Source organism: Pristis pectinata, chromosome 5 (genome assembly GCF_009764475.1).
Source record: "Pristis pectinata isolate sPriPec2 chromosome 5, sPriPec2.1.pri, whole genome shotgun sequence".
Taxonomy (NCBI): Eukaryota; Metazoa; Chordata; class Chondrichthyes; order Rhinopristiformes; family Pristidae; genus Pristis; species Pristis pectinata.
In genome coordinates, this window is record NC_067409.1 from 25,714,311 (window position 1) to 25,964,918 (window position 250,608).

Sequence of the window (250,608 nt, forward strand, 5' to 3'; positions counted from 1 at the left end):
GTGGCGATAAGGATATACAATAAAATGGTGGTCCAGCAAATGACACTCACATTTTTAAAAAAGTACTCGAGAAGTATTACGTGGTGGTATCAATCTTGAATTATAGGGCCAGAAGTTTGTCCTCAATGTAATAAGGTATGCATGTTAAACTCACTTCTGGATATCGATTCTGTTGACTCTGTTGAGTGCATACACCAGAGACGAATTTCTACCCTGTAATCTTCTGGTTGAGCAACCACCAAATTGATACACAGTAATGGTAACAAGTCTTAACAAATGGACTTGTCATAAATATATAGAAGCTTATATAGTTGTTCATTTAAGCCTATAATGAAGTAAAACCAATGATTTAGTAGAAGTATCCCGCAGATGAATGATCCCCTATAAATGTACACCTCTGAAACCTACTTTACTAGCTTTGCCCAAAGTCAAATTTAACATTACTAACCAATCTATCATCATTTCAGAATATATATCAATAAATTTATTTGAGTATTACCTAATAAGATGGGAGCTTGTTAAAATTTACTTTATAAATTAACCTATAGTCAATATAAACAAAATAATAATTGGAAGCCCACCATATAGACACTGTAAAATCCATTCTTTATGTAATGATGTTGACATGATCATTACAAAAATTAGGTGGTAAAACAGAAAAAGAAAACATCATGTATACATCAAAACAGGTGCCAAGGACATATGAAAGTTATATGCAAAAGAAAATAATGGCAGCAGTATTCGGCAAGCTACAATTTGCAGGTTACTACTTTTGTTAAAAAAAATCAATCATACTGCTGCCTGCAAATTTTGTCCATATGAAAAGATATCCATCTTTAGAGGAGGCTAAAGACAGGATACTTGATACTTCTTCCCAATGATTAATTTAATAATTGAGAGGCTATTTAACAATCAGTTCTTCCATGATGACAATGACAAACCTAACAAGTACCAAAATCCAAAGTATGCAATAAAGTCACTAAGCCAAATGGCCAACAGAAAATGAAACTCCCACCGCATATAATATGCATTTTTGTGGATTTTTAAGCACTTGCTGAGAATTTCTCACATAAGAATTTGAGGTACATTTGAAATTGAATTTTCAAAGATTTATATCAAGCAACTGATGAGATTCATTAACAACTTGTGTTTTTTGAAATAAGGTATTCAAACAATACGTGTGACAGCAGGGTCCAGAATTAAATAACTGTAATTGTTATTTGTTGTTATTTAGAAAAGACACAGATTGCTTATTATAAAGAATATTATTAATCAATAATCTGTTGAGTCACAAGCAGTCATAGAACACGGGCACAGGCCAATAAAATGGCGGTTCATGCTGACCATCAAGCACCCATCTAGACTAATCACATTTGCCAGCACTTGTCCCTAGCCTTCTGTCTTAGTGATTCAATTCTCATTTTATCTTGATTAAAGGTAATCAGTTAATAATCTGAACTGTTTTTGAAGCTAGAGTTTTTTTTTAAATACTTAACCCGAAAGTATAAATATGACTATTTTGTATGGTAATTTTTATTTATGGAAACTTTTCTTTGTTAAATACTTAACTGGGACAATCTAAAGAATATAAAAGCAGGATTGGGTTGACAATAGGCAAAGTGATGGCTGTGGAAGGGTGGGAAGGAAAAAAATCGTTGTATTTTTATATTGCATTTCACTCCACTTTTCAGGAAATTTCAATTACAGTCTGAAATGTAATTGCTATGTAATATTGGAAACTCAGCAAGCAATCTGTGTACAGCAAGCTCCCACAAGCAGGAATATGACCAAATGATCTGTTTTCAGGATAGTAGTTGAGGGATAAATGCAGGCCAGGGCATCAGCAACAATTGTACTGCTTCATTTGCACAAAAAGTGCCCTGAGATCTTCTACAACCACCTTAAAGTAGACAAGGCCTTGGTTTAACATTGCATCTGAAAGATGGTAACTCAGATAATATATTACTTCCTCTGTTCTGCACTGGATTTCTATGCAGATAGGTCAATTAGTGGATGAAGAATAAAGCAGATTTGATGCCTATGGCTCAAAAGGTAATTTTCCTAGGTGTCATCCTCCATAATGCTGTCAAATATTACACACTCCAGTACTCCAATGCATCTTCCCCAGGCCTGTTGGAATCCAAGATCACTGCGTGAGTCTTTCCTTTGTGTTTATAGATCCACAGAACCCATTGTGCTCATTGATCCCAAGATCACAGTATGCACTGTCAGGCTTCAGTTTCACTCCTCCCAATTTGCAAGATGTTTTCGCCAGTGATCCCAGATGCTGATCTCGTTTTCCTAGTCTATTTTTATATAAAATTGCAAAGGACAAAAACAGACCATTCTACCCAACCAGGTCATGCCAGCATTTATGCACCACTTGAGCTACCTCCAGCCTTTCCTCATTTGAGCATTACTCAGTATTCCCTTCTCTCTTATATACTCACCTCTAGGCTTTCATTAAAAAGCTAAATTTTTCCCCCATGGTAGAGAGTTCCACATTTTCACTACTCCTTTGTTAAAAAATTACTTCTGAATTCCCTATTGTTTTCATTAGAAATCTGGAACCTGCACTCCAAAAGCCTGGCAAAAATAAGGACTTCCCCACCTCTTCCTTGTCAAAATACCACCAGCTCCATAGAACATACATCAGCATCCTAAGTCATTTTTCAGTCCTTACAGGCCTTGGAATTCTGACAAGTGCTGTTATAGAGTCATACAGCACAGGACAGGCCCTTTGGCCCAACTGGTCCATGCTGACCAAGGTGCCCCATCCAAGCTAATCCCCTTTGCCAGCATTTGGCCCATAATTGATGTACCTGTCCAACTGTTTTTTTTAAAAGTTGTTATTGTACCTGCCTCAACCACTTCTTCTGGCAGCTCATTCCACCTACATACAGCCCTTTGTGAAAAAGGTTGCCCCTTAAGTTCCTATCAAATCTCTCCCCTCTCACCTTAAACCTATGCTCTCTAGTTCTTGATTCCACAACCCTGGAAAAAAGACTGTGCATTCACCCTATCTATGCCCCTCATGATTTTATACACATCTATAAGATCCCCTCTCAGTCTCCTATGCTCCAGGGTATAAAGTCCTAGCCTGTCCAACCTCTCCCTATAATTCAGTCCCTCAAGTCCTGGCAACATCTTTTCTGCATTCTTTCCAGCTTAATAACATCTTTCCTATAGCAGGCTGTTACATTAATGTTGTGAGCAATAATATATCTAAACTAATGAAACCCAATTTTATATGAGCAATAGCATGGATTCTTTACACACCTTTCTGGGACACCTACATTTGGAGGACAAGTTGACGATGCAAATGATATTCTGCAATGGGTATTTTAACACAAAAGCATAACAAACTGAAGCAGGATCTTTCCACCATTAAGCAAGATGATGGCTGGTCTGCCTGAAACACCATTGTCTTCCCCTGTCACTGGAGTCCTTTAATATGCAGAAATCTATAGATCTCTGCATTAAACACAATCATGACCATGCCTCAAGGGACTTTAGAGCAGAAATTTCAAAGCTTCACCACTCGTTGAGTAACAAAGTTTCTCCTCATTTCAGCCCTGTCTGTCCTACCCCTTTTTTTTAAAGACTATGAACTCCTCGCTTTATCCTTTTCTAGTTTGGACTCCTTAGCCAGGGGAAACATTCTGGTGAGCCATTTGAGACAAGTTTCACGATACAATAGGTTTTTATCAATTCTCTACTACAAGTTTTGAGGGTCAACTTCATAAACGTGAATCTCTAAGTCTGTGCCTGATTTCATCATCTAATGCAGCTTTCAACCTTTTAATGTTTATTTAAAATATAAATACACATAAGAATGTAAAATACAGGAAATAACAGTATAATGAAAAACCCAGCAAGTTGCAATCGCTCACTGCTTCATATACTTATCCAAAGCGCCCTTAAAATTTTCCACTGCCTTGAACAGCTCGTTCCACACATTCACCACCCTCTTTGTAACGCAGTTAAATCTAAACTGGCCGTTCAACCTCCCACTTCTAAGCTTTTTAATCTTTAAAGCGAAAATTAGGGGAAAAAAATCCCCTGACGAAGGAAAAGCCTCGTGTGGAGAGCCCCCAAAATGTTAGGCTTTTAATCAAAGAAAAAGACTTTTAAAAAAATCCGTGTGAATATTATTGCATCATAGAATCGACGGATATAGGGAGGGTGTGGCTAAAACCCAGATTAAGACAAAAGCAGGTCGGTTCCACAAGGAGCTGGATAAAAAGAAACAGTGCGATTGAAACGAAAGCAATCCCTTCAAAAAAAAAGCGGGAGTATTTACCCATTTTTGTTTTAAACCTCAACTTCTGCCATTGAAAGTGAGCTCATCGGCCATGAGCTCTCTACAGGTGATTGGTGATACTCACCGACCAATCACAATGCGCCTATTAGCCATTGCAAAGTTGTTAACCCCAAGTCTTCTGTGGTTGTGTTTTAATCTTGGTGATACCACACGGCCGATTCCCCTACCACCAACCCCCTCCCTCCCTCCCTCCTCCCACTCACCCCCACCTCCTGAACAGAAAGCTGTGGTGCCAGGTGGGAAGAGCAACGAAACGTTTGCAAACAGCGATCGGGTGGCTGTTTGATATTGTAAAATAGATTGGCTATATCGCATCTGTTGTTTCTAAAGCACAAGTAATAGCCTATCTTCTGATAATCGTTTTGGACAGGGCTTGTCAACATCCTCCCTGGATGCAGATTGGTGAGTTTTTTTCCCTTTAAAAAATATTCTCACCCTTGTTGAATTCATAGATTTAAAGCTATTTTGAAATATTGTTTTAATGCAACTTAAACCATTTCTTGGGGGTGGGATGAAGAAAGGGTATAAATTAACAACATGGGAAAGATGACGAGTGTATTCCCTTTGCTTTGGTCTCGATTCCGCCCATGCTGTCGCGTCAATCGTGGCGAAAGATAGATAATTGCAAGCATTTTTAAGAGAAGGGGGAAAATGCAACGTTTTTTTCAAAAAAATCCCCTTTATGCTAATCCACAATACAGGGGAAAATATCGGTAGTTTCCAAAATAACTTTATTGGATCGAGTCGGGACTTTTTTTTTCCTGCCCATTCTTCAGATAGGGATAGCAGACAAAATGAGACACATATGTCTGTGATCAAAATGTGTACGATGCACGGATTTTAAAGAAAATGCATAAGACTGTATGTAACTGATTAATTTTCCCCCTCCATTCCAAGACGGTGAATGACAAATGTGATCTGCGTTACACCGGACACACTGTAACTCTTTAATAATGGGTGAGATTGGAAGTGCTGAGATATTGCTGCCTGCGTTTGGTTGGGGGGGGGGAGGGGTGGGAAATGACATATTAACTCGCTTTATATTAAGTTACGGCTGGACTAATGGTCGCTGCTCCTCTCTTTTGCAAATTCATGTTCCATGTTCCGCGCCATTGGTGCCAGCTCTGGAAAGCCGGGGGGAGCTGATGCTTCCCCCCCCCCCCCACCCCCTCCCCACCTTTTTTTGTGGGGGTGGGGTTAGGAGTTTAGTCGGTTTAATTGGATATTAACATGTAAAAGTTGGGCGTATTTTCAGATGTATTCGGGCTTTTTATTTAATTTTTTAAAATTTGTACACGGTGGAAGATTTAACGACGCTCGGATTGTTTGCATTGACTGTTGTTGGTGGCGCTGTTTTGCGCTTATGGGGGACTTTGAATCTAATGTCGATTTGACCAAATTGAAAGGAGAGAGGGAGAAGAGAAAGGGGGGGGGGAGAGAAAGGGTGGGCAGACAAATCATAATATATTGTTTTATTGTACGAGGGGCAGAGATAGAGGGCTATGGAAGCGACCACCCTGCGCTGCCATGTGCATTTGCCTCGAGATCATTGAACCAATATTTGAAAGGAATATCTTGCGCTCATCCTTGGTGGGGCCCCTGGCTTAAAACGCACTGGCTGCTTCTGCTGCTTTTCACAAGGGGCGGAGATTTGATAAATTGTATCAAACGACACCACTTTCATTTTACTGAGAATCCGGATGGTTCTTTCCTTTCAAGCGCCCCCTCCTCCCGCCCCCGAAACTCCTTTTGCGAATCTTCACCCAATTCTTTGTAACTTATTGCAACCTCGCTGAGTTTGAGATTTTGATAATATACGAAATGTAATGTTACTGGCAATCTGGACGATGTATCGCTGCAGAAATCAGGTGCCATTTTTCCCCCCAAGTTTTTTTTGTAATGTGAAAAGTGACGGTGGCGTTAAATGGTCAAAATAAATGGCTGCATTAGTTTTTCTAATGACTGGAGTTTGTGTGTTTTTTTTTAAAAAACGCTTACTGGGGTTGAATTTTCTGCCTTTGTTTGAATTGGTTCCTATAGAATGATTTTAAAAGTGGATCTTTGAGGTGGAGTTAAAGGTGAACTGATTTAATTGTATCTACAATAGATGACAGGCAGATCGATGTGTTTCACGAACAGAGACACCCCCACATTGCTAAAAACCCTGCCACATTGTGAAAATATCATCCAGAGTGCAGTACTCTGGAACTATCCTACACCAACACTCGTACAGAATCACGCAGGGTGACTGTGAGGCCATTGTTGTGCCACATTTACAAAAGCAGTGATTATGCACAGACATATTTGCTGTATTCTGCACTATCAAAATGACTAGTGACGAGTTGAATTATATCCATCTCAAAGGTACATATCAGAAATGTGCCAGAGCAACTTAGCGTGACTTGGTCTTGCTCCACCGCTGCAGAAAGAGAAAGATTTTTTTTCCCCTAAAATTACCAGGATCAATTTCATCATGTAAATTCAATGGAGTAAGAAATATTTGACGGTATTCATACTGTAGAAATCAATTGAATCTTTGTTTCCCAAGAGTTAATTATTCATGATTATTGTTGGATGCTTATGGGTGTCATCGTATGTTTTCGTCTTTATTCAAGAATAAATTCAGGTTTGCTTTAGAACCGTCCAGAACTAATCAGTTTACTGCCGCAAATTAGGTTGTCTCCCACTCACTTCTAACGTGGTGCAGTCATAAAGCATATTTCTGGCTCTTTCAATCCACCCTCTTGGTGGGGGGGAGGGAAGAGATGCATTTAGGGAATCAATGCAGAACATAGACATCTCACCGTGGATTCCTGCATGTAGACACACAGGAATGACTGCATTCACAACCTCTCTGTCCTTAGAGGCCGTGGATCCATTTACTTATTGGATTTGTATGTAATTTATAATTGGAGGGGATAGCATATATTTACTGTCCCATCTAGTTTTGGTTGACAATACAACTTGCAACCCATGGTTACATTTTGCATGGAATCATTGTTTCTATTGTTTTCATATTTTAAAGGGAAAAGGTAAATATTTTCAGTGTAAAGTATACATAGTCAATGTAATATTAAAAATTTATATGAATTGTCTTAGTGTTCTCTCTTCAGCTTTGATATCTGAATTCATAGCCAAAGGAGTGGAACACTCAACTTCTTTAAAACCGCTGTTCCAAACTGATTAGCACCTCAACTTCATTGCAGCAGAGGTGGAACAATATACCTTAAAACAAACCTTGCAAAGCAACAATCTTTCTGTTTTGAAAGCTCCATTGTACATGCACTTATAGCCTTTGGGTGAGGGAAAGTTCTAGATTTTTATCCTCTATGTGGAAAAAGTGATTCCTTTTTTTTTGAAGAGCCTCGTTCTAATTTTAGGAATCATTATGCTTACACCTAACAGAAGAAATAGTTATTTTATATCTACCATATCATATATTTTCTATATTTAAAACATCTTGATCAAATCAGCCTCTCATGGTTGAACATATAGAAATATCTGCATGTTGTTATTTTAAGTACTATTCAGATCCATCGCTGAATAGTTGACAATTTCCTCATTGTAGATTGTATGGGTCCTACTGGAAATTAATTTTGGCATTCATACCCTAACACATTAATACATAGATGACATCGCACCAGTGGAGCAAGGATAAATGATAAAAGACACTTGAAGCAGGGAAGATGGGTACTGTTGAGTATTCCCCTGGGATTGCAAAGAATGTACATACTAATTAAGTAACTAATGAATTTTCCTGCAACTAATGCCAAGATGGACTAAATGGGAAATGTTTCATTTTTAAAGGCTAGCCTTGTGTAAATGAAATGATAACAAACATTGCATCCACCATTTTGGTTCTCTACCTGCTTCACAGAGCTGTTAGTTAAGGTTGACTGTTTCAGCAGTTGACTATACTAGGCACTGCAAATGCTAGGACCTAAAACAAGGCAGTGATTACTTCTGTGCATCAAATTTCAGGATTAAGAGGACATTTGTTTTCCTTGTGTAACATTCATTATCATATGTGAACTTCACTATCATGTTAATTTCAGAGCTTCAAATACACAAGTGTGAATGCTATTTCACTTTACTCTGCTTTCCCTCAAGACTTTTCATATACCATTATTCATACTTTATTTTTATCTTGTTGATTCTCTCTTCTGTTATTTTTCAGGTTTTGAAAACTCAAAAGTTGAATCAATGTATTCATCCCATCTATTTCAATTTCAGCCTTGTTTGTCAGTTTTGGGTGTTAGCTTTTATAGATTATCCATTTATTCTGGTGGGGGGGGGGAGATGTAATGGTGGAGGAGAAAGGAATTAAATTAAAATGACATCCAATCTCCCTGTGATGAATGAATCCTAATGAATAAGAAACTCTATTGCTCTGTACCAGTACTTGCTTTCCAATGTGGTGCCTGTATCCCTTAGCTAGTGTAGTACAATGTAAAAGGTGGCCATTTTGGCCATCATCATTCTGCCAGTTCTTTGAAGAGCTATCAAGTCTTACTCTGCCCTTTCTCCAGAACATTTAAATTTTTCATTGTATCCCCTTCTCCAATTCACTTTTTAAAATGTGCTCCCATTAGTTCAGACTACTATAAGTTACTGCACTGAAAAAAAAACAGAAGCTGTTTGGCTGCTTTTGACTGCTGTGCAAATCAATATGATCATGGCTGATCTTTTACCTTTGTGGCACTTTCATGCACTAATCATGTATCCTTTGACTCCTTTAATATCCAAAGATCTATCAGTCTCTACCATGAATATATTTGGTGACTGAGCTCCCACACCATCTTGAGTAGAGAATTCTAAAGATTCATTATCTTCTGGGTGAATACATTTCCTCCCATCTTCACCTTGATTGAGTGACCCTTGAGTTTTGAGTCTGTGGCCCCTGATTTGCAGCACCCTGGATATTTATCATCCCTGCATTTACCCTGTCAAGCCCATTTAGAATTTTTTTATGTTTCAATGACATCAACTATCATTCTTCTAAACTCAGGAATATATGGGCAGTCTGCTTTATTCCTCTTCATAGGACAAACTGCATCACATGAATCAATCTGATGAACCTTTGATGCACTATTATCTTTCCTGGGGAAAGAGATTGGTATCACACACAGATGACATCTCACCAAAACCCTATGTAATTACAATAAGACAAATTTATTCTTGTTCTCAAATCCTCTTGCAATAACAGGCAACGTATAACCGGGCTTCTTAATTACTTGCTATACCTGCATATTAACTTAAGTGATTCATATACATGGATACCCAGGTCCTTCGGAAAACCAACCTTTCAGTCTCTAACCTTTTAAGAAAAACCCCATCTTTCCATTTTACTTCTGTCAAAATGGACGAACTTCCATTTTCTCAAATTATATTTGACCTGACACATCCTCATGAAGCCTCCCTGTATCCTCCTCAATCCATATTAGCATCCAACTTGGATCATCAGCAAATTGGATATATTAAACTTGACTCCCGTCATCCAAATCTCTGGTATAGAATATGACTGGCTGGTTCACCAGCACCAATCCCCACTGGTCACAGCCTCCCAACCTGACACTTACCTGAAAATGATTCCTGTCTGTTGTTTTCTCTCTGTTAGCCACTCCTCAATCTATACTAGTATATCATCCTCATGCCCTTGTGCTCTGATTTTGTGTGGCATCTTATTTAAGGCCTTCTTAAAGTTTATATATCTCACATCTGTTGACTTCCCCCTTATCTATTCTGCTAGTTACAAACTCAAAAAATCTAGGTGGTTTGCCAAACGTAATTTTCTTTTTATAAAGCCATGTTGACTCTGCACAATTCTTTTATTATCTGAGCCTTGTTATCACTTCCTTAATAGATTCTAGCATTTTGTCTACTCTTGATGCATCTCCCCACTGAAATGTTTGTCAATTATATTAAGTTTGTGTCCTTTTGGTAAAAAGCATCTGCTGATAGAAATGCTTTCTTCTTGTTTATTCTATCAAGGCCCCTCCATAATTTTGAATGCCTAAATTAAATCTCCTCTTATCCTCTGCTCTGAAGAGGACAATGCCAGTTTCCCTTGTCACATCATGTAACTGAAGTCCCTCACTCTTGATGCTGTGGTTAACCTCAACACTATCTCCAACCCCTGAAAGTGTGACGGAGAATTGACTGGGTTGCTTGTCCCTTTAATAGTTTCTCTAAATTCTGCTGCAAAGTGCATGAATGAGGGGGTTTCACAAGAAATTCTGCAGATGCTGGAATCTGGAGCCACACATACACCCCTGACCTTTTTATTCTGGCTTCTGCCCTCTTCCTTTCTAGTCCTGATGAAGGGTCTTGACCCAAAATGTTGACTGTTTATTTCCTTCCATAGATGCTGCCTGACCTGCTGAGTTCCTCCAGCATTTTGTATGTGTTGAATGAGGGGGTTTGATTGATAATTGGTTGATGCTGTGAAGTTATTCCCCTAATTGGGGAAATCCAAAATAAGGGGTCATGATCTTGGGATAAAGGGATGCCCATTAACAACTGAAATGAGGAATTTCTTGTGAGGGTTGTGAATTTTTAGCATTCTTTTCACCAGAGTTATGGATGCTGAGTTAAGTATTTTCACAGCTGGGGAGGACTTGTGGACAAAGTGGGAACTGAGGATCAGGCAGGAAAGCCAATGATCAGGTCAGCCATGATTTTATTGGAGATGTAGTGGGCTTGGGTCACTTCATCTACTTCTCTTCATATTCTTATAACTTTCAGGCATGGGAATGATAAGTGTCAAGTAACCCTTGTGCCAGGCAATGACTATCTCCTCCAAGAGTCTTATTTCTTAGCCTTGATGTTCAATGGCATTACCAATGTCAACACCCCACCAGAAGCATCTTAGATGGTGGAGGAGAAGGGGATATATACTCACCATTGACCAGAAGCTTAAATGGACCAGCTAAAATTACTATAGCAACAACAGTAGGTCAGAAGCTGAGGTGAGTAGCTCTCCTGATTCTTCAAAGCCTTCCAACCTCCCACAAGGCATTTTACAAGTGTGTTGAAATATCCTCCATTTGCCAGGACGGATGCAGCTTCAATGACACTCAAGAACTCCATGCCATCCAGGACAAAGCAGCCTACTTGACTGATACTTCCTCCACCACCACCACCAGTGTGTGCCAATTACAAAATGCACTGCAGTTCCTTACCAAAGCTAATTCCACACCTAAGAAAAGTAAATGCAGCAGGTGGAACATCCACCACATGCAAGTTTTCCTCTCAAGTTGCTACCATCCTGACTTGGAAGCATATTGCTGTTCCTTCATTACAGGGTCTAAATCCTGGAACTCCCAATCCCACAACAGTATGGGAATAACTTCACCAGAAGAACTGCATGGGTTCAAAAAGTGGCTCTCCACCACCATCTTAAGAGCAACTGGTGGCAGACAATAAATGCCATCTTTTCAAGCAGTGCCTGTACCTTTTGAAACTGAGCTCTCTGGTAGTCTTGCATGTAAGCACTCCAGTGAGGAATTGTCAAGTTTAGTTTTATTCACAGTTACTGGGCAGAACTACAATTTGTTTTAACAGATATCCACACATTCTCGTGTAAACACACCCCATAGAGAGTATGAAACAAAAACAGAAAATTCTGGAAACACACAGCAGGTCCATGAACATTTGTTAAGTGCAGATTAATCTTTCCGACATCTCCTTAGAACTGAAAAATTGAGCCAGTATTTTTGTAAGACTGGAGAAAGATAGGAAGCAAAGACTATAATTGGTTAAATGAACTGCTGCGTTATTGCTAACAGTATAATAGGTGCTGGAGATGAGAATGTAGCCACCTTGCTGATCAGTGACAATGACCTCACTCTTTAAGCTGGCTGACCATTCTTGAAACACTGCTAACACTGTCCTCCAACATCTGATCATTGCTATTTTGTGGTATTTTTAAAACGATGTAATTAATCTATAATTCATTCCAGAGCAGATTTTTTTCTGTGAACATCTATTCTAGAATGGGGATAATTGTCCTGATGTGAAATGGCATACTAGTGTTAGGAACAATTGTCAGAATAGGTAAAAACTTGTTAAGTAGATATTTCTTCCTTACCTCCCAGAGAGCTTTTTTTTAAAAAAAAACCCAACTTCCTCTAATTGAAAAAAGGGTAATGATCTGCTGTTAAGAAGAAAAACTACAATGGAGCAATGCAATAAGCTACCATGTAAATTTTTTTTTAACATGCCAGAAGCAAATTTTATGCCTATAAAAACATCTTCCACCAGTGTAAGGGAGGTTTATTGTGACATGGATTCAGGGCAGCTCTTTATGCTGTTTGATGGTACTATGCCACTTTACATTTCTCCCACCACCCATCTTGTGAGGGCACAGGATTGTCAAATAGTGCTATATAATGGATGGTATTGAAATGTGCACTGCAAGCCACTTGATATAATTCATTTCAGTTGGAAGCTCAACCTACATTCTTAAAGGACAGTTGTATCACACATTAACACACAATTTATTTTCTTAATATACAAATACATAACTTGATTTTCCACCAAAAAAAGGAAAATGTATTGACTAACCAGTTGGAAACTAGAACAGCGTATCATTTAGGTACTTTCTCTCCTCCCCCTCTACAATCTTCATGCACATATTTATCCCCATTATCATCAAACCCCCAAGTTCTTTCTGATACTTATCACAATAATATCAGAATCTGACAAAAGCGAGGCTTGTAGTTATCTGCGCCCTAGTTTATGTTTAAGCATACATTGATACTATGCTGCCCAAAGATATTTTTTTTACATCGCTGACTTTGTAATTAAGCTTCTTTGTGAATGTTATAAGGAAATTTCTGTGACATCGTACAGATTGTTACATAGATCTTGTGGGGAGAAAATTACCAACTGTTTCTTCCATGGTTACAATAGTGACAAATGTTTTAACCCTCAACTTTATTGTTAAGAATATAAACTAAAGAAGTAACTGTGACTGGAAAGCTTGTCAGCTATAAGCTTTAGACTTTCACATGTGTGGTGAAGAAATGTGAGTTCTCTTTTTCAAATGATCTCACTCCAAATCATTTGTGAAATCTTACTTCTGTTTCTCAGAAAACAAAATAATGAATGATGCAGTGGATCTTGTAGTCAGGACTTGAATCCATTTTGTTTATAGTGCTTATTGTTGAGATTAAAAATGAGAAATGGTAAATAGTTGAAGATGAAATGGAAGTGAAATTCAGCAATGTCTATAACTTTCTAAAATGGTAAACTGACAGCTTTCAAATTAGCACACCTCACCAATTATATAAAAACCAATTCCAATAACAGATTTTGGGGGGGACATAGCGGTAGAGTGGTGGTATGTTGGAAGTTGTTGTCTGGACTTCATTTTACCTCACATAGTAACTAATAATATGGCTGACTCTTCCCTTTAGTTATGTTTTCTTATCTGCTGCATATAAAACAGAATGCAGTTTACCCCTTCATCTTAAAAAAGAGTCCTGTATTTCCATAAATCATTCCCTGGCTGGGCATAGACATGTTTCCTGCTCTCAGGTTCTTAAAGCAATAATAGGATGTATGCTTTTCAGAGTAGAAGCTCACAGTTTGAAGATTTGCAAGTATAAGTCATTGCTTGGCCACTATGTTGCAACATGAATAATTTTTGTACCATTCTCTACACTCTACCGTGCTTTAACTAAAAGGAATTGAAACTTCATATTGGTTGACTTTATGTGGCAGTACCTAGCGAAAAAGTGCTAAATTGGGTACTTTGGTATATTTGTTTTACATACCAGACATGCACTATATGTTGTCATGATACTGCTGTTAATTAACCAAAAATAAATGAATGTTGAGATTACCTTTGTGCACCTTTTGAACCAAGCGGATAGAGAAGGTGGAAAAAAAATAACAGTTGTTAGCTACTTAACATCTCACCATTGAACCATTCTGTGATTCTTGTCGATTGGTGCAGGCAAGGGAGCTTGCTTTAAATGGCCACTCAATAGGGATCAAAGAGTCAGCTAAGAATCCATATACACAGCAAAACTGTCTCAAAAATAAGACTTGTACCATTTTAAAGTAATTTTTGTCCAATATCATTGCTTAAATGAAATCATTGCATTAATTTTGGTTATTGAGGGACTGACTGACAGAACATGCTAATGGCCCATCCTTGGGGTCAACAGAGGAGTCCAAGCAATGTTACAGGAGGAGTTGGTGTAGCTCAGGTTTTGGGCCTACTGGTTAGTGACTCAATTCAGAAAGAGATGAAGGAATTGCTTGCACGAGTTTTTTTTGAGAAGATAGCAGGGGAGATTGATGAAGGCAGGGTGGTAGGTATTGCCTATATGGACTTCAGTGCGGCATTTGACAAAGTTCTGGATGGTAAGCTGGTCCAGAAGGTTAAAGCACGTGGCATCCAATGCTAGTTGGCTAATTGGTTTCAAAATTGGCTTGGTGATAGGAGGCAAAGGGTAGTGGTGCAAGGATGTCTTTCTGATTCGAAGTCTGTAACTATTGGTGTACCACTGGGATGAATGCTGGAATCTTTGCTGTTTGTGAAATTTTATATATAAATGCAAATGTCAAATATATGATTAGCAAGTTTGCAGATGACATGAACATTGTTGGTCTTGTCCACGGCTACGGCAGGATGCAGATCAGTTGGAAAGTTGGGCAGAGCTTTGTTATATGGAATTTAATCTGGACAGGTACAAGGCGATACATTTTGGGAAGTCATATAGGGGTTGGACATGTACAGTAAATGATAGGGCACTAAGGAATGTTGACAAATGGAGAACCAAGGGTCCAAGTCCATAGTTCCCTGAAAGTGGAAACACATGCCAATAGAGTGGTGAAGAAGGTGTATGGCATGCTTGCTTTCATTGGTTGGTTTGTAGAATATAAGAATTGGGATGTTATTTTTCAACTTTACAAAACTGGTAAGGCCACACCTGCAGTGTTGTGTGCATTTCTGGTGGCCACACAATAGGAACGATGTGATTGCACTGGAGAGAGTGCATAGGAGATTGACCAGGATGTTGCTTGGATTGGAGGATTTGAGTTATGGGGAGAGATTGGACAGGATGGGCTTGTCTTTGCTGGAGCAAATGAAGCTGGGGGGGTGACATGACAGAAGTATATAAGATTATGAGAGGCATAGATAGAGGGCATAGGTTAAGGAGAGAAAAAAGAGTTTTAAAGGGAGATCTTAGAAATAAGTTTTTTTAACACACAGTGGCTGATATCTGGAAAGTGCTGCCAAAGGAGGTAGTGGAGTTCAAGTGTGGGACATTTTGCTGATTATACCACAATGCAACTTCATTCATATTTTCTCCACCGATGAAGCAATCTACACCAGTTGACACCTGAATCAGAACAATATCGAGGCATGGCCTAACTAAATGATATATAACATTTGAACCATGTAAGCACTAGGTATTGAGTTTCTAAAATAAAAGGCCCAAATCTTCGTTGACCTTCAATGAAAGCGGTTTTACAATTAACTAGTAATACCTTGCAGGTCGTCATCAGTCAGAATCTCAGCTGGAACAACCACACCAACAGCATATTGGAGGAGTAGGGTGGACAATGTCCCCTGCTACCTTCTTTGCTCTTAAAATCTTCTGCTCCCATCCAGCCCCTTGAAAGGTTCCACCATTAGATCAGATCATGACTAATCTGTACCTCAATATTAACCTGTCCTTGAGTAATATGCCTTGACTCCCTTGATGACTGTCTATCAATCTTGAGCCTTGAAAATTTCAATTGAGCCAGCATCCATGACTATTTAGGGAAGCTTTTTTAAAAAAAAATGCCTTCCATGTTTAGCTAGCTCGTGTTTTAAGTCAGTGTCCTTGTAATGTATTTGCCCACCAGAGGAAATTATTTCTTGGTATGGCAATTTAAATGAGGCCATCCACAGCAAGAAGCTTGACTTTATTTAACATTAAGCAGTCTGTTAGATGGACCCCTTACAAGTGGGTTCCCATTCTCACCTGCTCTGTTGTATGCACTAATTTATCTGCACTTGGGGAAAGTAGATTTATGATTGTAAATAGAAAGGTTAGAGGGGAGTTGAGGAAATTTACGGATGTTGTGAGGGTCTGGTGTTCTCTACCTAGTAGAGGCAGAAATCCTCAACACATTTAAAAATTATGAGCGTGAGTGCTATAACCTATGAGGTAATAGACTGAGAGAGAGTGAGATTAGTATCACTTTTTTGGCTGGCATAGACAAAATGGTTGAATGTACTGTAAATTTCTAGTAGGATGTATTCATAACAACATGTCAGAATGAATGCCAGTATGGTCCAGCCCCATGACCTGTTAATGAGAAAATTAGAACAATCTTATTGTGTGCAAACAATTAACCCTAAATTCCCCTTTCATGTGATTTTTGGCCTGGATGTATCATTGTGTTAAATTTTGAAATAACCCACTTAACTTCACTATGGGGAAATTGGCACCTTGAGGAATTCTGTTTGAGGCCCATCTTCTCAGGGAGCCAGGAGTGGGCAATTGATTGATCTTTGTCCATAACATGAGATCAAGTAGTTTTAATCAGTATTTTCTCCTTGTCACTTAATTCTCTTCCTTGGCTTTCATGCACCCAAAACAGCATAGATTATAATTGGGCTTTCTATTTGTTAAATATTTCTTGAGGTGTAGGTAAGATTAGAATTTATTACGTATATCTTGTTGCCCTGAGGAGTGGTGATGTGTCACCCTCTTCATTGTAATTTTGTTTTGCTTTATAGTAATTTGATGTAACTGATTTGCTTGCTAGGTTGCTTCCGAGGTAGTTAACCCAATTTGTTGATGTTAGACTGGAGTCTCACTGTTTCACCAGTGTCCATCATTACCACTCATTCCTGCCCCACCCTGTGAAACTTGTGAGAACTGTATCATCAAGACTTTTGGAGATTATGAAGGTAATTGGAAGCAGTCCTGTAAATCTGGAAAATATGATAAACACAATAGGGTGACAGTTACATTAATTTTATGCTCGTAATGTTGGTTCAAAACCCCTTTCAAGAAACTGTATGAGGCCAGCTCTACTCATTAATTGACTGCATATTGTAAATCACTCTAATCAATTTGCTCAGAAGTTGCACTTAATATGTGACAAAAACAGCTGATTTTCTGAAATGTGGCCAAGGTAATTTGGATCATATGCACTTCAGAATACTTGAAATATTATATAATTTTATGTATAATGCACTATGGTTAAGGTGGATACTTTCATTTCCCTTGATCATTTTAAGTAAACCCAACCATAAGTCATTCACTTCCATTGTTTGGTTCATAAATTCTCCAAACAAGAAAATTCTCATTAGTTTCCAGTTGTACTGTAGAAGCACCCAGTGCTTTGAGAATTCCTTTTGTGACCATCTGCTTAAATACAATCTTCAATATATAATTTATCTAGATTTCATTAGTGTCATCGGTGAAACAGGAGCTGCTCGTAGTTAATCAGAGGACGTGCTGTTTTGGAAACACCAGAATGTTCTAGAGAATAAAGCATTATTCTGTTATTAAACAGCCAAGCAGCAGAGTTAGTTTTGGATTGGGTCAGCAGTAAGCCAGCACAAATATTGTAAACCAAATAGTTGTCTTCTGTCCTGCAAACAAGGGCTTTTATCTCATTTAAAGCTAACACTTGGGTGTATATAAAGCACTTGAAAATGACTGGCTCAATTATATGAGAACTTGCCTGTGAAATGTCTCCAGAACTTGGGGTCCTTTTTGCAGTATTGAAAGGATTGACTAGAAAGGTACATCTTTGATGGACTTCACGGTTGATGTATTTGTCCAGTCCCAAGCGATAGTCATTTAGTCAATAGTAAAATCAGCAGAATATAAGTGAGGGCATAACTAAAGGAGCTTTTTCATTGATAATGAATGTGAGCTGCCTTCTTGAACCACTGAAGTCCTTGTGTGGTTATATCTACAATGCTGTGAGGGAGAGAGTTCCAGGATTTTGACCCAGTGACAGTGAAGGAACGGTGATGTATTTCCAAGATAAGACAGTGTGTGGCTTGGAGGGCAACTTCCAGGTTGTGGTGTTCCCATGCTTTTGCTGCCATTGACTATCGAGTTAGTGGAGGTCATGGGTTTGGAAGGTGATGTATGAGGAGTCTTGTTGCTTTGGTGCAGTGCATCCTGTAGATGGTACAAACTGCTCCTACTGTGTGTTGGTGGCGGAGAGAGTGAATGGTTGTGAATGGGGTGCTTAACAAACAGGCTGCTGTGTGCTGTATGAGTAGCAGAATACTGGAAGAATGTTTCTTCCATTTAGTTTCTTGACATGAGCCTTGTAAATAATGGACAGGCTTTGGGAAGTCAGGAGATAAGTTGCTCACTGCAGGATTCCTAGCCTCTGACCTGCACTTATAGCCACATTGTATATATGGCTACTCCAGTTCAGTTCTGGTCCATGGTAACCCCCAGGATATTGTCAGTGGGGAATTCAGTGATGGTAGTGCCATTGAATGTCAGGAGGTGAAAGCTAGATTTTCTCTTGTTGGATATCGTCATTGCCTGGCACTTGTGTGGCATGAATGTTACTTGCCACCTATCAGCCCAGGCTTGGATATTGTCCAAGTCTTGCTGTATTTAGCTGTGGACTGCTTCGTTATCTGAAGAGCCACAGATGGTGCTGAACATTGTGTGATCATTAGCGAACATCCCTTCTTCTGATTCTTGTAAATGAAGGAAGGTCGTTGATGGAGCAGGTGAAGATGGTTGGCCCTAGGACACTACCTCAAGGAACTCCTGCAGAGATGTCCTGTGGTTGAGATGATTGACCTCCAAGCACCACAAACGTTTTCCTTTGTGCTAGGTTTGATCCCATCCAGTGGAGTGTTTCGCCCTGATTCCCATTGACTCCAGTTTACCCAGGGCTCCTTGATGTCAAAGGCAGATACTCTCAGTTCACCTCTAGAGTTTAGTTCTTTTGTCTATGTTTGCACTAAGGCTGTAATGAGGTAAGGAGCTGAGTGACTTTGACGGAATCCAAACTGAGCATCTGTGAGCAGGTTGTTACTATGCAAGTGCCACTTTATAGCACTGTTGATTGGATTACATGGTCCAGTCTTTCTGGTTGAAATGCAAGAATTTGAGGTGAGGGCAGAGAAGAGAATCAGAAGGCTTATTTTTAGTGACCCTTGTGTAGGAATCATGAGAAAAAAACTGGAAAAAAAACATTGGCGTTTGTGTACTGGAAAATGGAAAGTGTAGGAGTAGGAGACCATAATTCAATTAGATTAAGTATAATTATGGAGAAGGATAAAGATAGATCAAAAGTAAAAGTTTCAAATTATGGTAAGGTGGTAAGGCCAACTTTTACCAGGCTGAAATACAAGGCATCAGAGGCGGCGATGAATGTTCATGCTAAGTATGTTTTGAATAAATGAAAAAAGAGGATGTTGGGGAACATACAGGGTAAAATAAGATTTTTTAAAAAAGAGACATTTACCACAAGCACAATTTAGAGAAGGTGCAGGAGTTAAATTAATGCTCCTCAGTTTCCTTTTTGAGGGCGCATGAAAGATTATTGGCAGATAAAATGATACATGAATGTGTATATTGATTACATGTTTATAAATACATGAAAAGAGAGATGATAACAAAAGAAGCCACACTGGTAGCTGTCAAATCCTCCAGATGACAGTCATCTTGATTTAGCCCAGAAGTACAAAGACAAACTGAATGAACTACAAGTTCAACTCTGGAGTATATGAAATGATGGCTTAACTCAGAGATTGCTGTAAGAAGACCAGAATTGGAAACAAGGTTTACCAGATTATAAAAATCTATGGAAAAAAATGGGGAAAGTGGGAGAAGTGGAGGAAGAGCCTTTGTGATTAAGGGTAAAGATTAAGGATCCTTTGTGATTACGGATATAAAGAGAGAAACAGGCAATGAAGAATAAATGAACAGCTGAAAAATCAAAATTAAGACTGAGGTACATACAGGACCCTAGTAACAGCTGTACAATGTTAACATGTAAATGCAGAGAATAACCAAGCATGTGGCAAAATCAGCGTAATTGGTAATTGATTTATTATTGTCGCTTGTACTGAGATGTAGTGGAATACTTTGTTTTGCATGCCATCCATACAGATCATTCCAAAACATAAGTACGTTGAGGTAGTACAAAGGGAAAAGCAATAACAGAATGCAGAATATAGTGTTACAGTTAAAGAGGAAGTGCAGTGCAGGTAGACAATAAGGTGCAACAGCCATAACAAGGTAGATTGTGAGGTCAGAGTTTTAGTCAAAAGGAGATTTAACTAATATGTAATAAGAAAGCTTACTCATGAATAAAGGTTAGTGAATTCCTTGAGTGCGTACAGTGTAGTTTTTCTTTACAATATTCAGCGATAGTATATGGATGCCAAGAGTTGAACTAAGGAGAGAGATTATACAAACTAGAGAGATTAACTTAACTTCCTAAGTTAATGGCAATTTCCTTAAAGTTTAGCAAAAAAGAGTTGATTGTGTAGATCAAGGAAAACTATTTCCACTAGTTGGGAGTCCTGGGGGCAGAATCTAAAATTTACAGCAAGGTCTTTTCAAACGTGAAGTTGGGAAAGAATTCTGTGCTCTGTGAGTGGTCAAAGTTTGAAACACTCTTCTGCGATCAACAATTAATTTTTAAGATAAAACTTGATAGATTTTCATAAACCATACCAATTAAGAAATGAGGAGGATGTAAAGGTGGTGATTGGCATTGGGTCAAAGATCAAACATAACTTCATTTGAAGGAGAAACTAAATAGTCTTCTAATGTTCTACTGCTCAAACAGGATCTTGTTGTTTATGTTTTTCTTTGTTGTTGATTGCAACATGAAAATCACAAAAATGAATCCTACTTTCTTTCCAATACCTTTGCAAACCTTCATCTAGGATGAAAAGCTTCATGCCACACCATCTGGTTACAAATGGAGCTATTTGTTTCGTCTAATTATTGAATACCCCACAATGACTTAACTCCCACCACCATCTTCTTAGGTAGTTCTTTGGGGTTGAGGATGACTTGCTTCTATTCCATTCCTGAGGTTGCTAAAGAGTCTATTTTAGGATCCAGAAACTCTGCAAAGTGGGTCAGGAGGTGCTTCTTTAGTGAATGGGATGTTGTGCACTCTTTCTGTCATCTGCACCTAGCCTCTGTGTACTCCCATCATAGAGATCTGAGGTGCTCAGTCCCTTCATAGATGCTCCTTTCTGGAATAATCACAGGCTAGGAACAATCTTGAGTTGGTGAGGATATTACGTTATTTTCAAGAAGTCTTTAGGCATGGTCCTTAGTTTTTCCTCCTGGATATTTCTTTCTGTGATGCAACTTAGTGTTTCAGGAGTTTGGCATAGGGTGTGTGGATGATGTAACCCACCAACTGGACTCGGTTGCTTGACAACAACATCAGTGCTGGGGACATTGGACTGGAAGAAAATGCTGACATTGGTTTACTTAACTTGCTAATCAATTTGTGGCACTTTACGGGGACGGCTTTGGTGATCCTTTCATGTGCTTTGAGGTGCCTTCTGAAGATCGTACATGTCTTCGAAGCACGGATCCCTGCTCTCCTCTATGCTGTTTGGTAAACTGTGCTGGATTTCAACTCTTGATCTTTAAGCAACCTCTTCAGTCAGTTCAAGGCTCACTGGTGCAGTGGAGGAGTATTGAATTCTGTCATGTTGTGAGGTGGCTCCTGAGATATTGAAAGTGTTTCACCTTTCACTGCATGGGTCATTGGATGGTTTAGGTTCCTGGATTCTGATCTTGAACTTTACTTTGAGTAGTGACTGATGTTTGGAGCAAGCTCTCTAGATCCTCCTCCCTTTCCCTGCCGTGGGTTGTCGCCAACTCAAATTCCAGTTCAATGACTACAAGCCAAAGAATTTAAAGGCGAATCCATCTGCTGCAGTCAAAGACATTCTTATGAGTTCCCACATACTGCATTTCAGACACAAAGCCTTGTCTACTATCTCTTTATCTATGTTATTTCCATATAAAGTTTAAAGATTCTTGATGGTTTTAAGGCCACTTAAGATTTTGTGCTTCAACATTAGCTAAATTATTAAGCAATTCATGACAAAACCACCAACAAAAAACTAAATGCTTCAACTCGATTAATCTTTACTACTCTACAGATGTTTGTTTATGATGTCTCTGAAGTCCTTTCCCCTCTGCTGCTCCTCTCTACTTTCACTGACTCTCTGCTGCTGGTTATACCATTTACCATGTCCTCTCTTGCTCTTAAGGATCTCTCCTCCTTGTTCTCACTCCTTTATTTTGTTGGGGTAGATCTTCTGATTGGTTGCCTGCATTTCTGTCAGACTTGCTTGTAATTCTTCATGAAAGACCCCAAGTCAAGCACTGGATTACACTGGCAGTGGCCCCTGTTTTGTTGACTGTCCTTGCACTGCACCAGTGGAGTGGGCAGCAGTAACGTCTGTAGATTTTCTAACTCTCAGGCTATCTACTAAGCCATCTCGAGGTTAAACCTGGTGCATGAGAAAATTCATCTACTGTCCCCCTGACATTCAATGGTATTACCATCCCTGAATCCCCCACTATCAATATCTTGTGGGTTACTATTGACTAGAAACTGAACTGGAGTTGCCATATACACTGTGGCTACAAGAGCAGGTCAGAGGCCAGGAATCCTGCAGCGGGTAACTTGCCTCCTAACTCCCCAAAGTCTGGCTATCTACAAGGCTCAAGTCAAGATTATGATGGAATACTGTCCATTCGCCTGGATGAGTTCTGCTTCAACAAGTTGGCAGGGGAATGTGAACCAGAGTGTTAGGTCAGATGATGGTATAAAGGCAGATGCAATGTGCAGAGAGACCGTGAGGAAGGATAGGCAGTGGAGAGGGCATAAATGCAATCAGTTAGATGGGTTGAAATGTGTTTACTTTTAATGTGAGAAGTATTAAGAATAAGGGTGATGAACTTAGAGCATGGATCAGTACATGGAATTATAATGTTGTGGCCATTAGAGACTTAGCTGTCGCAAGGGCAGGATTGGCTGCTCGATGTTCCGGGGTTTAAATGTTTCAAAAGGGATATGGAGGGAGGTAAAAGAGGGGTGGGGATTGGTATTTCTAATCAGGGGAAGTATCACAGCTGCAGAACAGGAGTATGTTGTGGAGGGATCGTCTACTGAGTCAGTGTGGGTGGAGGTGAGAAACACGAAGGGAGAAATCGCTCTATTGGGAGTATTCTATAGGTCCCCCAATAGCAACCAGGACACTGAAGAGCAGATAAGTAGGCAGATTTTGGAAAGGTGCAAAAATAACATGGTTGTTGTAATGGGTGACTTCAACTTCCCTAATATTGATTGGCACCTCCTTAGTGCAAAAGGTTTAGATGGGGCAGAATTTCTTTGTGTCCAGGAAGGATTCCTGACACAGTATCTGGACAGGCTGACTAGAGGAGAGGCCATACTGGATCTAGTACTAGGCAATGAACCTGGTCAGGTGACAGACCTCACAGTGGGTGAGTATTTCGGGGATAGTGACCACAACTCCCTGACCTTTAGCATAGCAATGGACAAGGTTAGGAGCAGATGATATGGGAAAGTTTTTAATTGGGGGAGGGCTAATTATGACAGTATTAGGCAGGAACTCGGGAGTGTAAATTAGGAACAGATGTTCTCAGGGAAATGCACAGCAGAAATGTGGCGGTGTATCAGGGACCACGTGCATGGGGTTCTAGATAGGTTTGTCCCACTGAGACAGGGAAAGGATGGTAGGGTGAAGACGAGAGTGGTTGACAAGAGAGGTGGAAGATTTAGTCAAGAGGAAGAAGGAAACGTACTTAAGGTTTAGGAAGCAAAAATCAGATAGGACTCTTGAATTATAAGGGAGTCAGGAAGGAGCTTAAAAAGGGACAGGAGAAATGGAAGGGGACATGAGAAGGCCTTGGTGAGCAGGATTAAGGAAAACCCCAAGGTGTTCTACACATATGCGAAGAACAGGAGGATGACTAAGGTGAGGGTAGGACTGCTCAGGGATAAAGGAGGAAACCTGTGCCTGGAGGTGGAGGAGGAAAGGGAGGTCCTTAATGAATATTTTGGTTCAGTGTTCACCAGGGAGAGAGACTTAGATGAATGTGAGGTCATTGTAGAACAGGCTAATGTGCTGGAGCATGTTGAAGTTAAGAAAGTGGCAGTATTGGAGCTTTTGAAAAACATTAGGATAGTTAAGTCCCCAAAGCCGGAGGGGATATACCCCAGGTTACTACGGGAAATGATGAGGGAGATTGCTAGGGAATTGACAATAATCTTTGTGTCCTCTCTAGCCACAGTAGTGGTACAAGAGGATTGGAGGTTGGCAAATGTTGTTCAGGAAAGGTAATAGGGATAATCCTGGGATTTAAAGACCAGCGAGTCTTATGTCAGTGGTGGGCAAACTATTTGAGAAGATTCTTAGGGACAGGAGTTATGAGCATTTGGAAAAACATGGTCTTATTAGGGATAGTCAGCATGGCTTTGTGAGGGGCAGGTCATGCCTCACAAGCTTAATTGAGTTTTTCGAGGAGGTGATAAAACAAATTGATGAAGGTTGGAGGTGTTGTGGATAGTGTAGAAGATTGTCATAGGTTACAACGGGATGTAGACAGGATGCAGAGCGGAGAAATGGCAGATGGGGTTCAATCCGGAGAAGTGTGGAAGTGATACACTTTGGAAGATAGAACTTGAAGGCAGGGTACAAGGTTAATGGCAAGTTTCTTAACAGTGTGGAAGAACAGAGGGATCTTGGGGTCCAAGTCCGTAGATCCCTCAAAGTTGCTGCCCAAGTTGATAGGGTGGTTAAGAAGGCGTATGGTGTGCTGGCCTTCATTAGTCGGGGGATTGAATTTAAGAGCTACGAGATCATGTTACAGCTCTGTAAAACTCTGATTAGACCACACTTGGAGTATTGTGTTCAGTTCTGATCGCCTCATTATAGGAAGGATGTGGAAGCATTGGAAAGGGTGCAGAGGAGATTTACCAGGATGCTGCCCGGATTAGAGAGTATGTCTTATGAGGAAAAGTTGAGCAAGCTAGGGCTTTTCTCTGGAGCAACGGAGGATGAGAGGCAACTCGATAGAGGTGTATAATATTATGAGAGGCATAGATAGAGTGGACAGCCAGCACCTTTTTCCCAGGGTGGCAATGGCCAATACCAGAGGACATCGGTTTAAGGTGAGTGGAGGAAAATTTAGGGGAGATGTCAGAGGTAGGTTATTTACACAGAGAGTGGTGGGTGCCTGGAACGCACTGCCAGGAGTGGTGGTAGAGGCTGATACAAAAGGAACATTTAAAAGACTCTTCGATAGGCAAATGGATACAAGAAAAATGGAGGGTTATGGGCTATGTAGGAAGGAAGGGTTAAGTGGATCATGGAGTAGGTTTATACACGTCGGCACAACGTCGTGGGTGGAAGGGCCCGTAGTGTACTGTTCTACGTTCAACACTCAAGAAGCCCGACACCCTACAGGATGTAGCAGCCCACTTCATTACAAGACAAGACAAGATATCTTTATTAGTCACATGTACATCAAACCACACAGTGAAATGCATCTTTTGTGTAGAGTGTTCTGGGGGCAGCCTGCAAGTGTCGCAGCCTGCAAGTGTCGCCACGCTTCCGGCGCCAACATAGCACCCCTTCCACAACCATTCACTCACTCCACTAACCCACAGTGGCAGCAGTTTGCAGCATCCACAGGATGCACTGCAGCAACTCACCAAGACTACTTAGACAGCACCTTCCAAACCCATGACCTTTACCTGCTAGAAGGACAAGGGCAGCAAAGGCATGGGAACACCACCAGCTGGAAGTTGTCCTCCAAGCTGCACACTATCCTGACTTGGAAATACGTTGCCGTTCCTTCCCTGTTTCTGCGTAAAAATCCTGAAACACTCTCCTTAACAGCATTGTGGGTCTACCCACACCTCAAGGACTGCAGCAGTTCAAAGTGGCAGCTCACCATCACTTTCTCAAAGGCAACAAGGTTTGGGCAATTAAATGCTGGCGAAGCTCTCATTCCTTGAATGAATATTTTTTTAAAAAAAGGATAGCAGCCCCATTGAAGTGAATAGGGGAGGGGGAATAAACAGTTACCAGAAGATTTGTAATTAAAAGCTTTGATTTTATTTGATTCCATTAGTTTAAATATTTGTATGTTAGAGTACTTGTATTCCAATTTGATTTTTGGTGGCAGTTCTGGCGGTCATTGAGCCCTTTAGATAGCCCTTATTGTAGAACCCAACTTGAGCAGGGAGAGACTCGGCACTGCTGGGAGCTGGCCTGCCAGTGGAAGACTACATGTGGGACCACAGTGGAAGAAACAGTGTGGTCTAAGATCAGGTGACTGATGAGCTTGTTATTTTTACTTTGTGTTTGTATGAAGAACGCATTGTCTTCTGTCGTTTCATGCTTCCTCAAAGCTGCATACATCCTTGTCATTATCATTACCGTTACCACTTTCATGATGATGAGAATGACTCAGTTTCAGTCATTCTCATCATTATGTTTCCACTGCAGCAAAATAAAAACTGCTGGTGGAACTCAATGGGTCAGGCAGCATCTGTGGAGGCAGAAGGATAGTCAACGTTTTGGGACGAGACCCTGCATCAGGATATCCCTCTGCATCCACAGATGCTGCTTGACCTGCTGAGTTCCTCCAGCAGTTTTTTTGCTCCAGATCCCAGCAACTAGTCTCTGCTCCTAGTGGGAGAGTCTGAAATGAGGCAAGAGAGTTACAAGATAAGGAGGCTATCATTTACAACTGAAGTGCATAGTGATTTCTTGCAGAAGATGGTGAAATCTTGGAATTCTCTATCTCAAAGGCTTGTGGAGGCTAGATCATTGGAGGTATTTAAAGAGGACATGGACAAATTATTTGAAGGTTTGGAAAACTGAGGGCTCTGTGGAACTGCCACTGAAGAGGAGTTGGAGACACAAGAGACTGCAGATGCTGGAAATCTGGGGCAACACACAAAGGCGTGGGAAGAACTCAGCGGGTCAGGCAGCATCTATGGAGAGAAATTTACAAGATGGAAAGAGTCCAGATGAAGGGTCTCAACCCAAAATGTCAATTGTCCAATTTCCTCCAGAGATGTTGCCTGACCTGCTGAGTTCTTCCAGCACCTTTGTGTGTTACTGAAGAGGAGTTGATGCCTGGAGTAGATCAACCCTGGTCATGTTGAATGGTGGGACGGGATTGATGAGCCAGATGGCCGTTATTGGCACCTATTTTCTTGTGTATTATTATTAGAATACTGGTTAGAATGTAGTGATGTTTGAGGAAAATATTGACACTTTTAATTGTGATCAGGGATTCTTCTGGTATCTATAGCCTTGGAGCAGCTCTCCTTTCTGTATGAAATGATACACCACATTTAAGAAACGGTGAAAGTAATAAATTCATAGAAACTTTAAGTAACAGGAAATCATTCAGCTTAGTCTTCATTACCAGTTGACAAAGAGCCTTATCCCACCTTCTAGAACCAAGTATGTAGCCCTGCAGTTCACAGCTCCTCAAGCACACATCCTAGTACTAAAATTTGGTGAGGGGTTTATTTTCTAACACACTTTTAGGCAGTAAATTCCATACTCTTACCACCTTCTTTGTAAAATATTGTATTTTTCCTCCTCTTCTCCCAACCCTTCTTTGCATACTTCAGATCTGCCCCCACTCTGCTTTGTGACCCCTCTAAGGAAAATAGGTCCTCTATTTACTCTCTCAAGGTCCCATCATAATTTTATATGACTCAGTTAAATTTCCTCATGGCCTATTCTGGTCAAAAGGAAACAACCCTAACATATCCGATCTTGCCTCATAGCTACAATTTTCCAGTTTTGGCAACATCTTGGTAAATCTCTGCACCCTCTCCAGTGCAGTAGAATCTTTAATGTTGTGACCAGACCTGCATGGTTTATAAAACAAACATTTCAGAGGACAAAATGAACTATTTTTTGTAAAGACAAATCGTGTTCTATCTAAGCCCTTATAATAAAAAAAAGGCAGTTCTAGGCTTTCTCTTGGATCATATACCACTTGCAGTTCTGAGGGCAGGTCAAGTGGCTTGTTTACAGACCACCCAGAGGTTCACAGAATTGTTAAATCATTGCTGCTTCCCTTTCCATTCCCATCTGGCACCCACTTTGTGGAAATTCAATTGAGTGGGATAACTCCAGTTTTTGACCTGCCTACTTTTTGTTAAAATGGAGCCAATATGACAAATACATAAAATGTGACAATACAAGGACCTGGTATCCGACTAAACATATTACAGGTTGCAGTAAATATCCTCATCTTTAAATTTATCTTCATTTAAGATTATTGCCTTGTTTTACATTTCCTACATGGTTTCCGATTTTTTTTAATGTCTTCATTACATTTCAGTCCCCTGAACAGTATGTGTGTTTGGGTTGGATTGAAGGAGGAAATATCCCCCTGCAATGTGATTGCCTAAAGTAAAAGCTGCAGGGATGAGGTGATCAGGACGGTAATGGCTGATGCTCTGTATGTGCCCTAACCCAGGCCCAGAGTGCATAGCTGCTACTCAGTGGTTTTAGTAATTGAGAGATTGGCACAGACAAGAGATTAGTGCAGAAAAGTGTTGCTGAGGCAAAAGATCAGTCATGATCTTATTGAATGTCAGAACAGGCAAGAGGGACTGAATGGCCTACTTCTAATGTTCTAGAACAGAGCATGGAATGTTTCATATTTACTTATTCAGAGCTTACTTATATTTACTTATCCAGAAAGAACAGAAGCAAGATTAGACCATTCAGTGCTTTGAGCCTGCTCTGCCATTCAGTACAAACATTACATTATTAATTTCTCAACATTATACACGAACACAGAAAATGGCAGCAGAAGTTGGCCACAAACCCCTCAAGCCTACCCTACCATTCAATATGATAATGGCTGATCTATGCTGGACTTAACTCCTCTTCTTTGCCAGTTCCCTATAATCTTCAATTCCTTGACCTTCCAAATATTTATCTATTATGGACTTAAAATTAAAAGAGAAGTTATTTATAAGAGAAGATTTATTTATAAGATCATATAATCCAAAAAAAAATCAGCTTTCAGGAAAAATTCAAAAAGGTTTGAATCTTAAAATGTATTTTGTGGAGTGTAAATGGTCAGGCTGGGTAAAGGATAACTTTGCTATTCCAGCATATGTCAAATTATTCATTGTTATTATGGTTGGTAGTGAGCCACTCTCTTGATTTGTAGATGATGTGTAGAGAGTTCCAGGATTTGGAGGCAAACCTCATAGGTTTAGGACGTGCCTGTCAGCGTAGACAAGGTGAGTAACTGCAGTCATGGTGTGCCAGTATTGGAGTGAATGAAGCGTCAGAATGCTGGATGAGATTCCAATCAAGAAGATTACTGTGACATGGATAGTATCAAGCTTCTTCAGTATTGTTGGAGCTCTACTCATCTAGGCAGCTGGACGGTAGTTCTCACACTCCTGACTTGTACCTTGTAGATGGTGTCTTTAGGATGCAAGGAGTTGAATTGTTCACTGTAGGATAACCAGCCTCTGAACTGCTCATGTAGGTATAGTATTTATGTGTGCAGGCCCAGTTGAGTTTCTGGTTAATAGTGACACCCAGGATTTTGATGGTGAGGCACTCGTCACTAATAATTGATTATCAAGGGCAAAAGCCATGTTTTGATATAAGCAAAGGTTTTGGCGTCAAATCTTGCTATTTGTCACTGCATTAGTCATCAAAATTAATTTTGATGGTTAAGAAGAGTTTCATGATGATACTTTAATGGAAATCATTTAATTAATTTTTATACTTCATTTGTTTGATTTCTTGCCAAAAAAACTGCGGAAATTAGTCAATGACTAACAACTAAAAGGGAGTGTGCTCTGTTCCAGCAGAACTACTGGCTAAGGAACCATACTGAAGTATTTAATTTCAATCTGGCGTTATTAGTTACTGTTCTAGCTTTCACCATGATGGTAGTAATTGCCTTGGCTCAGGGCACAATTCAGGTCATTGTTTTCTTTTAGACAGAAATCAAACAGAAGCAAATAGGTGGGGTCATGGAAGAACAGAAAAGGAGGTTGGACAGTGAACCATAGATGATTTCATCGAGGCAGAAGAAAAGGGCTTGCAGATCAGTGGAAGCAGAGGGAACAGGTTTTAACTGATTTGTAGTGATATCAAAGGACTGGCAAAACTCATTAATGGAGAAATGGGGAATTATTTACAACTGGTAAGATAAAGGGGATAAAATATTTCAATATGGCAAGTTCAATTGGAGAGAGACTTTTGTAGCAGATTAGGCTAGGGATTAAGTAGAAGGATTTTAAAGAAAACAAGAAACAAACAAATTGGAATGGATCAAGGAAAATGTTTTGGAAATGTACAAAACTGGGAAATTAAAGAGAATTTCTCAATATGATAAATTGAGAGACCCCATCATAGGAAAGACACCATTAAACTCAAGAGTACAGAGAAGCTTTATGAAGATGCTGCCAGGACTCAAGGGCCTGACTTGTAGGGAGAGGTTGGGCAGGCTAGTTTATTCCTTGAAACGTAGGAGATTGAAAGGTGACCCTATAGAGGTGGAAAAATCATGAGGGGTATAGATATAGTGAATGCACACAGTCTTTTTCCCAGGGAAGGAGAACTAAAAACTAGAGGGCAACGGTTTAAGGTGAGAGGGGAAAGATTTAAAAGGGACCAGAGGGACAACTCCTTCACACACAGGATAGTGAATATATGGAATGAGCTGTCAGAGGAAGTGGTTGAGGCAGGTACAATAACAACATTCAGAAGACATTTGGATAAGTACATGGATAGGAGGGGTTTAGAGGGATATGGTTCAAACATGGGCAAATGGGACTAGTTTGGTGGGCATCATGGTTTCCATGCTCTATTATTCTATGACTCTATACAAATTTACAGCTTTAATGTTATCATAGCTGATGTTGAATTAGGAACTGAATGCTAATATGGGCTCAGTGGTAGAACTCCAAAGTGGGTCAAGCCCCAATCCAAAGACGTGCAGAAGTGAGGGAGTGCTGCACTGCTGGAGGTGTTTTCTTTCAGTTGAGAAGTTAAACAGAAATTAAACAAGCTCTCAGTAATTCAGCCAAAAGAGTGTTCCAGACATAACTGCTGGTTATGAAGTGAGGTATTTAATTTTATGTTGGTTTTGAGTTACTGTTCCTGGGAGGCATCTGTTCTCTGGTTTTCTTTAAAGGATCTCTTTGTATCTTCTTCGGAGTTCTCCGATATGCTGGTCAACATAACAGAGAATGTCTCTGTTATTTATCTCCATTTATGGAAGCTTACTGGAATTTTGTTAATTATAAAAAAAAAATTGGTCTTCAAAAATACTTTGATTCCAAAGCACTTGCCTTATCTTGAGATCAGAGAGGTGCTATGTTAATTCAAGTTCCTCTTAAAGGTTTTTGGTGAGATTTCAGGGCTTCTGAAAAAGGAAAATAATGAAAATGGATGATCTTGTTAGTTTGGACTAGATTGTAGCCAGAATAGTTTGTTGGCATTGTGGTTGTTACTGGACTAGCAATTTAGATGCCAGAATACAATTAGTGAATTTAAAAGAAGAAACATTGTCCTTGAATACAGTCTGTCTGGATGAAGTAGAGAAATAATTGTTTTGCTGTGAAATGGTTTAGAATGGTTTGTAATGGGAAGAGTTTAATAATATGAATTTAACAGTCTTAAGGTGGACTGGGACAAGAAATATGTGATGTGAGTGAAACATGAAAAAAATAGATAAATCAAAGTGTAGAAGAGAAGAAGGATCAAGAAGGCAGAGAGCATGTAAAAGTTCACCATTCAACAAGAAAAATTGTGTGCTTTTATATGCTTGAAGGATATAAAATGGGTAGAATTGCTTATGGACAAGGGCATTTTGTAGTCAAGAAAGAATGATGTAGGTAATAAAAAATTGACTTCCATTTTAATAGAAGGTGAAAGTAGTATTGTGGGAGTATGGGCAATAACTTGGAAAAGTGTATTTTTTAACAAAAGTAACTGGAGTAGGAAATTAGTAGACTGATTGCTATACATCCCACAGCAGAGAGAGAGTGAGCAGGTAAAAGCATCAAGCACAATTTTTATGCACCTTTAGGATAATATAAAAGGTTGTGGAGAAGTGGAAATAGAATAGATGGCTCCAGCTGAAGAGCAGCAACTGAGCAACTTTGGCGCAGTAGAATTTGTGTGGTTCTTTTAAGTAGCCATGTTATGTGATGGTTTAGATTCTTGGGGAAAACATAGAGCCTAGAATATGGAACAATACAGCACAGGAACATGCCCTTCAGCCTATGATGTTGTGCTGAACTAGTTAAGCTAATGACACCTAATTCCAGCTGCCTGCACTTGGTCCATATCCCTCCATTCTCTGCACATTCATGTGCCCATCTAAGAGCCTATCATATCTGCCTCCACCGCCACCCCTGGCAGCACATTCCAGGCACCCACCTCTCTCTGCATTAAAAAAAACACTTGCCCCGCACGTTTCCTTTGAACTTTCCTCCTCTCACCTTTAATGTATGCCCTCTAGTATTAGACATTTAATATTTAAAAATACTTTATATCCACAAAAAGATTTCAATCACAGAAAACTAATCTGTCGTGTATTTGACTTAAATATATTTTTGGCTTTCCTGAATTTTATTAGAAATAACACTGAGTTAAATAAATTGGACCTTGGTGGTGTACGTTTTGGAAGGAAATTGGTTATCCCAAGCATTGCAATTGATTGCTTGTCTAATATCAAAGAGTTTATAGTTACATTACTTATGATCTAATCGTGGAAATGCTCATCACTCAGTAATCAAATGATTAGCTTATGGGGTAATATTGCTAAAAGTTCATCCCAATAAGAGATCCTCACTAAATTGGAAAAAATGAGTTTCTGTTCACTACCATATAGGGATTAAAATAGGAAATGCATTTTCCTGAAATGTGTAATGATTATATTTAGTCAATACTTTTAAATATTTCTGGTGGGGCCTTTCCAGAAGGAGTTGCGGTAAACTGACATATTCCAGGGCCCACATGTTACTAACAGATCAATTGCGTGGAAGTCGGTTTTGTTAAATTTTTTCTTTGATCTCTGGTGCTAACTGGATTCCGGAATGTTCACTGCCCATTTTACTCGTTTGATTTTTAATAGAATGAAATATTGTGTTGGCAGATGAAACTTTTCCTTTGCTTCAATGCATATTTAGTGTTAACATCCTAAAGCTAGTTTCCACCCTGTATCTGATCAGCCAAAGGATCTGTGATTTGTACTGTTGCAATCTATTAATAAAACTTAACTTCAGCAGATTTTGAAAATGCAGGCAGCTGGTAGAAGAACACAAACCTGATGAATTTGGGGTAGCATTGTGATCTTATGCATGCGTATCAATGATTTAAGGATAGAATGTTTTCCACATTATAAAGGTATAATTGCCAATAGACGTATATTTTATTGCAAATAGGCACTATGTTTTGTGCTGCTTAAATTGCACACAATCTGTGACTTGAAGCTTTCACATGTAATTTAAGGGAAATTTAACCCGATCTGATGACTTTAAACTGTTGGAAGCTCTAGGGACTTCCAGACACAATGAGCTAGTTACTTTTTTTTTAACCTGCACACTTGAAACAAGCTGTGATGTTGCAATAAAATACTTTCCCAAACAAATGTGAATGAAAGACAGTAATGCAAAGATTTTACAATATTAGATTATGGATTTCATCAGTTACTCAATTTAGTCTTGCTTTCTTTCCCCCTCCTTTTATTTCATTATATGCTGTATTGAAACAGTTGTTGCCGCCTTTCTGCTATTAGTAAACCAAGTGCTCTGTCAGATGGATGTAAAATATACCACAATGTTATTTTGAAAAGAACGATGAAATTCTCTCTCCTGCACTTATCTCTTGGACACTATCATAAATTAGATGACACTGTCACATATTTCATTACAGTTTTTGGAGGCCCACTGTGTGCATATTTGCTGCTCCACAATAATCGTAACTGCTTTAAATGTACTTCATTAGCTCTGAAGGACATCAGGACATCCTGAGGTCAGAATGATTCCAGGGATGTGTGAATTCAGCCATGTTGATAAGCTGGGTTTATTCTCTTTGTAGCAAATAATGCTAAGAGACTTGGTAGAGCAGCCAAAGATAATGACTGGTTTAGATCAGCCAAATAGAGAAGCTGTTCCCATAGTTGGTGGTTCAACAACCATAAGGCAAGGATTTGGAAGTCTGGACAAAAGATTCAAAGGGAATAAGGAAAATCTTCCTTGCATGGCAAGTAGATCTGGAATTTGCTGCCTGTACGGTTTGTGGAAACCATTAGTTGGGGCTTTCAATAGGAATTCAATGAGAGAAAATATTCTGCAGATATGAGGAAGGGCAGGAGGATGGGACTGAGAGGTTTGTCATGCTATAAGAAGGATGTGATTAAGCTAGAGAGGGCACAGAAAAGATTCACAAGGATGCTGTTGGGACTGGAATGCTTGAGTTATAAGGAGAGACTGGATAGGCTGGGACTGTTTTCCCTTTGAGCAAAAGAGGCTGAGAGGTGACCTTATAGAGGTTTATAAAATCATGAGGGGCATAAATAAGGTGGATGGTCATGGTCTTTTTCCCGAGAGTCTAAAACTAGAGGACTTGGGTTTAAGATGAGAAGGGAAAGATTTAAAATGCGCAAGTTTTTCACGTAGAAGGTTAGTGTAGATAGGCATCATGGTTGGCATGGATGAGTTGGGCCGAAGGAGCTGTTTACGTGCTGTGTACCTGTTTGACTCTATGACTCTTCTAGGAGATGGCACGAACTCTATATAGGCAACGTGGTCGTGTTCTGTGTCGTAACGTTTATCGAAGGGCATTAATAAATACAGGATTTATTTTGCTACCATTCCACACTGCAACATGTTTCTACATACAAGAACCATTAATGTAAAACTAGGTTTTGGTTCATCTCCTGACTTCAGAGTTCATATATTGTCAAAATTAACAAAAATACCAAAGAAACAAAGAAAGAGGGCATTTTTCATCATTTTTATTATGGATCTAAGTAAAGTTTGTGCAAAGCTTAAAGGAGCTTGAATTTTATCCTTTTGAAAAGGGTTAACATTGGTAATTGGGAAGTTGTTGTTAATTAAATTGAGTGTGTTCAGCTCTCTTCAGATTTTTTTCTCTTTTTTTAAGCTGTGATTCTTTTAAAACAAATGTTCTACATCTGATTAGAATTTGTCTTTATCTTTATAATACCTTTGTTGTTAGAATTTTGTACTAATTGCCCAACTGACTTATTTTTACATGAATTATTGCAGAGCAAATATCCTGAATTTTAATGATCTTCTGTAAAAGAGAATGCTACTCAAGTCACTGGTGCTGTCAAAATGTTCTACGTGCCAAAAAGTACACACTGGGTGAATTTTAAAGCTATTGTTGACCTATGCAACAATTTATAGCTTTACTCAAAAACCTGGTGACCTCCTTGTTCGAGTGACACCATCTTGGTCATAAATTCATCCTGCTCCATGACTTTATTCATTCATAGGATGAGGGCAAGGTTGCCAAAACCGGCATTTAATTCCCATCCTTAATTGTCCTTGAACTCATTGGCTTGCTAGGTTAACTTGGAGGCCAGTTTTAGAGTCAGTCACGTTGCTGTAAATAAATATAGGCCAGACTGTGTAAGGACAGCAGATCTCCTTCTCTAAAAGATGTAAATCTTCCAGATGGGGTTTTAATGACAATCCATCAGTGGTATGGTTGTCATTATTAACATTTAGCTTATTATTCCCAAATTCATTTAACATTTGTTTTCTGAGCCATTCATGGCTTATGGGTGTTGCAAGCTAGACCAGCATTTATTAACCTATGAATTAAATGGCTTGCTTAGCTGTTTAGGAGAAACATTCAGAGTCCTGGGGAAAAAGACAAGGTAATTTGTCCAGGCTGCTGGATTACTTGTCCATTAACTTAACCACTACATTATACTGTAACCATATTGAAATGTTGATAGTCAATGAAGTGTTGACTCAGTGTTAAGTGTTTTAAGACTAATCCTTTGGCATGTCTATTAAGCTGAATGTCGCTTTAACTTGCAGGTTTGTTGGCGTGTAGCCTCTTGCTGCACAAGTTCTTTGATCTCTCAGTGAGGCAGACCCAGAAATGTAACTGAAGTAGCCTCACCCAGCTGTAATGAGTTTTTATTCTGTACTGCTCTTTCTTGGTGGCAACAAGTCCCTTCCAAAAGCTTATTGTTAATTTTGGCAAGATATCAGCCAGAAACTACAATCTTATTGGCCCAGAGGGGTTGTTATTTCACCTCCATTTTCTGTTTGAGAATTTTAATTTCTTGTACAGGGACCTTTCCTCCTTGGAGAAACATCTATAGCAAGTAAATAGTAGACATATCTGACACTACCAAACACAGTAGACTTAATTATATCCAAGTTATTGGAGTGTTTATGTCAGAATGCATGATTAAGTTGCTAGAAAACTAACCTGGCATCATATCAACCCAAGGAGTGGGACAAATATGTAAATTTAACTCTGTCCAGCCACTGGGAAAAATGCATGTGGGTGTTAAAATTGCATCTGGGTATTTACTTCACCGTAATCAAATTGTTTCTGTATTTCTTAAGAAAAAATTGGATTTAAGGCACAAAGCAAGAGCAGTGCTCTTCAATACTGAAAAGTCTCATCCCAGTGAAGTAACTGAATACTGTGCATGCTATCTTCCTAGTTGGATTAGCATCTGAGTGCCTCCTTGCCAAAGATGCAAACATAAAAAGAGGTTCTTGGTTATAGCTCACCAGGTCAAAGGGTGTGTTCACTATCTCATTTGTCAAGGGAGTTTCCAGCTTCCAAATTTCTGCTTGATTACTTTTACCTTACTACCATTGGTAGCTTTTCTGAGTTTGGGGAGAATTTTTTGCCCCTTTATCCTGAATAAGGGAGGATGGGAGATGAAAATAAAAAAAAAACGCAGCTGCATGAAATCTTAAACATAGAAAATACTGAAAAAAGTCAGCAGGTCAGGCAGCATCTATGGAAGGTGAAACATTTAATGTTTAAGATCCTCAGAACTGGGAAAGAGGGAAGTGGAAATGAAGTAACAGCAACACTTGGCAATCACTACCACCACCACTTCAGGGCTTCTAAGAATGTGGTGGTGGCTTGCAGGAGGCAACATGGAAGTTGTTGTAGGCAACAACCACCACCATAATTTATGTAGTACTTCTAACACGTTAAATGTCTTGGGAGATTTTCTTAGAGGCATTATAAAACAATATTTATGTCAAACAATTTGAGGAAATGTTTGGGCAGATAATCAAAGTTTGATCAAAGTGGTTAGTTTTAAGGGGAACACGAAAGAGAAAAGTGGAGAGGCAAACATGTTCCAAGAAGGACTACCAGACTTTGGGGCCTAGGCAGCTGTCAGTGGTGGAGTGATTTAAATTTGGTTCACATTCTTGGGCTGATTTTCAGGAGCAGTTTAGGTTCCATGAAGCTTTTCCAGATGTTCTGCATCCTTCTCAGCAGGTGAAAGACAATACAAAGTGGTAAACATGGTATTTTCCTCAAAATGGTTTTAAATATGCATCATGTTATATTTCAAGCAACATGTCCAAATAAAGTTAAGTGGAAGATGATCGGGGGCAATTTTTTGTGGTTGGGATTTTGTTTGATCTGGCACCAGTCAGGTCCAAGGGTGCCGGACTAGAGTTTTGCATATATTCTTTTAGAAGACTGAGGAGTATAACACTGTGGTGGAATTGCCGAGAAAACAGTTTTTATGTGTCATGGGCCTCTATTTGGGTCTTGTTTTGCCAGCTTTTTTAAATTACAGGTCAGCTTTTGCTTGTATTTAGCTTATGATTGGATACGTGGAACAAAGTGTGTGCTCCAAGCTTGTGATGCCAGATAGCAAGAGAAACTTGAAATTGATGGAATTAGTAAAAGTAATGCCATAGAGTTATAAAACAGTAATAATGCAACAGAGGAAGTGAAGGATTGCAGCTACGAACAATCAGAAATAAAATGGTTTGTGTGCAGTACTGCTGGTTGCAATTCAGGAAATGCTGATTTGCAGAAGATAATTAAAATCTCTCATTTTTCAGATGCATGAGATTTTTTAGAAAAACTTTATTTCCAAGGTTAGAATATAATCCATTTAGTGCTCCCAATAAGGATGTGTTCACTTTAATTGCTCTGTCATTTAGAAGAAAAGCAGAGTTCATTCTGCCTAAAGGAATCTCTGGCAGATAGGAAAGCAAATTCTATGAACATCAGAACATGATTGTTAAAAGTGTGAGGTTAAAAAATAAATTCCTGTTCCTTGCGTTCATAATGATATCAAGCTCCCCCTTGCTGCTGAATGCAGAGCAAAATGTAAATAGTTTGTCTGAACACTGCTGCCAGGATTAGCTCCTCCTGTATTCCAAAAGTTCCTTCCAACCACAACATTCTGTGATTAGATGATCTATATGCTAAATGTGATTCTACTTAAAATACTTTAAGTAGACTCTCTTAATTTTAATTAACAAAATCTTCTGATTGTATGGGAAGATGGACAAGGTCATATCCTGTACTTACTGACCACTGTTAAAATCCTTGTCCTTGCCAAATCTCTGTCATCAAATTCTGTTTAAAAATTATCAACCTGCACCCAAAATGTGCATTGCAAAGTACACTTTACTTGGCCATCTGCAAACAGGAACTTTGGTTTAAAAGAGATTATGAGGGTATCTGAACTGCATTATATTAAAATCGTATTTTAAGTTTGTCACTTTTGAAAATTTTGAATAAACATTTAATAAAAAGGACCCTGTACAATGATCCTGACAATTGTTTAAATTGTAAGCTTGTGGACCATATTAAACTGTTTTCCAGCAGTTATATTCTTCCTGCTGTTAACTTTTGTTTGTGTCCTTTTCAAGGCTCAATATAAATTCCTTGGCGTGAAACAATGCCAAATTTTGTATTGGCCTAGGTTTTGTTCCCAGCAACAAAATAATTACTCTTGGTATTCCCTTCTCTTCAACTGATCTGATGTTTCATGGCCTTGTCCGCAGATATTTTGACTAATCTGAAATCTGATTCAGTATGGTACCCTTTATGGGGAATCTGTGATGAGCAAGAAATAAGATAGTAAGATAATTCACGTTGAGGTGTACAGACTACAAAACCAGAAAGTTTTTTTAAAAATTGTATAAATTACACTTAAATTGTGTATAAAGCAATTTAAAATTTGCAGAATACAGATAGAATTAAGGGAGACAAGTAGTGGGAAAAACTAAATGCTTTTAAATTTTAAATGAAATTGTCTTGTGAGAGTAGGAATAAAAGTTGCTTTGGTAAAATTATTTTTCCAGGGCAATAGAGGTTATTTAGCAGTCAGCATCGCTTATTATGCAGTTTTAAAAATGTACTAGCTCCAATTATTTCAGTTGCCTTTGGTCAGTACAAGTAGATAAAAACACTAATTAGGAGCCAGGATAGGTCACCCTGCCCCATTCAGTATGATCTACCCTGGGCCTCAACAACTTCTGTGCCAGATTCCCTAGACCTCAATCTCCCAATTTTTCAAAAATGTATCTACCTCCACTTTGGATACTTCTAATGACCTTGACTCTACAACTCTCTGGAGTAGTGCGCTCTGTGAGAAGAAATTTCTACATACCTTGGTTTTAAATGATTGGGCTCTTAGCTTGAAACTATGTCCCCTTGTTTGAGATTCTCCCTGGAGTGAAAACATCTTGATATCTACTCTACCATGCCTTCTTGTGATCTTAGATGTTTTAATAATATTGCCCCTCATTCTTGTGAATTCCAAGTAGCTAAAGTTAATGCAATACAGCAACTTCCATTCCATGTTTCATAGTGAGAACTGCAACAACACTATTGTGGAGGAACAAGGTATTTTTTTAAAATTGCTTTATTATTGTCACATGTACAGTGTACATGTACAGTGAAAAACTTTTCTTGCATACTGTTCATACAGATCAATTCATTACATCAGTGCATTGAGGTAGTACAAGGGAAAACAATAACCGAATGCAGAATAAAGTGTTACAGTTACAGTGAAAGTGCAGTGCAGGCAGACAATAAGGTACAAGGTAGATTGTGAGGTTAAGAGTCCATCTTATTGTACCAGGGGACCGTTGAGTAGCACAGATGGATTTCTGTGTTTAATTACACAGATTCCACAGTAATTGGTGAACAAAAAAAACTGCAAATAGGGAAATGCAGTAAAAACGAAATGCTGTTGATACTCAGCAGGTCAGGCAGCATCTGTGGAGAGAGAAGCAGTTAATATTTCAGGTCAATGGCCCATTATCAGAACTGGAAAGTGAGAAAGCAAGTCTGTTTTAAATTGCAAAGGAGATAAATGGAGAACAATGGAATATCTGTGATAAGGTGGAGAAAAAGTTTTCCAGGTATTGCAGTTACTTTCAGTGTATCTAAGAGCAGGGAATGAATGCTGGGTGATCACTTTGTAGAACACATCCGTTCTGTCTGCACAGGTGAAACTAAGCTTCCTATTTCCTTTCACTTTAATTCTTCATTGCACTCCCATTCTGATCTTTGTCTTTGACTTTGTACATCGTTCCAATGAAAACGGCATCTTCCATCTCGGTACACTGGAGCTTTGGGGACTCAAATTTGAATTCAACAATTTCAGATAACTAGCCTTTCCTGTGTGCATGAGAACTGGACACCTGTAACATTAACTCATCTTTATCTCTGTTCATAGATGCAACCTGATCTGCTGAGTACTACTAATATTCTCCTCAATTTTAGATTTCTAGTATTGTTCCAATGTCTTTCTTGCTCTCTACTGCCCTCACTCATTTTCTTCTATTTACAATCCTGTGGACAGATCAGCTTTGATTAACTGGCATTCACTTCCCAATTGCACCAAGAGCAATTGTGACTTGGATGACTTGATCTCCACCCGTCCGCACACATTCCATTTTGCGTCTCCATCCCTCCCCTTCTCTGCAACTTAAAACACACAGACCTTTCACTTTGCCCAATTCTGACTACAGGTCATTGACCTGAAATGTTAACTCTTTTCCTGTCTCCGCAAATGCTGCCTGATCTGCTGAGTATTGCCAGCATTTTCTGATTTTATTTCTGTCTATAATAACACAGATTACTGATAGACACACTGTTATTATCACAGCAAAATACCACTTGTACAATCGTCAGACTTAAGGAATATAAAGCATCCAAATGGTATTTGAATACTCCTCCAATGAACTTCTGTAGTTAAGAATGACCTTTTGAAACAAATCCTGGATAGCATTGTATGATTTATTTCTTACTTAAGCACCCAGGATTCACCAAGCATGTGCTTGAGTGATCATTGAGGAATAATGAATTACATTCCAGTCAGGACTAAATGCCTTTTAAAGTAAATTCTGTTGGTATTACAGTGGTTGAACAAATGACTAGGGTCTGAAGTTATTGGATATTATTTAAGCACCCTAACCTCTAAGCTACTTGTGTTATTTACATTTGACACTTTATAAATGCAGTCAATTCCTATGTCTTACTTGCATGAAACTGAACATAGTTCAGATTGACATTTTTGTATTACTTGGAACTAAGAAAAAAATTACTAAAATGGGTTTCTATATTTGCAGGTCTTTTTCACCACTGTGCCCCATCGATAAGCATCATGAAGGAAACTATAACAACTATTATAAATATGGACTGGATATTGTATGTTTATTTTAGTCGAAGCCTTAATGAGCCCACTAAAGGATGCCTGCTTGGTGAGTCTTACAAAATATTTATGCAGGTGTAGGGTGAAGAAAAATATTTATGCCATGCAAGATTTTGCAAAGAGCTAGCATTGGACATCAATATAATGACATCAGCCTTTATTAAACTGATGCAGTGTTAATTGAGTTTATAACTAAAATTATCTGTTGCTGAAGATTTTCATTCTAACATACAAATTCTCATTAATGGCTCATTTTCATTATAATTCCATAATCTATGATTTGAATTGACTTGCTGTGTGTTTTATAAAGCAGTATAATTTCCTGCAGTGATATTATTGGTACACTGGCTTGGTAAACTTCAGTGCTATTATTGCAATATAGAATCTCATGTTTACCTTAGAAGTTTTCTATGATCTGTTAAATAAGAAGCAGAAATACTGCTTCTTATGTGGAGTACATTACACTTCTTAATATGTCAGCAATCAGCAAGGTCATACCACAAAATGATTGATTTATTATTGAGAATTGATTGTTCTGCCCCGTATTTAAACCAGAAATTGTGCAGAGCTGTGAATGTACTGTGAAGATGAGATGCACAACATTTCTTGCTGATGTGTTTTCATATTTAGGCTAATTGCCCGCTTGGGTCAATACAAATAATAAATAGCAGAAGTAAGAAACTTAAGCACTCTTTCTTTCTTAAAACAAATATAGCTGACCAAACTCTCTTAACTAATATTGCTTATGTTGGTCAGAGCAGAAAAGGAAAGGATGGGCGGGGCAACAAGGGAAGGAAAGATGAGTGATTAATGGGAATAAAGGAGTTAGTGAGAAGAAGTAATCTTAATGCATTATCTTTTTTATTTTTAAGTCTTGATGAGATCTCAAGATGCCCGGGTATTTTTTTTCACAAGTACAGTTAGAACTACATCTCCTGTTTCTGAAATGAACCATCCAATGAGCCATCCAGTCCTTGCTGGTGTTTATTCTCCATGTGAACTTCTTCCCAGCCCCTTCCAACCTGTTGGCAAGTCCTTTCTTTTTCCCTTCTCTTGATTCTCTAGTTTCCCCTTAAATATATCTATACTATTTCCCTTAACTGCTTATTTGGTAATGCATTCCACATTTTATGACTCTCTGGGTAAAGAACTTTTTATTTAGCAGTTATTCCCTGATCTCTTTATTACTTTTTATGGTTACACTGCACTATAATTTTCTTTATTATATTATGGGATCTATTGAGAAATGTGTAATCGCAAGTAAAATTGCCTTTTTTTTCAGTTCTTGAGGATATTTCTCAAATTCCAAAAGTTCAGTAACCCAAGAGACTTCCCTGACCAAGTTGATGAGGGTATGTGAATGACATACTTTGCTCATCCTTTCCTCAGTATAGATTTGTACCGGTACAATTTTACAATTTCTTGACCAGTGCAATTCTAACCCCAGAGGAAAGAAACATTGCAAGCCTTGGTTCTGGGTATGTTAGTGGCATAAAATTTTAAGGAACTGTGATCATAGCATTAGAAGATTTAGAATAGCTGTGATCTTTATTTTTGTGTGTGTGTGTATATATTTTATAAATAAATATATATAAAAAATAGAGATGTATATCTATCTAAAATATAGAAAAGCATATGGATTAGTAAAGTCAAAATAGTCAGTTGGAAGAGGGCCAATTTCAATGGGATGAAAACAGATCTGGCTTGGGTAAATTTGAATCCAAAATTGGAAGGCAAATCTCTTTTAAAGAGAAGAGAGTTCAGGAACTGTTCAGGTATGTTCCCACGAGAGAAAGATAGGGCAATTAAAGCCAGACCTCCCTGATGATCGAATAGAGAGTAAAATTAAGCTTAAAAAGTGGTATGTATGACAGTTGCAGTTTGACAACACAAATGAGCATCAGGTTAATTAGAAAGCAATGCACTAAATTGAGTCTGCAGGTGAGAGATTTAAATGGATAGATTGGACAATCTATGATTGTTCTTGGAAAAGAAGAGGTTGTGAGAGAATCTGACAAACGTATTTAAATCATGAGTCTAGACAGGGCAGACAGAGAGAAATTGATTCTATTGGCAAAAAGATGAAGAATGGGGGACATAATGAAGTGGAATGACAAAAAAAAGTGACATGGGGATAAACCTTTTATTTCCATGCAGTGAGTGCTTAAAATCAGGAATGCACTGCTAGTGTGTGTGTGTGTGTGTGTGTGTGTGTGTGTGCGCGCGCATGTGGGTGGTGGGTGGGGGAAGAGGTAGGTAAAAGTAGATTCATTGTGGCATTTGGGAAGTACTGGATTACTGGATAACTATTTGAAAAGACATTGCAGGGCTGCAGAGAGAGGGTGAAGGGATGTGATGGTGAATAAATCTGCCATAGAGTCAATGCAAATTTCAGGGGCTGAAATATCTTTTTTGCTTTAATCTTCAGTGTATTAGGAGACCATTCAGCCCATCAGCCCACTGTGCCTTCGATGGAGCTATCCAACTACTCCCAACTTTCCTGTTTTTTTTCCATGGCCCTTTAAAAATTTATCCAATTCCTTTTATAATTTTAAATTTGATTTTCTTCCCAGGTGAGAAAATGTGCTGTGAGGAGAGCCCAAAACAATTGACAGGGATATGGACAAATTAAGGGAGTGAACAAGATGGTTGCAGATAGAATATAATGTGAAGAAATGTTATGTTAGTTTATAGGAAGGAAAGAAAAAGTGTTTTTTTTAAATAGCAAGGAACTAATAAATACTGTCTCAAGAAATCTGGGTGTACCTGGTGCATGAAAATGTGGGACATTAGCACAAAGGTATTACAGCAAGTGATTAGGAAGGCAAGTTGTATGTTGGCCTTTATTGCAAGAGGTTCTGGAATATAAGAGTGGTGTGCTTTAGTGAGACCACACTTGCAGTACTACGTTGGTTTGGTCTCCATTTCTCAGAAAGGATGAATTTACCTATGAGGTAGTGGAGGGCAGATTGAATAGATGATTCCTGGGATGAGGGCATGACATATGAGGGTAGATTGAGTAGAATGAGCTGAAGTTTAGAAAAGTGGTGTTGTCTCATTGACACACATAAGGTTTTGAGGTAGGTTGATGGAATAGATGCTGAGAGGCACTTTCCTCTGATGGGAGTGTCTAGTTTCTTCAGTTTCTTCATGCTGAGGGAACCTTTGGAATCTGCCTGCCTATGAAGGCTATGGACAGCCAGTTGTTCAGTATATTCGACTAAGGTTGATTTTGTCCTAAAAATCGAAGAAAATCAAGGGATATGGTGATCAATAGGAACCAGGAACCAGGACCCAAGGACCTGTATTGGGTATGAGCCAATTGATTGGGAGACCACAGTTTATACAGCCATATGGGTACTACTGATACTGCTGCTCCTCATTCTTGTTTTCTTGTGTTTCACTTGTTCCTCTAGTTAATTGGTGGTGTAAATGTGAGGATTAGACTGTTGAAATGACTCACTGTTGCTGCTGGTAGCAATAAGACTATATATGGCACAAATGTGGGCTTTAGCAAATCAATATAAATATGCTGTGTAATGATTTTAAAAAATCACATTCCTAAATATTTTTAAATATTCCTGCTCGAGAATACTGGAAATTTTGGATTTTCCACAAATAACCTGTGCATTTCTATGGCTTTATACCAACATCTATGCTTCTTTTAAAAAAAAATCCTCTTTCTAGCTTAGTTCAGTTATGTGAGTAATAGCAGTTCTTTATATGGAATTGAAACTATCAGATGATCTTTCCTTTCAAACTACAAAAAATTTATACTGCAAATATGAACACTGATTTGTGCTTTTAATATCCATCCATTAGAACACAGCTTTTACTAACTCTGAATAATCCTGAACAGTGATTTTGGTAGTTTACCAGCTTCCAAAGTTTTCTTATGTAGAATCAGATTTATTATCACTGACATAGATACCGTGAAATTTGTTGTTTTGTGGCAGCAGTACAGTGCAAAGACACAAAATTACTATAAATTATGAAAATAAATAATACCAAGAAGGAATAATGAGATAGTGTTCATGGCTTTGTGGACTGTTCAGAAATCTGATGGGCAGAGGGGAAGAAGAAGCTGTTTCTGAATCATTGAGTGTGGGTCTTCAGGCTCCTGTACCTCCTCCCTAGTGGTAGATAACGAGAAGAGGGCATGTCCCAGATGGTGAGCGTCCTTAGTGATGGATGCCACCTTCTTGACGCACCGCCTCTTGAAGATGTCCTCAGTGGTGGGGAGAATTGTGCCTGTGATGGAGCTGGCTGAATCTACGACCTTCTGCAGCCTTTTGTGATCCTGTGCATTGGAGCTTCCATACCAGGCCATGATGCAACCAGTCAGAATGCTATCGTTAATCTATAGAAATTTGAAAGAGTCTTTGGTAACGTACCAAATCTCCTCAAGCTCTTAACGAAGTAGAGCCACTGGCATCTCTTCTTCGTGATTGCATCATGTGTTGAGCCTAGGATAGATCCTCCAAGATATTGACGCTCACTCTTTCACTGCTGACCCCTCAGAAAGGACTGGTGTGTGTTCTCCCAACTTCCCCTTCCTGAAGTCCACAATCAATTCCTTGGTCATGCTGATGTTGAGTGCAAGGTTGTTGTTGCGACACCACTCAACCAGCTGATCTTTCTCACTCCTGTACGCCTCCCAGTTGCCATTTGAGATTCTACTAACTACAGTGGTGTCATCAGTAAATATATAGATGCTATTTGAGCTGTGCTTAGCTACGCAGTCATAAGTGTAGAGAGAGTAGAGCAGTGGGCTAAGCATGCTGCCTTGAGGTGTGCCTGTGTTGATTGTCAGTGAGGAGGAGATGTTACCAATCCGCATCGACTGTGGTCTCCCATTTAAGGAAGTCGAGGATCCAGTTGCAGAGGGAGGTACAGAGGGCCCAGGAATGTAGCTAGGAATACATGAGTGTAAGAATGAATGGCATTGGGATTGGAGCTCAGGGCAGAAATATACAAAGCAAAATGTCAATAGTTTAATAAACATACAAGATTCTTCACTTTGCTGTAAGAAGCACATACTGAACATTGTAAAGGAATCAGAAAATCCAGCATGGCAAAGAGAGATCTCTATTTCAACATTCCAGTTAATATTCCATGGTGATCCTTCTTCAGTGGACTTGTTCACTGCAATGGGGAAGTAACCTTTTAATATTGAATCAGTATCGGGGAGGTGATGAGATTATATGTTATGAATATGCAGTATTAGTTCTACACAAGGTATGATTGTTTCTTTCCTACTGTAGCACAAAATTCAGTGGTCTATATTACTGTATGCTGACTCAGCCATTAAAACCATTACTAATGTACTTACAGTAGTTACAAAGTGAATTAGAGCCCTCTACGGGTAGTATAAGTGTACTGCAACTTCAGTCGTACAAGTTTTCTAATCCAGTAAATTCAATTTGCTATTTCATTAAAATGTGCAGTTCACTCTTAATAAATTGGCAGTTTTTGTACATGTGGGGGTAATTGTATTTAATCATTTGGGCCATTTCCCTTTATTTAATGGCCAATGAAATGTCCCCATGAAACAACATCAAGCTTTTATCAGCATAGCTGCTAATGTTTATTACGATTTTGCATGGATCTTTTTAAGATCTATAATCAACTGAATATTTAAATGTTATTTTAATTGTATTTATCATAAACTTATTTTTGTTTGGATAATATTCTTTATAATACTTAATCACATGTCAGTCTGATATATGAAAATCAAAAATCTGCAGATGCTGGAAACCTCAAATTTTTAAAAAAAATTGCTGGAAACACTCAGCAGGTCAGGCAATATGCTATCAGTTTTTTTTCAGTGTTTTCTGTTTTTATTTTAGTTTAATATATCTCGGCCTACAAGTCAAGAAAAAAGATTCTGATTCAGTGATTAAAATATTCTATCATTTGGTAATGTTTACAATAACTTAAAAAAAACATTGACATGGCCTCAAGCAGATTGGTATTGCCCCTTCCACAATTACATAGCTACCAAAACTTTGAGAATTCTAGTTAAACAAATAGGTCAGAGGAGCAAAATGTTAATGTACAGACAGTGCAAGTATCAGAACTCTATCCGTACCACTACAAAGAAACGTGCAGCAATTAGGAACCAGGTGGAGTTTATACCCAATCAGATATTAGTAACATTAAGTTATTAGAAACATTCTGTGCATTTGTACAATTCAACCTGCTGATTCTACACTAAGTTACCTGTATTACAGGGCTGGCATGGGGCAGCTGTCTCTCAGCTTCACTGACGCAGGTACTGATCTCCAATGCCATGGAGAGTTTACATGTTCTCCCTGTGACTAAGTGGATTTCCCCTGAGTGCTCCAGTTTCCTCCCACCTCTGAAAGATGAGTTGGTTGTTCAGTTAATTGGCTACCATAAAGTACCCCTAATGGAAATGGCTGGTTGAGAATCGGCAGTGGGTTATTAATGGCCATGTTTGAGATCACAGATTATAGGGAAACAAGTGGGGCAATAAGATTGCTTTGAGAACTGGCAATGGAATGGTTGCCTCTTCTATCATAAGGAAATATGAAAATCATAAATTAATTTCGAGGTAAAGAATCCTCTTGCCTCCTATATGCACATAAATAGGTGTCAATTTACTTTTGGCTTCTGGTAATGAAATGTAGTTGCTACAAAGAGTCACTTGTGTAAGTCAGTTCTGTGTCTGTTCTTCAACTGAAAGAAAAATTGGGATATTTCAAATGGCCTCAGAAATCCTGAGATTTTTTTTTAGAAGAAAAAAAAATCAGGATCTTTTAATAGAATCATAGAATTACACAACACAGAAACAGGCTCTTCAGCCCAACTCGTACATGCCAAACAAGTTACCTACGTAAGCTACTCCCATTTGCCTGCATTTGTGCATTTGACCATATCCCTCTAAACTTTTCCTATCCATGCACTTGTCCAAGTATCTTTTAAATGTTGTAATAGTACCCGCTGCTACCACTTCCTCTGGCAGCTCGTTCCAAATACCCACCACCATCTGTGTGGAAATATTTATCCTTCAGTTCCCCTTCAAATCTTTCCCCTCACCTTAAACCTAAGCCCTCTAGTTATAGACTCCCATACTCTTGGGGGGGGGGGGGGTGGAGGGGAGGGGAGGGGAGGTTGGCTGGGGGAGACTGACCATCTACCCTATCTATGCCCCTCATGATTTTATAAACCTCTATTAGCTCACTCCTTAACCTCCTTTTGTTCCAGGGAAACCAGTCCCAATCTATCCGGTCTCTCCATATAATTCAACCCCACCAGTACTAGCAATATACTTGTAAATCTTTCCTGTACCCTCTAGCTTAATCACATCCTTCCTATTAGCATGGTGACTAGAACTGCACACAATACTCCAAGTACAGTCTCACCAATGTCCTGTACAGCTGTAACATGATGTCCCAGATTGCTGCTACTTGATGTGGGTATGAACAAGTTCAAGTTTGAATCTGTGATGATGTGTAATCCTCCAAAGAAGAATAACCTGTTTGAAGAATAATGTGATTAGTGGTTTGCTTTGGATAGTTAAAAATTTAGTCCTAAACAGTCCTTCCAGGTGAGGCAGTACTTCACATGTGAATCCATTAGTGGCATTTATTGCATCTGATGCAGCCTCCTCTACATAGGTGAGGCCTGACGCAGATTGGGGGATCGCTTCATCAAGCACCCTCGCTCCATCTGCTGTACCAGCCAGGATCTCCTGGTGGCCAGCCATTTTAATTCCATTTCCCATTCTCACACTGACATACCTGTCCACAGCTTCCTCTACTGCCAAGTTGAGGCTAGGCACAGATTAGAGGAACAGCACCTCGTATTCCGCTTTGGTAGTCTCCAACCTTACAGCATGAACATCGGTTTCTCTAACTTCCAGTAATCACTTCCCTCTGATTTACCCCCATTTTTCCCCCCCACGAGTCCCATCGCCCACACATTCCTCCCTCCGGTTCCCCTCCTCACCTTCCACTTATTATATAGTCCACTGTCCTCTCCTCTCTCTTATCAGATTTCATCTTCAGCCATTTGTAATTTCCGCCTATCACCTCCCAGCTTCTTGCATCATTACCACTCTCCCCCTCCCTCACCTGCCTCTCATCCTCCTCTCACCTGGATCCACCTATCACCTGCCAGCTCTTGCTCTTGCTCTACCCCTTCCCCCACTATTTTATACTGGCCCCTCTTTCCAGTCCTGATGAAGGGTCTCGACTGAAATGTCAGCTGTCCATTTCCCTCCATGAATGCCTGTCTGACCTGCTGAGTTCCTCTAACAGTTTGGGTGTTATGCCAAATAAAAATATTTTGGAGTTGCACTATGATAATATTGCACAGTGATCTTATTGAACACGATTAGTATAGGTTTCTTACCTAAATTAAGATTCAATTATCTTTATAGAAGTAACAGAAAATATAAAACAAAATTCCAGAAACAGTCAGCCAGTCAGAGACGGTATATGTAGAAAGAGAAACAGTCAATGTTTTGGGTCATTGGTTCTTCATCAGAACTGGAAAAATGTAGAGAATTTTTCACTTTTCCAGTTCTGATGAAGGTTCATTAGCTTTGTTTCTCTCTCTGCATGTGCTACCTGATCTGCCAAGCATTCATGGCACTTACAGTTTTTGATTCCAGTTTCCAGCACCTGTACTTTTTATGCTTCAATTAATAGAAAACAAAGTTTGCTATTTGATGATAAAGACCCTATGCAAAGAAAACTGTGTCTGGCATACTCTATGGACAGTGCCCAAATTGCCTTGCTATGGACTAGGTTTGATCCATTGTATCACCTAATCACTGGAAACGTATGAAAATGAATAAATCTGTTAACTTGTCCTTGATCACCAGAGAAGAGCAACCAAAAATTTCCACTGTATAACTCATGTATACAATTCTGAATTCCATAGTTGACTTCACAGTCCTGTATTAGGATTGTCCACTCTGTTGCTTCAATTATTTTGAACAGATTAAATATAACTTTTAGTCTATCTGGAGCATATCAATTCAACGTGGAAATATGCTAATATTGTTTTCAGCTACAGGTTAGATGTAAGAGCAATGTAGCTACGGTTAAAATATGTAATGTCAGAATAATACATTCGTATAGAGGAAAACAAACTTTTTAGCCAGCTGATTTGATTGCCTGTGAATGTTGTTTTCTAACAAGCTTATTTAGTGTCATTTGTAGTTACCAAATGACATTTCCATCCTGTGTTTCAAAACAAAACACTTAAAAATTTCCACATCTAAGTGGTGGGGCAAATATGTGGGATGTCAATGAATAATGCAAGAAGCAGAATTTTAAAACCAAAAAATGAGTGTTTGGATTGTACTCTACCATTTCCATGAATTCGGATACTTTATTTCAGCATTAAAACAGTGGCCCAAATAAACCATGAGAATTAATGGTTGCGTTATGCCACTACTTAATTAGCCCAACACAAGTCGGTGGTTCTCAGCCGAAATGCTCAACTTGGTAGCAATTGCAGATGTCCTGAATTTGTTGGCTGTTCTTGTTGGTAATTTCCTGACTGCATTCCAAAATTGGACTCATTGGAGCCCAATGTCAAAGTGTAAACAAGTACTTTGACACTGTAATCTGTCTGCTGAACTTGTGCCAGGTTAATTCATATGAATATTGAGGAATGGCTATGAGGAATCTAAGTAAAGATGAGGTAATTTATTTTTAATAAATTAACCTTGCTTAACTGTTTTTATTTATAATTATTTTAAGTATTTAATTGTTTTACAATTTTTAATTTTTTTGTTTTTAATTTATTTTATTTTTAACTCTCAGTTGTTCAAAGTCCTCAACAACTTTGATAGTCATCTAAGCCTAAGAACTGGCTTATCTGGCAACTTTTTGTGAATACACATGATAGTATTATTTGTGCAAGGTCCTGTCATCATTCATGGCCTTGCAATTTTGGATTGTGATGATTTTAAGCAGAAATTCAACACTGAGTGTTATGTTGAAAGATATCTTGAAACACATGCTCAGTGGAAAGTGTGGTCAGCTCAATGATGGTGGCATGTTCTAGTTCGTTTGAATCTGTTCTGACTCGAAAGGAGCTATTACTTCAGTGGATGAGTGGAGTTGTAGGGATGTTACTTTTTGTAAGGAAATTGTAAACAAGGAGATGAAGTCCAGTTGAGGGTCTCAACCTGAAACATCAACTGTTCATTTCCCTCTATGGATGCTGCCTGACTGCCACTGTTTGTTTTTATTTTGCTCTAGATTCCAGCATCTGCAATCTCCTGTGTCTCCAGGCAATAAAGTTTGTTTGTTTTGCTACAAATGTTTAAGCCTCTTTTGATATCTTTTAAATCCACTAATACACTTGATACAATTGTTTATAGACATCTGATTGATTAGTGATAGACACTTAAATAGTAAACAGCTACACTAGACACTAGTAGCTTTTTTGGTAGTGATTCAAGCTATACATCTTCAAGATCATTTTTTATATAAAATATTTTGAATGTCACAGAGGAAAGGTACTCTGCTTCATTTACCCTGCAGAAGACTTCTTGGTATTGACCCACTGGGGTTCAGTGGGCATAGGGGCACATCATTGATTGTGGAAAACTTACTGCTTAAAGCGTATGACCTGCTGAGTTCCTCCAGCACTTTTTGGTGTGTTGTTCCAGATTCCAGCATCTCCAAAACTATCCATGTGTACCGTGTTTTCAAAACCTTGCACTGCTAGTTTTCGTAACTTTTGAGCTGAAGTTAGGCTGTTTCATGATGGGCATTGCAAGTTAAATAAATTTTGGAAATTAAACATTTTGTATAGAAAAGGGCCCTAATAATTATTATTCAACTGCATTTTTTCCAAAAAGTCCTAGCAGTAGTTTGGAAATAACATTAGTGCTCCATGTGGCTGGCCTGCAAGTCTTCAAAAGCTGCTACAACAGTCCGAACAGCTTAATCCATCAGAAGAAGAGGAATTGCTTTTAGCTTTATTGACAAAATACCAAAGAAACTTTGGATTTGTATGTTGAATTTCCTTAGATTGCAGATGTTAATTATGGATGGCTTCATTATGACAATTTGGTATGCGATCCTACCTTCAGTACCTAGAATAGACACTTAAATAGCCACATTTTAAAAAGAAAGTAAAGCTTGGATTACTTGTTCCTTGCTGCTAATGACGAACCCTGCTCAAGTAGGACATGAGCCACAATGTTATGCTGTATTTTTGTGGCCTGTTTTCAAATTTAGTTTTTGAAAACAAAGGCAATGAAATATTTACATGATTGAAATTGGTTTCCTTGGCCAGAACTGGCCTTCATCAAGAAAACTGGCTTTAGGAACAGTTTTGGGGGACTAAAGTTGCCACTCCCTATTAGCTGAAGGAGAGCCTCATCAATTACTTTCATCTAGTTGGAAAGTTTTATAAATCAAAAATAGCAAATGCTGGAAATCTAAATTAAAAGCAGGAACTGCAACACTCAGCAGATAAGGGAGCATCTGTGGAAAGAGAAACAGAGTTAATGTTTCAGTTCAAAGGCCCTCATCAGAACTGGAAAAGAGAGAAAACAAGTTGGTTTTAATTTGCAGAGGAAGTGGAGAGGTATGGATGGGACAAAAGGGAGTACTTCTGATAGGGTGAGGCCATAGTTGCCTTTGGGATAGGTTGTCTGGCAAGTGGATTAATGGAGCAGTTAGAAAGTGGGGAAGAAAGTGAAACTGTAGTTATGAAATGGGAAAGTGAGAGTACAGTCAAAGGAAGACAAAAACGGTTTTTGAAATGCAGAGCTTTAGGATATGCCTGTGTAGGTCAGGCTGAACTAATAAGTGAAGAATTGAGCCAATATTACAGGTGGATTACTTACCACAAAGTTACTTACTTTCACGTGCAAAATTAGACTGAATGTGTTGCTTGTCAATGTAAAAGATTCCAATAGGATTAATTAAAATAAGTCAGTTAAGTTCAGTCCAAAACAGCACCTTTTTGTTCAATCTCAGTACCAACCACAGATTAACTGATTCCTTTTTTAAGTAAGAGGCTCTTAATCTCTCATTGTTTCTGGTGCCTTGCAATTTAAGAATCGGCTGATGGATTTCCCTCTCTTTCCCACCCCCACCCTTCACCAGAGCATTTACACACAAAAAATTAAATTTTGTTAAATGTTAATTTTTTGTATATTAGCTGTATAATTGACGCAAGGCTTTTTTGAAAAATGATTAAAACGAATAATAGTATTTGTGATAGCACATCATAAAAGTTAGTAAGATTTATAAATAGTGTTTGGAGTTAAAGCATCAAGTTTTTATGTAGTGTGCTGTGGAAAACTTGATGTAAATTCAACATCAGTACAAAACTGAATAAGACTCAAGAGTTAAATTGTCTCACAGAATAATCTATTTCACTCCTCATACATTTTACACCCATATATCTTTGCAGAGGCTATGAATGTCATCTTGTGCCTTTAGGCTCCTTTTTGGTGCAATTAAGTTTTTGATTGTAGTGGTTAGCATAACACTATTACAGCACCAGCGACCCTGGTTCAATTCTGGCCGCTGTCTGTAAGGAGTTTGTACATTCTCCCCGTGACTGCGTGGGTTTCCTCCAGGTGCTCCGGTTTCCTCCCACATTCCAAGGACGTACGGGTTAGGAAGTTGTAGGCATGCTATGTTGATGCCGGAAGCGTGGTGACACTTGCAGGCTGCCCCCAGAACACTCTACGCAAAAGAGGCATTTCACTGTGTGTTTCGATGTACGTGTGACTAATAAAGATATCTGATCTTGACATAAAACAGAACATTTTATCATAGAGTTGTACAGCCAGAGATGGACCCTTTGGCCCAACTCATCCATATTGACCATGATGCCCATCTATGTTAATAAAATTTTCCTGCATGAGGCCCATATCCCTCAACTTTTCCAAGTACCTGCCAAATGTCTTTTTAAATGTTGTAATTGTACCTGCCTCTACCACCACCTTTGGCAGCTTGTTCCATCCTCTGTACAGAAAAATCTCGGATCTCCTTTAAATTTCTCCCCTCTCTCCTTAAACTTCTGCCCTCTAGTTTTAGATTCCCCTACCCTGGGGGAAAAAAAAACTCTAATTATCTATCCTACCTATGTTCCTCATAATCTTATAAACCTCTTAAGGTCACCTCTCCGCTTCCTATGCTCCAATGAGAACAAACCCAGCCTATCCAGTCTTTCCTTGTAACTAAACTCCTCCATTCCAGGCAACGTCTTTATGAATCTCTAATACTACCACAACTTTCTTGTAGTGTTTTGACCAGAACTGGCCATGGTTGAAAATTCTACAGTTGATGAATTTGATCAGGACATTATTATCTTCTTGCTTTCAATTCTAAGATTTGAGTTTATTGTAAGTCACTTCATATACTGACAATGGTGTCCTGAGCTGTTTTTAACAACTGTATGTTTAATCACTTGTGTTGCATTTTTAGGTAACACTATTGAGGAAGATTTGCTGCACACAAAACATTGCAGCAAGTAAAAAAAAATATAAATTTTGCACATGAATGCTAGTTTGATCATATCTTCCCGATTGATCATTTAATTCGAGACAAAACATCCTTTTTTTTGCTAAATAGCTACTTTCAGTCTGATGTGTTTGAATTTTGGTACGGAGTCTGGAACATAAAGGACACTAGTGTGTGTGATATCAGAACTAGCAAACTTAGTTTGAATTGTGTTGTCATTTCTCACCAGAAACTCATTGTTATTGCTAAGGCTGTTCAGTGATATTTTTTGAAAAAATTTAATGGCACAAAAAATGTATCCCAAGTGCAGTCTTCCACAATAATAAATGGTTGCTTTTTCATAATTGTATTAGTCGATGTTTGATTCCACAACAAATAGGTTTAATAACGATGTGATAGCACTTGTTTAAATGAAACATTTACAAGAACACAAGAAATTAGCAGACACAGGCTACCTGGCCCCTCAAAGTTTGTCCCCTGCCATTCAATGTGATCATGGCTCATCTGCCCCAGACCTCAGTTCTTCTGTCCCATTTTCCCATAACCCTCAATTTGCTGATCATGTTATAAACTTGAATAAACTTTATCTCAAATAAAACTTTAGAGGGGAATGTAATTGTCTAAGTTCTGAATTAACTTTGCAATAGGCTGGGCAAATAGCATCACAAACTTGCAATGTATACAGGCAGTCCCCAGCTTGTGTAAGGGTTCCGTTCCTGAGAACTGTCTGTAAGCCAATTTCTCTGCAAGTCTGAAATGTCTGTTGTATTGCTCTACATAAATTTGCTATAGTTTAATTTTATTGAGTAATCATGCTAATACTACCCATAATTAAACTAATGGAATATGTACTGTAGCCAGTCATTAATGAACACAGGTCCAGCCCAGGTTATAACAGGGTTTCATTTCTTTGAACTGTTCATAACCCAACAGTTTGCAAGTTGGGAATGTGGCCATGAACTGAGTTCCCAGGAGGCAGAAGATGCCTGCAGCATCCAGCAAATCCATCCTGCCAGTCTCCCAGGTGCCCATTCGTGTGTACGGGCTGTTAGACAGTTGTAAACTGGGCTGTTAAGACAGTTGTAAACTGGGGAGGACCTGTACCATGAAACATGTTATGACTAACTTTAAAAATGCTTTATGCAAATTCTCCCATAGGTTTTTAAAGTTGAAGTGTTAACGTAGGGCTTAAGATTTTGGATCAATTTTACCTTTTAGTCAAGGCTTTGAGATATGAAATGAATCCAAGTTGATACCTACGTTTTTCTTGTGCACACCTTTATTTATCAGGTTGCATAAAATGCTGGCTCACCAGTTCCAATAACAAGCCGTGCAGGAAGCTCTGTGATTGTTTACTCCAGGATTGCGCAATGCCCATTACATATTACAACCTGGCCATTGAGTTTTAAACTGTAGTTATGATTGTAAAAGACATGTGACACTTCCCTTTTCCCAACGGACCATTAAAAAAACACATTTAAAAAAAGAAGCCACTTCTCTGCGAGCGTTGTAGAGGGCGCTGGTTGCAACGGCTGCTTGGAAACTTGCTGTAACTGAGGGCGTCCATGTTGTGGCGTAGTTGAATTAAGTTAAAAGAGTGGGGCAATAGTGGGTTTGTTAGGAAGTTGTTGCTGTTTCTGGGCAGAAACCCCCCCCCCCCGGACATCCCGCACCCCGACTCTGAGCAAAAGCGGGAATAATAAAAAAAATCAACGCTGCAGCCACCCCCCCGCCGGGCTGGGTGTGTGGTGGGGGGGGAAAAAAGGGGGGAGATAGGCGTTGTGTAGCGGGGTGGGGTGACTCCTCCGTCGTTTGGCGCCGGTGGGTTGGGCGGGCGGGCGAGCAAGCAGCCGCCCGCCTTCAGCCCGAGCCCGCGCCCGGGTGCGGGTCGCGAGCTGCGGGCGGTTGACTGGCGGCGCCGGGGTGCGCGCGCAGCGGGGCCGAGCCTCGTCCCCGCCTCTGTGCATTGTGGGATGGCTGGACTTTAATGACCGCCATGTTGGCCATGGCGTATTGAAGCCGACAAAAGGAACCCAAACGGACCGGGGGCAAAAAAACGCCTTTCTTCTGCTTCCAACCCCGCTTTCTCTTCACGGAATGGAACTAGGACCTCCAGACTCTCATCCATGATAGGTTCCGGGCGGCTCCGTGTATGTTTTACTGGGTATAGGCGTCAACATTTCATCGGCTGTTGAAAAAAAGCGCATCTTATATATATATTTATATATTTCCTTCCACCATCACCGATCCCCCCCTCCCCTTTCCCCACCACCCCGTCCTCCCTCCCGCGGTGGTGTTTGGGTTTGTAATTCGCCGCGAATACGCACACACCAACCGAGGGAGAGCCGAGAATAATGAGCAAACTGTCGTTTCGGGCAAGGGCGCTCGATGCATCGAAACCCCTGCCCGTGTATCGGTGCGAGGACTTGCCGGATCTGCACGAATATGCCTCAATCAACCGAGCCGTGCCCCAGATGCCCACGGGGATGGAGAAGGAGGAGGAATCGGTAGGTAGACGGCGCGGATTGCGGTGTCGTGCGTGTCTTTTGTGTGTGTGTATTTTTTTAGATATATATCATTCCCCCCTCCTCCTCCTCCTCCTCCTCCTCCCCCGGTCGGTTTGTTGTGTCTGGGGTGTGTGCTGCCTGTGCTGTGTGCGCAGCTTGCGCGGCCGCCATTACACGGCTCTCGCTCGCTTCCTCCCAAACATGGGGCCGGGCCGCGGAGACGCAGGCGGCCCCGGAACCACCCACACTCCCCCCGTTCCTCGGCTCGGGAGATCGGCGCCAGCCGGCCCGCCCGCCGCCCTGCCCCACGGGCTCTGAGGGGGGCGGCGAGCGTCCGTTCATTGACAGGGTCCGATTTTTAATTTTGTTTGTGTTGTGCGGAAAGGGGAGATTTGTTTTTTTTCACCTCTTGGAGTACAAAAGGTCACGTGATTGTTCAGGAGCAGCCATTTTGTTGTGTTTCTCCGTGTCTATGGGTTGGGCACGAGTGGCGGCAGTGGTCGGGTTGAGCAGCTGGGCGGCGCTAGAGAGCGCGGGTCCGGGCACAGGGGGCTGCGGCTCTGGGCAGCAGCTCAACACCATCATCAGTGATACTTTGGAGGGGGAGGGGGAGGGGGGGGTGTTGGTGCATGTCTGTCCTCGGCTCTGCTGCTGCTGCTCTGACTTGCACTAATCATCTTGTGGTTTCTAAGTGAATTTTGCAAGGAGTTTGAATACTGGCAGACACGATTGTTGGAAGAACATTGTTATTATCTCGACACGTGCGAGAATTATGGTAACTTTCAAAGCCTACTGCAGTTGTGTGTTAGTGTCTGGCTGAAGGCTTAAACTCATTGAAGTTTGTAATGTAGTTTCACAAGTTTGTGGAGTAGTTAAAGATGAGCTATCGACGGACGGGCAATAGTTGTCTTACATCAATGGTTCTAAATGACAATTGTTTGTAATATTCAAACAATGTATTTTTCCCAAACGTTACTATGAAATTTGTACTAGTCCTAGAACTTCTACTGTTTTGGTGCGAAGAGGATACGTGTTCCATTTATTGCATTATTAAAATTCTAGGTGTAAGTTGTATTGGTTTTAATAAAAATCCAGAAAATGTAATTTTATATTTTCAAAAAACTAAAGCAGTTTGAAATTGTTAGTTCTGAACGATATTTCAGCTGTTATGAATTGAGTACTAATATTATTGATCATGCTTAAATTATAAAGTTAAGACTTGAATATTAAAATATTTTTCAAATTGTCCCCTTTTTAACCTTGCCTTGCTTAGCATTTGTATGAAAGTATCTGTTGTGAGTTTCTTAAAATGTTATCTCAACTCCCATTATCATTGTTTAGTTTATCATGTTCTCAACACACAACCCATCTCAAGGCATTGTAGAGAAATACAGCATGGAAACAGTCCCTTGGTGTCACTGAGTCAGTACTGCCCATCAAATGCACACTTACACTAATTTTGCCCTCACTCCATATTGCTCTGAACTTCTTGAAAGTTCTGTGCATTCAGGTCATTTAGCCTACTAACCTGCACCTCCTTGGGATGTGGGAGGAAACCCACATGGAGAATGTTCAAACTCTATAACAACGAAGGTGAGGATTAAACCTGCTTTGGTCTGCAGCTTTGGGGAAGAGTGATTTTTAGCTTGTTTTCTTAGACGAAATGTAAATTAAGTAACGTTTCATTGATCCCTTTAAATAGAACTTTTAAAACGTAGCTTGAATATATCAGATGTGTATGTTGTTGGAAAGATGGATCATGTTAAAGACAATACTTTTAGCTGAAAGGGGGTGCATTTTAACCATTGCTCTGGGAGTTGCATGTTCTTTGGTGTTATCCAGTTTTTCTTGTGTCAGTGAGATACGGTTTTTGTATTTTAGATTGTCGATAAACTATCCATGCCCATTTGCATTAGCTTCTGGAATCTGGTGTGCTGAAAGTTAGAACAAATTGAATGAATGTATTATTGGGAATGGCAGCTTTCACTTTCAGGGTGCCTCCAAATTGTTTCACAGCCAAAAAAATTATTTTTCAAATATGATTGACAAATTGCCCACGGTCACACAAATGACAAACTAAAATGTTTGTAGTTTTTATTAATCTGAGGGAATTTTGGAAAAAGTGACATAGAATCTTTTGACACCTACGCTGGGAATCACAGGGTGGTAGCACACCTTAAAAGCTATGATTTGAAGTTAGATGAGAGGTTTGATGTTTTTTGTTATGACGTTTTAGTGTGGGAATAGTGCCCTGACACTGTCTTTCAGATGAGATGTTAAACGGGAGCTCTACCTGATCTCTTGGATAAAAGTTCCTGTGGCTGTATTTTGGAAGAGACCAGTGGAGTTAATCCAATGTCAGTTTTTTTTTGTGGTCTTTGGTTTATATGAAAAGTGCTAAATAAGTGCAAGTTACCTGCCAAGGCAGTTAGGACTGAGATCTCCAGCAGTGTAACATTGTGGTTGCTACACTAGACGATTGGTGAAAATGCATGTAGGGTTTCTGAAATGAGACATGAACCCACAACCTTCTGACTTGGGCAGGTATGGTGCCACTGAGCCAGTGGTAGTGCTTTCAAAGAATGAATGAAACTGCTTGCCAATATGTTGAAAAACAATTAAGCTAATATTGAAAATTGAATCATAGAATCGTGCAGCACAGAAACAGGCCCTTTTGGGCTGCCTTGTCCATGCTGACTGTGGTGCTTATGTACACTGATCCCATTTGCACACATTGAGCCTGTGTCCCTCTATGCCTTTCTTATCTAAGTATCTGTTCAAACACCTAAGTGTTATATCTGCTTCTGCTACCTTCTCTGGCATATCATTCCAGATATTCATCACGCTCTCTATGGAAAAACTTGCCCCTCAGATCTCATTTAAATTTCTCTCCCCTCACCTTAAACCTATGCCGTCTAGTTCTAGATTCCCCTGCCCTAGGAAAAATATTCTGACTGTCCTATCTATGCCCCTCATAATTTTAAAAGTCTCTAAAGTAATGCCTTGGCCTCCTACATTCCAGTGTGAATAAACTCAACTGATCCAATCTCTGCTTGTAATTATAACCTTCCATTCCAGGCAACATCCTGGTGAATCTCTTCTATCGCTACCATATCCTTCCTGTAGTGTGGCAACTAGAACTGTACATAACTCGAAGTGAGGTCCAAGTTTTGTACAACTGCAACATGACATCCCAGCTCTTGTACTCGGTGCCTTGGCAAGCTTACCAAATGCTGCCTTGACATTCCCAATACACCTGTGTTACTACTTTCAGGGGGCTGTGATTTCTTTCTGTACATCATTGCTCCTAAAGTCCCTGCCGTATACTTTGACCTGCCAAAGTGCATATTGCATCTTTTTTCTTCTTGCTATTTTATGGGAAATGGCCAATAAATTCATATTATGCATGCTGTATTTTATTTTATGAGTTTAAGAATTTTAAACATGCTAATTTAGATGAGCTAACCTGATCTGCCTGAATTGTTAAAATATTCAATGTTTTAAGTTCTATATATAAATCGATGTAACACGTTGGTCCATTTTGTAGACCAGTATTCTATTGTTTTAGATGAAGCCAAGCACGTACCACCAAGCTCAAGGACAGCTTCTGTTCTGTTATGACTCTTGAACGGACATCTTGTACGATAAAGTTCAACTCTTGATCTGACTCTACCTCGTCATGGCCCTTGCACCTTATTTATCTAACTGCACTTTCACTGTATCTAGGTACATATGACAATAATAAACCAAATCAGTTAAGTGCAATATGTATTATTATAGTTTAGCTTCTTTGTAAAAGTGTTTTTGAAACAATATCTTAAAAACTTTAAAATTAAATACTGAAGTATCTTCTGTCAAATATAATTAAACAATACTGTTTCATGAATGCAGCTGTCCAAGGAGATTGATTTTGGTGGATTTGTAAAGTAAAATTTTGCATGGAAAGTTGTACAGTTCATTTAGAGGTGCATTAAGTAGATCCAATTTTGGTTTTCAATAAATTAATGTATGCCTGATATAATGAAGATGGCTGAATATTTTAATTCAAAATGGTATGAACTTGTACTTGGGCAATATAATATCAGCACAGCAATCTATAGGCGAGTCTAATGGTGAGAAACCTGTTTAACTTCTGGAGCTACGAGCTTCTTATGATTGGTTATTCCTGCTATGTGTGCGAATGAAAACTTTGGCAATATCACAGATTAATATATTGCTCAAATATTCGTTAGTTTAAGGATAAAATATGAATTGTAATTTAAAATGGGACTTCAAAAACTAACTTCAAAAATATTTAGTAATATTTGTTTTTGTAAGGGAAGGTATTACAAATAGGTCAACATAAAAATTAGGGGCAGTAGTCACTTGGCCCTCATCAGGCCTGCTCTGCAATTTAATAACTTGTGGTTGATCTGATTTGTAAACTCAATGCCACATTCCTGCCTACCTGCCGTAACTTTTGCTCAAGTGTCTATCTATTTCTCCCTTAACAATATTCAAAAACTTTGTTTTCACTGCCCTTTGAGGTTCCAAAAACTCGCAACCATTTTAAGAGAAATTTTGGCTCATTTCTGTCTTAAACAGTTTGTTTTATACTGTGGGGGGGCCCCCTGACTCTACATTCTCAGAGAAGAGGAAAAATCCTTTCCACTGCCACCCAGTCGAGCCATCAGGTTCTTGCATGTTCCAATCCAATCCCTTCCCTTTTTCAGCAACAAACAATCTGCTGGAAGAACTCAGCAGGATGAGTAGCATCTGTGGGGTGGGGGGAGGAGAAAGGAATTGTCGACATTTTGGGTCGAAACCCCACATCCAGACCTGAATTGTCTGGAAACATTGACTATTACTCCTTTTCGTGCCCCCACTCCCCACCAATAAATGCTGCTCAACCCACTGATTTCGTCCAGCAGATTGTTTGCTGCCCCAGATTCTGACACCTGCAGTCTTGTGTCTCCCTTCCCTTTTACACTTGGATAATATTTAATAATGATCTAATCAGTTTGAAATCAAACATTTTAAATTAAGCATTTTAAGTTATTGAATATTTTTGCAAAAATAAATTCTTTTAAATAATTCCGCATGGACTCTGGTTTTACTGGTTGCTTCTTTTGAGGACCTGTGAAGGATGCCTCAATGGGGCAAACAAAGAAAATGGGAACAGGAGTGGGTCAGAAAACAAACTGCTGGAGGAAATACTCCAAAGGAGTGGTCTACATTTCAAAATGGTTGATCATTCCTTTCCCTCCTCAGAATGCTGTCTGACCTGCTGAGTTTCTCCAGTAGTTTGATATTTTGGCTCCAAGTTCTCGCATCTGCAGTTTCTTGTGTCTTCCAAGCCTGCTCCACTGTTCCATATTATCATGGCTGATCATCTATACCATATTCCTGTGCTTCCCCCATGCCCCTTGAAGCCTTTTGCATCGAGACATTTCCTAAATGTCAGCTTGTTCTATCAGAGTGTAGAGGTTGAATTCCACTGGTTTGTCATCCTTTGAGTGAAGAGAGTCTCTTGCCCTCTAACTTGAAACCATGCCCCTTTGTTTCTAGCTATCCCAATAAGAGGAAATCTCCTCTTGGCCAATCTCTGCTCCTGTCAAAATTTTTATCTCCCATTCTTCTAAACTTTAAGGAAAACAGGCTTAGCCTTATTTCTCTTCAGTCTGGTGACTGTTGCACTTGCTGTATGTTGAGTGTATCCTTTCTTAGTTAAGGGGGCCAAAACTGCACTAAGATTCCAGAATGGCCACACCAGGGCCCTTTATAATTGTAGCAAGAATCCTTGTTCCTTATCTCAAATACTCTGTCCTTAAGGGCCAACGGACTATTTGTCTTCTGAACTGCTTGCTGCACTTGCATGTTTGTTTTTAGTTGTATACAGGAACCCCCCCAAAGATGTTTGCACATCAACACTTCTCAACCTAACACTATTTAAATAATACACTGCTTTTACTGCTGAAGTAGAAAATTTAACATTTATCGCTGTTATACTGCAGCTGCCATATTTCGCCCCTTCGGCTCAATCTATCTAAATCGCCTTAAAGCCTCTTTGAATCCTCTACAGTTCACAACCCCACTCCAGGTAGCATCATTGTTGAACTTTGAAATATCACATTCAGTTCCATAATTCAAATCATTGATATGCATTATGAATAGATGAGGCCCAAGCACTGATCCCTGTATTACACCATTAGCTAACCATCTGCCACTCCAAAGAAAGGCCCATTTATTCAACAGTCAACCAATTTTCCATCCATGCCAATGCATTACCCTCAAAACCAGCTGCTTTAATTTTACAGACTAACCTTTTGTGTTGGGTTTCAAAGTCTTTTTAAATATCCAAATATACCATATCCACAAGCTTTCCCTACCAGTTGCATGCTCATAAAATTCCAGGAGGTTTGTCAAATACTATTTCCTTTCAAGAAATCCACATTGTAAATAATTCTTAAAAGTCTCGAGCATTTTCTCTATTACTGACATTAGGATAACTGCTCAGTTGTTCTTGGTTTTCTTTCTCCCAACTATTTTAAATAGCGTGTTTATATTTGCCACCCTCCAATCTAGTGGAGCTGTTCACTAATGTATAGAATTCTGGAAAACATTAATTAGTTTGGTTTATTGTGAAGTGCATGGGTGCAATGACATTCCTTGTGTTTGCTTGAAGCTCAAAGAGTGACCAGTATACACGGTAATAATGAATACAACAATAAATACAGTGATGTGCAAAACAGCAGAATGGTGCAAAAATTGTCCAATGCATCCAGTAATTCTACAGCTACTACTTTTAGTACTCTGCGTATAAATTTGGGGAATCATTGGCTTTAAATGCCATTATTTTCTGCACTGTTTTCTAACTAGTACTAATTTCTTTTAGTTCCTAATGTCCATTAGATGCTTGGTTCCCTAACATCTGATAAATTTCAGTGAAGATGGAACCAAAACATTTGTTTAATTGATCTGCCACTTCCTGTTTACAGTTATGATGGTGTAGGGAATCTGTACTGAATGCTCTAATCTTTTTGCATATTTATAGAACCCATAGTTGGGAAAGCTGTTTCCGAGATGCCAGCCCGTCATACCAGATGGCTGGCTTCATGGGGAGCTGGTGGAAGGCCTCTGGGTCTCATGTTGCACAGCCAGAGTCTAAGTAACAACCTCTATATTTGGGGGAGAAAAGTTAGTGAAGATGTTTAAAATATGGCCTTTGAGGTGGTATGATTGTATTAAAAAAAATTGGCATGATCTTTATACATAAAGTAACTGCTGATGGAAATTTCTTTTCTAGCTAAAGAGATGAGATTCAGTGGTAGTTGACAGCCACTTAGATTAGTACGATGACCTTTTCAGCGTTTTAATCACCATGCTGATGGTATGGAAGTGGATAATTTAGGAATGTTTCTCTGCTTCATAGGTAATTTTTGGCCCATTGTTTTTCAGTACTGATGGAACTTGAGGGGGATGTCAGGAGACTAAAATTGGCAGGTTTACTGGGGATAATTCTAAAATGGAAAACTCTAATTAGGTTGGTTTTGTGAATCTTTGATTTTATGAATCAAATGCAATTGGAGCTGAGTATATGTATTTGGCCTTGAGGGGCAGTACACAGTTAATGCCAGAACCCTTAAATGTTGAGGTACAGAGGGATCTTGGGAACCAAGTACATGGGTCTCTGAAAGTGGCTGCACAGGTGGATAGGGTGGTAAAGAAGGCATGTGTCATGTTTGCCTTTATTAGTCGAGGCATTGAGTTCAAGAGACAGGAAGTTATATAGATAAGATTTATGCAGCTTTATTAAACTCTGGTTAGGCTGCTTCTGGAGTATTGCATTCACTTCTGTTCGCCTCATTATGGGAATGATGTGGAGGCTTTGGAGAGGGTACAGAAGAGGTTTAGCAGGATGCTGCCTGAATTGAGGGAATGTGCTTATAAGGAGGGGTTGGACAAACTTGGATTGTTCTCTCTGGAGCAGCAAAGGCTGAGGGGAAACCAGATAGAAGTTTATAAGATGAGAGGCATAGATAGAGTAGACAGCTGTTGGAATGGCTAATACTAGAGGCGATGCATTTAAGGTGAGAGGGGATAAGTTCAAAGGAGATTTGCTGGGCAAGTTTTTCCAGAGTGGTAGTTGCCTGAAATGCACTGCTAGGGGTGGTGGTGGAGGCAAGTACGATAGAGGTGTTTAAGAGACTCTTAGATAGGCACATGAATGTGCAGAGAATGGGGGGAAATGAACATTGTGTAGGCAGAAGGGGTTAGTTTAGTTAGGTATTTAATTACTAGTTTAATTAGTTCAGCACAACATCGTGGGCTGAAGGGCCTGTTCCTGGTGCTGTACTGTTCTATAACATTTTTAAAAAAATCTGATAAGTCATATCGTAGACTGAGATCACTTTCGTCCTGAAAGGTTGCATTTTAAATTAAGTGTAGGATTTTAAAGTGTCAGTTTTTTTAATATCACATGAAAACAATTGCTTACTAAATTTGGATTTTATTAGAATTGTTCAGATGCAATATTTTTCTTTTTGCCCAATGTCTTTAGGTAAAGAAAAATTTCCTCAACTCTTATCCATGAATTAACCTAAAATGTTGTCCTCTAGTCATCAGTCTTTCTGTCAAGGAAATGGGTTCATCCTGCTTACTCCATTTAAACCCATCTTAATGAAATACGCACTTGGTCCCAAAGAAAATAGTACCAACATGGTCTCTCTCACCTAAAATTCCCCAGTGCTAGTCACTTTCCTATCCACTCTCTTCATCACCTGGGCTGTAAGGTGCTATGTTCTCTCTCCCATCCAGTATCCTTAAATTTTTTTTAACTAGTTCTAATATTTTATATTGTCTTTCTTCCATACCTGAAAACTTTAAAAATTACATGAATATTAACTCTAACACTTGTTGACGATGCTATACAAAAAGGTACACAACTACTGCCAAACTCTTATTTTATACAGTTCCAGCATGATCTTTTACTGTCATTCTATTCCTGATCAATAATGGCAAATATTAATATGGTGCCATAACTATTAAATAAAAATTCAAAATAAAGTGCTGATATTGGAAATCTTAAATGAGAAAATGCTGGTGGCATCTGTGTAAAGAGAAACAGTCTTGTGTTTTGGGCCCCAAGGGAAGGAAATCAAGGAGCAATGGCCAACAGCAGTTTTAGTGACTTGGGATATGTGTGCAGTTGTGCACTCCTTGATTTGCTTATTGATATGAGCATGGAGGAGCCATAATTAAGTTTATCCATAATAATAAAATCGGCAGAGATAGCCTTTTTATAACTTATCCCCACAGTCACTCTGGTTTTATCCTATTAGAGATATTTCCCTTTCCCACCCTCCTTGCAGCTTAACAAGCTTCTTTTCTCCTTCCCAGTTCTGATGAAGCATCTTCTACCTGAAACATTGTGTTTGTCCTCCCACGGATGCAGCCTGACCTGCTATTTCCAGAATTTTCTGTTTTTTAATATACATTAATGACACTAACTTGAGTGTGGGGGACCATAATTAAAATGTCTGCCCTCAATTATAGAACTAGCAGCCTGTCAGGGAACACCTGTGGAAAGAAAAACAAAGTTAGTGTTGTAGATTGAAGACCCAGGGGTGGGGGGGTTGGAGAAAGGAAGATAACTGGTCCTCTAATGTTGCTTTTCTGTCTTGTTGGTAATCTTTTCTATCCTGTCAATTTCAGGAGTCTAGTCATACACCCATGGTCCCTTTATTCCTCAACACTTAGCATTCCTACCACTTACTGTTGTATTCCCTAACCTGGTTCATCCTCCCCAAATTTATTGGCTTGCACTTCTTCTATCTGAGTTCCTTTTTATCATATCCCCACCCACCCAACTCCACCCCCCTCCAAATCCCCTAGCAATCAGTCTGTTGCTATTTTCTGTAGCCTAAACTGTCAGTGAATGGGAGCAGGTGGAGAGTGAGAATATGGACAAGATCTTTTGCTGAAGCAAAGAAAATATAGGGTGGCAGTACTCAGAGTTAAAACATAGTGGGTGAAATGCAAAGATTCTAATGTACTATTCCAATGAAGAGCTTCCCAGTAAACTGCGGTATCTTGGGAGATTTTTCCTCTTATCATCTGAAGCTGATGATCCAGTCATTGTCAAATATTATTTGTATCCGTTTACTATGTGCAAAATGACTGCTGTTTCTCACATTACAACGGAGATTATTCAAAAACAAGTAATTGAGGTAATATTTCAGGAGACATCCTGCAAAGGATGTGAAAGACACTTTTTTCCCTCTTTTTAACATCATCTATTAAAGTGGTATTCAGTTTACTTTAGTCATTCGATTCTATTGTATGTTATATTCTTATCATAGTCTTCCTGTACATTATATATTCTAATGTGTTTTATGCCAGATCTAACTAAAGCTAAATTGGTGCATTTAAAAAAAACTTCAGTTGTCAATTGTAGACTGGTGGCTGGCTGATTCTGCAGTTAGATGCAGTGAAGCCTGTAGTTTTGGAATTTGAGATTGTGTATTGATGCATAATTTGCTGCAAGTTACAAAGATGGGAAGTTTCAAGTCAATGCAGGAGTTGTAAAGCAGAGCAGGATTTTGAACTGTATGTTTGGGATGAGAGTTGAAATTTGAGTAAGAGCATTGATGGATGCTATACAAAATAATGTTAAAAGGGTTTGGTTTTGGATGAGTTTTTTTATGCAGAATAGATGGTGCATGATGCAATCATTAAGTCTGAACTAGAAAGTAAAAGTTGACGTTGCTAACATGTTTAGTTTAAAGCTAAACTCAGGATGAGGTCCAAGGAATGGTTGAGATTGAGGACAGTGATATAGTTAGAATTTAAAGTCGGGAACAATTTTTGGATTGAACCTCAAATTGCTTACTATAGATGAACTATTGCATTAATCATGAGTGAAGCTTCGTGGAAGTGGGATAGAAGCTGGCATGAAGACTTGCATGAAACTGCTGATCTTGTGTCTTTTGGATGATATAACATCTTGTGGATGAAAAATGCCTCATCTGGAACAAAGAGTTAGGTCAGAATGAGGACCAAAAATTCTGGAATAGTACTGGGCCTTGAGGGGACTGCACCTGGATTATTGTATAAAGTTTAGTTCTTGTTGAAAATATACTTGCCATGGAGAGCACAGTAAAAATTCACTAGACTAGTTGTAGGATGACACATTTGCCCTTTGAGGTCAAATTCTCCAGATTTTGAAGGAATAATGGGAGATCTCATTGAAATTTATAAAATTCTTAAAGGGCTTAACAGGCTGAATATGGGAATGCTTTTTCCCTGGCTGAGGACCAGGGTTTACATTCTCATAATACGTGTTAGATTATTTAAGCCATGAGGAGGAGAAATTTCTACATTGGGGGGAGGGGGAAGAATCAGAAGTTTCAGAATAATATTTCATCGATGGTGCCTAACCTGGGTATTTTCAGGATGTTTCTTTTATGGAGAACTGAGACTACCAGGGGTGGTAGTGGAGGCAAATTCAATAAGATGTTTAAGAGGCTCTTAGATAAGTGCATAAATATGCAGAGAATGAAGGGATATGGACATGTAGCCAGAAGGGACTAGTTTAGCAGGCTTTTAATTACTAGTTTAATTAGTTTGGCGTGACATCATTGGCGAAGGGTCTACTCCTGTGCTGTACTGTTCTGTGCTTTTCCAAATGAGCCATCTACCTCTCTGGCCATCCACAATTCTACGTTAAAGTTAATTCATCTCTTTCCCCCTCTCCCCAAACAGAATGCCTGCTGCCCTTGCATTGGAAGAAACTGGGATGTTCTTTAGGTCTGCCCATGCCATCTAGCAGTGCATTAGCTACTCCTGGAAGGATTTGGAAATGTCATAAGTATACATTGCAGCTTCAATATGTTGATTGTGATTTAATTCTAGAGATCTTATTATCAGAGTGGAAGCTTGATTACTAGGCAATCAGCCCAGGTGAATATTCTATAGATTTGGAGGGATTTTTACTGCAATGTAATATGAAGATCACAGTGGATCAGAAATGGTATGCATCCTGAAACTCATTCAAATTGTGTGAGCAGAAGAATAGAAAGTCAAGATGTAATGTTGAAGCCATATTATACAGGTTAGGATTCAAGGTTCTGGCAATAGTTGTGAAATAAGAGAAAATGCTGGAAATACACTTTAGGTCAGGAGGCATAGCATCTCCGATCAATGACTTTTCATCAGAACTTTCAAATACATAAGTAATGTAAATGAAACATAACCTTTGTTTGAAATTTATTTGAAGGATGAAGTATTTAAAACACATGAAGTCATGAGGCTATTGGCTGTGTGGATGGAAAAGCAACTTGGTTAAGAATTACTTTCGTTTAAGAAAATCATTAAAGTGATAGCACAATATGACTTGTGTATCTACTTGAAGTCATTGTGGGCATGCTGTCTGATTTTTTTAGCCAACCTTGTATATAGACTGTGAGCTAACCAGTTATCTTCCTCTGTGCATGTCTAGTGATGATGAAGGTGTTGAAGCAAATATTTGTCAGAAACTGGTAAAAGACAGAAGATGTGTTACTATGTGTCTGAATCTAAAAATGGTAATGTGGTCATCAAATTATGAGCCTTTTTGTTCAAAGTTGGTAATGTATAAAATTCTGAAGTTGGCAGCTAACATGCCACAATAGTATAATAAAACAATTTGCATGAATTCAAAAGCCAAGATCTTTCTTTTTTTGAGCTGAGCCTCTAGTGGATAGATGCCTAATTAAATTGAAAGTGAATGGAATGTGGATCAATTTGTTCAAAAGTCATTACAAGTTTGATATTAGACATGGGAAAGTTTAATGTTTCAAAGCTTGATCCCTTTTGTTTCTATGTGTTTCAAGTGTAAAACTAATTTGTTATTAAAAGTTACTGATGCAGGAAAAAACCTGTAGAGACAGAGGATGTCTTATCCTTAATGATACAGAAAGGGGCCATTTGGCCCACAATGGTGCCCAGAGAGCAGAAGTATGCACTTTGGAGGACGGGAAACAAGCAATTCACGTAAAAATAATTTTTAAAAATGTGATTCAAGTGCAAAGTAGAAAAACATTTTTAGCAAATTAAGTGAAAATTTAAGAATGGACATATAATCTTGTACTTCGGATAACATAATAATGGATTTAGAAAGGAGCAATCATTTTAATTACTCTGTAAAAGAACAGAATATCAAGATACGTAGAGCAGTTAAGTACAAATCTACAGTGTGGTGACGTTTGAGGTTATCCACTTTGGTAGGAAGAAATAGGAAAGTGGAGAAAAATCTAAATGGTGTAACACTAATGAATGCTAGTCTTCAAAATGAATTGAGTGTTAACGTACAAGAAACCAGAAAATTAGCATGTAGTTAGGAAAGCAAATGGAAATTTGGTTTTCATTATAAGGTGGTGGAGTACAAATACATCAAAATCTTGCCACAGCTGCATATTTCTTTGGGGAGATGACACTTGTAGTACTGTGTAGAAGGATAAACTTGCCTTGGTGGCAGTGCAGGAAAGGTTAGCTGGATTGATTCTTGTAATGAAGAGCTGATCTTGTAAGGAAAGATCAAGTGTAATGAGCCAAAAATCTCTGGAGTTTAAGTTTGTAAGCTGATTTTGTTGTAACATGCAAGATTGTAATAATTCTGTAGGGAAATTTTCACATGGGGGGGGGGGATCCAGAACAGGGAGAATTATTTCAGCATAACGCAATACTCCATTGAGATTAAGATGAAGAGAGATCTCTTTTGAAGTTGAGCCTTTGGAATTCTTTATCCCAGAATGGTTTGGTTGCTGAGTTATTAGGTATATTCAAAGCTGTATGAAATTAAAGCTGTGATCTCATTGGATGATGGAACTGCTTTGAGAGGCTGTTTGGCCTGCTTCTGCTATGTAGAACAGTACAGCACAGAAACAGGTCCTTTGGCCCATTATGCCTGTGCCAACTATGATGTCAGTTCCATCTGCCTGCACATGATCTGTACCCCCTGTCTGTTCGTGTGTCTGTCTGACTGCCTCTTAAACGTTGCTATCATATCTGCTTCTACCACTTACCCTTGAAGTGTGTTCCAGGCTGCTACCATTCTCTGTGTCTAAAAAAAATAACAACTTGCCTTGCACATCTCCTTTTAAACTTTTCCCATCTCTCCTTAAACCTATGCCCTCTAGTATTTGACACAAATGTATTGTGCTATGGGATATTTTTCTACAGCTGTTTTAACTCAGGAATAATTGGAAGCTTATCTTGTGTAAACTGAGGAAAGATATAGAATGTGTTCACCAAATATATTAATAATTTGAAAGAACATAAAAGTTGTACATCTCAGGATGCTTGAACCCATGCTGCAAGATTATAAAGGTCTTAAATACGATATAATGCAGTTATATATATTGGGAAATTTGTGGAAGGTGAAGAATTTGAATGCCAAATGGCCTTATTTCAGTCCATGGTATTTTTGTCGAGCAGGAAGAAGTTAGCCTATGCTGTGAGACAGGATCTTGCACCTCGTTTAGCCCTATGAAAATATTGAAGGATAATTTGGCTGTTGGTAAAGAAAATTTTGTCATTTTTATTCGAACAAAGTTAGGCAGAACTTGCGTAGTCCTGCTTTTTTAAATTAAAAAAAATCAATAACCAGATAAGGTTAGAATGGAGGACCTTCTCTTTCTATGCAGATGTAGAAATTTTTCTGTTTTTCCAGTATTGGGTATTTTACTTTTGTATTAGAGGTTTATTGTGTGAAATCTTCATTGTGTTTTGTGTATCTTGACTGAATATGGTTTACTTATATTAACTACTATTTAGATCTGCAGTAAATGCTATATTCATTTGCCCAGCAGGTTGACAATTTTTTAAATATTTAAAGAAATCCATATTGGAAAGAAATTATAGAAGTTTAAAAGGGTGATCATTGCTCCCAACTTGGGTCATCTGCTCAGGTGCACAAAACAGAAAAGCAGAGTTGTTTGTTGGTGGTGACAGATTGGGAAATGACGTTCAAAGGGATGCAGATTCAGAAACCACTTATGTTTTAAAGCAGATGGCTTTTCTTGCAAAAGAGTTTATATAGCAGTAAAGAGAACTTGCTGCACTTACATGCAATTATATATTCACCACCATGAAGTGCTTCAAGCACTTCATAGCACACATTAACTCCAGCCTCCCAGACAACCTCAACCCACTGCAATTCGCCTACTGCCGAAACAGGTCTATGGCGGATGCCATCTCCCTGGCCCTTCACTCATCTCTGGAGCATCTGGACAGTTAGACTATTGACTACAGCTCCGCCTTCAATACTATAATTCCAAGCAAACTCATCACCAATTGCTGAGACCTGGGACTCAACACTTCCCTCTGCAAGTGGATCCTTGACTTCCTGACCAACAGACCGCAATCAGTAAAGGTAGGCAGCAATACCTCTGCGGTGATTATTCTCAACACTGGCGTTTCATAAGGCTGCGTCCTCAGCCCCCTCCCCCCCCCCCCCCCCCCCCCCACTCCACTCCCTATACACTCATGACTTGATAGCCAGATCCTGCTCTGACTCCATCTACAAGTTTGCAGATGATACCACAGTAGTGGGGTGTATCTCAAATAACAATGAGTTGGAGTACAGGAAGGAGAGAGAGAGATTAGTGACATGGTGTCATGACAACAACCTTTCCCTCAATGTCAGCAAAACAAAAGAGCTAGCCATTGGCTTCAGGAGGGTGGGCGGGGCACATACTCCTGCCTACATCAATGGTGCTGAGTTTGAGGGTTGAGAGCTTCCAGTTCCTAGGAGTGAACATCATCAATAGTCTGTCCTGGTCCAACCACATAGACACCATGGCCAAGAAAGCCCACCAGCGCCTCTACTTTCTCAGGACGCCAAAGAAATTTGACATGTCCCTGTTGACCCACATCAATTTTTATCATTGCACCATAAAAAGCGTACTATCTAGATGCATCACAGCTTGGTATGAGGAAGTAAAGGGTTAAGAAATTGTGACAATACGTTATAACTAATGAAACAATACCACGCACGCAAGCCCCTGACTCAAGACCAGGTGGTGATTACCGTGTCTGGAACTTCATTGTAAGCCAGTTATATTAAACAATGAGTGTGATGGTTGTCTTTTATCTTGGGCTCCCCAGTTGAAATTGGTGTAGTCGCATTGTTTAAGTGTGTGACAAGGACTCTATTAATTACTGTCTGCCCCTCTGTATTGTGGAGACCTCCGATAAAGACTCTGCATGAGAGTCAGGAGAATTCTCCTTGGCAGTATACTGCTAATAAACACGTTTTAACAGAATTAATCCATGGCACTGTTTGATTTTTGCAGCAGGCAGGAGTGGGAACTTGGGATAACAGGTATGGCAACTACTCTGCCCGTGACTACAAGAAAGTGCAGAGAGTTATGGACACATCACAGAAACTAGCCTCTCTTCCATACTTCTCACTGCCTCAGTAATGCAGCCAGCATAATCAAAGATCCCACCCACCCCAGACATTCTCTCTTCTCCCCTCTCCCATTGGGCAGAAGGTAGAAAAGCCTGAAAGTACGTACCACCAGGCTCAAGGACACACTTCTATCCTGCTGTAATAAGACTATTGAATGGTTCCCTAGTACAATAAGATGGATTCTTGACCTTACCATCTACCTTGTTATGACCTTGCACCTTATTGTCTACCTGCACTACACTTTCTCTGTAGCTGTTACACTTTATTCTGTATTATGTTATTGTTTTACCTTGTACTACCTCAATGCACTGTGTAATTAATTGATCTGTACAAACTTTGTGCAAGACAAGCTTTTCACTGTACCTCAGTAAATGTGGCAATAATAAACCAATACGGGGCCTTGGTGAGACAGCAGCTAGATATTGTGTGCAATTTTGGTCTCAAGCATATGAACATAATGTCTGAACATATGATCATAACAGAAGTTGTCAAATGTTGAGAGATTGGGTAGTATTGGTGTTCAGAAGGCTGTGGTAGTTCAGTCATTGTGTTCCTTCTAAACACAGATTGATTTCCAGTTATGAAGGAAATCAAGGGATGTTGGGAATGTGCTGAAAAGTGCTGTTGAGGCAGAAGATCAGCCATAATCTTGAAGGGCAGAGCTTACTTCAAGAGTCAAATGGCATCCTGCTAATTGAGATGTGAATTTTGAAAAAATGTATTTTTAGTTTGTGTAGTATTGGCTTAAGTGATTCAAATGTTTGTGATCCAACAAAATGAATATTAATGTTCCAGAATCCATTTCTGTTGTTTTGTATATGACAAGTTTAGAGGTGACTTTCAGTGCTTAGACTTGAGGCTAATTTTTAATAGGTTTCCAGTTTGCATATAAATTGTGTTGGACTAGGTTATTGCACAATCTGAAGTCATTTTTGCAGTTTGGATGCAAGTGCCTCATTGGAACTTAATTTGTTAGATCATTGGCATATAGCTAATTTTAAAAGCAAAGTGATCTCCAGAGATTTTTTTTAATATATTCATACACATAGTGTGAGAAGCCCCATTGGATGCATTTGCATCACAGGAGACTGCTCTGCCCATTGCACTTATGCAATCTGATCTTGACAGCTATTCAGAAAGAGCAAATCCCCTACTCATTTTGCTGTTTCTTTCTGCACCAACCTCGGCCTGCTTTTGTCACTTGATGCATGAAGAAATTTCTTCTCTTAGTCCTAAATGTGCCATCCCTTATTCTGAGACTACAACCCTGGTTCTAGAAGTCTCAGCAGGAAAAAACATCTACCTTGTCGTCATATCTCTGAGTTTGCCGGTGATACTAAACTAAGTGAGATTGTGATTACGGAGGAGGATGAAAGAGGCTTTAAGGAGATATGGGCAAGATGAGTAAATGGGTAAGAACATGGCAGAATGGAATAAGAAGTAAAATGGTTGTCAAATGTTGAGAGATTGGGTAGTGTTGATATTCAAGGAAGCCTATGCATGTTTACAGGAGGGTTTGATTGCAGAAATACAGGTGTCTTATTGCAAATACATAGGGCCTTGGCAAGACAGGACCTAGAATATTGCATATAGTTTTGGTCTCCAAACCTAAGCAGGATGTGCTTGCCAAAGAGTGCAGTGAAGATTCACTAGACTGGTTTTGGGTATAGTTCAGGAAAATGGCATTGAGGTAAAAGATTAGCGATGATCTTGATGAATGGCAGACGAGGCTCAAATGGCCAGATGACCTACTCCTCATCCTATTTCTTGTGTTCTACATTGTTACCTGACCTGACGATATGTGGAGAGAACAGAATTAATGAAATTTGGCAGGCTACATGTAGGGAGGATGTTTTACCTGAGGTGAGCCCAAGTCAAGGGGACAATATTTGAGAATAAGAGCTTTAAAACTGAGATTGGGGAAATATTTCTTCACTCAAGTGGTGTATCTATGGAATTCTCTACTTTGTATGAATGAGGGAGCTCAGTTGTTAAGTTAATTCAAACTTGAGGTCAATAGATTATTGGGAATTGAGGAATCAAGGGTACAGGGATAAGTGCCTGAAAATTGTTTTGAGGTGGAAGATCAGCAGTAATCCTGATGAATAGCAGAGCAATCCTGTAGGGCTTATTCCTTCTATTTCTTGTGCTTGCCAACCACCTCAAATCCCATGTCCTCCAGCCATCAGTGCACCAGTCACTGGGAATGGCTTCCCTTCATTTTAAATATGAAATTATGCTAACATTGCAGAAGTTCTAAATTTAATTGCAAATTTAAGTGAATATATTAACAAAAGTAGAATGCATGATCAGAAATATATGGACTAAAATATATTTAAGTCAAATTCATTGGTATGCTTTTTAAGTGCACAAGTCACTCGTTTACTTTGGTGATAGAAAAGTTGTAGTTTTGAGATGGGTTAGAATTTGAGACATGGAGAGTGTAGTAGTGACATGGAATGATCTACTTGTCAGCATGATTCCTGTCCTCTTCTTTCAGTAAGGGTAGATAGCAACGCCTCCGCCACGATTATCCTCAACGCTGGTGCCCCATAAGGCTGCATCCTCAGCCCCCTACTCTACTCCCTATCTGCTCACAACTGTATGGCCAAATTCTGCTCTAACTCTATCTACAAGTTTGCAGATGACATCACTATGGTGAGCCGAAGTACAGGAAGGAGGCAGCCTAGTGGCGTTGTGTCATGACAACAATCTTTCCCTCAATGTCAGCAAAACAAAAGAACTGGTCATCGACTTCAGGAAGGGGGGCAGTGCACGTGCTCCTGTTTCCATCAACAGTGCTGAGGTTGAGAGCTTCAGATTCCTAGGAGTGAACGTCACCAATGGCCTGTTGTGTTCCAATCACATGGATGCCATGGCCAAGAAAGCGCACCAGTGCCTCTACTACTACTTCCTCAAGAGGCTAAAGAAATTCAGCATGACCTCCTTGACCCTCACCAATTCTTATCGATGCACCATAGAAAGCATCCTATCCAGATGCATATTGGCTTGGTATGGCAACTGCTCTGGCCATGACCACAAGAAACTGCAGAGAGCTCAGTTTCAGAGGACACAGCTCAGCACATCACGGAAACCAGCCTCCCCTCTGTGGACTCTGTCTACACTTCTCCCTGCCTCGGAAAAGCAGCCAACATAATCAAAAACCCCACCGACCTCAGACACTCTCTCTTCTCCCCCTTCCCATCGGACAGAAGATACAAAAGCCTGAAAGCACGTACCACCAGGCTCAAAGATATCTTCTATTCATCTGTTATAAGACTATTGAACAGTCCCCTTGTGCAATAAGATGGACTCTTGACCCCACAACCTAGCTCGTCGTGGCCTTGCACCTTACTGTCTGCCTGCACTGTACTTTCTCTGTAACTTAACACTTAATTCTGCATTCTGTTATTGCTTTTCCCTTGAATTATGAAATGATCTGTATGCAAATCAAAGTTTTTCACTCTACCTTGGTACATGTCACAATAATAAACCAATTTACTTATGACATTTGTGGTTTTACAGAAGGCACCTTAAGGCATTAGAGAGATCCCACCAATGCTGTCTTCACAAGACCCTCCAAATACACTATTGGGATAAGCAAGCAAATGTCATTGTTCTTTCCCAAGCCAATATCCCCAGCATTGACATCCAGTCATCTACATGGCTGACACCAGATTGCTTAAAAAGACATTCAATTCTAAGGTGTGTAATGGGGAGAGGTTAGCAGGCAGGTAGAGGAAAAAAAAATGCAACATTTCCCACTGAATCCTGGGAATCTCTGGGCCATGCTCTTCTGTGCCATCTTAAATGCTAGTTACTCTGAACTTCCATTCCATGTGCCGTAAGCAGCAGGAAGGCATACTGCTGCTCAAACTACCTGTCCAGACATCCCATCAAGCAGCTTTTGCTCTGTTTGTGGCAGAATGTAGAAATCCCATATTGGCCGCCTCATTCAGCTCAGAAATCACAGAATTGGAGTGAGCCTAATATGACGAAGAATTTTCTACCTGCAATTCCTGTATTGCCTGCGGTCCTTTTATCATTTACCTTTTTGGTGTGGTGTCTTTGTGAATGCAGTGAAAGATCTTTTCAATTAGTAACACACTGTGTTTCTCTCCAAGGATTATCCAGTCCTTTTTTTTGAAAGATATTATTTGCTTCACCACTCTTCACAACTGGCTGGCATAATTTCCCACCCACAATCTCTGTATCTCCTCTAGTGACACCAGTTACCCTAAAGCTGTTCTGTGTACTCGGATGACTGATCATTCTGGGCTTAAAGTGGTTCCTGAAATATTGTTTCAAAGTCTTGTGATTTCGAATATGCCTGTCAAATTTTAGCTTAACCTGGACTCTCTTGCTTTCTCAGAACAGATTCTGATGAAAGGTCATTGACTTGAAATGTTAACTCTGTTTTCCTCTCACCACAGATATCGTCTTACTTTAAAATTCTAAACATATTCAGTTTTATTTCTGTTCCCTATCCTCATTGTTTGCTTTATTTGAGCCATCTACACATGTTGAACTTAAACCATATTTTCTCAAATCTAGGTCATTAATTTTTTTTTAAATGCAGTGTTCCTAACATGAACTTGTGAGGCACTGTGACACTTATTCCTGTTTACTGCTATTCTTGCATTCTGTCCCAAAGCCAATTTCATTAATGGGAGTCTCCCCATTAAATTTATGCCCTTCAGTTCTGTTATTGTCTATTATGTTACTTTGTCAGAAGTTTTTAAAGTCCATATACACCATATCAAATTCATTAGCTGCATCAACCTCCTCTGTTGATTATCAGCAAGTTAAGTTAATCAGTCCAGTTTACCTTTTAACGAGTCTGTACTAGCTACGATTCAGTCAAATGCTTTCATGTCACCAATTTCTTTTCTCTAAAGTTTGTCTAGTACTGAAATTAGGACCTTTATTTGCTAGGATTATATATCTTTCCCCCTTTATTGGAATGGATAGCAACCTAGGGAATGTCATATCTGAACTGTTACTTCTGTAATTTTGTACTGACACTTTAAAAATCACCCCCTTCCCCATTTTAAATTATCATTGACATTAAGATGTAAAGCCCCTCAAATCTACTTTATACTTCCTGATAGTGCTTTGTCATATGTTATTGATTTGGATAAGAACATTGGTATTGGTTTATTATTGTCACTTGTATGGAGTTACAGTGGAAAACTTGTCTTGCATGCCATTCGTACAGATCAATTCATTGCACAGTGCATTGAGGTAGTACAGGGTAAAAACAATAACAGAATACAGAATAAAGTGTCACGGCTACAGGGAAGTGCATTTCAGGTAGATAATAAGGTGCAAGGTCATAAGGCAGATTGTGAGGTCAGGAGTCCATCTCATCATATAAGGGAACTGTTCAATAGTCTTATCACAGTGGGGTAGAAGCTGTCCTTGAGCCTGGTGGTATGTGTCCTCAGGCTCCTGTATCTCCTGCCTGATGGTAGAGGGGCGAAGAGAGAATGACCCAGGTGGGTGGGGTCTTTGATTGTGCTGGCTGCTTCACCAAGACAGTAAGACGTATAGACAGAGTCGATGCAGGGAAAGCTGTTTTCCCTGATGTGCTGGGCTGTGTCTACAACTCTCTGCACTTTCTTGCGGTCCCGGGCAGAGCAGTTGCCATACCAAGCTGTGATGCATCCAGATAGGATGCTTTCTGTGGTGCATCAATGAAAGTTGGTGAATGTCAAAGGGGACATGCCAAATTTCTTTAGCCTCTTGAAGTAGAGGTTCTGGTGAGCTTTCTTAGCCGTGCCATCTACATGGTTGGATCAGGACAGGCTATTGGTGATGTTCACTCCAAGGAACTTGAAGGTCTCAACCCTCTCGACCTCAACACCATTGATGTAGATGTGTATGTACACAGCACCCTTTCCTGAAGTCAATGATCAGCTCTTTTGTTTTGCTGACAGTGAGGGCAAGGTTGTTGTCATGACACCATGTCACTAAGCTCTCTTTCCTTCCTGTACTCCAACATCATTATTTGAGATATGGCCTACTGCGGCGATATCATCTGCAAACTTGTAGATAGAGTTAGAGCAGAATCTGGCCATGCAGTCATAAGTATATAGGGAGTAGAATAGAGGGCTAAGGACACAGCCTTGTGGGACACCAATGTTAAGAATAATTATGCTGGAGGTGTCACTGCCTGTCCTCACTGATTGCAGTCTGTTGGTCAGAAAGTCAAGGATCCAGTTGTAGAGGGGGGTGTTGAGTCCCCAGGTCTCAGTGATTGGTGATGAGTTTGCTTGGAATTGTAGTATTGAAGGCGGGACTGTAGTCAATAAATAATAGTCTAACGTAGGTGTCTTTACTGACTAGATGCTCCAGAGATGAGCGTAGGGCCAGGGAGATGGCATCCTCTGTAGACCTGTTTCGGCAGTAGGTGAATTGCAGTGGGTCGAGGTTTTCCGGGAGGCTGAAGTTAATGCATGCCACGATCAGCCTCGTGAAGCGCTTCATGATAGTCGATGTCAGAGCCAACGGTCAGTAGTCATTAACGCATGCTACCTTGTTTTTAGGTACTGGGATGATAGTGGTCTTCTTGAAACAGGTTCAATTGTGCTGATTGAATCAGGGAGAGGTTAAATGTGTCTGCAAATACCCCCACCAGCTGATCAGCACAATATCTGAGCACATGGCCAGGGGACACCATCCGGGCCTGATGCTTTCCTGGGGTTCAATCTCCGGAAGACTGATCTTGCATTCTCGACGGTGACCACGGGTTCAGTTGCATTGGAGGGTGGCTGGTGAAAAACCACTCCCCTTCTGTTCAACATGGGTGGCATGAATAGTAACTTTGCAGATGACACCAAAATTGGTGGCATACTGGACAGTGAAAAAGGTTGTTCTAAGGTTACAACAGGATGTAGATCAACTGGAAAAGTGGGTAAGGGCAGCTGGAGATAAGTGCAAAGTGATGCATGGTGAGAAGTTGAACCAGGGCAGGACAAACACAGCAAATGGCTGGTCCCTGGGGAGTGTCATTGAACAGAGACCCAGTAGTACAAGTACATAATTCCCTAAAAGTGGCAGCACAGGTAAACAGGATGGTGAAGAAGGTGTGTGGTGTGCTTGCCTTCATTGGCTGAGTCATTGAGTTGCAAGAGTTGGGACATCATGTTACAGTTATATAAAAAATTGATTAGGCTGTGCTTGGAATAATGTCTGCAGTTCTGGTCACCACACTATAGGAGAGGTGTAATTAAGCTAGAGAGGTTTCAGAAAAGATTCATAAAGATGTTGCCTGAATTGGACAGCTTGAGTTATTAGGAGAGATTAGATAGGTCTGTTTTCCCTGAGAAGGACAAGATGGAGGCATAGAACATTATTGGAGGCATAGAACATTATTGGAGGCATAGAACATTATTGGAGGCATAGATTGGGTGGATAGACATAGTCTATTTCCTATGGTAGGGGTGTCTAAAACTAGAGGGTTACGGTGTCAGGTGAGAGGAAGGAGGTTTAATGGGGACCTGAGGGGTAATTGTTTTCACACAGAGTAGTTGGTATCTGGAATGAGCTGCTGCCAGAGGAGGTGCTGGAGGCAGGAATGCGAGTGACATTTATCTGGACAGTTACTTGAATGAACAGGCCATAGAGGGAGATGGAATTAATTCAGGTAAGTGGAATCAGTATAGATGTGTATGATGGTCAACATAGACATGGTGGGCCTGGGCTTCTTTCTATACTGTGAAACTCTTATCACTCTATGACATCATTTCTGATGTAAACTTTAAAAAAAAGTAGTGATGATCTGTGGAGTACTACCTGAGCCGTATGCAAATTGGCACAGGATAAATAAGGGACCTGAACACATGGCTCAAAGATTGGTGTGAAAGAAAATAGAGGTGAATATATGAGTCACTGGTACTGTAGAAAGAACTGCTCCATTGGGACAGCCTTCATTTAAAGCCAGTGTCCTCATGAATAAGTAACTACAGATAAAGGTTTAAACTATTGTGTGGAGGTGGGTTCTAGTGAGGCATGATTTTGAGATTTAAGAGAGGAGAAAGACATAGTGCAGAGTAGAAAAATGGTTAATGATGATCAGACTCTTGTCGGGAAGGGGCATTAAAAAAATAGTGAGTATACTTGGAATTTGAATCAAAATGGGAGGAACTGGTACTGAGACAAAATTAAAGGCTTCTTACCTGAATGCAATAAAATTCGTAACAAGGTAGATGGATTAATGCCACAATCAGAAATAAATGGGTACAATCTAATAGGCTTTACTAAGAAGAGGTTGCAAAGTAATAAGGTTTGAAGATACTCTAGCATACTTCTAGAAGAGATGAAGGAAATGGAAAAGGAGATGAGGGTGGCATTGATATTAAACATAGCTTGGCAAATCAAGTAGAATCAGATTGAGTGGAGTTGAGAAACAGCATGGCGCAGAACGCATGAGTAGCAGTTATGTACATGCCCCAAACGGTATATCACAGGATGTAGTTTAAATTAGGAGATTAAAAGGGCATGTAAAGAGGGTAATACAATAAACATGGGGAAATTTATTCTAAATATTGACTGGGCCACCCGTATAAATGAAAAGATGAGACGAAATGACACACACTGGTGGTAGTGTTGGTGATGAGGGTAGTCTGGGGTGGACATTTCAATTATGAAGATTTGTTGGGTTTGTTTTTAATGGAGCAATGGAAGCTTGTGGGGGGGGGGGGGGGGGAAGCTGGAGCCTGATAAATGAGTACAAAATTATGGGAGACATAGGATAGAAAGTGAAACATCTGTTTCCCCATGGGGGGTGTCTAAGACCAGAGGACATGGGTTCAAGGTGTAGAGCAAGAGGCTTAGAGGGGATCTGAGGAAGTTTTCTTCTCACCCAGGTATTTCTCACAAATGAAAGCATCTGGATAAGCTCCTGAATTACCAAGGCATAGTAGGCCACAGACCAAATGCTGGTAAATGTGATTAGTGCAAATAGGTATTTGATGGTCGGTATAGACACAGCCTGTTTCTGCTGTCTGACTCCAATGTGGAAAATGAATTCATGGACTGTTTAAGAGCTGGTTCTCTAGATCAGTCTGAGGAACTAAAGGGGGAAACAGACTATTTTAGGTCAAATATTGTGCAATGAGTAAGGTTTAATTGGTGATATCATTGTGAACGAGCCTTCAAATACAGTAGTCACAATAGAATTTTGGATTAAGATTTATAAGTGATTTCAGTACAATCCGAAACTAGGGTTTTAAATCTGAATCAAGCACGTAAAAGGCATGAGTGAGTTGGCTGTAGTAGTTTGGGAAACTGTATTGAAAAAGTATGACAGTAAATCAGTAATGGCTAGTTTCTATAGAAAGTAATATCTTACTATAGGTCTCTTTTAGGGCAGTGAATCCCTGCAGGGAAAAGTGGATGCCTAGAGAGTTTAAGGGTGGTAGTAGATCAAAGGAAAAAGTTTATAACATTGCCAAAAAAAGACCAAGCCTGAGGATTGGGAAAATTAAATTAACCGAAGAGCACCAAGGTATTGATAAGGAAAGGGAAAATAAAAGTGCAGAAAATATAAAATGCATGTGCAAGAAGAAATATATAAACTGAAGTTTGTTGGTCCCTTGTAGACTGATAGAGGAGAAAGCATATTGGTGTAGAGATTAAACATGTGTTTTCTATCTGCATGAGTGATGACAGGTCTCCTGGAAAAACTGGAGAACTATAAGTCAAGAATAAATCGGGAAATACAAAGAAATTACCTTTTTTTAATTTTTAAAAAGTATTGACAAAATTAATGGGATTTAAAGCCAACAAATTCCTGGGACCAGATAAACCTGTGCCTTAAGGTTTAAAGAAGGTGGTAATGGTAGAGCAACGATCTACCACTTTGAAAGCATGTATGGTGATCATGTGATTTTAGTTCTAATTTTGAATACTAATAATTTTAAGGTATAATGGCACAATTAGTAGTTGAAATTAAAACAATCTATTGAAAATCAAAAGTACAGTAATTTGGATGCTAGCATTCTAGAATGAAAGCATTTGGGTAGTGTCTGTGGGGGAAGAGAAGTGGAGATTTGTTCAGATAGATGACTTTCCTGAAATACTGACTCTGTTCATTCTATCCCTGACCTGAGCGTTTCCAGATTTTCTTTTTTTTATTTTTAGATCAATGGTGGTGGTTCTGGGATAGAATCACAAAATTTAGGTAGCTGATGCTTTCATTGGTTTGATGTGTAGCTGGGGGGAATCCTTTGAGATTTCTTTAAGTAAAAAAGAGGAAATTTCCTGTATGTTTGTACTTTCAACTAAAATATAACCACTTGGATACCATATGACACCTGCAGAGGTGTGTTTGTAGTTCTCAGTGTTTGGTTTCTTTTACAGTGATGATGCAGTACACAAGACCAAAGGCACTTTAAAATATCTTTTGAAAAACCACACAAAGAATACAATTTGGTTTGTCATATTCTGTTGTATTAAAGATTCAAATAAAGCAGTAAGTTGTAACCAAGTAGATTTTGCTTTAGTTTTGGATGAGTTGTGTAAATGTTATTAATTTCTTAACATTTTCAATTTAATTTTTACAATCCATTTCTGATTTATGACTTTTATTTGGTGCAACTTGAAAGCTTGTAAATAATTTACCAATCTGCACTACTCTTGTAGTTTTACCAAATGATGTGGTTGTCAAGCAGTGCCAAAAACCTAGTGCTAAAAGAGGACATACTAGCTGGAGGATGCCATAATGAGCCAGATGTTGTGAATTGTGGCTACATTATTATATATCAGGAGTTCATTAATTTGAAGTGTGCATGAATGGTATAGAAGGTCTTGAAGTTATCACTGTAGAACAGTTTTGTGTTGTAGTTTTCTCTAGTATGGTTGTGTGAATGGATGATTTAAATCTAAGAACATTAGAAGATGGGAGCAGGAGTAGATCACTCATCCCTTCTAACTTGTCCTATGGACCTTATCCTTTGTAGTTGTACTAAGCCAAATTAAAGTAATTTTACAGAGGGCAAAATGGAAGATCATTGCAGGATGTTTTTAGTCATTTCAGTTGTTTGATCAAAGGAACATTTTAAGAGTATATTTGGGGTGGTGGCAGGTATTGGGAAGTTTAAATTAATGGTTATGTAATGTACAGCTAAGAAAAGTAAATATTCAAGTAAAAGTGAAACACAGGTTATGAGATAAGCACAGAAGAGTGAACTTCAAAGAGAGGTTAACAGAGAGACTAATGGAATCATAGGAATTTACTTCAATTTACTATGGGTAGGGAGTTTGTCTAAGAGTGGAGCAGAACTTGGGTGTCTTACATTTTATGGGATCATGAATAGAGTGTGCAGTTATCAAAGATTGCAGACAAGGATTTGGTTGAGGTTGGCTGCCGGTTGTGGATAGTGTGGTTAGCTGGGAATGTTGTGGGTGGCCTGTCATTATTTGAGATGAAGAAATGAATAAACTGTTTGAGTTACAGGGATAATCCAAGCGTGTTCGCATACCTGATTAATTCATGAAAACACAATTTGACCTGATCCTTTGGCCAATGCATATGCACAGTATCTGGACGGCAGCAACAGCATGCATCCAATCCATCCATAGCTTTTAAATTAGCTTTATGAAGTTGAATTTTTGAATGGCATAGAATTTTAAGTTTTAAAAGATTTCCAGTTAGTAAGTTTACAGGATTTTTTTTTGCTTTATTAGGTGATGTACCTAATTGCAAGTAAGTTGGCAAAGGTGGCATAATATAAAACTGGGCACTTTTCCAAAGTATATAAGAACTGAGATATCTGATCTAGTGGCAAATTCTGACTTCTGGCAACTTTTTAAATTAGCACTTTTCCAATAAATTGTCCACAGTGAAATGTAAGGTGGCATTTGGGAAGAATCCAGGTTGGTTTAGCATCAGCCATTGGGATTTTGCTAGTGTTAAATATTTACAGTGAATCATTCTGTTTTATCACTAGTTCAGATTATCCTTACTCAGCTGATGTAAATGATCTTTAGCATTAACAGAACATAATCGGTTTAAAAAGTAGCAGTCCATTGATATTAAAAGTACACAAGAACTCTGCTATAACTAGAGCTGGTTTGTGATTATTGTTGTACAGTTGTATTAAGATTCATTCACATTGTATCTGAATTCACTTGCTTTACTTTACATTTCAACATCCTGCTGCTCAAAAAAAAATTATGGTTAAATGTTTACAAAATGCCAATCCATGTTTTGGGAAAAAGTCAGGGCAAGAGCAGAAATGGAGCAGGGGTAGGCCATATGCCTCCCCTCTGTTGCATTTTCATTTAGTAAGATTACCTGAATCTTTACTTTCCTCTTCCCTTTCTTAATATCCTCTGATTCCTTGCTGCCTAAACATCTGTGTGTGAATAAAAACATTTTTGGATGACTGACTAGACATGGCTGTCCAGCATACAGCATTCCAAACATTCACAACTCTTGACTGTAGTTTCTTTGTCCTGATTCGTTGCATTAATCCCAATTCTACTCTCTGGGCAATGGTTAATGCTGTGATACCACCTGAATTGTGAGATGCACTTCAAAAAGAAAATTAAGGTCACTACAATGAAACAATGTTCAATATAAAACTTTGGTTAGGCCACACTTGGAGTATTGTTGTGCAATTCTGCTGGCCCCATTACAGGACGGACGTGGAGGCTTCGGAAAGAGTGCAGAAGGGGTTTACCAGAGCACTGCCTTGATTAGAGGCTATGAGCTGTAAAGAGAAATTGCACAAACTTGGGTTGTTTTCTCTGGAGCGTCGGAGGTTGAGCGGAGACATGATAGGAGTTTATAAAATTTGAGAGGCATAGATAGGGTAGGCAGTCATAATCTTTTTCCCAGGGTAGAAACGTCAAGTACTGGAGGGCATGCATTTAAGGTGAGAGGGGAAAAGTTAAAGGAGATGTGCTGGGTGAGATTTTTTTACACAGTGGGTGCCTGGAACAGGCTGCTAGGGGTAATGGTGGAAGTAGACAGTGGCATTTAAGAGGCTGTTAGATAGACATGTATACATGGGGAATGGAGGGGCATGTACAGGCAGAACTGATTTTATTTAATTTGGCATAGTGCTCTGTGCAAACATCAAGGGGCAAAGGGCCTGTTCCTGTGCTGTACTTTTCTATGTTCGAAGTATTGTAATAGGGTTGTAGAAAAAAAATTTACTTTCATTAATTGTTGTAATCTGCAAAGGGTCCACAGAAGCTGGTGGGTCTGAGATTGACCAAACAGCCCTTAAGACTTTGGGGGGGGGGGGGGGGGGGAGGAACCAAGGGGGAGGCCAGAGATGGGAAAATCCAAATTGATGCCTTTCTAAAACAAAGTTGGCAGGTCAGAGCACTCCAGCCTATTGCAGCAGAAGCCCAGTATCCCAATTTGTGGGCGCAGATGATGCTAACTTATGAACTGGGAATATTGTATAAAATGTATTACTTGTGTTATGAATGGCAGATTTGATTTTTTTTCTTTATGCTATATTTTGTTTTGCATATTTGAGTTGTATCAAAGCAGATGCTGTGATTATGCAGACATTACTAAATTTATTTTCAGAATCTGGGTGTCACTGGCAAGGTCAGCATTTATTGCCCATTCTTAAAGGTTGTGCTGAGCTATCACCTTGAACCACTGCAATTCTTCTGTTGAAGGTAGTCCCACAGTGGTGGGAGGGAATTCCAGGATTTAGACCCGGTGACAATGAAGGGCTAGCAATATTTATCCAAATCAGGCAGGTGTGTGACTTGGTGGGGAATGTGTAGCTAGGGGTATTCCCATGCACCTGCTTCCCTTCTTCACAGTAGAGGCCCCAAGTTTGGGAAGTAATGTTGGAGAAGCTTGGGCAAGTACCTGCAGTGCATTTTGTAGATGGTACTTGCTGCAGCCACTGTGTGCCACTGGTGGAGGGAATGAATGTTTAGAGTGACTGCCAGTCAAGCAGACTGCTTTGTCCAAGATGATGTCAAGCTTCTTGAAACTTGCTGGTGCTGCACTCACAGTTAGGTGGAGTGTCTTCCACCACACTCCTGAACTTGCCTTGTAGATGATGAAAAGGGTTTGGGGTGTTAGGAGGTGAGTCACTTACAAATGGATACCCAGCCTCTGATTCACGGGGTATTTATTGTAGCAGGTCCAGTTGAATTTCCAGTCAATAGTGACTCCTGGGATAGTGTGGGATGCAGCACCTAGTATTGCACTTGAACGTTAGGGATAGATGGTTAGACTGTCTTGTTGGAAATGGTCTTTACCTAACATTTTGTGGAATGAATGTTATTTACCACTTATCAGCCCATACCTGAATGTTGTTTGGGTCTTTCTGCATGCAGGCATGAGCTGTTTCATTTGCTGAGGAATTATGAATGGAATTGAACATTGTGTAATCATCAGTAAACATCCTCACTTCTGTCTGGTGGAAAGGAAGGTGACTGATGAAGCAGCCAAAGCTGGTTGGGCCAAGGACATTTGCCTTCCTAACTCCTGCAAAGATGTCCTGAAGCTAGGATGATTTACCTCCAATTACAATCATCATCTTTTGTGAGAGGTACATCTCCAGCCACTGGAGTGTTTTCCCTTCGATATCCATTGACTTGGATCAAATTAAGATGAGGTCTGAGCCAAATCGTCCTCATGAAGCCCTGACTGCTCACCCTAGAGTAGGTTATTGGTGAGTAAATACTGCTAGATAGCATTGACAATGGTCGCTTCCATTATTTTGCTAATGATTGAATGTAGACTGGTGGTAATTAACCAGATTGAATTGATCCTGCTTTTTGTGAGCAAGATATACCTGGGCAATTTTCCACATTATTGCTTAAAAGCCACTGAAATAACTTGGCTTGAGGTAGGGGGGAGGAAGAGTAGGAAATTGTAAGATGCTGATACACTTTGTTTAAAAAAGGGGACCATTGTTTTTCATTGCTGTACATCCTTCTTACAATACATCTGGACGTGACGGCTCTCTCGGTGATTTTTGTGCTGGAGAAATAGTTCCAGAGACTCGTTCATTCACCTGTACCCCTGCTCTGGATTATTTGACTCCAGGAGCTTTTACATAACATAGTTTTGAAAAGAAATTAATCCATTAAACACTTGAAATGACTGGAATGAATGGTCTGAGTTAATTTGTAGTGTCAATTTCTAATATGTTTCTGAGCATTTAAGGATATGGTTGGGTTAGTGATTCAAAGCTTGATTTTTTTTGAGTTATATATATTGAGTTATATCATTTCTGCTCCTTTACTAATTTGTGTGACCCATACTTGTGAAAATATCCCATCTTCCATTACTTGCATACTTAAAATTTCTAAGTTGCATTGTTCACCAACTCGACTATCTCTCTTGTTCCTTGGCAAGTCAAGCTGATCTATTATTCCCTCTGACATGCATCATATTCCTTTCTCATCCTTCATTCTGCAGTTTTCATTGCCTTATTTTTGAAATCTCCTCCAAATCCCATTTCAAATGTCGTTACATTTGCTGCCTTAAAAACCCTTTCCCAATATCTTTCAATAAACTTTTGTATCTGTTCAGTATCAAGTCCCCAAGTATTATCCGTCTCCTTTTGTTCACTGAGCATTATATTGTACATTTTATAAATTTGTCAAATGTCTACTACAAAACTGAAGATTTTTTTTATTGATCATGGTGTTTGCTTCATAACTTTGAATTTTATATTCAAAGAGAATGGTTATGGATTCATCTTTGAGCTGCTTCTTACCAGTGGCACTGAAAGTGTGGTAAAAAGCTGCTGGTGAGATTTTGGGTTAGTAGGAAAGTTTATATTCCAAATTCTCTTGCAAACCCTGTATTTCAATTGCCTTCATTTTGTTTCATTCAACATCCACTGTCCTATCCTCTCTTTGTCACTTCCTCAAAAAAAAACTCAATCAAATTTGAGAGACAGGACCTCGCCCACACAAAGCCATGCTGACTATCCGTAATAAGTTCATGCTTTTCCAAATGTGAGTAAATCCTGCTTGAAACTGATTTTGAGGAATGCAGGTGACTTGAACCCACTAGATTTAAACTTATTGATATTGAAACTGTGTTTTGGGGGGGAGACATTATGCATTTTTTGTATAAAGCAATTGTGAAATAACTTTTTGGTCTATAAATTTGAGGAGCAGAACATAAAGTTCTATTCCAGTTTGACAAATTTTTTTTTCCCACCAGTTTTCTCCTCGTACTATAAGAATTGACTCATTCAAATATATTGGAAACTGTATCTGCTATCCCCTTGCCATAAACATGCATGCAGATCAATGATAGTAGTCGGATATTACTAACCTAAATTGGCTTAGACACGGTAAGCTCAATCCATTTTGAATTCAAATTGGCTGTTTACTGAATCAAAAGTGCAAGCTACAGGTGGGAAAGTATTTCAAATTTGGAAAAACTCCAGGAATGGAAAAATTGTGAATTGTTGCTATTATTGAATGACTGTGCAAATGTTTATGGAACGTATCTACAAATGAACCATCTGATATATATTTTATTGCACGTTGACAGAGTGTTGGGCACAATCTAGCTATGTGCTCAGGTATTTTAAGTTGCTGCAGTGAATTGTATATAACTTGCCAAATGGATGTGGGTCATCTAAATGTTCTGTGTTGCCAAGTAGTTTTAAAGGTAGCTGGGGCTTGTAACTGTTTTCCAAAATCTTTTCCTCAAGCTAACTTTTTATCATTAATCTGTGAATTTTAGTTGGTATTGTTTCTGCTAAAGAAAGTAACTTCTTCCTATTCATCCTGTCTCAACCTCAAAAAAAATCAAACTTGTACGGGGGAGTTTATTACTTTGTGACAAAAGATATTGGTTCTGGGTCAGTTCAGGCAGTTGAGGATACAGTTTGTTTAAAAACGCAATTATAAATTGTAAATTTATCAGTTTGTATCTCCTCAGACACCAAGATAATTATCCTGTCAAGAATGGGTAATTCTTCCATGCTCACTTTTGCCAGTGATTTATTTGCCCTTTTTTTTTCCCCCAAATGATTGCTTTGGCTCCTCTGAAAACCTCTGAGCCACTGTTTGTTTCAGCATGCTTCTGGGCATATTCTTCCGTGGGAGACCATTGGTAAGGCCTTGCACAGCGCAGGACCTTTCCAGCTGCAAATTGCCAGTCCTGTGGCTGAATATGCTTGAAAGCTGGTGGAATCTTTCCCCCAGGCTTGCCAGCTGCATTCTGAGATTAACTCCACTATTAAATTAGTCATGTACATTCACACGTTCCAGGTGGAAGTACCAATCTTTAAAAACAATTTCATTTGACTTTTAGTGCCTGCTTGTCAATCTCATGATTCAAAAACATTAGACTTCATGATTCGTTATCCAGATCAGATATTCATCATTGCCTCAAGCAGTAATATCTGGCATTCAGTTGTTCAAGCCCCATGCCTCACTGTCAGAGCCCCTGTTGTTTTGGAACTCATGAGACTGTGGCCATTTGCCATTCTGGCAGTTTTGGTGTGCCAGTTAAATCAGCGGTAGTGGAAGCTGTCGCTGACATACAGTGCGGAGAGTTCTGCTGAGATGTTGAACTCTGTGTCGTAATGAACGTTCCTGTTGGGTTGGGAAGCTGATCAAAAGCAAGTCAGAAAGACAAATGGATACTGAGCCAATCTTCTGGAAAGAAAGTTATAGGTTGTGGGAGTAACTACGGCCAGACCATTTGAGGGATATTCCTCAATGTTTTGCAATATCATTTTGTTCATTATCCTGCTATGCTTGAAATTATGAAGTTGACTTAATTTTATTTGACTGCAATAACATGTATAAATTATTGATTCAGTGATTTGAATTTTCTGCACTAAATTCTCTCACTGTTTTATTCACTTTACTTAATTTAAATGGTGGAACATTTTGTTAGAAATAAGTTATCTTTTTGGGACCATGTACATCTGCCTTCAGTCCAGGTTATTTGTTTTATCCATCCTTTTGTTTCTTCCAAATTTGACTACTGCATTACTTCACGTCCCTGCCTCCTTTAGGTTCGGTTTTTTTATACAAGAAAATATGAATACTGGGCCAGAGGACCTATTTTTACCCAGTAATCTTAAGAACAAGCAATAGAAATGGGAGAAGGCATTCTGCTCATTTGCCCCACCCCACCGTTCAGTAAGATTATGGCTGACCCAAAGCTTTTGCACCAATTTCTTGTACTAACCTTCCTTTACTTGGTTCCTTAAATGTCCAAAGATCAATTTTTCTTATAATGCAAGAGGTTCATTCAGCCCATGAAATTGGCTAACCTCATTTTGTATTCTGTCTGGCATATTCTCAGGCTGTCTATTTCCCCTGCAAGTCTCAATGCATTCTTACAACTTTCACTACCAACCAGCTTTGTATCATCAGCAAACTTTGATATACTAGGCCTGATTATTCAAATCATTAATACAGATTATGAACAGTTGGGACCCCGACACCAATAACTGCCACAGTCTGCTAGTCACAGCTTCCATACCCAAAAGTGACCTGTTTATATTTACTTTCTGTCCATTAACCAATACTTTTAACAATATATGCTGGTATATTACCTTCAATTCTGTGTGATTTGAATTTTGTTTAAATTTTTATCAAAAGCTCGCTGAAAGCCTGCATGTACCTTTTTAACAACTTCATGTTGACTCTGTCCAATCCTATTGTATTCTAGCTGCTCTTCAACTGAAGGCTCTAGTATTTTGTGTGTTCACTCATTGGGTTCTCAATATGCTCATCTAATAAACCATTTCAGCCTCAGAGATAAAGGGCTGCTGTTATAACCAGGTTTGATGACAATATCTGGGTTGATGCTTGGTGAGAGGAGTGAGTACGGTGGAAATCTTGATAGTATCAATATCACACCAGATGAATGACTTTAGAGGATAAGAAGCTGAGTTGGAGGGGGTGGATCCAATAGGTCAGGATTTCTGAATTCGGGAGAAAGGGTCTGCAGTCTGAGGTAAAGATACCTGGCCAAAGAAATTAATGTGAAGGTGAAGATTACAGAAGAATATATCCATCTAGAATTACAAGCTTCACAGATTAACTTTATCTGAGGCTTGGAATTCGAGATGGATAGAGAGCAGGGTGAAGGCCTCTGCGAGGACTAACTTTGAATCAGAAGGGATAGTGAAAACATGACGAGGGGTGTGGGAGACATGGGGTCAGAGGAAGGGAAAAAGGAAGACGCTGAGGAGTATTAGAATTCAAGAGCTATGCAAGTTTGCAATCTTTAATGAAATAATTGGGGGGGGGGGGGTGTGGCATGGAAGGGATTGTAGTCCTTTCGAAGTATCAAAAGGATTGAAGGATGAAATGGACCAGGACAGCTTTGAAACTGTCAGTACTGTTGAAGAGAATAAGAAAGGGTTTGCTTGTGCTGAGGCATGACGGCATGCATGGCTTGCAAGATGTGACAACAATGATTCAAGAATTGCATTTCATCTGACATCTAGATTTTCAAGCTGGGTTGGGGGGCTGCAGTGAAGTTACAGGAGTGAAGTATTTAAAATTGTTTTTCATTCAATGTTTTTGAATTTGCTCCATTGGCTGAATGGAGAGGGCATATAAACACATTCAGTGCACAAAAAGTTTTATGAACCTGCTGTGTTAGATTGTCTGTCTGAAATTGCCTTCAGCAGCTCTCTTCAGTTAGTAACATTTTTCTGTTGCTACAAATTTTTGAAATCCCCTCTTCCAGAGTATTATTACTTCAACCAATTCTATTGAGAACAAAATGTTTATGAAATTAGATCTCACCATTTCATAACACAAGGAATGAGCCACATGGAAGAAATCCAGTCTTTAGCTGTTTAGATTTCAGAAGGAAGAATTCATTGTTTCTGTTGAACAGTATTTGGAGCTCTAATGAGAAGCTACAGTTTAGGAGTAACTCAAGTTACGTTATCACTTGGAATCAAATTTTGGTTTACAAAAAAACAGTAACCTGAGATACTTGTAAAGTGTTCTGTAATGTGTGTCCAAAGGTGGGTAAACGTGCTATTTAAAGATAAATATTTCTTAAAACTAAATCATTCCCTGCTGATGTCTTATGAATGGGTCACAGCTTTGCACTACCTACAGATATTAACTTTAATGTCTACCTGAGCTAGTCCTGTTTGCCTGCATTTGGCCCATATCCCTTTAGACCTTTCTTATACATGTACCTGTGTAAAAGACTTTTAAACATTGTAATTGTACCTGCCTCTGCCACTTCCTCTGGCAGCTTGTTCCATATACCTAGCACTCTGTGGAAGAAGTTACCCCTCAGGTCCCCTATCCCCTCTGTCTTTAAACCCATGCCCTCTAGTTTCAGACTGTTCTACCCTTGGAAAAAAGACTGTGACCATTCACCTTATCTATCCCCCTCATGATTCTACGTATCTATACACTCCGGGGGGGAGAAAGCACCAACATATCCAGTCTCTCCCTATAACTCAAGCACCCCCACCCCCAAAGTCCTAGTAACATTTTTGTTAATCTTTACTTCGCCCTTTCCAGCTTAATGACATCCTTCCTATAGCTAGCTTACCAGAACTGCATGCAATAAATACTCCAAGTGTGGGCTCACCATTGTCTTGTACAGCTATAACATGACATCCCAACTCAATGCCCCATCCAAAGGCAAGCATGCCATATGCAGCTTTCACCATCCTATCTACCTGTGCCTTCATGTTAGGGGAGCTATGTACTTGTACCCCTACGTCTCTCTGTTCTGTGATATTCCCCAGGGCCCTGTCATATACAGTGCAAGTCCTGTCCTAGTTTAACTTCCCAAAATACAATCTTCGCACTTGTCAGAGTTGAATTCCATCTGCCATTCCTTTGCCCACTTTCCCATTTGATCTAGTTCCTGTTGTAATATTGGATAACCTTCGCTATCCATATTACCTCCAATTTTGGTGTTGTCTGCAGACTTACCATGCCAACTACATTCTCATCCAAATTGTTAATATAGTCCTCAATACCTGTGGACTTGTTATACACAGTCTTCATACTCGTGAAGTATGGGAGTATGGGCTCGTTGTACAGCTGAAAGCATGGTCAAGATTGGGAATGTGAAGGTTTACAGCTGGAGCTGGGTTATGTAATAGTACTGTAAAGCACTATGTTCAGAAATGACAAGATTAGAGACCATGGAAGGATCTGCAAAAAAAAAATTGGCTTGATTTTTGAAATTCTCATTGAAGATCAACAAATATGGTGAGCAAGACTTGGCATAATCTTATCGCAAGTTCAGAGATTATACTTGCTAGGGGTATAAAAGCAGTATGAAGAGGGGTGCAGAGAGGAGGATCAGTCATGAATACATTGCAACAGACAAGTGTAGAGTTAACAAAAGTCGTGGATGAGTTTCACTGGCAGATGCGCCGAGACTGAGGCAGAGTTGGGCATTGTTACAGAGATGAAATGGAGCTATTCATTGGCAAATTATGTGGAATGAAGCTCATATTGCAGGTTCAAACATATCATCAAAGTTGTTGTCTGGTTGAGACAGTTGCTTGGCAGAATGATGAATACATTGGCTAGGGAACAGAAACTGACAAGACAAGCTAATGGCTTCAGTTTTCCCAATATTTGAAGGAAAATACTGCTCATTCAATGCTGTATGGCAAGCATGCTGTCTATCAGACAGTGAAAGAGTGGAGAGCTGGTGTTTTTTGTTTGGCAGAAGATAGTTGGGGCTGTGGTGGAACTTTATAATTGGGTAACTGACAGTTATTTTACTGTAAGATTTAGAGAATCTGATTTAGAAACCCTGATGATCCAGCATCTGGCTCAGTCAGTAATCTGGAATCTGATGAGGGTGCAAGCAGGGTGTGTGGCCAGGGCCAGATTCCATATAATAGGCTAAGTGTGTGGCTGGATCAGGGGTTGGGGTCAGGAATGGGGGATAGGTTTGCATCTGCTCCCTATAAACTGGCCAATCTCACTGGGAAGTTTATTTTACTAATGTGTAATATGTAATAAAACTGTGGGCATAAATAAGAGTAACATCCATTAGTCCAGAAAACTTAGTCTAAAACTATCAAAGTCCCGGGGGGAGCCAGGTTATTGGAGTTTCACTGTATTTTTTTGTAGAAATGTTTTGGAATCGCTGAGTAACATTACAGTTACATCACAGATGGGTGACTGACAAAACAAATCAAATGATCTAATGTTGTAGAATTCAATATTGAGTCCAGAAGGGGTGCAACATGCCCACATGGAAGATGAGGTGCTGTTCCTCAAGGGCCTCATTGTAACAGTACAGGAGGCCACAGACTGATAGGTCAGAGTGGGAAAGTGACAGCGAATTAAAGTGGTAGGCAACAGGAAGCTTGTTTGTCCATGCAAACTGAATAAACATGCTCCACAAAGTGCATTTGGTTTCAGCAATGTAGAGATCATATTGTGAACACCAAATGCAATACACTGGATTGAAACAGAATAAAATCATTTGTTAGCTTGTAATAGTTTAGAAATTCTGTCCAAATTATTTCTTTTAGCTTCCCAGAATTTTATCCTAAAAGGCAGTTGAAGTAAAACTGCTTTTTTAAAAACAAAAACAGGGTTTTGGCATTAATTCAAAACAGACCTTGTGTAATTTATTAAGAAAGTGAAGTGCTGCCTAATGAATCAGAATCAGTTTTATTCTCACTGACATATGTCATGAAATTTGTTTTTTTGCAGCAGCAGCAGTACAAGACATAAAAATTACTATAAGTTACAAAAAGAAATAGTGCAAAGAAGGGAATAACAAGGTAGTGTTCATGGGTTTAAATATCATTTAAACGTTAAGTTTATTGGTTGTTTGTAGTAGATACCAGTGCAAAGTAAGCAGAAGGGAATTCTGAAGAGAAAGGTCGCACCACAAAAAGGCCATTTTTAGAAGAAATATGGCATAGGTGTATCAGTTTTGGTCATACTTTGTTGTAATAGTAATCACATATCCTATGGTTATGCTGTAGGTGCTGCAAACTTTGTACCAGTGTGATGGACATCCAGTTTATGAGAGTGCAAAGTTGTGATCTGACATTAAGGATCTTTATACTGCAGGACCTCAGTAATGCCTGAGTGATGCTACTGCTGCAAAAATTCTCCCCCCACCCACCCCAAAACAGGCTGGCATCAACAAATAGTGGTACTGTAATTGTAGCCTTGAATTTCAATGGCCTGTCTTAGCTTTTGACCATATTTTGGATCATTATGGCTAGCTCGTCTACCCATATTCAGAAAGAAAGTGTTTAGCTCATAGTGTTATTTCTGAATGATTGCTGACTGCAAACAAAAGTACATCCAGTCTGAATGGTGGCCATTACCTGGCTTTCTACATGATAGATAAGCCCTCACTAAGCAGCAGTGACACCAAGAGCTTATCTGAAATGGTGTGACTGCACAAGACACCATAAAATCTATATTTCTGTCATATCCCTAATTAACACAGATACATAACATGCCCTGCTGAATGGTGATTAAATTAGCTAGAAGGAAGCAAGTGACTTCACAGATTCCAAACCACTCTGTCCTGTTCTCATGAAAGATCATGCTTCTGTCATTGCTCCAAGTTAAATCAGGGAAGTAAGTTTCCCAGCACATTCAGAACAACTAAGTGAAAAATCTATAGATTCCAGAACTGCAAGGCAAAAAACAACCAAAACTGAAAATCTGAAGTGAAAAACATGTCTGAAGTACTCCGCAGGACAGGAATATCTGTGGAAAGCAAACTTGAGGTCATTTGTCAAGCCAATGACCTTGCATCAGAATAGGACACAAAATTTTGGGGTCTTGGAAGCTAATCGACATGTTCATCATGGTATCTCTGTTGCTATCAGGGACGTGATTAAAAATACACATTTTATGATACCTTGGTTTGGCCATCATGTAGAAAACGAGGCAGTAACAATCGTTAAGGTTAGTGGTAAACTAACATCTGTGGCATTCAGCTGGGATGTTCTCTTGGGTACTGTTGGTGGTCATTGAGTCCATTTAATCATAGAATACAAGTATGAACACCTCAATTAAGTGTGGTTCATCCTGTTTAACCACATAATTCTGGAAATTAGTATCCTAAAACACATGCTCAAACTGGAGGATTGGGCACATATTAGGGGGAGGAGGGGCAGTGAAATGGTGGGTATGAAGGTGCACTTGTGTATTAATAAAGCAGATGTTATTCAGTGTTTATAATCTGAGTGGAGAGTTAAGGAGGATGAAAAAAAATTTTTGAAGTAAGACACAGCAAAAAAAAAATGAGGGAACATCTGCCATAGGGAATTACATGGTTTGGAAGGTAAGTAGTGGGAGATTTGTAGGTACTTCAGTGTTGGTATCATGCCGTTTTAACCCATTAAATATTAGGGTAGGGAAATGGATTTTTTTGTCAGCCTACCTCAAGTTTTCTCGGCATAAGTGATGTGCATATAGGGCACTGTTGGAAGTAGGACTTGATCTGAAGCATATGTGAAAGGTTTCTTACTGCATGGAATCAGCTAATCTTTAAAACTAAATCTAAATACCTGGAGAATGGTGAAATGATGGAGTTTGCTGCTGAATTTGGGGAAAAAAGCTGCCTCAAAGCTACAGTAATTGATGTGACATTTCCACTGGTTTTTTATCAAGCATCAATTTGAGGAGCTGGCTGAATGGCTTATAACTTGTATAGCTTTATATCTTCTACATTGGGTGGATCATCTGTCGTACTGATCCTGCATTTCATAACATCAGCATTGTGCTGCTGGAGTCTGTCCTTCCTCTTGACTGCTTCTGTGGTCAACAGCCTCCCTCTTCACTGACTTGTGCAAATTACTCCAATGAATAGAAAGTAAATATTACCTTTTTTTCTGCAGTTCCAACTATAATTTTTGTGGGGGATTTATCCTACAATTTTGACAGGGCCTTAGTAATTCTAGTTTATGCATCATCAAAAACTTGCTTAGACCTCTGTGGTAAAGCGTAACATTTTCAAACTGCACTAAAACTCTAATGTGCTATCTGATTGTTCCAAAATCCCACTGGTTCTGCATCCAGCTCGTCTGGGCCCCATTTTTTAGCACTTCCTTGAAACTTACCACACCCCATTTCCTGAGCATGCTGGATTAACAGTTTTACTGATTTGTAGATAGGTTTGTGTCAATTCAACTACTTTCCTGATCCTAGTGGAGGAAGTTGCACAACCGGAGTCCGTGGCAGAAGTCTCAATTATGGACCACAAATTCAGGATTTCTTTAAATTGTTTTGTGATGAAAATCCTGGGTTACAATCAGTTTCACAAGGAAAATACTTACGATCTCAATGGAAACTATAAATTTCATGATTGTTGAACTGCATTAATGATCCAGTTGAGCCAGGGAAATGGGCTCAAGGGCTTACTCCTGTTGCCATATTGTGATTTTATTGCACAAAGTCTTAAAGAAATGGTTGGTTATATTGGCCTTTTAATGAACAATATCATTTATTGAATGCAGAAGTTTTGAGATTTTTCTATACGTCTGAAGCAAGCAACAGGCTTAAGGCCAAACAATATTAACACATTCTGTATATTTTCAAAAGTGCAAGAAAATAAAATTAGGATATTTTGTGCATTTATGAGAATTAGAGATGTTTTTGATTGGATTGCTTATTTTTGCTTTTTCATTAAGTTGTACTGATTTTTTTTCTTAGAAGTGTGTATGTATACATAGCACAGCTCTCCAGAGCTTACCATAATCTAATGTGCACTACAGTTAATGAAGTACTTTTCTATTATGGCCAATTAAAGGAAATGGGGCAGCAAACCTCATGCACATGCTTGTGATACAAAGATGATATTGACTATGTATTCATTGAGTGCTATACACTAAAGATCCAAGATATGCTCCTTTTCTATTTGAAGTATCCCTATGGGCTCTCATGTCCATCTGAAGACTGACAGGACTTTGGCTTAATTGCTTGCCTGAGAAGATGGCATTTTTTTTCTTAATGTACTGTAGAACTTGCTCAGTGCTGCACTTGAGTGTCAGTCTGTGTTTTTTGTTTTCTTAATGCACATTGTTTTCTGATGTCCTATTAAAATGTTTAATTAATCAGATATATCACTTCTGAACTCTATCTTCCAAAGAGAAAGTGTTCTAGGTGGGTGGGGGTGGAGAATGAAAGGGAATAACTTAAGCAGCTGAGGTGATAGGTGGAGGAGGAGGAATTCAGTAGAAGAGGACAGTAGACCATGGAATCAAAGGGAAGGAGGTGGGAATAGGGTATGGTAAGGCCCAACCTGACCATATGTATATGAACACAGGTGATTGAGCAAGTTCACAGCACTGAGCAATTTCTACAGTACATTAAGAAAAAATGCCATCTTCTCAGGTAAGCAATTAAGCCAAAGTCCTGTCAGCTCTCAGATGGACATGAGAGCCCATAGGAATACTTCAAATAGAAAAGGAGCTTTTCCTGGTTCCTCAGAGTATAGCGCACATGAACAAGGAACGAAGGGATTGTGTTCATAGAAAACAGTCTGTATCGTGATTTTCTGTGTTGCGAAGTTGCATCATCTGCGCATGTGTCAGGAAACGAGAGTTGAAAAAAATTGTTTATTTCACACACTCCATGAGAGTGCGTTTTAAATGTTATTTTAAATGTTATGCTTCACGTGGGTTCCAAAGACACTACTAAATAGTAAAGGTTATAGTTAATGATGCAGTTTAAGTTTTAGCAGATGCATCATGCTAATATATTTCCTCATTTATTGTTCCCCATATACTATGGGAAAAGTTAAGGTTACTTGTCCAACTTGGGTATTAGAGGAATTCCAGCTAATTAGGACATATATTTTGCAATGGCTGATGAAGGGAAAATTGAAGAAATATTGGAGTAAAATTACTTGGTTTGAGCCCCTCTCACTGGCTTAGTGGGAAAATACAGCACATGACATATTAATCCTAGATTGACTTGAGAAGTTTCCAAGTTCCCAAATAAAATTATGTATATATTATATAGATGTATATAATATCTAGGAAGAGTAGCCTAACCTTGATTTGGGCCAATTAAGAAAAGTCTGACTGGCAGTGTGACATAAGTATTGGTAAAGTTAATCCACGTTGAAATAGAAAAATTGGAACAGGGTTTTTCAGTCAGCGACCAACACCTCCCATCTTCCCCCCCACACTGCCCGTGAGATCTTGCAGAAAACATTCAAGGAATTTCCTATGGCAAGGCCTTGGACTTCATAAGGGGCCAATGGCACATTAACGGGGCATCACATGGAGTAAGCATGAAATATGGAAAAGATAAGTCAATTCAGCAATGCATCAGAAATACCCAAAACTTTTGAGCTTAACAACATCTAAATTTTCAAGTGTTTTGAGGCCTTTACAAGTATGCAGAATCTTTTTTTAAACAAATTAGATAATAAAATTAAGAAATTCAAAACCTTGCATATTTTAAAATTAAATTTGCAAATCATTAGTTCTTTAAATTATCTAAAGGTTATAGTAATATTATTAAACACCCATTTGCTTTTAAACTAAACTCTTTATTCCAAGGCACAGGCACTTTACTTCAAGCTTATGCCGAATTTTCTGGTACAAGTTTTAAGTGTACAGAAACAATTGCTCAAGTTTCATTTTTGCAAGGTAATGACACTGAACGCTGACTGTTTTGGGTCATTAGCAAAAAAAAACTTGTGTATTTGATGATTTGGTTGTTTTGTAGCAGGGATTGAAATGAACTTGGGAGGTTTTTATTTAGTGTTTGCACTTAAATTGTGAATGTAACTAATTATGCATCTCCACCATGATTTGATTTTGGTGCAAGTTATTCTAAAACTATGTAATTGGTGTGGTTAAATTTTGAGTACAGTACTTCACAATTTTGGGCATCATTATTTCAAAGCGATATTAATGCCTTGATGAAAATTCACAGGAAAACAGGGCAAAAGTAAAGGTACTTAGATATTTTTAAGAATTGGTGTCTTAAGACGTACAGAGTTAATCTTTTCTTGCAGGTGATGGGGAGAAGTACAATATTGAAATCTTGTTGACAAGTGCAGTTCCAAATTGTAGGGGAAAATGTACAAATTATTGTAAGCTTTATGCACGTTCATCAGTGTGTAACTCTGCTTTAGCACTGATCTTAAAATATTTGAATAAGATTTCCTTCCTAAACTGTTGTTAATTATGGGGAGCCCCCATAGTTCCATTGCAAGTGGTGATTTGTGCCACTTCAGACCACACGTACTGCCTCTCCTGAAAATGAAGTTTCACTTTGAAATCACCAGTTGTTGTTATTCATGAATCGTTATCAAAACTGACATTAATTTTTTTTTATTGTGTTCTCTTGGGTGGATATCTCACCTCAGGTGTATAGCATTTTGATAACTATCAGGTATCACATTATGCTTTTTAAAGTAGTAAAATGAATATATAGTTTCACATTGGTGTGTTTATTGCATTTTTGTTTCAGCTTTTGTGTATGAGAGCTGATTACATACGGGATTATGTAGTTTTGTTATGGACGACACCACTATTAGAGCAACGCCTCACTGTTCACCAACCCAGGTTAAATTCTGACCTCTGGTACTGTCTGTCTGGAGTTTCCACATTCTCCCTTGGGCCACATGGGTTTTTTTCAGGCGCTCCAGTTTCTACCCACATCCCAAAAACACGCTGGTTGATAAGGTCCTGATGCACAGTCTCGACCTGAAATGTGAACTATCCCCTTGCCTCCACGAATACTATTTGACCCACTGATTCTCTCCAGCAGTTTATTTGCTAGTTGGTAGGCTAGTTGGGCACTATAAATTGCCCCTAGTGTGTAGATGAGATTTAGAATCTGGGAGGAGATGATGGGGATGTGGAGAGGATAAAATGGATTGGGGTAGGATTAGTTGTTTAAAATTGCATGATTTTCAGCGTGGACTTGGTGAGTCAAAGGTCCTGTTTCTGTGCTGTATGTGTTGTGCTGTACAGAGGTATAACTTATGGATGGTTCATTATTGGTTATTTTGAACCTGATGATGTCTAGGTCTGCTCATTTTTATCCATTTTGTTATGCCATTTTAAATTAATTTAGATTGGTTTGAAATGTGTTGGGGAAATTAACTACTTTTCAGGATTTAAATATTCAAAAAAACACATTTCCTGAAGTTTTTATTAATTAATGGAGTGTGGGCCTAAGGATGGCCTGACTTGGAGGATCTTGCAGGTGAAGATTCCATAAGACTGCTATGTTTGTCCTCGGCATTTAAGAATGGGTGCTGGGATGAGTGACACAGTAGCTCACCCCAACACCCATTTTAACCCTTCCAGCAGCCACTCCATACTGTGTTGCTATAGAAGGACCTGCTGATGTAGTGGTTCTTGCTAGATACCCAGCACGGTAGCATGCATCGTAAGCAAATGTCCATCTTAAAGAATGGCAATAATGTTCTCACGAATGTTCCAACTTGAAAACCGAGACTGCTGTAATGAATCAACACTAAACAGGTGACTAGTGTGATTGTAGTGCCTTTTGTAGACTATAATCTACAGCTACAATAAAGTGGTGGTGAAAGGAATGAGTGTTAATAGTAGGATGTGAAAGAGCTAGAAATGAAGTAACTATTCATGCAATCACAATGGAACGTGCATTAACCTCCTTTTTACAAAGTAGAATCTGAATAATAAAAACATTCCCCTGAAAGAATTGATGGGGCCTCAAATTTGTTGCCATAGTGGTTTTATGACAGATAAATGCAACAAAAGGACTTTGGAGACTCAAGCCACCAGTTACCTGTTGCCTGATTCATGTTGCACATTTTCTCCCTTTTTGAGAACTTTGATTACTTCATTTCTATTCCTTGATATTCTTGGGCAGAGATTTTTCTGTGCAACACCTGCCAATTGACTTTTCCCTATTCAATGTCTAGACTAAAGCACCAAAACCACTTCCTGCAAAACTTCACCTTGTTAAGTGCTTCTAATCAAGTTTGAGTCATAGAAATTAATGATATAGGAAAAGGCTGGTGTCAGTTTTATCTAGCACTGCCTAATCAAGTTAATCCTACTTCCCATACCATATATTCGTACAGTTTACAATTGTTTAAATGCTAGTCCATTTTTAAATGGTTGTGTTTTCTCTCTCCCCCCCCCCCCCCCAAACCACCACTTTTAAGCAGCATGATCCAGGCATCTGCAGCTAGTTAATTAAGGAAATCATGCTTTCATTTATCAATTTACTGAAATATGTCCCCTAGTTAATTTCCTTTTTGCTCACAGTAGTAGGGCTATTTGGTGTGCAGAACAAACCAAGATGAAGTTCTATGAATATCTCTATAGTTCAAACACAAGCTTTTCAAAAATATTTGGTTTCCTAATTCTACTCTGCATTTTATGTAGTGGCAATGCCTTTAGAAGGTTATCTTTGTATCAAGTAGAAGCTGAGTAACTAGATATTTGTGGGTGATTACCTCTATATAATATAAATTCTGACTTGTAATGCATTAAGGCTTAAATATATCCAATGATTTCAGATTGACGGTGGATGTTACTGCAGGGAAACTTTGAATCTAATGCATATGGCTTCTGCAAGCAGGGCACAACTCAAGATGCTGTTATCTTCTACACATAGTGATGCATAAATTCATAAGTCAGAATTGTCTATACAAGTAATCAACCCAAATATCCAGTTAATACTCAATTCCTACTTTTTTACAGAAATATAATCTTCCAAAGCTATTGCATAAAATGCTGATTTGAATTGGGCAGCACAGTGACGCAGCTAGTAGACCTGTCTCAACTCCAGACTTGGGTTCATTCCTGACTTGTGCTGTCTGTGCGGAGTTTGCACATTCTCAATGTGACATCATGGGATTCCCTGGAGCGCTCCAGTTTCTTCCCACATCCCAAAGATGTGCAGATTGGTAGGTTAATTGGCCACTGTAAATTACCCTTAGTGTGTAGGTAAGTGGTAGGATTTGGGTGAAGTTGATAAGAATGTGGGGAGAATAAAATGGCATTAGTTTAGGTTTAGTGTAAGTGGGTGCTCGATGTCACTATAGATCCAGTGGGCCAAAGAATCTTTTTCCATGCTGTGTACTCAATGAATCAATGAGGCCAAATGTTTTTGAGAAGCTTGTGTTGAATTGTATGTATATAACCTATATACTAAATAAAATGAGATGTAGCTGTAGAACTTCATCTTAAGGTGTTTTGCATTAAAGTTTTTTTTTAAAGAATTAGCTTAATCAGAGAACTTCTGGTAACCCCTTTCTTCCCCCCCCCCCACCCCCTTCAGTTTTCCCTCATTCCTGTGGCCCCCTCACCCCTTCTCTTTCCCCTCCCCTTCCCTTTTATTCCATGGTCTACTGTTCTCTTCCCACTGGATTCCTCCTCCAGCCCTTTGCCTCTTCCACCTATCACCTCAGCTGCTTAAATAATTCCCTTTCATTTCCTTCCTACCCCCCCCCCCCCCCCCCCCAAAACCTGGACTCTCCTATCACCTGCCAGCTTGTGCTCCTCCCCCTCCCTTTTATTCTGGCTTCTGCCCTCTTCCTTTCCAGTCCTGATGAAGGGTCTCGATCCAAAACATTGACTCCAGAGATGCTGCCTGACTTGAGTTCCTCCGGCATTTTGTGTGTGTAGCTTAATCATTTAGCAGGCTTGTGTGATGAGCAACCAAGAAAAGCAATTCAGTTTTTCCAAGATCGAATTTCTGTTGCATTCTGAATTTCTCTTGTGTGCTGTGTTATGTGGATCCTGATGGACATAACACAATTAGATTTGTCATGATGTTACATGAAGGAAAATCTTGGCCTTTCTCATTTCTGGCTACTGTTCAGTGACCTCTGCTGGATTAGTATATGTAACACTCTCAGTTGAATCAATTAAGGTGGATTCTCCGAGTTATATCTTGGAGGCAGGGTGGCACTTGTTTCTATGAAATTGCATTTCAGCCAGGAACCAATGCCATCAGGATTGGGGGGAAAAGGTCTTTTTTTTAACATATTTATGTATGCACACAATAACTGCTCAAAATAAAGGTCTGTTTGATTTTAAAAAAACAGTATATTTATATTCATGTTCACATGTTCAAATTATGGTTCTATTCACTTAAAATGTATTGTGACATTTTTCTTTTAATAAGTTCTCCCTTCCCCTGCAATCTCTCTCCCCCTCCCCAAAAAAATTTGTATGTTTTATTGTAGATTTGGGGGGCAAGGTTAGGCTATTTATTATCTTAAGTTACTACTTCAGAAATACTTGGTTTAGTCGAATATTGCAAGATCAGAAGTAAAAAGAATGTTTTTAAATGCCAGTGCAAATTTTAAGATTGAAAGATTCTGAATCACAATTGAAATGTTGTAACTATTGAAATATGGTCATGTATTAATGCGTTTTCTTGTCCTCTTCAGGAGCATCATCTTCAGCGGGCTATTTCAGCACAACAGGTTTATGGAGAGAAACGGGATAATATGGTTATTCCTGTTCCAGAGGCGGAAAGCAACATTGCCTACTATGAATCTGTCTACAGTGGGGAGTTCAAGATGCCAAAGCAGCTTATTCACATACAGCGTGAGTATGAAATTAAAAATGTAACATTTCAATTGTGGAGCTTTTGTTAGTGAGTTGTAATGGCAATTGAAACCTGATGAATCTCTCCAATCACTTTGTCCTCTTGATGGTAGTCCTCAGACTAGTGTACGCTGCCACACTTTTTCAAGTTGCTTTTCTTCATGTTCTGCCTTTTCATTGTAAGGTTATTAAATCTTTTGCTCCTTTCTACTGTTCGTGTACTTAGGACACAAGAAATGGCTGATCTTGTAACTCCGGCTGAGCATCTTGCAGTAAGCATTAATGTTCAAGAATCTGTCAACCTCTCTTTCAAAGAAACTGAGCAACTGAACCTCCAGTCCCCTTGGGTAGAAAATTTCAGAAATTTACTATCTCTAGGAGCAGAATTCTTTTCTCTCCTGGGTCCTGACTGCTCAACTCCTTACCTCATTTTCTATTTCCTGTGACTGTGGAGGAGGCTATTTGGCTTCTCAAGGCAATGTTGGATTTCAGCAATACCATCAATTCCCAAATTATTTCACTCCAACTTATTCTCTCTCACATACCCATCAACTCCACCTTGATTCTCCTACCACACACTTATCCTAGGGGTCATTTACAGTCATCAATTAACCTACAAACCAACACCCAAGGGAAATGTACAGTAACAGGGACAACATGCAAACTCCATACAAAGCACTGGAAGTCAGGATTGACGGGGGTGCTGGAGCTGTGAGGCAGCAGCACAGCTTGCTGTGCTACTCCTTTCTGAGACTATGATTGTTGGCTAAGTACACTGTTCCCACATCAACCCTAATAGGAATTCTGTACCTTTCAATGAAATCACCTGCCATTCTTACAAAGCCAACCCAAAAATGACCTATTGTTTTCTGTCCACTAGCCAATCTTCAGTCCATGCCAATATATTGCCCCCAGTACTGTGTGATGTAACTTTGATTGACTGTTTTCTTGTGTGACGTCTTTTATTGAATGCTTATTGAAAATCTGTGTACACCATATCCACTGTTTGCCATTATCTCTTCTAATTTTAACCTTAAAAGAACACTAATGCATTCAGCAAACACAGTTTCCCTTGCATATATCTATCTTGAGTCTGCCCAATCCTTTTTCTTTAAGTGTTTTGCTTGCTTTGGCTTTCCACCTCTTCTATTTGCAACCAATAAAATGTAGACAATCAGTGAACATAAAATCAGACTATCAAAAGATAAGGGATTGGAGAGTGATGTGCAAAGGGACCTGGGTGAACCATGTGTGTAAGTCATGAATGCCAACATACAGGTGTTGCAAGTAGTTAGGATGGCCGATAGTATTTCATCTTTTATAATGAGGGTTGTATTTCATCTTTTATAACGAGGGTTTTATTTCAGGAGTAAGAAAGTCTTACTGCAATTGTACAGTACCATGGTGAGAGCAAATCTGGAATATTTTGCATCAGTTTGGTCTCCTTGCCTAAAGAATGCGCTAGCCATGGAGGTAGTGAAGATTCAAAGGACTGGTTCCAGGAATGGTGGATTTGCAGTCAGAAAGTAGTCTGGGGTTGTATTTTCCAGAGTTTACAAGAATGAAACTTACAAAATTGTTAAAGGGCTTGACAGGCTACATGCAGTAAGGATGTTTCATCTGAAGAGTCTAGGACTAAGGAAAACAGTTTCAGAATCAAGAGGTAGACTGTTCAGGACTAAAATGAGGAAAGATTTCTTTGCTCAGAGGCTAATGAACCTTTGCAATTTTCTATCCCAGAAGACCATGGAGGCTTAGTAGTGTTCTTTTGAGGCAGATGGATAGATTTCTGGATAACGAGAATGAAGGGGTATGTTGATAGTGTTGGGAAAACAACTCTGAGGTAGAAGATTAGCCATAATTCTGATGAACAGCAAAGTAGGCTTAAAGGCCAGATGTCCTACTCCTATATCTTAAATTCTTGTATATGCTTACCTCTGTATTTACTGTTTTCTAGTCTTCTGCCATGAAGAATATTTTTAAAGTTGATTGTGATTTGAATATTAAGGTGGAGAAAGCAGACTTGGCATTCAAAATCAAAGTGGTAACTAGGTAGTTCTTCTGAACTGCAATAATTTGAGGTTTTAATCCATTTCAGCCTAAACTAGTTTTAGTAACATTTGTCTTTTTTTAAAAGCTGTGTTCTTATAAATTGGAATCAGCAGGACTTAATTTGGTCCAGCATTTGTTATCTATCCATATTCTGAAGGCTTTTACTGTATTTTTAAACACAAATGCATATTCAGATTGATTAACTTGTAAGTATCAACTTTACCATCTTCAAAATCAAGCTTTGAGACTGCTCTGGTTGATTGCAGGTTTTATTTCTGTATTTTGTGTTGCAAGTTCATGAAGTGAATATTATTTGTACTTTTCTAACAAAAATATGCCAATGATTCAGTTATTGCATATAATAGCACTGTAAATTGGCAGTGAAGTCACCATTTTTAAGCTTCATGATAAAACTCTCTACCCTTGTCATTAACTTCATTGCCATCCATAGTCTTTGTCATGGATTGAACCAGATTGATTATGTCTTTGCTGATCTCATATTTTTAAAATTTAGAGTTGTGAATGTTGCTGGAAAGGCTAGTACATATTGGCCTTCCCATTTGCACTTGGTAGTGTGCTGCATTTTGGAACCGTTGCTGTCCTCATAATGGAAGTGCTTTCTTGCTGTTTATAGAATTTTGAACTATCAATAGTGAAGTCAGGATAGGGGGAAGTTGAGAAATAATGATGGTTTTCCCCAGAATCATTGGTTTGTGCTGCTGCCAGAATAGCTTATAGTATGCAGGATTTTCTTGATTTACAGATCAATTATTCACTGTAAAGGATAGCATGCCTTCTACCCTTAAGATTACACTACTAAAATAGCCATTATTGAGCATTTTTGATTTATTAAATTTCATTTAAATGATTTCTAAGTATGCAACCATTCCAGGGAATGGCTGTCTTGGCCCAGTGGGCTGCTCTGCTACAACACAACCAGTGATAGGGGGAGTTTTATATTGGTGAATGGAATCAGGAATGGATTGTTTTGTCCAGGGTCCCTGCTCTGCAGTTTTCTAAATAACACATCAACAAAAGAGAAAATGCTAGAATCTCTTATAGAAGTGTTAATGGTACACTTAATAGCACTGGACCGATTTTAGCATGGATTTATGAAAGGGAAATCTCGCTGACAAATCTGGTGTTTTTAGATCTAATCATGGATTAGATCTAAAGTGGATGTTTTTAGATCTAATCATGGATTAGATCTAAAGTGGATGTGGTGTGTTTAGGCTATCAGAAAGCCTTTGATAAGGTGCCACATAAGAGGTTATTAAACAAAATTAGAGTTCTGGGGGCAATATACTGGTGTGGTTAGAAGACTAGTTAGCAGACAAAGCAGTAGGGATAAATGTCATTTATGGGTTTGGAGGCTGTGACTGGTGGAACTCTGATCATGCTGGGGGCCAAACTGCTCTCAAACTCGGTGATTTGGATGAGAGAATAAAGTATCATTTATCCAAATTTACTGCTGATACAAAACCAGGTTGTAGGGAGACTTCAAAAGGGTAGAGACAGGGTGAGTGAAGGGGCAAGGATATGGCGGGTAGATTATCATGTGGAAAAATGTGAGGTCATTCACTTTGGTAGAAAAAGGGAGAATGTGTTTTTAAATGGTGATACATTGAACTGCTAATGTTCTGAGGGACCCAAGTATCCTTGTACACATCCCTGAAAATTGACATCCAGGACAATCAAGCAATTAGAAAGCCAAGCTGGTGCTGAATACAAGTGTCACTGCAATTTTAGAGTCCTGCAAAGACTGAAGATAGAATGTTCAGTCTGACCTTCCTACTGGATTGTACCTGCAATGGTGGGATTGCAACTGGGGTTCACCAGGTTGATTCCTATGATGGTGGATTTCTCACGTGAGGAGCGATTTAAGCAGACTGGGCCTATACTTTCAAGTTCAGAAGTACCAGAGGTGTTTTTAAAAAAAATTTTCAGGGGCTCAAAAGGGCAGATGCAGGGACAACAGCTCCCTTGTCTGCAGAGACTGGAACCGGGAGCCAGAGTCTTAAGACTGGCTGAGAAAAAAATTTCTGATTGTACCTGAAATATTGAGCGTCATTATTTGTTTCAGGCTGCTACTTTGTGGAAGTATAACTGTTGCCTTGTCTTTCTTTTACATATAGATGTATTAAATGAGCATTAGGTGAGGGGAGGAAATACATGGCACATTGAAGTAGAGTTTGTTTTAAGCTTGATTTATTTGTAGTTTTGTATTATTACATTTGTATGCAATTGATAAGAATAGACATCAGCATTTTATTTCATCAATATCTGACCTGTGCACATTTCATTGGTTAAATGATCCCTTGTGGTTGCAGCTAGTGGCTTCAAAGCAATGTTGTACGTAATTAAAGTCTAAAGAAAAATATCTTGAATGAGCAAATATCAAGCTAGTGGAAAAAATACTTTTCCCACGGTAAAAGGAGCTGAACTTTTTGCTGATCTTGCCATTCTACTTGGTAGATAGTGCACCACTATTTAAAATTAGTGTATTGAGAATTTGGAACTTTTATTTTGTGCTCTGTGTTTACTTGGAGATTGGACAGTATAATGGGACAGGAAATGAAGTTTATTTGCTGTGGTAGAACATTATATAAATGGTATGAGACTAAGATAATCCTGTTAGTGTATAATTAAACAAAGGAACTTTTTATTTTCCAAAGAGCAGTTCTAACTTTTCCATCTGAGGTCCTTCATGCATGCTCATGTCCTGGTAACTTCTTTCCTGCAGCTTGGATCCTGAAAGTGTTAGGAAAAGTCTATATGAAACCCAATCAGTATATTATGTTTTTAGTGTGGGATCTTGGCTTTTGTATTATGCCTCTATTTCAAATTTAGATAGGTAATTTATTGCACTGCTCCAGCCATATTATCACCTTGCCCTATGACTTAATTTCTCTATATAAGCTTCAGCTTATCTATATTTTTTAATCATGCTGTTAATAGTATACTGTCTTGCAGTGTTGGTCTTCCCAAAGTGCATCACTTAACATATTTCCAGATTGAATTTCTGCAATGCTGCTTCTACACTTTTAACCAAGCTTTCTGTTGTCCTAAAGTCTCCAACAATCCTTGTCACCGTCTACATGGCGCCAAGTTTATTGCAAAATTTATAGTATAGCACCTGTCACTCCTGTCTACATTTATAAAAATTGAAGAGGATCATGGATTCACAACTGGCTATCATGATAACTGCTGCAAATTCCCTCCCAATCTAGAAACAAAGGATGTAGTGGATGGATGTTTTCTTTCACCAACGTAATTTTTTTTATCCACGTCATTCTTTCCCCTTCATTCCATGACTTTTCATCTTCTTAACACTTGTACACCACTGCTTTTACATCTTTGTTTCATTTGGCAAACTAGGATAAAATTCTTTCCAGGCCAGGTGGATTGCCAGCATTCAGGGATATTACTACTTGTAGCACATTACCCGCATTAATTGTTATCTTAGCCACAACTTCCTTTACTTGCAATGTAACCTTCAGATTGTTTGCATACTTTCTGAAGATGCATCCAAAGTAACACACAATTTATCTATGTCTTTGTTTCTCAGTGAACATATCCCTTTGGAACCTCAAGGTCCAGCTTTTTCTTAGCTAACCTCTTGCATTTAATGTTAGTGTTTTAATGTTCAGTTTAATTATGCGTACTTTGTAACACCTCTTTGACTTCCATCTTTATCTTTCAATGCTCTTCCATCCTTTCCATGAATTTCATGTTTATTAACTGAAATGTGTTCTGAACTTCTATCGTATGTCACCTTTTATTTACCTTTACCATGGGTTCAGTAAGTTTGAATATTCCACTTTCTCCCCTTAAAAGGAATATGTATGGTTCCCCCCCCACCCCCCGAATGCATTCCTTTGCTCTGTTACTGCTTTATCCTGCAATTTCCTTTTTCAGTTTGCTTGTAGAAGGTTCCTCAGCATCTCTCAATCATTTCTGACATCATTTTCTGGTCTTTTCCTCAGTTGCTCTGAAATTGTATTATGGTCATAAGTTGCAAAGCCTAAATACAGTTGTGACCTTGGAAAATTACTGCTCTACTCACTGGTCCACTTGTTAAACCCTTGCAATTGAATCTGAAATGTTGTCAAAGTTGTATGACTGCCATTGCTCCATTTGTAAATTATAAACAGCAATTATATTGTGCGGTATTTTGCCCAATTTCACTAGAACTGGTCAAAGCAAAGAGGGTGGGACTTTCCCTTATTACTGTGATCTTATGCTGAGTTCTCTTTTTGTTTGGGTTGCCTGTCTCACTGTTTCTAAAAAAAAGTTACAAGTTATAATATAATTGATGGTGTTCCCATACACCAGAAGCTCTTGTCCTCCTCACTGATAGAAGTTTTGGGTTTGGGAGGTGCAGTCAGAGTAGCCTAAGCAAGTAACTGCCGTGCATTTTGAAGATGGTGCAAGCTGAGGCAATGTGCATTGGTGATGTCGGTAAATTATATTTAGTATGGTGGATGGCGGCTGCTTCGTCCAAGGTGGTGTCATCCAGGGAAGTGGAGAGTATTTCACACTCCTGACTTGTGCCTTGTAGATGGCCAAAAGGTTTTGCAGTGGAACATGTATCACTTGCTGCTGTATACCCAGCCACTGAACTACTCTTGTGGCCAAGTATTAATGTGTCTAATCAATAGTGATCCACAAGATATTGATTGTGGGGAACATTGATAGTAATGCCATTGAATGTCAAAGGTTGGTGAAGTCTTGTTGGAGATGGTCATTCCTGTCACTTGTGTGACTTGAATGTTACTTGCCTCTTATCGGTCCACGCCTGAATGTTGTCTTGGTCTTGCTGCATGCAGGCATGGACTGCGTCATATGCTGAGGATCTGCGAATGGAATTGAACATAGTGGAATCATCAGCGAACATCCCCACTTTTGACCTTGTGGAACGAAGGTCATTAGTGAAACAGCTGAAGATGGTTGGGCCTAGGACACTAAGAAGCTCCTGCAGTGATGTCCTGGGGTTAGGATGATTGATCTCCAACAACTGCAAGCATCTTCCTTTGTGCAAGGTATGACTCCAACCACTGGAGTGTTTTGTCCTTGATGCCCATTGACTTCAGTTTACCAGGAATCCTTGATGCCAACCTCAATAGTGCTTTGATGTTGGGGGCAGACATTCTTGCCTCACCTCTGGAATTCAGCTCTTTGGTCCATTGTACTGGAACAGCTTGACTAGAAGCACAGCTAATCATGATATGTGGGTCGTCAGTACTCTTGCCAAGACGTTATCTGGTCCCGTAGCTTTTGTTGCTCTAGTACTAGAGATCTCGGGTTGAAACTAAGATGAATCACCAATTTAGCACTTCTAACTGGACAAGGTTGTGAATGCTGCAGACTCATCTTTGGCACTTGCATGCTGTACCCCACCATTGTTGATGACAGGAATGTTCCTTGGAGTCATTACCTCCCTGCTAACTGTTTTGTTGTCTACCATCTTTTGCAAATGTGGTAGGATTGCAGAGCTTGATCAATTGGTTCTGAAGTCCTTGTAGGTTGTTTTGCTGCTTAGCATATTTGGTAATCCTGTGCTGCAGCATCCTGGATTAGCACTTATTTTTAGGAATGCTTAATTGATCCCCTGACTCGATTGTAATGGTGGAATGAGGGATAACCAGCAGTGAAGTTGCAGATTATGGTGGTATTCTGTTGCTGTAAGTGACACTGATGCCATGAGACTTGGGGTGTGAAGGCAATGTTGAGGGGTCACAGGGTTATTCTTTCTCGTCTGTAATCCACTGACGGTATAAGTGGAGCAGGGCACACCTAGGGATTGTGATGGAGTGTGGCATGTTTTCTGTGAGGACGACTAGGTTTTCCCATTTATACACCAGCTTGTGAAAAGGGTTTTGCAAGGTTTGGGATTGGGATGATTTTGCTATGTCTAAATTTGATGATGACTGGTCTATCCAGTCTTGTTCATTCTCTTCAGCCTGGTGGTTAAGATACAAATGAGTGGCTTCCAGTGCCATTTCAGAGTGCAGCTGAGAGTTGACCGCATTGGTAGGCCCAGATCAAACTGGGTTAAGATTGCAGATTTCCTCTTGAAGATTGTTTCATACCCAGTTGAGTTTTTAACTATAGTCCAGTAGTTTTTGATGTCATAATTGTGAATGACAGATTTGGTTTGGGATTTGAGCTCTGCTTTTTGATTGTTTGCTCAAGCCTTTGAATTACCTGCTGCATACCCGCCATCAGATGGGGAAGAGTTCAAGTTCCACTCAAGAGAATTGAATACAAGATCTGGGTAGGCACTTGAGTGCAGTAATGAAGTAGTACTGCACTGTCTAGGTCAAGCCAAAGCTTGAGACTTGTTCTGTCGAGTCTGTTTTTCATAAGTTTAAAAACTGATTTAGCTCGAGTGTTGAAGCAACCTGACCTTCCAGGAAATGAGCAGTTTAAATAGTGTTAATAACAAGTGAGTGAACTCAATCGTTTTAGTTTTGGAGAGAAATAGTTTGATGCCTTCCAGGTGTAAAATCATTTGGAATTTACATGGGTTTACGTATATGAAACAAAGTTTGTGCAATAAAATGAATGACCAAAGCTTTTCCAAGCACTGCAAATTTACCTCTGTCAAAACTGGCAATTGAAATTGTGACAGCTATTGTAATTAACTTTAGATTCTTTTATATTGGTTTTGCAACTATTTTTAGTAAGCTGAGGAAAGAAACAGTTCAGTCAGTGTTTGTACTGTGCATTTCCAGGCCAGGTATAGCATAGCTAACTGTATGCAAAGCTCCCTCTACTGCATTAATGTGACATTTTCCACTATAGGCATTTACCATTCTTGCAGTCTCTTTGTAATGCAAATGACAGACATGTTCTATGACCCTGTACCCAATAGAAGATGGGTTGAAATGTTAACCTTTGGATTATAAATACAAGGATTTCAAATTTAAAACAAGATCTGGGTAGGCACTTCGGTGCAGAAATAAAGTAACATCCTTTAGATTTCACACTGTTTTGGTTCCAGAGCAAGCATTTCCTTCTAATATAACCTTAAGATTGCACGGTCATCGCTATTATATTTTTGTCATGGCAAGTTTATGTTGGCAACTCGCAATCATAATTTTATAGCAGAACACGTGACCCAGACATTGGCATAATTGTCCCAAGTGATGGTTTCACCATTGATCTCCCAGCCTATTCAGAGATCTAATTGACAGATCTGTTCAGAGCTTATTCCATTTACTACAGTAGTAGAGCCATATGTGTTGGGTTGCCTCTGTGGTTACTTTGTCATCAGAAGGACTTTGTAGTAGTCACTCCTGAATATCTGTGGCTAGTCAATTGGTGAGCAAATCAAATGAGTTTATCTCTTACCTTGGTTTGCTTACCACTTGTCCAGTCTCGCAGTTATGTCCTTCAGTATCTACCCAGCATGGTCACTGGTGGTGCTATCAAGCGCTCCTGATGATGAACGTTAATGATCTCCACCCAGACTACATTCTGGCTACAACAAGAACTTGAAATAAGCCAACATTTACAAGTCAGCTTCCTGACTCTTTGGAGACTTTTTGACAGCACCAAATTTGTCCAAAGTTTGTGTCCTAACATGCTGTGAGTCACCAATGGGACTTTGAAATGATTTAACGCGGGCTGTGAGCTGAACTTCACTAAATCAGCCAATTCATGGGCTTGGAACAGACTGGATGAAGATGGTAAAATGGGTAGGAATGCGTCAAATAAATTGGCACAGGTGTGATTATAAAGAGAGGGCATTAGGGGGCAAACTTTAGAAACTTGCAAGGGAACTGCAGAACAGGATTGAACACCTGTACACGTGGAAACGGACTCCCAAGTGTGGTTAGTGTTCAAAATCAGCTAGAGTTAGAGGGCTGTGCATGAGTAGCATTTAAAGGTAACAGCAGGTGAGTATTCGTGCAATAAATAATTAAAACATTGATTTGTACTGCTTTGTCAGCCTTAGTTTAACCCCACCCAGGTAGCCATAGGCCAAAATCAAGAGTTGGAGTATCATTAATTACGGCAGTGGGATGAGTGTCACCTCCCTACAGTCCTTTGCTTCTCTTGGAGCTACCAAGTGTTGTTCAGTGTAAATCTTAAAGTAGATGCTGCTGTTTTCATCTTCCAAAATGACTCCTCCATACCTAACCTTCATAAGTTGTGGGAGGACAGATGGTAATCAGTAAAGTACCTAGCCAATACTGCATACTGGACCTGATACTGCAAGACTATTGGGTCATTGTGTTGATTTCTGCCCATCTGTATACCACTTTTGTAAGTTCTGCAGGACAATGGGATAGGATATCGCCACAGATTGATGGAAGAATCAGGCACAACATCTGATGTTTGATTCTTAGGAACTCCCAATTGATACATCGGAACTCTGGAATTTTCAAGGTCCGAAGATTGCTGCCAGTTAGCCTATTTTAAAGTTGCAGTTATTGAATGGCTTGTTCAAAAGGCCCACATTGCTGGGGGACTGGTTACAGTGGCCAGACTGGTAAGGATAGCAGACTTCCCTCTGAATAATCTTGATGTACAGGATACTTTTTAAAGACATTCTGGATGGTTCTGCTAGTTCACTTGTCCAGTAACTTAACTGCTGCACTATTGTATGTCTAGATTACTTGCATCTTAATTGTGGTGAACTTGCATTGCAATTTTCTAAGGCTTTTTAACATTTATTGTGCAAAACTGAATTTGGAACTTTTGTCCATTGTTTAAATTGATTTCTTAAAACTTTAAGGGAAAAGAGTTGGGATTGATTAACCAGCCAGACACAGATCTTGTCTTTTGACTTCATTCTTTGCTGGTTCATATACCCCAAGTGCTCCAAGCTCCAACTAATGTATCTTGACCTTTCTCCATTAAATGTTCTCGCTGGTCTGCTTTCCTTCCCTCCCTCCCTCTCTCTCGCTCTCCCTCCCCCCCCCACCCCATCCCCACTATTGCACCTTCATTCCAGTATTTCTCCCACTGGTGTTATAATCGCGATTGGCAGTTGTGTGCATTGAACTAATGAATTCCTGCTGTGAACAGTCCATAACACAGGAAATTCACAATTTGTAGTGGTAGCTTTTCCTGTTTCTCTGGAGTGGATTTTAATTGATCACTTATGCTCAATGTTACAGTTTTCTGATTATCTTTATTTGCTTATTACAACACAGAAGACCACTTGGCCTATCAGGCCCATGCCAGCTTCTGTAGAACGATCTCATCAATCCCATTTCACCAATCTATATTCCCCTGTACCTTTGCAACTTGGTCTGTTTCACATGCTCATTGACTTCCCTTTGAATTTTTTGCAATTTATCTAACACCTGGAGATATTTACACTATCCACTTAATCTGCCAGCAGTCTTGATGCCTTTTTGTATAAGGAATTTTCTTGTGATAAGTTTAAACAAGAATGGAGAAATGAGTATTCCTTGTAATTACAATGCCTTAGAAGTCCAATTTGGCTTTAAGTTTTAAATCATCTGCTTTCTTAGAATCTGTATAGATGTACCATATTGTTATCAGGTAGTGCCTGCAACTTGGGTTCTACTTAACTGTCTGCACCAATTCATTTTTCTAGCTCTGCATCTCTTATGGTTTCATTTTATCAAAAGAAATTTGTTGGATTTAATAGTTTTGCTATTTTGCTGTTTTCAAACTAATCAGTTGTTTCCTGGAGATTCAGGTCTTCAGCTATTCAGCATTGTTTGGTACAGAATAAATATCAACAGATTTTTATTGTTGAATAACTCAAACAATTCGAGTGCATTTTTTCTTTAATTGAACACTGCTTTCCTTTCTGTAGGTTTAACTGGAAATTCAGATCTTGAAGGTAGTGTACTAGCTGTATTATTTAAACTGAAACTACAATAATAGGCAAACTAAGAATTGACAGGGGGCAAGGTAAAATTAAAAATTAACACTTGCCCATATTAGTTGCTATTGCAGCTGGTTGTCTCTTATGCATTATGCTGTCTGTGTTAAGCTATCTTGCATCTCCACTTGGTATTTTACTTTATTATTCTTAATGTCAATTATGAGCATACTCTTAGAATATCAAAGATTAATCGCGGACCATCAGTGTGCATTTTTTAAATTGCGTTTGACAAATATTTGTATTTAAGTGGCCAGTTGGCAGCAAATACAGAATGAGATGGATGCCATGTACATTGAATTTCTGAAGGGATATGTATTAGTCTTTCTGTTTGTAGAATGGTATTTCCCCCAAGATGTATGGTCTTGAATTTGCAGTTAGCTCAAAGATAACTTTATTTATAATAGATAGAGTGGACAGCCAGCGCCTCTTTCCCAGGGCACCAATGGTCAATACAAGAGGGCATGGCTTTAAGGTAATGGGGGGGGGGGGGGGGGGGGGGGGGGGGGGGGGGGGGGGGGGGGAAATTCAAGGGAGACATCAGAGGGAGGTTTTTCACCCAGAGAGTGGTTGGTGCATGGAATGCGCTGCTTGGGGTGGTGGTGGAGGCTGATACGTTGGTCAAGTTCAAGAGATTGTTAGATGAGCATATGGAGGAATTTAAGATAGAGGGATATGTGGGGGAAGGGGTTAGTTAGTTTTAGGAGTGGTTTGAAGGTCGGCACAACGTGATGGGCCGAAGGGCCTGTATTGTGCTGTATTGTTCTATGTTCCTATGATTCTATTATTTTTAAAAGATGCCTTTGAAAGTGAAAATGCAAGTAAAAAGGCAGTATAATTTTGATGTTTAATATTATCAGGGCATACTGTAGGAATTAGAAAAATGATAAATTTGTAGAAATTTTTGGGTAGGCTGCAAACCAGCTTGAGCACACTGAAGTTATAAGTGTGACACCATAGAAAAAATGTGGAAATTGTTGACAAAAAGTCAGTTGTCCAATGTAGTTCACCTTCTAACCTGATAGTCATGTGATGAATCAGTAGCTTGGGGGTACTACATTAGCTCTCTATATAGCCATATTATTTACACTCAAATTAGTAGTAATATTAGTAGTATTAAAAAGAAAAGTGCTTAGAAAAATTAATTTGCATTTCAGAGTACTGAAGGATGTACTGTAGAAATAGTCGTCAATGGTTATCATTTTCAGGATTCCATAGATTGTGGAATAGTTCCTACAGATTGGAGCATGGAAAATATAACCCACTATTTAAATAAAAAGAGAATGGGGGAAGTACATATTGGTGAGCCTAACATTAGTAGGGAAAATGCTGGAAACTATAATAAAGGAAGAAATAACAAGCCAGTTAGAAAATATCAATGAGATTAAATAAAATCAGCATGGATTTCTGAAAAGAGAATCATGCTTAATAAATCTGGACTTTCTTGAGGGTGTAACTGACAGAATAGATAAGGGAGAACCAGTGGATGTGATATACTTATATGTTCAGAAATCTTTTGATAAAGTCCCACATAACAAGTTAGTGCGCAAAATTAAAGCATATGCTGTTGATGTAATGCATTGGGATGGACTGAAAGTAGATTAAGAGACAGAAGAATAGGAATAATTGCATCTTTTTTGAAGTTGGATATTGTGGGGGTGATGTCTCGGTTATTCATAATATAAAGATTTGGATGAGGGAACTAAATGTATTATTTTTAAGTTTGTGGACAGTACTAAACTCTGGAATTGTGAATTACAAGGGTCATGTAAAGAGGCTTCAGACAAGTTAGACTGAGCAACTGCCAATGCAGTGTAACATGGATAAGTGTGAAGTTATCCACTTTTGTAAGAGAAACACGGCAAATTATTTAAATGCTGTTAAATTGGGAGGTGTTGATATACAAAGAGACTTGGACATTCTTTAGACTAGTCACTGAAAACAAACCTACAGATACAGCAAGTGGATCGAAAGGCAAATGGTATTGGTCTTCGTGGCAAGCGGACTTGAGTACAGAGCAAAGAATCTCACTGCATTTATATGGGATTTTGGTGAGACCACACTTGAGTATCTCGTGCAGTTTTGGAGAAAGGATATACTTGGCAAAAAAAAAAGTGCATCAAAGGTTCATCAGGTCAACTCCTGGGTTGGCTGGACTGCTATATTAGGAGCGATCAAGGCAACTACGTTTCTATCCACTAGAGCTTAGAATGAGAGGGGATCTAATTGAAACTTATAAAAATTCTGAGACTGAATGTGGGAAGATGTTTCCCTGGCTGATGTGTATAGAACAAGGAGTGATAGTTTGACATTATAGAGTAAGAAATTTAGGACAGTTGACTAAAAAGTTCTTCACAGGGTGGTGAACCTGTGATATTCACTACCTCAGAGTGCTTTATGGGCCAAGTTGTTGAATGTATTTGAGGAGGTAGATAATCTTATCAGCAGAAAAGGCATTAAGGGTATGCGGGAGAGAGTGGGAATATAGTATTAATGTGGATATTCAGCTGTGATTGTATTGAATGGCAGAGCAACCTCAAAGGACTGATGGCCTATTTTTTGTTTCCATGCTGAACAAATAATATAGAAAATGTATAGTGCTATTCACTGGTGGTGGGGAAGTCTGTTATGAGGAGAGGCTTGATCTGGTGAAATTAATTCTATTGCCATAAGAGTTCAGGAGAATTGGTAAATGACTATATTTGAAAAAGGATTTGTATGGTAAAGACTATTTTTGGTTTGATAAATAGCAACAGGGATCAATTTAAGATCTTCACAGTAAAGTTATGAGAAATTCCTAATGAATTATTAGGTTTGCATTTGTCTATCAAAAATTTGGTACTGGCATGAGAGGAGAAGAGTCTCTGTAACTTTGCACAACTCCCAAAACATAACATTTGGTCTAAACTTAGTTAACCATTCTGGTTCTCCAAAGAGCTCTTCATTTTAAAGCCTATCTGACTATTAGTTTGAGTGGTGAAGTGACAAAGGGTGCACTCAGCCTATTGTACCTCCCTGTTTATTTGATAGAACTATCCACTCCCCTGTTCTTCCCCCAGAGCCCTGCAATTTTGGTTCAAGCATATGGTGAATTCCTTTTTGAAAGTTCTTACTGGACCTACCTGTAGCACCATTTTAAGGAGTGCATCAAGGTCTTTATTTCTGATGATTATTTGAAATTTGTCCTATAATTTTAACATTTGCAGTAAGTGTTAGTGATACTAAGATACACTGCAAAAAAAAAAACTCAAGCACAAATTAACTCCAGTGCACTGAAGGAAGCAAAAGGGGCTGTAATGAAACATTTTAATTATTTTTCAAAAAATTTGGCTTTCTGTTATAGAGAGGGGATAGCTTTGCTAGTTGAAGGATAAGAAATACCACAACAATAATTTGAGGATTTGGGATGTGGGGAAAAAGACATACCATATGCTGGTTATAAATAAGCTATCAATATTTAAGCATTAGTAATCAAGAGGTTCCAAAAGTAGTAAAATAATGCTGCTGTTTAATATCATTAATAAATAGTACACTGTCACTTAAAATCCATGTTGTATATGTTCAGAAAGAGACAATTGTGGATTGATGTGATTTATTGATAAGATTCAGCAAAGATCTGACTGTCAGTGTTCTTCTGGACCAAACCAAAAGAGGCAAAGATAATTGCCTGTACTAAAAACAGAAAAATACTGGGATAACTTATGTCAGGCAGCATCTCTGGGGAAAAAAAATGGTGAATGATTTAGGTCTGAGACCCTTCATCTGAACTGAGAAAGAGAAAACAAGTTAGTTCAGGTAGCAGAAAAGGCAAGGAGGGCAATGGATGGAACGAAGGGAATTTCTCTGATAGGATGAAATAATGTAGCCTTTAAGGGCCAATTATAACCTGCTGCTACTCCTCTCTCCAACCTGATACTTAAATTCCTTTTGTTCCACCCATTGCCCTCTCCTCCCCCCCCAACCCCCGCTTTTGCTATTCTAGACTAACTTGTTTTCTCTCTATCAGTTCTGATTAACTTTTTCCATTTCCATTTATGCTGCCTGACCTCCTGACTATCTACAGCATTTTGTTTTTATTTCATATTTCCAATGTATGCAGTTTTTATTTTAAGGCTTATTGGCTTTTTGCTTTTCACATCAGTAATAATTCATTTTGCATGCACACATGGGAGAGATAATATTTATGCAAATTTTCTAATATATTCCTCAGAAATTAAATGTACAAAGGGCTTATTACTTCCTAGTTTGAATTTTAGCTTTAATTTTGTCATCTTTAATTCAGCTTTTAGCTTGGACGCTGAGCAACCAGACTATGATATGGACTCGGATGATGAAGCATTTGTGAATAAATTAAAAAAGAAAATGGACATCACTCCTCTACAATTTGAGGAGATGATTGATCGACTAGAAAAGGGCAGTGGTCAGCAGGTAGGAAAATTTATTTACTTAATCTGGCTGCAGTTATGGTACCTTTGTAGTACTTTAGTACAATGTGCTGTTTTTTGGACAAAATATGCTGTGAATTTTTGGCACATGCTGGTAAATGTTGACTTAAGATGTGTATAATTGTGTTGTGGAACATGGAATTGATATAGTCATTCATGTTTGTTTCTGCACAAATTACCCTTCAGCATTGATGGGTGTGCATGTTTTACTTTAGAATAAAGTCGCATAAAGTTTGATGTTTATATTTGATTAGTTTAACTAAAATTCTAATTATTTTGCTAGTTGGTAACTCTCCAGGAGGCAAAGTTGCTCTTGAAAGAGGACGATGACCTGATCTGGGAAGTGTACGAGTATTGGATTCGGAAAAGGAAAATCTGTAGAGGTTGTTCACTTATTCCAACAGTAAAACAGGAAAAGCGGGATGGTTCCAGTACCAACGATCCTTACGTTGCATTCAGGAGAAGAACAGAGAAGATGCAGACTAGAAAGGTTTGTGAGATGTGACATATTACCAATTTAGAGGACAGTGGCCTCTGGAATCTAACTATCAATTTGGGAAAAGTCCAGTATTTAAAAAAAAATTCCCATTCATATGTTTAATGTCACATGAAATGTATTACCGAATTTTAGCTTCAGTTAAATGCATGTGAAATTATGTAATTACTTTTGCATGGGACATTTTTTAAGCTTTATTTATTTTTAAACCATTACCTTTTTGTAGCAGCAGAAGATTAATGTTGATAGTTGTTTTCAATTTTATTATAGTGCAAAGGAAAAATTTAGTTGATTTATTGCCATATTTTAATTTTGAGCTAAAGTTTTACATAAAATACTCATTTGAAAAATTGTGCTTAGAGAAGGCGAAAGTTTGCTCTGTTGTATAAAATTCCTTCTGATGAATTCCTCTAGTTCTCCAAGTTCCTTTCATTGGAATGAGAAACGACTTGATAGAGGTGTATAAGGTAGATAGAGTGGAGAGTCAGCACCAGCCCCCTCCCCCCCCCACCCCCCGGGGTGGCAATGGTCAGTACCAGGGGTATCAGTTTAAGTTGAGAGGAAGAAAGTTTTTAGGTAAGATGTCAGAGGTAGTTCTTTTTTTTACACAGAGTGGTGGGTACCTGGAACACACGGCTGGGGGTGGTGTTGAGGCTGATACAATAAGAAAATTTAAAAGACTCTTAGGCACATGGATGTTAGAAAAATTGAGGGTTATGGGCTGTGTAGGAAGAAAGGGTTAGATTGATCATGGAGTAGGTGTTTATTTAGGTTGGCACAACATCGTGGACCAAAGGGCCAGTGCTGTGCTGTTCTATGGAATCTAGGTAGTTAAAAACAAAAGGTTTAAAGGCACAAAAAGGAAAATTAATTTCATAATAATGAAGCAAAGAACAAATGGATCTTTGGTTTCTGCAGAATCGTAAAAATGATGAGGCTTCATATGAAAAGATGCTGAAATTGCGAAGAGATCTTAGTCGAGCTGTAACTATCTTGGAGATGATTAAACGAAGAGAAAAAAGTAAAAGAGAATTGCTGCATCTGACATTGGAAATTGTAGAGAAAAGGTAAATACATTCAATAAAATGTTAATTTACACATTTTATTTTGAGGGTCTTTTCCACATAGCTCCTAAAAAAAAATACTTGGGTCCACATTAAATTTATATCCAAGAAATGTTTTCTTTAAACATGTGATATATATGGTAATGTACAGAGATGGAGTTATGTGGTCATGATTTTAGTGTTACGCTAATAATGTTGCTTTTTTTTTGTTGAGATGCACTTGTTCCACTATCATAATTTGTAAATGGACACATACGAAGAATTGGTTGAAGGAATCAAAGATGTGTCTGTACAAATGACGAAAAGAAATGGTTATTTAAAGCCACAGAATTTCATTTACTCCCTTTTTAGTCAATTTTCCTTTCCTTTCTCTCAACTTTGAAGTTGCATTGCATTTGGTTAATTTAGTTTCTTCTAAACTGACAAAGGTATTGTGCTTTTACTCTGTTAAGTTCTCCTACTACAGAGAGCATCTGGCTGAAATTATCTTTTATGCTTTTAGGCACAGTCTGGGTGATTTCAGTGGAGAGATTTTATCAGAGGTCATGGCACAGCGGCAGCATGTGAAGCCTACGTATACAGTGCCCATCATTCCAATATCTAATAGCAATCAGTTTAAACATCAAGAGTTTATGGAGTTTAAAGAATTCAAAGTTAATAAGGTAAGAACTTAGTCAATGCATAACAAAATAATGTAATGTTTAGTAATACATATCAAGCTAACCTATCCAAAAAAAAACTAGCAGTGCTCTTGAAATGATCTCCATTAGGATCTTTACATTGTTAACTAGACAGTTAAGATCAACGGTAATAATTTGTTTCTGTGGTAAACCAGCACTGAAAATTAATAGATTTAAGTTTGCATCTGACTTTGGAAATTGTAGAGAAAAGGTAAATACACTCAATGTTAATTTATACATTTTATTGCTATTCATTGGATTTGGTATTCTTCCATGTAGTATCTTAGTGAGATGTACATTATTTGTACATGGGAATTCAGGACTAGTTACAGAAGAAAATCTTGAGTATTGCATTTTTGTGTGGATGAGTAAATTTCATTTACATGCTGACAGTTGCATTATACAATATTAAACGTTTTATGCTAATTGTGTTGTAGCAAGAGAATGTGGAGATCATACGACCCAAGAGGAAGTATGAAAAGAAAAAACACAAAATCTCACAACCAATTGCTGCTGCACCTCAGCAGACAAGCCCTGCTGCACTGCCAGTCTTTAATGCAAAGGATATAAACCAGTATGACTTTCCCAGCTCTGATGAAGAGCCCTTCTCGCAGGTCTGTATTATGCTTCGTTAATGAAAATAATTGAAGATTAGTTTCGGTCTCTGGTGCAGTAATGGGCGACACTGTTTCAATTAAATTTAAATGAGGGTGTGTAGATGTAATTCAAACCCCATTTCTATATTTTGTGCCTGTATGGGTCTAAATTTATAAAGTAAAATGTCTTGTAGAATTGTTGGTTCTAAATATTACCACCAGCAATAGTGTAATGGTTTATCCACTGTTAAAATGACCTCATTATAAATCTGGATGAAGAAAGTACGTACATACAAGACTTGTTAATGATGAATACTTTCCCCATGATTCACAAGAAAAATCAAGACAGACTAATTCTCAGATTAAGAAATGAGGGATCAAAGCTGCTCGATAAAATAATGGTGCAGGAAGAGTGGAGGAATACTTATGTCGGTTGTGGGTCAAGTTAGTTCACAGATAATGCAAGATGACACTCAGTGGAGGAAAGGAGATGTGAATAATAATGGATGAAAATGAAGTAACCTGAGGCCAAGGAGGAAGATGAAGCTGAGTAAAAATGATGGGTGAAGAAAAAGTAGACTGCTGTTAAATTATAGGGGATAAGAGAGAAAAACAAAACTATCATAAGACAGTGCAAGAGTTAGAGGTCTTGGAGTGTGGATTGAAAAAGAATTGGTTAGAATGAAATTGAATTCTGGGGGAAAAAAAACAGGTATTGTTAACGCCATTAGGTAAGAGAAAGTTTGGGCATTGGAATCAGTGCAAGAAAAGGAACTGAGTGTAAGGAAAGATCAAAGACCAAGTGAGAGGATGCTCATGTGCTGTTACAGTAGAGGAAAGAATTAACTTCTGAAAATATTGGTTAACTTTCCACAAATTAGTAGAATGATTAAGCATTATTAATGGCAGGTAATGTTTATTGATGAGGTTAATTTGAAAAAAGATAGTTGGTTGTAAACTGCTGTGTATATATTCACAAACATGCTAGTACTCAAGACAAAAGCTGTTTGTTAACCCGAAGCTTACCAGGATGGAAAATCAGTGCATTCACTGATTGAGAACTGACCTGGAGTAATATGAAAAAGGCCACAGTAAACCAGTACAATGAATCGGTGAAGTAAGAGATAACACTCAGGAGAAATCTTCATTACCTTGACAGTCCTTTGGAAAGAAATTACAACCTTGTGCTTTTTCCTTTTGCCGAAGGTCCATTCTGCATCCTCAGAAGCAGAGGAAGAGAATGATCCAGATGGTCCTTTTGCTTTCCGAAGGAAAGCAGGGTGTCAGTACTATTCTGTAAGTGTCAAAAAATTGGGTGCTGTCATGGGGAGATCTTTATTTATGTTGACTTTGTTTTACTTAACATCATGTTAGACATTTGGTGGTTGTGGTTCAATTTACAACAATTTAAGCATGAAACACAAATTTGCTTGGATCAGCATTTTGGGTTTCTGCAGTCTTTACATAATTTCAATACCATAGCCTATTTATTTTTGAAACTTAATGTTTTCAGTAAAGTCTAAAATAGTTAATTGATATTTATATGCTGAACCGTTAATACATGAAAATCGTGTTGCTGGTGCTAACTTGATAAAATTAATTAATTTTGGTATAATGTATGGGTAATTAAAGTACAGCTTTGTCCATGACTTGTATTTTTGAACTTTCATATCCCTGCTGTAACTGAATGCAGCCTTAAAATAAACTCTTTTAACACAAAGCAAATTACACTGCAACATTATTAAGTTTTGCTTTTGTGTCTTTGTCCATTCATTATGCTTTAATTACTGTGCTGTAATGTAAATTACCTAAAGTGATCTAGTATGATGTGTCTGCTGGGAACAAGTGAAGCAGGCAAGTCGAGTAACACAGTAATTAATATTAAGTGGTTGCATTGTACATTAAAACTATTGAAGTTCTGTGGGGTGTTGGGGTAGGTGGGTTTAATAGATAAAATTTACTTTGGTCTAAAAGATATTCATTGCTGAAGTCCAGAAGATTTGCATATTCATACCAAGAAATGTAACATGGCTCAATTCAAGTTTTTTTTATATAGCACTCTTGTGGAGCACCTTGGGGGCGGTTCACTATATTAAAGGCCCAAAATTGTTTTACATCCACTTTAACTGAGGAGATGTTGGTTTAACATATCATCCAAGGGATAGTATTTCTGGCAAAACATCGCCTTCTATGGTGTACTGCCTTGCCACCTTGGATTATGTGCTTGTTCTGCAGTAAAAGTTTCCAGCTACACCCTGACTCCATTGAGGTTGAAACCATAGAACTGTGCCAGCATTTGACCTCTGCCTTTCTCAATCTGAATTTTTCCTCCAATTTTCATGATGAATTGTAATTTTTACACAATTGAAGTTTCCTGATGATTTGGGTAAATTGTGTGAGCCTTTATTTTCTGAAAGGGAATCCATATATAAATGTTTAATTTAGTCAATGATACTTGTTTGATGGTCGTCATTGTCCATAAGCCTAAATGCTAGCAGTCTTTCTAGGTAAATTTGTCCTGATTGGCTGAAATTACTATTCATAAAATTGCTACAAATTACCATTAATCAGAATGAAAATTAAATTCAAAGTAACTACAAATCAAAGCTATACCTACCTTTTTAAAAAGAGCACGTGCAACTTTGAATAGTGAATTGGCTACCCAGCTTAGCTTTCTCATTAAAATGAGTTGATATGCAAGAACATTTTTCTGTTATGGCATGCATATAGCAGTTTTTATAGTAAAAAGCTTGAGTGCTTGATAAAATTGCAAGGATATTGTCAAACTTGTTGCTCTTTAAAGTGATGTTTGTAAAACTAAAACTTCAGAATTTCATTTAGAGAATGTAGAAATTTAAAATTTCTAAAGCTACGTGAATGACAGAAGTAAATTGGGCTGAATGGCCTTCTGTGGTGTGCAGTTCAGTGAATGGGCTCATCTGGCTGTAGTGCAAAACTACTACCAACTCGATTCTTAATATCAAGAATGACCAGTCTCGGAACAAGACAGAATTTCTTTGTCAACCAGCTTTTATGTTCAATCAGTGGAGTATTTCTGCAAATGAAAATAGTTGATGCAGTGTTTTAGAGTGGGGATTTTTTTGCACAGAACTTCAAACTGGGGTTAAAACTGAAGTGATTTGGTAAAAATAAATAAACTATATTCTGGTTTACATGACGACAAGTTGATCAGTACAGTAAGAGAGCTCAGTAAGAGGTGAAAATGGATTAGTGGGCTGGAAGTTGAATGCAGTGACTTTTAAATTAGTTATCCATGTTTTGTAATGTATTCTGATTGATTGCAATAGCTGCAATGCTTTTTCTTAAACCAAGATTCTTTTCAAAATTTTCAAAATTTCCATTGAGTTTTTTTATGCTCTATATAAATTAGAAGAAAGTTCTGAATTTCAAATAGGGTTTATTTAATTAAAGCATTCATTACTATACCCCCCAACTTGTTTTCAAAATGCGTTGGTTGTATTCACAGACCAATGCTCATGGTATTGGAGTATTGAAAAACGATCTATAATACCTCTGTGTTTAACCTATAGGAATTGCACAGGCTTCTGTGTTCTGTATAAATGCATTACAATAGGAAACTGAACTGAAAACTAGAAACCACACAGCATTGAAATGTAGACATTTTTGCATTGCTGGAAAAAGGTCATTTCTTAATTATCTTGTTTCACTCTGGTTAATTTGTTTTCCTTTCTTGCAGCCTCGCTTGGACCAAACAGGCAATTGGCCTTGGTGTAGTCCAGAAGAAGGAGGATTAGGAGATGTTCGTTATAGATACTGCCTCACTACACTGACTGTTCCCAGGAGGTGTATTGGTTTTGCACGGAGGCGTGTTGGTCGAGGTGGAAGGTACATTGTTTTAAATTTTTAAGAAAAGTTCAAAGAAAAGAGATTGATTATAGTGTTTCTTGCTTTAATGCATGTTAGAATTAAAAGATTATTTTGCTTAGAAATAACTTCCACATAGTAGTCTAGTTTTAAATATTTTGCAGATGGCTGTTATCTGTGCTGAAGTTTATTACCATTAAAACAGAAATGAAATCTTTATACAGTAATTTGTTTCATCAGAGCAGTAGATCCATAATTTAAGTTGCATTCTTCAGTGCAAGTGTCGTCAGTATTTAACAATACATCAAGATTACAAGACCAATAAATGACTGCTGGCTGTAGGAAAATGTGTGTTTGGGGAGACAGGAGGAGAGAAATCTTATGGTAAAATTTAAATGTGGAACATCACATACAACTGTTTAATATTATGCTTTAATTATCCTTTCTGTGGTAAATAATATTGTAGCATCATTCATAAGGTATTTTCTGATGGAGTGGGCATGTCTTACTGTTAATATGCCAAGACTTGTTGTAAGCCTTACTGTCACATTTCTTAATCATGTCATTTGGAAATCTTATTTAAAAAGTTAAGGGGGAAAAATTATATTTATTATTACTAAACTGAAAGCTAAATTGAGTGATTTAGTATAAATTCCTACATTTAATTCATCTGACAGTTGTTACTGTAAGTTATAAGTGAGAGCTACGTTTTTGAGAGTCACTGCAGTGAATCCTTGATTGAATTCACATGCACTAGGAAAGCTTGAAGTTTACTGATGTTTCCTTCTATTGCAGGATTTTGTTGGACCGAGCGCACACAGGAAACGACATTCTTCTTCATCAGTTGGATCCTGAGATACTCTCTTCCCCACCCCATTCTCCATTTAATGAATTTGCCAATACCTCACAAATAAATACCTCGGATCATCCTTCTAGAGACCTCACTCAGATTCTAGCAAACATTAAGGCATGCCGATGGCGGCATTTCAGACCCCGGTCACCAAATCTTCAGGACAATGATGGTGATGAACTCTCCTCCCGAAAGCTGTATCGGGGTGTAAATCGAATCGTAACAGCACAACTTGGGACCCAGCCATGTAGTACCTCTGTCTCCAGCAAAAGCAGTGGCACTGGTTCAACACAGAATAGTGGTACGTGCTGTGATTACTCAAACAGTGATTTAATCAATAAAAATGTGATTGCAGTGCAATTCTGGAGCATGATATTACATTATGTTGGGAAAGCAATGGCTGGTTTAACCACAGGTCTTTTATTTAGCATACTTCAGAAGATGCCAATAAAGTTGTATATACATATCAATTGACTGTCACTACTTGAAAGTTTGAACATGTGCTGCGTGTGACTGCACATTAAAAAGATTTATGTATATGAGAATACTGGATGAACTTTAAACGGAAATTCTTCCTGTTATCTTTCGCTTATCTATTTCTTGGCTGCTTGATTCATTTGCATAAATACAAATGAAAATTGAATAGCTTTGTTTTCTTAGGATAGCTGTTTTGCTCGACATTTTAGGAAATTTTAAAATTTAAACAGTGATTAATGCTATCCTCTGAGTTGTCTGCTAGATTTAAAGCTGCACTGAAGCAGCAGAAAGCAATTAAACTTTTTCTCCTGATTCAATCCACCCTTAAACTTCCTTTTTGTCCTGTTTCTTTTATTGGTTAATATGCTGCTTAAATAAAATGAAGGAAACCAATGTTGAAAGATCATCTAGCTTGTTGATTAAAAAAAATAAATGCAAGATGATTCATTATTTCCAAAAATACAAAATGCAGAATAAGCTGGAGGAGGATTGATTGGTTAATGGTCACTGAAAACATTTCCCTAATATCGTAGAAACAGCCAAATAGACAGTGTTCACCAATGAGACATCTGTTAGAATGTTATCAGTTTATGATGGGAGAAGTTATGTGCCATGCGCGTCTTAGGAGTATGACTCAAAATGATGCAGAGTGGATGAGAGAAGGTAGGAAGTTTCAATGTTGTGCACTGTTGGCAAGAATCAGAAATCCAGAATTATACACAAGATTGACCCTTGCTCAAATCTAATCCAGTGATTTTGTAAGTTTAAAAAAATCTTTTGCACTCTCTATCCACTTTCTAGTGGGCTCATACCAGCTCTACTTCAGCTCAAATTGACTGCTATTTAGGAATTTTTTTTTTAAACAGGAAATTGAATTCTTCATCGCTATGCAGTAAAAATCATGTAAGGTCTGGGACTGAGGTATATGTTTGAGCAAAGTGTAGGAAACCTTGTTTCTGGCAACTGTATCTGGCATTGGTGATTGAAAAGTAAATTATATTCTCTGGTCTAAAGTTTTCTCTTTTAAAATAAAAGTTTAAAGTTACTACTCTGCCCTTGGAGTTCTGTGGAATAAAGTATAATTATCAAAATATTTACACCACTGAAGAGGGAATAAGGCTTTGCATTAGTAAAAAGAGATCATCCTGTGCTCAAGGATATTCAACGATGTTTATTCCAGTAAAATGTAAATGGTACAGGTGGCATTTACTCCAGAGTTCATATTTCTATGGTGAGGGAGATTGAGGGGAAGACTTGAGACTGTTAACAATTATGAATGAGGTAGGGGAGACAGAGTGCCAGCAAATTGAAATCTTCTCATGACATGTCCACGTGCAAAAAGAATGACAAAGGAAATATGGGAAACTTCAGACCCATTCATTTATCTTTATGTAAGACATAACCAGTTATCCACAATCTTTAAAATATATCTGTGGCACAGTAATGAAGTGAAGAGCAGCAAGAATTGAAAGATCATGCTGGTGTGATGCAGATCAACTTCTAAAGAAACATTTGACTCTTGTGCAGGAAAGCTAAATTTGATGGAGATGACAGAGGAACATGGTTGTGTGGGAAAGTATTCAATGTTGCACTGAAGGACCTTTCATTGAATGAATCAAAGGAGTTGGCTCCTAAATCGCAGAATGTGGAATAAAGTTAGGAGCAGAGAAAATTTTAAGAAGCTTTTAAAATAATGAAGGATTTTGATGGGAGTAAATAGGGAATGGTTGTGCCCCTCATCAGCAGAGGGTTAGAAGGAAAGTGTGGCTTAAATATTTGAGGAAGATGCCAAGATGCAGGAGAATAGATGAGGTGATTTTTTTTTTATTAGTTTATTATGTGGATGTTGCTAAGAAGGCCAGCATTTAGAAGTCCAATCCTAATTGCTGTTGAAGGCAGTAGAGAGTTGCCACCTTGTACAGCTGTAGTCATCCGGTGAAGGCACTCCCATAGCGCTATGAAATGTATTCCAGGATTTAAATGCAGTACTAATGAAGAATTGACAATGTATTTGTAAGTCAAAATTGTTTGTCACTTGGATTGGAATTTGCATATGATGGCCTTGTCCATCTTGATGGTGACGTTTGAAGAGCAATGGCCTAAATATCATAAAAGATACTAACTTTTTTTCTTTTCGTAGTTTTATTTTTTAAACAATATTGACATTTTGCTATAAACTCTAAAATTATCACTTGGGTCATTGTGCTTTGTCATATTAACAAGATATACAGACAGCAAATCTAACTTTTTATCATTGGAGATGTGACATTGCTGGCAAGGCCATCCCTTATTGTCCTTGAATGTGATAGTGGACCTTCTTCTTGGGTAGTATATCTGGTCCCAAACGAGAGCTGCTTTGTTTGGTATGATAGCAAGCTGCTTGAATGTTGTTGGAGTTGTATTCATCTAGGCAGGTGGAGAATATTCCATCATGCTCCTGACTTGTGCCTAGGAAATGGTAGAATGTCTTTGGAATGTGAAGAGGTGGGTTACCTATTGAGATGCAGTATTTCTATGGCTGGCCCAGTTGATTCTTGGTCACTAGTGAACCCCAGACTGTCTTCAGTAATGTCAGGGTAGGAGGTTGGACTTCTTGGCGATGGTCACTGCCTAGCTGGCACTAGCAATCTTACTACCTTTCCTTAATTGCATAATGGAATGGGAAGAAAGTCAACATTGCAGAAGAAGTTAATTCTTGTATGTTAAAGGAAATCAACATTTACATACAGACTTTAGTGCTCTTAATATAAGTATACAGGACTTGAGTGGTTGATTGTTGATTCCTGTTGCATGCTTTTTGTTTTGAACAGTAGTGAATAAATTATGGACAAGTTATACCATTTAATTTAAATTTCAGTACTGAAGGAGTACTGGAGTACTATTCTACTGTTTTGTCAAGAGATCCTAAATTCCAATGGAATGCTAAATCAAATCTCATCTACACACCTGGGTGGTCATTAATGATCCCACTTTCAAGAGCAGGGAAGTCATCCCTAAATTCTGGTCCAGTATTTATCTCCACCAGTGTCACTAAGCAAATTACCTGATCTTATTACAGTAGTGTTTTTGAGACCCTGCATATTTCCTACATTACAGACAGTGCCTACACTCAGTGCTTCATTGGCTGTAAAGCACTTTGCAATATTAATTTCTAAGCAGGAGTAAGTTAATTAGATTTAATTCCAGAACCGTTAGGATATCCCAAAAAAAACTAAACACGGCAAGATAAAATTTTAAAGCTAGATGACACCACTGAAGTTTGTAATGGTCAGTCCTTCTGAAGTAAAGTGTGATGGCACCCTTTGGTAGTACGATCCAAAGTTGTCAACACATTTAATACATTTTTACAATGATAAAGACACAAGTTAATAATCAAAGACACTTTGTCAGAACTAGAAAGGAAACAAAAGAAACTTAAACCGCAGGGAGGGTGGGGTGTGTCTTTTAATAGGGTACTTTGTGCATTTTTTTTAAGTAGTTAACCTCAAAATAAGCTCCCAAGCATGACAATGTATATTAAAACCATCCCATTTCACTGAAAGACTTGCAATACTGATACAGTACATTTGCATGGCTGTAAATGTGGAAGTGACTAAATCAGATCTTTCTGAATTGAGGTTCCTACCACTAATTAACATCCTTTTAGACTGCAATGTTCTGTTTGAGTCACAGTTGTATAGCATGGAAACAAGCACTTGGGCCAAACTCATCCATGCGACCAAGATGTCACTCCCAGCCAATCCCATTTGCCTGTGTTTGGCCTATAACCGTCTAAACCTTTTCTATCCATGTACCTGTCTAAGTGTCTTTTAATAATTCTAATTGTACCCACCTCTGCAGCTTCCTCTGGCAGCTTGTTCCATATACCCACTACTTTCTATGTGGAAAGTTTCCCGTTGGGTCCCTTTTTAAATCTTTCTCTTCTCACCTTAAATCTATGGTCTCTAGTTTTAGACTCTCCTACCCTGGGAAAATGACAATTCACTTTATCTACACCCTTCATGATGTTGTATACCTCTAAGGGCACTCTTCAACCTCCTACACTATAAGAGAAAAAGTCCCAGCCTATCCAGCCACTCTATCCCATTAACAACCTCATGGATCTTTTCTGCACCCTTTCCAGCTTAATGACATCCTTAGCTGGGCAACCAAATTACTGCATATTATTCCCAAGTGTGGTCTCACCAACAACTTGCACAATTGGAACATAATGCCCCAATTCCTGTATTCAATACCCTGACCGATGAAGGCAAGCGTGCTAAGTGCCACCTTCACCACCCTGTCTACCTTTTGTCGCCACTTTCAGTGAATTGTGTACTTGTACCCCTAGGTCCCTCTTTTCAACATCACTCTCCACAGGGCCCTACCATTTACTGTGCAAGTCCTGCCCTGGGTTAACTCACCAAAGTGCAACACCTCATGTTTGCATGAGTTAAATTTCATCTCCCATTCCTTGGTCCACTTCCCCTTTTGGGATGGTAGATGGTTTGGAATGTTTACATATTCTCCGTGACCTCTGCTTTCCTCCAAGAACACCACTTTCCTCCCAAACAATGTATTGGTTAATTGGTCACTATAAATTACCCCTAGAATGTAGCTGAGTGGTAGAATCTGCAGGGAGTCAATGGGAATGTGAGGGGAATAAAAATGGTTTAGTGGATGCTTGAGATGCACACTTAGTGGGCTGAAAGGTCTGTTTCCATGCTACATGATTCTGACTATGCAGCCAGAGACCATGGGGACCTGCAGTTGCTTACACAAAGATTTTCCAGATTCTCATGAGTGCTGTACCTGTAATCGAATAAGTGATGTTGGAAAAAGATGCACTTCTTTAACTGTTGTCCAGGTCCATTACTGGATTTATTTCATGCATGAAGCACTATAGGATACTATCAATACCAAATGTGCTATCACTACTATGTCAAATACTTCAAGAAAATTGCTATAAATTCCTAACTCAAATTTGTAAGACTTCAAATTGCTTTCTCGATTCCACTTTGTGGAATATATTATCCATAGTCACAGAAATTTTCAGGTTTGTTGTGAATTGGTGCAACAGTCCTCAGTTGGAGTGGATGCAACTGAGATCAGGCTAGGTGAAACTGTTATCCAATCCGGGTGCATGAAATTAATCCAACATGTTTTTATTTTGTCCTTTTTTATGAGAAGTCTTTTAATTGCATTAAAAGCTTGGGCTGGGAATTGGGATAGCATGCTTTTGAGTAAAAAGAGATTTTTGTTTGCAGATTTAATATACATCTTAATGTCACCATAACTCCCCTGACGGAGTTCGTAGTGACTTTATTTGTGGAATTTGGCCTTCACCGGCAAGACCAATGTTTCTTGTCAATCCCTAAATACCTTTGAAAAGGTAATAGGGAGCCATTGCCTTAAAACTTTGCAATCCTTCTAGCAAAAGTATTCCCGTAGGGAGTTGCAGAATTTGGGCCCATCAATGGCAAAAGGTCAGTGATAATGTGTGCAAGTCCAGACGGTGTGCCTTTTGGAAGGGTACTTGTACTTGCTGCTCTTGTTGACTCTGAGGGTGGATGCTGCAGATTTGACAGGTGCTCTCAAAATAGCCTTGGTGATTATTACCAGTATACTTTATAGATGACTCTGCTTGACATCCAGAGAATGTTTAGGATGATGGGAGTGTTGTGGCCTGCTTTGTTCTGGATGATAAGCTCCTTAGTTTTTGTTGGTCAGGCAAATGAGTATCCTATCTCAATTGCTTGTGTCTTCATATAGTAAAAAGACTTTGAGAAGCAGAAGATAACTCACTTTTTTAATTCATTTAAGGGATGTGGGTTTCGTAGGCTGAGCAAGCATTTAATTGCCTGTCTTTAATTGCCCTTGAGGTGATGATAATGCTGCTGGTGAGCTGCCACCTTGAACCAGAGAGTTTCAGAATTTTGATCCAGCAACAGTGAAAGAACAGCAATATATTTCCAAGTCAGGATGGTCTGTGGCTTGGAGGGCAACTTCCAGGTGGTGGTGGTCCCATACTGCTGCTGCTCTTGCCCTAGCTGGAGGCTACTTGTAGCTGGATACTCAACCTCTGTCCTGTTCATGTAGCCATTTTATGTGGCAGGCCATATTTTGATGGTGGGGATTCAACAGTAGTAAGGGGTTGTGCAGAAGACTGTTGCCTGTCAGTTGTGTAGCACTAATGTTATTTGGTACATACTAACCCATGTTGGAATATGTCTGTATACAATTGCTGCATGTGGGCATAAAATGTTTCACTCTTCTACATTACTGCTACTGACATAGTGGAAGGAATGATTAAGTCGCTGAAGATGCTTTGATCTATGACACTCTCCTCAGAAACTCCTGCAGTGATGCCATTGGAGAGTTTTCTTTTGATGCCCATTAACTTCAGTTTACCAGGCGTCTTGATGCCACTTTCAGTCAAATGCTCTGTCGATCTCAAAGGCAGTCACTCTCATCTCACCACCTGCAATTCAGCTTTTCAGTCCACATTTCAAAAGTTCTAAGGTCCAAAGCTGAAGGATCTTGGTGAGATACAAATTAAGAACTGATGAGCTGTATTTATTGATAGGTGCTGCCTGAGCACTTTTGACAACTCCTTCCATGTTGAGAGTAGACTGAGGTGGTAACTGGTGAACTAATTTTGATTTTTGAAAAGAAGATATTTTAAAGTGAGAAGTGCAGTCAGGAGTTATCAACTTTTTAGTTATGCTTTAAATATTGAAATATTGCAAGAGGTAAGCATGGAGGCGGTCTTGAATTTTTTAAAGCCATTTGATCCCAGTTGTACCAATGTTTCATAACAGCACATGATGCAATCTGGTTATTTGCTTTGTAATTTTATTTTTGTATCATGATATGACTGGAAGAGAAACTTGCTATTGTAAAATTTGCCAAAATGGCATTACTAGAAGCTGTCAGTCTTCTTGAATGTATTTGAAAATATTACTAGTAGGATTGTTGCATGTACTGCAGTGGCAGCTCATGAGATTGTAATGAGGACTCATATATAATCATGGAAGAATTCAATGTTCTTAATGGTGCATAGAAATGTCATGCACACATCTTTTTGAACAGCAGGGGAAGGAATCCACCAGTGGAGAGGCAATATTAAATTCCTGGTGGCGTGCGACAAGTTGGATGTTTGAGTATTTGCAATATTTTTCTGATTTAAAACAATAATGATTAAATGATTTCAGGAAAATAGACCTCCAAAGGAATGAAATATTTAGGACTAAAATGTCAAGGGAAGAATATGGATGAAAAACCAGTGCTTTAAGAATTTTCTTAATCAGAGAGGCAATTTATCTCAAAGTATTAGGATTACTGAACTATATCTACGTCAGTATGTCATGGCAGGCTTCAGGGAGAAAGTATGCAAGAAATTCTGAAGAGGTGGGCAGGAAGAGTAAAAGGGTAAATAGTGTGGGAGAATAACAAAGCATTCTGGGTATTTCAGAGGGATATAGTGGGAAACTGGATTGTATATTGGTAGTAATGGGTAAGTGGCTAAGGATTGGGAAATGTTGGTAATTTTGCAGTAGTTTGGTATTGTAAAGTGGGAGAAGTATCGCTAGAGGTTTTATAGAAAGGCAAAACAGCCTGAAAGGAACATCTTCTGACAATGCTTGGGAAACTGAAGTTAATTTAAAATCTTTGCTGCCTCAGTTGCTAGATTCACTTTGAAGCCTGGTTTGAAAGCGTGGGCTGGGGAATCAATTGTTTACTCCTGCCTAAAATACTAGTGTTACATCTGTAAAAAGCACCAGTGGATTGTGGAGAGTGAACTTGTTGGAATTGGTAGATGACTTGATGTATTAAGCTTGAGTTTGTTTAATGGTATTGGTGTATTATTGTCACTTGTACTGAGGTACAGTGAAAAATTTGTCTTGCGTACCGATCGTACAGGTCAGTTCATTACACAGTGCAGTTACATTGGGTTAGTATAGAGTGCATTGATGTAGTACAGGTAAAAACAATAACAGTACAGAGTAAAGTGTCACAGCTACAGAGAAAGTGCAGTGCAATAAGGTGCAAGGTCACAACAAAGCAGATCGTGAAATCATAGTCCATCTTATCGTCTAAGGGAACCGTTCAATAGTCTTATCACAGTGGGGTAGGAGCTGTCCTTAAGTCTTGGTGATACATGCCCTCAGGCTCCTGTATCTTCTACCTGATGGAAGCGGAGAGAAGAGAGTATGTCCCGGGTGGGCGGGGTCTTTGATTATGCTGGCTGCTTCGCCAAGACAACGAGAGGTAAAGACAGAGTCCGAGGAGGGGAGGCTGGTGTCCGTGATGCACTGGGCTGTGTCCACAACTCTCTGCAGTTTCTTGCGGTCCTGGGCAGAGCAGTTGCCGTACCAAGCCATGACACATCCAGATAGGATGCTTTCTGTGGTGCATCGATAAAAGTTGGTGAGTGTCAAGGGGGACAAACCGAATTTCTTTAGCCTCCTGAGGAAGTAGAGGCACTGGTGAGCTTTCTTGGCCGTGGCATCTACGTGATTTGACCAGGACAGGCTGTTGGTAATGTTCACTCCTAGGAACTTGAAGCCCTCAACCCGTTTGACCTCAGCACTGTTGATGTAGACAGGTGCATGTACACCGCCCCCTTTCCTGAAGTCAATGACCAGCTCTTTTGTTGACATTGAGGGAAAGGTTGTTGTCATGACACCATTCCACTAAGCTCTCTATCTCCTTCCTGTACCCTGACTCATCGCTGTTTGAAATACGGCCTACAATGGTGGTATCATCTGCAAACTTGTAGATGGAGTTGGAGCAGAATCTGGCCACACTGTCATGAGTGTATAGGGAGTAGAGTAGAGGGCTGAGGACGCAGCCTTGTGGGGCACCAGTGTCGAGAATAATCGTGCCGGAGGTATTGCTGCCTACCCTCACTGATTGCGGTCTGTTGGTCAGAAAGTCAAAGATCCAGTTACAGAGGGAGTTGTTGAGTCCTAGGTCTCGGAGTTTGGTGACACATTTGCTTGGGATTATTGTATTGAAAGCAGAGCTGTAGTCAATAAACAATAGTCTAACATAGGTGTCTTTACTGTTCAGATGCTCCAGAGCGGAGTGTAGGGCAAGGGAGATAGCGTCCACTGTAGACCTGTTTTGGCGATAGGCGAATTGCAGTGAGTCGAGATTGTCTGGGAGGCTGGAGTTGATGCATGCCATGACCAGCCTCTCAAAGCACTTCATGATGGTGGATGCATTATGAATTCTCACCAAATGATCAGTACCCACATACCTAATTTTTAGGATACAGTTACTGAAGTTGTGGTCAGTTGGTTTAACCACTGTTCTCAAAAGTATGAAAGGTATTCAAATTATCAGCCTGAAGTTGAAATATATTCAGTTTGCAAGTAAAGAAAATGAAATGTTAAATTTGTTTTTGATGTGTACTTAGGTAATTTTCTTTGGCTATATATGTAATGTTTTGCTAGCTATTACAGAATAAGTAATGACAGATTTATAAATATTTGGTACATCTTGATTTAGTTGGATGAGGAAATTCTGTATGATGCTTTTAACAAATTTTGAATGTTAAGCTAGAAACTTTTTGGCTTTAGATACTAACTTTGAAGATTTAAGCTGCCTGCACACAGACTATATATTCCTCTATTTCAGTGTTCTGTTTGGTTTAGTTTCAGGCTCATGTGCTGTTCATAATATCTATATTTCCCAGGATTTTGGGTGAATTTGGAATGGTTAGCATAAGGCATGTAAGCTAATGTTGGATCTTTACATTGTTTTTAAATTAGAAATTCATGGTGTTTGTTTAGAGAGTTGGGTCTGATTAGTTCTGACTATTTGTAGACATTGGGATTTGTATTTGTCATTTCTCCAATTGAAATTCTGTACTAGTTTGTAATATGTCAAGTACTGAACCTTATTAATCAAACTTCCTGCTTTTTATCATTGATTTGTCTTGAAGCATCTTTGATTTTCTCACCCAAGCTTGCCTTTGTTGCTTTTGATCGACTCCCGTGGATATGCTGGAATAGTTGGCATAAATGGATACCTTGACGCGTTCAACAAGATTGAGTGGGTTGGCATCTGCCTAAATCTTGATAATTGAGTTGCAACCTTAAACTTGTTAGCTGGGATTCATCTTGTGTACTCATATGGTTTGTCATTTTGGTCAAAGTTGAAGTAAGGTGCTGTCTGAATGCTAACTGAGCACTTCTCCAGATTTTAACCATACCTAAATAAATGTGATTTCAAAAATGATATAGTTGACACTTTTCGTTTATCTATTTCTGAATACATAAGGAGCATTCAGCGATGGTAATTGCTCATCACTTTTGCTCTAATTGCTTACAGTGCTCAACTGCAAGATGCTTTGTATTTTCATGTTTTAAAAAAGGGTGTTCTGGTGTATTTTACATGTAGATTAATGAATAGAAAGTATATATGTGAAATAAGTATTATGAACTGTAAGATTGTGTAGCTTATGTGGATTATTAATAGAAAATGAAGCAAAATACAGTAGAGAACTAAGAAAAGAAATGAAAGGTTTAAAGGAGATTTACAAGGCAAGTTTTATTTTTACACAGTGTGGTAGGTGCCTGGAACACATTGCCAGGGGAAGTAGTAGAAGCAGATACAATAGCAATGTTTAAGGGGCACTTAGACAGGCACGTGAACAGTCAGGGGATGGAGGAATATATCCCAGGTCCAGGAGATGGGATTAGTTTAAATTTGCATCATGATTCGGCACAGGCATCGTGGGTCAAAGGGGCCTGTTCTTGTGCTGTACTGTTCTTTGTTGTATTAACCTTTTAAAAAGGAATACTAAAGTCATTTTTTAAAAAAAATGAAATCTAGGATACTAAAGTGGTACTGGCAGCATGAATGCAAAACTGGTTAAGAAGTAGAGGGTAGTAGTGAATGATTGCTCTTCAGTCTGGAGAGGAGTATGTAGTTGTGTCCTCGTAAGGATGATAATCAGGCCAACGTAAGTAGCTGAAATGGCAAACGCACATAGGAGTTAAAATGAACTAACGCAACAGACAATCTGCTGGAAAAACTCAGCAGGTTGAGCAGCATCTGCAAGAGGAAGGGAATTGATGTTTTGGGTCAAAACCCTCTGAGTCCTGATGCAGGGTTTTGACTGAAAACGTTGACAATTCCTTTCCTCCTACAGAAGCTGCTCAACCCACTGAGTTCCTCCAGCAGATTGTTTGTGTTCCAGCATTTGCAGTCTCTTGTGTCTCTGAAAAGAACTAAGATGCTTTTGGGAGGCAAATGAGAGGTGATATAAATGTTGCAGTTTTGAAGGACTTGTGGGAATATGGGATTTCATAGTCAGGGACTTGTACAGCATAGAATTAAGCCCATCGGCCCACCACATCCATGCCAATTTTTTTGCCATCTGCATCAGGACTGTACCTTCTATGCCTTGCCTGTTTAAGTATCTATCTAAATGCCTCTTAAACAGAGTAATTGTATCTGATTCCACCACCACCTGTGGTAGCATGTTCCAGATAACAACCACTCTGCTTAAAAATAAAACTTGTCCCTAATGCCCCTTTTAAATCCCCTACCTCTCACTTTAAAACTATGCCCTCCTGTTTTTGATACCTCTTACATGGGGGTAAAAGGTTTTGACCATCCACCCTAGCTATGCCTCTCATAATCTTATATACTTCCCTCAGGTTATCCCACAGCCTCTTGCACTCCAGGGAGGGAGGGGGGTGGTGGTGGGTGGAGGGGTGGACTAATCTCTCCCAGAACTAAAGTGCACTAATCCAGACAGATCCTGGTGAATCTCCTCTGTATGCTTTCCAGCACACACACACACACGAAGATTGATCTTTTTAAAGAAAGAAAAACATTATATTCTGGACTTGCAGTGCAAAAACCAGGAAGTTACAGCAAAGCATTACCAATCACTTGTTAGACTTCAGCAAGAATGTGGTGATGTGGGTACTCGAGGGTACAAAGAGGTTTGCACAGAATTACACCTCAGTCATGTGGACAGATTAGAGAAATTGATTATTCTCCTCAGAGCAGATTATAGAGGGGCCTGAAATTTGTACAAAATTGTTACATGTCCATAATCAGAACACAAGTTTTAATTATTTTAGGAAAAAAATGAGGGAAATTTTTTGCAGTGTAATACATAAAGGTATGATGAAACTTGCTGTTTGGTAGATTACAAAATGGATATGATTTACAGGCCTCTGCGAAATGAACTGGAAAGTGGCAAGTCGGAAAACTTTTTCGATAACTTGTCAAAAGCGTAATGAGTTGAATCTCCTGTTCTGAAGAGTCTTTGACCTGAAACTCTGTCTCTGTTTCTCTTCCCACAGATGCAGCCACACCCAAGTATTTCCAGCATTTTCTGTTTTAGATTTTTAGCATCTACAGATTTTTTTTATATTTTCAACTTCCTGTTTGATTCTAAGTTTCACATTTGTTGTGTATTCCTTTCGTTTAATGTGTTCTATATCTCAACTGTTTTCACAAATTTCACATTCAACAGAGTCAAAATTTGGGAGAAAATTTTTTCCCAGACACAGAAATCATCAGTCAATGTTACAAGTATATGCCACTCCAGTCAATGTAATTCATTCTGTTTCTTGGCTTTCAATATGTTCAACAGCTAGATCTTCTGTAAAATGGCTAGGTCAGTAGAAATGCAGAAATTCAAAATTTGAGTATTGGTAAATTTGTTGGTATCTCTTGCCTCGCTTCTTAATGTAGACAAATATCTGTTGGACTCAGCAGATCTTCAAGTTGCTGCAGTTCCTCTCCAAATATTATCTGATTCATCTGGTCAGGAAAACATTCTGTTGCTCAGTATATAATTAACAACACTTGCTCAAAGATAGGGTTAGGGGATAAGAATTTAATGATGGGTAATTGTGTGTTAATAAGGTGAGAACAACTATTGACCTACCCAAAATTGCTGTCCCAGTTAATAGATTTTAAAGACTTTGTAGCTGACAAAAACACTCAATGCCATTTACCTCATCTTAGTGAATGTCCAGGATAAATGAGGACAATGCAAGTATAGTCTGCTACAGTACACCAGGGTGCTGCATTATTATGGTATCACTCCTGTTGTAAGTTAGCGATCTCAGTGTGAGGGGATTTTTTTTCAATCATGAGATGTGGGTGATGAATTAGACAGATGTAATTCCCATTGAACCGAGTGTCTTGCTGCAGGTCTGGAGTTGCATATAGAGTAGATGCAGATTGCCATAAAGGATGTTGGAGCAGGTGGGTTTGTACAACAATCTTTTAATTTTATGGTCTCCATTACTGTTTCTACCCATTTTTATTTAGATTTGAATTTGAAAGAGGTGTCAAATTCTTTAGAGGGTCAAGGGTTTTTAGAATCCTCCACCGCAGAGAGCTTTGGAGGTGAAATCTTGGTACACATTTTAAGGGCAAAATGGACCTTTTTAAGGGAGTTGAGAGCTGCAAGGAACCAACAGGGAAGTTGAGCTGCCAAGATCATATTGAATGATAGAGCAGGAATTGGTGGGGGGTGGAGGGAGCATATGGACCCCTCCTAAAATTACTTGTATTGTTTTAATTCTGTTTTATTTCAACATAACATGACACTTCCGATTGTCTACTGGATCTGTCTACCAATAGTGTCATAGTTTCAGTGTAACTATTAAGTCCAGAATATGCATTGCCAATACCTCACCTTTAGTTTCTCTTCCTGCCTTTGCTGCTGTTTCATTGCTATTCTTTTTGTCTCCATCTCTTGCTCTATCATTACCCTAGGCAAGTGTCTCCCTTCCTCTGTTCGTTGAGTGGTTTGTTCATTCAGCTCCCTTGTATCAAGAAGAATGACTGATTAATAATTCAGCAAGTAGTTGAAATATAATTAGCACATCAGAACATCTAAAACTACAAATGAAGTAGTTTTGTTGAATTCTGAATTTGACAATAGAGAAAGTGAAAGACAATTAGATCTATAAGATCTCTGCAATCAGAAAATGTTTTGGAGATAAAACTGCTTGAACACAGGCTGCATCTGAAACTCATCTCACACATTGTTTCCACAAATAATGCTATGTTATCTTTATTGAAACCTTTTGTTTTTTAAGTAGCATTTTAACCCAATGTTTAGTGTTGAGATAGCTAAGTATGAACAGCTTTGTGGCAATTTCAAACTACCTAATCAGAATTCCAACAAATATGTAGTACCACAGTTTAAATACTGAAGAAAATTACAGCATCAAAAGTTCTTAGGACCCCCCGTGGTTATTTCATAAATATTGATTTTGGTGTTTGCTGCTTGAGCTATGCGCTGTTGCCAAGATGGGACTATTTTCAGATCTGGATTTCCTGTGGTTACCAACAGTTCCTTGCAATAATATTTAAATATTTTGTGGGTGGCAAAAGTCTTACTTTCAACACTTAACTATCTACATGTAGAGTGGAGGGAATTCAAGGGGGAAAAGCCTAAGCAGTTTTTTTGCATAGAGTTTGACACTGCACTAGAGTTGCAGCCCTGGGTTTTATTCCTGCTCTCAAGTTCAGTCGGCACTAAAATTATAATTATACATCAGCCCTAGAGATGTACTAAAAGCTATTAACTTGTGTGAATTGCGTTTACTCTCTGGTTTCTGTGAAATCAAGGAAAGATGAGGAATCCTATACTCTACCTGTGGCAAACATTTCTCGGGGGGGTGGGGGGGAGTGGAATTGACCTTGCAATCATTTTGGGAACCCATAAGCAGTGTTAGTTTAGAGATGAATCGTTCATGGTTCTTACCATTTGGCTACCCTAATCCATACATGCGTAAGTTACCCTATGATATCCATGTATGTGACAGCACTTCAGTAATCAGTTGGGCATCTTGTATGTATTGCAAAACATTTCTAGATTCAAACATTAAGAAAAACTCAAGTGCCATCATACTCAGAGCAGCAAAATTGCTGCATTCCGTATGAGAACTGGAAGTTGCTATTTATATAAATATAATAAAATATGGCATTATACTGTCCCTTAATAGGTAACAAATGTTCTTGGGGAAAGTGAAAATTGGAAATTTCCATAGTTTGTTAAAAGTTTAAAGTATTAGTTGAAAAGCAAAAGACTGCATATACCAGGGAAATAAAACTCTGCTAAATTTACTCAGGTGGCGCCTGTGGAGAATGGACTGGGTAATGGTTTGTATTGACCACTGTTATAGAGTCATAGAATAATACAGTATGGAAATAGGCCTTTCGGCCCAGCGTCCATGCCGACCATGGTACCCATCAAAGTGGAGTTTATTGTCATGTGCATGAATACATGTATGCACAGGTGCAATAAAAAACTTGCAGCAACAAGTAGGCTAATCCCATTTGCCTGCATTTGGCCCATATCCCTCTGAAACCCTCTTGCGTATAGGGAACCCATTCCTTCATTTTATACTGTCTTAATAGCTGAGCACTTTCCTGTTACTAGAGAACATTTGACACTCAAGTATATTTTTTAATCAAAAAGTTTTATTGTTCATCTGTTGAATTCTTGGATAATGTGTTCAATCCTCTCTGCTAAAAATGTCAGTGCACTGACAGAATAGTTCTTTCAGAGAAAATTTTCCAAAGCTGTTTTCCAACCACAAATGAAATGTGTGTAGCAAAAAAATTTCCTATTTCTATCTGTGTACGATGCACACAGTATTCACCAGACACACAGATAAGTTAATCCAACTGCTCTTGATCAACTGTGACCATGACTTAGCTAGAAAAGAAATGCAGCATAATAAGTAGTTGTTAGTGCCAAGGCTGAGTGAGGTTCATGGTTTTGTATTGAAATATTTCTGTTAAAATCTGAATGCATATACAGTGAGTGGAATGAACTATTTTATAAGAATGACATGATACAGGATGTTATTGGATTCAAGAAGCTATGAATCTTTTTGACAGACAAGTTTATGACTTAATAACTGGCTGTGGTTCAGATTAGAACATGAGCTTGTCCTTTTTCAAAAAAAATTAGTACGTAAGTTTGGCACAAGTGTTTGTGTGAAACAGTAATTGCATTTTTTTAAAATATCACTTCAACAAATCATAGACTTGTACAACATGAAAACAGGCCCTTCAGCCCACCACATCCATGCTGACCTCTTCATCTATCTACACTAAATCCATTTGCCCGCATTAGGCCTGTATCCTTTTATGCCTTGCCTAGTTAATTGTCTTTTTAAATGGTTCTTAAATGTAGTAGTTGTATCTGATTCCACTACCACCTCTGGCAGTGCATTCCAGATATCAACAAAAAAAACTTATCCCTCAGATCCCCTTTAAAGCTCCTTCCTCTCACCTTAAACCTCTGCCTCTTTATATACCCCTACCATGGAAAAAAGATCATGCCTATCTATGCCACTCATAGTTCTATCAACCGACGGTCTCCTTAACTCCAGGGAAAACAAGCCCAACCTAGCCAGTCTCTCCTGTAACTAAAGTCCTCAAATCCAGGCAACATTTTGGTGAATCTCCTCTGCACTCTCTCCAGTGCAATCACATCCTTCCTAGTGTGACGAGCATAACTGCACACAATATTCCAAGTGCAGTCTAACCAGTGTTGTGTAAAGTTGCAACGTTATGTCCCACTTGTATTCTATGCTCCAGCCTGTGAAGGCAAACATGGCAAATGCTACCTTACCCCTCTATTGCCACTTTCAGGGAACTTCGGACTTAAAACCCTAGGTTTCTCTGTTCATCGGTGTTCCTTAGTGCCCTACCATTTACTGTACAAGTCCTACCCCTATTTGACTTCACAAAGTGCAACACATAGTACTTGTCAGGATTAAATTCTATCAATTTTTTTTTATCTGATCTATATCCTGATTAAGCTATGCATACCACCAATTTTCATGTCATCCACAAACTTACTAATCATACATCATATCCAAATAGTTAAAGTATATCACAGACAGCAATGGTCCTAGTACCAATCCCTGTACACCCCTAGTCACATGCTTCCAATCAGAAAAAACATCATTCCATTGCTATCCTCTGTCTCCTATCACCAAGCCAATTTTGGTTCTATTTAGCCAGCTCGCCCTGAATTCCATGTGCCTGATTAGGTAGCTCAAAGTATGATGTGCAGTTTCATAATTGTAGGATTTCCTTAACCGTCTACTACATGGTGAATTACATTCCAACTGTCTCCTAAGCCTGGAATGTTTAATTTCACTGAGTAAACTGCAATAATGTGTTGTGTCTTCATTGCAGCTTTAATGCAGCAAAGTATCAAAAGGTTGGTCAAGGAAGTAGATTTTGCAGAGTACCTTGAAGGAGGAAAGGAAACCAGAGACTTAAGAGCAAATAAGTTCATGGATGATCAAATAGTTATAGGAGTATTTACATTTTGGGGACATGCCTGCATCTTGTGGGTGCAGTATAATTAAAGCTTTGGCAGCTGAAAGCAAGTCTGCCATTGGTGAACCAGTTAAATCAAGATTGGTCAAGGGACTTGAACAGAAGTACATTGATCTTGGTGAATTGTAGGGCTGCGAAGATTACAGAGAAAGGGGCAAGGCTGAGGAGAGGTGGGGGGGAAATAAGAATTTTAAAACTAAGGTATTGCTTAACTGGAAGTTGGAACTCAGCAGGATTTTAAATAACAATTTGCAGGAGTTGGAATGAAGACTAGCAAGGTGTGCACTGAAATTGAATTGAAGTCTGGAGGTAACAAGGGCATTAATGAGTGTTTCAGAAGTAGTCCACTTAAGGATACAATTATAATAATAGAAATTAACAGCTCGTGCAATTTGGCTTGTTGCATGTACACTAATTTGGCAATAGTTATGTTGGGAGTTTGTATAGTGCTATAAGATTCTACTTGAATGAAGAACAAACATTCTGTGGTTTTTGTAGGTGGTTAGAAAATCAATCCTGATCCTTTGCATTTTAATGAGTTGTTAAATGATGTGTAAAATACAAGTGAAATTCTAATGACTTGAATTACTTATAGAATTGCATGACTAATCTGGTCAGCAAACTCCATGCTGACTTATTTCTCCAGCCTTTTTTTAATGCCCAAATATTTACACTAATTCTAACAATTTGGTCAAAAAAGTAATGCTAGTGAAGTTGGTGAGCTTGAAAGCTGATAAATCCCAAGAACCTGATAATCTACATCCCAGAGTTTTGAAGTACAGGCCTTTAGAGATTGATGCTCTGGTTATTATCTTCCTCTGTTCTGGAATTCTGTGGATTGGTGGATAGCAAATGTGACCCCACTATTTAAGGAAAGAAGGAGAGAAATAAGGAAGCAACCCACCAGTTGGTCTTGCATCCATGATGGGGGCAAAAATACTGGGATTTATAATTAGGGATGTAATAATAAGACACCTTGAAAAGAGTAATAGGATTGAGCAGAGTTGGCATTAATTTATGAAGGGAAATCATGTTTGACAGGTATGTTAGTTTTTTTGAGGACGTGACTACCAGAGTTGATACAAAGGAACCAGTGGATGTTGTTTATTTGAATTTCTGGAATATTTGCAATAAGGTCGAACATAGAAGGTTGGTTAACGAGGTTAAAATGCATGGAGTTGGGAGTAATGTACTTGGGTAGATTGAAAATCAGCTTTTGGACAGAATGCAAATAGTGGGAATAAATGAATCTTTATGGGGTTGTTGAGTTGTGACCAGTGGGGTGCTTTGGGGAATGGAATTTGGAGCCCATTATTCACGCTCCATATTACTGATTTAGCTGAGGGAATGAAAAGTTTGCTGCTGATACTAGACTAGATGGGATTTTGAGAAAGGAGGAAGATGTTTTGCTGACTGAGGAACCTAGCACCAGGAGGTACACTTTGAGAATAAGAAAATGCTTGGGGATGAGTATGTGAAATTTCTTCACTTGGTGAAGCTTTGGAATTCTATATCTTGGTTATGGAAACTTGGTCATTGTGTTCATTCAAAACAAATGGATAGATCTCTGGATAGTAAAGAAATTGAGGGATATGGGAAAAGTGCTGGAAAACAGCACTGGGGTAGATTCACCAATTGCAAAGAACCCATATGTCCTCTTTATGTTCTTGTAACATCCCAATTATTGGCTGATGTCTGCTGATGTGGGCTAACAATGATAAGATTCTATGTGTACTCGATGTTTACAGCTACTTGTGTGGAGTATGAAGATTCATTTTGTTATTGTAATCAGCAAGTTTTCAATGCAATGTCTTTGTGTGTGTGTGTTTTGTCTTGGTGCTGTCTTTCCCTACTCTAGAATTTTTAAAAATTTCCATCTCAATTGATCAGATGTGTAAATTAAATCCAATTGTATTGAGATGACTAGTCTTAATTTGTGGGAAAGATTGGTTTGATAAATCAATATCTTGATGATAAGGGGTATCATCAGGGTGCATTGGGAAAAGTTGGCTTGGTGAACATATCAAATCAATATTTATAATGAGTGTTCAATGTGGTGCTGTTATGTTTACGTAGTCCAAATTCTGAAAATGGCAGGTGCTGCTTGCTTCAGTGTAACTTCTGCATCAAATTTGCCTTAATAAATTGATTTGTGTTCAGCATTTACAGCAGAACAATACCAGCAACATCAACAGCAACTAGTACTGATGCAGAAACAGCAACTTGCACAGATTCAGCAGCAGCTAGCACATAGTAATTCAGGCTCCAATTCTTCACAGGTAAGCCCTGTTCAGTTAAGTATGTTACTTTAAAAGCAGCATGACTTTTAGATGTAGAATTGCTCCTTTAAGTACAGTCTCATAATCAAAACCTGTATTGTTCCACATAACAAGAAACAAATGTTGATTTTGATAGCTTTATATAAAACAAAACTATGTCTTTGAAGGAAAATAGAGCAAGGCAAATTCAAATACAAGAGATACAAATATTGAGCTTTGATCAATAGTTGAAAGTATTGTATGTAATAGTGATGCATAATCTGCCTTTAAGCCACCACTACAGCAAGGTTGAAGGAGTTGTGTGTTTTCAAGATTAGGATTGTGGTAACTTGGTACTTTAAAAAAAAATTAGCAATTAAAGATGGGAAACCGTTTTGCTAGGCCCTAAATTATCAAGTAGAGTTGGCGTGTAAATTAATATTTTAGAATATTTTGTGCATATTCTTGTACATGAGACAACAGCTGCAGCTATCAGCAATGTTATTTCTGGTTATGAGCTCAATCCTGCAAAAAAAAACAAATCAATCAAGGAAAGAAGTGCCTGGTGAAACTATGGAAAATGTTTACTTATTCAGTGCAGCAAAAGCCACTTCAGAACATCCTGCCATTATTTGTAAGATCTTTGAATGTTAAATGAAATTACACAATTACCATGCAATCATAATTAGTTCTTCATAAATTTCATTGAATACCAACAATAGAAATATTTCTAGAGCTGTAGATGATTGTCCATTTAAAAATTTAATTTTTTTGGTTGTTTACAGGAATATTTCTAATTATTGTATAATTTGTTCTATATTCTTATATGACAGGGTTCTGTTTCAAAAACATTAGATTCAGTCAGTGCACAATTTGCAGCCTCAGCTTTAATGACATCCGAACAATTGATGGCATTCAAAGCAAAGGAGGAAGTGGTGCTTGGAATCAACGGTGTCCTCCAAGCCTCAGGTAAATCTAGATTATCACAAAATGAAACGTTTTGGGGGGTAAGTGGAGAGAGAGAAACAATTTAGAAAATTAAGTGCTGGTGGTTTCAGAAATGAAAAGGAGCATGTAGGTGAAAGTTTACTTTGTAGAGAATTTGTTATTCATTCTCACCCTACTTTTTCAACTGTATTGTGCAACAATTTTTTTGAAATATAATTGCCATATTTGTGGCACTCAAATGTGGAGGAAAAAGATGTTAAGCTCATTGCTGTCAAAATAATGGTGAGGCTAATTGTTCTCCATTTATTTGTGTAAATGGTATAACAACCTTGTGTTGGAGGCAGATGTATAACTCACTGTACCTCGGTACAAGTGACAATAATAAACCAATACCAATATAATTAAAGGTTGTTATGCACTGCCAGTGGCTTTGCAAAATCTTTGCACTTCAACAATGACAAAAACTGCATTGACCAATGGTAAATTTGCATAATTGCCCTATGGCTGAGCTAAACATATCATAAAGTTGAATCTTGCCCATTTTAGTCTTAAGTACTCTTAGCAAAGTAACTGTTAATTACAGCCAACTGAAGGCATGTGTAACAACTGATGCCATTCATACTTTCTATGGCAAATTATGGCCATTATAAAAAAAAAACTCTTATCTAATGCATCTTTTAATAATTTCTAAATTATAATCCTTAAGAGCAGCATAATTTCATTAGTAATGATATAGCTTATATAATACTTAAATTAATTTCCCATCCTAACTTTAGGTATCTGCTGATTTAAAATGGGAGATCAGCAGGGCATATACAAAGAAGTAAAATTTAACTGGGCAAGGTTTGATTGAACTTGGGAAGCAGAATTTCTATTTAAAGATAAGTGGATTGGAACTGTTCCTGGTTGAAATGAGTATTAATTGAAATAAGTAAGCAGGTAATCTGAAGTTCATCATTTTGTTGAAAACATGCTTTGTAGCTATGACCTTAAAAATGTGGGGTTAGTCTTTTATCTTTGTAGGAAAAAGGTTTTACATGTTGGAATTGCTCATTGACAAATGCTCTGAGAAAACAAATGTCAAGTTTCTGAGAGGACCTCAATCATTGAACCTTTCCAAGCATTATTAGTACTCGACTGTGACAAAGCTTTTTAAAGCCTGCCCTTATTCCTCCTTCCACAAAGCAGAACAAATGTGATCAGGTCTTTGTCATGTCATTTGCATCTATTGGCTTGCTCTAGCTCTCTGTGGCATTTGTTCCTTTAGTGTGCAATGAAGTTGGTGAAATGTGAACTTGTGGGTCATGATGCCTTCCCAAATGCAAACAGACTTCAATGTACACCAACATTAATTAAAATCTTTTTATTAGTTGTTCCTTGCCCTGGCCTCAAGATCATGCAAGTATTCTAATTCTGTTTTTTTATATACTTCCTACAGGATCGTACAAGGGCTTACACCTCACTAGTACCACGCCTACGGCACTTGTACAAACCAGTCAATCATCATCATCATCAGCAGCAGGTTCAGCCTTACTGCCATCCTGCAGCAACACACAGACAGCAACTTCCCATAGTGCACTGAGTCACCATGGAAATACTACGAACTCAAGTCCTCAGGTTTTGCTTGGCAACAGCCTTCGTATAGGTGTACCCAGCTCAGTAGCTGCTGTTAATTCTGTCACCAGTCTGAATGCACGTCATATACCACGAACTTTAAATACTGTTCCAACAGCTGCCTTAAAACTGGCTTCAGCAGCAAATTGTCAGGTGCCCAAGGTTACAGGCTCCACCTCCATGGATGGAGTACCAAGGTAAGCTCTATTCTCAAATTGAGATTTGTATTTTAGAGAAAATGCCCTTGTATATGACAGCATAGTCAATTATTTTTTTACTTTTTCTTTAAATTAATAGTTGGCGTTTAATATTCACAATTTGGTTGCAAGTTGGCTCTGTTTTACAAGAAAGTATTGCCCTTAACAGCTTGTTTCCATGTGTGCTGTAGTAAAGATACATTGGATGGTGACTTTTTACATTCAAGCATTCTCCCCATCTAATGAATGAATTGTTGCCTAAAACGGATGGGGGGGGTGGTGGGAGGGCGGTGAAGATAGGTATGTGAAACCAATGGGATTTAGATAAGACAAGATATCTTTATTAGTCACATGTACATCAAAACACACGGTGAAATGCATCTTTGCGTAGAATGTGCTGGGGGCAGCCCGCAAGTGTCGCCACGCTTCCAGCGCCAACATAGCATGCCCACAACTTCCTAACCAGTACGCCTTTGGAATATGGGAGGAAACTGGAACACCCGGAGGAAACCCACGCGGTTACGGGGAGAACGTACAAACTCCTCCAGACAGCAGCCAGAATTGAACCCGGGTTGCTGGTGCTGTAATAGCGTTACGCTAACCACTACACTACCATGCCTGCCCTTATTTATTAAAGGCGAGAAATTCTAAAAGTCTTCAGTTACAGTAATTTTTTTTAAAACATGTTTAATTTACAAATTTTTTCCTTGAAACAATTACCAATAATGCACAAATTGGAGTCTTTACTCTTAATGATTTTCTGGTCTTTTACCTACTGGAGGATTTCTGTAGTCACAGTTTCAGCCTGTCACCCAGCTGCAGCATACCTCATGATATCCAAATTCACAGAAGCTGTTATATCCTCCTTTGGTGGGTTGCATTTAATTGCAGTGTTGATCTCCATCTGATTATGTTTAGTTATTTTCACATTTCTACTGCTTCCATGTACTGGTTTCAACTAGGCCCATGAAAATGCGATTCGCTGCAGAAATTGATCTTGGTTCAGATAATCATGGAGGAAAAATCTGTGCCAGTTCCCCATAACCCTCAATTCTTTGATCTTTCAAATATTCATCTACCTCCACTTTAAACATATCTAACAATCTAGCCTCCACAACCCTTGTGGCAGAGTATTCCAGAGATTTGCTACCTTCTGTAAGAAGAAATTTCTATGCACCTCAATTTTAAGTGACCAACCTTCGCAGCTACGACCCCTTTGTTTGTGACTCTCCCACCAGTGAAATAATCTCAACATCTACCCTGAGGAACCCACTTAGGATCCTTCTATGTTTTAATATGGTTACCCATTTTTAGAACATAAAGCAGGATAAAATGTCAGCACAACATGTGGGCCGAAGGACCTGTACTGTGCTGTAATGTTCTAAGATCTATCTAACCCTTCCCTCCCACATAGCCCTCCATTTCTCTATCATTCATGTGGCTATCTAAGAGTCTCTTAAATGTCCCTAATGTATCTGCCCCCACAACCTCTGCTGGCAGTGCATTCCACACACCCACCACTCTGTTTTAAAAAAAACACTTGCTCCTGACATCCTTCCTGTATCTTCCTCCAATCACCTTAAAATTATGCCCCCTCGTGTTAGCTGTTGTCACCCTGGGGATAAAGTCTCTGACTGTCCACTCGATCTATGCCTTTTATCATCTTGTACATTATTCTTCTAAACTCCAAGAAATAGAAACCCAAACTGTTTAGCCTTTCTTGATAGGACAACCCAAGGAATTAGCCTAGGGAACCACTTTTGGACCCCTTCCAATGCTACTACATCATTTTATTAGATGAAGGGACCAAAACTGTGCACAGTATTCTGGGTGTGGCCTGTACAACTATAACAAAATCTCCCTATTCTTAAAAATCCAAATCCTTTACAATGAATGCCAATATACCATTTTCCTTCTTAACTACTTGTTGGACATGCCTACTAACTTTTTGTGGATTCATGTACTAGAACACCAAGACCCCTCTGACCTCCACTCCTTTGCCCTTCAGAACTTTCTTATGCATCCAGACTTTCCAGCACTAACTAAACCATACCCCAACAAACGTCAGCAACTTTGGGAATAGGTGGGATGATGGAGGAGAAATTAATAGAAAATGCACCCATATAATTCAGTTTGTCGATAAGGTTTAGTAGTATCTGATTAGGGTGGGCAATAGAATGGTCACTTCGCAAAGCTACTTTCAGGCACCAACAATAGTCTTCACAATGAGATATCTCCAGATTATCTGAAAAACAACTGTTGAACAATTTCTGTTATTCATTTGGTAACTCAAGACAAATAAGACAAGATTAATAAAGCAGTTCAGTACTTCAAATTAAGAAAGCCCCATCCATTTTCTACACCTTGATGTAGCTTGTCTAAATATTATGCTTGTAGGAAAAAAATGTTTACCTTTGAAACTTTGAACTTTTGCATGTAGTTTATCCTTGATATAGGGAGGTACATATTTTGCTTATGACATCTTTGTCCCCTTCAAAGCATTTTATGCAACAAGTACAATGACATTGTATTCTCATAGTTCTTATAAAAGATAACCATCATGGGGAAAAAAAACTGTTCTCAATTGGACTTCTTCCCCTCTTCTGCTATTCCAAGACATTTTTGAATAGTTTACTTTTGTGTGGAAATTGAATTCCATTTAGAGAAAAATGAAGGACTTTAGGTGGTAATGATATTATTTTTGATCAGTACCCTTTCTCACGCTGTCAAGGGTCAGTGAGCACTTGACTTGAAAACATTGTTTTAAGAAGCAAGTGAACCCAAAAGTATATTGTCACCAAAACTCACCATTTAAGTGGAAAAAAAACCTCTTCCCACACAGGTTCTGAAAATTTTAATATTGGTCATAATTCTTTAATGGTTTGAATTTTTCTGTAAAGGGTACTGATGATGACTCACTCTTTAAACATCACACCTGCAGGAAGTGTCTCTCCATAAACACGTCACTGGCTCTGCAATTCATAGCGCCATAGAGACGTGATGTTGCCACCCAGAAGGTGAAATAGGAGTCATAAATGGAGACTTTACTACAGCACATCGGGAAACTTTAAGGGTAGGAGCAGGAGGTTGGGAGGCAAGTAAAGTGCTTTTGTTTTTTTAAATATTTTTTAAGTGAGCAGTTGGATCATTTCCCTTTTTCAGAAGGAAAAGCTTGTTTTCATTTTTAAATCTTTATGGTTGTCATAGATTCAGAAATATAATTTGACATGAAAGCCCATTTAAATTTATAGCTCATTTTGGAATTTTGAAGACCATGATTCAGTAAGTCTTATGATTTTCTATTTTGGTATTAAATAGCAGTGAAGCAGCAGTCTGTATCCATGGTTATAGCTTCAACCATGAATGTTACTATATTTTAGAAGAAAGTTTTGCAGCTGATTAAAAGTGTTTTAGACTTGTATTGCTTCAGGCACAAAACAGTGCTGTTGAATAAAATATCAATATCATTGAAAACCTAGTTTGCGTGTGTATCATGTGGTTAGCAATAAGTTTATTAGATTAATCCATCTTTTTACTTAAATAAAGAAAACTAAGTGTCTATACCAAGATGGAGCACAAAATGGAAATTTTTCCCAGAAAGACTTGGAAAGAATAACTGTCTCCACCTTGTATATGTTTTCTTGTATTCCCTCATTAATAATGAAACAAATACATAGCATAGTTAAATTATGTAATAAAAATGTTAAGTGAAAGCAGAAAGGATGGAAGATGTCTGGGACGCTTATGCTGAGGCTCAGTTCATATCCAAATCAATAGACCAGTGACTAGTTAGGGTTGGTGTTATATAATCAAGTTGTTTAGGTTGAGCAATGGAGACTGCAGACAAAGCTTTTCCTAAATTAGCCTGTTGGGATTTTTTCCCACAATGGGGTGGAGGTCAGTGGAACAGTGGTCTTTCCGACAATCGTGCATATTTTTGCTTGGTGGCAATCAGAATGTAATGAAATCCTGTTATGTTTAGTATTTCAACATAATTCATTTATTGATGGTTCAGCGAGATTTTAAATTTGGTGTTTATTGGTCAGTTCTTTAGCTAAGGCATTATGAACACTTTGGAAGATCTATGATAAATGGTTTCCTAACAATATTAGTATTGACAGCATACAACAGCAACACTAAAGTAGATCTTAAATACTTTGTGATGCATCATTATGCATTTCATTACACAAGAACTAGGATTAGGAGCCAGAGTGGGCCATCTGGCCCTTTAAGCATGTTTTGCCGGTCATCAAGATCTTGCTAATCTGCCTCAAAGCTGTTTTCTTGCACAATCTCCATATCCCTGATTTCCCTTGATCTGGAATCTGTTGAAATGTTGAATTAATTCGGTTACTGAGGCTTCACAGCCCTCCCAAGATTGCAAAGGATTCACCGCCCTCCGAATGAACAAATTTCTCCTCTTAATCCTAAATGAGCTACCCCATATTCTGAGATTGACCCCTGATTCTAGATTCCTCAGCCTAGAAAAACATCTTCTCTGCATCCACCCTGTCAAACTCTCTAGGAATTCTGTATGTTTCAAGGAGATTGTCATATTCTTCCAAACTCCAGAGAACACACACATAGTGCAGTTGCTCATGTGCAATCCCACCATCACAGGTGTCAGTCTGTCTTGTCTTCAATTAACAAGGAAGAGTTTCATGAAATTAGTGCAGTTCTGTTGGTTTCTTCATTACTGGGATCAGTTTACATTTAAATATTTAAGTCCAAGTTTTCATGATCTAGTGTTGTTAGTAAGAACATGGTGTAGTAACCAGCTACACTTCAAGTTAACTAGGAGATAAAAATCCATCTGTCAGTCACGGTCAGCTATTGTCTTTGAGAAGTCCCAAAAAAGGCTCTCTGGAGGAATCTGGAGCAAAAAGACAAACTGCTGGAGGAATTCAGTGGGTCAAGCAGCATCTATGGGGTAAAAGGAATTGTTGACGCTTCAGGTCACATCAACAATTACTCCCTATCTCCCCTCCACCACCCCCCCCAAAGCCAAAAATGCTGCTAGATGCACTGAATTCCTTTAGCAGTTTACTTTTTTGCTCCAGATTCTAGCATCTACAAATACTTGTGTCACCCTCGGGGGGGGTGGGGGGGAGCAATTGCATTGGAAAAATTTCCAATGTGTATAGCCATAGTGGTTATAAGATTTACATCAACAGACCTTATTGTACAAATATTGCAGACCTTTACACTTAATTCTCAGTTGAAATTGTAAAGCAAAATATGGTTGGGAAAAGCCCTGTGTGTAGAGGATATGTGTCTTGAATGGATTCTATATTAGGATAACGGATCATTCAACCATTGGGTCCAAGTTTGTCGAGCAAATCCAGTGCAGCACATTTTTAGATTACAGTGCTTCCGTGTTATTAAATTTAAGTGAGCTCATATCCTTAGTTGTGTTTTTTATAGAAGCTTGAAAGCCTCATTTAGGTTTATTCCTTCAAATCGTGTTTCATCTGTCTTTAGATTACCAGTTCAGTTTTGTTAATCTAGTTATCTCTGGAGAGGAACTATAAATGGATAGAAGAACATCCGAAGCACATGCAATAAGTCAGTTGATGTTCGACTTACTTGGTACTAAAGTAGTGGACAATGTTACATGAAAAATTAGGGGAAGATGTTGTAAATCATTGACATGAATACGTTGTGGATCTGAAGGTTCATTTGCAAACATAATAATGTCTGGCCAGTAGAGTCATGAAGGAGTTTGAATGGAAATTAAGGACTCTCCAAAATCTTGTTTTGGTGCATATAAGAGATTGGGACAAATGGACATTTTTAAATGAATTATTGCTAGCAATCTCAACTCAAACATTGCATGAAAACTTGGGTTTTTGTAGAGGTCTGTTCAATCCATTTTTGCTGTTAAGAATTTTAGTTTGTAAACAAATTGATTATAGAGCAGTGACTAACGATGTGTATCTCTCTCCTCCAGGGAAAACCATGACACAGAAAAGCCAGCACTAAACAGTATAGCAGACAATACAGTGGCAATGGAAGTAACGTAGTGTCCACAAAGAAAGCTGCAGCCTTGGGAACTCATTTAAGTGCTATGCATCAATAGCGTTTGTGAATGCAAGGGATGGCAGAATGCAGCACATTGCGTTTCCATGGCAGCTCTGGGGACTTGATGGCATTGCACATCTCATGCTTTTTTGTTACTGTTGTTAATAGGAATTGACATCTGTAAATTATGATACAGCAATTATCTGTACAGTACTACATATTTGTAATACACTTGTATATATGTTACTTGAATACTGAACTGTTCATTCGTGATGCTTTGCACTTGAAAGAAAAAACAAAATTGCAACCAGTAAGAGTGTGAGATGTGAGAGATCTATAGAGATGAAGTGTCATCACATCATGTGCATGGTGCGGAACCTGCTGTTTTATCTATTTATTGTGCTGTGTTTACAGTTTTGTACACTGTACCTTCATTGGTTCCTGTGCTGTAGTAAATGTGTTAGGTAGCTGTGGACTCCTTGGTATTTTGTAAATGGTGAACATACTTGGTTCCCCTCTGGGTCCCTGAGTTTCTGTGTATCATGTAAAAATGGTGACATACATACAGATTTGAAAATTAAGGCATCGGTTTGTAAATGGGGATGGAACTACTTCTTGGAGACATAGGGATCTTCCACTTATTTGTTCTAACGCAAGTAACAAGCTGGAAATGAAGTCACACTTTTTTCAGAAGCAGAGAAGCTTCTGCAAAATTATTTTAGCACTAATTATTTTCTATGCTGCTTAGATTTTTTGCTCATTTGAGTTTAAATGAATTGAACCTCCTTCAAACAAATCTGAGCTGTATCAGAGTTTCCCTTGCTTTTTCATATTTCATTCATCATTTTATTTTTGTATCTGTTCAAGTTGTAAATTTCTTGTTGATTTTGTGCTCCTGTACACAGACTTCATTCTTCACTTGTTCACGTCAAAAAAAGAGAAGAAACAAAAAGGAGATAAGGGAGATGAATGCAGTAGTTGCTGTACGTGTATCATCATTCCAGTTTCTGAAACAGCCAGCTTTTACTTTCAGATTCTTGTGAAGGCTGTAAGGCCAGAACCACGATATCGGGTGCCTTCCTTTGGAAATAATAGACCTCTCTTCTGTGAAGAGATTGGTACTTAACAGACTACTACTAGTGCTTTGTCAGTACCTGAGTCTGAATGCCCAGTCCAATGGCATATTTATCCTCAAGGTTTTTAATCCCACCTGGAATTGTGACACAACTCTCACAAAATAAACCCAGGGCATTACATGTTGACCAACAGCTGTGTTTTTTTTTAAATTTTGTATCGTGTGTTGGAGTTATTTTTCTTGCTACATTAGAAAGAAAAGTAATTTGTGTATTTACAGTATTTTGTAATTGAAGCATTATGAAATGTGAGCTCTCACCATTTTACCATGCTGGTAAGTTAGATTTAAAAAAAAATCTGGGGGGAAATTATGTGGCTGGTAATGCATTGAGGAGGTAACTTATTGGACCACTTCATAAATAACTTAAGTTTATAGCATACATCTTTTTCAAGACCTAATGCTTATATTGAAAAAAAGTAAATTGATCCTTGTTGAATTTCAGTAATTACTTTGTTCTGCTTATTTTCATTTTACTACTTTATTGAATTGCACAATTAGATCATTGGAAAATAATTGCCTCTTAGTCATTACTTTGTTTGACTAGTGTAGTAATGACAACATTGTTCTTCAAATGTGAAGCAAATGCTTACCAATAAGATATTGCTATCTTTGAGGATTCAAAGCCTAGACACGTTCCCTTTTCAGAAAGTTGTGCCATCGTGCTTCCATCTTGGCATGGTAACCTTTGCAAATACATCTTTAATTTTACTTGCCCAAAAGAAATAGTTCTAATTGTATGGTAAAAATGTCTTCAGCACTTCTTCACAATTGGTGGTTCTAAAAATAATTTTTGAAATAAGCTTTTTAAACAATTTGCTCCATTATTAACATCAGCGAGACCAAGGATAGACTAGGCAACCGCTTAGCCGAACACCTGTACTGTGCTGCAATGGCCTTCTTGAGCTCCTATTTGCATGCCATTTCAACCCTGCTTCCCAATCCCACAATGACCTCTCTATTGCTCTGCCTTCTCACTGATAGGGTGAGGCCAAACACAAACTAGAAGAACACTACCTCGTATTCCGCTTGGGTTGGTCTACAACCCAATGGTATGAACATTGAATTTTCTAGTTTCAGGTAACCTGTGTTCCTTTCTCCTTCTGATTCATCCAAGTTCTGCCACCCCCAGCATACCATTATCTCCCTTCCCACCCCCAGTTTCTTTCCCCTCCCCCATCTGGTTCTACCTGCCCATCACCCCTCCCTTACCTGGTTCCATTTATCAGAGTCCAGAATCTGCAGTCCTTGTCTCCATATCACTCTCCAGCTTCCCTTCTCTCTCCCCCCCCCCCCCCCCCATCCTGCTGCATCTGCCCATTATCCACCACCTCATCTGGTTCCACCTATTGCCTGCCAGCTCCTGCCTCACCCCTCCCCCTAACCTCTATATTGGCTATCTCACCTCTACACTCTCAGCCCTGATGAAGGGTCTTGACCTGTAATGATGACTATTCTGCTATCTCCATAGATGCTGTCTGACCTGCTGAATTCCTCCAGCAGTTTGAGTTTTGCTCCAGATTTCAACATCTTCAGTCTCTTGTGCTTCTATCTTTATTTTAAAATTATTATTTGCTGTGTTGGTTCTTCAGATTGGGGCTTTCCCAAAAGGAGCAAAGCTAATCAGATATTCATCAGCAGGTAATTGATACCAGCTCTACTAACATTTCCTTGGATTATTATTAGATCGTGCCTTGCATTCATTATTCAAGATACTGATCGATTTTGGTTTCCAACATTGCTCAACTTTGAAAGGTGTGAGATACTTTCCAGTATATTCAACCAACTCTTTAAATAATCACAGCCACATTTACATTCTCCTCTAAGTGTATAAATTGCTTCTAATTGAATATATTTTTCAACAAATTATTTGCAGGAGTGTGAATTTTACTTCAAACCAGTATAAAAATTAATCTATAATGAGAAATTGAACCTAATCAGTAAAATTACATGTTTTAATCATAAAGCAAGGCAATAGCTGGATTAAAATCCATACATATTTCTCAATTATCATTGAAAGATGCAGCACAAGAAGGGACAATTTGGCCCATTATGCCTCTCCTGTTTTTAAGATGATATTCAAAAGACCCATTCCTTTGATTAATAGCCATTCACTTTTGCCCTTTTTAATTCATCAAAATTTTTTTCAGTTAGTGAATCTGACTACACCATCCTTTCAGACATTACAGCTAACTACCTGAAAAAGACTAGCTTCTTGTCAACTCTAGTTATTTGCTGATTCCTTTTAAAATTGGAATCCTCTGGTTACTGATGCTTCTACAACTGGGGACTATTTCTCATTTATCAAAACCCTTCAAGATTTTGAATGCATAACATGTCCTAAGAAAATCAACTCCCAGCTCCTCTAGTCTTTCCACAAAAATATTTCATCACTGATATTATTCCACTCAATCTCCAATGCATTTTTGCAAAAGCCTTTACTTTTCTGGCCACAGAGCTGCAACTAGGGCCTAATCAGTGTTCTGTATGGAATTTAGCACAACTTTCTCACATTGGTATTATTTCTATAAAGCCAAGTCTAATGTGTACTTTCAAGTTATCCTGACACCTTTAAAGAAAATTCTTCATGTGATGTACTCGGGCATCTAAGGTTCTCTGCCTCCAGGATTGTACCATTTTAGTTTATCTTGTGCTGCATATCGAAGTATATAAATTTCATCTGCCACTTTCCTGTTTTCTAACTATTATCTAACCTCCAGAAGGTGTTGATGTATGGAGGGTCTTGGGATCCAAGTCCATAGCTCCCTGAAAGTGGCTGCACAAGTTGATGGAGTGGCAAATAAGGCATATGGCATGCTTGCTTAGTCAAGGCATTGAGTTCAAGAGTTAAGAAGTTATGTTGCAGCTTTATAAAACTCTAGTTAGGCTACATCTGGAGTATTGCATTCAATTCAATTCTGGTCACCCCATTATAGGAATGTTGTGGAGGCAGAAGAGATTTACCAGGATGCTGTCTGGATTAGAAAGCATGTGCTATAGGGAGAGGTTGGACAAACTTGGGTTGTTTTCTCTGGAGCAGCAGAGATCTGAGCGGAGGTTTACTAGATTGACAGGCAGAAATAGCTGGTATCTTTTTCCCAGGGTTGTAATGTCTAATGCTAGAGGCATGTATTTAAAGTAGGAGGGGATAAGTTCAGAGGAGATGTGTGGAGCAAGGTTTTTTTTCCGCAGTGAAAGTGGTGGGTGCCTGGAATGTGCTGTCGGGTGGTAGTGGATGCAAATATGATAGAGGCGTTTAGGAGGTTCTTAAGCACATGAATGTGCAGAGAATAGAGGGATATGGGCCTTGTGTAGGCAGAAGGGATTAGTTTAGACACTTAATTAGTAGTTAGTTCAGCACAACATCGTAGGCTTGAAGGGCCTGTTCCTGTGCTGTACTGTCCTATGTTCTATTTTCTAGATCTAATTCATTTCATCTTAGAAGGACTCCCTTTGCCATTTAACATGTTTGAATCTAATCCATCTGGGCTGCATCCTTTCTCCACTCTGAAATTAGTTCTACTCATTATTTTTATATTTGTCCTTTTCTGCAATAATCTAAACTTAATATGGTGATCTCACTAAAGCAAGCATTTTTCTACTTCATTTCCCCAGAACCACATCCCAGCATTTTCTTGTTGGACTGGGAACCTACTGATTTAAAGTTATTTTGTATACATTTCGGGAATTACTCTCCCCTCCTTGCTCTGCCATTATTATCCCAATCTGTGTTGTTAATTGTGGTCTCTCGTTATCATTGCAGAAATAATAAATTGGAAATAACTAATGTTTGGTATCCTGCAGTATATACCCAGCAATGACTAGCAGCTCCTCTTGATTCTAATCAAGTCAATGACATCAAGCAGGCTTTTCCTGCCATTGACTATACTGGAAATATTGATCAGTACAGTTGCACCACCCCTCCCTTTCTATCTTTCCAAAGTGCACTGTGACCAGAAAAAAGTGTAAATACCTCTTGTTTCAACCACTCTCTTACCACAACATAATTTATTTACATGGATTCTAAAATCTGCTTTAGAACTGACCTTTGTACTCGTGCTATTTATCGCTTACAACCCTCTGTTCCTTGAAATTCCCTAATGCTTCATTGCCTTCCCTTGCCTCATTTTCCCTTCAGTATTTTAATAACTGAACCCACTATGAATTTCAAGCCATGAGTTACTCCATCACATATACCTAATACTTTCTATCACTATAATTATCATCTATAAATTCCTCACCAGCTCTTGAAACATTGGGATCTTGAACATTTCATGTCTACATTGATTCTAACATGCAGTATGATTATTTCTATTACTCATCCTTGCTCAATCCAAAAAAAATGCTGCATTTATGCAGTGATAATCCTTCATTCTGGAGCAGGGAATCCCAAGATTCATGCTTCAAGTTCATGATAATTTAATTTTGTAACCACTTCATTAGGAAACTTGCTCTGTCCCTCTAGTGTACAGTCATTTGGCCAGTTATCCTGTGTGGCTTTTGGACTTTGTACTGAAAATTGACCTGTAGCATTTTTCTAAAGGATTTCTGCACTGCCTGCTTTTGCCTATCCTGCTGAATGACTGCCCATTAACTCCCATGAATACTATAGTTAGAGGTGAGCTCTTGGGATGCGTGCTCCACAAATTTCTCATCTTCTCAAATTCCCTGTAATGACTTTAGCCACTCCTCAGACTTGGAAGCCTTGAGAATCTTAATAAGTGCAGACAATGTCATTCAGAATTATCCAGGAATTTGCCACATGGTACAATTACAGTCAAGTTCAGTATTCCTTTATTACTCTGTCAATTATGTGTGTATGCCGGGTTTTCAATTTGTTGCAGTTCATATCTTTTTTTGATGGTTTCCTCTGCCTAGTAAACATTAAACCGTTGAATCTGATGAAATATTCATCAATTGCTATTGTCCCTGTAAAGATGTGAGTTTTCAGCTCTGGGGTATGAATGGCAGGAAGTTTTAGCAAGACAGCTGACGTTAGGACACTTCTTGCCCAGCCAGTGTATGACAGCACGGTATATATTGCTTTTCATGCTTCGTATGAGTAAATTAATTAGGCCCCTCAGTCCCTCAAGCTTGCTCATCATTTAGTAAGGTCATGCTTTAAAAACTCCAAGGTGCATCATGGGAACATGCAGCACAAAATACTGACTGCTATTCTAACAATGTTTCTTAAATTAAATGTTTGCATTTAATATTGATGGAAGAACTGTGGCCTAAGAAGCAGAATAAAGAGCTGCAATTGAATGAGATCTGTCCCAGGCTGCCGTAGGAGGCAAGGGAAGAGATTGCTGGGATTCTGCTGAGGTTTTTTTAAATCTTAGCTGGCCACAAGTGAGGTACCAGATGACTGGAGACAGCAAACATGATCCACTTTTAAAGCAGGACAGCAGAGAAATGCCCAGTGATTACGGACCTGTGAACCTAAGGTCAGTAGTGGGAGAGGGGTGGGAATTGAGGGGCAGGAACTGATCTGAGATGGCCAGCATAGTTGTGTCAAAGGCAGATCCTGTCTGACCAATCTGAATAAATTCTCTGAAAAGATAGTGTATTGATTAGGGTAGTGCAATAGGTGTGATTTACATGGACTTCATTAAAGCCTTTGACAAGGGAGACTGATCTGAAAGGTTATTGCCCATGGGATCCAGGGCAGGTTAGTAAATTGGATCCAAAATTGGCTTGGCAATAGGAGACATGGTGATGGTCGAGTTTTTGTGTTGGATGCCTATGACTAGCGATACTCCACAGGGATCGGTCTGGGACCCCTTGCTGTTTTGATACATGAATGATGTGGATGTAGGAGGTATGATCAATAAGTTTGCAGATGATGCATATTGCTGGAGTAGTTGATAGTGTGGCGGGTAGTCTTAGACTACAAGGTGATATCGCTGTGTTGGTGGAGTGGGCTGAGAAATGGCAGGTAGAGTTTAATCTAGATTAATGTGTGGTGATGCAATTTGAGAATAATGAGGCTAGGACGTACACCATAATGGTAGGGTCCTAGTGAGTACTGAGGAACAGAGGGATCTTGGTGTACAAGTCCAAGGATCCTTGAAGGTGGCAGTGCTAGCAGATAACAGGGTTAAGAAGGTATACGGGATACTGGTTCTTCATTAGTTGGTGCATTAAATGCAAGAGTAAGAAGGTTAGTTTCCAACTTTATAAAGCATTGGTCAGACTGTAGCTGGAGTACTGCATGCCATTCTAGTCAACACACTAGGAAAGATGTTAGTGCTGGAGTGGGTGCAGAGGAGATTTACCTGGATGTTGCCTAGGACAGAGCGTTCCAGTTATGTGGAGAAGCTAGTCCAGATGAAGTGTCTTGACCCAAAACATCAATTGTCCATTTCCCTCCATAGATACTCTCAGACCCGCTGGGTTCCTCCAGCAGTTTTTTTGAATGAAGAGAAGTTAGTTCTGTTTTCCCTGGAGTGGAGGGGGTTACACAGGGATGTGATTGAGGTATATAAAACTATAAGGGGTATAGGATAGACTGCAGAAAACATTTCCCCATATCAGAGACAGATAAAACTAGAGGACATAGATTTAGGTAAGAGACTTGGAGGGGATCTGAGGGACCTTTTTCACACAGAGAGTGGTGAGTACCTGGAATATAATGCTTGAGAGTGTCATGGAAGCAGATTCATTGACAATGGTTAAGAAATCTCTAGACAAGAACTTGAATCACATCGTCATGGAAGCTGTGAGCCAAGTGCTGGAAGATAGGATTGGTACAGGTGGATCCCCATTGGTTGCCATGGATGTGGTGGGCTGAATGGCCTGTTTCCCTGCTATATGAAGTGCTTGGTTCCTACCGGCCCTCTGAAGATGTCTGGAATTACATTTGTGTAAAGAGACTCCTGGGCAAATTTAATGCCTCGTGATATGGTGACCATTGGAAATCCCTTGGGGCTGTTGAAATAAAAGTTCAATGCAATAAATCAATACCTCTTCATACTTTAGATCAAGATGAAAGTCATCTGTGATACTGAACTCTGTTCTACTTCTCTAGTACTGAATGATTTTGGTAAGTAGTTTTACTGGATAAATGATAAGTTAACTGGTGAAAGGCATGGAGCCAATTGCTTGTGTGCCATGGAAATATAACCCATGAGTCGGTTATTATCCTTAATACTTTGGAAGGAGGATATCTAGATTCTAACTAATCACAGATTTTAAGACGTTGAATGTCCACTTTAAAGGACTGTTTTTGAAAGATGGCATGAATGCTTAATCCAGTGAAGGGATTTGAAGATTGCAAAAATGTTTCTGTGCAAATGGGGAGCTCACAAAATATTTGTGATTTATGTTACTGCCTTCAACAAATAAGTATGTCCCACTGTAATGACAAAAAAAAATCAACAGAACTGAAAGAGTCAAATGCGTTTTAAGAAGTGAATTCTAGTCTGTCAAATGAGATATAGCCATACCTGGTCTGCTTTTTCAGGTGGATGTAAAAATCACATGATGCTATTACCAAAGAGCTGATAAGGTTTTACTTTGTTATGGCCCATGTTTATCCCTTAACTAAAGTGTTACCTGATCATTAGCCCATTACTGTTTTGTGGCAGCTCTTTGTGAAAAGTGACTTTTTTCCCCCAATACTGCTGTGAGTGCATTTCAAAAGTAATTCCATGATTGCAAAGTGATTTGGATCATCCTGAAACTGTGTAAGGCACTATAATAAATACAATTCTTTGAGGAGGCAATGCTGATACAGCAGTGAAGAAATGCATGGAGGTACATGATGTCGAATGGAGAAGATAGATATTTATTAGTCACATGTATATTGAAACACAGTGAAATGCGTCTTTTTGCATTACTGAGAATGTGCTGGGGGCAGCCCACAAGTGTCACCACTATTCCGGCACCAACATAGCACGCCCACAGCTCCTAACCTGTAAGTCTTTGGAATGTGGGAGGAAACCAGAGCACCCTGAGGAAACCCACACAGACATGGGGAGAACGTACAAACTCCTTACAGACAGCAGCGGAATTGAACCCAGGTCGCTGGCGCTGTAATAGCGTTACGCTAACTGCTTGCCAAGGTTAAAAGTTGGCATGCTGAGGAATGTTGAGGCCATGGAGGGATTTTGTACAAGAAAATTAGAATCTTAAATTTGATACATTTTGGGGGTGGGCAAGCAATGTAGATTAATTAGTACAGAAGTGATGGTTTATCAGGATTGGGTGGTGTGAAGGCACAGTAATTAGCACTGCTGCTGCACGGCTTCAGGGCCCCAGGTTTGATCCCGACCTCGGGTCCTATCTGTGTGGAGTGTGCAAGTTCTTCCCATGATCACAGGTGTTTCCTCTGGGTACTCCATTTTACCTCTCACATCCCAATGGTGAGCTGGTAGGTTAATTAACTACTATAAGTTAGTGTAGGTTAATGGCAAAAAGAATCAAAGAGGAGTTTGTGGGCATATGAAAGAAGATGAGCTGCAGGGCTACAGGAGAATAAGGGGGAGGGGTTGGAAAGGAGTCGTACAGCACGGAAACAGGCCATTCTACCTAGCTCATTCATGCTGACCAAGATGCCCATTAAAGCTAGTCCAATTTGACCCATATCCCTCTAAATCTTTCCTATCCATATACCTGTCCAAATGTCTTTTAAATATTGTTACTGTACCCCCCTCAACCACTTCCTCTGGCACCTTGTTCCATAGAAGACTGATGGGATTGTTCTTTTGGATCCAAGGAGCCAAATGGTGGCTTCCTGTATTGTAATCAGTAATTATGAAAGATGCACTGCAGGTTACAAAGACATCATAGTTTTAAGTGAGGTGAAATTTAGCTCATCTGAGGGTGAAGAAAGAGAGGCTGGCCAGATGAGCAATGGCTTGGTCAAGCCTAGTTGAGATTTGTGACACTGGATGGGCTACGGCAAAGATCACATTTGTGATGGAGCATCATGCATGAAAGCAAGCTCGACTAAAATTGGAGTGTGATCCTAGAGGGGTATTGATTCAGGGTTGAGGGTGTGGTCAGTTTGTTTATATTGAATCATATTTGGTCATGCATTTTATCTCAAAGAATGGAATCTCCTACATTCTCAGATTATGAGAACCCCAATTTGCTCCAGGAACTGCTCTCATAATCTGTCAAGTGAGGATCCATAGAAATCACTCAGTGTTAATGTAAAAGCCAGGAATATGGAAGATTGGTGGGTGAATTGATAAAATCTAAAAGGGAAATACATAACATTGCTATAGGAACTTGTCTTCTGTTGCTTATGCTACAAATACTACACATAGCCACCTTTATCCTAAATCTCTAAATATCTTGGGTTGACAAATGCCTATATCTGTCTCAGATTTGAAATAAATAGAAAATAGAACACTACAGTACAGAAACAGGCCCTTCAGCCCATGTTGTCCCAAATTAATTAAACTTGTAATTAGATGTGTAACTAAACTAATCCCTTCTGCCTACACAGTGTCTATATACCTCCATTCTTTGCACATACATGAACTTTTTAAATATCTCTATTGCATGTGCCGCCACTACAACCCCTGGTAGCATGTTCCAGGCAACCACCACTCTTTTTAAAAAAAAACTTCCCCTCTCACCTCAAATGCATGTCCTCTAGTATCAGACATTTCAATTCTTTAAAACTATTGCTCCAGCTTCAATTTCTGTTTCTAAAAGATAGATCAAAATCTCTGCTACCCTTTGAGGATTTTCACTCCTGAACAGCTGAATGCTTATAATTAGAGTGTCCCTCCCACTTATAGATCCCTAACGAGGATAAAGTTTCTTTCTTTCTTCTATCATTTCACCTGTCTGATCTTTAAAAACCCAAATCAAATCATCCTTTAACACTCGCAATTCTAGGGAACACAAACCTAAATCTGTGCAACCTCTGCTTGTAACTTAACCTTCAAGTCAAGGTAATATTCCATTAAATGGGACTAGCTTAGATGGGCATCTTGGTCAGCATGGATGAGTTGGGCCAAAGGGCCTATTTCTGCACTGTATTACTCTGACTCTAAATCTATATTGCTATCTCCAAAACCAATAAGTCCTTTCTATTGCATGGTACTCACTGCTCGCAGTCTCCCAGCTTTGTTCTAGCTGGGGCTTTTTGCACCTATAGTATAACTACAATCCTTATGTATTTAATCCTCTGGATGTAAAGGCCAGTATTCTATTAGTCTTTTTAAATTACTTTCTATGTCTGTCCATGTTATTTTAATGATCTATTCACATGGACTTCAATCTTGTGTTTCTAGTTTTTCAATATTTAGAAATAATTCTATTTGAACCAAAGGAATATATTGAAGCCCATTTGTAATATCTTATCTAACAATTCTTCCATGGCTGCTTATAAGGTCTCCTATCTTTATGATCCCAGCAAACTTAGATATATGGCTTTCTATCTCATCAGTCAAGTCATTGTTACTTGTGACCCTAACACAGATGCTAGTAAGGCACCAGTAATCACATCTTGTCAACTTGAGCACTTCCCCATCAACTAGGCAGGACAGTGGGAAACACAGGGTAAAGTTCCTAATTCAGCCAATAATTTTCCTTCAATTCCACGAGCTTTAACTTAAGCAAGTCTCTTAAATCCACGATAATATTCACAGATGTTTTCCTGTCCACTACTTCCTGTCAAGCTCTTAGCTTACAAACATAAACTACTGAATCGATGTTGGATTGAGGGAGATTTCAAGGCAACCAAATTACTAAAGTACTGTGTAAGAACTGAGCTAGAGTGCCATTTTTCCAAAAATTGTTTTTTTTCCCTGAAGCTCCCAATCAAAATTATTTGCCCATCATCAGCTGCCAGATTAAACTGAGCCAACAATATGGTTTGGTTTTTCAAACACCTTTTGAAAAAAGAATCGAAATTGCATTCCTTGATGTATTTAAGAGTGATAGCTACTTGCTGTTGCATTAAAGCAGATGGAAGTGGTTTTATCACAAACAAAATTGGTAATTTTAGTTCGTGTTGGGTCACCACCTGTGAGTAACCCAATTTCAAGTAACTCACTGGGTTGCGTTAAACTCACTGTTTAAACTCCCTTTAAACTCACTGGAGCCCTGGTTCCTGTGTCCCCTGGAAAATTTATTATAATAGTGTGTAATAGCTCAAGGAGAATTAAAAATGATTTGGGGAATTAATAGGAATAACATCCAATAGCCTGACAAATCAAGCTGGCACCAATGAACTGCTAAGTGCAGAATTATCAGAATTTTACTGTATTAGGGTTCTGTAGTCAGTTTCTTTAGTGTGTTTACTGTGTTTATTACTTCTACTTTCAAACTTTTGCTTATTTGACCAAAAGAACAATCCTAATTTTAGAGCCTCCCTGAAGGCTTACAATGGGAGCAGTTAGCTATTACTTCAATCAAAAAGCAAAACATAAAACTGCAGGTGCTGAGAGTCTGAAATAATAGAAGATTCTGGAAATCAGTAAAGTCAGGCAGCATCTGTGGAGAGAGAGAGGGAAGAGACTGCAGATGCTGGAATCTAGAGCAACAAACAAAATGCTGGAGGAACTCAGCAGGTCAGGCAGCGTCTGTGAAGGGAAATGGACAGTTGACACTTCAGGTTGAGACCCTTCAGCTGGATTGAAAGATAAAGGGGAGATGGCCAGTATAAAGAGGGGAGGGGATGGGGTGGAGCAAGAGCTGGCAAGCGATGGGTAGATCCAGGTGAGGACAGATGATAGGCGGGTGGAGAAGGGTTGAAATAGCAACAGAGGCTGGGAGGTGATGGGTGGAGGCACAAAGGGCTGCAGATGATGGAATCTGGTAAGAAAGGAAGGTGGAGCGTGGAACAAAATGAGGGAGGTGGGGAGGGCAGATGGGAACAGTAGGTGGAGGGGACCCAGTGGGAGAACTGCTCCCCCTCTGTCCCTTTTCTCTCTCCTCCTGATCTACCCAGTTCCTCCTCCACTCTACCGTCACCCGTGGACAAATGGAGTGGGTGGAGGAGTGGAAAGAAACAGGGTGTGACAGTAGAGTGGGGTAGGTGTAGGAGGAACTGGGTAGATCAGGAGAGAAAAAGGACAGAGGGGGAGCAGTTTACCAGAAACTGGAGAGTTCAATGTTCATGCCGTCGGGTTGCAGACTACCCAGGCAGAACATGAGGTGCATTTAGCCTCACCCTGGCAGTGGTGGTTGGGTCTGATGAAAGATCATCAACCTGAAATGTTAACTCCCTTTCTCTCTCCACAGATGCTTTCTGACACTAAGTATTTCCAGCACCATTTTATATTTCATTTATTACTTTATTCAACTGATCATAGAATCTTGATTTACACTGAACATACATTGTGTAAAGATTCTGTAACATTTTGAGTGAAGCACATTGAAGAAACCAGTGCAATCGAGCACAAATTCTACTGTAATATTTTCCTTTTATGAAATTAGGGTTTTAAAATTCTTCTAAAAAAAAATTTATCCTGAGTCATCCCATGTTGCTCAGCTGCTTACAGTAATGGTTGCTGTACCGGTTAATACCTAGCTGTGTGATGTAACTCTTTGGCAAGTGAGACAACCAGACATTAAGTGGCAGTAAAATAATCTGATATTTTTGTTTGTTTAAACCATCAGTATTTATAGATTGTCTCCCATTATGTTGAGTGGAGTTAATGTTTTAAAAATACCATTCAAAGTGAGTACTGATGTGTCAAATTATAGTTTTAAAATTCAGTATTCTGTCTTTAATGGATTTAAAGTGTTGGTTATAACTATATGTTGTTGACTGACAGACCCACCTGCTGGTGTTATATTTAATAAACCGACTTGGTTCAGTGGCACTTGAAATGAACCAGGACAAGTTTGCTGTAATTTTAATTCTTCTCAAAATTATTTTTTAGTGTAATGCTTGAGAAAGTACAAATAGAAAAATGCTTGTCTTTACATACTAAGCACACAGAAGCCGAAAAGAACATCACAGTCCTGGAGGTGATTTCTGTGAATCAAATAACTGTAGAGATAAGAGCAGTGAAATTAATCCCTGTGGATTTCATACATTGCACACTTCCCTACCTTTCCCTATTCAGGGGAGAGACCGTTGTAGGAGTGTGGTTTAGAGATGGTTTCCACAACAGCAGTGTCATAAGACACGGGGGGGGTGGAAGCGTCTATAAACAAAAAACTGCTGGAGGAACTCAGTGGGTTGAACAGCACCTGTAGATGCAACAGGATAATTGACGTTTTGGGTCAAGACCCTGCATCAGGACTGCTCCAGATTATAGCAGCTGCAGTCTCTTTCTTGTGTCTCCTGAGGGTCTATGAAGATGGGAAGCTTCACTGCCACCCTCAGAATGAATTAATGCAAGTTGTATGCTATGCTTGCAATTAAGAAAATTAGAAGTTCCATTGTTTTGAACATTCTCTGGATCCTAAATATTACTAACAACTGAAACCTCACATAGTGCTAGTGGCACACAGTAATAAAATGGTGGAACAGAGAAGTCTGAAGATTGTCTCAAAAAACTTCCTTGGAATTCAGAATAATAATTCATCTAAAGAGGCAGATGAACCTGTAAAGGCTTTCCCAATTTTGCCCTTTGCCTAGACCCATGGTAAGTTAATGTTGATTACGGTGGGGAAAGTGCTACTGCAGGCTAACTGAGAAGTTCAATAGCTGCATTTTTGTTTTGCCAGATTAGAATTCTACCTGGTCAGAATTATTCTGCAAACTCAGGCATTTTTCTGAGTGGCTGCCAATACCTGCGGAGACTGCTGAAGACTAAGGAAAAAAATCAGTCAAGGCTGCGGCTGGTAAAACTAACAGGCTGAAATAGAATGGTTTTGTAACTTCATCTCATTTCAAGTAGCCCCAGGACTGCCTAACAAAGGTCCCAACCAATGTAACTGCAGACAGTTTGGTCAGCACTGGAGTTACTGTAAATGCAACTTGAATCTGATTCACTTCAACATTGTTCACTGCCAATCCAATTCTCTCTGAAGTAAGATTGGGTAGTGGTACCCTTTGTTTAGATAGGTCGTGGCACCTATTGCACAGATAATTTTGGCTTCTCAGTGGTATATATAAAACATGTCAGTGAGCTCCTGAGTAGGGAAATAGTACTGGCTAATTGCATTTTCATTCAATTGAACAACAACTGAAAACTTGCACAGTATTACTCAGGACTGGCTGATGGCTTTTAGATGTATTTAATTGGGAAGGTATTAGTATGACAGTAAGGCTAACAATCTGTGTCAGTAATTCATATTACTTTATAATGACCAAATGTCTACAACATTCTGTCAGGATACAGTCTATATGGAAAATCCCAAGGGTGCCATTATTAATGGTGCGTGGCCTAACAAGTTTAACCTGAAATGCCTGTAGCTTAATGTTTTTTCTGAAGTAACAGGAAAGGAATTAAGATGTTGGTTTTGCTTCAGAAAAGAAACAAATGTTAGCAGTTTCCTTGCAGCTCTGTGTCATACAGTTCTTTGTTCTTAACATATATTTTACGTACCCTCTTGTTCATTAAGGCCAGAGATGCACCAGGGCTTATCAATGGAAGATTTGGCCGGCATTGAGGAGCCAACGTGAATGAAAAGGTGAGTAAATCATGTTGGAATGTTGGGTAAAGGGCAAGTCCATTTTTAGTGCTGCTCTGAACATTCTTCCCATCTAAGAAATAACAGAGTGCTCCAAAATAGGGCAAATATAATGCCTCAGTCTGTCCAAGGGCTATAAGGAAGGAATGTGCAAGACATATCCATAGTTCTTGAGGAAGTGATATGTTGTAATTACCAAGACACCAGTGAATACTACAGGGGTTTCCTCCTTCACCCCAAAGACATGCTGGTTGGTAGGTTAATTAGTTGCTGTTAATTGCCCATAGTGCGTAGGTGAATGGTAGAATTGGGGGTGGGAAGGGGAAACTGACGGAGAATGTGGGGAGAATAAAATGGGATTGATGCAGGGTTGCTTGATGATCAGCACGGACTCGATGTGCCAACGGATTCGTTTCTATGCGCTATGACCCTGTGACATTCTGAAACCAATGATATTTGTACAGGCTCAGGAGCAAGGTCCAGAACCACTGAAGGTCTTATGACTTGCAGCAGAAAGTATTCCATGAACAGAAAGATTAGAAGATCATTATCAGGCCAGTGAACCTTATCTCAGTTGTAGAGAAATTATTGGAGAAAATTCTAAGGGATATGATTTATGTACATTTGGAAAGGCAGGGGGTGATCTGGGAATAGTCGGCATGGCTTAGTGCAGGGGAAATCCTATCTCACTAATCTGAGCTTTTTGAGGAGACAACTAGGAAGATTCATGAAGGGGTGGGGGGGGGGGGCAATAGACGATTTTTTATAGTTGTATATATGGACTTTGGTAAGACATTTTACAAGGTCTTGCATGGTAGGCTGGTCCAGTAGATTAAGGCACATGGGATCCGAGGCAAGCTGGCTAATTGGATCCAAAATTGGCTTGGAGTTAGAAGGCAGAGGTTGTCAGTGGAAGGATGCTTTTCTGATTGGTAGTCTGTGACCAATGGTGTATCACAGAGATCGCTGCTGGGACCCTTGTTGTTTGTGATGTATATTAATGATTTGGATGTGAATGTAAAAGGAATGATTAGTAAGTCTGTGGAATGATTAGTAATTTTTGGTGTTGTGGATAGCAAGGAAGCTTGTCTAAGGCTACATCAGGAAGTAGATCAGATGGAAAATTGACCAAAGTGTTTGTAGATAGAATTTTATCCCAACAAGTATGAGGTAATGCATTTTGTGAAGTCAAATAGGAGTAGGACATATGCAGTAAATGACAGGGCCCTAAGGAATGCTGATGAACAGAAGGACTTGGGGGTTCAGGTCCACAGTTCCCTGAAAGTGGCAATGCAACTCAATAGGTCATGAAGGCATATGGCACGCTTGCCTTCATAGACCAGGGCAATAGAATATAAGAGTTGGAACTTATGTTGCAACTTTACAAAACACTGGTTAGCCACACTTGGAGTACTGTGGGCAGTTCTGTAATTGGACAATAAGCACTATAAACCAGGACAACTAATTTCTGCAAAGCACAAAACTTGCTGGAAATCTGAATTAAAAGCAGAATATGACAGGAATCAGCAGGTTGGGCAGCAGCTGAGGAGAGAGAAACAGACTTGCTGTTTCAGGTCAATGACCTTTCATCAAAACCATTAATCATGTGTTCCCCTCCACCAATTTTAACTTCTGGTGAGCCAGATCAACCTAGAAATTTTAAAAATGCTAGGATAAAGTAAAATGTTTACTCAGGATAGGCGACTGTACTTAAATGAGTGAGGTCACATATCTTGTGTCAGCCATGCCTGGTGTAAAGGGGAGGGGTTGGGTCCACTTTGGACCCAGCCCCTCTCTTCAGCACATCTGTGCTCTATAAATACTGGTGGGTTCAATGGTCTAGTGGCAGGTCAGGTGCGTCAGCACAGAATTGTTGTGTAAATTCAAGTATGATGCAGCCATCCCAGTTCAAGTAAAGAATGAGAATGGGGTTAAAAGTGAAAAGTAGTCTATTTTTGAGGTTGTCTACAAGCTGCCTCTAGCCATTCTGGCATGAACTAATATGGAGTGAAGATTTAGACCAGAGTAACGTGGCCCATGGTTTGCCAAGTTCATTTTGGATTACTTTAATCATTATCTGGATTGAGCTGCACTTACTTCTGCTTGCATACAGGCCTGTGACTTTAAGATAGCAAATGGTGAAAATACTTAACAGATCAGGCAGCATCCATGGAGAGAGAAAGAAATATAACATTTTAGGTCATTGACCTTTCATGAGAGTCTAGCAGTTGTAACAGTTGTATAATCTAATAATGCATTAACTTGGGTAGAGTTGTTTCACCTCTTAACTTCATAAAAATAGATGTGCTGTGTTTGTTCTCTGAAGATGTAAGGTACAAGATAGAGGATTAGGCATAAAATGAAAACTGACAACCCATTGATGTTTCATAAATTTTTAAACCTAGGATAATATCCTTAAGATGCTTCATAAATATTGTAGACAGGCTTTGAAATATGCATTTATGGCCTAGATTTAGCATCAGAAATACAATGTGGTTGTCAAAACTCTCAGTTACTGAAGTGGACAGCAATTTTCAGCGCCCATGCATGGGCAGTTACACACAAATCAGGAGAAGTCAGTAGGTGCCTTGCTCCTCCAGAAGTTTAACTGCATTTGTATCTCAGAAAAAGTCTGTGTGTACTGAATGTGTGTGAGGCAAGGAAGGGTAGACCTGGTGCCCAATGGGGGAGAGAGATGCGCCTTCAGCTATTCTCTGGTGGTTGTGTTTTACCATGACAATTTTTTTTCTTAGAGCTGAAAGAGGATAACTTCCATTTTCTGAAATCAGAATAGATGAATCAACGCTCAGGTCCTGAATTTATACCTTACCCTAGCCAGCTCCAGACTGGTAGCTCTTGTTCCACCCCCTTCCTCCACCTTTCATACTCGCTATCTCCCCTCCACCTTTCAGTACAGATGAGGGGCCTCGAACCAAAATATTGACTGTCCATTTCTCTCCATAGATGCTGCCTGACCCGCTGAGTTCCTCCAGCATTTTGTGTTGCTCCAGATTCCAGAATCTGTAGTCTCTTGGATTCCAGCTGGAACTGGAGACACAAAGAGCTCTGGAACAATTATTCCCCCTCCCACATTTAATTGGATAGAGTTTCCCTTGGTTCTGATGGACTGAGAACCTGCAAGGTCACTGGGGAATGGTTCCACCCATACAGTAATGGGAGTTGTTATTGATATTCCTCAGTTTGAAATTTTATTGGATGAAATGGTTAGGGGAATAGAAGAGTCAAATATTCTCTTGAAACAAGTTTCAAGCCATGCAGATTTAGTGAGGAAAAAATGTAGGTGATGACAGGATCCAACAGAAAGATTGTGAGAGATCCATTCCACACACTGAGACAGCATTAAATGCAGTGATAAAAGTGACTGTGACAATATATTTCTATGCTATCAATTCATTCAAAACGGACAATCATAGTGCAGTCCACATATGCATATGTTGGTTGACTGTTGCCCCTTTTGGGGAGCAGATCGTTCGTTCACCTTGCCGTGGAGTATATCATGTTGCTGACCTCTCCAAAGTACAGGGTCCAATTGATTGTGCCCACATTGTACCAAGTGCTCCTACAGTAAACACTATATCTGTGCCACACGTGGTCAGATGTGATGCCCTGTAGATCATTGCAAATGGAAGTTTCCACATTACATTTGTCAAACCCCAAGAGTTGTGAAATTAGTTCCCACAGGGAAGCCTTGCACAGCTTAGTGCTTTGAGGCGTTAGTTCTTTATCTGGCTTCCAAGTCATGTGGCCTTTTTTCAGTGGAAAGAACTCCAGTGCTGCATTGCGTTGATATGAAATAGGTAGGATAAATCTATTGTAAACAGTATTGGCTGTTTCCTAGCAATAAAGATTTTAATCTGCACAGCTTTACTCCTGAGTAACTGGGCAACTCTTTTCTTTAATTATGAGATTAATATTGCCTGCACCTGATCCAAGAAACAGGAAAAGCTTCCTCCTGGATAAATGCCACCAAGCTCTGCTATTAATGCCTTTCAACAATTTGACAAGTTTTTAGTGTCCCTTTCAAACAATTACTTTTGGCTGTTGAAATTTTATACATAAAAGATACTGATTTCAAACTCTGATGTAGGTGTTATAATGGAAACCTTTCCAAAAACAAATTTATCTTAAAAGCACTCTGCCTACCTAAACCAATGACCTATTCTAATTCTCACTGTCCATTTGCAACTCAGTGAACTGGAGTCATTTTTAAGACTCCCCAACTGAAGAGTGCTTTTACTGAAGTGAGAATTTACTGAAGGGACACCGATAGTTTTCCAGTAAAGCAGAGATTACAATGACTCTGACAATTACCTTCATTTGCCCCTGTGGTGACTAGTTGTGTTGTCAGGAAGCATTATGATAGTTTGTAGATATTTGATCAAGCAGCAGCCTGTTACCATCACCCAAACTATATTTTCCATCGCTATTTTTCTTTAACTATTTACTTGAGTCCATTTCACAAACTGTAATTCAGATATTGCTGTTGCCGGAACACACATCTCCTTTTTCTCTTTTGGTAAAGTTGCCACAAAGATTTAACGTTCTGTTTATAGTTGTCAAAAAAAAACCTGATGGAAACAAAACTCTCACAGAACAAGCCTCAGAATTATTGACTCTTAAAGGTTGACCTTTAACCATCCTCTGAAACTTCCCAGCTCATGAAACATGGAAGTCTGGAATTAAAATAGATTACTCTCTCACAAGCAGCAATTTATTTATCTGATCCCCTCGTGGATACCAATGTTCTCTCAGCACAGCAGATCCATGTTCATAAATCCACAATGAATCAGGATTCTCTGAGGGATGTCAGGCACATGACCTACTAAATTAGTGAATTAATACATTTAAGGTTCTTGGTGATATAACCACACACTCATGTTAGGCTGCTCCAGAATGATAAATATGTCCAGTGACTTACACTGTCCACAGGCAAGATGGGCTCTCTTTTGTTTCTTTGTTACATTCACAGGATAGGGACAGTGCTGGCAAAGCCAGCATTTTCTGCCCATCTCTAATTGCCCTTGAACAAAGTAGCTTGCTGGGCAATTAAATGTTAACCACTATGCTGTGTGTCTGATGTCACACATAGGCCCAGAGTGGATGTTAATGAATCAAGTGGATTGTTATCGCAATCTGATGGCTTCATAGTTACTTTTACTGGTATAAGATTTTTATTCTAGATTAATTAACCTCCCCCCAACTCCCCCACTCCCCAGCTATCAAGGTAGAACTTCAGCACGCGTCACCAGATGTTTAGTTCAGAGCTCCAAGTACTAGACCTGTAAATTAACTATGTTACCTCAGCATCTAACAACAATCACACCTAGTCAACTTCCAGCATCCGGGGCGCTCTTCTTGTGTTTAACTGAAGGAAACAACTTTTATTCCTCAAAGGGAGATTTTGCTGCAGTTGTCTGCTCTATGCTTCATAGTGTTCACAGGATCACAAAACAAGGGAGCAGAAGTAGGCCATTCGGCCCATCAAGTCTGCTCCAAGGAAAAGGGGAAAAAGAAATGAGAAATCGGGGGGGGGGGGGGGGGGCGCAAAAAGAAAACAAGAAAAAAAACACTATTCTAACCCCAATTTCCGGCCTTATTCCCATATCCCTTGATACCCTGACTATTTAGCTATCTATCTATCTCTTCCTTAAACGCCTCCAATGATCTGGCCTCCACTGCTGTATGTGGCAAGGAATTCCACAAATTCACCACCCTCTGGCTAAAGAAACTTCTGCTCATCTCTATTTTAAACCTGTACCCTCTAATTCTAAGATTGTGCCCTCTGGTCCTGGACTCACCCATCAAGGGAAACAGCTTGACCACATCTACTCTGTCCAGTCCTTTCAACATTTTTAATGTCTCTATGAGGTCCCCTCTGATTCTTCTGTACTCCAGTGAGTACAGTCCAAGAACCGACAAATGCTCATCATACGTAAGCCCTTTCATTCCGGGAATCATCCTCGTAAATCTCCTCTGAACCCTCGCCAACATCAGCACATCCTTCCTAAGATATGGGGCCCAAAACTCTGCACGGTATTCCAAATGAGGCCTCACTAGTACCCCGTAAAGCCTCACCAACACTTCCTTACTTTTATAAACTATACCCCTCGCAATGAATGCCAACATAGCCTTCGCTTTCTTTACCATCGATCCGACTTGGTGGTTAACCTTTAAGGTATCCTGCACGAGTACCCCCAAGTCCCTTTGTACTTCTGTACTTTGAATTTTCTCTCCTTCTAGATAATAATCTGCCTGTTTAGTTCTGTTTCTAAAGTGTACAACTGCACATTTCTCAACATTGAATCTCATCTGCCATTTCCTTGCCCATTCTCCTAAACTATCTAGGTCTCTCTGCAACCTTCCTGTCTCCTCAATACTCCCTACTCCTCCACCTATCTTGGTGTCATCCGCAAACTTAGCCACAAAACTATTTACTCCATCATCCAAATCGTTAATGTACAAGGTAAAAAGAAGCGGCCCCAACACCGACCCCTGCGGAACACTGGTAGCCAACCAGAACAGGATCCTTTTATTCCCACCCTTGCTAACATCATCTGAGAGACCAGTGTTTCCCAGAGGAGGAGAAAGAGGATCAGGCATGTCATCAGGATAGCCAGAATGCTCAAGACCACTTCTCATGGACCATTTCTGTCATGCTCAAGATACCAACATTTTCACAATCCTTCCCTTCATCCTTAACCAAGACCTTCTGATTACTTTGCTTTGGTCCATCTTGTCTTCACTTCCTTCACTCCACTCCAAATATAAACATCCCAAATCTAAAGCAAAGAACTACTCATTTATCAAACAACTCCATTGCACAGAAATCCGATAGTTATACACAAATCAACCGTGTGGACCCCGAGGGCCTGTCTTCTGTCCTTCTCTATCTACACTAGTGCTTGTACAAAATGTTTGCTAGTATTCATAGCTTGAAAGATGAAAAGATCTCTTCATCTTTCATTTGTTCATTGCCTAGTTTAATGGCAACAGGAAGGTGGAAGAGGCAAGAACCCCTCCCACCCCAGTCATTCTCCCCTCTCCCGTCAGGCAGAAGGTACGAAAGCCTGAGAGTACAAACCACCAGACTTGAGAACAGCTTCTATCCCACTGTTATCAGACTCTTGAACGGACCTCTCATATGCTAAAAGATGACGTTTTGAACCCTCCCAATCTACCTCATTGTGGCCCTTGCACTTTGTCTGCCTGCACTGCACTTTTTGTGCAACTGCAACACTTTATTCTGCATTCTGTTTTCTTTTTACTACCTCAATGTAATTATGTATGGCATGATCTGTCTGGATGGCATGCAAAGCAAAAGCTTTTCACTGTATCTTGGTACACGTGACAATAATAAACCAATGCAGGAGTCCATAAAGTAGGTTTGGTTTCATACTAACCAGTGGAAAGAAAGCTTCTCCCCCCCACTCTGTACAGCTAATTGCTATGGCAACATTTGCAGTTTTAGAATTTATTCTTGCTGTTCCAATTTTTAATTAGGACTTCTTTTGGTTCCTTGCAATGTTTATTTTTAAAAGTTTTTATTGTCCCTTGTGATAGGATGAGCAAAGCATATCCCCACTAACTGTACACATGAAAACATATGTCAGCAGTCGCACTGACCTTGCAGTGACCAACGAGAAGCAACTCCACTTTCTGTAGGTTGGTAGGGTGCGAGTTTGCACAGGTTTCCCATCTGGGGTACCTATGCAAGCAAATCACAAAGATATGACACCTCCCTCGACTGTTGTGTTAATGGTTTACAACTCGTTAGTTTACACTACACTATCAGCCCAAAGATAAGACCAGTATCTGATACAACAGTCAGTATAATCTGAGTTTTCACCTCCTTCCTCACTGAATCCTTTGACAAGTGCTCAAATGCTATCACACTGATTAGAATCATGGTTTTTGGAGTATGGAAGCTCATTGGGTTTGCGCTGGTTTACTGCAAAAGCTCAGCAGTCCATTCCAGTGAAGTGTTCTTTCCCCATAATCCTAAAACTTTTACTCCCTTGAGTATCTATCCAATTCCTTTTGAAGGAGCAGAGCTCCCATCACCCTTTCAAGTAATGAATTCTGATTAGGAAGACTCTGAAAATGAAGCTGCCCTTGCCTGCATGCAGCAAGACCTACACAACATTCAGGCATGAGTTGATAAGTGGCAAGTAACATTCACATCATAGAAGCTCCAGACTATGAACACCTTCTCTAAAGGAGTATGAAAAATGGAAGAATTTAGCTACCTAGCCTTGATGTTGAACATTATTGCCAAGTACCTCACTATCAACTTCCTACAGGTCACCATCGACCAGAAATTCAACTGGGCTAGGTACATAATACTGCAGTTCTAGGAGCAGATTGGATCCTGGGTATCATAGAGTTATAGAGCAATACAGCATTGGGTACAGGTTGTTCAGCCCAACCAGTCCATGCTGACCACGGTGCCCACCCAGCTAGTCCCAACTTCCTGCATTCGGCCCATATCCCTCTAAGCCCTGCCCCTCATGTACCTATCCAAGTGCTTCTTAAATGATACTATTGTACCTGCCTCAGCCACTTCCTCTGGCAGCTCATTCCATATACTCACCACCCTCTGCTTGGAAAAGTTGCCCCTCAGGTCCATTTTAAATCTTTCCCCTCTCACCCTAAACCTACGCCCCCTTGTTTTGGACTCCCCTACCCTGGGGAACACACTGTTACCATCCACCTTATCTATGCCTCTCATAATTTTAAACATTTCTATAAGGTGATCTCTCATTCTCCTACATTCCAAGGAATAAAGACCTATATCTCAAGCTCTCTAGTCCTGGCAACATCCTCGTAAATCTTTCCTGCACTCTTTCCAGTTTAACTACATCTGTCCTATAACAGGGTGACCAAAACTGCACACAGTACCCCAAATGTGGCCTCACCAACAACATACACAACTGCAACATAATATCCCAACTCCTATACTCAGTGCCCTGACTGATGAAGGCCAACATGCTAAATGCCCTTTTCACCACCCTGTCTACCTGTCACACTGCTTTCAGTAAAGTATGCACTTGTTCTCCTAGGGTCCCTCTGTTCCATTACACTCCCTGGTGCCCTACCATTCATAGTATAAGTCTTACTCTGGTTTGACTTTCCAAATGCATCACCTCACACTTATCTGTATTGAAATCCATTTGCCACTCCTCGGCCCACTTCCCGAACTGATGAAGATCCCCCCATAATCTACGATAACCTTCTTCACTATCAACAAAGCCTCCTAATTTCGTGTCATCCGCAAACTTACTGATCAAGCCTTGTGCATTCACATCCAAATCATTTATATAAGTAATGAACAACAAAGGTCCCAACACCAACCCGTGTGGCATGCCTCTAGTTACCAGCCTCCATTCCGGGAAACAACCTTCAACCACCACCCTCTGCTTCCTCCCCCTGAGCAAATTTTGAACCCACCCAACTAGCTCTCCCTGGATTCCATGGGACCAAACCTTCCAGACCAGCCTACCATGCGGGGCTTTGCTAAAGTCCAAATAGACAACATCCACTGCCCTACCCTCATCTACCCTTTTGGTTACCTCTTCAAAACAAAACTAAAAGATTCGTCAAACACGACTTCCCACACACAAAGCCACGCTGACTCTTTATCAAGTCCATCTATGCAAATACTGGTATCCTGACACCTCAAAACCTTTTAGCCATCTTCAAGATACAAGTCAGGAGCATAATGGAATCTCCTGGATGAATACAGCTCCAACAACTTTCAAGCAGCTCAACACCTTCTGGAGAAGGCTATTGGCACCCTCTCCATTACACTAAACATTCATTCCGCTCATCACTGGCACAACACGGCAGCAGTGTATGCCATGTACAGGAATTATACAAGTTAGCTATTCCAGTGGCACCTCTGAAATCTGCAACCACCATCACCAAGTGCAGCAGGTATATGGGAACACCACCAGTGGCAGTTTCCCTTCCAAATCACACGCTGTCCTGTGTTGGTAATGGATCGCTATTCCTGCATTGTCGCTCCCTCCCTTACAATATTGTGAAAACATCTTCACCAGAAGGACTGCAGCAGTTCAAGAAGGTCGCTCACCACCAGTTTCTCAAAAGGTAAATAAAGGCCTGCAATGTCCACTTTTCATAAATTTTAAACAAACTATGATAAAGTTTATGCTCATGTCATCCCTTGTTCTTTTGCTGGTCATTTTAAACATCTCTGCTCTTTTGTCAGTTGTTACAGACTCGGTGAATGTCCCTTTAAGATAGAGCTAGTAGTGTGTGTGTGTGTGTGTGTGACGTGCTTATGTCAACAGAATATAAAGGACATAATGACGTTGTTGAAGAAGTCAGTCAGAGAAGAGAGAGAGAGAGAAAAAAGGGAGAGACACACCAGCCTGCTAGTTTCTCTATCGATGGATGAGAAACAATAACTGTGTCTGTTACTACAATCCACATACGGAAATTGGGAGTAATCCGGTAGAGTTCACTTTGTTGCTGACCTGTAGAGGGAAAGAGGTATTTGTGTGGACGGCCATGATACGGATGTGAGGAAGTCACTACCGAGTAAACACTGAGGTGTCGTTTGGGTTCCATCATGGAACATTTGGATTTCGTAATCACTCTCTCTATGTTCTCTACATCTACGTCTTATCTTCAGACAACGGTGGTTGTTGAAGAAGCCTTTGCTCATGTTTCACCTTATGGCTTGCTGAACTGAACTTTAAGAACCATTCCTGGACTTGGAGTTTGGGAATTTGCCACACACACACGACAAGTTTAGTTTTGGGGTTAATGTTCCAGGTTTAACATTTTTACTTCTAACATTCTAACATTTTTACTTTTATTTTTCTTAGTAGTTTTTAAAACTGAATCATGACTCAGTGTGTTTCTTTTGTCGCTGGTTCATAACACAGCAGAAGGACATTTTTCTTTCAACTATATATTGAAGATTACGAACACCTATAACAACTCGCCTCTCAACCTACTCAAGGAGAACAATGCCAGCTTCTCCAGCCTTTCCACATAAGAGGGTCTCTTGTTACATGTTATAACAGTGCACGAGGCTACAGAGAGAGGTCAGAGTGGGAGCAGCATGTTGGATTAAAGTGACAGGCAAAAGGAAACTCGGGGTCACCCCTGTGGACTGAGCACAAGTGCTTTGCAAACTGATCACCTCAATTGTGTTTGGTTGCTCCTATATAAAGGAGACCACATTGTGAACATCGAATGCAGTATTATGGATAAGAAATAGAGGTGAGTTGCCTCTTCATCTGGAAGGACTGCTTGGGTCCCTGGCTGGTGGGAAGGGATGAGATAAAGAGAAAGGTGATGCATCTCCTGAAGTTACATGGGAAAGTGCCTTGTTAAAGGGTCGATGGAGATAGAAGAGTGGACCAGGGAGTCACAGAACAAACAGACCAAGTTACTGATGAAGCATTTAACCTCGCCATGTTCTCCCTAAAACAGCCCCTGCACCTGATTACAAGTCCTTTACATACCGCACACAATTTATTTTCAAATATTTGAAATATTATGTGAAGTATTAAGGAGAATAGACAAATAAGATTAAGCCAAAATTTTACTTCTAAGCAAGCTGGAAGAACAGGACCAAAGGATATAAATTTAAATGAGTGATAATGAAAGAACTTGGTGGCCAACCATTGCCCTCAGTTCCTTTAAAAATCTGGCTAGCCAAGCTGATCTGGAGATCTCTGGAGAGGCTGGCAAACTAAGGCTTACTACAAATGTAAAGACCAATTGTCTAGAAACAAGAAATAAAAACAGAAAATGCTGGAAACAGTCTACAAGTCAGGCAGCATCAGTGGAAAGAGAAACAGAGTTTATCTTGCAACAAATCAAAGATCCTCCTTCAGAATTGGGAAAATGAGAAAATAAGTCAAAATTGCAGAGAAAGTAAGGGGGTGGTGCAGAAATGTTAGGATAAAGGAAATACAAGAGATTCTGCAGATGCTGAAATCTGGAGCAACATACAATTTTGTGTGTTGGACAAAAGGAAATAACTCCAATAGGGCAAGGCCTTGGTTGCAAGAGGTGATTCTGCTCTTTACAGACCCATCTGGTTGATAAGTAAAATGAGGGAAGCTCAAGCCTGCATTTCACAGCTTTCTCATACCCCTTTGTTTTCTCCCTAACTGCCCTCATTAATTTATCAACCACTTGGCATCATCAATAGCTTATCACCACTGCATCTGCAGTTTTATGATTTTCAGTGTCTAAAAATTAGAGTTCGGTTTCTGGAATTTAAAGAGTCCAAGTTCTGTCAGTTAATGTAATTCATTGGAGACTCTGAATAAGAAAAATCTTTAGGGAGAGCATTGCAAAACAGCATTCTTCAGGGACAATAATTTTTTAATGTATTCCCTAGAACATTAAATTGCAAGTTCCTGTGCTTGTTTGCTGCAGATATAATAGTTAATTAAATAGCAAATTAGTCCTACTAGCTATTAGTAGTAGTTTGGCTAGATCATAACCAATGATAGGCTTCAGACAACAGGAGCAGAGGAGTTTGAACAGAAATCCACTGTCGAAGCCAGGTTATTCCCTCCAGAAATTGTGTTTTCTTTTTAAATGTGCACAACGATACTGAAAACACACAACATGGAAAGAGACTCTTTTGTACATCTTGCCCATTTTGGTAGTCATGCTCCATCCAAGTACTTAACCATCTTTTTTCTGGATGCCTTTGTCTCTTATCTACCTATGTATTCTAATTGTGAATATTGCAAGGTGTCAGGCCCCAACGGTGTACCTGGCAGGGTACTGAAAATCTGTGCTGACCAACTGGATGGAGTGTTCAAGGACAGCTTCAACCTCTCACTGCTGTAGTCGGAGGTTCCCACCTGCTTCAAAAGGGCATCAATCATACCAGTGTCCAAGAAGAACAGAGTGAGCTGCCTCAACGACTATTCCCTGTTGGCACTCACATCTACTGTGATGAGGTGCTTAGAGAGATTGGTCATGGCTAGAATTAACTCCTGCCTGAGCAAGGACCTGAGTGCACTGCAATTTGCCTACTGCCACAACAGGTCTACAGCAGATGCAATCTCACTGGCTCTCCACTCGGCTTTGGAGCACCTAGACAACAGCAAAACATACGTCAGGCTGCTGTTTGTCAATTACAGCTCAACGTTCAACACCATCATCCCCTCAGTAGTGATCAACAAGCTTCAAAACCTGGGCCTCTGTACCTCCCTCTGCAACTGGATCCTCAACTTCCTTATTTGGAGACCACAGTTAGTGTGGATCAGTAGTAACATCTCCTCCTCGCTGACAGTCAACACAGGCGCACCTCAAGGATGTCTGCATAGCCCACTACTCCACTCTCTCTACACTCATGACTGTGTGGCTAGGCACAGCTCAAATGCCATCTATAAATTCATGAATGACACCACTGTTGTCGGTAGAATCTCAGATGGTGATGAGGTGGTGAACAGGAATGAGATAGATCGGCTGGTTGAGTGGTGTCACAACAACAACCTCGCACTCAATGTCAGCAAGGCCAGGGAATTCATTGTGGACTTCAGAAAGGGGAAGAACACACACCAGTCCTCATTGAGCGGTCAGCGGTGGAAAGGGTGAGCAGCTTTAAGTTCCTGGCTGTCAACATCTCAGAGGATCTATCTTGGGCCCAACACATTGATACAATCACAAACAAGGCACACCGGTGGTTCTACTTCATTAGGAGTTTGAGAAGATTTGGTATATCACCAAAGGCTCTTGCAAATTTCTACAGATGTACAGTGGAGAGCATTCTGACTGGTTGCATCACCGCCTGGTATAGAGGCTCCAATGTGCAGGATCGAAAGAGGCTGGAGAGGGTTGTAGACTCAGCCAACTCCATCACTGGCACAACCCTCTCTGCCATTGAGGACATCTTCAAGAGGCGGTGCCTTAAGGCAGTGGCATCCATCATTAAGGACCCTCCCTACCCAGAACATGCCCTCTTCACGTTACTACCACCAGGGAGGTGGTACAGGAGCCTGAAGACCCACACTCAACATTTCAGGAACAGCTTCTTCCCCTCCGCCATCAGATTTCTGAATGGTCCATGAACACTACCTCGTTATTTCTCCTTTGCAATATTTATTTTTGTAACATAGTAATTTTAATGTCTTGCTCTGTACTGCTGCTGCTGCTGCAAAAAAACAAATTTCATGACATATGTCAGCGATAATAAACCTGATTCTGATATTATTCCTGCCTCAACCACTAACCCACCAGCCCCACAACTCTGTGTGAAAGTGCTTCTTTGCCCTGTATTGATAGCCTTTAATTCTTTAAACCTGTGTAAATTTACCATGTGATGTGATGTTGCACAGTTTCACTGTCTATAAAAAGCAAACTTGTTTGATTTGTACTGGAAGAATCAGCAAATTAACCCAAGACACATTCACTTGTTGCGAAAGAATTATTTTCTATGTATATTTTCTCCAGGGTAATTAGTGATGGGTGATAAATTCTTGCCATGCCAGTGACTCTGTAAAATGAATAAATAAAACAAATTGTCATCAAACCCATGCTCACAAGATGCAATTTAATTACGAAGTTCTGGCCCAGTACAGAAGACAAAGCAGAGACAGAACAAAGGGTCCAACTTACTGCTGAGTCATGTAACCTTGCCAGGTTCTTCCTAAAATGGCATCCTTTGCAACTGTTCACAAATCCTTTAGAAACTGCACACAATTTACTTCAAATCTTTGAAACAGGCAGACATGAAAATATAACTGACCTGATAAATGCAGTTTTAGCACTTGGAAAATATATGGTCAAAATAATGAAATGAAAGGTTCCTTGAGTTCTCTTTTTCAGAGTTGTTACAATAGCGACTGCTTTATGAGAAACAGTAACTGAAAGAGCAAAAGCTTAAGAACGTGAGAAAGACGACCAGGAGGAGTCAACTTGGCCCTTTCAGCCTGCTCTACCATTCAATACAATCATGGCTTCAATCTCCTGCCCAGTTTTGTACCAAAAACTTGTCTTGCCCTTGAATATATTCAATGATTCAGCCCTAATAACGTAGGCTCGCCCTTACTGTGCCAGGTCCAAAGGCTCAAAGATCAGGGAGCAGTGGCTGTCCTGCTTCAGGGAGAGAAAGAGAGAAATGAACTTGCTTTAGGCATTACATCAGCCCTCTGTGGATTCCACACATACTCTATAATCCTTAGCAAATTGCATCAAGCCAATTATGTTTCTAAGAACACAAACTGGGAAGATTCTTGGAGGAAAATCTGTAGCCTTCTTCAGTGAGGACTGATAATATAAAAATATGAGCTGGGCAGGATCAGAGGGCAATGTGTAGAGCACTCCATCAGTATGCCAAACTGGAAGAAAGAACTGACTATAGAAGTAGAGTTAGTAATGAGGTGTGCACTAGTGCTGGGCATTGCAGCTTATATCTAAAATTCATGGAGCATCCAAGATGCTTTAACCAGCTGTCCTCGTGCACTGAAACCAAAAAAGAGCTCCTAGGAGGAATTGCAACTTCACCTCAAGCAACACCTAAGGTTACAGCAATGAGCATAGTCATACCATTCCTTCAGGGTCCCCACAATCCAGAGTACAAACTGAGAAATGAACAAAGCCTCAACCACGTTAATTAAAGCTTACTTCAAAGCAACGGTGTTCTCCACTGCCACTACAAGAACTGTGGGTAATGCATGAGACCGGCAGCCAGCAGATTGTGAGATGCACCTTTGTGGGGTCCTTGAGAGCTTCAACATTGACTTTAGTGCAGCAATGTTTCTGTTTGGGGCCCAGGTTGATGGAAATAACAGTGAATTAGGTGCTGATCAATCGGGCAGTTATCAGGGTGATGCAGACATCTCTAGTCCCCTGCCTAGACAATCATATAACCTAACAAGTGCCAGTGCCAGGGCCTGGGTGTTGCCATGAGTTCTTGTGCTTGTCCCTCTGACAAAAAGGGATGTTTGTTATGATGAGGTCGTGCTCCAAGTATTTTGTCAGGAGAAGGATCATTGGAGTTTGCATTCCCGATGCCATCCTTCCCAATCACTCCTTGCCAGAGAGTTGCTTCTTTTCCCATCCTAGAGGATCAGTTTATCTCCCTCTTAGATGTGGACCAGGGTTTTATCAAGGTCAGGGGCAAAGTCCACCTTGGCCTCATCTGTAACTTGCAGTGCTGAGATGAATGCAACAATTACTATTAACGTGTTGGTTCAACATCAGAATGAACAAAGGGATCATAATTCGCAGAGGGGAGTCACTGAACCACCAGACCAGCTCATTCTTGATGGCAGAGTTTACTCTGAAGACAACATTCCTCTTCAAGCTGGCTCTTTGAAAAGATGTACCCACCTCGCCTCCAACAAACCTCCAGCAGGAGTGCAGCCATCTTCAGAAATAATGTAAACTCCAGATCCAGCCTCGGTAGTCGAGCTAAAGTATGGAAATGATGCTTGCGTTTGTGTGACTAAAGGCCAAGCTCCAAGCCATCATCAACTTATTCACTGGCAGCATACAAGAGGATGGGCCTTGCACTCGACGCAAGGCAGAGGTCCTCAAACAATCTGCTCCTGTTTCTCAACAATAAAGGCTCATGGTGAGACCCTGGAAAATGTGGATCACTTTTCACAACTCGGGAGCCACCTCTTGGCAAAAACAAACATTGACAATGAAATGCATCACCACATTCGATGTGCTGGCACAGCATTTGGTCAATTGATGGAGAGGGTGTTTGAAGATCAAGTCCTCAGACCTGGCACAAAACTCACGATCTATTGGTCAGCAGTGACCCTGCCCTCCTGAGTGCTTTCGAGGCCTGGACTACCTACAGGAGGCATCTCAATGCACAGGAAAGCTACCACCAAAGCCGTCTCTGCAAAATCCTCCAAATCCAGTGGAAGGATAAGTGAACAAAGGTCAGTATTCTCTCCCAGATCAACATCCTCAGTATCAAGGCCCTGGGATGGTACCACACAGAAGCCCTGTGCAAGCTTCACAAACCACCCACCCACCTGTCCCGTCAGACCCCTTCTGCTGCATCTGTGGAAGGGTCTGTGGGTGCCACATTGGCACCTCAGAAACCAGAGTGATAGAGTCATAGAGCTACACAACATGGAAATCAGGCCCTTTGGCCCAACTCCTCCGTGCTGACCAAGTTGCCTAACTGAACTAATCCAATTTGCCTGCATTTGTTCTATATCCCTCTAAACCTTTTTTATCCATGTACCTGTCCAAATGCCTTTTAAATACCATAATTGCACCTGCCTCTACCACTTCCTCTGGCAGCACGTTCCGTATACTCACCACCCTCTGTGTGAAAAAGTTGCTACTCATGTTCCTTTTAAAACTTTTCCCTCTCAATTTAAACCTGTGCCTTCTAGTTTTAGACTCCACTACACTGGGGAAAATACTTGGCTATTCACCTTATCTATGCCCCTCATGATTTTATAAACCTCTATAAGGTCACCCCTCAGCCTCCTACACTCCAGGGTATAAAAAAGTCCCAGCCTATCCAACCTCTCCTTATAACCCAAGCTCTCCAGTCCCGGGTAACATCCTCGTAAATTGTTTTTGTACCTCTCTAGTTTAATGACATCCTTCCTAAAGCAGGACGACCAGAACTATATGCAGTACTCCAAATGTGGTCTTACCAACAACACCTTGTACAGCTGTAACATGAAGTGCCAAACACCTTCTTCACCCCCTGTCTACCTGTGTTACCACTTTCAAGGAACTATGTATCTCTAGGGCTCCAGCATTACTGTGTAGATCCTGCCCTGGTTTATCTTACCAAATTACAACACCTCACAGTTATCTGGATTAAACTCCATCTGCCATTCTTTGGCCCACTGGATCAAGATCCTGTTGTAATCTTAGATAAGTTTCCTTGATCATTGATCCTGAGTGATTGCAAAGGAAGAAGAATGAAGACCAAGAAGGGCAACTAACTTACTGGAACCATTCCTGGATTTTTTTTTAAGTAACTCCTTTTTTCAGAGACACAGGAGAAACAGTGTGTCAGCACTTCATATATGGTTTTATCAGACAGCGGTCTGCAAGGTTGGCAAGTGTATTGGTATATTATTGTCACTTGTACCAAAGTACAGTGAAAAGCTTGTCTTACAAACCGATTATACAGGTCAATTCATTACACAGTGCAGTTACATTGAGTCAGTACAGAGTGCATTGATGTAGTACGGGTAAAAACAATAACAGTACAGAGTAAAGTGTCACAGCTACAGAGAAAGTGCAGTGCAATAAGGTGCAAGGTCACAACAAGGACAAGTGGGAAACTTCGTTGTACTTCTCTAACCCAGTGAACCAGCAGGTGACCTGAAAAGTTTTGACTATTCTCTCACCTACACAGTTATAAACTAACTAACCAGGTACCCCATGCGAGGCTGAATCTGGTTTCCAGCTGAAACACATATCAGAAATCCTTCATCAATACCAGGAAACCATGAAGTGAAAAGACCGCTTAAAGTTTTCAGCTCCAACCATGGCTACAAGAGTAGGTCAGAGGCTGGGTATCCTTCAGTGAGTGACTTACCTCCTGACATCCCAAAGTCTTTCCACCATCATCAGAAATGTGGTGAAATACCCTCTACAGGCCTGGACGAGTGCATGCTAACATCTCAAAACTCTCAACACCATTCTGGACAAAACAGCCTGCTAGATTGGCACCCTGTCAGTCACACGAAACATTCATTTACAACATAGAACATAGAACAATTACAGCACAATTCAGGCCCTTCGGCCCACAAAGCTGTGCCAAACATGTCCCTACCCTAGAAATTACTAGGCTTACCCATAGCCCTCTATTTTACTCAGCTCCATATACCGATCTGTCTCTTGAAAGACCCTATGGTATCAGCTTCCACCACCATTTCTGGCAGCCCATTCCATGCACTCACCACTCTCTGAGTAAAAAACTTACAACTGACATCTCTATATCTACTCCCCAGCACCTTAAACCTATGTCCTCTTGTGGCCACCAATTCAGCCCTGGGGAAAAGCCTCTGACTATCTACCCTATCAATACCTCTCATCATCTTATACACCTCTATCAGGTCCCCCCTCATCCTCCGTCTCTCCAAGGAGAAAAGGCCGAGTTCCCTCAACCTACTTTCATAAGTCATGCTCCGCATCCTAGGCAGCATCCTTGTAAATCTCCTCTGCACCCTCTCTATGGCCTCCGCATCTTTCCTGTAGTGAGGCGACCAGAAATGAGCACAGTACTCCAAGTGGGGTCTGACCAGGGACCTATATAGCTGCAACAATACCCCACGGCTCCTAAATTCAATTCCCCCATTGATGAGGGACAGTACACCATATGCCTTCTTAAGCACAGAGTCAACCTGCACCGCCACTTTGAGCGTCCTATGGACTCGGACCCCAAGATCCCTCTGATCCTCCACACTGCCACGAGTCCTACCATTAAGACTATATTCCGCCAACATATTTGACCTACCAAAATGAACCACTGCAATTAGTCACTAAGGTTCTCCCAAGATATTTCCTGCAACCTCTGCCATCAAGAAGGGCAGCAGACAGGTGGAAACAACACCACCAGAATGTTCCCCTCCAAGTCACACACAGTCCTCCCCTCACTTGGAAATATATCACTGCTCCTTTGACATCATAGGGGACTATATGGGAGGGAAGGGTTAGGTAGATCTTAGAGCAGGATAAAATGTCGGCACAACATTGTGGGCCAAAGGGCCTGTACTGTGCTGTAATGTTCTATGTTCTGTCACTACGGCTAAATCCTGGAACTCCCTACCTAATGTCCACATCTCCTAATGGAGGTGTCACTTGAGGCAGGAAACCTGGCTCAATTTTTACTCCAGGTGCATTAAAGAAATCTGACCTTCCAGCTGGGAGGGGCATGGATCCCAATCCAAGTCCACCCTCATGCTTGTTATCATACTAAACCAAAAGAGGACTTCTGCTACACTTTCTGTTTACACCTGCTATTTTGTTTCAAAGTTAAACTCTCATTAGAACATGTTTGTTTTGAATTATTGTTGAATTCAATAGGGACTACATACTTCTTTCTTTGTTAACTGTAGGTGTAATCACCACACATCGCCAAATGAATGGAGAATTGTCAAGAAACATTTGAACAAAGGAATTTGTAGAACGTATTTCAGTCTGACCAAGGGTCTCGGACCTAAAGTGTTGATTCTTTCTCTTCCCACAGGTGCCAACTAACCTGCTTAGTGTTTCAGCATTTTCTGTTTTTATTTCAGACTTCCAGCACCTGTAGTTCTTTTCAAATTCATGTTAATGGTTTACTGGCTCATAAAGCAATCAGAAAATCAAATTGTGTACCTGGTTTTGTCAAAGAGTTATAGCATGCGAAAGAAATGAGGAAGTAGTAGTACAGTTACACAAATTGTTGGTTCAGAACTCATTGCATATTGTGTTTACCTTTGGTCAATTCCACTTCAGGAAAGCTGTGTGCAGAATGTTCAACAGCTATTCAAATGGTGTCATTTGAGATGAACGGACTGAACTATGACGATAGACTGGGAATGAAAAGGACAATGGGTTCAGACTGAGCCATTTAAAATAAAACAGAGAATGAACAAGGCAGAGTCAGAGTTGTACAGCACAGAAGCAGGCCCTTTGACCCACAACATCCATACTAGCCTTTTCCCAACTGCACTAATCCCATTGGCCCGTATTAGGACTGTATCCTTTGTGTCTTGCCTATTTAAGTGTCTATCTAAATGCCTCTTAAACCTAGTAATTATATCTGATTCCACCCCTTCCTCTGGCAGCACTCTCCAGATATCTACCACTCTCTGCGTAAATAAAAGACTCAATACTTGGGTTCCCTTTAAAACTCCTTCCTCACACCTTAAACTTATGCCTTCTTGTTTTCTATGTCCCTACCATAGGAAAAAGCTTTTGACTATCTACCCTATCTATTCCTCTCATAATCTATATACATCTATCAGGTTATGCTCCCCCTCCCCCAGACAGCATCCTTTGCTTCTGGGAAAACAAGCCTAGCCTATCCAATCTCTCCCCATAACTAATGTCCTCTGATCCAGGCAACATTCTGATGAATCGCTTCTGTACTCTCTCTAGCAAATCTCTCCGATTCTTGCTACAGTGTGGTGACTATAACTGCCCGCAGTACTCCAAGTGTGGCCTAACCTTTGTTTTGTAAAGTTGCAACACATCGTTTCAAATCTTATAGTCTATGCCTCGGGAATGAAGACAAGCATGTCATATGCCTTCTTCACCACTGTGTCCACATGTGTTGTCACTTTCAGGGAGCTATGGATTTGGACCACCAGGTCCCTCTTTTCATCAACATTCCTTAGTTCCTGACCATTTACTATGCAGTCCATGTGCTTCCGCTATTTGACTTCCCAAAACGCTTCACCTCACACTTGTCAGGATAAAATTCTATTTGCCAATGCTCTGCCCAACTTTCCATCTGATCTATATCCTGCTGCATCCTTAGACAACCTTCAGCAAGGATATAGATCACAACACCACCAATTTTAGTGTCATCCACAAACTTACTAATCATTCCTCCTACATTCACACCCAAGTCATTAATATACGTCACAAACAGCAAAGGTCCCAGCACAGATCCCTGTACACCCCTCGTCACAGACTTCTAATCAGAAAAACATATTTCCGCCACTACCTTCTGCCTCCTATCACCAAGCCAATTTTAGATCCAATTAGCCAACTCACCTTGGATCTCATATGCCTTAATCTACTGAACCAGCCTACTATGTAGAACCTTGTCAAATGCCTTACTAAAGTCCATATAGCCAACATCTACTGCCCTGCCTTCATCCATCTCCTTTGTTACCTCCTCAAAAACTCAATCAAATTAGTGAGACAGGATTGCCCCCGCACAAAGCCATGCTGACTATCCCCAATCAGTCCCTGCCTTTCTAAATGTACAGAAATCCTGTCCCTCACAAATTTCCCCAATTATTTCTCTACCACTGATGTAAGGCTCACTGGCTTGTAGTTACTTGGGCTTATTCCTGGTGCCCTTCTTGACTAAAGGTACAACATTAGTTATTCTCCAGTTGCCTGGTTCTTCGTCTGCCGCTATGGAAGATGCAAAAATCTCTGTCAGGTCCCGGAAAATCTCCCTTGTTTCCCATTACACGCTGGGATAGATCTCATCCACCGCTGGGGATTTATCCACACTTATGCTTGCCAAGAAATCTAACGCCTCCACCATCTTAGTACTGACATGCTATAGACTATCAACGCATCTGTTCCTGAACTCACTTTTCTCCATGTCCTTCTCCTTGGTGAATACGGAGGAGAAATATTCACTTAGGATCCTGCCAACATTCCCTGGATCCACACATACCCTTTGATCCCTAAGAAGACCCACTTTTACCCCAGCTTCTCTCTTGCTCCTGATATACTTATAGAATGACTTACCTGCTGAGGATAGTTCATGGTCTCCATTTACCCCCTTATTTTCTTTCTGAAGTACTCTCCTATACCTACTATATTCCTCAACAGAGTCACTTGATTTTCTGATCAAACTTTCAATATCTTTTGTCATTCTAGATTACCCATTCTTACCATCTTTGCCTTTTACCCTTACCAGAACATGATGGCCCTGAACTCTTGCTAACTCTCGTTTAAAAGACTCTTGCTTGTCAGGTGTTGTTTTACCCACAAGCATCTACTTTTTCCAGGTCCTGTCTTGCGCTTTCAAAATCAGCCTTCCCCGAATTGAGTATCTCAAATTGAGGACCACTTTATCCCTTTCTATAACTACATTGTTTCCAAAGTGTTCCCCACCTGACACTGCCACCACCTGCCCAGTTTCATTTCCTAAAGTCAAGTATACCCTCCTTTGGTAGGACTGCCTACATATTGTCTCAAAAAACTATTTTGGACACACTCAAGAAATTCCATCCCATCTAAGCCCCTTGCACAAAGGCAATCCCAATCAATACTGGGAAATTTAAAATTCCCTACTACTACAACACTGCTGCTTTTGCACCTTGGTGTAATTTGCTTACATCCACTCCCCTAATTCCTAATGACTATTTGGAGGCCCATAGTATAATCCCAGCAAAGTGGTTGCCCCTCCCTTATACTGAAGTTCTACCCATATGGCCTCATTGGATGATCCCCCCAGAATATCCTCTCTAGGTACTCCTGTGATGTTCTCCATAATCAGAAGTATGACTCACCCTCCCGGTTTGCATCCCACTCTGTCCCACCTGAAATTTCTATGCCCCAGGGTATTAAACTGCCAGTCCTGTCCTCAGACAAAGAGTGGCACTTTCTTCTGGCAGCTGATGACATCTTGGGTTTTTAGCTAAACCAACTGAAAGAGAAAGCTTTCCATGTAACAAGTGATGAAGAATATTCTTAGAAAATAAGTTAAACTAGGCAATTTTGTTTAGAAAATTAAATATCTAAGGATTATGAAGAATACCTCAGCAATCCTGGACTCCCAGTGGGGAGAAAAGATTGCAAGAAAATCTGAGATCATGGAAATGCCCCTATGGAGAAATGTAGGTAATTGGAATTAAATAGATAGTGTTGCCATGGGTAACAAAATGGAAAAACAATGTCATTTAGCCAAAAGGCCTACTCCTGTTCCTATATGGTGACAAAATTAAATCAAACTTAAAGGTGACAGTACAAAAAGCAAATTGGCTCCTAGTGATTTTTAATTCTAATCTGAGTGTTGATTCCTGTCCAAAAATGGATTTATGAACATTAATGAAAATGTAAAAGCCTGTTGGTGTTTGTAAAGCTCTGATAAGCTTATTATTAATGAACTGGTGTAGAATAGTAAGCACATTACTCATGTCTGACTTCGAGCTACTGAACTAAATTATTGGGAAGACTTTAGAGTATTTGAGGTGGCACAGGATGGAGACACAAGAGACTGCAGATGCTGGAAGTCTGGAGTAACACACAAGCTGCTGGAGGAACTCGGCAGGTGAGGCAGCATCTATGGAGGGAAATCTATGGAGCAAAATGTAGTCTGCTCATTTCCCTCCGTAGATGCTGCCTGATTCGCCGAGTTCCTCCAGCAGCTTGTTCTTGCTTTCTTCCTGTCTTTCTTTTAAGCATTCTATTTCTTTGACAGAAAGCAAGAACATGTCAATAAATACTTTTCACATGTTGCATAACTAAACAGAAGGCATGTGCTCTAAGGAGAGGTTGGACAAACGAGGGTTGCTTTCTCTGGCGTGGCAGGGGCTGAGGGGAGACCTGATAAGAATTTGCTTTTAAACAGACAGAGAATAGTGGCTGCCTGGAATTCACTGCCAGGAGTGGTGGTGGAGACAGATACAATAGAGGCATTTAAGAGGCTCTTAGATAGTACACGAATATGCAGAGATTGGAGGGATATGGACCATGTGCAGACGGAAGGGATTAGGTTAATTCAGTCAAAGGGCCTGTTCCTCTGCTGTTCTGTTCTATATCTTCTGAGTTCAAGGTGACAGTGCCACCAGTGGGATTTGCATGTATTTCCTATCTGCAGGCCAAAGTCAGTGTGCAATAGAATACTCACCATTTATCCAAAAAGAGGCACTCATAATAATTCTCAGAGTATGATACCTCTCATGATTGAGCAGTTCATTTAGAACAGAGAACTATACAGCACAGGAACAGGCCCTTTGGCCCACGATGCCTGTGCCAACCACGATGCCAAATCCCATCTGCCTGCACATGGTCCATATCCCTCCATTCCCTGCATGTTCATGTGCCTGCCTAAATGCCTCTTAAATGCCACTATCATGTCTGCTTCCATCACCACCCCTGGCAGTGCATTCCAGGCACCCACCACTCTTTGTGTGGAAAAAAAACTTGCCCATACATCTCCTTTACACTTTCCTCCTCTCTCCATAAACTACGCCATCTAGTATTTGACATTTCTACCCTGGGAGAAAAGATTCTGACTGTCTACTCTATCTATGCCTCTCTTAATTTTATAAACTTATATCAGATCTCCCCTTCAGCCTCCGTCCAACCACGTCATCGATGTCTCTTCTCTCGGTGTTGACCTCCCCATTACCAACATACTCCGGCCAAGGAACATAAAATCTACGAGAGGCTTTGCAACGACTCACCAAGTTTACTTCAACAAGCTCTCTCTCCCCTGAGAATTTAAACCTCTACCATTGCATTGTATCCTACTTTAACGCATTGTAGCTGAAATTAAATCTGATTGTATACATTATCCAGATTGAAAACCCAGGTGCAGGGGTCCATTTTAGGTGGCCCATGCTCCATGTCTGGCCAGATCATTAACATATCACCTGTGATTCGTTAGTCCACTTGCTGTAGTAATGTTCCAAGTGACCTCCGACACAGATAAACTGGGAGCTCAGTGTATCACAAGATAAGGGAGCAGAAGCAGGCCATTCGGCCCATCGAGTCTGCTCCAAGGAAAAGGGAAAAAGAAATGGGGTGGGAAAAAAAGAAAAAAAAGAAAAGAAAAGAAAAAGAAAAAAAAGAAAAGAAAAGAAAAAGAAAAAAAGAAAAAAACTATTCTAATCCCATTTTCCAGCCTTATCCCCATATCCCTTGATACCCTGACTATTTAGATATCTGTCTATCTCCTCCTTGAATACCCCCACTGATCTGGCCTCCACTGCTGTGCGTGGCAAGGAGTTCCACAATTTCACCACCCTCTGGGTAAAGAAATTTCTCCTCATCTCTGTCTTGAAACTGTACCCTCTAATTCTAAGATTGTGCCCTCTGGTCCTGGACACGCCCACCAAGGGAAACAGCCTAGCCACATCTACTCTATCCTTACCTGTCAACATTTTAAATGTCGCTACAAGGTCCCCTCTCATCCTTCTGTACTCCAGTGAGTACAGTCCAAGAGCCGACAAACGCTCATCATACTTAAGCCCTTTCATTCCCGGAATCATTCTCGTAAATCTAGGACCCCTTTCCTAAATTGTCAGGTGCTGAGCAGTGCAGGTGATTTTGATGTGGTTAAGCAGTGGTTGCCAACAAAAAGATAAATCATATTTCTTTGATGGCTGATGCATTTAGAAGAGTAAAATAGCAAAGGATGTGGGGTTGTCCTGATATTAAAGAATGGGATAAAGGCAGTAGAGAGAAAGGACCCTAGCTCAGAAAAACAAGTAGAATCAATTTGGGTGGCACTAAGAAACATCAGAGGGCAGAAAACATTGGTGGGAATTGTATACGTACTCTAGGCCCCTTACTCTCTGGAGTTTGGAAGACTGAGAGGTGATCTCAATGGACCAGACAAAATTATTATAGGACTTGACAGGCCGGATGCAGAATTAATGTTTCCATTGGCTGGAGTGGATCATGGGTCACAATCTCAAAATAAGGATGGCCTTTCGCAGCTGAGATGAGAAGGAATTTCTTCATCCAGAGCATAGAGAATCTTTAAAAAGCTCTACCCAAGAGGGCAGTGGACGATCAGTGGCTGAATATTTTAAGGACAGAGATTGATAAATTTTCAGAAATTGAAGGAATCAAGGAACATTGGGTTAATGCAGGAAAGTAGTGCTGAGGTAACAGATCAGCCATAATCATACTGAGTAGCACAGCGGGTTGAATGGCCTACTCCTACTTCTATTTCTTATGTTCTTATGATCTTGGAGTAATAGGAATGTATTATTAGATCCTGCCCTCTCTTCCAGTCCTGATGGATTACTTCCACCTCTCCCAGCCCGGGGAATGTACCTGAGGAGCACCATCAGTGGGCCTGGTGGTATGGCAGTGTTTGATTTAAACCAGGTGAGTTGGCTCTGGAGGAGCAATAAGCATCAGTGACTTGCACAAATGTTTGTAATACCAATTTCAGGTCAGCCTCTGAACTCCCCAAAATGTCTACAACCAATTTCTACCCTTTCATTTCCAGCTAAATTGCAGAATTCATCTACCTCCCAGTAGTAAAATGAAGCAACTGTGTCACAGCAGTATGCCCAAATACAAGTAGAGCTTGAATGTTCTGCCTGCAGCTACTGTATAAGTAGGTGCCGAAGATGTCAGTAGCACAGTGATATCTGTACAAACCATGGAATAGCACAGGGTTCAAATAATGGAGGGTTTAATAGAGGCAATTGTGGGCTTCTGGAAAATATATATAACTGTTACATCGTTATCTGACAGAAAATCTTTCAAGAATTTGCCAGTATTCTGGGACATTTAAACACAGCAGTTCTCAGGGAAATTACTTGCAATTTAAAATAAATGCAGAGTCACAATTCAATTATAATTTCTCTTCCCTGACTGGAAATTGTCCAAATTCAGTGTGAAATGCAATCTGGAGATCCACCCCACTGCCAAGTGATGTAACTGGTTGATCCTCCTGCTGTGGCTCGCATTGAATAAAAGTTGGCATCTTTCCTAGCACTTAGAGCCAATGTAATAACAATATTCAGTGCTGGCCAGGAGAAGAGTAAAATACAACAGGATAAAGTGTTGTTGAGACCAGTGAGTCCGTTATGTTCTATGGTTTAAAGCAGGAATGCCCGTTGTCATCGTCGTGGCTATCCCTCAAGGTCGAGGATGATAGTCTTCGTTCCGTTGATCTATATATGGGCTCGCAAGTGGCCCAGTTCAGGGTGAGCAGAATGGATCCTAAATAGGGCTGCTCAGACGTGAATACTGCTGCCGAACAACTTTCCTGCTTCTGTCCAAAAGTTGAGCGACTGAATCAAGTATTCGCCACTTTCGTGCTGGTTCTTGACTAGGAGCTTCCAGCCATCACATTGCCTGCTCCTGTCACCCTCCTCCGATCACCGAAAGACTTGAGAAGTAGCCCACAGAGTGAAGGCACCTGTGTGTGTATTTGTTTAACATGTACTTGATGTTGCACTACAAAAAGCACACGATACTTCACAAATCAACCAACTGAATCCAATGGCATGGAAACCACGACAATTGGAGCTGATGGATTTGTTGCAGCCTTCATCCGCCTTCACAGCCGTTGAGTTCAAGTAACCTTGTCCGCCTGTTCCACCGCTGAGGTCTTGGTTGGATTGTTCTTTGTCAGGGACCTCACTATCGACCTTACCGTGATGGGTGACCCTACCAGGAGCATAGCTCCAGACGGCATTGCTCTCGGGATCTCAGGACCGCACAAGCTTCTCCACCACGACAAGGTGACAATCCACAGAGAAGAAGAACGCCCAAACTATAGCCCACAGGCCAAATATCACAAGTGGTGACTCTTGTATTCTACCAAGTATAGGGCCTAAGATATTGTGTGTGATGGAATCTCCTCCCTGCAGAGAATCAGAGGAAGTGAGTTAGGGAGAGGATTGTGTTGGGTGGGACACTGATGGTCCTGGAAGATGTTGGATGGAGTCAAATAACTGATCGAGGGTACATTGGGCAGATGATGGGCATGTGTCCACAGACACCAATGAAGGTTGAGGACACAGACAGCATGTGGACTGAAGGTAATCAGTAAGTAAAAGAATGCATCTAATGGAGCAAGATGGAAGCTCCCGACATGCCAGCAGGTGCCCAAGTGGCATAGGGTCAGGCAGCATGGAAACAGGCCCTTCAGCCCAACTGGTCCATACTGACAAAGATGGTCCATCCAACCTAGTCCAATTTGCCAGCAGTTGGCAATAACCTTCTAAATCTTTCCAATCCCTGTTGTAAAAGATAGTTGGGAACGCAAGGGTTAACGACTGGCAGTGTAAGAGTTAATAGTATGTTTCTTAGTATGCTTCTCATTGTAAATGGGTTCTCAAGGTAAAGAATGATCTCACGTATGGTGTGATTTAGTTTTGTCTAGTTTCAATGCCAGATGCAAGTGGGGAAGAAGTAGTTTTTTGGACATATCTTGTTATGCTAGAAACTTTTATGTAAACAATTGCCTGTGTAAATGTAACTTCTTACCTAGTTTTCCCATGAAAATGAGTATAAAGGTATGCTGTAGCTGAGTCTTTTTTGAGTGGGTTTCAGTGTAGAGTTAGGGTTACATGGTTTACTCTCTCTCTGTATTCCCCCACTCCCACTAGCGAAAGCTAATAAAGCATTTATCGTAAATTCTTTGGTTCTGCTGTTGTCTGATTTTTTACAGAAGCTCAAGTTGACTTTGATACTGTACCTGTCCTTCTGTCTTTTAAAAGTTGTTATTGTACCTGCCCCAACCTTGCAGGTTACCTGGTATGATAGCCTTTTTATTAAAAACACAAATTCCTCAACCTTCTTTGCATCAGTGTGGTTGAGCAGCCTTTGTGTGGTGTTTGACACCACTGAGTGTGCCCATTGTCCTACAATTGCACTACAATGGACTTTTTCTTCTTTTTGTTCCAATTGTGTTCTTTCTTATATAATTTATGTCGTTAATTTATGTTTTTTCTTATGAATGTTGTGTATGTGATGCTATGTACCTGTGAATGTTGTGTATGTGATGCTATGTACCTGTGATGCTGCTACAAGCAAGACTTTTATTGCACTTGTGTATACATGTACTTGCATACAACAATATACTCAACTTTGACCTCCATGATCCTGCACATCACTCAGGAAGGGCTGGCAATAATTTTGGCCCAAGGTCTTCTGCTCTGAGCTGGGATCTACCTTCTAAGAAGTTTGGATACCCCTCAGCTTAAATTACCTGGTTTTTCAAGTTGACCGAAAAAATCTATCATTTAATTGTTTGACACTGCATTCTGGAATTTCATCATAAATTTGATTGCTAAATATGGATTTTGGATGTCGACCTTGAAGGTGATGATTTTGCATCCGGGTCATCTATGTTAAGTGCTGGTTTGTGCCATGATTTCCAGTGGTGCACATGTATGTGTGCCTGCTGCTTCTACAATCTTCTTCTGCACTCTATACAGAGAGTGTGGGCCACTTATGCAGAAGCAGTCTACACAATGAATGTGGCAGGTCTTTAGGGGAGGCCGGCCATAGCAGATGCCTGTGGAAACCTTCACTGGGAATCACCTTCAGCCAGTGCCCTTTTACATTAAATGAAAATCAAAAAAATGCAGATATTGGAAATCTAAAATAAAAACTGAAAATGCAGGAATTGCTCAGCAGGTCAGGCTGCATCCGTGCAAAGAGAAACAGAGCTAACGTTTCAGGTCACTGGCCTTTCCGACCTGCTGATTATTTCCAAAATCTGTTTTTATTCCCTTTTATGTTAAATGCATGCTCTCACTACAGCTCTTCCTTAGGCCCAACAACTGCACCCACCCCCCCACCTCCCCCAATCAAAACCCATCACTCACCTGATTGTGGCACCAATCTCTCCACAGCTGATATGATATAGCAACCAGAGAAAGGGTCTTTCAACATGATAAACAATGATGAACATACAAGGCCTATTCTATTGTGCATCTTGCCTCGGGTTAAAGGATTTCTACGCCACCTGTAGTGTAGGACTCCTGACATTCAGAAAAGTATCTCACTGTCTCCTAAATTTTTGATTATAAGCATAGTAACAATGAAAACAAATTCTCATTCCTTAATCAATATTCATACTTTCTTTAAATCTTTTGTTTGAATGTATTTTCTCTCCTTCTCTCTCCCCACTGGCCGTGTCACTCCTATTGGCAAGAGTGATTTGTAGAGTGCTGTAATGGGTCAGTAATGGTCATTGTACCAGGTCAATACTGGACTCTGTACCGGGTCAGTAGTAAACATGGTACTGGGTCAGTAGTGGACACTGTAGTGAATCAGTAATGGACAATATACCTGGTCAGCAATGGGAACTGTACAGGGTTAATACTGGACACTATACTGGGTTAGTAATTGACACTGTAATGGGTCAGTAATGGGCACTATAATGGGCCAAGTCTCAAGTTGGAGTTGGTTGAGAATGTGGAGCAGGGCCACTTTTCCATTAATATTTCCCTTCCAATGTTTCAGAAAAAAATCATTGCATTTTTTTTGGCTTGTTTCTAATCAATTATGCTAAAACCAGTCACTATTTCACTATTATATCAGCAGTGGACTGTGACCCTCAATATCTCACGGCATCAATTGAAATGTTTATAAGGGTTTCCCCAACTGTGCTCATAGCATACATGACTGCCTAATGCAGGAGCTGCTTCCGGCTAGTGTTATATGTTTTCTACTAACACCCCTTCCCATTCCATCCACAGCCCCACCATCCTCCCTTCACTGCTCCCCCCTCACCCCAGCTCACCTCTTCAACTCCCTCCATCACAGGGAATGGCCTGCCTTCTGAAAGGTTTGCAACTGAGTGTTTCTAACCAGTGTGACGCAGCAAGTGGTAATGGTAATGTTTCCTGAAAAACCTGCAGAGTACCTGCTTGTGATTCAACTCTCTGCCCACCTCAAGGCTCCACCTTCAGAGCCAGTCTTAACCAACAAGATACCTTTAAGAAGAAAAGATACTTGAGTACGAAGCCATAACATGCCTCAATTGTTGGAAACCATTGTTAAACATTCGCAGAAAAACAATTGCACAGGAAGGACATTTCATGGCAATTCTACAACCTAGGAGCATTTTTCTATCCTTCAACATAACATCCAGCTATTTTTCTTTTGGTGATGGACTCCAGTGATTTCCTTTGGTGGAGTTCTGGCCTATGTTCTTTCTGTTCCTCTTCGTCTGAAGTGGGGCAAATATTTCTGTTGAATATGGCTAATTTTCACTTTGTACCATAAACCCTAGCATCATTCCAGGAAATGCTTCTCATCAAATATCTTGGTTGCAAATGTACAGTATACAAACTAACTAATGGCAAAATAACATAGTCAATTATGATCTTCACCTGCTGCATCACCCTTCCTGGTCCATTTTTGGTCTATACTCAACCACTTTCATTACTTCCTTTTGTGTTGCACTTATCCTAAGTTATTACACCAATAACTAACAGTGAATAACCAAACTCTTATGATATTGGAACTTAAGATGAATACAGTTTGTTAATGGGTTCATAAATTTATGTTGCCTGACATTTTTACACAGTCGTTTTACATCTTGCCACATTTACTTTCTCTCCGGTCACCCTTCTAAATAACTTCCTAACTTCTTAGGGTACGTGGCCAGTTGGAACAATGGGCTGCCACGTCTAGTTTGCCCTCTGGACTTGTTGCTATCTGCAAACTACAAATTTAAGTTCACAAATTGGCTATTCCTACTACTGAACCTCACAAAATAAAACTCAAGTCTTTTCAGACACATAATACAGTAATAAAGCAGATGAGTTTCTAGTATTAGGATAAGCTCCTCAATTATCTAGTCAGGTGCTTTATGTTTGTTGTTAATCTCCATCTGTTATATACCACAAAAGATGTCTATTATTCTGCACTTCTTATCTAAATAAAACATAATCAGACAATAAGGTTCTTGTATATTGCATATTGGGATACACCAAAATAATACAAGCTTGATACAAGCAAGGGATACAAGAAAGAAATAGTTTTTTAACTATTAACAATAAAGATTACTTATTTCTCTTCCTGGTAGAAGTAACATTTCATCTATGAAATCAGTGAGAGCAATTTGCTGTCAGATGCACAATTCTTCCTCTCCGTAGATTTATATGTAACTCCAGGGATAAAAGTTGTTTACATTTGATTGGATTCTTGTTCCTCCCATGTAGCTAGTAAGGACTCCACATAGACAAATCAGAGGTTTATATGTAATTTTGTTTTGATTGTAAACATTAAGTAGTTTGTAAGTTAATTACGCGAAGCAACAATTCCATTTGGAGTGTGCTGTAAATATTCTCATTCAAATTTAGTTCATTGAATCTTATTGCCTTTTCTTCTGGTAAGGCACACTTGACTTCCAAATGCATACAAGTGTTAGAGGAAAGTCCTTGAATGATTTAACACATCATAGCAAATGATTCAGGCTCTGATACAATTGTAAATCCAAAGGCGACTCATTTGCACTTTATTTGTCTACCTGCACTGCACTTTCCCTGTAACTGTAACACTACATTCTGCATTCTGTTTGGTTTTCCCTGTGTACTACCTTGATATACTAATGTATGGATGATCTGTCTGGATCGCATTCAACAAAAGTTTTTCACTATCTTGGTACATGTGACAATAATAAACCAATTACCAATTTGCATTCTCGTTGACTGAAATGGAAAGGAAATGTGATGGATTGCTTGGGTTTCATTGACCTTGTACTATCTCCTGAAGTGCTCCTTTATCCACAGTCCCAACATGGCACAGGTAGGAAAATACAGTAAGATGATTATGATGGCTTAACTCCAGATTTGTTTATTTAGAATTCATTAGATTCCATTGCAGGAACAGTAATTGTTGTCATTTTAACTCATTTCAGTAAAATACCCAAAGTATTGAGTTCTAGAAAAATTAAGTGATTAATGGATTCCACTCATGTAGGATAGAATACACTACAACAGAAACATTTATCTCAGAAAAGCAGCCAGCATAATCAAAGACCCCCCCCCCCCAACTCCCTCTTCCATCAGGCAGAAGATATAAAAAGCTTGAAAACATGCACCACCAGGCTTGACGACAGCTTCTATCCTGACTCTTGAATGGACCTCTTGTACGTTAAAGATGAACTCTGGACCTCACAATTTATCTCGTCATGGCCCTTGCACCTTACTTGTCTACCTGCACTGCACTTTGTCTGTAACTGCAACACTATATTCTGCATTCTGTTACTGCTTTTCCCTTATATCACCTAAAGTACTTGTGTTTTGAAATGATCTGTATGGATGGCTTGAAAAACTAAGTTTTTCCACTGTATCTCAGCACACGTGGGAATAATAATACCAAAAACCAATACCAAAAAGACAAAAAAATCAAGTTGTTTCCTCAATTATGCAGGAACAAGGTGATCCACACCAAAAATGGTACGTGATAAATCCTTAAAACTTCAGTTTAACACTCAGTGAAGGAATCATCTAAGGTTTATCCCTGTCTATGCCTAGGGCTAATGATACTTAACTGTTCAATATCAACTAGTTTGGAATAGGTCAGTGCTCAAACTACCAAACTCCCACCTCAATCTATGCAATCTTCCAGGTAAATTAACACTTTCTTGCCAATTGTCAATCAGACAACAAAGCCGTAAAGTAACAATCATTTATTATAGCTTGGAATCATCGTTAGAGGTGCTTAAATATTGAGTGAAATAATTAGTGGATAAGGTAAACAAGGTCAGTTTACCTCACAGTAATTCAGCAGTAACTGCTTGCTGATTATAGATTTAAAACTGACATCAGAGACTGATATCAATTTAATGAGATTAGTGCAGGATTAGACTCCTTAGACAGTTGACAAGATAACAGCATTAAACTGGCCAGTCTATTTGTAAAGATTAAAGTTTATATGCCTTGTGTTTAATATTTCCAGGATTTATAGATCCTAGTTCCCTTAAACTAGGGTGGGTGAGCTCATTTCCTTGATATTCCCTGGCAAGGTAGTATCAGCCTTCCAATAGACATTGAACTTCTGGCTGGAGAGTTGCCATTCACTCCTCCTGGATCCCATGTTCGTGGGTAAATTCATTTTCCAAATGCCAACATTTCCTGGGCAAGGTGACTTCTCTCAGGAAAACTTGTATATTTAAGTGAAGAAATTACATGTGTTTTTATCTGGCTGGTGTATCCAACCCTAATTTTTGTAACCTTTCTCAGTAAGAGATTCACTTTCCAGCTTTGTAGAAACGTCTCTGCAAACATTAAACAAAAACTCCTATTCCTTCCATTGAAAAGATTATCAAAAGAACCAAAGTTATACTTACAGCTAAGATGTGGACAAGGGAAAGGACTATTTTATATATCCCCAATTTCCAAAGTGACCTCCTTAATTCTATTGACCAATCTGAGTGGGACATGTGTTAGAAGAATCCTAAACTTCTGATGTAAATCATCTATACTCCATTGGCTCAGCTGATGGCCCCCTAGTCAATGAAACATTGTCGTTTAGACATGTCTTCCTGCATGATAATCTCCTAGTTTTCAGGTCTTCCTTAACAAAGGCAAGGTTTGTTCTCCATCTCAAGCCTGTGGTCTGCATAGCTTTACATTCTTGGTCTCTTACTTATAAAAGCAATTAATGTTAGCAAGATTCTTTTAATCCTTTTGGCAGTAATAATGCATGGTAATTCTTCTGTCTTAATGATAATTATGCTACATGTCCTTATAGACCAGCCAAGGGCAACTAGGTGCTAAATTCTATATGAACTCAAAGTTTACAGCAAGAAGTTTGACAAATTAGCAGGCTGTTCCTGAATCAACTCTCTTGTCCTTATTTGGGTTCTCAGGTGCATTTTGTGGCAATTGCCTGTTTTCACCAGTGAATGGGAGTTATCCCTGTAGGAGGAGGACGACTATCGGAGGATGTCAGATAGGTTGGATGGCAACAGGGATCATCAAAGATCAAAAGCTGGAGCTGGAAGAGAGAAGCAGTTCATGCAGCAACTGCAATGTACAAGTTTACAAGGGAAATGATGACCAAGTTAGGCTGCAACTCCAACTGGACCTGCCACCAAACTCTTCCACAGATACAGAGCCACTAGGACCATCACAGCCACAGCTCATCCTGAACTTGCATACCTCTCAGTTTTCAATTGGGGGCCTCAGCAATACAAGAAAATCAACTAGTTATGTAATGCAAGTGTTGAAATCTTCACTGTCTTAAGTAAACAAACTTATTGCCTTTCATTTGGGCGACTGTTCACAGCATGAGAAAACTGCAATTATAGAATGGCAGGATTTCTATGGTGCTCTGCAGTGACCCCATGTGGCATTACATGCTTATTACGTCCTCTGGGTTTTGTGCTGTGGGCTCTCAGGTTTGACATGACTGGCATTCCTGTAAGTGACCCAAGATGACCTCTACAATCTGGAGTGAATCTTTTACTGCCTAATATTTGGTTATATCATAGGATAACTCAGCAACCTTAATCAACAAGCCAGTAATGGAAGTTGAGCATGCTGTCATGTGTCTTTCAGAAGAAGAACAAACAGAAGCAGGAGCATCAGAGTCACAGAGTTATACAGCACAGAAACAGACCCTATCTGAGCTAGTCCCATTTCCCCGCGTTTGGCCCATATCCCTCTAAACCTTTCCTATCCATGTACCTGTCTGAATGTCTTTTAAAATTTGTTATTATACCTGCTTCAACTATTTCCTCTGGCAGCTTGTTCCATACACCCTCCACACTGTGTGAGAAGCTTGGCCCTCAGGTCCCTTTTAAATCTTTTCCCTCTCACTTTAAATCTATATTTTTAGACTCCCCTACCCTGGGGAAAAGTCTGTGACTATTCACCTTATCAATGCCCCTCATAATTTTATATCCCTCTATAAGGTCACCCCTCAGCTTCCTATGCTCTAGGGAGAAAAGTCCCAGCCTATCCTTATAACACTGACTGATTTCTCAGTATTTACTCCATGGTTCTGGGTACTCCCAAACCGGTTTTGATTGCTTAAGAGACTTCTAGAGGAATTTCCTGGAATCTTAAAACTCAAATTAGCTTGGGTTTCTTTTAATGTGTTTTTTCAGCTCTCCTTCGAGATCAAATGGCTTTATGTTTGGTGTGGAAGGTGTGTATATTCTGATACACAAGTTGTGTTGGAGAAACCAGAATCAACAGGGGATCTTTTGCTGTCTACCACAGTTTATATGCCCATACCTAGACCACTTATAACACCCACCTTCACTACAACTACCTCAAAGGACAAACACAGTCCTGTTCTGTGTAGGTTTACTCCAAGCTGGACATGATATTAACTTATTGACTGAGTCTTGTTAATATTTAAAAGAGGAAAGATTTAAAAGGGATCTGAGGGGCAACTTTTTCCACACAGAAGGCAGTAAGCATATGAAATGAGCTACCAGAGACAGGTACAATTACAATGTTGAACAGACATTTAGAAAGGCACATGGGAAGGAAAGGTTTAGAGGGATATGGGCCAAACACGGGGAAATGGGACTAGCTCAGGTAGACAATTTGGTCAGCATGGATGAGCTGGGCCATAGGGCACGTATAACTCTATAATATCAATATTTCAACAGAAATATTTTGTTTTCTTACAGTGTTTCTAACTTGGTAAATATTTATTTGCTATAGTGTAGAATGATGAGGTAACATTGTGATTTAGTGCATACTTAATCTAATCTTAATCTAAATATTAAGTGTGAATCAGTACTGTATCATTAGACTAGCTTTCGACTAAACCCCTGGAGCATGATAGCTGTATACTAGCCAAACTCTTGCCATTTTCTGTTGTTCCATGATAGAAACAATTCTATGGTATCATGTGGAGTTGGGACTGAGCCAAATATAATGTGGAAGTTCAGCCCTGTGGTGTGTAAGTGCAAAGAATCACATCTGCCAACATAGGTTTTATTGTGACTAGCAAGCTGGATTTAATGAAGCAAAATTAACAGAGAGACAAACTTGTTGTTATCTGTTAATTTGCAAAACATAATTAAGCACAATTAACAGACTTCCACTGAACAGTACTTTAAATTCAACTGATTAATGATGCCTTTGATGTAAAAAACTGCAGATGCTGGAAATCCACAACAGAACCAGAGAATGCTGGAAGTACTCACAAGGTCAAGCAACATCAGTGGAGAGAGAAATAGAAGCGGACATTCCAGGTCATGGATCTTTCATCAGAACTGGAAAAATGGGAAGATAAGCATGTTCGGTTCCAGTGAAGGGGTGGGCCAGGGAGAAGTGGGGAATGTCTGTGATAGGGTGCAGATCCATGTAACAAATACTTTTAAAACCAGCATACGGAAAAGAAGAAAGTGACAAATTGAAACAAAGGCACAGCTGCATTGTGGAAAGAAAAAAAGAGTGCTCATCTGAAATTGTTAAATTTAATATTGATATTAAAGTCTCGAGGGCTTAACTGTGCCTGACAGAAGATGAGGCTGGGAGGAGGGGGTGAGGGCAGAAGTGCAGGAAATGGGGGAGATGTGTTTGAGAACCTGTCAACTATAGTAGAGGGAAAGCCATGGTTAAGGAAGAAGGAAGACGTTTTAAAGGCATAGGCATTGGAGCAGATACAGTGGAGGTGGAAAAACTGGGAGAATGGAATCTTTACAGGATGCAGGGTGGCAGGAGGTGTAATTGAGATGCTTGAAGTAGCTTGGGGACTTGTTAGGGATCTTGTTACCCTCCCCTATCCCTGAGATGCAGATAGAGATATGTCAAGAAAGAGATGTGAAGAGTCAGAAATGGACCATGTAAAAGTGAAATCAGATGGAAATTTGCAGCAAAAGTACGTAATGACATATTTGAGTTCTATACAAGTGAAGGATGCAGCACCAATACAGTCATCAATGTAATGGAAAGAAGGTTGAGGGAAAAGACCGAATAGGACTTAAACAAGACTGCTTCACATATTCAACAAAGAGAAAGGCATACCTTGAGCCCATGCAAGTTCCCATAGCTACCCCTTTGACTTGAAGAAAGTGAGTGGAGCTGAAGGGGTTGTTCAGTGTGAGAACAAGTTCAGCCAGGTGATGGAGACTGGTTGAGTTTCTGTTCAAGGAAGAAATGAAGGGCTCTCAGAAGATCCCGGTGTGGGATGAAGGTATAGAAGGATTGGACATCCACGGTGAAGATGAGCCAAATGGGGCCAAGAACTTGTCAAAGTGGTGAATGTCATGGATGTAAGGGAGTGGACAAGGAACCTAAGAAAAATGTCAAGGTAGGAAAAGTTAATTTTGTGATGCAAGAGCAGGATGAAATAATGGGTCTCAGGATAGTCCTGCTTGTGGATCTTGGGAACAAAGTAGAAGCTGGCTGCATGGTGTTGTGGGGATTATAAGGCTAGGAGGCTGTGGAAGGCTGTTCTCAAATAATAATCATAGAATCACAGAAACATACAGCACAGAAATGGCCTCCTCCATGCCTATCATGATGCCCAGCTACATTAATTCCATTTGCCTTCATTAGGCCCCTCTATGTCTTTCCTATCAAAGTACATGTCCAAATGCCTTTCAAATGTTGTAACTGTACCTGCCTCCTCTACTTTCTTTGGCAGCTCATTCCATATAACCACCACCCTCTGTGTGAAAAACTTACCCTTCAGATCTCCTTTAAATTTCTCCCCTCACACCTTAAACCCATGAATCTGTTCTTCACTCACTATTGCTACCCCACATCTTTCCTGTAATGTGGCAACCAGAACTATACAGACCACACTAAGCACAGTCTAACCAATGTTTTGTACAGCTGCAACGCAACATCCCAACTCTTATACTCAATACCTCGGCCTATGAAGGCATATGTACCAAATGCCTTCTTCACTACCCTATCCATCTGTGTCACCACTTTCAGGGAGCTATGAACTTGCACCCCAAGGTTCCTCTGTACATCAGCATTCCTAAGGTTCCTGCCATGTACTCTTTATGGCCTACCAGAATTTGATTTCCCAAAGTGCACTACCTCACACTTGTCTGGATTAAATCCCATCCTTCACAGCTCCAGCCAACTCTCCAGCTGATCTATGTCCCATTGTGTCTTCGACAACGTTCTTTGCCAACTATGACTCCAGCAATTTTCATGTAGTCTGCAAACTTACTAAGCATACCCCCTACATTCACATCCAAGTCATTTATATATACAAACATCAAAAGGTCCAGCACTAATCCCTGCAGCACACAACTTGTTCCAGACTGCCAGTCAGAAAAATACAGTACCTATCCACCACTACCCTCTGCCTCCTATCATCGAGCCAATTTTGTTTCCAGCTTGCCAACACACCTTGGATCCCTTGTGCCTTAACATTCTGTTTCCTAGCCTTACTGTTCCCTGGGCTTTGTGCATCCATTCTTAAGAAACATGTCACACGTGATGGGCTGTGCAGTGGGCTCCCAGACCAAAGCTCTGACTTCCATAAGATCCTATTCTGACAGGGAAGTTCCCTGATGTGGGGGGTTAAACAGAAAATGTTTGTAACACTCAGCAGGTTAGGCAGGCAGCAAAGAGTTAACGCTTCAGGTCAAAGACCTTTGTCAGAACTGACATAGAGAGAAGGTCATTGACTTGAAACACTATCTCTGCTGTTCCCTCTACAAATGCAACTGACGTGGTAAGTGTTCCCAGCATTTTTAGTTTTATTTTAGATTTCAGGCATCCGCAGCCTTCTTTAATTTTCATTAAATGATTTGGGGAACAGTCATAAAATAGGACATGAAGCTCATTCCAGGAGAAACAAAGGACTGCAGATGCTGGAATATAGCTGAAAAAACACGATGATGCTGAGGAACTCAGCAGGCCAGGCAGCGTCTGTGGAGAAAAGCAGGCGGTCAACGTTTCTGGTCAGGACCCTTCCTCAGGACTGAAGACAGGAAGAGGAGGAAGCCCAATATATAGGAAGGAAAGTAGAACAGTGATAGGTGGACACGAAGGGAGGTGGGGTGGGAACAAGGTGGTGATAGGTACATGCAGGTAAGAGATAGTGATAGACAGGTGCGGGGGAGGAGGGGAGAGCAGATCCACTGTGGGATGGTTCAAAGGTAAGGAGAGAAAGGGAAGAAAGGGGTTAAAAATAAAAGAGAAATAGGCTAGGAAAGAAGAGAAGAAGCATGGTGGGTTGGTGGGGGGGTGGGAGAATTCAATGTTCATACCATTAGGCTGCAAGGTTCCAAGACGGAAAATGAGCTGCTGTTCCTCCAGTTTGTGCTTGGACTTCTCCTGGCAGTGGAGGAGGCTGAGGACTGACATATCAGTGATAGTGTGGGAGGGGGAGTTGAAGTGACTGGCAACGGGGGAGATGCAGATCACGGTTACGGACGGAGCGCAGGTGTTCTGCAAAACAGTCACCTAGTCTGCGTTTGGTCTCACCAATGTAGAGGAGGCCACACTTGGAGCACCGAATGCAGTAGATGATATTAAGGGAGGTGCAGGTGAATCTCTGTCTCACTTGAAAGGACTGTTTGGGTCGAGAACTTTTCAGGTGGGACCCAAACAGTCCTTTCAGGTGAGACAGAGATTCACCTGCACCTCCCTTAATGTCCTGACCAATGAAGGCAAGTGTGCCAAAGTCCTTCTTCACAACCCTTTCTACTATGGGATAGTGGTGGGAAGGTAGATCTAAATTTTATTGAACATGATGCTACAGGGAGGCAGCTGGCAGGGAAGATAAATGTGGGTTGAGGGTGAATTGGAGGGTTACTCCCGAGCCAACAGTGCAGTAGTGGGAGGAGGAGCCATGGCTGAAGATGCACTGACTACCTAGGAGAGGTAGAGTGGAACAAGATGAGGACAGTGGATAAGAGATGTGATGAAGGAGAACGAAGTTTAAAAAGTAATTAATTTTCTGTTTCTCAAACAACCATCAACCTGAATGCAAACTCTGTCCATCTCTCCCCAGATGCTACGTGACCTGCAGAACATCTCCATTTTCTGTTTTAATTTTAGATTCACACAGAAGGTTAATGAAATCATTGGTTGCAATGAAGCTGTAAGTACAGAAAACATAGTTAGGATCCTGCAGTCAGAGCTACAAATAATATTCTTGGTGACTTTCACCAGGATGTCTTTAGTGCAATGATAATGTGGAATCCAGACGAGGGGGATTCAGATAGGGAATATGGGGAAATGAACACCAGTCAGGGTGGTGATGAAACTTTGCAAAGAAGAGGCAGTTTAAATATAGAGTGGGTTGGTGCAGCGCAAGACAGCTGAAAGGTTGGCAGCTGGGTGGAAAGATTTCAAGGGAGCAGTTGGTGCTCCCTACAATTATCAGCAAATCAATCACACACTGTTTTCAGCTCCACTCTGATAGTAAAAGTCAAAAATGGTTAAGCAAGAAGCAACACTTCTCAGTGAAATGCAGTTCTGCACACTTATCACCGACAATAAAGAATCTTTTCCAAAAAGATCATTGACCTAAGACTTTAAATCTGCTTCACACTCCTCAGATGCTGCCTAAATCACTGGGTATTTCCAGCAGTTTTTGTTTAGATCCAGGTTTTTAATATTTGTAGAATGTTGCCTTTTGAAAGAATTTACTTAAATTTACAGTCTTATAACAAAAGAATTACGAGTAATTACTGATAAGGCTGGGAAAGTTGTTGTTCTGAGCAAAATGAAACTTCCTTCTAGTCTGCACTCAATTATATAATTGAGGCAACCCAGAAGCTATATTGAGTCTGGTGTAACTTATTATAACCCTCAGTTCAGGCAGTCCTCTGCCCAGTTCCTGAATGTATAATAAATTTACATTAAATGCATCTTGGGCAAGTTTCAACCAAAAAACCAATTATAAACCTTTTTAAGCAAGATTTTTGTGACTTTGTAATACAGTGACTTTCATGTTGTTACAAAATCTCAAACGTTGTAGTGTAGGGGAACCTGGCAACACATTCACACGTAGCAGGGTCCCTCAAAATGCAAATTGCCTCATAATCAGTTTTCCATACAAATAGAGAGAAATGTTGGACAGGATGTTAGAAGAACTACTCACTCTGCTCTTCTCAACAAGGTGTCCTGGTATGATTAACATTTACTCAGGAAGGAAAACATGGTCTCAGTACAGGGCATCGGTGGGTTACGAATGCCTGACTTATGTATACCCGTACATACAAAACGAGCTTCCATGATATTAAATTCAAAAGTCCAACAAACATACACACGAACCAATACTAGAACTAGTTTCCTGTCTCTCTCCACTTTTAGTAATTATTCTTTATCATCAGTTTTGTGTGCTCTTGATACCATCCGTTACAATACTGTGGAGGTATGGTTACCACACCGAGTGATTTTTGTGTGTTTGCCGACTCATGGACAAAAATCGACTTATGGACTTCTGCAAAAATGGAATTCGTTTGTTACTCGGGGACTGCCTGTACATCTTCTCATCCAGCAGTCAGCACCTTTAATAGTGCAGTGGGCCCTCTCTACTTCATTAGGCACAAACAAGTCATTGGCGTGTAACTTATGATCTTCAAATTTTGAGGGCAGAGTGTTGCCACTGAGCATTGAGTGTTGATACCTACTAATAATACACTAGTATTGGTATTGCATTGGTACTGCAATACATTAGTTGAAAATGCCTAAAATATTAATAACACAGAAGTTCCTGATTTAGTTGATTATGAATCAAAGACCAAACTGTATGAGAAAATTAATGGCATTCAAAGTCCCAAATCCACTTTTCCTGCATGTACGTGAAAATCAGGTAAAGGTCACAGAATCATAGAAAATACAACTTAAACACTATTATATAAAAAGAAGCTGACTAATTGGAAAGTGTAAAGAACTCCCTGCAGTAATTGTAAATGTTGTGTGCCCTCCAACTTCTACTAAACATTAAAAAGGAAGCCAGGTATTCTAAACTGCAGCAATTAAATATGACCTCACTCAATAATTACTTAATATTAGACATTGTAACTTACATGAACACAGCTTCTTAATTTGCCAACGTAAAAAAACTGTCCATTAAATAATCTTAGATTATAGAGGACAGGAACACTCCTGATCTTCTGTAACTGGACTTTGGACTCATTGAGAAAACCAGCTCGCTTACCAAAATCGATCATATGGCTCAAGTTTACAGCAGGGAGAGCTCTTCTGCCATCCCGTGGCTAATACACAAATTGCAACACCCCAGAAAATTAACAGCAGGTGTTAATATTTAACGAGCAGTTTTAACACCTGTCTCAACATATATATTTTTCACAAAGCAACAGACCAGTTAATTGGTTTATTAATGTTAATTATAACCAGTTTTATCAATTTTTGTTTATTTATCAACTCTTTAAAAATTAACAACTTTGTGTGGCTGACTTGGAGCAACCATTATGAATCCAGTTTAAGGTTAGTTTGAATCAGACTCAGAATCAGGTTTATTATCATTGACATATGTCGTGAAATTTGTTGTTTGCAGCAGCAGTATGGTGTAAGACATAAAAACATCAGTCAGTCATCAGTCGAATGCTCTAAAGGGTAAGAAATGCATCTGTGTAACATCACTGTCAAATTTGTCTAGGTGCCAGAATGTTGTTATGTGGTCCATAGCTTAATCAGGGTAGCCAATCACATTCTGCAGAACTCCTAAAGTAATTTGGTAATGGTAATTGGCTAATTTGTTTACTATTGTCACATGTACTGAGATACAGTGAAAAGCTTTTGTTTGCATGACATTCAGACAGATCATTCCATTCATAAGTGCATTGAGATAGAACAATAGATAAAAAAAACAGAATGCAGAATATAGTGTTACAGATACAGAGAAAGTGCAGTGCAAGTAGACAAATAAAGTGCAAGGGCCCTGATGAGGTAGATTGAGAGATCAAGAGTTCATCTTTATCATATAAAATGTCCATTCAAGAGTCCTACAACAGCAGGATAAAAAGTGTTCTTGAGCCTGGTGGTACATGTTCTCAAGCTTTTCTTCTGCCCAATGGGAGTGGGGAGAAGACAGAATGACCAGGTGGGAGGGGTCCTTGGATACGTCGGCTGCTTTTCTGAGGCAGCAGGAAGTGTAGACAGAGTCAATGGAGGGGAGACTGGTTTTCGTGATAGACTGGGCTGCGTTCACAGCCTTCTACAATTTATTGCAATCTTGGGCAGAACAGTTGCTATGCCAAGCTGTGATGTATCTGGATAGGATGCTTTTTATGATGTATCTGTAAAAAAATTAGTGAAGGACATTGGGGACATGCATTTGTACTTCAAATGATTCAGTGGTCATGCACAGTTCAGGAACAATTCAGATCCTTCCATATTTTCCATGGAAGGTCAAAGCCAAAGGTTTATTACCACCTAGGTGAAAAAGTATTTCTCATCTCTGCCATGTATGGTCAGCTCCTTATTTTGAGCATGTGACCCCTGGTTCTATACCTTCCTGTCTGAGGAAATATCATGTGAATCATATGAACATACAAACACAAATTTGGAGCAAGAGTCAGCCACTCTGCCAAACCCTGAGGATATATTGTTGGTTGAAAATTAATTTTCCCCCCCTAGACAGTGCTTTCATTCCACACTTTCCTCTAAGCTGTGTCACTGTTGTGCCTTAAAATTGCTTGTTTCAATATCCACAAAGAATTCTGGAAATCCAAGGAGCAATCTGGGAGATTTTGTAAATCCCTTTGGATGGGGAGTTCTTGGTTGCCATGCAGCCAATCTCACTTCATCGCAGGGAAGGTCTAGAAGAGCAATATGAATTAAAATGCATTTTCAGCAACATTTTTAAAAATTCCCTTTAATCCATCTTGATGTGCGCTGATTTTTGCAGAAATATAGAATGGCCAGAGAAAGAAATGTGGCCATTCGAAGAGCAATGATGTTTAATTTTATGCAATCTTTGCTCTAGAAGGGTTGTATTTTGCAATTTTTATCCAAGATTGGTTTATTCTGGAGTTGGTGGGTAGCCAGAGAATTGAGGCATGAGGGGTGGGGAGGGAAGCAGAACTTTATGGGCATGTGAAAGGGAATAGGTAGGAGAATGGGACTGATGAGTTGTTCCAAAGTCAGGAAAGGCTCAATGGGCCAAATAGTTTTCTATGCCGTACGAAATTCAGGAAAAAATGAGAAATGCATACCCAGAATACACTGCTTTAGTGTTCTGTAGGCAGTCAGATTCCTGCTTCTAAATTATCCCTTTTTCTTCTTTAAATTTCAATGAACATATTTGTTCTGTCTATTTCTCTGTTTAACTGTGGGGGCAAAGAAGATTGTGTGGATCAATAGAGAATTAAACGAGCTGAAATCCAAAAGGGAGGCATATTATAAACCCAGGGTGTTACCAAGAGCTAAACAGAAAGATGAGGAGAGCTAGATGGAAAAAACATTAACAGATAGTAGAAAAGAAAATAGCAAAGCCTTTGTATAAATACAGAGGGTGAAGTAATAGTTAATCAGATGGTAGGCCTCCTCAGAAATGGAGTGGCTTAATTATCAAAGATAAAATTTTGGCAGAGATATTAAATAAATATTTTGCATGAGTTTATGAAAAAAATGGTACAAATGTCCATGTTCTTGAAGATGAAGGAAGTGTTCTTGTCCAAAAAGTGGTAGCACTGAAAAATAAGTAGTATTCAACACAAATGTATTGCCAGGACCTGAGAAAACACACATTAGAAGTCAGACTGGAGAAACCCAAGGCAGGTTTTACCAATTTTCAATCTTCTTAAAAATGCAAGTTGTCTGGTGGGATGCGAGAGAAACATTAAGTAACTGACAGGGGTGCTTGCAGGGTTGGGAACAAGCACTGCACAGCCCCCACCAAATAACCATTAACCACATTAACGATACACAGGTATGTGCATATGCATTGTAATGTTTATATTTAAAGTGGCCGTCCAAATGCAGTCAAGTTTAAACTCCTGCAGCTATAGACTAGTTAATGTACCATTACTCAAAATGACCAAACATCTAGACATTCACTGGTCCATTAGAAAAATAAATATGCAGACTTGCAAAAGGCAGTTGACATTTCACAAATTTTGCAGAATTTTTTTTGAAGTGCCCAGTTGGAAATGTACAAGATGCATTTTCTAGTCAGTAGCAGAGATCCAGACTGATTTTCCCTTCCCTTCTCCTCATCCAGAGCTAAATGACCCCCTCACCAGAGCCACAGCAAAGACTAGCTAATCCAGGAAACATGGCAAACTAATCAAGAAAGCAGAAGTTGATGAGGTCTAAGGGAAAGAGGCATTCTATTAAAAGCTGGTCCATAGAAATCAAAGGATAATGGTCAATGGGAGTTTTAGTGCCTGGAGGTCTGTGTGCAGTGGAGTTCCACAGGACTCAGTATTAGGGCTCTTGCTTTACATGATAAGTATTAATGACTGATTTAAACACGATTAAAAGCTTGAGTAGTACCAAAGTTGGCACTCTGGTCGATAGTGATGGAAACAAATCTAGGCTCTAGGAAGGTAGCTGAAAAGGTGGTAGAGACAGAAGCTCTCACTACATTTAAAAGGCAGGATGAGAAATTTCATGTTTATGACACAAGGCCATTTGACCCATCATATATACACCAGTGCATATACTCTCCATATTCCCTTCAACTCCCTCCAGATTTTGCCATTGGGGCGATTTACAGCAGCTAATTTACCTACCAACCCATGCATCTTTGGGATGTGGGAGGAAACCCGAGCACCCAGGGGAAACCCACATTGTCACAGGGAGTATATGCAAACTTCACACAGATAGCACTGGAGGTCAGGATTGAACCCAGTACACTGGAGCTGCGAGACAGTAACTCTACTAGCTGCACCTCTGTTCTGTCCACTTGAAGAGCTGGAACCTGCAACACTACAGATTAAGAGCTGGGAAGTGGGACAAAGATAAATAGCTCCATCTTTGGCTGGCAGGGACCAATGAGCCAAACATCTTCCTTCTGTGTTATAAAGTTCTATGATTATAATTTTATGAAACCAGCCTGGGTCCTTTCCAGTATGTATGTCTCAATTATACATTGCCAAGACTAGCTGACCCATTCCAGGAGAATTAAAAAATCTGAAGCCATTTTCAACAATGAAATCCCAAGAGGCAGGAATACAACAATAGCTTTTCACAGATGGCAGTACTAGAAATTGTTTTGGTTAAATCAGTCTCAGTTCTAAAAGTGCACATCCTACTTATAAGATATTACATATGCTGTCATGCAGCATCAATCAGTTTCTAATTTTATATGCAAAACATTACCAACTTTTCTCAAAGGGATGCTCTTGATAATTTACTTGCATGGCATGGAATGAGAGTTCATTTGGCCTATGAAGATAAGTGGTTCAGTGAATGTTATCCAACTGGTCTTATTCCCAAAAGCCCTACAAATGTTTTCCCACTTCCATATATTCCATAGATAATATCGAGTTACCTCTTGAAACTTACTATTGAATCCACTTCAGAAAGTACATTTATTTTGTTCATAACACCCATCAACATATTTATTATTGGTATTGGTTTATTATTGTCACTTATACTGAGGTACAGTGAAAAGTGTGTCTTTCAAACCAATCATACAGGTCAATTAATTACAGTGCAGTTATATTCAGTTAATACAAAGTGCATTGCAGTACAGGCAAAAACAATAACAGTAGTGTCACAGCTACAGAAAGTGCAGTGCAATAAGGTGCAAGGTCACAAGGTAGATTGTGAGGTCATAGTCCATCTTTTTTTCCCCACCTGCCCACCCCACCCAATTTCTCATTTTCCCCCTTTTCCTTGGCGCAGACTATGGGCTGAGCGGCCTACTTCTGCTCCCTTGTCTTGTGATCTCATTGTATAAAGGAACCATTCAATAGTCTTATCACAGTGGGGTAGAAGCTGTCCTTAAGTCTGGTGGTATGTGCCCCCAGGCACCTGCATCTTCTACCCAATGGAAGAGAGAAGAGAGAATGTCCCAGGTGGGTGGGGTCTTTGATTATACTGGCTGCTACACCAAGACAACAAGAAGTAAAGGCAGAGTCCAAGGAGGAGAGGCTGGTGTGATGTGCTGGGCTGTGTCCACAACTCTCTGCAGCTTCTTGCGGTCCTGGGCAGAGCAGTTGCTGTACCAAGCTGTGATACATCAAGATGGATGCTTTCTATGGTGCATCAGTAAAAGTTGGAGAGAGTCAAAGGGGACAAACCAAATTTCTTTAGCCTCCCAAGGAAGTAGAGGCACTGGTGAGCTTTCTTGGCTGTGGCATCTACATGATTTGACCAGGTCAGTCTGTTGGTGATGTTCACACCCAGGAACTTGAAGCTCTCAGCCTCAGCACCATTGATGTAGACAGGTGCATGTACAACACCCCCTTTCCTGAAGTCAACCACCAGCTCTTTTGTTCTGTTGACATTGAGGGAAAGGTTGTCATCATGACACCATTCCACTAAGCTCTATCTCCTTCCTGTACTCTGACTCATCACTGTTTGAGATACGGCCTACAACAGTGGTATCATCTGCAAACTTGTAGATGGAGTTAGAGCAGAATCTGGCCACACAGTCGAGTGTATAGGGAGTAGAGGGCTGAGGATGCAGCCTTGTGGGGCCCCAGTGTTGAGAATAATCATGTCAGAGGTATTGCTGCCTACCGTCACTGATTGTGGTCTGTTTGTTAGAAAGTCAAGGATCCAGTTAGAAGGAGGTGTCGAGTCCTAGGTCTTGGAGTTTGGTGACAAGCTTACTTGGGATTATTGTATTGAAGGCAGAGCTTGTAGTCAATAAACAATAGTCTAACGTAAGTGTCTTTGCTGTCCAGATGCTCCAGAGCTGAGTGTAGGGCCAGGGAGATGGCATCCGCTGTAGGCCTGTTTCACCGATAGGCGAATTGCAATGGGTCCAGTTTGTCTGGTAGGCTGGAGTTGTGTGCCATGACCAACCTCTCAAAGCACTTCATGATGGTGGATGTCAGTCACTGATCGGTAGTCATTGAGGCATGTTTCCTTGCTTTTCTTTGGTACTGGGATGATAGTGGTCTTCTTAAAACAGGAGGGAACCTCAGATTGAAGCAGGGAGGTTGAATATGTCCACAAGTACTTCTGCCAGCTGATCAGCACAAGATCTGAGTATGCGGCCCAGGACACCATCTGGGCCAGGTGCTTTCCTTGTGTTATACTGTATAGATTGCATTATGGAATATTATACCATTAAAATTGAATGGGAATTAAAATAGCTGATATGGAAATTTAAGTTCTTGATTGTATGTGATGCTGTATTCTGTATGTTCTAAATGGAAGAGAACAAGTGGATCGTGAATTAGACATGAAGTGAGATATTCTCTTGTACAGTGGTTTAGTTATAGAATTCTTGAGAAATTAAAATGCATACACATTGAGGCATTCTATTGACACAGTTCAAGGGTTCCATACACACCACCACAATAGGTTACTGCTTCCAATAGGTCCCTACGGACAGTGTTACCAATCTTTATCAAATGCTAAGCAAAATTCCAATGCTCAGCTCTTGATAAAATTGATAATTAAGTCACCTGATCTCACCCACATCCTACCAGATGAGGAAGTTATATGGTACAGGACCAGTAAAAAGATGTGGGAGAAAAATTGTGCAGTTTTGTTAACTGCATCAAGGCAATCTAATAATTCTTGAGACTTTTTATACATAGAACACTACAGCACAGTACAGGTCCTTCGGCCCACAATGTTGTGCTGACATTTTATCCTGCTCTAAGATCTAACCCTTCCCTCCCACATAGCCCCTTATTTTTCTATCTAAGGGTCTCTTAAATGTCCCTAATGTATCTGCCCCCACAACCTCTGCAGACTGTGTTCTACGCACCCACCACTGTAAGAAAACTTACCCCTGACATTTCCCCCTTATACCCTCCTCCAATCACCTTAAATTATGTCCCCTTGTGTTAGCCATTGTCACCCTGGGGGAGAAGAGTCTGACTGTCCACTTGATCTATGCCTCTTATCTTGTACACCTCTATCAAGTCACCTCTCATCCTCCTTCTCTCCAAAGAGAAAAACCCTAGCTTGCTCAACCTATCCTCATAAGACATACTCTCCAATCCAGGCAACATCCTGTTAAATCTCCTCTGCACCCTTTCTAAAGCTTCCACATCCTTCCTATAATGAGGCAACCAGAACTGAACACAATACTCCAAGTGTGGTCTAACCAGAATTCTATAGAGCTGCAACATCACCTCACGGCTCTTGAACTCAATACCCCAACTAATGAAGGCCAACACTCCATACGTTTTCTTAACCACCATATCGACCTGTGTGGCAACCTTGAGGGATCTATGGACATGGACCCAAGATCCCTCTGTTCCTCCACACTGTTAAGAGTCCTGCCATTAACCTTATATTCTGCCTTCAAATGCGATCTCCCAAAGTGTATCACTTCACACTTATCCAGGTTGAACTCCATCTGCCACTTCAGCCCAGATCTGCATTCTATCAATATCCTGTTGTAATCTACATTCTACATGATCCACAACACCAACCTTTGTATCATCAGCAAACTTACTAACCCACCCTTCCACATCCTCATCCAAGTCATTTATATATTAAAAAATATCACAAAAAGCAGGGGTCCCAGAACAGATCCCTGCAGAACACCACTGGTCACTGACCTCCAGGCAGAATATGCTCCATCTACCACCACCCTGTCTTCTATGGGTGAGCCAACTCTGAATCCACGCAGCCAAATTTCCCTGGATCCCATGCCTCCTGACTTTCTAAATAAGCCTTCCATGAGGAACCTTATCAAGCACCTTACTAAAATCCATGTACACCACATCCACTGCTCTACCTTCATCAATGTGCTTTGTCACATCCTCAGAATTCAATCAGGCTCGTGAGGCACAACTTGCCCCTCACAAAGCCATGCTGACTGTCCCTAATCAGCCTATGCTTCTCTAAATGCCCATAAATCCTGTCTCTAGGAATCTTCAATAATTTGCCCACCATTGAAGTAAGATTCATCAGTCTGCAATTCTCAGGGTTATCCCTACTTCCTTTCTTAAACAAAGGAACAACATTTGCCACCCTCCAATCATCTGGCACTACTCCTGTGGCCAGTGAGGACGCAAAGATTGTTGCCAAATGTACAGCAATCTCTTCCCTAGCTTCCCATAATAACCTTGGATATATCCCATCTGGCCCCAGTTACTTACCTATCCTAATGTTGTTAATAGTTCCAGCACATCCTCTTTCTTCACATCAACATGCCCTAGCATATCAGTCTGTCGTACACCATCCTCAGAAACATCAAGGACTCTCTGGTGAATACTGAAGCAAAATGTTCATTAAGGACCTCCCCCACCTCTTCCAACTCCAGGCACATGTTTCCTCTTATCCCCAATTGGTCCTACCCTCACTCTAGTCATATATAATGAGGTGGACTATGACCTCACAATCTACCTTGTTGTGACCCTTGCACCTTTTTCTACTGCACTCTGTAGCTGTGACACTTTACTCTGTACTGTTATTGTTTTTACCTGTACTACCTCAATGCACTCTGTACTGACTCAATGTAACTGCACTGTGTAATGAATTGACCTGTACAATCAGTTTGAAAGACAAGCTTTTCACTGTACCTTGGTACATGACAATAATAAACCAATACTATCCTCTTATTCTTCACATACATGTAGAAGGCCTTGGAATTTTCCTTGATCCTACTTGCCAAAGACTTCTCATGCCCCCTTCTAGCTCTCTTAAATCCATTCTTAAGCTCCCTCCTGGCTACCTCATAACTCTCCAGAGCCCTGTCTGATCCTTGCTTTCTAACCCTTAGGTAAGCTTCTTTCTTCCTCTTGACAAGATATTCTACATCTTGTGTCAACCACAGTTCCTTCACACTACCATCCTTACCCCACCTCAATGGGACAAACTTATCCAAAACACCATGCAAATATTCCTTAAACAACCTCCACATTTCTGCTGTGCACTTTCCCAAGAATGTCTGTTCATCTGTTCCTAATTTACACTCCCAAGTTCCTGCCTAATAGCTTCATAATTCCCTCTCCCCCAGTTAAATACTTTCTCATATCATCTGCCCCTATCCCTCTCCAAGGCAATGGCAAAGGTCAAGGCATTATGGTCACTATCTCCAAAATGCTCTCCCACCAAGAGATCTGAAACCTGATCAGGCTCATTGCCTAGTACCAGGTCCAGTATGGCCTCACTTCTAGTCAGCCTGTCCACATACTGTGTCAGGAATCCTTCCTGTACACACCAAACAAACTCCATCCCATCTATCCCCTTTACACTAAAGGAGGTGCCAATCATTATTAGGGAAGTTGAAATCACCCATGACAACAACCCTGTTATTTTTGCACCTCTGCCTCCTAATCCTCTCTGCTGCTATTGGGCAGTCTGTAGAATACTCCCAATAGAGTGATCGCTCCCTTTCTGTTTCTGACTTCCACCCACACTGACTCAGTGGACAATTCCTCCAGGACATCCTCCCTTTCTACAGCTGCGACTCTGTCCCTGATCAGCAAAGCCACTCCCACCTCTTACCTCCACCCCTGTCCCTTTTGAAACATCTAAACCCTGGAATATCCAGCAGCCATTCCTGTCCTTGTGACAGCCAAGTCTCTGTAATGGCCACCATGTCATAGTTCCATGTACTTACCCACACTAAGTTCATCAGCCTTGTTCCTGGTACTTCTTGCAAGAAAGTAGACACACTTCAGCCCATCCAACTGACTGCAATTTTGCCCTTTCAACTGCCTATCCTTCCTCGCAGTCTTCCTACACTCTGCATCTACTTGTACACTAAATGAACCAAGCTCTGACCTATCACTTTGGTTCCCATCTCCCTGCCAAACTAGCTTAAACCCTCCCCAACAGTTCTCTAGCAAACCAGCCCACAAGAATATTGGTTCCCCTCCAGTTCAGGTGTAAGCTGTCCCTTTTGTACAGGTCATACCTTCCCCAGCAGAGATCCCAATGATCCACAAATCTGACACTCTGCCCCCGCACCAATTTCTCAGCCACACATTCATCTGCCATATCATCTTATTCTTACCCTCACTTGCATGTGGCAGTCAGCAATCCAGAGATTACCACCCTGAGGTCCTGCTTTTCAGCTTCCTACCCAACTCCCTACATTCCCTCTTCAGGACCTCATCTCTTTTCCTATCTATGTCATTGGTACCAATATGTACCACGACCTCTGGCTGTTCACCCTTCCCCTTCAGAATGCTGTGGACCAGATCAGAGACATCCCTGACCCTGGCACCCAGGAGGCAACATACCATCCAGGAGTCTCTTTCACATCCACAGAATCTCCTGTCTGTCCCCCTTACTATGGAATCCCCTATCACTACCACTCTCCTCTTCTCCCCCCTTCCCTTCTGCACCACACAACCAGGCTCAGTGCCAGAGCCCCCATCACTGCAGTTTTCCTCTGGTAGGCCATCCACCCCAACAGTATCCAAAGCAGTGTACCTGTTATTGAGGGGAACAGCCACAGGGTTACTCTGCACTATCTGCCTATTCTCCATCCTTCTCCTGACAGTCACCCAGCTACCCACCTCCTGCAGCCTCAGAGTGACTGCCTCCCTGTAGGTCTTGTCTATCCTCTGTATCCCATAGGAGCCAAAGGTCATCCAGCTGCAGCTCCAGTTCCCTAACACTGTCTGTAAGGAGCTGTAGCTGGATGCACCTTGTGCAGATATAGCTATCAGGGAGACTGGATGTCACCCAGAACTCCCACATCTCACAAGTTGAATACACCACTGACCCTAGAGCCATTCTCACTTCTCTGCACTACAGGGAACACCAAATCAAAGAAAGAAAAACTTACTGGTGACTTACCTTCACCTCTTCTCACCAAAGTCTCTTGAACCAAAACCTCAGCTCCCCACTCCAACACTAGGCCACTCACACAATGGCCACTCTACTTATACTTGCCTTACCTTTATTTGCTGCTGTTGACAAGCCAATCAGCAGGTAACAATTTGCAAATGTGCCTCATTTAGACTCTTGCAAGGTGAAACTCACCAGCTCAGGCACAGAGACTCATCTCTTTTCAAGCGTCCCGCCCCAAATCTCGCTCCAACTTTTAGGATGACTTTTTAAAAAATTATTCCAAAATAAACTTTATTCATCATAAAAAACAAACTATAAAACAGTGTAAACCTTTACATCCGTATACAGATCCATCATTAGTGTTACCTTTTTATATAAAAAACACAGGACCAATGCTGTTAAGTAAACATGTGTTAATTCTAATCAGCAGATCCTGCAATTCAGTTCTAACAGCCTTTCTGTATAAACCATATACCACCTCCAGCTAATGGAAGCTGGATAATTAGATAGTTAAGTGTCACATTGCACTTTTCCTAATTCAGTTATCAGCTTTAGTAATTAATTTACTTAAAACCTGGAAGTGTCAGATTGCTCAACATTAGCCAATTCCACATTCTAAAGGGTTTAATTCTTTAGCACTGAACTGGGGCTTCCTGGGAATCCTGAGAAGAGTGAATCCCTCTTAAAAAAAATTCTCAAATTGGGGCGGCACGGTAGCGTAGCGGTTAGCGCGACGCTATTACAGTGCCAACGATCGGGGTTCGATTCCCGTCGTTGTCTGTAAGGAGTTTGTACGTTCTCCCCGTGTCTTCGTGGGTTTCCTCTGGGTGCTCCAGTTACCTCCCACATTCCAAAGACGTAGGGGTAGGTTAATTTGGGTTTAAAATGGGCGGCGCGGACTCGTTGGGCCGGAAGGGCCTGTTACCACACTGCAAATAAAATTTTAAAATTTATACAGGGGTTACTTGCAAAGTCAGCCTTTTTGCCATTCCTTTAGAAATATTCTTGAGGTTGCTGGTAAGCCACCTCCTTGAACCACCACGGTCCCTGCAGGAAGGTGCTTATATTTCTGAATATCGGAGGTCAGCTGGTTTTGAGAACTCAGCTGGCTGGATGGCAAGGAAGTAATGGCGTTGTTTTGGGGAAGAATCTATGTAACATCAGCAATGAAAGGAATATTAACCAGACGTGGATATGGCAGGATACACTGTGTTGCAGCTGATATCCTTTCCTTGATTAGCGAATTTTATGTTGTTAAAACGACTCCTGTATGTGAAGATCTCCAGGGAGATGACAACACATTGAGATCTGCCTTCCCACCGTGTGGCAGTTCCTTTTGCTGCTGTAGTGACTCACCACACCGGCATCGAACCGGCTCCTGACATCGCGAACGTCATCGGAGGCCCCAATCCAAGATGGCGCGGGGCCCTCCTTCTCTTCCATTGTCGGGCTAGGAAAGAACGCACGCGGGAAGGTCAGGTGACCTGCACGTGACGTCAGCATGGGAACTGTAGCGCGGGAAGTTTTGGGATATTAAAGGCGCACCCCGCCCCTGTCGTTCATTCGACTTCTGATTTTGAGCCGGCGACTCTGTGTCTTCATTTTGTAGTGTGTAGCTAGCCGCTACATTGGTGACCCTGATGGGCCCAAACGTTTTTGGACCCACGATGTCTGCACAGCAAGAGGTACAGGCAGTAGCCCTTAAACTGCCCACCTTCTGGACCCTCCGGCCCTGTGTCTGGTTCGACCAGGCCGAGGCCCAGTTCCAGATTCGCCAGATCACCAGGGACTACACCAAATACTATTACGTGGTGAGCGCCCTCGACCAAGACACCGCAGCCCAGGTCGAGGACTTCATCCAGGTGCCTCCAGAGGAGGAGAAGTACGATAAGTTCAAGACCCTCCTTCTCGAGACTTTCGGCCTTTCCTGATGTGAACAGGCCTCCCGCCTCCTCCACCTCGATGGGTTGGGTGACAGACCCCCCTCCGTGCTCATGAATGAGATGTTGGCCCTGGCAGATGGGCATAAACCCTGCCTGCTGTTTGAGCAGATCTTCCTGGAGCAGTTACCTGACGACATCCACCTGCTCCTGGCGGATGCCGGTTTCAGCGACCCCCGGAAGGTGGCTGCCCAGGTGGATGTCCCTTGTGGCGGGCGAAAAAGGAGAGCGGGGCATCCGTTGAGCGCAATGCCACCCATGTACCCAGCGGCCCAGCAGGCCAACCCGACAATTGAACGCACCCCACTCGCCACCAGGTCTGAGACACCGACCGACCAATGGTGTTTCTACCACCAGCGGTGGAGCGCTGATGCCCACAGATGCCGCCACCATGCAGGTTTTCTGGGAAATGCCAGAGCCAGCAGCCGCTGATGGCTATGGCGGCTGGGCCACCTGGATAGCATCTTGCATGTGTGGGACAGGCATTCCGGGCATTGGTTCCTAGTGGACAACCGGAGCCGAAGTCAGCGTTATGCCTCCCAACAGCCGCGAGACTCGCAACTGCACACCAGGACCCCGCCCTCAGAGCCGCCAACGGCAGCACCATTCGGAACCTTTGGCACCCGTTTGGTACACCTCCAGTTCGGCACCTGCAACTTTACTTGGAGGTTCATCCTGGCCGCCGTCACGCAACCACTCTCGGGGCAGACTTCCTTCGTGCCAACAGTCTGCTGGTGACCTGCAGAGTAAGCGGTTGGTACATGCCAGGACCTTCCAAACGTGTCTTGTTGGGTGAGGCCAAGCTAGCAGCCCCACACCTCGACTCCGTCACCACGTCGACCAACGAGTTTGCCAGGGTCCTGGCAGAGTTCCTGTCCGTACTAATGCCCCAGTTCTCCACCCACCTTGCCCAAGCACGGCGTCCAGCATCACATCCCCACCCAGGGCCCTCCCCTCCACGCCCGTGCCCAGCGGCTACCCCCAGACAAGCTCCGCCTCGCGAAAGAGGAATTCAAAAAAAATGGAGGAGCTGGGGATCATCCGCAGGTCAGACGGCCCATGGGCCTCTCCGCTACACATGGTCCCCAAGGCAGCCGGAGGCTAGCGACCCTGTGGCGGTTACTGACGTCTCAACGACATTTACTACCCCGGACTGGTACCCCGTGCCGCACATTCAGGACTTTTGCTGCCAACCTGCACGGGCAGTCCATTTTTCCAAGGTCCGACCTCGTCCGTGGGTATCACCAGATCCTGGATTGCATCCGGACGACATTCCGAAGACGGCGCTGATCACACCTTTCGGCCTCTTTGAATTTGTCCGGATGCCCTTTGGTCCTCAAGAACGCTGCTCAGTCCTTCCAACGACTGATGGACACGTCGGCACGACCTTGACTTCGCCTTCATATACTTCGACGACATCTTGATAGCAGCAACAACTGCCAGGAACATTCGCGCACCTCCGCCAACTCTTTTCTCGCCTGAGGGATTTCGGCCTGACCATCAACCCAGCCAATGCCAATTTGGGCTGGGACAATCGATTTTCCTGGGCCATCGGATCGACAAACACGACGCCACGCCCCCTGCCTGTGAAGGTCACGACGCCATCCGCCATTTCACCAGACCCACCCTCCATCAAGGGCCTGCAGGAATTTCTCGGTATGGTAAACTTTTATCACCGGTTCATACCATCCGTGGCCCGCATCATGCACCCGTTGTTTGCTCTCCTGTCAGGCGGAAGCAAGGACATTGTTTGGTCGGAAGAGGCTCACACCGTGTTTGTCGAAACCAAGCAGGCCTTGGTTGACGCGGTCATGTTAGTGCATCCTTGCACGGACGTCCCCACTGCCCTCACGATTGACCGCCTCCAGCACAGATGGTCCGGAGGCGTTCTAGAGCAGCTTATTGAAGGGGCGTTGGCAACCGCTGGCATTCTTCAGCAGGCACCTTCCACCACCAGAGGTCAATATAGCACCTTCGACCGCAAGCTGTTGGCGTTGTAGCTGGCCATCAGACACTTCCGATACTTCTTAGAGGGCAGGGCCGTTTACAGCTTTCACTGACCACAAGCTGTTGACCTTCACCTTCAACCAAGGTCTCAGATCCCTGGTCAGCACGGCAGCAGTGGCACTTGTCGTACATCTCAGAGTTCACCCACTGACGTCCACCATCTGTCTGGGAAAGAGTAATGTGGTCGCGGATGCACTGTCACGGCCCACCATCCAAGTTTGGTCCCACGGGGTGGATTTTGGCGCCTTGGCAGAGGCACAACAAATGGACAATGGAGATGCCCAGCTATCGCACCGTAGTCTCGGGCCTGCGACTGCAAGGACCTACTGGTAGGCCCCGGTGAGCGCACCCTGCTCTGCGATATCTCCACAGGTAGACCCCGCCCCATCGTCCCAGCTGCCTGGCGCCGACGGGTGTTTGATGCCATCCATGGCTTGCACACCCATCCATCTGGACTACTGTCCCGATGGTGTCAGACAAGTTCGTCTGGCATGGCCTGCGTAAACAGGTTTCCAAGTGGGCCCGGTCCTGCACTCACTGCCAGACCTTGAAAGTACAGCAAGCACGTTAAGGTCCCCCTGCAGGATTTTCAACCTACCCGCTGGAGGTTCGACCATATCCATGTTGACACTGGTCGGCCCCCTCCCAGTCTCCCGAGGAGCGTGGTACCTCCTCACGATTGTCGACCATTTTACCCGCTGGCCTGAAGCCATTCCCCTCGCAGACACCTCCACCAGTCCTGCACACGGGCCCTTTGGTCAACTTGGGTGGCCTGTTTTCGGTGTCTCGGCACATATCACCTCAGACAGGGAGCTCAATTCACCTCCTGCCTGTGGTCTGTGCCGGTCGCCGACTTGTGGGGGTTTCCCGGATCCACCTCACAACCGCCTATCACCTACAATCCAATGGGCTGGTGGAGAGGTTCCATCGCCACCTGAAGTCGGCACTCATAGCCCGCCTTAAGGGGCCCAACTGGGTAGACGAACTCCCCTGGGTCCTGCTGGGGATACGCACCGCGCCAAAGAGGACCTGCATTGCCTCGTCCGCTGAGATGGTCTACGGAACGCCCTTAGTCGTCCCGGGTGAGTTCCTACCAGCCCCTCGGGGGCCAGAGGAAGAACCTGCTGCAGCGCTCGACCGGCTGCGCGAGCGGTTTGGAAACCTGGCCCCGATTCCCACCTCGTGACACGGACAGGCCCCGACCCATATACCGACTTCCCTCCAAGACTGTAAGTTTGTCTTCGTCAGGAGGGGCGTGCACTGATCACCGCTGCAACAGCCGTACAAAGGGCCATTCCGAGTCGTCAGGAACAATGGGTCTATGTTCATGCTGGACATTGGGGGGCGCGAGGAGGTGTTTACGATTGACCGGCTGAAGCTGACTCATTTAGACTTGGACCAACCCCTTGTGGTCCAGCGAGCGCGGCGCAGGGGCAGGCCACCCAAGTCATAGTTTATTTAATTCTGGTTTTCGCGACGGTATTGCCGGTTCTGGGGGGGGGGGGGGGGGTGCATTATGTAGCGACTCACCACACCAGCATCGAACTGGCTCCCGACATCGCGAACGTCATCAGAGGCCCCAATCCAAGATGGCACGGGGCCCTCCTTCTTCCCCATCACCGGGCTAGGAAAGCCCGCACGCGGGAAGGTCAGGTGACCCGCACGTGACGTCAGCGCGGGAACTGTAGCACGGGAAGTTTTGGGATATTAAAGGCGCACTGTGCCCCTGTCAGTCATTCGACTTTTGATTTCGAACCAGCGACTCTGTGTCTTCATTTTGTAGTGTGTAGCTAGCTGCTACACTGCAATATTTTCCACCTGGTATTGTAGCTAAGGAGACAAATGATTTTACTATGGGAATGGGAAGAACATTTTGTTCTAGTCGTGGGACAGTAGGATGCAACAATTTCCATAAGTACTCATTGGAATGAATAATAAATTTTTCTTAGCACCGGCAGAGCAAGCAAAGCAGAGCAAATCCCCAGACGGAGGCGGCGCATTCAATGCGTCAAGAGAGAAGTATCTCTGTACTGTTGTGTATGGTCTCGTGATTTATTAACGAAGGCACAAAAGGGCTTATTTGCTTTTAAGTTTGCTTTGCTCCTAAGTAAGAAGTTTGTGATCTAAATATCTGTGGACCACAGTGATTACAGTAAATCCTTAACTTTCATCTATTTAACCTTCGTGATTAACCATACAGTATCCACACGATTTTTAAACCATTAATTCTCCTGCTGATCACTTAACACAATAAATTTGATGTTGTAGACAACCCCCGGGGCATTTATCCTTTTTGTTAAGTGCGAAATTTTGGAGTGAGGTGGCGAAGATGCTCCACTGCTGAAAGTATTAAATGTCCCACTAATGGAAGGTTTGTTGGTTCTGCCTGTGCCCATGCAACTTACGATTCGGGGTAAAGCTTCCAGCAAATAAAAGTCTCGTACCGCTCCACAGATCCCACCCACAAAGTAATCTCCCGGAGTCAGCCGGCAATAAATTATTTTAGTAGATTACGTTAATGGTTTACTGTATTCTAACCAATATAACCTGTTCATGAGTTGAATACATTGATTAGTGTGTAATGCATCTGCTGTCTAATTAAGTTAACACGTCTTACAGTTTCCTGCAATGCTAAGATGTTTCTACTCTCAATTGACTCTGCATTCGAAAGTCCTAACACAAGTGCAACCTTAGATGTATTTTATTTACAGGACTGCTCTGTGGTGAGTTGGTTGTTTTCAGATGAAGCAGCAGTGTGGGTACTACAGAGACACAAGAGATTCTGCAGATGCTGGAATCTGGAGCAACACACACAACATGCTCCAGAATTTTATGGAGTACTACAGCACAGAAACAGGCCCTTCAGCCCATCTAGTCCATGCAGCCTGATCTTCTGCCTAGTCCCATCTACCTGCACCCGGACCATATCCCTCCGAACCCCTCCCATCCATGTACCTATCCAAACTTCTCTTAAGTGTTATAATTGAACCTGCATCTATCACTTCCACTGGCAGCTCTTTCCACACTCGCACCACCCTCTGTTTGAAGAAATTTCCCCTCAGATTCCCCTTAAATATTTCACCTTTCACCCTAAACCTATGTCCTCTAGTTCTAGTCTCACCCAACCTGAGGGGAAGAAGCCTGCATGCATTCACCCTATCTATACCCCTCATAATTTTGTATACCTCTGTAAGATCTCCCCTCATTCTCCTGCGCTCCAAGGAATAAAGTCCTAACCTATTCAACCTTTCCCTGTATCTCAGGTCCTCAAGTCCCGGCAACATCCTTGTAAAGTTTCTCTGCACCCTTTCAAGCTTCTTGATATCTTTCCTGTAGGTAGGTGACCAGAACTGCACACAATACTCTAAATTTGGCCTCACCAATGTCTTGTACAACTTCAATATAACATCCCAACTCCTGTACTCAATGCCCTGATTTATGAAGGCCAAAGTACTAAAAGCTCTCTTTACAACCCTATCTACCTGTGACGCTACTTTCAAGGAACTATGGATCTATATTCCCAGGTCCCTTTGTTCTACTGCACACCTCAGAGTCCTACCATTCATTGTGTAAGTGTTGCACTGGTTTGTCCTCCCAAAGTGCAAAACCTCACACTTGTCTGCATTAAATTCCATCTGCCATTTTTCAGCCCATTTACTTAGCTGGTCAAGATCACACTGCAAGCTTTGATAGCCTTCCTCGCTGTCCACTACCCCACCAATCTTGGTATCATCCGCAAATTTGCTGATCCAGTTTACCACATTATCATCTAAATCATTAATATAGATGACAAACACAACAGACCCAGCACCAATCCCTGCGGCACACCACTAGACACAGGCCTCCAGTCAGAGGGACAACCATCTACTACCACTCTCTGACTTCTCCTGCTAAGCCAATGTTGAATCCAATTGACTACTTCATCCTGAATGCCAAGCGACTTAACCTTCTAGACAGCCTCCCATGTGGGACTTTGTCAAAGGCCTTGCTGAATTCCATGTCGACAATGTCTACTGCTTTTCCCTCATAAACCTTCTTGGTAACCTCCTCGAAAAACTCTATAAGATTGGCTTGACATGACCTACCATGCAGAAAGCCATGTTGACTATCCCTAAACAGGCCCTGTCTATCCAAATATTTATATATCCTGTCCCTCAGAATACCTTCCAATAATTTACCCATGACTGACGTCAGGCTCACTGGCCTATAATTTCCCAGCTTATTCTTAGAGCCTTTCTTAAACAACAGAACGACATTAGCTATCCTCCAGTCCCCCGGCACCTCACCCGTGGCTAAGGACGTTTTAAATATCTCTGCCAGGGCCCCTGCAATTTCTGCACTAGCCTCCCACAAGGTCCGAGGGGACACCTTGTCAGGCCCTGGGGATTTATCCACTTTAATTTACCTCAAGACAGCCAGCACCTTCTCTTCTGTAATCCGAATATGGTCCATGACCTCACTACTCTTGCCTCAGTTCTATAGTCTCTGTGTCTGTCTCCAGATTAAATACGGATGCAAAAAATTCATTTAAGATCTCTGCCAGCTCTTTCAGCTCCATGCATAGATGGCCACGCTGATCTTCAAGAGAACCAATTTTGTCCCTTGCTACTCTTTTGCTCTTAATGTAGCTATAGAAACCCTTAGGATTCTCTTTCACCTTGTCTGCCAGAGCAACCTCATGTCCTCTTTTTTGCCTTCCTGATTTCTCTCTTAAGTGTTCTCTTGCATTTCTTATACTTCTCAAGCACCTCATTTGATCCTAACTGCCTATACCCGATATGCGCCTCCTTCTTTTTCTTTACCAGGGCCTCAATATCCCTCAATAACCAAGTTTCCCTAAACCTGCTTGCCTTGCCTTTTATTATAACAGGAACATACAGATTCTGTACTCTCAATATTTCACTTTTGAAAGCCTCCCACATACCAAGCATCTCTTTGCTGGAAAACAGCATATCCCAATCTACACCTGCCAGATCTCTTCTGATGCCATCAAAATTGGCCTTACTCCAATTTAGAATCTTAACCCGAAGACCAGTCCTACCCTTCTCCATAATTTTCTTGAAACTAATGGAATTATGGTCACTGGATCCAAAGTGTTCCCCTACACACTTCTGTCACCTGCCCTGTCTTGCTCCTTAAGAGGGGATCCAGTATTGCATTCTCTCTAGTCGGGACCTCTACATATTGATTAAGGAAACTTTCCTGAACATATTTGACACACTTTTTGTGTGTGTTGTGTGGGTACTACAGTTAATGTTCGTGTCCTCAGTCAAGGGAGAGTATATAAAAGACACTGTTAACAGCCCAGATTGCAATGCAGACATCTCACTTGTCTGAACATTGACAAGGAGCAGGCTTGAGTACACTGTGGCCCATGTCGAAAACCTGCTGAAGTAAATGTGGGAGTTCCACTGGTCTCCTGTGGTGGCAAAAAGAAAAAAAAGACTTGCATTTACATAGTGCCTTCAAGAAAAGGATATCCCAAAGCAATTTACAGCTGATGAAATATATCTGAAATGTAGTTACTGCATTATACAGGAAAAGGTGGCATCCAACTGTACACACAGCAAGCTCTCACAAACAGCAATCTTACAATAGTGTGTATTTGTGATGTTGAAAGATGAATATTGGTCATTACACTCTGACGAACTCTGCTGATCTTCAAAGTGGTGTCATAAGACCTTTCATATTCACTTTAGAGATGGGATGATGTAAAGAAGGGACATCCTCTATCTGTAGGGGACCAGGAGGTTCTCCAACGCACACATTATAAAGATTGTGGGCATTTCAGGGTGCAGGAGTATCTATTGATGGATGCACTGAAGCTTGGTGCAGACGCCTCAAAGGCTTTGTGGGGAAGGGTCACAGTCTAAGGTCCTGCTACCACTGAACAGTAAGGGGCTAGGTCCTGTGTACCAGCCTCTCAAACACATCATGGGTGTATTGCTTAAAGAGGAAACAAAAGGGGTATTGATGCATTGTGAATAGAAAGTATTGATTTGCTGGTACAATAAATGTAAAGAAAGACGTGTACTGATTGTATTGCATTTCCTGTATAGAATATGAATAAAGTATATTCTTTAAATAAAAAAAGATAGCTCAGGAGGGGAAAGTGTGGAACAAAGTGCCAAAGGCAAACAACAAAAAACTTCAATGATCTCACAGGTGTGGCCAACTACCATCCTCCACTGTTTGCTCAATATCCAACACCAACAATAATCTCTACTTTTGCCCCCATACCTTTAATAATCACATGATACTCCACATCATTCTAAACTTTTAACAGTGCAAGGATTGCACCTGAATTCCTCAGCTTACATATGCTGCCAGTCAAGCACATAACCCAAACACATTACACAAGAATCACTAAGATACCTCCCCCCTCTCTTGCAGGTCAAGGTTGCACATTGCCATGGCAGCAATGGTAATATGGCAGGAGCCAAATGCACCTCCATCAAATGAAGCCCATGGAGGAGACAGCAATGCATAGCAAAGCAGCTGTGATCAGTGGTGCTCCTGAAACCACTGAAGATGACAGTGGCCTCATACCTCTAACCCTCTTTTCACACCCATCTTTGTCCTCATCCTACAATCTCTCCTGATGTATAAGGTGCCCTCCTTTTCCTCTCTCTTTCCTCAACATCACTCTAACCTGTGTCTTTCATCTTCCAGATAGTCTGGAACATCAGTCTTCCAGGAAGTGATGTAAGAATGCAAAGAGAGCAATGGTGAAGGTATTTCATAGAATTGTTACTGCACTGAAGGAAGCCATTTGCTCCATCTAATCTGTGCCAGCTCCTATTATACCAAGCCTGTCAGCCCGTTCACCTGCTTGTTCCCCATAGCCCTGAAAGTGATTGTACCTCAATGGCTGTAGTGGGCCAAATGGCCCGTCTCCATGCTGTATGACTCTACGAATCAAGTGCCTATCCAATTCCCTTTTGTAGGCAATCATTGATTCAGTTCCCACCAACCCAAAAGCTGATGAGTTCCAGATCTTAGTTACTCTCTGAGTAAAAAAAAATCCTTCTATGTTACACACCAAGGCACTAGCTCAAATACTGACACTGTAATTTTGGGATTAGTTTAGAGGTGTATCTGCAAGTGATGAGTCAGTGTGTCCAATTGGCCTGAAGCTAGGGTGGAAGGAAAGACAAGCCATTTCCTCAGAGGTTAAGGCTGTAGATGAATTCTTTTGCAGAGGAGGACCTGGATAAGGACATTGAGGGGACAGCCTACAGAAAAATGTTGATGGGCATGTACCATAAAATGTTTTGCGCATCAGTAGGCTTGCCTGAAAAACAACATGAAATAGTAAGAGGTACAATAGAACCCAGCAACAGTCTTGCACAGGGCTTTGCACTGACATTGGAGCCCATCTTTTCCAGCACGGAAGTGGCGGGAAACGCCATTAGCGCTGCTATTGAGCCAGCCATGATGCAGCATTTGATGTCTCAGCTTCCACTGCAACACAAAGAGAAGCCTCTGGCTACAAGTGTTCAGAGGGACTACAGAATATTTCAACAGATTACAAGGCCGGTTGGGATGTTGCTCTCCTAGAGTGGCATGATGGCCAGCTCCTCTCAGAGTTTGAACTCTCACACCCTTACCACTCCACTAATGACCTTGCTGTTGTCTGTCATTCAGCCAATCCAGATTGCCACCACTCCTGCTAAGAAGGTGCAGTCCAAAGCTGGGCCTATTTGACAGAAAGCTGCTTGAGTTCAACTGCAAGTCAACAGTGCTCCATCATCTATGCTGCAGCCACCAGCTATGATCTTCAAAAGAGCACCAGGACAAGCAAAGAACACAGAATACAGGGTACTCGAGTGATGCGCAAGGTTAAGATTATTGATGTATGGTTGCTATGGCTGGTTAGAATGGGACTAGGGTGACTTTGTCTTTCTCTTTTTACTCCCCTTCCTCTCTTCCTCCTCCTCCTCCTCCTCCTCGTGATCTGCCCACAACTGTAGGGTTCCTCCAAAGTGGCCCAGATAGCAAAACCTCCATTTGGGTATGCTGACTGGATGATGCTCAGTGTGCCATCATGGCTTTTGTTGTGGGCATGCTCCCATCTGCACTTGGAGTCAAGAACCAAAGTTCTTGTTGCCCAGTGGCCACCCTTTGGATTGTGATGAAGGCTTAAATATTGATGGCACTGCAGAATGCGTAAAAAGAAAAAGACTGCAACCTGAATACTGTGCACTGACCATCCGAATGCACTCTCTACAGTTACACAGCAGTGGAATCCCTTTAGTAAGGTTAGACCTAGTACAGTAAATGGAAATCAAAAAACTACCAATGCTGGAATTCTGAAATAAAAACAGAAAATGCTGGAAACACTCAGCAGGTCAGGCAGCATCTGTGGAAAGAGAAACAGGTCTGAGACTCTTTGTTAGATTAGGAAAGAGGGAAAACAAGTTAGTTTTCAGTAGCAGAGGAGGAGGGAGAAGGTTGGGTAGAATGGAGGGAATAGCTCTGAGAGGCTGAGATCAAATAAGTTAATGTAGCAAGTAGAGTAGCAGTTATAATCCTACGCTGATCCCATTTTATTCTCCCCACATCCTCATCAGTTCCCCCCAGATTCTACCACTCACCTACACACTAGGGGCAATTAACCTATCAACCTGCATGTCTTTGGGATCTTGTGAAATTAGCCCTGCCCTGTATTTTATTGAGCCAGTTGACTTCAAACCTCTCTCAGTAATAAGGATGACTAATAAAGGAAGCTGCTTGCCATGAAGGAATTGACTCTAAGTGGTGAGTGGTATCAAAAACAGCAGGTATGATGCCCCATGGGTTGATGTGAATCTATGGTGACTTATTCTGAGTAATCAAAAACAGGGACCTTAATGGATTTACATATGCTTGAGGCAAATAAACCTTCCTGCACATTCCTGTTATTTTTTGGGCTAACCACAAGATGCCTGGAGTCTGCCGACAGAAACCAAACATTAGGCAAGATACACCCTATCTTCAGGTAATGAATACTTCTTCAGTCTGAAGCATGTCCTTCATAATTTCCACTTGTATGGTCCACTGGGGAATTCAATAATGTTTGGAATTCTCTGAAAGGTGGCCAAGAACACTTAATTGAAAATGAAAAATTTTTGTCTGGTGTTTGTGGGTAATTAGTCCAATAAGTTGGCCAGAAACCATAACAGACAACTGTTAGCATTTGGCTATGTATATAGTGATAATCTGTGGGATATTAAATGAACCCTAACAACATGTTCACATCTGGTCTCACTTCTGCACCACCAACCACTCTGATGCAGTTGATGTTTATCTTTCTGCTTTAAGCCTCTAGTTGGCACTGCTTAAGTTTGCAGACATCTGTGGAAACTGTTTTGATAAAATTGAGCAGTGGAGACACTATTTAAAAGAAATGTTGTGATAAGAGCATATTTTTCTGCAGATCCTGGGATGCCTTTGGGAGTGATCCCTTCTATTGTTCATCCCTCAGGGTCACTGCTCTTGCCTGTGGCTCCTCTGATGCTTGCACTCCAGATCCAAGTTTTCAGGCTAAACCAGAGAGAGCAGCATGCTTTCACCAATAGGATGTTGCTTCCAGGTGCTGGAATGGCAATGGAGATGCATGGAAGTCTTAATGGTGACTAGAAGCAGTTTTTGAATGAACAGGCAACCTTCAATGTGATCATGACAGATTCTGCAAGCAAGATTCACTTCAAGAAGTGCCCTGTTGAATTTCAGGAATGATTTCATGTCACTTGGAGTTACTTGTTATCGAGTTTAATCATAGAATCATATTTTATATTTCAACTCTGGAAAAAATCTAATTTTATTCTCATTGTGTTGAAAATAAGTGGTACATGTACAAACATAGGTCTTTTCTCCAAAGTAATCAATTCATTTATTTTAATTTCAGTGGTTAAAACAAGGGGGGGGGGGGAGAATATAATATGAATGAAAAAAATTTGTGTTCAATATTTAAGTACAAACAATCCATTGCATTTGTGATAAAAATAAACTTTTTTTGTATTTTCAACATTCAAGTCTTTGCTGTAACCCAAATGAATGGGGCTTTTATGTTCATACCCCACCCTATTTGAAGCAAACAAGAGAGATCTATGTTTGGTAAGATACTGTACAGTTCTGTTTCTCCCTAAAATTTCAAATAACACCAGAAATAAACTACAATTTTCTTGCAAGATCACTTTCTCCTGGGCCTGCTCAAATCTTGAAATGCTAGATTCCAAATTCTAAAAATAAAAGCTTATTTTGAATTGTGGCATTTAACAACATTTTGTATTCCTAATTAGAATTTAAAAGTGGTACATCAGTTTAGATGCCATGGCAACCTTTTAAAGTAAAATTGATTCCATTATTTATAATAAATTCAGGAATGAGTTACATCAGGTTAAATGTAATGATTCCAACCCCCTAACTTTCAGCAGTACTTCAAGGGAACATGTTAGGGAAATAAGGCTACAAAGTTAGCTGGCAGCTGAATGCAGCAGGTATAGAATTGCTCACCATATTTAAAATATGGTTGCTTCATTGGTATAAGATTTTTGCTACATTGGCGTTAGTGTACTAATCCACAGGAGCAATACATATGATGCTGGAGGAATTCAAAAGTGTCCCCAACGTCGCCCTCACCCTGATGACCACCTTCGTCTTTGGCTGCATCAGGCTGTGTGCAGAACCAAAGTACGTGGGCACCAAGTGTCACTACGTGCCAAGGTTCTACCTGTCCCCGGTGTTGCAAAGGATGGGCCTGGTCCCGTTGCTGCGCAACGTCCCAGTCAGCTGGATGTTGCCGCACTACCTGTCCTTTGTGGAAAAGTTCTTCCAGACCAACACCTTTGCCCACAAATCCATCAGGCAGTGGTCAGCATGTAACATCCTGCAGACACTACAGGAGAAGGACTCGATGGATACTGTGGGGTGGTTCCCTGAGCAGACTGTCCAGACCATCTGGCAGAATGCCTCTTTGCCAGAGCTCACCAACAAGCACCAAGACCTCGCTTGGCTGGCAGTGAGAGGGGCCCTCCCAGTCAGGTCCTTCCTGCATGGTCGAAACATCACTCCCAGCGCATGCTGCCCCCGGGATGATTGCACTGGGGACGAGATGGTCGCCCACCTCTTTGCGGGCTGTGGGTTTGCAAGGAGGGTGTGGTGAAAGATGTCACGATTCATCCCCAGCAGCTGTGTGACAGAGGATTCTCTGATCTACGGGCTGTTCCCGGGGATGCACACAGAGACGGACATCAACTGCTGCTGGAAGGTCATCCACTTGGTGAAGGATGCCCTTTGGTCTGCCTGAAACTTGTTGGCTTCCCAGCACTGTGAGATGTCCATAGGGGAATGCTGCCGACTGGTACATTCCAGGCTGCAGGAGTACGTGCTGAGGGATGCACTGAAGCTGGGTGCAGCCAATGCAAGGGCTTGGTGGGGAAGGACTACAGTTTAGGGTTCTTCTGCCACAGGAGAGGGCGGGGTGGGGTCAGGCGAGGAAGCCCCTTAAATATTGTAATATTGTAAATACAGGATTGGGGTGTCACCCCAGGGAGCCACACGAGTGGCATCGGTGCTGTGGTTTTCTATAAAAAGGTAACACTGATGATTGATCCATACATGAATGTAAAAGTTTGCACTGTTTTATTGTTGTATATAGTTTGTCTTTTATTATGAATAAAGTTTATTTTGGTTAAAAAATACTCAGCAGGTCAGGCAGCATCTATGGAGAGAAATGAACAGTCAACGTTTCAGGTCGAGACCCTTCATCTGGACCTGAAACATCAACTGTCCATTTCCCTCCATAGATGCTGCCTGACCCCCTGAGTTCCTCCAGCATCTTGTGTGTTGCTCCTGATTCCAGCACCTGCAGTCTCTTGTGTCTCTACTAATCCACTGGTTTCATCCATAAATGAGCATGGTCCTTCCATTGGTCGCTTGTATCCTATGAATAGACAGAAAATTCTAAAGAAAGCTTTTTCTTTGTAAAACAAATGAAATAAACAAATCAGATGGTAAGTCAACTTATTTTTGTATCTTCCTTTGATTTCTCCAGTTGGCCTCCTCTGTTTCCTTCATCATTTTCTTTCCTCAGAGCTCTCCTTTCCTTTGCTGCAGTAGCCTTATATTTGTTCCTCATTCCATTCATTGTTGCTTGCTTGCTAATTACTTTGACATCCAATGTTTCAGACTGAGTAACTCCTGGACTTCTCTCTCTGTGAAACAAACCTTTCACCTTCATGCCCATAGGGTTATACATCGCTGTCTCACCCAGTTCACCAAGACCCTTGATGGAAATCAATATAAAGTCATAGAGTCACAGAGTTTTACAGCACAGAAACAGGGCCTTCGGCCCACTATGTCCATGCCTATCCTTTTGCCCATCTATACTAATCCCATTTCCTCACATTAGGTCTGTAACCTTATATGCCTTGCCTATTTAAGTGCCTGTCTAAATGTCTCTTAAAGTGATGATTGTATCTGACTCCACCACCACCTCTGACAGCAAGTTCCAGATATCAACCATTCTCTGTGTAAAAACCTTTCCCCTCAAATTTCCTTTAAAACTCCTTCCAGTGCTGCTGATGTCATAACATTGTCATAGAGTCACACAGCATAGTAGACTCTTCAGCCCATCGAATCTGTCCCCAACATCAAACAGTTACAGTAATCCAACATTAATCCCCTTTTTACTCTCCCCACATTCTGATCAACTACCCCAAATTCTACCACTACCACTGCACTCCTCTGTGCATTAGGGACAATTTATAGTGGACAATAATCTATCAACCCACATGTCTTTGGAATGTGGGACGAAACCAGATTAACTGGAGGAAATCTATGTGGAGAATGTGCAAACTCCACACAGATACCATCAGAAGCCAGGACTGAACCTGGATCGCTGGAGTGTTGAAGCAGCTGCCTGTGCTACTCTGCGGCTCTGTCTGTAGGTAGTCCACAGGAGAAAGGCAAAGAATTAATATTTTAAACAAAAACAGAAAATGCAGGAAGCACACAGCATGTCAGGCAGCATCTATAGAAAGAGAGACCAGGTTATTGTATCCTGCTGCTGTCTGTAAGGAGTTTGTACGTTTTCCCCATGTCTGAGTGGGTTTCCTCCGGGTGCTCCGGTTTCCTCCCACATTCCAAAGACGTACGGGTTAGGAAGTTGTGGGCATGCTATGTTGGCGCCGGAAGCGTGGCGACACTTGCGGGCTGCCCCCAGAGTACTAGGCAAAAGATGCATTTCACTGTGTGTTTCGATGTACATGTGACTCATAAATGAATATCTTCTCTTAATTTCTCTTCCCTCAGATGTTCTTGGATATAGTTAATGACTTGGCATTAACTTCTTTCTGTGGTAGAGAATTTCACAGGTCCACCATTCTTTGGTAGATAAAATTTCTCCTAATCGCAATCTTAAATGTTTTACTCCTTATCTTTGGACTGAGACCCTGATTCTAAACTCCCTGACCATTGGAAACATCCTTCCTGCATCCTATCTGCCAGTGGCTTTAGAATTTTGTAGGTTTCTATGAGATCCCTTCTCATTCTTCTAAACTGTAGAGAATATAAGTCTAATTGGCCAATTTCTCTTCATTGATCACCCTGCCATCTGAGGAATGTCTGATGAACATCCTTCCTCAGATACAGAGCCTAAAACTACACTCAAGGCATGGCCTCACCAAGGCCCTATTCAATTGCAGGAAGTCATTCCTGCTCCTGTAATCGAATCCTCTCACTATGAAGGCAAGCAATCCATTTGCCTTCTTAATTGCCTGCTACACCTGCATGTTTACTTTCAGCGACTAGTTCTTTGGCATCTGTATCACCAGCAACCTCACCTGGTCCCTCCACACTGATGCGGTGATCAAGAAAGCGCATCAGCATATGCACTTTCTTAGGTGCCTGAGAAGATTTGGCTTGTCCACAAGGATTCTCTTGAACTTCTACAGACGCACTACAGAAAGTATCCTGATGGATTGGATCTCAGCCTGGTATGTCAACTGCTCTGCTCTGGATCGACGGAACATGCAGTGCTCAGTCCATCACGGGCTCATCACTTTCTTCCATCCAGTCCATTTTCATGGTGTGTTGCTTCAGGAAGGCTACCAATATCGTCAAGGATGGCTGCCACCCTGGCCATTCCCTTTTCTCTCTTCTGCCTTCTGGGAGAAGATACAGGAGATTGAAAGCCTGGACAATCAGACTTAATAACATCCTCTTTCCCACAGCTATCGGACTTCTGAACCAATCACCTCTTTCATATCCACTTTCCAGTGGTGCTGCCACATTCTTGGACTCTTACTTCTACCTCTATTGGTTATTCTGTTATTGTCACTTAAGCATTTCTTTTTGCACTACTTCAATTTTTGCACCACGATATTTGCACCATTCTGTTGTTTTGTGCTTGTCGTTGAGTTATTGTTATATTTATTATTACCATGCATATTCTTTATTCTGTGAGCTTGAAACGAGCAAGGAATTTCATTGCACCCTGGTAAATATGACAATAAACTAACCTGAATCTGAACAAGGATATCAGATCTTGTTTCCTCTCTTCCTTTCCCAATCTATCGCCATCCAAATAATAATCTTCCTTCCTGTTATTGCCACCTAAGTGGATAACCTCACTCTTAGCCATATTCTATTGTACTTGCAAAATATCTGCCCCCTACCTCAACCTGCCCAAATCAACATGGAATTTCTCTGCATTCTTCTCAAGGCTCACCTTCCCACTCAGCTTTGTACCATCCATGCACTTTGAGATATTACATTTAGTTTGCTCATCCAAATCATTAATACATATTGTGAATAGCTACGGTCCCAGCATTAATCCCTGTGGTATCCCACTAGTCACTGCCTGCCACTTAGGAAAAGACCCATTTATTCCTACTTTTTGTTTCCTGTTGCCAACCAGTTTTGAATTCATATCAGTACCTTACTCTCTATCCCATGTGCTTTAACTTTGTACACCAATCTTGAACGTAATTTATTGACAGCTTACTGGAAGTTCAAGTAGAGCACATACGTCAGCTCTCCCTCATCTATTCTGCTAGATACATCCTCAAAAAAATCCAGTGGATTTGGAATTGGAATTGGTTTATTATTGTCACATGTACCGAGGTACAGTGAAAAACTTAGCTTACATATCGTTCATACAGATCAATTCATTACAGAGTGCATCGAGGTAGTACGAGGTAAAACAATAACAGAATGCAGAATAAAGTATAAAAGCTACAGAGAGAGTGCAGTGCAGGTAGACAATAGGGTGCAAGGTCATAATGAGGTAGATTGTGAGGTCAAAAGTCCATCTTATCGTACCAGGGAACAGTTCAATAGTGTTATAACAGCGGAATAGAAGCTGTCCTTGAGGCCGGTGGTACGTGCTTTCAGGCTTTTGTATCTTCTGCCTGATGGGAGAGGGGAGAAGAGAGAATGTCTGGTGTGGGTGGGGTCTTTGATTATGCTGGCTGCTTTACCGAGGCAGCAAGAAGTATAGACAGAGTCCATGGAGGGAAGGCTGGTTTCTGTGATGCGCTGAGTACTCATTTGTAAAGCATGAGTTCCCTTTTACAAATCCACGTTGACTTGTTCAATCCTGTCATTCTTCTTTGAGTGGCGCGCTTTTAAAAATTTTATAATGGATTCTAACATTCTGCTCACCTTTGATGACAGGCTATGTTCTAGCCAAAAGCTTCCAAGTAAGATTATACTAATTTATTGCCTTTTATAGCCGTTGATTTCTCGAGGCTCCTTCAACATCATCTCCAAATCCCTTGACCTTTACTGAAGGCTGTAAGCATGTGAGAGCACCACCAGCAGGAAGTTCCTTTCCAAGACCCAAACCATCCTGCACTGAAAACACAATACCATTCCTTCATCATTGCTGCGTCAAATTACTGACTCGACAATTTAGTGGAAGTACCTTCACCAGTTCAAGAAAGTGGCTCACCACCACTTCCTCAAGGAGAATTAGGGGTAGCTAGTAAAGGATGGCGGCCTTGACAGCATTACCAACATCTTGTAAATCACAGTTCCAGTTGCAGCAACAAAAAACTCTGAAATGTGGGTGCAAGTACTCCTGAGGTAATTTGGTTGTGTGATAATAGACATTTTTATGTGCATTGGTCAGAGAAGACCTTCTGGTTCACAAGACAGGCTATCACAAGGTTATTCTGCAATGATGTTCAGACACATAAGCTGCCACCTTCACAGATCTATGGACCTGTATACCAAGGCCCTCTGTTCCTCAATACTCCTTGTGGTCCTACCATTCATAGTATATTTACTAACATTATTAGGCCTCCCAAAAGTACCACCTCGTGGATATCTGCATTAAATTTCATCTGCCATTGGTCCGCTCAATTTAACATCTGATGAATATTATTCCTAAAACCATTCTCCTCCTCCTCATCAAAAACACCACCACTTGAATTTGCTTCAATTGCAATGGAAGTGAAGGTGCAAAAGAGCCAAGAAACAGGTCCAGTTATGCAGGGCTATTGGAGAAACAAAGGACTGCAGATGCTGGAATCTGGATGAAAAACACTATGATTCTGGAGGAACTCAGGAACACTTGGAACCTTGCAGCCTAATGACATGAACATTGAATTCTCCCACTTTAAGTAATCCCCACCCCCACAACTCCCCCCCCCCCACGCTTCTTCTCTTCTTCCCTTTCCTAGACTCTCTTTTTCTCCCCCTTTTTTCCCTTTCTCTCCTTACCTGTGACACATCCCCTAGTGGATCTCCTCTCCCCTCCTCCCCTGCAGCTCCTGTCACTATCTATTACCTGCATCTACCTATCACCACCTTGTGCCCACCCCTCCTCCCCTCTTTTGTCCACCTATCACTGCTCTGCTTTTACTTCCTATATATTGGGCTTCCCCTTTTCCTATCTTCAGTCCTGAAGTAGAGTCCTGACCTGGAACATTGGCCACCCGCTTTTCTCCACGGATGCTGCCTGGCCTGCTGAGTTCCTCCAACTTCATAATGTTTTTCATGCAGGGCTATTGTCTTAGCCACACAAGGAGTAGGTCTCCACTCATCTCTTTCAAAACCAATGACAAGGTTGATGTGGACATTTGAGAAATCCAACTATTTGAGCCTTCCAGAAATGTCCAGCATCTT

General features: G+C 40.2%; 1 protein-coding gene and 1 long non-coding RNA gene across 4 annotated transcripts; one reads left to right on the plus strand and one right to left on the minus strand.

The window, feature by feature from the left end:
• Positions 1 to 4,568: 4,568 nt before the first annotated feature.
• On the plus strand, positions 4,569 to 161,356 carry LOC127570530 (enhancer of polycomb homolog 1-like). Of its 3 annotated transcripts, none has more exons than XM_052016185.1 (15): positions 4,569 to 4,726; positions 41,987 to 42,118; positions 106,804 to 106,963; positions 123,169 to 123,314; positions 123,615 to 123,821; positions 124,746 to 124,894; positions 125,394 to 125,553; positions 126,009 to 126,185; positions 127,374 to 127,463; positions 129,886 to 130,034; positions 130,809 to 131,164; positions 150,838 to 150,956; positions 151,769 to 151,904; positions 153,322 to 153,694; positions 159,645 to 161,330. In XM_052016185.1, exons 2-15 carry the CDS (start codon positions 42,068 to 42,070, stop codon positions 159,715 to 159,717), a joined length of 2,346 nt encoding a protein of 781 aa, XP_051872145.1. In that variant the 5' UTR covers positions 4,569 to 4,726; positions 41,987 to 42,067; the 3' UTR covers positions 159,718 to 161,330. The 3 variants fall into 3 exon arrangements, 2 of the variants coding, with proteins under 2 accessions (XP_051872145.1, XP_051872144.1); XR_007956366.1 differs by lacking the exons at positions 4,569 to 4,726; positions 41,987 to 42,118 and adding exons at positions 57,303 to 58,051; positions 156,636 to 156,788 and having other exon boundaries at positions 159,645 to 161,333; XM_052016184.1 differs by lacking the exons at positions 4,569 to 4,726; positions 41,987 to 42,118 and adding an exon at positions 57,306 to 58,051 and having other exon boundaries at positions 159,645 to 161,356.
• On the minus strand, positions 155,139 to 218,797 carry LOC127570531 (uncharacterized). The gene is made up of 3 exons (XR_007956367.1): positions 218,722 to 218,797; positions 195,834 to 195,931; positions 155,139 to 155,950 (listed from the first exon to the last, which is right to left on the minus strand). It is a non-coding gene; the product is annotated as an uncharacterized LOC127570531 (long non-coding RNA).
• Between the last annotated feature and the right edge of the window lie 31,811 nt (positions 218,798 to 250,608).

What these genes read in the sequence shown, in the direction of transcription:
- LOC127570530 (XM_052016184.1), top strand. Translation starts at nt 57,899, where the DNA reads ATGAGCAAACTGTCGTTTCGGGCAAGGGCGCTCGATGCATCGAAACCC. An exon ending in CAGGCTCCAATTCTTCACAG is followed by an intron (nt 150,957 to 151,768) that starts GTAAGCCCTGTT and finishes CTTATATGACAG; the next exon opens with GGTTCTGTTTCAAAAACATT. An exon ending in TCCATGGATGGAGTACCAAG is followed by an intron (nt 153,695 to 159,644) that starts GTAAGCTCTATT and finishes TCTCTCCTCCAG; the next exon opens with GGAAAACCATGACACAGAAA.